This window comes from Oncorhynchus kisutch, linkage group LG2 (assembly GCF_002021735.2).
Source record: "Oncorhynchus kisutch isolate 150728-3 linkage group LG2, Okis_V2, whole genome shotgun sequence".
In the NCBI taxonomy this organism is placed as follows: Eukaryota; Metazoa; Chordata; class Actinopteri; order Salmoniformes; family Salmonidae; genus Oncorhynchus; species Oncorhynchus kisutch.
In genome coordinates this window covers 44,332,720-44,605,956 of record NC_034175.2, presented here as the reverse complement: position 1 = coordinate 44,605,956, position 273,237 = coordinate 44,332,720, and the positions used below count along the sequence as shown (strand labels likewise).

The 273,237-nt window shown below is 43.3% G+C and overlaps 7 protein-coding genes and 1 long non-coding RNA gene across 17 annotated transcripts; 4 read left to right on the top strand and 4 right to left on the bottom strand.

Moving 5' to 3' along the window:
• Positions 1 to 3,885: 3,885 nt before the first annotated feature.
• prkra (protein kinase, interferon-inducible double stranded RNA dependent activator) lies at positions 3,886 to 8,913 on the top strand. The gene is given in 9 exon segments (XM_031795417.1): positions 3,886 to 4,106; positions 4,397 to 4,572; positions 4,730 to 4,811; positions 4,929 to 5,004; positions 6,383 to 6,500; positions 6,661 to 6,741; positions 6,744 to 6,781; positions 6,863 to 7,016; positions 7,127 to 8,913. Coding segments are annotated over 9 exon segments (942 nt in total). The 5' UTR covers positions 3,886 to 4,047; the 3' UTR covers positions 7,285 to 8,913.
• Positions 8,914 to 9,301: 388 nt separating this feature from the next.
• On the bottom strand, positions 9,302 to 69,641 carry osbpl6 (oxysterol binding protein-like 6). Of its 8 annotated transcripts, none has more exons than XM_031795365.1 (23): positions 69,380 to 69,641; positions 37,822 to 38,121; positions 30,210 to 30,332; positions 29,980 to 30,033; positions 29,373 to 29,486; positions 27,589 to 27,837; positions 26,786 to 26,927; positions 25,780 to 25,883; positions 24,347 to 24,439; positions 22,584 to 22,764; positions 20,866 to 21,008; positions 19,753 to 19,860; positions 19,097 to 19,228; positions 18,033 to 18,120; positions 17,365 to 17,618; positions 16,422 to 16,559; positions 14,813 to 14,876; positions 14,636 to 14,714; positions 13,837 to 13,981; positions 13,470 to 13,614; positions 13,108 to 13,234; positions 12,620 to 12,742; positions 9,302 to 12,392 (listed from the first exon to the last, which is right to left on the bottom strand). In XM_031795365.1, exons 2-23 carry the CDS (start codon positions 37,972 to 37,974, stop codon positions 12,284 to 12,286), a joined length of 2,868 nt encoding a protein of 955 aa, XP_031651225.1. In that variant the 5' UTR covers positions 37,975 to 38,121; positions 69,380 to 69,641; the 3' UTR covers positions 9,302 to 12,283. The 8 variants fall into 8 exon arrangements, with proteins under 8 accessions (XP_031651225.1, XP_031651237.1, XP_031651230.1 ...); XM_031795377.1 differs by having other exon boundaries at positions 20,875 to 21,008; XM_031795370.1 differs by having other exon boundaries at positions 26,786 to 26,924.
• Positions 69,642 to 82,088: 12,447 nt separating this feature from the next.
• Positions 82,089 to 84,924, top strand: LOC109866923 (cytochrome c). The gene is made up of 3 exons (XM_020455836.2): positions 82,089 to 82,351; positions 83,962 to 84,135; positions 84,237 to 84,924. The coding sequence occupies exons 2-3, from the start codon at positions 83,967 to 83,969 to the stop codon at positions 84,380 to 84,382; spliced, it is 315 nt and encodes a 104-aa protein (XP_020311425.1). The 5' UTR covers positions 82,089 to 82,351; positions 83,962 to 83,966; the 3' UTR covers positions 84,383 to 84,924.
• Positions 84,925 to 87,279: 2,355 nt separating this feature from the next.
• LOC109866912 (phosphodiesterase 11a) lies at positions 87,280 to 140,221 on the top strand. The gene is made up of 20 exons (XM_020455826.2): positions 87,280 to 88,764; positions 89,560 to 89,718; positions 99,329 to 99,418; positions 100,127 to 100,267; positions 100,474 to 100,538; positions 102,437 to 102,569; positions 107,799 to 107,874; positions 110,143 to 110,210; positions 110,365 to 110,457; positions 117,022 to 117,072; positions 118,847 to 118,993; positions 119,892 to 119,999; positions 120,491 to 120,600; positions 123,376 to 123,466; positions 124,969 to 125,069; positions 125,378 to 125,455; positions 125,551 to 125,614; positions 125,755 to 125,829; positions 133,346 to 133,429; positions 137,685 to 140,221. The coding sequence occupies exons 1-20, from the start codon at positions 87,964 to 87,966 to the stop codon at positions 137,907 to 137,909; spliced, it is 2,760 nt and encodes a 919-aa protein (XP_020311415.1). The 5' UTR covers positions 87,280 to 87,963; the 3' UTR covers positions 137,910 to 140,221.
• A 1,263-nt stretch (positions 140,222 to 141,484) lies between these two features.
• agps (alkylglycerone phosphate synthase) lies at positions 141,485 to 181,531 on the bottom strand. Of its 2 annotated transcripts, none has more exons than XM_031795339.1 (20): positions 181,254 to 181,531; positions 174,475 to 174,564; positions 171,305 to 171,395; positions 171,086 to 171,206; positions 170,768 to 170,845; positions 169,627 to 169,698; positions 169,277 to 169,356; positions 168,074 to 168,154; positions 166,946 to 167,071; positions 166,522 to 166,630; positions 156,532 to 156,659; positions 155,893 to 155,944; positions 152,831 to 152,907; positions 152,609 to 152,721; positions 151,139 to 151,208; positions 150,669 to 150,730; positions 149,628 to 149,717; positions 147,692 to 147,791; positions 147,451 to 147,508; positions 141,485 to 143,672 (listed from the first exon to the last, which is right to left on the bottom strand). In XM_031795339.1, the coding sequence occupies exons 1-20, from the start codon at positions 181,457 to 181,459 to the stop codon at positions 143,551 to 143,553; spliced, it is 1,926 nt and encodes a 641-aa protein (XP_031651199.1). In that variant the 5' UTR covers positions 181,460 to 181,531; the 3' UTR covers positions 141,485 to 143,550. The 2 variants fall into 2 exon arrangements, with proteins under 2 accessions (XP_031651199.1, XP_031651205.1); XM_031795345.1 differs by lacking the exon at positions 181,254 to 181,531 and adding an exon at positions 180,735 to 180,837.
• A 1,752-nt stretch (positions 181,532 to 183,283) lies between these two features.
• LOC109902582 (uncharacterized) lies at positions 183,284 to 185,219 on the bottom strand. Its single transcript, XR_002256908.2, has 2 exons — positions 184,877 to 185,219; positions 183,284 to 183,986 (listed from the first exon to the last, which is right to left on the bottom strand). It is a non-coding gene; the product is annotated as an uncharacterized LOC109902582 (long non-coding RNA).
• A 1,502-nt stretch (positions 185,220 to 186,721) lies between these two features.
• On the top strand, positions 186,722 to 194,743 carry nfe2l2a (nfe2 like bZIP transcription factor 2a). The gene is made up of 5 exons (XM_020455799.2): positions 186,722 to 186,968; positions 190,444 to 190,719; positions 190,986 to 191,078; positions 191,199 to 191,378; positions 191,940 to 194,743. Exons 1-5 carry the CDS (start codon positions 186,927 to 186,929, stop codon positions 193,188 to 193,190), a joined length of 1,842 nt encoding a protein of 613 aa, XP_020311388.1. The 5' UTR covers positions 186,722 to 186,926; the 3' UTR covers positions 193,191 to 194,743.
• Positions 194,014 to 203,528, bottom strand: LOC109866899 (heterogeneous nuclear ribonucleoprotein A3). 2 transcript variants are annotated; one of them, XR_004203904.1, is made up of 11 exons: positions 203,400 to 203,528; positions 201,832 to 201,954; positions 201,601 to 201,747; positions 201,305 to 201,515; positions 201,127 to 201,213; positions 200,957 to 201,025; positions 200,816 to 200,869; positions 200,580 to 200,717; positions 200,330 to 200,458; positions 198,726 to 200,237; positions 194,014 to 196,711 (listed from the first exon to the last, which is right to left on the bottom strand). XR_004203904.1 is itself a non-coding variant. In XM_020455784.2 (11 exons), the coding sequence occupies exons 1-10, from the start codon at positions 203,403 to 203,405 to the stop codon at positions 200,182 to 200,184; spliced, it is 1,020 nt and encodes a 339-aa protein (XP_020311373.1). In that variant the 5' UTR covers positions 203,406 to 203,528; the 3' UTR covers positions 199,380 to 200,062; positions 200,167 to 200,181. The 2 variants fall into 2 exon arrangements, 1 of the variants encoding a protein (XP_020311373.1); XM_020455784.2 differs by lacking the exon at positions 194,014 to 196,711 and having other exon boundaries at positions 199,380 to 200,062; positions 200,167 to 200,237.
• Positions 203,529 to 273,237: the final 69,709 nt, after the last annotated feature.

The following is a 273,237-nucleotide window of genomic DNA, read 5'->3' as shown; positions in this document are numbered from 1 at the left end:
TTTGGGTGAAGTCTCTGAATGTCTTCGAGTAGCCCAGCCAGAGCCCGGAACTGAACCCGATCGAAAATCTCTGGAGAGACCTGAAAATAGCTGTGCAGCGACACTCTCCATCCAACCCGACAGAGCTTGAGAGGATCTGCAGAGAAGAATGGGAGAAACTCCCAGAATACAGGTGTGCCAAGCTCGTTGTGTCATACCCAAGAAGACTTGAGGCTGTAATCGCTTCCAAAGGTGCTTCAACAAATACTGAGTAAAGGGTCTGAATACTTATGTAAATGTGATACATTTAATACATTTGCAAAAATACCTGTTTTTGCTTTGTCATCATGGGTTATTGTGTGTGTGTGTGTAGAACAATTTCATCCATTTTAGAATATGGATCTAACGTAACAAAATGTGGAAAAAGTGAAGTGGTCTGAAAACTTTCCGAATGCACTGTAACTGTGGCTTGGATATTTCCATCTGAGACACTGGCTTAATCACATTTTTTTACTTTTATTTTTGGTAGAGTTGGAGACATTAATCCAACATACCAATTGTTGACTTGTCAACAAGTTTATAGGCTATTTATTGTATTTAAATTGTATTTCCAAAGTTACTGAATTATGTTTGGTTGTCAACACAACCAAATATCAACATTTGAAGGAGATGTTTCTATCGTTTGGATCTGTGCCACTGACTTAGTCTGGCTTTATTCCAGTTTGTCGACAAATTGATAACTGATATGTTGGATTAACCATCTCAAACAAAAATCCAAGTTAAAGGACACGACTAAATCAAATCAAGCTTTAAATGCACTTTAAATAAAGTTTTATTTGACTTAGTCCTATTCTTTAACTTAGATTTTTGAATTGAGATGAAGATGTGAATCCAACATGTCAATCATTCATTTGAAGACAAACTGGAATTAAAGCCAGACTAAGTCGGTGGCACAGATGTAACTCTCCAGGCAGAAGATACATCTCCTTGCGTTGACCACCAAACACAATTCAATATCACTAAATATCAACAACCAGAGCTTGAAACCCTAGGCCTATTGTATTGTCTATTTATTTTGTTGAATTGAAACAATATATGATATATGTCTGATAAAGTATGGTCCCATTTCATTTGCTCTGTTAAACCTACCTTTTTGGAATGACTTTGATAGTGAATCTATTTAGTTTTAAAGTGGAGATCTGTCAACAATCATTGGTAATATTCAGTGACAAATATCATAGCTAGGCTTGGTTAAAACCCTGGATAGAAGACCAAATGGTAGCTGTAGATAGATCAACTCTCCAGTCGGATAGAGCTGCCCAACCTATTGTTTTTTCTTCTGATAGTGGATATAAGGTTGAAGATCTGGCCTTGTTTCAAAGGTACAAATTCAACATAGAGGTTTATGTTGAAATTTGGTTACCATGATGACATCATGCTGTTGACAATTCACCCTTAAAACAAGTTTTGTTCAAACAGTTTTTTCAAATCCAATGTATTTTCCATGTAGATTCCATATCACAACACTTTGACATATTACGTTGGGAAAGCTGAATTCTCTTGCTAGAAAATGTCATTTCTAACGCTCCTCATTAAACCAGTAGATGCCAGTATTCACCTATTTTCTGACGTCTAAACGGGTACCGTGGGACGTCCCAATGCTGAAGTCACCGCAATGACGTTGACATTTCAAACGGTTAAGGTAACACTTACGAGAAAAGGTTGCAGTATACCTGCAGTATGCTACAAATACTGCGTCCAAAATACCACAGTCGACTGCAGCTTCAAACTTCAATGTTTTTTTAAAAGGGAAGGGTACGGGGTTAGGTTTGGAGCAGCATTTCCCAAATTCGGTCCTGGGGACCCTAAGGGTTGCACATTTTGTTTTTTGACCTAGCACTACACAGTTGATTCAAATAATCAAAGGTTGATAATGAGTTCATTATTTAAATCAGCTGTGTAGTGCTAAACCAAAATGTACAACTGCGGAAAATAATATTTATTTGACCTGGTGAACCGGATGTTGTTGATCAGTTGTCAAATGATCAAATCGGATTAGTGTCATGGGAGGACCCAACACTAGCTGGTTCCTATCCACATTAAGACTTCCGGTTTCCGGTTTTTGCCTTCAATATAAAAGTTTGCGGTAAAACGTGTATGATAAGAAAAATAGTATTTTTTCCCAGCTTTGCATAGTGCATAATTTCAAAGTATGTGAAAAATTTTTTTGAAACATTGTATAACGACATGTTGTAAAAATCTAAACTAAAGAGAATTACTACTTTATATACAATAAAGATTATACAGTGGAGCTTAAGTAAATGAATGTCAAGAACATAATAGGTAATAAGTAAAAAAAATTTTTAAATAAATCATTATTTTGATTGTATGATTCTTGTTTATTTACTGGTGCTAATTGTTCAAGGATGCAATTTTGAAATGTAATGTTTAAGAAAAGTATTTTTGTTGTATTGCACAAACAAATTGCACGTACAGGAAAATAAAATTATCATGTGTCCATAAAACCAGGGTTCAGTCTACTCACTATAGTCCCTAGAATACAAATCAGATGAGTTTTAACAAAAAGCTAGGTCATGGGAAGTGTTGGACTTTTACGGAGTGTTGCTGGTCTTTTTCTCCATCCATCACATTGGCCACAATGCAAATCACTGTATATGGAATACATAGACTTTATAGAGCAAAATCTTAAATCAAATCAAAATGTTATTTGTCACATGCGCCGAATACAGCAGAGAGAACAGTCTATGACTTGGGTGGCTGGAGTCTTTGACAATTTTTAGGGCCGTCCTCTGACACGCCTGGTATAGAGGTCCTTGATGGCAGGAAGCTTGGCCCCAGTGATGTACTGGACCGTATGCACTACCCTCTGTAGTGTCTTGCGGTCGGAGGCCGAGCAGTTGCCATACCAGGCAGTGATGCAACCAATGCTCTCAATGGTGCAGCTGTAGAACCCACGCCAAATCTTTTCAGTCTCCTGAGGGGGAATAGGCTTTGTCGTGCCCTCTTCACGTCTGTTTTGGTGTGTTTGGACCATAACCATCTCTGACCTCCTCCCTATAGGCTGTCTCATCGTTGTCGGTGATCAGGCCTACCACTGTTGTATCATTGGCAAGCTTAATGATGGTGTTGGGAGTCGTGCCTGGCCATGCAGTCTTGAGTAAACGTGAAGTACAGGGGGGGGGCTGAGCACGCACCCCTGAGGGGCTCCCGTGTTGAGGATCAGTATGGCGGATGTGCTGTTACCTACCCTTACAGGATTGGAGTAAAAGGCCAGCAACACCCCGTATTATTCATAACCCCATGAAATGACATCATACATACATTCTACTGCCCCTACGGAGTATTCCCGTACAATACTTTTACTGCGGCACCTAGAAGAATTTTTGCTCTATAACGCTTCAAACACCGACAGCGTTGTGGCGCAAAATAGTATGCAGCATCATCTGGAGATGTATGCAACACAAGTTCAACATTCACCTTCTGCTACCATTTCGGTCAGGCCGTCTACGCATACAGTTTGAGGCATAGGTTCGATACATCCAATTTATGCACCACACCAAACGCACTACAACGCAATGCTGCAAGGCAAACACAGTGTTTCATCAGAAACGCATTTAATTCTGGTGTACCAAAATACAATTACACTGTCGGTGTGTTCGAAGCGAAAGCCAATATGTATTTCATATACAATGATTTGCATTGGGCACATTTATTTTTTTATTTTTTTAACCTTGGAACATATTTTAAAACCAATATTTAATATTAACAAATATGAATAATTGTTAATGTGTAGATAATCATTTAGCAGATATCATGAATAAATACAGGTTATTGACATGTTTATACTATTACGTGAGGGACTTTTATTTGGAACATTTCCCGAAATTCCGTAACCCGAAGGTACTTGTTTAGTGTTGCTGACGAGACGCTGATTCAAATCGGCAACCCCCCCCATCCAGCTAATTTCGCCGGTTTCTGCAGGAGATAAATTACATTTGTACAACAATATATTAACGTTACGCACGAAATTGTTTACTAACGTTAGCCATGTCTCAAGACGGATTTCAACCTACACTAATAAGGACCACGCACAATAACAACACGAGGTCTGTCATGCTACTAGCTAGCTCTAGCTAGCCAACGTTACATTCGATTTGTTTCCATCCAAGCATTTGATGCTCGTTAACTAGCCAGCCAATTAGCTAGTTAGCAATATTCTCACTATCAAATATATTTATAACTAACCCCTTTAGCAGGCTAGCAAAATGTTTGCAAAACATCATATGAGGGCTTCATGCAGTACCATCATTTGTCAGTCAATAATACCAACAAAAAAACTTCTCTATTGAATCAAATGCAGTGACACTAATGACTGTTAATCATGCTTTCTACGCAGCATGAGTATTCAACAAACTCAGGCACCGTGCCCTGGTAAAACGCCAATACAAATTCTGCATGAATACGGAACCAAAATTGGTAACCTTCCCGTGTACGTGATGGAAAAGGCTGAAGGGGAGGCACACCAACCCAGTTTCATCTTTAACGTGACAATAGGCGATGTGTCCTGCACAGGTGAGCCATCTTGTGAAGTATGTAAATGAGGCTCTATTTAGCTAGAGGATTATGGGGGATTGATATTAACAACATGGTCTTCAAAGTTATATCCCCATGTTCGCCTCATCCTCAGTACTTTCTATGATACCGTGAGTATCATTCTGTTATGTCCCAGGTCAAGGATCCAGTAAAAAAGCTGCCAAACACCAGGCCGCTGAGTCTGCCCTGAACCTTCTGGAAATAGATGCTGGGACACCGTGAGTGAACATGTACAATTTCTGAAATGAGCATTTATGACAACAAGTTGCGTTTGCAACCATTCTAGTCAGGTAACCTCATTATTAACTTCTTACGTCTGATATGCCCTCCTGCAGCCTTCACATAAAGACGGAGAGTAACGGCATCCCAGCAGAGCCCAACGATCAACCCAACTCAGTGGGGATTCTGCAGGTGTCTTTGTTATTTTCCTTCAATGACCTTAGATTGTGTTTTTGTGAAACAACAGGGCGATGTACTGTTGCAGGGCTGTAATCATAGTAACACATTTATGTTGGCATTGAGCATCTTCAAGGTGACATGAGAAAAGTCCATATGATTATGAATAGATGGGTTGTTTTCATGTCTTTCCTAATATGTACACTATATATACAAAAGTATGTGGACATCCCTTCAAATTTGTGGATTTAGCTGTTTCAGCCATCCGTTGCTGACAGGTGTATAAAATCAAGCACACAGCCATGCAATCTCCATAGAGATACATTTGCAGTAGAATGGCCTTACTGAAAAGCTCAGGGACTTTCAACTTGGCACCTTCATAGGATTTCATAGGATTTCAACAAGTCAGTTCGTCAAATTTCTGCCAAGCGAGAGCTGCAAAGGTCAAATGTAAGTGCTGTTATTGTGAAGTGGACACATCTAGGAGAAACAGCGGTTCAGCTGCGAAGTGATAGGCTACACAAGCTCACAGAATGGGACCGCTAAAGTGGGTAGCGTGTTAAAATTGTCTGTCCTCGGTTGCAAACTGCCTCTGGAAGCAACATCAGCAGAAAAACTGTTCACTGGGAGCTTCATGAAATGAATTTCCATGGCCGAACAGCCGCTCACAAGCCTAAGTTCACCATGCGCAGTGCCAAGCGTCGGCTGGAGTGGTGTATTGCTCACTGCCATTGGACTCTGGAGCAGTGGAAACACGTTCTCTGGAGTGATGAATCACACTTCTCCATCTGGCAGTCTGACTGACAAATCTGGGTTTGGCGGATGCCAGGAGAATGCTACCTGCCCCAATTTACAGTGCCAACTGTAAAGTTTGGTGGAGGAGGAATAATGGTCTGGGGCTGTTACGGATCTTAACACTACAGCATACAATGACATTCTAGATGATTATGTGCTTCCAACATTTTGGCAACTGTTTCAGGAAGGCCCTTTCCTGTTTCATCGTGACAATGCCCCCGCGCACAAAGTGAGGTCCATACACAAATGGTTTGTCGAGATCGGTGTGGAAAAACTTGACTGGCCTGCACAGAGCCCTGACCTCAACCCCATCGAACACCTTTGGGATAAATTGGAACCCCGACTGTTAGCCAGGCCTAATCGCTCAACATCAGTGCTCGACCACTAATGCTCTTGTGGCTGAATGGAAGCAAGTCTCTGCAGCAATGTTCCAACATCTAGTGGAAAGCCTTCCCAGAAGAGTGGAGGCTGTTATAGCAGCAAAGGGAGGACCAACTCCATATTAATGCCCACGATTTTGGAATGAAATGTTCGACGAGCAGTTGTCCACATACTTTTGGTCATGTAGTGTATGTTTCCTATGGATTCCTCCCAAAAGGAGCTGGCACTGCAGCGGGGATGGCGCCTCCCTGAATACACTGTTCTCATGGAGGCGGGCCCACCTCACAAGAGAGAGTTCACTGTTACCTGCAGAATGGAGTCACTGACAGAGACAGGTATGGTGGCTCCACGGTTGTTCTTTCTGAATGCTTTATCATTTTAAAAGTAGAAAGTGTTTAAATACTTTACCAATGCAAAAACACAATGCCTATGTTCTTTCAAATGCAAAGTGTTCAGTTGTCAATTATAAGTATGTCATCCACGTGTATCTGATAGCAATGGGAAATTCCAAGAAGGTGGCCAAAAAGGCAGCTGCAGAGAAGATGGTGGCCAAACTTCAGAATCTGTCTGGCTGTCCTGAAATCACATGGGTATGTTGAATGTTTCCTCTCATTTGGCCTCCTTGGTAAAACATATTTAGGGCTTGTAGAATGAATGTAATGAGTGATCTTTGACCAACTCTTTCCAGACCCCGAAGCCCAGTGTCCGTCTGGAGAACTTGCGTAACTCCTCTGCAGAGAAGATGTCTCTCCTGAGAAGGAACCCACTCAGCATTCCCAACACCGACTATATCCAGATGATGCTGGAGCTGTCCAATGAGCAAGGCTTCGAAGTCACATACTTTGACATTGGTAAGGAGCTATTTCTTCCTTTTGCTGATCATAGATGTTAACTTTGCGTTTTGCTCAACGGGGGCATATTCCAAGTGTATTGTAGAGTGTGTTTGTGATGTGTTTGATAGATGAGCTGACTGTGAACGGGCAGTACCAGTGCCTGGCAGAGCTGTCCACCTCACCCGTCACCGTATGCCACGGCACGGGCATCTCCTGCGGCAACGCACACAATGACGCCGCACACAGCGCACTTCAGTACATCAAGATCATGGCTTCTATCAAATGAACAACCCTAGTAAACGTCACAACTGTTTCACCTGCAGAACATATTTAAGAAATTGAGGAGGAAAAACCCCATTTAATCACAACTGAAACGTGTAGCTATCTTCCATCTACCATTTATGTTTTCCCTCTTTACCCGTGTTTACTCCGTATGAAATTGGTGGATATTGAAGGCAGTATCAATAGGAATCATGCGATTCAGACAAAACATTCCAGTTGTTGTTTTTATAACAGTGACAGTCAACACTGTTCATCACCTATGGTTTCTGTCAGATATTGAAGTTACTTTGAGAAGATCAGCGCAAACATACCTAATCTAATCCCATGGGGGTTATGTACAGTAGAAAAACAAGGACAAGGGAATAGAATGGACACTAGTCTTGGAACGTCTTTGCTGCCAAAATGTCGACATATCGAAAATAGTCTCCAATTTATCCCAATCATTTATCGAATGATACACAATTTAAAACTGCATTGCACTGAACAAAATTAGTGACGGAAACTGGTTGAATTTAACGTAATGTTATAGGTTCCCAAAATAATGAAGCCGATTTGAGGGCCTATTGGATAAACTATGTAGGAACAAACACAATACATTAATTTCACATTTTGTATTTGGTTTGATCTTCTAAATGATCTCTGCTTTATTTATTTGGTTATTTCTCTCTGCCAAGATTCAATTACATGACGGAAATAATTTTCCATAGCAATATTAACCCCTATTTTCCAATCGGCTCATTAAAAAAAAGAGTCCATTATCACTTTGATTTTAGAGTTAAAGGTTTTGAGCTTTGGTTGGTTTAAGACCATATTACTGTTTTTGTTTTTTTGTATTCGGTTTTATTCAGTCATAGGGAGAAGGACTGGTGTTTTTCGACTACCACAACATGTATTTACGAAGAACACTAATATTAAGCAGGTTTTTGTTTACAGTGACTTTATCTCCCAACAATTATCATTAAACATCTGCTCTACTAGAAAGTTACATTTAGCTTGTTTAGGTGAAATTGTGCTGGATATAAAACCACATGTCTTTATTATGAACACATCTTTTTGTAAAATGTATCTTTTTTAAGTTAATGGTAGCAAGATGGCATTCTCGGAAACATCTGGACAACTCCTGACTTAGACTTCAAGACCAAGACTGCCATTATCGTCTCTTCATGCTACAAATGAGCAAGAGCCAATAATTGCAATCTTGGTAGCTTTGATGTTGATGACTAAGCAGGTAGTTGCCCTGTTGTGTATGGTGACGTCATCTTGCTAAGTCTGCCTGTAATGTTGTAGCTAGCCTAGTTATGTCAGCTGTATATGAAAGTCATGCTGCTGTGTGTGTTTTGAAGATTTTGAGTTTGTGTCGGCCTTCACACCGAGTCTTGCGAAATGTTTTCTGCCGATTACGGAGGATTTTTACATCCGAATTCCACCCTGTCCTGAGTTACTGTCACAGAGCCGAGACTGGGCGGTTTAATCACATTTTCGTTTCCTTTTATCAAGGTGTATTGTAAATCGTCTCGATGTTTTGGCGGACTCATCCCAAGCGCGTGCTGTGCTGTGTACCTGACCATATTAATACATATTTATTACATGTGAAGTGTGACAGACATGTTAAATAAATCTACCTGACATTGGCCTCATCCTACATTTATTTGACCTTTGACCCCCCCCCCCCCCATTTTAAACCAGTGCTGTAGAATGACCTAAATAAACATGATTGCAGGGGAGATGGTAATAATTCAGTCCTCTAGTCTCTTGGTCTGGGTCAACATGGTAGCGGCAGAGCTGACAGGAAAAACAACTAAATAGCCAAGGGAGTCCCAAAATATTATCTCAACCCGGTGCAAGAATTCCTTCACTTGTCTTTGATTCACTGGCAAAGGCCCACACAGGCCTTTACTGCCATCTACTGTGCAGGAGTACGATGGTGTTAATACACTTAGATACTTACCATGACACTACTATACCTAATGCATGGCTGGATTTGGTAAACAGTGATAAGCAGTTTGTGTCGCAGACGCCACTGAGTTTTATGTATTTTTATTAGAACAAGCACTATGTAGCAGCAGTGTACAGTGGTCATGGAAAGATATGTACTTTGAAAATTGCACTTTAGAAGGTACCCATTAGAAAATAGATAGAATTCAGCTGACACAGTGCGTAGTGGTACAAGTCAGTCCAAAATTCAAAAGAAAAAGCCCAATTGAGAAAATAAAATATTTCGTAAGGCATTTGCAACATTCATTGGCAGGCTATGTCATTTAAACATGCAGATATAAACATTGTAACTGATGAATTACTCAGGTCTAGCTGTTCTACTCTGATGAAACAAGTCTCTTATTTTTTCCTGGTCTCTCTGAAAACAATGTATTTAGAACTAAAACTTTACAAAGTACATTATCCTCAAATGTCCTTATGAACAAAGTACTGGTGTTAGAGTGGATGGTGGAGCCTTTGCATAAGTCTAATCCAAAAGAGATAGTAATATTCCGCTGTTTACATGTAGTGCACTGCCAATAACAGTGATCACAAATGAGTGGGGGTGACTGCACAGAAAAGAAGGAATTTCTAGATTATTTCTGGGTAATGTCAATTGAGTGTGACCACAGTCTCCCATTCTCCCTCCCTCTTAACAAGATCTCAGATGACTACATTCCCTCCTGGGTGGAATGTAACACATTCAGAACCTTTTCATTCCCTGACCGTCGTTATTTAGTACATAATACTCTGTGGGGAAAGTAGTTTATTGGATTTTAAATGGTTTTCTTATCTGGCTTGTATGGGGTTTCTTATCAGTATTGTGTGAGAGGCGTTAATAAAAATGTATTAAGGCACAGAAAGTGGAATTGACACTGACAAACAATTGATTTCTGAATACATCTATAATTTTTGGGATCTAATCTGCAGTACTGCACAGGATAGTGCACACAAAATAATAGTTTTCTTTACAATTGAACATTTAAATTATACATATTTCTAACATAAAAACACTTTTCCTGTTTCGATTTCAGGCTTCATTCTGGACAAAACAATTCAAAGAACAAATGAATATAATCCCAATGTAAAAATGTTGTTCACTACAGATTCTGTGGTAATGTAACAGATTGTGACCATTGTGTATTTACTTCAACACACAGTGACAGAGGGAGGGGAACATCAAATATACATTAAAGCTGAAATGTTTGGCAGTAAAAGATCTAAACTGTTTCAATTGTATTGGTGTAAAGGATAAACTCTCTAGGAACTGGACACATGTTTAAAGGATATTCAAATATAATAGCATTAGCTGTGTCGTAACTACCTAATTGAAACCACAGAACTTGAACAAGTTTATTTTTATTTATTAAAATGTTGGTCTTTGGCTTTAACATCCACATTCTGCCATTTGCAAAAGCAGAAAGTTCTGAACATTCTAAAACAACGTAATAAAAGTTGTTTGACTTACTCAAGCCCTTGGCCTCTACATAACAGATTTCCACATACATATGAATTCATGTAAAGTGTTTTCAAAGAACTGACAGTAGGTGGCTCTAGTGTTTCATAAAACACTAATTGTATAAGTGGGGGTAGTCAGTCTGGTGTAGTTGTGACGGTCGAATGGTCATGAGTCATGTGGTTCCCAGTAGAGGACAAATTGACCTCTACACTGCCACAGGAGGACTCCACTTTCACTATGACATTTCAGTTAGTGGCTTGGTCGGGAAAGTAACGCGAGACCGGACTTGAGTGAACCAGAAATACATTTGACGAGCCCACTGGCTCCCTCACTATATATGGACAGAATCAAAGATGATTCGTGTAACCATGTATCCAGATAAGTGACCAGGTTTTAAATTGATTCCTCAGAAGGTTATGGCACAAGGCCAACCGTTCTGGGTAGGAATCTCTTCAGATCATCATGAGACGTCCTGAGTGTTAATATTATACATGTCCTTTCAGTTATACTACAGGCTAAACTGCAAACAGCAAAAAACACAGAAATTGTAGTACAGGAAATTAAAGAACATTACAATTATATTTATAATGACTTTTTAAAACTTGTATTTTTTAACTTAAACTATTAAAACTAGTTTGAATGTGAGCTGTATAAGGGAAAGAAGTAAAGTCTATACATGTGGTTTGCAATAACAGTTGTGGTGAGTGACATGAAGGGTCAAAAAGGAAGTTGTTTCTCAGGTCAGTGCTTACGCATCAGCAGGTGGGCTTGTAATGATGCTCCTCTTCCAGGCAAACTGGGACTAAAAGTCTCCACTCAAGGGGTTTGTCTTTTGGAGTTGCTGAGGAAACTTCTCAGGATACAGCAACGTCCATCAATACCAGTGACTAAAACAAATTAACTGCAAAAACAAAAATGTGTCCCAAGAGAGAATACAGCTATGATACAGATTCAACTAATACAAAAAGGCCGATCCAAAAATAAGAGCAATCTTGCCAATATTGTATAATAGTTACATTTTCACTAAATTCTATGAGTTGATGATATTTTTGCAAAAATATCAGACTTTTTTCAATTTTATTTTTGTTATAGTCTATATAGCATATGCCAATGAAAGCTGCACTCTAAACATGCATGATACATACAGTAATAGGTAATCAAAAGCCTAATCCAAACACTAGTCTAAATCAAACTGCTTTCAGAAATCAAGTGGGTTTCACTAAAAGCTTTAAAATGTGTGGTGTGGGAGAGGTGACTTTTTAAGGCAAGGACATCCTCTGAAGTCAAAACAGCTTAGGATAGATCTACGTGGTAAGATTGTTGCCCTGACAACCCAGCCTCTGCAGCAAGCTCAATGGGGGGGGATCCAAGAGGATACTTGGATGGGTGACTGGTTGGCTGCAGTGCCAAACAGGGTGACGGATGGTCCAACTCATCTCTCAGCTCTGAAGTCTTTTGTATTCTTCCACACTGTCATCTTGTCAATGAGAGGTTCATTTGAAAACCGTATTGTGCATAGGAAAAAGCCTCTGTCAGCGGTGATGATATGGTCTGTATAGCGATCCATATGCTACCATAGATTAGGGTTTTCCATGTTGATGAAGCCGGGGGATTTGCGAATCTCCCAGTAGGTGTTGTTAGTGACCCAGCGCTCCCTATGATTGGCATCAACCACTTTCCTGGGAGTAAAGAGACGGGCAATCAATGAAATCATCAGGGAGTTAAATGTCATGAGTGGAATGGATAACGACAACTCGGCCACACAAGTGTAGGAGGAACAGCCAGAATGTATTGCTGTCAATCTTGGGGATCCATTCCCCAATCTACCCCTCGTTCTTCCCCCATTAAGCTAGCCTGGCTTATACTTTACGTCACTGTTAAATGACCCTCTAGCCTCTGTACTTACTTGAAGAAGCGTGGCTCGTGCTTTATGTCATTCTCCTCTTGCCACTTCCTTCTGGTGCGTTGCAGGTCTTCGATACGCTGCTTCTCTGAGGCAGCCATTTCCACATTGCCCTCCTCCAGGTGCCTAATGTAGAGAAACAACATCACTATGACTCAAATACACTGTCAAGTGTCAATCAGCAGAGAAATACACAAAGCTTATCGACATATTTACCCGTACAAATACTATTTGACCGATGTCTTACTTCTGATTTCAAAACTCGTTTTTAAGCCCTTTTTATAGCTTCACAAATCAATTCTGAAAATGTAGATCAGAGTAAAGCTGCAATGGTTCACTCGTCCAGTACAGTCAGATCTGCACGATAATGCTACTGTACCACGTTCTCTCAGCAGGTGGCAGCAGTAGCACACAGTGCATTTCTCATACCGTCTGGGCATTTACAACAACCTTCACAGTAGCTGGAAGTGTGACGGCTGTCTTGACTCTACCTCTGATCGGGTCTGAAGCGGGCATCTGTGGGTGGTAGCAGATCTTGCATCTCAGGGCAAAGCTCATTGAGCTCAATGGCAAACCTGGTGAAGCCATAATACAGCTCGTAATCGGTGGGCATGGAGCCTGAGGGAAGAACACAAGAATCAAGAATCCGTTGAATCCTTTTTTTGTTGTTGAATTGTCTGGACTATTGACACCATTGTCAACACTTTCTTTGTTCCCCATATTATGGCCTCATGTACTAGTAGCATATGTTCTAATCTAATGCTGTTATCTTCTTAATGAAAGGAGATATCCTATTTTTTTTTTAAGCAGTTCAAAGCATTCTGTTTAGCAACAGTATGATTAACGTGGTTACCTGTCCTCCAGATGCATTTGGCAGAGGGCGGGACTCCACAGTAAAGGCCCTCATGCCATTTTCCGAACAGCCGATGCACTACCTTCCCCTCTTGGTCCATCACGATCCCTTGAACCTCATTGACATTAGAACTCCAGTAATTTCCCTGCAAATAAAATGGTAACAGTAACATTGTGACCGCAAGATAAATACCATTCATCCCCCACCTGAAAGGTAACAAGTAGACAAGAATTCCAAATAAAAGAGACAGCCATGGTAATGGGATAAACGCTTTCACAGGGATGGTCGTTTCTCAGCACATAATTGCCTTTGGACTTCATAGTGTTTGTACTGGTCATATCCACAGCTGAGTTCACCGACGTCTTACCTTGACGAAAGTGAGTTTGCAGATACAGGCACTGCTTTTGGTGTTCCTAATGGTGATCTCCCCGTAGTGTTCGATCCACCTTCTGCCACTTAGGATGTTGTGCACGCAGGTGGTGACCTTGTTCCACTCATAGTGGTCCCCAAAGCTGAACGACACAATAGCGATTAGCGTGAAAAGCTTGAAACACTCTCAGGATATCTACAGTAATCACAGACAAGGATAGTTATTAAGTCGGTCTGTGTCTTTGAGATGCTTACTGGGCCACATAATCACACGTCTCATGAACAAAACAGCGGGGACTTGTGGGTACCTGTGCAATCTCATTTTCGGTCGAGGCAGAGACGCTTGCAATCTCCTATAATCTATGTGCTTATTCAGCACCCCACCCCCCTTCCTGCTCCTCTGCCTTTCTGATTCATTTCTCACAGGATGAGAAATAGAGCACAGCCCATCTCACTCCTCCCTAACCCAGTCAGGGGAACTTCAGTAGGGAGTACAGTAGGTCCTTAAAGCTTCCCAGGACCCAGCATAGAGCCCACTCCACAGGGTGAAGTGATGGCTGTGGCAAGGGGAGGCTGGCAGAGGCCTGATGGCTCTAAGTAGGTAAGGCCACTGTTATGGAGTTATTTAGGTGGCTCCTATAGCGAATGACAGTGGCGACCAAACTGGGCCCGCGGAGACATTTAGTTTGGCCCGCCAGAAGGTCCATCCCAAAGGAACATCTAAAGGATGTTAAACAGAGAGGGACTGTGTGTGTGTGTGTGTGTTTAGCTGAAGAATAGGGCCAAAGATGGATTACCTTGGTAGCATAACATTGACTGTGCCAATGGGGAGGATTTCCATGGATTTCCCCCAGAATTTGTTTTTCCATCTGACATCTGAGAAGAAAATTGGCAGAATTAGAAAAAAAGGAAACAATGACCCCATTGAGGAAGTGCACAGCGTGTGTGACACTGTATTTCAACAGATAACCTACCTTGCCAGAAGGTGAACTTGTTGGAATCAGCGTGACAAGCTGAGATTGGTGGATGGTGGCTCACCTTCAAGAGATAATCAAACGTCACACGTCTTATCAGTGGCAATATTGCCAGATTGTTGCCTCGTAGAGGAATTTATTTTAGGTCAAGATACAAGAAGGTGAGTCCTTATATTGTGACTATCATGCAGACTGGGTACCTGGTAACAGCTGACACCAGCACTTAGGCTAAGTGCAGACTAGGTTCAGTCAGACCACGGGGAAACAAATAGAGTTACGGTCATACCTTCAAAGGCACTGTTAGCCGACTGGGGGACACAGTCTTTGTTTAAGCACGCCGAAAGCCACCAATCCTGACAGGTCTGTCAGTCTGCAGCACAGTGCAATACAATACTGCATCTCATGTTACTATTAAATTGATCTTACAGACTCCAGTACATGAGAGAACTGGCACATTTGACCTGGTCTTGGAAAACCCAGACCTAGGGAACATTGTGGGAGGCAACCCGTCTTGTCTTTCTAGTGTGTGTGTGTGTGGGGGGGTTAAAACAAATATTTAAACCAAGTGTAGAAAACATTAAGAACACCTGCTCTTTCCATGACATAGACTGACCATGTGAATCCAGGTGAAAGCTAGGATCCCTTGTTGATGTCACTTGTTAAATCCACTTCAACCAGTGTAGATGAAGGGGAGGAGACAGGTTAAAGAAGGATTTTTAAGCCTTGAGACAATTGATACATGGATTGTGTATGTGTGCCATTCAGAGGTTGAGTGGGCAAGACAAAATATTTAACTGCCTTTGAACTGGGTCTGGTAGTAGGTACCAGGCGCACTGGTTTGTGTCAAGAACTGCAACGCTGCTGGGTTTTTCACACTCAACACTTTCCTTTGTGTATCAAGAATGGTCCACCACCTAAAGGACATGCAGCTAACTTGATACAACTTTGGGAAGCATTGGAGTCAGCATGGGCCAGCATCCCTGTGGAACGCTTTCGACAACTTGTAGAGTCCATGCCCCCATGAATTGAGGCTGATCTGATGGCAAAAGGGGGTACAACCCAATATTATATATATATATATATATATATATATATATTTTATAATATATTTTTTCTCAATAAGTAGGCCGTACAGTAGGGTGTACAGTAGGGTGTACAGTAGGCCGTACAGTAGGGTGTACAGTAGGGTGTACAGTAGGCCGTACAGTAGGGTGTACAGTAGGGTGTACAGTAGGCCGTACAGTAGGGTGTACAGTAGGGTGTACAGTAGGCCGTACAGTAGGGTGTACAGTAGGGTGTACAGTAGGCCGTACAGTAGGGTGTACAGTAGGGTGTACAGTAGGCCGTACAGTAGGGTGTACAGTAGGGTGTACAGTAGGCCGTACAGTAGGGTGTACAGTAGGGTGTACAGTAGGCCGTACAGTAGGGTGTACAGTAGGGTGTACAGTAGGCCGTACAGTAGGGTGTACAGTACGCGATAGATAAAAAATAAAAATAATAAAAAGCTAGACAAGATTACCGACACATTATGTAAAAGGGTAAACTGATCCCATATCTACTACTGAGACGCTTGATACAACTCTGTAATGAATGTGTTCCGAGTACCTACCTGCTCAGCGATAAAACACATGCCCTTGTCCTCACGGATACATTCATACGTCTCTCCCAGTAAAGGGTTGAATGGCTTGCTTCCCGCTCTGTAGTACGTGGAGGAGTATCCTGAGATGACGAACGCTGCCATAATGGCCTGTAGCAGAGAAACGGCAACACAATCAACGCTAACAACGTAAAACATACACAACGCTTTCCATCAATACTGCCAGTGGCGTTACACTGAAACAGAAGTTCTCTTTGTTTGATAAGTTACGAACGAATCATTTGTGCATAAAATAATACATGAATAAATGATCTAAATGCCATTTAAACCCCTGGTACATACTGGTTTACAACCTCCCAGTAAAATATCATTATTGTCATACTTGTCTTGCAAGTGTAACGTTAGTATTCACACACCGTCCTGTTATGGTAACAAAGACAGGAGAATGACAGATGTGAGATTGAACAAGGTCGACAGCTGCAGCGGAGCGTGATGTCTCTGGAAGAGGCCAGGGCTGTTGTTCAGACTGTTTACTTTGGGCATGGCACTGCCAACGCCACGCCAGCGCACATGCCATGGACTGGACTCACCCAGTATGGGCTAGTGATAGTAGAGACCGGGAATGTATATAGTTGCTTGTGCTGATGAACTCCCATCTTAACCCGAAGAGGTTTTCCGTCATCTAATGAGCCTCTCCGGTATGTCTTCTGGGGTCTGTTAGCTGGTTTAGTGGGTCACATCATCACTAAGAGTTCCAGTAATGTAAGATTAGGTCATACCTTGTGGTGGTAGAGAATGCAGAGTTATACTTGTGGCTTTTCTAAGTGCATCCATACAGTTCTAGGACTCAGAGAAGAGAGCATTTGGGCCGTACCATGCACTGGTTCTCAGAGGGGTGAGCATTTCAGTTGTACCACGCGTTGGTACTCAGAGTGGTGGGTGTTTGGGGCCGTACCATGCGTTCGTAGGGGTCCTCCGTATCGGCAGCTCTGTCCAATAGCTCAGTGTACTCCAGCTCCTCACACATGTGCTGCAGGGTGTTGAGGGGCTCGTTGAGTTCCACGGGCATGGACACCTTGGACAGGTCCTTCCCTATGTTGTTCCTCAGGATGTTCCACAGGTTGATGTTGCTGCAGTCCGGCGAGGGGGCGGGGAGGGACGGGCGCCGCCCGTTACGGAAGGCACTTCCAGCCAGGTCTCCGTTCAGCACTGAAAAAAAAAAATAGGAAAGTACAATACTGTCACGAAGCATCCTGGAGGACTCACGACCGTCTGAACCAGGCGTCGTCAAATCCTAGTCCTTGCATTTCATAATAGCCACAGGTAGTTCATGACTGAAACATAGTCAACGGATGAATGGCTAGAATAGAAGATAGAGTGCCTGTGCAGAGGAGAGGGAGGCCCTGCTTCACTTTCCCCTGACAGCTTTCATAAACCCTGAGTGCCGCTCTTGGCACACTGTGAGCCCTGCAAGGTCAATCCCTGCCTCACTGATAAATGACCTGGCCATCGAAGTGGGAGAGAGGGGAGGTGGTGGTGGGGGCAGGGGGTTCACCACCACCTCTATTACATTAGCCCCCCTGCTCTAATGGAAGGAGAGGCCGCCGCAGAGGGGGGACCTACTTTGTCTGGAGACGTTATCGGTCACGCTGGCATTGTCCTCTGAAATGTTATCGCTCACATCGCTGACGTATGACTCATCGTCTGAGGCCTAGAGGGAGTGGGGGACAAAAGAGCCACTGAGTCAGTACAGTACACACACCCAGAGAGCCTAGTCAATAACACACACACACACAGACACACACACACACACACACAGACACACACCACACACACACACACACAGAGAGTGACATGGACACACACACTACAGTTTGCCAGTGGCTAGCAAACTGCAGTCAGCGCTGGCTTTCTCTCTCTCGCTCTGCAGTAATCAAAAGATGAGACACTGCAGCATTTCCATGCACTTTATATATAGTAACATACAATGAACTCATTGACGGTGCCAGAGAACAGCAGACTGTGGCTGGCAGTAATGGCCTCTATTGCAGTACAGTCAGCTGCTGGAAGAGCTTTTTTGGCCAACAGCATTCTGATGGTTTGAATAGGGCCTGGCACCTGAGGCAGAGGATTTGGCCTTAGACTAGTGATGGGATATCCTTGGTGAGTAATCCTTCAGTGGGACTCTAGCTAGCAGCACTGGGTTTGCATACCTGGGGAGCAGCAAGCCAGTCCTGCTGGCTTTTATGAGGCCATATTGACTGGGGCTTGGTATTCATGGCAGTGAGTGAGAAAGGCCATCTTTGTGGCTTAGGAACGGACACAAACCATCAGTCTAGAGGATGAACCATGTCAAATCCATAAAGAAGGGCTTATCATTGAAAACCTGGAGGTGGGAAATCACGGGGGACGGTGGCATGAGAAACGCTGCCGCGCTTTAGGACATGACTGGACCCAGTTGAAGGATTTAAGCAGCTCCAGTGTGGCTTTGTTTGACTCTCCGTTGTGTTATCTCTGTCCCTCACACTCTTCTCGTGAATCGCTGACGAACTCCAGCTCCACTCGGCCATCGGCCTTGCTTTATCTGAGCTCCCAGCTCTTTGACATGTTTTCACCCTCCCCCTTCCTCTTCAATCTGCTCCCCGTGGTCCTGCTGCCATCCCCCCTCCCAACGCCCCCACTCTCACCTCGTTCTCCGACGAGCTGGCAGACAGAAGCACTTCCTGGGCGTCGAAGAACTCGGACACAGACTCGGACATGGACAGCCTGCTCTCATTGGACGTCTGTTGTGTCAGAGGGATTCCCATCTGCTCACCAGCCTGTAAGAAAACACAGTGAAACACAACTAACTTATTTGAAGTTAATTGGGAGAGGGAAATGACAGAACTGCAATGTGTAACGGGGGTCTTTATTCATCCTATATTTCTGAAAGGACTGAGGTCACAATGATTTCTGATTAGTCATTTTCCCATTTACCTTGACGTCAGGGTCAGCATAACTTAATGATCAGCAAGCTCACCTGCCAAGATATACTGGAAGCACCATCCTTCTTTAAGGACAGGAATCAATAGTGTAATTGGCAAATGCAGTAAGCAGAGATTCCACAATGTTTTCCAGTTAACTAAGGCTACATGGCCAGCTCTATAATGCCTGTGTATCACCACAGAGGTGGAAAAACAGCATACAAGATCACGCTATTCTCCCTGACCTCACCTGGCAGCTATCGGATGGCTGCTGTAAGCACATTCAGCACTGCCATGGCAGGTTTTCTGCAAGTCGGGGACATTGGTTTTGGGGAATAGAAAAACTTCAGACAAGTTTATCTGGTTGAAGATGTAGCTACCTCGTCAGAACTGGGAATGATGTTCACACTGACTGTTTGTTCAGACAGGACCGACTCAGAGTGGATGCGGCCCAGTCGGGTTTTAAGCTCGGCGTTTTGGGACAGGGCCTGAAAGAAATAATGATCCATCACTAATCTGTCAGCTCGATGAGAAAATACAGAGTGGAATAGAGAACTAAAAAGATAAGCATTAAAACTGGATCTATGTCGTGCAGCTCTACATTCATTAACACAGAAAAATCGGAGGCTTATACTGTATGTACTGGCACACTATGGACATATTTTGTGACAATGATTATAATGTCATGTTATACAGTTATAATGTCACCTATAGTTCCACAGATTTTTACTGCAGCAGTTGTTTTCTGTATTGGTCTAAACTGTAAAATCTCCAATCAAACCTACCTAACAGGTCCCTAAGGAGAATATAGTACATCAGCTACCCTGACTACCCTTAGCTGCAAAGGGCATGTTAAGTTGACATCCCGAAAACCCTCTCTGTAGCCATACCATGACTCTACACACACGCCATGGCCTGATACCCTTGACCTGCACTATTACGAAAACTCCCAATTAAGAACCAAAACAGTAGATAAACGGTTGACACATTTCGCAAAAAATAAATCATTTGACATGTCAACACAGAGCGCGCTCCAATGAAATCATTGGCAAACCCAAAGGAGTCAACTTAATGGACTTGAGACGCACAGTTAATATTACTTTCCAATGATTTGGAAGAAAAGATAACAGCAGTTGTTTAACTAAGCTGTCCTCTTTTTCCACGTCTCCACGTTTCACCTCTCAGAAAGAGATGAAAGCGATTGCAATGAATCAGAAACGGCTGCTCTGCTTTCCACAATGAGTTATTAGCTCAGTCTCACTATGGGACAATGTAAAAATGGATCCATTCTCATAGAAACAGAAAACAAAAGCAGTGTGTCTAGTAAAACAAATGATGAAAGCCATATCATTCTTTCAAAACACCTCATCTCTCCATCCATTGCATGAACAAAATATGTGCTGCACTGAATATTTGAAGTGACGCAGTGAATTCTGAAAAAAAAAAAAATATTAACAATTTATACTGTAGTACATTTCTTATAGAACACCTACATGTCTCACCTGTGACAGAGACTTCCTGAGGGTGATGAGCTGGACAGACTGCCCTGATGACTGACCCTGGTCTGATAAAACCGTTTTGATCTTTTCCTTCTCTATGGCCACTGTGTTGAACGCAGACTTTAGCAGAGAATGGACTGCAAAGAAAAGAACCAGAAATGCCTTTTAAACACACCCTCTAGTTACAACTCTTCAGTATTGCTTTCTCTTTATTTTAGGGCTAGGGTCTAGTGTAAAGCCACATGAAGTGTAAATAAATCTGTTGGTTGGTGTCAAATGTATTCCAATAGTCTAAAACAGGGTTTCTTAAACTGTTTCAGTCTATGACCCAAATGAGGTTTTCTGTGTTTTTCCTGGGACCCAAGCTTATGAAAACATGCAACTATTTGTAAATATGGGTACATTCCATTGCCCTTATGCCTAAAGCAAATGCAATATAGACAAAAAATATATATACCCATATAAATATGAATGTTTATTGTTCCCCATTAAAAACACACTTCTTCCTGCTGTAGATTTATTATTTATTTTATTTTACCTTTATTTAACTAGGCAAGTCAGTTAAGAACAAATTCTTATTTTCAATGACGGCCTAGGAACAGTGGGTTAACTGTCTGTTCAGGGGCAGAACGACAGATTTGTACCTTGTCAGCTCGGGGGTTTGAACTTGCAACCTTCCGGTTATTAGACCAACGCTCTAACCACTAGGCTACCCTGCCGCCCCAGACCCTTGTGAGTGTTTGCCAAAAAAACATCTTGCTTCAATCAGTTTATTCCAGTTCAGAATAAAAATGATGACTTACATTTTAACTGCAACAGTTCCAATCTAGACTTGTTTTCAACAATTTCTACAGTAATATGTACAGTAGGCCCGATCATTTTTAGGGTTGCACTATCAGTAGCTAGCTGGCTTGCTTTGGCTAACGGCAACTAACTAGCCATTAGCTGTGTAGAAGGTGATTGTTTGAAAGAAACTCACATCGGCTACTGTGAGATATTATTTCTGCTTATCATCAACACCTGTAATAAAATGACAACAATGCCTTGCTAGCTGACGTCCACTGCCCTGTCTTTCCAAGGGGTCCCTGGTTTTACCGTCATGCTGTTTGGTCAGGACGTGTTGTTTTTAAATTTGTTCGTTTTGAGACACTCATTACCAAGCACTTCCCCGCACAAAAAACATGGTGGGCGCTCCTAGTTATTTATCAAAGTTTGTATCAAACCAAGAGAGAGAAACTCATCGCTATATTTGCGTTTCGTGACGACTGAGTTCAGTCAGAACTTGTGGCTAGCGTGAGAGTCCATTGGATGACAGAGGTGCATCGGAATGCGGAGCCAGTGGCTCACAGAGCATCGTCTGCTGCTGAACGACAGCGCCGCAGTGTGTGGGTCGCCGAGGGATCGTCACGAAAACTGCAGAAAAAAAAGAACCACGAAGCACATCTCCCTCCCACTCGCGCAGTGGCCAAACTGTGCAGACACAGCTACTAAGCAGAGAGCGCAGTTGCACTTGGCCAAATCAATGAGTCACTCATGAAATAATGATACATTTACTCTGACACGTCGCGACCCACCATTAACAGGTCCAAAGTGGGTCGCGACCCATACTTATAGACAGTCTGGTCTAACATGACCTTTCTATTCAGTGCAGCAGCCTGTATGTGTGTCTGCGTCTGTCTGTCGGTGTATGTGTGTGTGTGTGTGTGTGTCACCTTTCTGAGCGATGAGGCAGAAGTCCTCCTGCAGTTTGATGTAGTCGCCTCCACACTCTATTGTGTCAGGGGCCAGACGAGAGGCAGGGGTCTGGATGTCCACCAGCTCAGCACTCAGGTTGGGGTTTGAGGAGTGGAGGCGAACTGGAGACATGCTGGCACTCACAGGGAGAGACGGGACCTGAGAGGGAGGAGGGAAGTGGGGCACTGTAAGTACCACCTGGAAGACTTACAGTGCCCTCAGAAAGTATTCAGACCCCTTTACTTTCCCCACATTTTGTTGTGTTACAGTCGGAATAAAAAATGGATTACACTGAGATTGTGTCACTCATCTATACACAATACCACATAATGTCCAAGTGGTTTGTAGATGATTATTTTTTAATTAATAAAAGATTAAAAGATGAAATGTCTCGAGTCAATAAGTATTCAACCCCTTTGTTATTCAAGATCAGAAAACTGATCAACAACATTGTAGTTACTCCACAATATTAACCTAAATGACAAAGTGAAAAGAAGCCTGTACAGAATTACAAATATTCCAAAACATGCATCCTGTTTGGAACAAGTCACTAAAGTAATACTGCAAAAAATGTACCAAATACATTTTTTTTTGTCCTGAAAACAAAGCGTTGTTTGGGGCAAATCCAACACAACACATCACTGAGTACCACTCTTCATATTTTCAACCATGGTGGTGGCTACATCATGTTATGGGTATGCTTGTCATTGGCATGGACTAGGGAGTTTTATAGGATAAAAAGAAATGGAATACAGCTACAAGCATAGGGAAAATCCCAGAGGAAAACCTGGTTGTCTGCTTTCCAACAGACACTGTAAGACAAATACACCTTTCAGCAGGACAACAACCTAAAACACAAGGCCAGATTGGTGAGAATTGTTTTTATTTCATCCATTTTGAATTCAGGCTGTAACACAACAACATGTGGAATAAGTCAATGGGTATGAATACTTTCTGAAGGCACTGTAGGTGGTGGGAATGTGGGCCAAGTTATGTGTCTACAGAAAGGACTGAATGGGTCCAGATTAAGCTCAAGTTCTGGCTCCTTATATAACACCCTTCTGCTGTCTCTTCAGCTAAATATTTGAGCACACAGACTGATAGTAAATAATAGATAGATACGCACACTTGTATGTTTGTTTACATCCCTCTATAAATCACACTAAGTCTGCCAAGTCATTGGAGACACTGAAACACAGTTGAATCAGAGGCTTTGTTCCAACCAATGTTCTTTTCATGTTCCTCAGCTATAAATAAACCATAAAACAAGGAAAAAACCTTTCCCCTTGTTTCTCCTGGACTGATGACTCACTCGTTCATCAACACTACGTATCCCAGAGGGCCGCTGGTGAGGAAACGGTTGGTTCTGGGCTACATAATCTACCAGAACACCCGTAGTGATAAGAACTCAGTATCATGAAGGAAAAGGCTTTTAAACGGCCTGTTGTTGCAAATCGGCCATTGGAACAGTTTTCAAAAACGGAGCGTTATATGAATTCAAAGCATGACTAGCCTTTTCCCAAAGCAGTAGAGAGTGTTAAAAGTAAATAGGGGAATTTAGTCAATATAAGAAAAAAGCAGACGGCTGCACAATGAGGGCATTCGGACACAGAAAGACTGCCTTGAATGTGTCTGGGGCATTTTGTATGGAGGCTACAAAACCAGAAACAATTCCAAAGAGCTATGTGTGTGCGTGAGACAGAAAAAGAGAGAGACTGGATATCTAAGAAATAAGAGGTACCTGAAGCTGCAATTTTGCATCTTTGCCGACACTTTTTGTTCTCCATCTTCTGTTCATGCGCTTGTCTTTCTTTGACATGTCTACACAATTGCTCTACATAACAAACACGGATCAGAATATGTGAGAGGTGGTTAATAAGACAAGCAAAGATTGCATCATCACTAAGAGAGAAGCAATGATGCCAGATAACATAGGAGCAATGATGCCAGATAACATAGGAGCAATGATGCCAGATAACATAGCAGCAATGATGCCGGATAACATAGGAGCAATCATGCCAGATAGCATAGGAGCAATGATGCCAGATAACATAGCAGCAATGATGCCGTATAACATAGGAGCAATGATGCCAGATAACATAGGAGCAATGATGCCAGATAACATAGCAGCAATGATGCCGGATAACATAGGAGCAATCATGCCAGATAGCATAGGAGCAATGATGCCAGATAACATAGCAGCAATGATGCCGTATAACATAGGAGCAATGATGCCGTATAACATAGGAGCAATGATGCCAGAAAACGTAGCAGCAATGACAGTTAACCCACACATACCCCTTTTTCTCCCCAGTTTCGTGGTATCCAATTGTTTTAGTAGCTACTATCTTGTCTCATCGCTACAACTCCCGTACGGTCTCCGGAGAGACGAAGGTTGAAAGTCATGCGTCCTCCGATACACAACCCAACCAAGCCGCACTGCTTCTTAACATCCAACCCGGAAGCCAGCCGCACCATGTCAGAGGAAACACTGTGCACCTGGCAACCTTAGTTAGCGCGCACTGCGCCCGGCCCGCCACAGGAGTCGCTGGTGTGCGATGAGACAAGGATTTCCCTACCGGCCAAACCCTCCCTAACCCGGACGACACTAGGCCAATTGTGCGTCGCCACACGGACCTCCCGGTCGCGGCCGGTTACGACAGAGCCTGGGCGCGAACCGAGAGTCTCTGGTGGCGCAGCTGGCGCTGCAGTACAGCGCCCTTAACCACTGCGCCACCCGGTAGGCAACCCACACATTGTTAGCTATGAAATTGAGGATGGGATCGTCTCCACACAATTGAGTAAATTGTTTTTTTTATCTTAATGAAGAATTCTTTCTCTTAATGAAATGTAACGATTCAAAGCAAATGGCAAACATTCAAACGTTGATGCTCTTAATCAAATGCAATTTGTTATACATCGATTGGAAAGCAACAATGAATTATGTGAGTCTATTAGAGGGTGTCGATGTACAGTGACAGAGATGAAGGCTGTGTTGGAAACGGATTGGGCCTCACACAGCCTGACCATGAGGCCCAGAGATACACACCTCCATCCATTAGAGTAACAGCCCCCCCCCACACTCAGACACTGCTGTGCTAAGATTAAACTCTCCCTACTTCTTGCTATGTGCGTGTGTGTCTGTGTGTGTCTGTCTGTCTGTGTGTGTGTTACCTGCATGTCAGTGAAATTAGGAGCCGACTGGGTCCTCTGTAAGATCTCCAGGCTCTGCAGTAACTTGCTCAGCTCTATCAGGCTGGACTGGCAGCGGGCGAGCTCTGGGAAGAAGCAACACAAGGCAATGTGTCACACACTGGAAGACCACGTCTGACACAACGTGACTCATCGTTTTTTCCACCACTGCTGTGTTTAACAAATGAGAGAACCATTATGGAAAAACAAATATCCTCATTAGTTTAAGTAACAAAGTGGAATAATATGACAGGCAGTTGCTACTAGGGTTGCAAAAGGTAATTTACGAATGTTACCGGAATCTTCAGTCATTTTGGTAATTAACAGCAAGTCTATGGCAATCTATCGTAACTTTTGTCATTTATACTTGAATAACTTAATTTTTTTTCTCCAATGAATATACAGTATTAATATTGTCCATGAGTTTCCAGTCGACCGACCATATGGTTCAAGAGAAAACAGCAAAATAATCTAATCAACAATGGCATTATTTTCAATTACTTCTGCAACTCGTCCAATTATGGACTTTACATATTGACATAGTAAAATAAATAATAGTGTAAAAGAAAAATAAGGATATTTAACGCTGAAACCCTTATATGAAACACTAAATGATGTTCATTAAGTTGATGGTTGATATTTATGTTTTACAGCTTTGATATTCTCTGTGATAATCTGAACTACCCAAAAGGGCCACTAGACGTATTGTGATAGATTACATAAAATCCTTGAAAGATTCAAAAATTCTGGTAGTTTACTGGTAAACTTTGAAAGTTTCCAGTAATATACCCTCCTTTTGCAACCCTAGTTGCTACTATCAGGAGCTATTGTAAATCAGACATGGGCATGAGGAGAATAACCCATCATATGAATAATACAGTAAATCTTTCAATGTTGGCAGGGAAAGGGAAATATATTGCTGATCCTTATCATCCCGATATAATAGATGGATGTTTCACAGCAGTGGTGGTGGGAGGAGAGCACTTACCCTCTGTACACTTGTCCATCTCCTCCGACTCCTGAAGCCATGCGGCCACTTTGCTCTGTCCGTTACTGTAGGAGGCCGGCAGGCTGCTGCTGCTCGGGACTGGGGGGGACTGCCATGATGGAAGGGTGGTGGGTTTGGGCTGCTGGAGGACAGGGATAGAGACACATGGGGGTTGGGTTAGTAAACACACCTCAGACATACAGTATGTATACCTTCTGAATAACACACACCAGATGTGAGAGAAACATGTGCGTTTCCTGCTTTCCGAGTCACATTCTAACAGAATTCATGCTTTCTAAAAGAAATTCTAAGAGAAATCATTCTTTCTAAGAGAAATGAGAATAGAATTCTTGCTTTCTAAGAGAAATGAGTATAGTAACTGTGAAGCAAAGGACAGGAGATATAGCATGTCCAAATCACCAAAGATTTCCTACTCAGAACAGTAAAGATTTTCTGCATCCTCACCACTTCAAAGCCACAGATCTTTATTGACTCACGTCCTGTGAGAGTGCTGATCAGTAAGAGCCCGTAGCGCGCAGGCCGAGACCCAGGCCCAGCTGCTCTGAATACAGGTTTGTTTGATGAGTCCTAATAACCTGAGTCTGCCAGAGACTCTCCCCTCCCTGGGGGATTCAGTGCCATTAGTCTTATAATTAGCTCGGTAACCGAGCAGGGTTGTTAGAACCCCGTCACAAATGAAAATGTTGAGTGGCTGTATATTGAAACGTTAACAGCGTTGTATGAGGGCCACTACCACCATGTAAACCCAACCTGAGTCAGACAGACGTAAAAGTTCAGCTTACCACAGCAGAGAACAACTGTGCCGAGGTAACCGCCAGGGAAGAGAGGCCCACCTTTACGTCATGTTGTCCCGCAATGGGGGTGGGGGCTGGCTGAGGGTGGGGGTGTGGGATGGGGGACTCGGTGGTGGCAGGGGGAGGGAACGTCCTTATGGTGGCGTCTCGGGGGGAGCGGACGATCTCGTTCTGCCGGTAGAGACGGTGGTGGCGCAGCTTGACCACCCAGGAGTCAAAGATGTCTGGAGACTTGACCTGGGAAGAGAGAAGAGGGGAAAGGAATAGAAGAGACGTGAGAAGGAGAGGAAAGGGCATAGTCTTTGAATAATGCAAATGTAGAGTGATGCCACAGTAAATCCAATCTAATGTTATTTGTCACATGCTTCGTAAACAACAGGTGTTGACCAACAGTGAAATGCTTATGTAGGCTACTCTACCTAGACTACATGACCAAAAGTATGTGGACACCCACTCGTTGAAGATTTCATTCCAAAATCATGGCCATTAATATGGAGTTGGTCCCCCCCTTTGCTGCTATAACAGCCTACACTCTTCTGGGAAGGCTTTCCACTAGATGTTGGAACATTGCTGCAGGGAATTGCTTCCATTCAGTCACAACAGCATTAGTGAGGACGGGCACTGATGTTGGGCGATTAGGCCTAATGCGTTTCATTCATCCCCAAGGAGTTCGATGGGGTTGAGGTCAGGGCTCTGTGCAGTCAAGTTCTTCTACACCGATCTCGACAAACCATTTGTGTATGAACCTCGCTTTGTGTACGTACATTGTCATGCTGAAACAAGAAAGGGCCTTTCCCAAACTGCTGGATGCACAGAATCTAGAATGTCACTGTATGCTGTAGCGTTAACATTTCCCTTCACTGGAACTAAGGGGCCTAGCCCGAACCATGAAAAACAGTCCCAGACCATTATTTCTCCTCCACCAAACTTTACCGCTGGCACTCTGCATTTGGACAGGTAGCGTTCTTCTGGCCTCCGCCAAAACCAGATTCGTCTGTCAGACTGCCAGATGGGGAAGAGTGATTCATCACTCCAGAGAAGGCGTTTCCACTGCTCCAGGGTCCAATGGCGGCGAGCTTTACACCACTCCAACCGGCGCTTGGCATTGCGCATGGTGATCTTAGGCTTGTGTGCACTTACATAGTGCAGATATTTGACACACCTTGGAAAGGTGGCATCCGATGACGGTGCCACATTAAAAATCACTGAGTTCTTCAATAAGGCCATTCTACTGTCAATGTTTGTCTATGGAGATTGCATGGCTGTGTGCTCGATTTTATACACTTGTCAGCAACGGGTGTGGCTGAAATAGCCGAATCCACTAATTTGAAGAGTGTCCATATCTTTTACATATATTGATCAAAAATATAAACGCAACATGTAAAGTGTTGGTATCATGTTTCATGAGCTGAAATAAAATATCCCAGAAATGTTCCATATGGACAAAAAGCTTACTTTTCTCAGATGTTGTGCATCCCTGTTAGTGAGCATTTTATCCTTTGTCAAGATAAAGTCCTTTTGTGGGGAAAACTCTCTCTGATTGGCTGGGCCTGGTTCCCCAGTAGGTGGGCCTGGCTCCCAAGTGGGTGGCCCCTGCCCAGTCATGTGAAATCCATAGATTGAATTTATTTCAATCGACTGATTTCCTTATATGAACTGTAACACAGCAAAATCTTTGAAATTGTTACATTTTTGCTCCGTGTAGAAATTGTCCTCTTCCTAACTTAGCCTATATCATCCATCATTTGTATCTCGGTCACAATGAAGCTTACTTTGAGGTGGTAGATATGCTCCTCTGTGTCCAAGTCAATGCGGCGGGCCCTCTTCTTGATGGACATGACTGACAGACCCACATCAATGCAGCCATGCAGTTTGGCTTTCTGAATCTTAGAAAAGAGAGTTTAACAGAAGTCAACGTATGTCATGTAAGCAGGTGTGATCACTCATTGTTGCTGTGTAAATAAATGGAATCTTAAGGTGAAGAAAAAAAAGAAAAGAGCATCACGATGGAAAGCTACAGACCTACTTGTCTCTAAAGTCTTATTCAAAAGTAACCATCATGTGATTCAGCACTATTACGCAACATCATGCATTGAGGCTAGTTTGCCAGTTCGGTTCAAAGAGATCAAGGCTGACAAGAACATGGCTGCTTCCAGGAAGCCCTGTGAAAGGAAGGGCCCTTTGTACACATCTGATTAGTGTGGACGCAGCAGTTTAGCCAGTAATTTGGAGATTTCCTGCAGGCTGACTTGGGCAGCTGAAACACAATGGGCAGAGTGACCCTGGGGGTGTTTCTGCTGAGTCACCATGGTGCCACAGCCATGCCAAGCGAGGCTGCCCTCGGTCTCTGCCCCGTGGCTACTAGTCAGGGTTACTCACATCAATGGGCGACTTGGAGTACTTCAGCATCCCATTGTCCAGGACAAAAAAACGCTTTGGAAAAACAACAACAACAAAACATTGAGTTGGTGACTAGCAGCACTTGTCTCTAGAAATATATGTCCTTTTGAGAATTGTGTTTGGTGACTTTTCTGAAGGGTTTCGCAAACAAGGAAATCGATGAAAACAAGTAAACAGTTTTGTGTCCCACTCGGTCATTAAAGTCCTACCTTGTGCCAGCCTTTCAGCGGCCATTTTCGCTTCTTCAGCATGAAGCCCTCGTGTTTATCTGGCCTCTGGACGTTGCTCTGACCGATTCTCAGTCCCTCAATGATTTCCCAGCTGTCTGCCTCCTAGGGATGGAGAGAGAAACAGAGCCGTGTCGGAACTCATCTGTTCACTTCTCCAGGGTCAGGGAACACAGCAGCAGTCAAGAAACGCCCCCGGCCTTGGCCGCATCGCATTCTACCTGTAAACAGTATGAATAATAGATACTACCAGCTATAACAGAAATACTACTAGTATACTACAGTATATTACATCGAACCGGGCATTTTGTCTAACTATTTACAGAAATACTGCCCGATTGAGTATCTTGTAGCCCTCTCAGCATTTACACTCCATTAGCTTTCCCTTAGTCTGCTCTCCTGTTTCTGTTGGCTCTGCAAATCACAGGGCTCCTCTGGAGTGGAGGGAGGGATGGGGTCAGGTAAGGATACGTATGACAGGGCAGAAGTGTCCCACTATAAGACAGAGACCCGGGAGAATCCCCACTGGGCTGTGTGGATCGGGCGATGGTCAGGTGAGGTTACAGCTGAATACGGAAACATTATTATCTGCCTAATAAGAGTCCCCTGCAGCGCTGACAGCCCAGTGTGTGTGTGTGTGTGTGTGTGTGTGTGTGTGTGTGTCTGCGTGTGTCTGCGTGTGTGCATGACAGGATGAGGCATCACTCACCACCCAGGGATTACTATAGGCCATGAAGGGTCATGTGGCTATAACCACACACACAACACCCAGGGCAAAACAAACTGTTGGCTGCTGCACTGTTGTGGACAAAAATACACCTCTCACCTTGCAACAACCTCCTCTCGCTCTCTGTGTCTGTTTCTATGTGTGGGTCTCTCTCTGTGTGTGTGTGTGTGTGTGTGTGTGTGTGTGTGTGTGTGTGTGTGTGTGTGTGTGTGTGTGTGTGTGTGTGTGTGTGTGTGTGTGTGTGTGTGTGTGTGTGTGTGTGTGTGTGTGTGTGTGTGTGTGAGAGAGAGAGAATAACATTGGACGGCCTAATAAATATGGCAAAGTAGACTTGACTTCAGTGTGTAACAACCAGCTTTTTAACCAGCCCAGTGCAGAAAGCCAGAGACTACAGCTGGTATTCTGTTCTGGTCTGCCCCAGTTCAGTCACCATAGCAGCCTGGGAGGAGAAGTAGGCCATTCCAAGTCCTCTATTTAAAAAGTTCAACTCACCTTCCAAAGAAATTAATTCAAAAAACGAGATGCTTCCGAAGAAGTTAATTCAGAAACGTTTGCATACTTGCCCCCATTACGCTTGAATACGAAGAGGAATGAAAGCATCATAACCACTAAATCTGTATCCTCACAATGTTGGAGGATAGATGGATTGAGGTGGCTCCAATAATATACAACTTTGTTGTCCCAATACACAGTAATCAGGCTTCCAGCTCCCTGTTTGTGCTTGATAGACAAAGAACAAGAGCAAAGCCTCAGTTCACTAAAACAACTTCCCTGTGTAGTTTATTATTATTATTAAAATAATGGTCATGAGTCATTCTCTCACTTCTAAAGAAATAAATCTACACTACATTAAATAAAAGCTTGCTCATACTGCAACAGAGGACAGCAGATTTATTTACTTCAACATCCTCTCAAGATTCAAACAACCCAAAGATCAAAGTATATACAGTACCAGTCAAAGGTTTGGAAACACCTACTCATTCAAGGGGTTTTCTTTATTTTTAATATTTTCTACATTGTAGAATAATAGCGAAGGCATCAAAACTATGAAATAACACATGGAATCATGAAGTAACCAAAAATGTAGCCATCCTTTGCCTTGATGACAGCTTTGCACACTCTTGGCATTCTCCCAACCAGCTTCACCTGGAATGCTTTTCCAACAGTCTTTTCCAACATATGCTGAGCATTTGCTGGCTGCTTTTCCCTCCATCTGCGGTCCAACTCATCCCAAACCATCTCAATTGGGTTGTCGGGCGATTGTGAAAGCCAGGTCATCTGATGCAGCACTACATCACTCTCCTTCCCACTAAGCCCAAACCAGATGGGATGTAGCATCGCTGCAGATTGCTGTGGTAGCCATGCTGGTTAAGTGTGCCTTGAATTCTAAATAAATCACAGACAGTGTCAACAACAAAGCACCCCCACACCATCACACCTCCTCCTCCATGCTTCACGGTGAGAACCACACATGCAGAGATCATCTGTTCACCTACTCTGTGTCTCACAAAGACACGGCAGTTGGAACCAAAAATCTCAAATTTGGACATCAGAACAAAGGACAGATTTCCACTGCTCTAATGTCCATAGTTTGTGTTTCTTGGCCCAAGGATGTCTCTTCTTCTTATTGGTGTCCTTCAGTAGTGGTTTCTTTGAAGCAATTCGACCACGAAGGCCTGATTCACACAGTCTCCTTGATGTGTCTGTTAGTTGAACTCTGTGAAGCATTTATTCTGAGGCTGGTAGCTCTAATGAACTTATCCTCTGCAGCAGAGGTAACTCTGGGTCTTCCTTTCCTGTGGTGGTCCTCATGAGAGACAGTTTCATCATAGTGCTTCATGGTTTTTGCAACTGCACTTTCAAAGTTCTTGAAATTTTCCGGATTGACTGACCTTCATGTCTTAAAGTAATGATGGACTGTCATTTCGCTTTGCTTATTTGAGCTGTTCTTGCCATAAAATGGACTTGGTCTTTTACCAAATAGGGCTATCTTCTGTATTCCATCCCTACCTTGTCACAACACAACTGATTGGTTCAAACGCATTAAGAATGAAAGAAATTCCACAAATTAACTTTAACAAGGCACACCTGTTAATTGAAATGCATTCCAGGTGACTACCTCATGAAGCTGGTTGAGAGAATGCAAACAGTATGCAATACTGTCATCAAGGCAAAGGGTGGCTACTTTGAAGAATATTAAATATTTTTTTGATTTGTTTAACACTTTTTTGGTTACTACATGATTCCATGTGTTATTTTATAGTTTTAATGTCTTCACTATTATTGAACAATGTAGAAAATGAAGAATAACCCTGGAATGAGTAGATGTGTCCAAACTTTTGACTGGAGACTGTGTATATTTATTTGTATGAAGTCGGCTATCTTATGAAGACCTAGGCCTAATAAAGCATTGTAAAAAAGGCCCCAGGCTTCCTAAAAATGTTTCATTTCCGCTTTAACGTAGTCTAAATCGTTTTACTGCCTGGGATTGTGATTTAATAGCCATGATATCCACTGGATCCAACGCGTGACTGATTATTCCACTGCTTTAAAGCTTGCAATGCATTATGCATCCACCAGCATGGAAAGAGTATAAACCTATCAAATGTCCAGGCTATTGATATCTTTCAATGGTAACTAACTACCAGCTCATGGGACCAACCGTCATTGGTACACAGTGGTATAGTAGGCTACATTCATCTCCAATACTGCAATGAAATCAAACCGTTACTACAGGTAAGGTCTTTAGGAGCAGGGAAAAGGACCAACTGTCCTTGGGGACAAATTAGGGTAAATCTGGACTATAACTATCTAGACCTACACGGCACGGCAGAAGCAGAATTCCTATGGCAGCTTCATCGGACACATCTGTTTTCCCAGGGACTCCCAGAGTAACAACAGCGCATTGAGGGCATACTACTGCTGCTTGAGCATTAGGCAACATACCGCCTTGTTTGGTATGTTCGCTGTGTATTGAAGCACACCTAACAAACTCAAATCCGGCAATGCTGACACCACAACACTTGAGACCATGTTGATTTTGTGTCGCGAAGCACGGCAACTCACCTGCAACCTAAACAACAACAAGTAGCAGGCTGAGATTTGCCAGAGGAACATCCACACCGTAGTGACTAATCCCCCATCACGATGGATGTTAATTCAAGTACCACATTAAGTACCCATTGGACCCTAGCGCTGATCAGAAGCAGACAACCTAAGTGCCAGGCATTGGTAATCACTGCCAATGTGATTGTAACGAGACGAGAGTCATTTGCTGCAGTCTTGGGTTTTGCTTTGCCATAAATCTGAGTGTGAGAGGGGCTGGGCTGTTGCTGCGCTACTGATGAGATGTAACACCGTGTGAGGTAATATAAACACTGCCTGCATTCCAAATGGCACCCTATTCCCTAAATAGTGCAATACTTTTGACCAGGGCCCATAGGGAATATAGAGAATTGTACACTGAGTGTACAAAACATTAGGAACACCTTCCGAATAGTAAGTTGCACAGTCTCAATTCGTCGGGGCATGGACTACAAGGTGTTGAAAGTGTTCCACAGGGATGCTGGTCCATGCTGACTCCAATGCTTCGCACAGCTGTGTCAAGTTAGCTGGATGTCCTTTGGGTGGTGGACCATTCTTGACACACAAACCTTGTGTGCCTAGCGCCTACTACCAGACCCCGTTTAAAGGCACTTTTATCTTTCGTCTTGCCTATTCAGCCTCTGAATGGCACAGATACACAATCCATGTCTCAATTGTCTCGAGGCTTAACAATCCCTCTAACCCGTCTCCACCCCGTCATCTACACTGATTGAAGTGGATTTAACAAGTGGCATCAATAAGGTGTTAGATTCCAAATATCAGAGTAAGAACTCCACGGACAATATGAAAGCTTAAACCAAGTTTATTCATCCCAGGGGTCGAACAGCTGAACAGACATAGACATATTCACACAAGCACTGATATTTAACCCTTTCTCCTATGAAGAGTCTCCTCCTACACATCTGAACAGCCAATACATCTCTGTTGCTAGACAAAACCTTAGTGATACCTGTTCTTCATCTGACCTGACCTCTGACCCAAAGTGCTCACTCCTCCCCAACTCACGGCTGTCATGGTGTTTGGTACCAGGCTGTGTCTCTTCTCATCCCAGAGGATCCCTCCCATAGGATCCCTGGTGGCAAACACTAACATATCCTGACATAATGTAAACATTACACATTATCCTCTCTCCCTCAGTGACATGAATAAGTACATTTCATATTATCAAAACCCAACAAAGTGATCATAGCTTTCACCTGGATTCACCTGGTCAGGCTGTCATGGAAAGAGCATGTGTCCCTAATGTTTTGTACAAGTGTGTAGGGAATAGGGTGCCATTTGGGCCTTTTCCACTGCCTCACTGTAGTAAACATGATTGACTCAGAGCTGCAGGAAGGGCGAGGGGAAGAAAGCACGGAGTTAAACCTTTAGGTGCCAGAAGGCAGAAGCCTGGTTAGTTGGAGTGAAAACCTACAGGACAGTAGCTCTCCAGGAACAGGGTTGGAGTGAAAACCTACAGGAGGGTAGCTCTCCAGGAACAGGGTTGGAGTGAAAACCTACAGGACGGTAGCTCTCCGGGAACAGGGTTAGAGAGCCCTGGTAAGGTGTGTGTCATCTCTCTGACAATGTAAAGTCATTATATTGGGCAGGTCCTCTCCTGAAATATTGCGCTTTTGACCTCAATGGGATAACCCAGTTAAACAAAAAATATTTTTAAAGGGACTTAATGTCTGGACACCCAAAACAAGGGCTTCATTGGATATACTTTTGCCACGGTGACAATGGCGGAGATGTATTATATTGTCAGCGCTTCGTCATCCTTTCATCTTCCATCAATGTGTTCTGACCATTACCATAAACACAGCCTCTATCTGCTGCTGCTGCTGTTCATAATCACGTCATTGATTTCTCCACAGCCATAAATCCACTAGTCATCTGCTATCAAAAGACTTTCCCTGCTCCCCCACAGAAGCATAAAGGGAAGCAAACGTTTCAGACTCATCATGTTCCTTATCTCCATGCCTCAGAACCATCTTATCACACCAAGAGACGGCAGACGGTTGTTATAGCATAGACAAAAAGGTTTGGGTGATTATCTAGACACACAGAGGGATGACTGTGTAGGATGTGCGCGGAATCAGTGTGTCGGTACTATACACTGCAGGTGGTGTCTCTAATTGCACTTGTGAGAGTCTCCAGTCCAGAGTGCCTAACGGTAGTCAGCAGCACAAGAGAAAGTGACATGCACTGATCCCCTAGGGACTGGATCTCATTAAGGCTTCCCCCACAAATAGCCACTGCACTCACTTTCCCCTCGCACACTGAAACACACTGCAGCCAGCCAAGCCTACCAAGGTCTTTTCCCTGGGTCTGTGGTCTGCACCACTTCCCCAGGAGTCTCTAGGGAGGATGTGACCCTTATACAGCAGTAAACACGCATACAGACACTGATACACACATACTCTTTCTACACCCCCTAACCACATAAACAACGAGGCAACAGAGTAATAAAAGATTACTCCTGGTGCTCGAGTTAATGCATCGCTACGGTGATGGCGATACTGAGCTGGGTTGAACCTGGTCGCGCCTTTCAACTCGGGAGCCAATGAGGACACAGGAGCAGCCTGTATTAACAAATCCCACCACATGGCCCCACCTCCAGCCTCAACACAACAATAGCTGTGTACTATAGTAGACAATCCTCTGGTACTTCCCTGGATCTACAGCATCTACCCAGGAAATTTCTACAGTAATGAAATACAACAGCAGTCACTATCGGCCAATAACCTTTCTAGGCATCGCAGTCTCACAAAGGACGAGTAAGGTGAATCAATTGGACAAGTGCCTAATTTCTTGCATGCCTCTTACCTCCCTTGCTCGCTACTTTAATTAAACTCATTAAATTTGCGGAGTAGGAATGGGACATCAATATGCTGTTTAGATTAGAGTGAATTCAGGGAACAGGCTAGAAGACCGCAGAGCTCACAAGGTCTCTTTGTACACCATGTACAGCACGACAGGGAACAGAGTAGGAGGCACAGGAAGGGTTAAATCTCTCATTTAGCAGCAAGCCTGACTGCTACTGTACGGGCCGCAATTCCTCCACCAACTCCCCAAAGCACTCCTCTTCAGAGAGCAATCTCCCATGGTTACGGGAATGCAGAAGTAGCTCCCACACAGCACAGAATACCAGAGCGTGCCACATGTTCACTGGTCCAATCGAGCCTTGGCTTTCTAACTCTACCTCATGAATTATTTACGATCCCCCCCCCCCCCCCCCCCATCGGAAAAGCTGTGATGTCAGAGATTCCAGATAAGTGTCCTGTTTCTCCATGGCTACGGTGATATGGCAGTTCAGTTCACAGACCGAGACAGTAGAAAGGCTTCCTCTTCACACACTTACAAAAGGGGCTAACATTTAAGCCCCTGTAAGCTGACCCTTAAAATAAAGAATGTTTCTAATTCATTGTTTACAATACCTCCCACTTAGGACATGGTGAACAGTGGACACAGATAAGCCACAATGCCAGGTATTGGCACCAGTACTCTACAACATACTACAGTGCACAACATAAAATGCCTAGAATGATAATAGTTACATACAGTGCATAGTCATCACCTCCTCATAATAGCACAGCTCACAGTAATCACCCTTACAGACTGCGCTCAGGGAGCTGTTACTTCCAGTCAGTCCCACTCTGTCTGTCTGCTGCTCCAGAGACAGTCTCAGGGGAGCCCGATTGAGTGAATCACACCACTACACTGTTCCCAGAGCAGCGGACTGTGTCTCGCTCTGTCTGTCTGGAGGCGGGCACCGCTTACCTGGCGGGTGTCGCGCTGGTACGAGGAGGACGAGGCGCTTTTGTGTGTGGGCGTGGACGCCTTGTGGTGGTGGACGGGCGTGGAGCACCTCTCCTCGGCGCTCATGGTGCGGTGGCTGCTCTGGCTGGGGTTCCTGTGGTGGTGGTAGGACATGGCTTCCCTCCCTATAGCACCCCTCTCTGTGGCTTTCCGACTGGACTCGGCTGTTCCTCCCTCAGCAGCGGCTCCAGGCCATGTGGGTAAACAGCATTATCTGATGCAGCTCTGCAGCACGCTTTCCCCAGCTCACGCTCCTCTCATCTGCAGCACAGACAGAGACAGACATGACACACAGACGTTAGGCTACGTTATGTTAACCCCTCCTCCTCCTCCCATCACTGTTTCCGGTTGTGCATCCATCCAGCCCAGAGCCTAAACGACACTACACACCCTAGCAATTCGAGTTCTAGCCAATTGAGCTTCAGCACCCCACCATTTAAGTGACAGCTAGCAAGATGCACATACAGCAGAGAGAGAGAGGGCACGTTACAGAGGGTCAAAGATCATGCCCCCAAGACATGCTAACCTCTCACCATTACCAATAACAGGAGAGGTTAGCATGTCTCGGGGGTATGATCTTTGACCCTCTAACTTTCTCACGTCATCATTGACGATTCATTACGGATTATCCTTAATCTTGGTAGCGTCTAGAGCTGGGTGAAATGCTGAGTGATACAGCTAATTTATTATTATAGTTAAGGGATCTACACTGACAAGTTTTACAAGGAGTACATACACTACCGGTCAAAAGCTTTAGAACACCTACTCATTCAAGGATTTTTCTTTATTTTTACTATTTTCTACATTGTAGAATAATAGCGAAGACATCAACATTATGAAATAACACATGGAATTAGGTAGTAACCAAAAAAGTGTTAAATAAAAATATATTTGAGATTCTTCAAGTAGCCACCCTATGCCTTGATGACAGCTTTGCACCCTCTTGGCATTCTCTCAACCAGCTTCATGAGGTAGACACCTGGAATGCATTTCAATTAACAGGTGTGCCTTCTTAAAAGTTAATTTTGTGGAATTTCTTTCCTTCTTAATGTGTTTGAGCCAATCAGTTGTGTTGTGACAAGGTAGTTTATATACTTTAAGACATGAAGGTCAGTCAATACTAGGGTTGCACATTTTGGGGTATATTCAAAGGTGGAAACTTTCTGTTGGAATTAACGGGAATTTATGGGAATTAAACAGGAATATGAGAATTAATGGAAATATATGCAAATTCATATTAATACCCTTTAAATGTAGATGTTTTGCATTGGATATATTTACCATATCATATGGATACAGAAACATAAACCTTATTATAAGTAGACAAAATTTCAAATGATTAAATCCATCCAATAGAAATTTTATTAAATGAGTTGACTCTTCACATGGAATTATTTCATTGAACAACAAAATAAATACGTTTTCCACATACATTGTTGCTGTAAAATTATAGTCTAGAAACTAAAGCTTTGGTTGTCTTCCTTTCAGGCTTCCATGTCTTCTCCCTGGACCTCCTCAATGTCCACCTCTTAAACATCAGACTCTGAGGCCTCATCTTTACTGCCACTTTCCAACCTTGTTGATGATGGCTCGTTGTCAGGCTCAAAAAGCTTCAAATTTGCCCGGACGGCCACCAATTTTTCAACCCTTGTATTGGTCACCCTGTTGTGTGCTTGGTTTGTGTGTTCCCAAACAAGGGCCAGTTGCACACTGAGGCGGATGATGGAGGCAACAGGGGAAAGAGCCTCAGACCCACAAAGTCCCTTCCACCAGGTGGCTGATGAGATATGTTGGCATGACTGCCATATTGCATCTCCATACCAAAGCCCTTGCTTGGAAGTGTACTTCGTCAGACTGCCAAGAACCTTGCCCTCATCCAGGCCAAGGTGGTGAAACACGGTAGTGATGACACCATAGGCCTAGTTGATCTCTACACCAGACAGGATGCTCTTGCCAGCATACTTGGGGTCAAACATGTACGCTGTGGCTTGTATGGGCTTCAGGCAGAAGTCTTTATGCTTTTTTATGTATTTCAGAACTGCAGTTTCCTCTGCTTGGAGCAACAGTGAAGTGGGCAGGACAGTACGCATTTCTTCTCTTACATCTGCAAGCAGAGTCTGAACATCAGATTGGATGGCATTGTCTCCATCAATCCGTGCAATGACTACTGCTATAGGTTTAAGGAGTTTCAGGCTGCTTACCACTCTCTTCCAAAATGCATCATCCAGGAGGATCCTCTTGATGGGGCTGTCCATATCGGCAGACTGTGATATGGCAATTTTCTTGGAGACTCCCCACCAAACGGGTGTTGCTGGGCAGCTTCAATGTGGTGCTCTTACTCTTCTCACTTTGCTTGGTGAGGTAGATTGCTACTATAACTTGATGACCCTTCACATACCTAACCATTTCCTTGGCTCTCTTGTAGAGTGTATCCATTGTTTCAGTGAAATGATGTTCTTGAGGAGCAGATTCAATGCATGAGCAGCACAGCCAATGGGTGTGATGTGAGGGTAGGACTCCTCCACTTCAGACCAAACAGCCTTAATGTTCACAGCATTTTCTGTCACCAGTTCAAATACCTACTGTGGTCCAAGGTCATTGATGACTGCCTTCAGCTCATCTGCAATGTAGAGACCGGTGTGTCTGTTGTCCTTTGAATGTGCTCTTGTAGAATACTGGTTGAGAGGTGGAGATGATGTAGTTAATGAATCCTTGCCCACGAACATTCAACCACCCATCAGAGATGATTGCAATACAGTATGCTTTCTCTATGATTTGCTTGACTTTCACTTGAACTCTTAACTCTGCAGCCAGCAAATGAGTAGATAAAGTATGTCTGGTTGGAGGGGTGTATGCTGGGCGAAGAACATTCAGAAACCTATTCCAATACACATTGCCTGTGAGCATCAGAGGTGAACCAGTAGCATACACAGCTCGAGAAACACATTCCTCAGCATTTCCTTGACTACACTCCTCCATTGAGTAAAAAAAAACGTATAATTCCAGAAGGACCATGAGCTGTTGCTATCGATAAGGTGTATGATTCATAATTTTCAAAAGAGGGACTTTTGTCAGGTTGCTTGTTGTGAGTGCTGGGGGAACTTTATGCACTTGGCCAGATGATTCTGTATCTTTGTTGCATTCTTCACAAATTACACTGCTCAAAAAATAAAGGGAATACTTAAACAACACAATGTAACTCCAAGTCAATCACACTTCTGTGAAATCAAACTGTCCACTTAGGAAGCAACACTGATTGACAATAAATTTCACATGCTGTTGTGCAAATGGAATAGACAACAGGTGGAAATTATAGGCAATTAGCAAGACACCCCCAATAAAGGAGTGGTTCTGCAGGTGGTGACCACAGACCACTTCTCAGTTCCTATGCTGTTGTTTTGGTCAATTTTGAATGCTGGCGGTGTTTTCACTCTAATGGTAGCATGAGAAGGAGTTTACAACCCACACAAGTGGCTCAGGTAGTGCAGCTCATCCAGGATGGCATATCAATGCGAGCTGTGGCAAGAAGGTTTGCTGTGTTTGTCAGCGTAGTGTCCAGAGCATGGAGGCGCTACCAGGAGACAGGCCAGTACATCAGGAGACGTGGAGGAGGCCGTAGGAGGGCAACAACCCAGCAGCAGTACCGCTACCTCCGCCTTTGTGCAAGGAGGAGCAGGAGGAGCACTGCCAGAGCCCTGCAAAATGACCTCCAGCAGGCCACAAATGTGCATGTGTCTGCTCAAATGGTCAGAAACAGACTCCATGAGGGTGGTATGAGGGCCCGACATCCACAGGTGGGTGTTGTGCTTACAGCCCAACACCGTGCAGGACGTTTGGCATTTGCCAGAGAACACCAAGATTGGCAAATTCTCCACTGGTGCCCTGTGCTCTTCACAGATGAAAGCAGTTTCACACTGAGCACAGGTGACAGACGTGACAGTCTGGAGACGCCGTGGAGAATGTTCTGCTGCCTGCAATATCCTCCAGCATGACCGGTTTGGCGGTGGGTCAGTCATGGTGTGGGGTGGCATTTCTTTGGGGGGCCGCACAGCCCTCCATGTGCTCGCCAGAGGTAGCCTGACTGCCATTAGGTACCGAGATGAGATCCTCAGACCCCTTGTGAGACCATATGCTGGTGCGGTTGGCCCTGGGTTCCTCCTAATGCAAGACCTCATGTGGCTGGAGTGTGTCAGCAGTTCCTGCACGAGGAAGGCATTGATGCTATGGACTGGCCCACCCGTTCCCCAGACCTGAATCCAATTGAGCACATCTGGGACATCATGTCTCGCTCCATCCACCAACGCCACGTTGCAACACAGACTGTCCAGGAGTTGGCGGATGCTTTAGTCCAGGTCTGGGAGGAGATCCCTCAGGAGACCATCCGCCACCTCATCAGGAGCATGCCCAGGCGTTGTAGGGAGGTCATACAGGCACGTGGAGGCCACACACACTACTGATTTGTAACACTACTGGAGGACACCAATAAGAAGAAGAGATGTGCCTGGGACAAGAAACACGAGCAATGGACATTAGATCGGTGGAAATTTGGAGTCCCAATTGGAGATTTTTGGTTCCAACCATCGTGTCTTTGTGAGACGTGGTGTGGGTGAACAGATGATCTCTACATGTGTATTTTCCACCGTAAATCATGGAGGAGAAGGTGTTATGGTGTGAGGGTGCTTTGCTGGTGACACTGTCTGTGATTTATTCTGTGATTTATTTTGAATTCAAGGCACACTTATCCAGCATGGCTACCACAGCATTCTGCAGTGATGCGCCATCCCATCTGGTTTGGGCTTAGTGGGACTATCATTTGTTTTTCAACAGTACAATGACAAACATTTCTAAAAAACAGTTTTTACTTTGTCATTATGGGGTATTGTGTGCAGATTTGTATTTATTTAATACATTTTAGAATAAGGCTGTAACGTAACAAAATGTGGAAAAAGTTAAGGGGTCTGAATACTTTCCGAAGGCACTTTGTATATACAGTGCCTTGCGAAAGTATTCGGCCCCCTTGAACTTTGCGACCTTTTGCCACATTTCAGGCTTCAAACATAAAGATATAAAACTGTATTTTTTTGTGAAGAATCAACAACAAGTGGGACACAATAATGAAGTGGAACGACATTTATTGGATATTTCAAACTTTTTTAACAAATCAAAAACTGAAAAATTGGGCGTGCAAAATTATTCAGCCCCCTTAAGTTAATACTTTGTAGCGCCACCTTTTGCTGCGATTACAGCTGTAAGTCGCTTGGGGTATGTCTCTATCAGTTTTGCACATCGAGAGACCGAAACATTTTCCCATTCCTCCTTGCAAAACAGCTCGAGCTCAGTGAGGTTGGATGGAGAGCATTTGTGAACAGCAGTTTTCAGTTCTTTCCACAGATTCTCGATTGGATTCAGGTCTGGACTTTGGACTTGGCCATTCTAACACCTGGATATGTTTATTTTTGAACCATTCCATTGTAGATTTTGCTTTATGTTTTGGATCATTGTCTTGTTGGAAGACAAATCTCAGTCTCAGTCTCAGGTCTTTTGCAGACTCCATCAGGTTTTCTTACAGAATGGTCCTGTATTTGGCTCCATCCATCTTCCCATCAATTTTAACCATCTTCCCTGTCCCTGCTGAAGAAAAGGAGGCCCAAACCATGATGCTGCCACCACCATGTTTGACAGTGGGGATGGTGTGTTCAGGGTGATGAGCTGTGTTGCTTTTACGCCAAACATAACGTTTTGCATTGTTGCCAAAAAGTTACATTTTGGCTTCATCTGACCAGAGCACCTTCTTCCACATGTTTGGTGTGTCTCCCAGGTGGCTTGTGGCAAACTTTAAATGACACTTTTTATGGATATCTTTAAGAAATGGCTTTCTTCTTGCCACTCTTCCATAAAGGCCAGATTTGTGCAATATACGACTGATTGTTGTCCTATGGACAGAGTCTCCCACCTCAGCTGTAAATCTCTGCAGTTCATCCAGAGTGATCATGGGCCTCTTGGCTGCATCTCTGATCAGTCTTCTCCTTGTATGAGCTGAAAGTTTAGAGGGACGGCCATGTCTTGGTAGATTTGCAGTGGTCTGATACTCCTTCCATTTCAATATTATCACTTGCACAGTGCTCCTTGGGATGTTTAAAGTTTGGGAAATCTTTTTGTATCCAAATCCGGCTTTAAACTTCTTCACAACAGTATCTCGGACCTGCCTGGTGTGTTCCTTGTTCTTCATGATGCTCTCTGCGCTTTTAACAGAACTCTGAGACTATCACAGTGCAGGTGCATTTATACGGAGACTTGATTACACACAGGTGGATTGTATTTATCATCATTAGTCATTTAGGTCAACATTGGATCATTCAGAGATCCTCACTGAACTTCTGGAGAGAGTTTGCTGCACTGAAAGTAAAGGGGCTGAATAATTTTGAAATATCCAATAAATGTCGTTCCACTTCATGATTGTGTCCCACTTGTTGTTGATTCTTCACAAAAAAATACAGTTTTATATCTTTATGTTTGAAGCCTGAAATGTGGCAACTGGTCGCAAAGTTCAAGGGGGCCGAATACTTTCGCAAGGCACTGTATTCCGGAGTCTGACATTGCTCGTTCTGATATTTATGAATTTCTTTTTGACTTTTTGGATCATGTGTGTATTGTTTTGTATTGCTAGGTAATACCGCACTGTTGGAGCTAGAAACACAAGCAATTCGCTGCACCTGCGATAACTGCAAATCTGTGTAAGCGACCAATAAACTTTCATTTGATTTGTTGTTCAACGCAATGTTCCATTTTATAATGGCTGCTGTGGCTACTGCTAGCTAGCATGAGGAAGAAAACAGCAGTTTCCTCAAAAACAAGCAGTCGTTTAAGCTTCTGGGATAATTGGACAATTCGGAGTACAACACATTCCTTATCCCTGGATTGAGGTCAAATGTTCAAGACATATCTGGTGCCGGCTCTGCGGTGTCTTAATTTACACAGGAAGTCTGTTCGACCGTAGTTCAGCTGTAAGCAAGCGGGTCAGATCTGGCTACAAATGGAGTGTAAACTATCAAATTGGACATTACAAGTCGGAGTTGTGTATCACATTTAACAAACCAAACATTTAAATACAGCTATAGAAGGTAAAGTAAAAACCCAAACCGGTCTGTGCATCAATACCGGTATATAGTCAAACATGGCATACCGTCCAGCAATATTCCCTCAAAAATGTTGAGACACATTTTCACAATTTGAACATTGTGAAAATTCTGTGCAAATTCCTGCGTGCGTTTACAACACTGAAGCTGTACCCGCTTTAAGTTCCAGTTTTAACAGCGGCCAAGTAGGCTACTCTGGTTATTTGATCATAACGTAGGCCTACCAGAGTGGCCTACCATCAAAAACAATGGAGAAAATGCATCCAATTTTAACATGGAAATAGCTGTTTTATCATTCAGCCTACAGTAGCAGAAAATGTGTGGTGTTCATTGTAGGCCTACATTCCATGAGACTTTTGAAAAAAAACATGCAGGGTTTGACATTAACCTGTTTATCCACTTGTCCTTCAGAGAAGGAGATGACTGTAAATGTTGTGTGTTGATTGATGCAAGAAGCCACTTTACAAAATACAATTAATTATTATTACAGAGAATCAGGAAAATTATGCTAACCTCTGCCTATTGGCTACTTAACTTATTCAAGACCATCTCAAAATACAACACTGCCCCTTTAAGATAAAAAAAAAGCTCTTTACCTGACGAGCTTTTCAAAGATGGCTAGAAACGCACACATTTTGTGCTCTTGTAGGAAGCAACCACTCACACATTGCTGACTAGAAATTAGCTGTAACTGGGCTAATAACTCACTAACTAGCAAAGAATATGAACAAATGTACACAGGTGGCTACAGGTAGCTCTCGCTTTGATCTCAAAACAAGCGCATCTCAAAACAAGCACATCTACTCACGGCCGCTCATGCTGTAAACACAGTCCAGTTCAAATTGAATGGCACAGATACATGGCCATGGCTATTTGCAAATAGGCCTACTGCAGCTCTAATTGGTTATGGCACAACGGTCTGTGTAGAGTACGGGCCTGAGTCGTGCCTGTCAATGCAGTTAAATAAATAAAAAACTGTTAGTTTTGCATAGTTTGTTTTGTTTCGGTATGTTACATTGGAAGTGACTAATATTGAGTTGATTCGAGCACTATTCCCACAGTAGGGCAAAACTTTGATAGTGTTAACTAAAGAGGAAAACTCAGATATTTCATCTGCGCGGTAGTGCAAAAGTATCTGCACAACATTGCCACCCAGCCCTAGTACAACATTAATGTATTAGTGTTTAGAAACATATTATATTCTTATTTATAATAAAAGTTACTCCAAAATGACACAATACATTACTTCCCATTTCTATTGGGCACAAAATGATCTGGAACACAACCAAAACAAACCGCAAATGCAGTCAGAAGCTTGATGTATTCATTGCGTGCTAGGAATATGGCAACAAATACTTATGGCAACAAATACTTTTGACTACTTTATTTATAATAATCTTTAGGGGTGTCAATAATTATGACCCCTACCCTTAAAAAACCAAAACATTACTTGTTAAACAAAATCTATTTTTCAGAGCTATAATTTCCCTCTTTTTTTGCATACAATATAGCTCAGTATTGGAATTATTTATTTCATACAGTCATTAGTGCTCATCTTCATCAAGGGTGTCAATAATTCCGGACCCCACTGTATGTGACATAGTACTCAATAGTCGGGGAACACGTTTTGCTCGTGAGCGCTACTTTTAGAACTACTGAACTGCTACGCTGCTGCTACTCTCTGTTATCTATGCATAGCCACTTATAATAATAACTCTACCTACATGTACATAATTACCTCAATTACCACGACACCGGTGCCTCCGCACATTGACACATTGACTCTGTACCGGTACCCCCTGTATATAGCCTCCACATTGACTCTGTACCGGTACCCCCTGTATATAGCCTCCACATTGACTCTGTACCGGTACCCCCTGTATATAGCCTCCACATTGACTCTGTACCGGTACCCCCTGTATATAGCCTCCACATTGACTCTGTACCGGTACCCCCTGTATATAGCCCTGCTATTGTTATTTACTGCTACTCTTTAATTATTTGTTATTCATATCTCTTACTTATTTTTAGGTATTTTCTTAAAACTGCATTGTTGGTTAAGGGCTTGTAAGTAAGCATTTCACTGTAAGGTCTACACATGTTGTATTCAGCGCATGTGACAAATGACATTTGTTTGATTTAACTGGCTAAAAAGTACACAAACGTACCGGAGAATCTCTTTAATTATTATGTTTGTTATGGTGAGAAAGGTGACATCTCAATTCTGCTCGGCTCTGTATTTCACTCATATCCCACCCAGCAGTGCAGTGGTGTCTGACCTCCTATCCCTACTCTGCATATCTCGGTCTCTCACCCAGCCGAAGAGCAAACTCACCCAGTATAATTGGCTCAGTGATGCATGCCTGAGGTTTTTCCCCATCGCCCTTGTCTCACAGACAGAGATGAGAAGAGACACAGAACACCCAATTAACATTTCTTGTCCACTCCACCTTGTATACGATTCAGTTCTGTTGTGTGGCAGATCGCTGTGTGTTCAGTTCATTCATGACAGTAATCAGCGTCTCGATTGCAGTGGGAAAACTAGCCGTCCCAGATCCCACAGGCAACAGAAATCCCTCTGCTTCCATTCTAATTACCCTTATGATACATTCGTTAATGACGCCAAATCGGGCGGGGTTACCAAATCAATGCGAGACACAGTGTATACGCAGGGTCTGGAACGTCAAACTAGTCTAGGATGTAACCTAGCTCTAACAATTGTTAGGCCTAGATATGTTTTGAATGGATATGGAATGAACAGTCAGTATAATCATCTGACATGCAATGGTTACATCACCTAAGTCACCATACATACTGTAAGAGATTCCATACAAACATGGCTGATCCATCTTCAGCTGACCAGACCAAAAAAAAAAAAAAAAAAGCTCTCATCAGTCTGTCCATAGTTCCAGGCAGGCTGACACCTAAGTATTGTGTAAGTGCAGAGTCATTGTGTGAGATAGCTGTCACCCTGCCTCAGTATTGATCTAGCGTAGGCTGAGGGAGAGGGACACACGGTTCAGGTTAATTGCACCCTGAGGACTAGAGCGGAATTTCTGGGTTTCATTTTCTATCTCACAGCAGGCAGCGTAAGACATAATAGGAGTCTTCTCCTCTGAAGTGGCTGAAACAAAAAGACAGAAACAGATGACTGGTAGGACTACATCTCATATAGAAGTACAGTAGATAATAACTGGTGGGTGCTTACATTTGTCCTATTTCACACATGCACAAGTGTGGATTATACGAATGTGCGAATTGGAAAAAAATGTCTTTGGCATATCCCAGACATATCCTGAGACACCCGACATATTTTTCACCTAGTCAGCACTGATATTCGAACCAGCGACCTTTCAGTTACCAGCCCAACACTCCTAACCGCTAGGCTACCTGCCGAATAACTGGCTGTGTAAAAAGACACACTGGCAGGGTAGAATCAGTGGACTTGTTTCCAAACTGCTCCCTCACACAGGGTATGATTATCAGTACGTCTGGCCTGATTACCACTTTCTCTCTGTGTAACCTTACTCCATAGTTACAGTAGTGAGTGTAGGCCTAGTTCTTACAGGAAAGAGCTGATTCAGGAGGATTCCTTATTTCCACAACAGGATACATCTGTAGCCCCCCCCCCACCCACACACACACACACACACACACGCTCTCTCTCATGAACATACTGTACTACACACACAATCTAATCTATGTTACCAGCCCCTGTCTTTAACCAACTAGGAACTAAGCCCAGACACAGCCTGAGCCTATTCAGAAAAGTATGTCTCTCTAACGGATCCCTTCCTCCTCATCAGTCTAGGAAGAAGACATAGAGTGTATTGGACTACTGTAGATAAATGCATTTCATGGTAAATCACCACCAGTGCAGTGCATGTATAGAATGAGTAGCATACAGGTGATGTGCAGTCTATCCCTGTCTAGATGGCGTGGCAACAGACAGCTACAAAAAGCAGCATTGGATGTCACAACAGTGCTTGTTGGAAGCTCTCCTTCCTAGACTTGATTGGTAATGAGTTTAATCTTGTTACTGTGACTATCGTCTCTGGGCACAGATAGGACATGGAACATCGCCTGTTGTACAACAATATGTAAGAAATATACACTGAACAAAAATATAAATGCCACAACATGCAACAATGCTGTTTAATCAGTTTCTTGATATGCTACAGCTGTCAGGTGGATGGATTATCTTGGCAAATGAGAAATGCTCACTAACAGGGACGTTATCACATTTTTACACAAAATGTCAGCGAAATAAACTTTTTGTGCGTATGGGAAATTTCTGGAATCTTTTACTTCAGCTCATGAAACATGGGACTTTTACATGTTGCGTTTATATTTTTGTTCAGTATATAATATACATTGTCTTCAGAAAGTATTCACACCACTTTACCTTTTCCACATTTTGTTGTGTTACAGCCTGGATTTAACATGGAATAAAATGTGATTTTTGTCGTTACTGGCACACACAATACCCCTTAATGTCAAAGTGGAATTATGTTTATTTTTATTTGTTACATTTTTATTACAAATGGAAAGCTGAAAAGTCTTGAGTCAATAAGTACTGAACCCCTTTGTTGTGTTAAGCCTAAATAAGTCCAGGAGTAAAAAATGTCTTAACAAGTCACAAAAACACTATTATTGCAGTCCATGCAAATGACTAACATGATTTCTGAATGACAACCTCATCGCTGTATCCCACACATACAATTATCTGTAAGGTCCATCAGTCGAGCAGTGCATTTCAAACACAGATTCAACCACGAAGACCAGAGAGGTTTTCCAATGTCTCGCAAAGAATGGCACTTATTGAAAAAAAATAAGACATTGAATATCCCTCTGAGCATGGTGAAGTTATTAATTACACTTTGGATGGTGTGTCAACACACCCAGTCAATACAAAGATACAGGCGTCCTTCCTAACTCAGTTGCCAGAGAGGAAGGAAACCGCTCAGGGATTTCACCATGAGGCCAATGGTGGCTTTGAAATAGTTACAGAGTTTAATGGCTGTGATTGGAGAAAACTGAGGATGGATCAACAACAACAAAGTGTTATATTTGGGGCAAATCCAAGATAACAAATTACAGAGTACCACTCTCCATATTCTCAAGCATAGTGGTAGGTGCATCAAGTTATGGGTATGCTTGTAATCGTTAAGGATTGCGGAATGGAGCTAAGCACAGGCAAAATCCTAGAGGAAAACCTGGTTCAGTCTGCTTTCCACCATACACTGGGAGATTAATTCTCCTTTCAGCAGGAGAATTACCTAAAACACAAGGCCAAATCTACATTGGAGTTTCTTACCAAGAAGACAGTGAATGTTCCTGAGCGGCCAAGTTATTTTTGACTTAAATCTACTTGAAAATCTATGGCAAGACCTGAAAATGGTTGACTAGCAATGATCAAAAGAGCTCGAATAATTTTTTAAAGAATAACGGGCAAATGTTACACAATCCAGGCGTGGAAAGCTCTTAGAGACTTACCCAGAAAGACTCGGTGCTTCTACAAAGTATTGACTCAGGTGTGTGAATACTGATGTAAATGAGATATTTCTGTATTTATCAATAAATGTGCGAAAATGTATTGTAAATTCTAAAAACATGTTTACTACCACTTAGTACCACTCAAAAATATGGCCGCCCTACACTACAAAAGACAACACACACCCAGAAATGTTGTTACAAAATTCACTGCTAAAACACTGTGAAGATGTGACATTTTGAGTTCAGAAATTATAATAATTTGGTAGCTTCTCTTTTTTAAGTTGGTATGCAATGCACTCAGTAGACATATGACCATTTGAGTGATGATATATTTGGCCACTATTTGGAGGCTAGTCTGGAGACAGAAGTTCTGAGCTGATTGAATAGGCTAATGTTTCTGCAACAACAGAAGTCAGCACATCCTCTGCACTGAAAACTGTTGAACATCACATCAGGCGCTTAGCTTGTGCATACAGAAAGCTAGCTATGTTATATTTAGCTTGAAGAGGAAGTTGCCCTGACATTGAGTCAGCCCTATCCTTGTAGCTCAACTTCTCAACAAATTCTAGGTATTCGCCTGATTCAGGGAAAAACATACAATGATTACATTTCAAATAGCTGGTTCCTGTTTGAGGTTGTGTACTTTTGTAGTGTGGCCTGTGTTTGATTTACATTGTCACTTTTGTACAGTGTGTACCACTGGTCAAGAGAATGCCTTCAGCTCTAAGCAGGGATAATGAATGATACTCTAGCATATTGTTAACAGACTCTAGTCAAACATCAGTTTCCCAGCAGGGCTTAGTTCTGGGTTATTTTGACTCGAGGAGAAATGTCACCAAACAATGTCCATTGATAACACAGCATGCTAAAAATCCCAAGAATCTCTTTGCATGCAAGTCTCATTGGCTGCGTTTACACAGGCGGCCCGATTCTGATCTTTTGCCAGTAATTGGTATTTTGACCAATCAGATCAGATCTTTTGCCAAGAATAAAGCAGCCTTACTGCTTTCTTTGGAGGCATTTACACTGACAAAGAAGAAACAGACTGAGAAACACATCAGAGAAGTCATGGCTAGTCCTCTCCACCAATAGTGGGAGTTTGTCCTCACATAGTTCCAGGGTTTTTATCTGGATTAAAATGGGGCTTACGTGGTGGTCTTGGCGGGGCGTGGAGATAATTGTTTGCTGTATTAAAGCAAATGTCCTGCAACTCTACATATTTTATCATGGATCTAAGAAAAACAAATTCAGTTTTAAATCACATTTCCTGCAATTCGACACATTTTTGACATGGGGCTGAGAGAATTGCAAGTTTTAAAGCTAATTTCCTGCAATTCTACACATTTTGCAATGGCTTATGCCGTGCTCTTATGCTATCTGAGTGACTTAAACATTATAACACAATCAATAGGGGCCCAATTCCATGACAAAAATACTCCTGGAATTTTTGATTCTCCCTGACTGTCTAGTTTTTATTTTGGTGATCGTTAGTTCTCAAAGATGATCTTATTTAGAAATACATAGGTCCATTATCTTTTTTTTACATACTTTGTATCTGGTTATAGTCATTTTAAGTTTCATCATCCCAAAATCTTTTTTGAATATTTGTATTAGAATTTTTATTAAAAACACCATGCAGAAAAAAACTCTCAACTCAGGAAAGAAGTGGAGGGCGCTCGACCAACGTGAGTCGAGGTTCAACCAAAAACCAATGTCATAGAATCTATACATTTTCTATGACTATCTTAATTTGTCAGCATTTGAATGCCCAAAACATTGTATTCCCTCGGTTTAAAACCCAATCAAAATGGCCAAAAAGACAACATCAGCTAAAATAACAAAGAGAAATGCTGCAGAAGCGATTGCACTCTACGGAGCTACAATAAATCATACCTTTCAAAAAGATCTTATTCGTCAAACCGTCATCTCTTTCCTGTGTCATGGATTGACAGTAATACAGCTGTGTAAATACTGTCTCTCCTCTCTCCAGCTGTTGAAAAAGTGTTGACTATTTACTGAACGCTGCCTGCTCCCAAGGACGTCAAATCCAATAGGTCCATTATGAAAAGTGATCGTTAAATCCCCTTAATGGGACAGACCTTATTGGCCAAAACAGACAACGAAGGACAAAATAAACAAATAAAAAGTGAACGACGCAGTGCTTTACCATTGATGTTACTCGTGTATTTGCATTTCCTTCACCAGAGCTGCACAAAGAACACGAGTGCATGATTAGACATATGCAAAAATAGGCCTAGTCTTAATGTTGAGACTGTAGGCTATACGGGAGAAGAAAAAAAACATCCCAGTTTTCATTCATGGTAGTAGCAGCCAAAATCCCTGTCATGGGCAGATGATGATGGGGAAGTAAGGTGGACTGCTGCTTGCTGTGATGCTGTTGATTATGGCACTGGAACAAGCACAGACAGCCGTGAGTCTCCCTGGGCCTGTTGATTCATCCAGCCAAAGCCCTGTTTTTCTGTTAGACAAAGTGCATAGTTGAGTGCCAGACTGATCCTTGGTCATGAACGGATCCTTGGACCTACCAGAAGGAGCAAGGGTGGGTATCATAACATGTCCAGCAATGTGAATGCAATGTTTTAGCGATTTCCAAAAATGATTTAATTTACTGTTCACTTGCTATATTCACAGCTTGTCAGGCAAGACCTCAGGATAAAAGTGCTGTGCAACAAGTACCCTTGTGACACCTCCGTTGTTTCCAGTCTCCCTTGACTACTATGAAAAGGACACGCCATCATGAGGCCTCTGATAGTGACCCGAGTTACTGCCCTGATGACACAGATGGGTTCATCAACAACGACAGGTAATGTGTGTTATGTGAAATGTGAAAATCTCCATAGCCTAATTCTGACCTATGGAGTCCCTTGGGAAACCCAACCATCCAACGATGGGATTTATAAATACATTTTCTAGGCTCCCAAAAGGACTCTAATATAAAAACTACTTTTGGAATGCTCATATTCTGAGCTAGCCATTAAAAAAAGTATTAATTGAATCTGAACAACCCTTGAACTGGAACAGAATATGGAAAAAATATGACCTTGGCATCCCGTAATCCGAACAATCATTTTATACATTTTAAGTTTGTTCAGACTGTATTTAACACCAAGGATAAGTTTTACGATGAAATTGGCCCCAACTGTTCACACTGTCGCCTAAATCAGGTAGACACATTCCTTCATATGATGTGGGACTACAGACTACACTGTAGTAAAAAGCTTCTGTGACTAAGCAAAAATATTTTTGAAGTGCATGAACGTAATTATTCAATACTGCTATCTGCTATGTTACTTAACAATGACACCTCCTTCAATCTCTCAATCAGAGATGATTACTACTGGCAGGCAGCACTGCCTCAAAAAAAAGAAACAGTAGCAATCACCCCACTCTCTCCCATTTAACCTGTGGATACAGTTAATATAGGAAGTTATAACATTGGAATTAATGACAGCGAGAATGAATGGTGCTAGTTCAAGGAACAACTGAGGCCTGGATAAATAACCTTGACTGTGTAAAGAATAATCTCAGCTAAAGCACAGAACATACATTATCAGTCAAAGTTTGGGCACCTGCTCATTCCAGGATTTTTCTCTATTTTTACTATTTTCTACATTGTAGAAAAATAGTGAAGACATATAAACTATGACAGCCACATATACAGTTGAAGTCGGAAGTTCACATACACCTTAGCCAAATACATTTAAACTCAGTTTTTCACAATTTCCCTGTCAATTTCCCTGTCAGTTAGGATCACCACTTTATTTTAAGAATGTGAAATGTCAGAATAATAGTAGTGAGAATTATTTATTTCAGCTTTTTGTTCTTTCATCACATTCCCTGTGGGTCAGAAGTTTACATACACTCAATTAGTATTTGGTAGCATTGCCTTTAAATTGTTTAACTTGGGTCAAACGTTCTGGGTAGCCTTCCACAAGCTTCCCACAACAATTTGGGTGAATTTTGGCCCATTCCTCCTGACAGCTGGAGTAACTGAGTCATGTTTGTAGGTCTCCTTGCTCACACACACATTTTCAGTTATGCCCAGAAATAGAATTGAAGTCAGGGCTTTGTGATGGCCACTCCAATACCTTGACTTTGTTGTCCTTAAGCCATTTTGCCACAACTTTGGAAGTATGCTTGGGGTCATTGTCCATTTGGAAGACTCATTTGCGACCAAGCTTTAAACTCTTGACTGATGTCTTGAGATGTTGCTTCAATATATCCACATAATCTTCCTTCTCATGATGCCATCTAATTTGTGAAGTGCTCCAGTCCCTCCTGCAGCAAAGCACCCCCACAACATATGCTGCCACCTCTGTGCTTCACGGTTGGGATGGTGTTCTTCGGCTTGCAAGCCTCCCCCTTTTTCCTCCAAACATAACAATGGTCATTATGGCCAAACAGTTATATTTTTGTTTCATCAGACCAGAGGACATTTCTCCAAAAAGTACAATCTTTGTCCCCATGTGCAGTTGCAAACCGTAGTCGGGCTTTTTTATGGTGGTTTTGGAGCAGTGGCTTCTTCCTTGCTGAGCGGCCTTTCCGGTTATGTCGATATAGGACTCGTTTTACTGTGGATATAGATACATTTCTACCTGTTTCCTTCAGCATCTTCACAAGGTCCTTTGCTGTTGTTCTGGAATTGATTTGCACTTTTCGAACCAAAGTAGATTCATCTCTAGCAGACAGAACGCGTCTCCTTCTTGAGCGGTATGAGAGCTGCGTGGTCACATGGTGTTTATACTTGCATACTATTGTTTGTACAGATGAACGTGGTACCTTCAGGCATTTGGAAATTGCTCCCAAGGATGAACCAGACTTGTGGAGGTCTACAATTTTTTTTCTGTGGTCTTGGCTGATTTCTTTTGATTTTCCCATGAAGCCAGGCAAAGAGGCACTGAGTTTGAAGGTAGGCCTTGAAATGCATCCACAGGTACACAACCAATTGACTCAAATCAGAATCTTCTAAATCAGTAACAGAATTTTCTGGGATTTTCCAAGCTGTTTAAAAGCACAGTCAACTTAGTGTATGTAAACTTCTGACCCACTGTAATTGTGTTACAGTGAATTATAAGTGAAATAATCTGTCTGTAAACAATTGTTGGACAAATTACTTGTGACATGCACACAGTAAATGTCCTAACCGACTTGCCAAAACTATAGTTTGTTGACAAGAAATTTGTGGAGTGGTTGAAAGACGAGGTTAATTGACTCCAACCTAAGTGTATGTAAACGTCCGAAAGAAAGACCCAGAGTTACCTCTGCTGCAGAGGATAAGTTCATTAGTTGCCAGATAAATGTCTCACAGAGCTCAAGTAACAGACACATCTTAACATCAACAGTTCAGAGGAGACTGCGTGAATCAGGTCTTCATGGTTGAATTGCTGAAACGAAACCACTACTAAAGGACACCAATAAGAAGAGATTTGCATGCGCCAAGAAACATGAGCAATGGACATTAGACCGGTGGAAATCTGTCCTTTGGTCTGATAAGTTCAAGTTTGAGATTTTTGGTTCCAACCGCCGTGTCTTTGTGAGACGCAGGGTAGGTGAACGGATGATCTCTGCATGTGTGGTTCCCACTGATTTGTTGAACAATTCTTTGGTTAATACATGATTCCATTAGTGTTATTTCCTCGTTTTTATAATGTAGAAAATAGTAAAAATTAAGAAAACCCCTTGAATGAGTAGGTCTCCAAACGTTTGAGTGGTACTGTACCTTATATACATAAGTATTCAGACTCTTTGCAATGAGACTCGAAATTGAGCTCAGGTGCATCCTGTTTCCATTGATCATCCTTGAGATGTTCCTACTACTTGATTGGAATCCACCTGTGGTAAATTCAATTGATGGGACATGATTTAGAAAGGCACACTCCTGTCTATATCAGGTCGCACAGTTGAAAGTGAATGTCAGAGCAAAAACCAAGCCATGAGGTCGAAGGAATTGTCCGTAGAGCTCCAAGACAGTTCTGGGGAATGCTACCAAAAAATGTCTGCAGCATTGAAGGTCTGCAAGAACCCAGTTGGCTCCATCATTCATAAATGGAAGACGTTTGGAACCACCAGGACTCTTCCTAGAGCTGGCCACCCAGCCAAACTGATTAATCGGGGGAGAAGAGCCTTGGGTAGTGGGTTTGATTCCCAGGAGCACCCATACGTAAAATCTATGCACACATTACAGTAAGTAGCTTTTGATAAAAACGTCTGCTAAATGGCATGTATTATACACTGAGTATACAAATCATTAAGAACACCTGCTCTTTCATTGAGACTGACCAGGTGAATCCAGGTGAAAGCTATGACCCCTTATTGATGTCACTTGTTAAATCCACTTCAACCAGTGTAGATGAAGGGGAAGAGACCGGTTAAAGATGGATTCTTAACCCTAGAGATAATTGAGACATGGATTGTGTATTTGTGCCATTCAGAGGGTGAATGGGAAAGACAAAAGACTGAAGTGCCTTTGAACAGGGGTCTGGTAGTAGGTGCCAGGTGCACTGGTTTGTGTCAAGAACTGCAACTTTGCTGGGTTTTTCACACTCAACAGTTTCCTGTGTGTATCAAGAATGGTCCGCCACTCAAAGGATATCCAGCCAACTTGACACAGCTGTGGGAAGCGATAGAGTCAACATGGGCCAACATCCCTGTGGAACACCTTTGACACCTTGTAGAGTCCATGCCCGGATGAATTGAGGCTGTTCTGAAGGCAAAAGGGGTTGGGGTGCAACTCAAATATTAGGAAGGTGTTCCTAATGGTTAGTATACTCAGTGTATATATGTACAGAACAAAAAATGAATGCAACAGGAAAAGTGTTGGTCCCATGCTTCATGAGCCGAAATAAAATGTATTTATTCATTACAAGCACCATGCTCTACCAACTGAGCTGCAAAGGACGACACATTTCATGTAGAATACACAAGGTGCAATATTCACATTTGTGCATCAGCAGTTTCTCTTGTTATGCCAATCACTCACTTAGTCATGTCAGCTAACTGGTGTCGGTCTGGACTCGAACTCGATTTGCTCCGGTCTTGGTATTTAATACCGCTCTTGGCATGAAATTTTTCTTAATAAACTATGTGTGCTTTTCATGACATTCTTTTTTATTTTTATGAATAAAATAAATGAAATAGTAGGCCAATTCCACAGCCCAGTAGATACAACTAATCATTTTGGTTGTGAAGTGCATTAGCAAAACGCTTTGTCCTTTCTTTAGAACAAAATGCAATTTACCACTTGGCTGTCTATTATATCGCCCTGTCACAGGCCCTCCCAGTCAACACCACCTCATAATATTGCCTGCTACAGTTGTTCGAGAGATGTCCAGATTCCAGCCAAACATGCAGCATAGAGAAGACCAGCAATGGGGCCCTCGTCAACATCATGCAGACATGCCTTCGCAGTGAACCTTCTTTTGAATGGAACAGTCAGCCACTTGTTGGCAAGTATCCGGCCAGACCCCTACAAATGCAGAAGCTAATCCAATTCACTATTTTGATACATTTGATAACCTAATTGTGAAACACAAGACATTATTTGTTGCTCATTTTCTACTTCTAAAATGCATATAATGTCCAGGGCATAACCTAGCTTGGTGGAACCAACCTGATCGCTGTGTTTACCATTCTATTTCACTTTATGATATCTGAAGTGAAATGCAAAGGTGAATGCAGCAATCAGGTTGCTTCCACCAACGCTAATCATAACCACCACTGATAATGTAATCAGTGCTCTGTGTTTGTATGTGACCGACCAATATCTTTGACGAGGGGCCAGGAGCTGATATGCGCTGCTATGCGGGGGCGCTGGCAACGGCCTCACCCCAGCCTGTTCATGCTCACCAACGGTTGTCGATTGGGAGAACAAGAATTAGGTGGGTTTAGTCTGACTTGTTCAAACTTCAACATAGGTGATATCTGACACACAAACATATACTATTACTAACTGCCATTGGTAATAGAACAGTGGCTGTGTATGTGTTCACAGGAAGATGTATGGTGACTTGCAAGATGTTGTGATGAAGTCCAGACTGACAGATGGGCTTGATACTGATGTCTCTAAATGGAGAGAGACCTGGCACAACATTTTTACTAGACAACTTTTACTTGTATTGTCTTTTTCTATTATTGAATTGAATAGTACACTATCAGTCAAAATGGGGAGGTTATTGTAGTTAATGAACTCAACCTGCAGTATGTTTGTTTGTTGTGATTGAGTGGGCAAGATTCTGACAGATGGGTGTGTCTTGGTGGTGGCAAGGACACACCCAAATCAAACCACACCCCCAAGCCAACTCACTTTTGGCTTTTGTCATGGCCGCCAGCATTTCTTGAGGAGCAAGACAAAACACAAGGCTAAATCAGCGGGTTCCCCTTAAGACTTTTTCTGGAAAATATTTTCTAAGACCCCTTTTCCATCCAGAAATCAAAGCCTTTACTTATGCCAAATGTTTAATATGGAAAATGGTAGAAAAAATGTATATATGCCTTAATTTACCAGAAATATAGACTCTTAGCTTTCATTTGACGCCCAATTTGATGTGCTCCGATGTTGGTGCTCATGGGACCTTTTACATGGAAATGCCCACATATACACACAGAATGGGGTCCTGCCGGTTCTGTTCATCTGTCCATTACAATGATTTGTTCATCTACAGTCTTTGTTACGGCACCTAGGGAAATGTGTGAACAATGCCATCTGATCTGGGTTCAAGAACACAGAACAGTCTGTGCTTTTCTCTACTAGTACATTGTAGGCCTATACAAAGTAAACAAGAGTCAGACTGACAGAGGGAGGCAAAACAGAGAGACTACCGTCCCATCCAAACACAGACACCTGCCTTCTTTTGTAGATCAAAGGCTAGTAGGAAATCCTTATTTCCTCTCAACTGCCCACTTCAAAGAGTGTTCATCATATTATCTGTGATGCAGCAAGTTAGGACCTTGACCGGGCTTCAATCTGTCCCCAACACAAGGCCACATCTTCACAGTATCTCACTCCACTATATACCCCTATAGAACAACTATAATTTAGTCCCTAACCTTTTTGGACCCATTGAAAGTACCGCAGTGCTGTTCTGGGAGTGAATAATAATAAGAGGTTAAAAACATTTTGCTAACACTGTCAGCTGTCGCTGGCCATCAGAGTTGGGATTTGCAGAGGAAATTAGTAAGCAACCTATGAGCAACATTTGCACAATCGTAGGACTGCAGAAATGTCTGATGGAATTGAAATCACTCGATACACTTACTGCACTAAATGTTCATTTCTTCACTAAAACAAGGAAAAACATATCACATGATCTTTTATTAGCCATGCGACTGTCTAAGGTATCCTTTTGTATTTGTATGTATTATGGATCCCCATTAGATGCTGCCAAGACAGCAGCTACTCTTCATGAGGACCAGCAAAATGAAGGCAGTTATACAATTTTTAAAAAACATTACAATGCATTCAACAAATACAAGTATTGATGAAGTCAATCTCTCCTCCACTTTGAGACAGGAGAGATTGACATGCATATTACTAATGTTAGCTCTCTGTGTACATCCAAGGGCCAGCCGTGCTCCCCTGTTCTAAGCCAATTGACATTTTCCTAAGTCCCTCTTTGTGGTACCTGACCACACGACTGAACAGTAGTGCAGGTCTGACAAAACTAGGGCCTGTAGGACCTGCCTTGTTGATAGTGTTGTTAGGAATGCAGAGCAGCACTTTATTATGGACAGACTTCTCCCCCATCTTACCTACTGTTGTATCAATATGTTTTGACCATGACCGTTTTACAATCCAGGTTACTCCAAGCAGTTTAGCCACCTCAACTTGCTCAATTTCCACATTATTTATAACAAGGTTTTGTTGAGGTTTAGGGTTTAGTGAATGATTTGTCCCAAATATAATGCTTTAATTTTTGAAATATTTAGGACTAACTTAGTCCTTGCCAATCATTCTGAAACTAAATGTAGCTCTTGGTTAAGTGTTGCAGTCATTTCACTCGCTGTAGTAGCTGACGTGTATAGTGCTGAGTCAACCGCATACATAGACATACTGGCTTTACTCAAGGCCATTGGCATGTCATTAGTAAAGATTTAAAGGGGCATAGATAGCTGCCCTGGGGAATACCAGATTATGTCAGAGAGGCTTCCATTAAAGAAAACCCTCTGTGTTATGTTAGACAGGTAACACTTTATCCACAATATAGCAGGGGGTGTAAAACCATAACACATAAGATTTTCCAGCAGCAGACTATGATCGATAATGTCAAAAGTCGCACTGAAGTCTAACAAAACAGCCCCTACAATCTTTTGGACATCAAGTTCTCTCAGCAAAATCAGTAATTTGTAAGTGCTGCGCTAGTTGATTTTGCCTTATGGATGGAGCTTCATATTAACATACAGGCTTTGTGGAGAACACTAAGCAGATAACAATCATGCTTCCTTATGATTCTTCCCAAATAGGCACCTGTACTATCAAATGTTCCCTGTTGTATAACCCCCCCCCCCACCACCTTCATGACAAGTCAAGAAAACTGGGCTTTCCTCCCACCTACACCTCCTCCGAACCAAAATGCCTTCTCAGCCTAATCACCCACATGAAACCAGAACTGAGTCCCATCCCATCTAACCACGATTTCACCCTCCAGCTAATCTGAAGAATGTCAGGTGGGCTACAGTGCTTTCCTTCCAGAATCTGGTTCTGATCCAAATCATCCACTTGGAGACTTGTCAATAACGGCCTCTGTGATTGGCTATGGCAGGGAATCTAGGAAAATCCAGGATACTGTGAGATTGTTTTCTATTAGAGTGGATGGCTACAACAGTGTGATGTTTCAGACTGCTATACTCCAAAGGATAGAATTCCTTGTACAATTAAAATAATCTAATTAGAGCCATCTGTGCAGACATCCGTTTCTTGACTGATCAAGGTTCATTAAATTGAACTCGGGAGACAGTCCAACCAGCCTGCAAATAGTAAAGCAGGAACTGAGTAAACAACCCTAATTATTAGACACATGGCTGATAAAAAGACTTACGCAATATTGGTCACATCTTGTTATTTGTGTTAAATTCAGTGGAATACTAAATCATAGTCCTTGCCAGGCATTTATCGTTACCAAAGGATGGGAAAATGACTCTGGACAGCTTGTTCGCTTCATTTGCAACTAATCAAAAGTACAAATTGGTTACCAAAGACTGCAAAACATGTCATTATAAGAGTCCATCCATTACGGAGCTGAGATGTGTAGATGAGGGATGTCAATGGCTCATACAAGCCCACAGGGCAGAATGTGGCTAATATTAGCAGAGCAGTGAAGTAAAGTCAATGTTTAGGAAGTAGTTAACGACACATTCATGTGTCGAGTCATTTATTTCACTCTTTCGGGCGTCAGAACTACCACTAAGTGTTTTCCAAAAGGCCTCTATAGCAGGAATGTTAGCCAGCCAGCCAGGCAATTCTCCACAGTACTAAACTGCCATAGAGAGAGAAGGAAAAGGCATTCATACCAGAGACCTCGGGGAGGTTTAGCCAAAAGGCTGTCGGCCATCCAGTCGGCCATGAGTTAAATGTCCTTCCTTGGCAAAGGAAATGTGACAACAGCAGATCCACTGGCCTAGGCCAAGTGCCCTAGCTAAGTATCCACAACACTAAGATAGTAGTAGGACAGTAGTGGCTCCTGCTGTCTCCAGCACAGTTGAAATCCTTGGATTAAACTTTACTTTTCCCGCCTGCCCCCATTAGATTTGGGAGGGGTTGAGGAGGAGGAAGAGGAGGAAGCTCACTTAGAATAGCCAAGTGCCCCTGAGTGCTTCCAGCATGTTAAGCAGCTTACAGCCATAGCCCAATGAAGCAGGGATTTTCTATTGATACGTGAGGACAAGTCTGTTGTCTTTGCTATTTTGGATATGTCGTTGTTGTCGAGTGGTCCAAATAGACGCAAACGCATACACATGTTCTGGAAAAGGAATGACAAGCACAACAACTTCACGCCGCAGGACAAATCACCATGCCATATATTTCACACTACTTAAAATCACACGCCAGTAACAAATCCAATTTACATAGGACTTTACCTATGCAGGGGAAGGGGGTACTAATGTTTTCCTTGTTTCGATGAGAGGTATATCAGGCACATGTACAGTACCACCTAGTTAGTCATCGTTATCACACTGGTATTGACGGGACTGTCTGCTGCCCTGAGGATGCCGCTGATCACCCTTTCTGTTGCACAATTAAGCAGGCCCGACAACCGACTCATGCAGATCATATTACAGGAAGAGAACACAGGGGGCTTTGTTCCCATTGGAGCACAACTATTGTCTGAGATTATTAACAGGTAATAACGAATATTGATTGGATGAGTGGGAGGGGTGAGCAGCAGGGTTTAGATGAACAGAACTACTGACAATAGGAGGTTAAAAGAGTTGCATTTCGTATGGTGTCACCTTCGAATGTGATGATTAAAGTGTTGCAACTGCTTCAACTTGAATTAGCGCATAGTAACACCACATATAGAACAATGAGACAGATATTTCACTGGATGTATACATGTGAAGCATCCGCTTGGCGTTTCCACTCACTACCAAATATGTGACCGACCGCCTCGATTCGGTCTTATGTAGCAAAATTTGAAACGGTGTTTTTTTTTACATCGGATAAAAGCAGATACACAGAGCTACAAAATGGTATATCATACAATGGATTTGATGAACAATGGGAAAGTAATTCAGCTATTGAAAAACTTGTAACCTCACTTTTGAGAAAATGGTCTTTGAATGTTTTGGTACCTACTGGAGAGCTCTTCTTTGTCTACACCCATTCAGCATCGTTCACACCCTCTTAAACATTTGCCCCCATCCAAACTCTGGCCATTTTACTCGCCCTATCAGAGCTAGTTAGGCTGTTTTTATGTTATCCAGAGCATTGGTAACTGTAACTGTGCTGCTGGCAACAATTTAACTATGCTTTCTTGCCGACATTTACTGACACCGGCCATATATTCAACGGGTGTTGAGCGTTCGTAAATTCAGCAGTTATTCTGCGCTCTGGCACACTCAGAAGAGAGTGCTCTGAAATCAGAGTAGATGGCCAGACTAAATTTAGGAACGCACCCGAAATGGTTACTTGCATAGTGGAGTCTTTTGTTAAGACATGTAGCTAGCTAGCCAAACAATGAACTATCATCGCAACTCATGACGTTACTACCCTGCATGAATCTGCAGGTAGCTAATCAACCAGATTCAATGTTAGATAGCCAAGCAAATGGCTCAGATATACAAATAATAATATCATACACGCAGTGGTAACCTGTCATTCAGGGCAGAGCCCAACCTGTTTTGAGCCACACATTTTTTGCAAAAAATAAATCATATTTATTCGCTCAAAACAACTATTAACTCGGAACTACGTAAACTTGACTTCAGTGAGTTCAAGACAACTGGGAAGTCGGGAATAAACAAGCTCCGACTGGGAAAATATGTTTTGAAGGGTCATCCAGCTCGGAATTGTAAATCCGGCCTCTTTCTCAAGCTACGACCTGAAAATCAATGACATCACCATGATTCGACCTTGTTTACTCCAAGTTCCCAGTTGTTTTGAAAGAACCATAAATCCAGAGAATGCCAAACATTGATGACAAAATTTGCCCACGAAGAACCGCCGTGCCACCTTCCTGTTCAAGTGAGCACAGCACAACAAGGTGAGTCCAAAAATGTATTGTATGCTGCTGCATAAATTATGTAATATGCCAGGGAGATATGTATACTGTAGCTAAGAAACTAATACTAAGTGTATTTTGTGTAGTAAGATGTTGGTAGCCCATGTGCCTCACCCTAATCGTTTGGTCTATTTACCCCTCTTAATTTGCCTACTGTTCTGAGCTTTTTTTTGTCTGCTTATATGCCCCCGTTATTTATCCTACGGTTCTGACTTGGTGTACAGGGAGAACACTGTAAGAATGGCCTATGTTCGGAATTCTGTCGCTGTACATTTGAAAATTGCTAGGGAAATAGTTATGACTACGTCCGTCCTAGCTCGCTCATTAATGATTTAATGGAAATTACAGATTGCCCCTTGTCCTTATGCCATAGTTTGTGCATCTCAATTATCATTAAAAACCACATTTGTTTAAGCAAGTCAGCCATATCAGCTATGTTTTTTAAAAAGGCAGTAAATGAGGCTGAATCAACTGTTTCACTGCCAGACAAGGCTCCTCTGATAGCCAGGTATAGCAGTGGTAAGATGTTGGGACTGCTGTTGGGGCTGCTTTACGTAGACTGTTTGTGGGCACCGTTTGTCACCGTTATAGTGCAATGCTGGCATGCATCCCACTTTTATGAATTTTTTGCCCCACCAAGATTTACATGCTAAAATCACCACTGCATACACATAACGTTAGCTAGTGAGGCAGCCAGCTAGCATTAGCTAACTAACAGTACACTTCGGCCTCGCGAGTGGTGCAGTCATCTAAGGAATTGCATCACAGTGCTAGCTGTGCCACTGGAGATCCTGGTTTGAGTCCAGGCTCTGTCGCAGCCGGCCGCGACTGGGAGACCCATGGGGCGGTGCACAATTGGCCCAGCGTCGTCCGGGTTAGGGGAGGGTTTGGCCGGCAGGGATGTTCTTGTCCCATCGCGCACTAGCGACTCCTGTGGCCGGGCGCAATGCACTCTGACACGGTCGCCAGGTGTACAGTGTTTCCTCCGACACATTGGTGCGGCTTGCTTCCGGGTTAAGCGGGCGCTGTGTCAAGAAGCAGTGCGGCTTGGCTGGGTTGTGTTTGAGGACGCATGGCTCTCGATCTTCGACCTCTCCCGAGTCTGTACGGGAGTTGCAGCAATGGGACAAGACTAACAATTGCATACCATGAAATTTTGGAGAACAGGGGTTAAAAAAAGAAAAAAATACAGTACATGTTCCAGCCCACTCATTATCTCAGCCAATCATGGCTAGTGGGAAGGTTGCTTACTTTCTCTGTGGCTAAACCAACTAGGCTTGTAATTTAACATTTTTATTTGTATTTACAGATGGCATACAAGTTTGTTATTAAGGCACATGAAAGTTCACATGTTCAAGAAGGCATTTCCACCAAAAAACGCATTTCGATTTTAAAAAAAGTGTTTACTAGTAGGCTGTCATTGTAAATAAGAATGTGACTTGCAAAGTTGACTTGCAAAGTTAAATAAAAGTTTTAGATGTTTTATTATTATCATTATGATTTTTTAAAACCTTTATTTACCTAGGCAAGTCAGTTAAGAACAAATTCTTATTTACAATGACGGCCTACCAAAAGGCCTCCTGCGGGGGTGGGGGCTGGGAGTAAAAATAAACATAAATTAAATAAAAATATAGGACAAAACACACATCACGACAAGAGAGACAACACAACACTACATAAAGAGAGACCTAAGACGACAACATAGCATGGCAGCAACACATGACAACACAACATAGTAGCAGTACAACATAGTAGCAGCACAAAACAGGGTACTAACATTATTAGGCACAGACAACAGCACAAAGGACAAGAAGGTAGAGACAACAATACATCACGCAAAGCAGCCACAACTGTCATTAAGAGTGTCCAGGATTGATTCTTTGAATGAAGAGATTGAGATAAAACTGTCCAGTGTTTGTTGCAGCTCATTCCAGCCGCTAGCTGCAGCAAACTGAAAAGACGAGCAACCCAGGGATGTGTGTGCTTTGGGGACCTTTAACAGAATGTGACTGGCAGAACGGGTGTTGACTGGCAGAACGGGTGTTGTATGTGGAGGATGAGGGCTGCAGTAGATATCTCAGATAGGGGGGAGTGAGACCTAAAAGGGTTTTATAAATAAGCCTCAACCAGTGGGTCTTGCGACGGGTATACAGAGATGATCAGTTTACAGAGGAGTATAGAGTGCAGTGATGTGTCCTATAAGGAGCATTGGTGGGAAATCTGATTGCCGAATGGTAAAGAACATTTAGCCGCCTGAGAGCACCCTTACCTGCCAATCTATAAATTATGTCTCCGTATTCTAGCATGGGTAGGATGGTCATCTGAATTAGGGTTAGTTTGGCAGCTGGGGTGAAAGAGGAGTGATTCCGATAGAGGAAACCAAGTCTAGATTTAACTTTAGCCTGTAGCTTTGATATGTGCTGAAAGAAGGGCAGTGTACCGTCTAGCCATACTCCCAGGTACTTGTATGAGGTGACTACCTCAAGCTGTAAACACTCAGAGGTAGTAATCACACCTGTGGGGAGAGGGGCATTCTTTTTAACAAAACCACATTACTTTTGTTTTGGAGGTGTTCAGAACAAGGTTAAGGGCAGAGAAAGCTTGTTGGACACTAAGAAAGCTTTATTGTAGAGCGTTTAACACAAAATCCGGGGAGGTGCCAGTTGAGTATAAGACTGTTTCATCTGCATATAAATGGATGAGAGAGCTTCCTACCTGAGCTATGTTGTTGATGTAAATTGAGAACAGCGTGGGGCCTAGGATCGAGCCTTGGGGTACACCCTTGGTGACAGTCAGTAGCTGAGACAGCAGATGTTCTGACTTTATACACGCAATCTTTGAGAGAGGTAGCTAGCAAACCAGGTCAAAGACCCCTCAGAGACACAAATACTCCTTAGCCGGCCCACAAGAATGGAATGGTCTACCGTATCAAAAGCTTTTGCCAAGTCAGTAAAAATAGCAGCACAACACTGCTTAGAATCAAGGGCAATGGTGACATCATTAAGGTTGCAGTGACACATCCATAACCTGAGCAGAAAACCAGATTTCATACCAGAGAGAATACTATAGACATCAAGAAAACCAGTCAGTTGATTATTGACAAGTTTTTCCAACACTTTTGATAAACAGGGCAAAATAGAAATAGGCCTATAACAGTTAGGATCAGCTTGATCTCCCCGTTTAAATAAAGGACTAACTGTGGCTGCCTTCTAAGCAATGAGAACCTCCCCTGAGAGGAGAGACAGGTTAAAAAGGTCAGAGATGGGCTTGGCGATTATACTGTAGGGGCAGCAACCTTAAAGAAAACAGGGTCTAAACCACCCAGATGTTTTTTGGGGGTCTAGTTTAAGGAGCTCCTTTAGCACCTCGGACTCAGTGACCGCATGCAGGGAGAAACCTAAATAAAAAATATACAACATTAAATATGTTCAAACGGCTCTTCTGTGAAGTAGTGACCCGCGACATACACCTAGTTTCCTGAAACGGGTCACATGTGGTAGTGAGAAGATGGGAGGAGATGGATTGTGGCAGATTTTCTGCAAATTTTCGCATCGATTAAACATTTGATCTCAATACAGTTCTGTTCCCAAAACCAAAATATGTTATGAACAGAATGGACTAAGGTTTGTAGACTTTACCCTTCACAAAAGTTTTTTAAAATCACGTTGTTTACAGTAAGTGCAAAGGCAAATTGAGTTATTGCACACGTGCAATTCACAGAGTAGGCGTTGCCTTATGGAAATATGCAAATTATGCTAGAACGTGCCAATAGGATCTCGCTAGCTAGTGTTTGGCTCTGCCCCCCTCTTTGCTTGTTCTGCTCACTATGGCTTATTTGTTTCCAACAGGGCAAAATGTGGCTAATATAAGCAGAGCAGTGCAGTAACGTCAATGTTTAGTAAGTGATTAACAACACATTAATGTGTTAAGTCATTTGTTTCCCTCTTTCGGCCTCAGAACCACCACTAAGCATTTTCCAAAAGGAATCTCATTAAACCTGATGTTAATGACTGGGTCCTTCAGGTCCACAGGCTCTTCAGCTAACTACTGTTATTGACTAATTAAAGCACAGCTCATGGGTTCCAATTGTGAGTCACAATTTTCAATAAAACCAGTCATCGGAAAGACGAAACGGTTTAATGGTGAAACTAGTCTCAATGTGGCTTTAATAAGAGTGCTGGTCTAGGATCAGTTGTGCCTTCTAAATCACACAAATAAGAAGATCAGCACTACTACACCGAGCCACTTTCTGAATATGGGACCTGGTTCTGCCTGGGGATTCGATATGAACTCTATGAAAGAATGATACATTGAGGTCTCCTCTCCTTGGTCCTAAATCAATTACTAGTCCTAAAAAAACAGAAACAGAAACAGGCAGATAATTACAACATTCCTCTTGTAAATCCCTTCCTCAAGGCTTTGTCCTTTTGGATATTTTTAAACCTCACTGCAATGTCACTTCCTGACCTTCATTTCAGCAAATTCCCTGATGGGATGGATGCTCATCCAGAATATAATTGTAGGCTACTGGCAGAGGAGTTGGAAAAGGTCTTGATACAAGGTGCATGATAATCACACGTTAAATATGATTCCAGATTGTCTGTGCCTGACTTGGGCAGGAGCACACATGAGCTGAGTACCACCACCTAAAATGTTCCACTGCTTCAACTCCTGCACCCCTCAAAAGTATTGTGGAGCTCCTGTACCTAAGTACCGGCTGCCAAAAAATGAGTACGGGCTGCTTTTCAGTCCAAGTCATGCACTGCAGATAGTGACAGCGTGATGATGCAACTTGTATGTACGTCACTCGCCAATCAATTTTCGCATCATTAAAGGATAAACTGACACTGTACCACTAAATATGACTTAAAATATGAATTAAGTGTAGGCCCCTTTGCAGACAGTTATGTTTCAAGTCAGAAGTCGGCCATTCAAATGCAGCAAAAGTAGACTGTCATCCATTTCTCAGGTAGTCATTGGTTAGATGGGGTTATAAACATAAGTAGCCTTCCACTGTGTCTGAGGATGCCGAGTTATCACTTGAATGGATAGCATTTTCTAGATGTTTATTTTTTTACTTCAATTTCAAAGCGTATGGAAACAATTCACATAAAATAGTTAGATCAAGTATGGAAAACATTGCTAGCTTACCGATGTTTCGTTGTATTGACCATGTCTGCAATTTTTTGCGCAGGAAATAAATGATACGACTTCCCTATGCAACAGAAAACCCCGCGTTCCTATTGAGACAGATGATGTTAGCCTAGGATGCTCCGCGTTGAAACCCCTTCCTAATACAGTAGATGAGATCGAGGTTTAGAACATAAGCAATGGAAAGTCAAAAAAGTGCTGTGTATGCCCGTTCTCTTCTTGAATGCAGTCACTCAGACGGATGCTCAACGCTCCTCCCTGCAGCAAGAATGAGTTTTGGAGGGAAGAAATGACCGTACTGGATCCGAGCGCAAATGGGCCAATTGTGTTTCGCAAAACCAGGCACTGGATTATTTTATGTCAGCACAGTGAACAAGTTCCCTGATAGACTGACGTCCCGAGACAGACCGCTACAGAGGAATTATAATTATAACACGTTTCGGGGTTAGAAGGATTGTGCTAAGCATAATTTAGAAATTCAAGAATCAGTGGAAACCTTCTTGAACCGCAGGGAATCTTACTGATTGTGCCTATAAAAAGACCAAAAGAACATACTAAAACACAGACACACACTGTTCTATGCAACATACTGTTCTTTTATATTTTAGTGTGATGGCCTACAACACCAGGACAAATGGTGTTCGTTTTTATAGGTCCTTGTGTGTGATGGTACTATAAGGTCTATCTGGCACATGTAGAAGTGTGCTCGCTCCGTAACTGCAAATTGGTGGCAGTGTGGGATAACCAAACTGTGGTCTCTTACCTGTTAGAAGTGTTCCCATGTCACATTGTGGTTTATGCCTGGGGTCTTAGTCCTGGATCTGTATGTGTGCATACTACGGCCTCATCCAGAAGGTCTGGATCTGTATGTGTGCATACTACGGCCTCATCCAGAAGGTCTGGATCTGTATGTGTGCATACTATGGCCTCATCCAGAAGGTCTGGACCTGTATGTGTGCATACTACAGCCTCAGCCAAAAGGTCTGGAGCTGTATGTGTGCATACTACGGCCTCAGCCAAAAGGTCTGGATCTTCATGACACAGGTGGTACTGTTTACAACACTGTGGTTTCTGGTTGGAGCCCAACTCTCTGCATTCCCCCTTAATTACTACTAATAAAGATTGAGATCAGGTTAGAATCTTTGTTATATTTATCTGTGGGGTATAAATCTCCCAGTTGGTAAAAGTTTAAACCAGCCATTCGTCCAGGATGAATTTGAGTCATCTCATGCCCCCTCTCTTGGAGTATAGAGCAATGCAAGTTTCTCCCAAGAATTAGACTGCCATCTAGTGGTTGTAATTTAACCAAAGCCATCAACTCCGAGACAATTTGGTGTAATTTTAGTGGCAAGCAAGATAGGTATTGTTGAGTGATGTAAATGAGTTGTGTATATTTACTACCAGTGCTGTACCAGTAGCAATTATCATATTTCGTATCTGTCATTAGAGGGTTACACTGTCTGCAGTCTCAAAGTTCTTAGCCACTCCCCATGGCTCACATTACATCAGGTGCATTTCATGGAAGGCTGAACACACCCACAGCTGAAAATGTTGGTACTTCGCCAATATTCAGCGCTTTCTCGATTACAGTACGTGACACTATAGTATTGGCTATTAGCACCATGAGTCAGACATAAATAGTTTTTTTAATCAGTTTTGCTAACTCAGCTCTATATATTTGACTCTGGCATGGTACATACAGAGCTTTCACACCTCACCATCACAGTTTACTTGAAGTTCTACAAAGGATATCCACTCTAGTCTCACCCTTGCTTTACTTATCCTATTTTACATCCCACCTAACCCTCGCTGGCCCGTCATTTATTCTTAGCTTCCTTCTTCAACCTGGCACGTGCCTTTGCTCCAACCATAACTCTTTCCAAATGTCGGACTACCCCACCCTCAACCCAGCTATAGACTACACTACGGAGTCCTTCAAAATCTCTCCACGCATTTAAAGGCTGCGTTGAAATAATGACTTATCAATGAACCAAGACCAGTTCAGTTAATCTCTACCATTGTGACAATGAGTCGTCATAATGCTGCAACAAATGTGCATTATCCTAGGGGCGTTGGCAGACACAATGCAAGTAACTTAATTTATTTCCCAGTGTGCCTATGTATGCGGATGACTCAACACTATAACACGTCAGCTACTACAGCAACTGGAATGACTGCAACACTTAACAAAGAGCTGCAGTTAGTTTCAGAATGGGTAGCAAAGAATAAGTTAGTCCTAAATATTTCCAAAACTAAAAGCATTGTATTTGGGACAAATTTTTCGCTAAATCCTAAACCTCAACTACATCTCGTAATGAATAATGTGGAAATTGAGCAAGTTGAGGTGACTAAACTGCTTGGTGTAACCCTGGATTGTAAACTGTCATGGTCAAAACATTGATACAACTGTAGCTAAAATGGGGAGCAGTCTGTCCATAATAAAGCGCTGCTCTGCCTTAACAGCACTGTCAACAAGGCAGGTCCCACAGGCCCTAGTTTTGACACACCTAAAGTACTGTTGAGTAGTGTGGTCAGGTGCCACAAAGAGGGACTTAGGAAAATTACAGTTGGCTCAGAACACGGCAGCACGGCTGGCCCTTACAAAAACAAGTAGTGATGCACTTTTAGCCATGAGAGATTAACATGAATATCATTAATGTTAGCTCTCCGTGTACTTTTAAGACGTGTTGACTAAGCTGAATGTACCGAGCTGTCTGTTTAAAATAGTTGCACACAGCTCGGACACCCATGCATACCCCACAAGACATGCCACCAGAGGTCTCTTCACAGTCCCCAAGTCCAGAACAGACTATGGGAGGCGCACATTACTACATAGAGCCATAACTACATGGAACTCTATTCCACATCAGGTAACTGACGCAAGCAGTTGAATCACATTTTTAAAAAACAGGTAAAAATACACCTTATGGAACAACACACAAGGTACAGACACATACATATGCATACATTGTGATATTGTTGTATGGTGGTATTAAACATTTTGTATTGTAATTATGTAGTGGTGTAATAATGTTATATGATGTACTGTTTTATCATTTGTTTTATATGTAATGTAAGTGCTTTAATATGTGTGGACCCCAGGAAGAGTGCTTGCTGCCTTGGCATTTAAGCGTCTTTGAACTGGGTATAGTAGTAGGCCAGGTTCCCCCCAAAAAATTAGGCACTGAGCAAATTCTCAGTTCAATTCAGGTCTTCTGAGCGCAAACTTGAACATTGTGAAAAATCTGTGCAACTTCCGTGTCTACTGTGAACACTGAGGCTGTAAGTTGCAGTTTTAACAGTGGCCAAGTAGGCTACTGTGGCCATTTGATCATAATGTAGGCCTACCGGAGTGGCCTACCATCAAAAACAATGTTTTAACATTTAAATAGCTGTTCTATCATTCAGCCTACAGTAGCAGCCAATGTGTGGTGTTCAATGTAGGCCTACATTCCATGAGATTTTGAAAAAAACATGCAGGGCTTGACATTAACCTGTTCGACAAGGAGGTGACTGAACATTTTGTTGTGTTGTTTAATGCAAGAAACCGCTTTTATAAATAAAATGCATTATTATTTCCAAACCCTTATTACAGAGAATCAGACTAAATATGCTACCCCCTGCCTATTGGCTCCATTTAAAAATATATATATATTTCACCTTTATTTAACCAGGTAGGCCAGTTGAGAACAAGTTCTCATTTACAACTGCAACCTGGCCAAGATAAAGCAAAGCAGTGCGACACAAACAACAACACAGAGTTACACATGGAATAAACAAGCGTACAGTCAATAACACAATAGAAAACAAATTAAGTCTATATACAATGTGTGCAAATGGTGTGAGGAGGTAAGGCAATAAATAGGCCATAGTAGTGAAGTAATTACATTTTAGAAAATTAACACTGGAATGAATAGATGATGAGCAGATGATGTGCAAGTAGAAATACTGGTGTGCAAAAGAGCAGAAAAGTACATTAAAACAATATGGGGATGAGGTAGGTAGATTGGGTGGGCTATTTACAAATGGGCTATGTAAAGCGATCGGTTTGCTGCTCAGATAGCTGATGTTTAAAGTTAGTGAGGGAGATATAAGTCTCCAGCTTCAGCGATTTTTGTAATTAGTTCCAGTAATTGGCAGCAGAGAACTGGAAGGAAAGGCGGCCAAAGGGGGTGTTGGCTTTGGGGAAGACCTGTGAGATATACCTGCTGGAGCATGTTGTACGGTTGGTGTTGTTATCGTGACCAGTGAGCTGAGATAAGGCGGAGATTTACCTAGCATAGACTTATAGATGACCTGGAGCCAGTGGGTCTGGCGACGAATATGTAGCGAGGGCCAGCCAACTAGAGAATCTTGGTCGCAGTGGTGGGTGATATAAGGGGCTTTGTGATAGACTGCGTCCAGTTTGCTGAGTAGAGTATTGGAAGCTATTTTGTAAATGACATCGCCGAAGTCGAGGATCGGAAGGATAATCAGTTTTACGAGGGTATGTTTGGCGGCATGAGTGAAGGAGGCTTTGTTGTGAAATAGGAAACCAATTCTAGATTTAAATTGGGATTGGAGATGTTTAATATGAGTCTGGAAGGAGAGTTTACAGTCTAGCCAGACACCTAGGTATTTGTAGTTGTCCACGTATTCTAGGTCAGAACCGTCCAGAGTAGTGATGCTAGTCGGGCGGGCGGGTGTGGGCAGCGAACGGTTGAAAAGAATGCATTTGGTTTTCCTAGCGTTTAAGAGCAGTTGGAGGCCACGGAAGGAGTGTTGTATGGCATTGAAGCTTGTCTGGAGGTTTGTTAACACAGTGTCCAAAGAAGGGCCAGATGTATACAGAATGGTGAATCAGGGAATCACCCTCTGCAAGAGCGACATCATTGAGATATACAGAGAAAAGAGTCGGCACGAGAATTGAACCCTGTGGTACCCCCATAGAGACTTCTTAGCTTATTCAAGCCTGTATCAAGATACAACACTGCCCCTAAGACAACAAAAAAAGCTCTTTACCTGACTCGCTTTTCAAATATGTCTAGTAGACATGTACACGTTTTGTGCTTTTGAAGGAAGCAATCGCTCCCCTATTGCTGACTATTAATGATCTACAACTGGGCTAATAACTCACTAACTAGCAAAGGATATGAAGATTTTCTAGACACGTGACTACATGCAGCTCTTGCTTTCATTTCAAAACAAGTGCATCTACTCACGGCCGCTCATGCTGTAAACACAGTCCAGTCCAAAGTAAATGGCACAGATCTATATATGGCAATGGTCTATTTGCACATACTGTAGGCCTACTGCACCTCTGATTGTTTATGCTGCATCGGTCTGTGTAGAGTGCATGCTGAATCGTGCGTGTCAATGCAATAGAATCCTACTCTGATGCAAATAGACTGATGATTGTCACAAATATAAGTATAGGACGAGTCAACAACATTATTTGGATACGAGTTAACAAAATATGAACTTTTAAAGCTGCATTATGAAACTTTTGGGGTGACCCGACCAAATTCACATGGAATGGTGAGTACTAGATCTGTCATTCTCATTGAAAGCAAGTTTAAGTAGTGGCTTCCCGTTCTTAACTTTCATTTTTGCTCTTTTACTTTTGTTTTTTTTACATTAGCTTCAAACATCTCAAAATACAATATTTTTGGTTTTGGAAGAGATATTTCTGTCACGGTTGTCGTAAGAAGGGGACCAAGGGGCAGCAGATGTTGAGTTCAACATATTTATTGAAAAGTGAATCTTAAAGCAAAAACAAATATATCAATAAACGAACAACTAAATGTGACAACGTGGTGCACAAACACAAAACAATATCCCACAAACACAGGTGGGAGAAATATTTACTTAAATATGATCCCCAATTAGAGACAAGCAGCTGATACCAGCTGCTTCTAATTGGGAATCATACAAAACACCAACATAGAAAATATAAACTAGAACACAACATAGAAATTATAAACTAGAATACCCCCTAGTCACACCCTGACCTACTACACCATAGAGAAACAATGGCTCTCTATGGTCAGGGCGTGACAGTTCACAGCAGTTTAGATGGTAGGCAAATTTTAGCAACCAGGAAATGGCATTGCGATTTCTGTATATTGCACATTTAAATGTGAGATTTTCACTTGTCTGTTACTGTAACATAAACATATCAATGTTAAGAGGAAATGAGACACCAAAAATAACTTGTCATCACTTTCAGTGTTAGTAAAATAACAAAAACATCAAAGTAAGGTACAGAGGTCACTGTCCATTGCTTTATCACAGAGTTATTTTCAACACAAACACAAGTTGGCAACTATTCCTCCAGCCCAAAGTTAAAAAGTGAATCACATTACAAAACATTAAGGAAAACTTTAGACTATAAAGTTTTTTTTGTATAAACTGTTGATTATCAGTGGTGTAAAGTACTAAAGTAAAAATACTTTAAAGTACTACTTAACTCAGCATGGTACTAGGAAAAGGGCTTTCAACAGCAGTACTTACATTAAAACAATTGCAGATGTGCTCCGATTAACTGCCACTCAAAATTTAGCGCAGAGGTCATGATGTTGTGAGATCTGATGACTCTCACAACAAGGGTAATTTTTTGACAATCTTAGAAGCAATAGCAAAACATGACCCTCTCATGGAGAAAAGGATGAATGCATGTAGCAATGCTAAGTACACAAGCCACCAAATCCAGAACGAAGTTCTTGAGGGCTTAGCTGAGATGGTACAAAGTGAAATAATAAGAGAAGTAAAAGAAAGTTAAGTTTTTAGTGTAATTCCAGATTAAACCAAAGATTTAGAGAAAAAAGAACAAATGTCTTTAGTTGTGAGGTACTATTACAACGGGGCCATCCACAAAAGCTTTTTACACTTTCAGTCTGCTGAAAGCTTAGATACAGCAGGTGTCACAAAAAAGATAATTGATTGCTTGAAAAACATGGTCTGGACTAGAGAAATAATCTTGTGGGGCATCCGTCATGAGCGGAAAGAATTCTGGTGTGTCTGCATGGATTAAAAAGATTAGCATTTTATGTGCACTGTAATGCACATTGTTTGAATTTGGTTCTTGTCGATGCTGTAAAATCAGTGCCTGAAGCAGTTCATTTTTTTGCTCTCCTGCAGAAGCTTTATAACTTTGTATCTGGCTTGTACGTTCATCTCAAGTGGCTTGCAGTTCAGAAAGAGTTGTATCCAGAGCAGCAGCCCAGGGAACTACAGAGACGTACGGATGTAAGGTGGGCCTGCAGATACATGGCATGCCATAATCTGAGGGACAGGCTTCCAGCAGTTCTGAGAGTGCTACTACAGGATATCACGCTTGAAAGTAGTGGTGATAGATCAGTGGAGGCAAGGGGCCTTCTTTCTCAGATAGATTTACATTTCATAGGGCTTTGGTTACCTTTTGTAAAGTGCTGATGTGATGCCAAATGTCTTTCTGACATGCTCCAATCAAGCTCTCTTGACCTAGCAAGGGCTGTGGATCTAGTAGGTGCCCTTACAGACACATTACAGGAAGGGCTGTGGATCTAGTAGTTGCCCTTACAGACACACCACAGGACTACAGAAGTGAGGGTTACTTTGGAGAACTATTGAAAGAGGTTGAAGAGATTGCAGATCACTGCAAAATAAGTGTGTAAAGGACAGCCTAAAACAAGCTTAAGATTTCATGACTCATTGATGATGAGCACTGTACAACAGGAAGTGACCAAAGTGATGGTGAGAGCTTCCAAAGAGCTATCCGATGCTTGACAGTCTCACAGCTGAGCTGCAAAGGCGTTTTTCAAAGAACAATTGTGAGATAATGCATGGGGTCCAGTCTCTCAACCCAAAGAGTACAACATTCTTGAATGAGGAGCCTCTGTTTGCCTTTTGTCAGACCATTGAGTCAGATTTAAAGGACCTCAAACAGGAGGTTCATCCAACCAAGCAGTTTCTTGATAAGAGAGAGAAAAGTAGATGGGACAGAATGTCTACTCTCCTTGACTTTGTTGTGTTTCTAGAACCTTATAAAGAGGTGTTCCATGAGCTATTTCGACTTCGTAAGATTTCTGTTGTTACACCAGTCAGCAGTGATTCTTGAGAGAGAAGCTTCTCAGCTTTGAAACTGATTAAAACCCACCTTAAGACATCAATGGTTGATGACAGGTTAAGTCACCTCGGAATTCTCAGTGTTGAGTCAAGGCGAGCACGTTCTCACCAGAACCGCAGAATTATGCTGTTTTAAATCTGGCTAGGATAATTTGGCACTTAGGTGGTCCCTCTGGTCATGATTAAAACCTGCACTGTGTACTAGCTAGTACACTGACATTCTAAAATGATAAATCCAAAGGGTATCATGTCACACAGATTTAATGTGGTCTTGATTAGGCCAATTCCAAAACTTTTCTTTGCTATTAGTTAACATAATATATATGAGCATAAATATGATAGTGTAAGTTTGTAATATTGATGGGGACCATTTGTAAGCGCACTCTGGAACTCCAGAGTGAAATTACAAACACACCCATAAATTCAGTGCATTTTTCTTGCGGCGTGTTCAGAGTGTACACTGGACACACTGGCCGAGAAGTAGGGTTGATCTGAGCATTCTGACCTCACAAAGGCAGTCAAGCACCCAAGCTAACTGGCTAAAGTTGGCTAGCTTGCTAGCTCCTTCAAAACACAAATAAGAAAATACCACGCTCTGACTATTTTACTAGCCCTAGCAGAGCTGGTTAGACTGTTTTCATGTTATCTAGAGCGTTAGTGACTGTAACTGTGCTGCTAGCAACAATTTTATTCTGTTTTTTTTGCCGGCATTTACTGACCTGTAAAATTCAATGGGGTGCGTTCGTAAATTCATCTGTTATTCTGCATTCTGGCACACTCAAACAAGAGTGCTCTGAAATCAGAGTAGATAGCACCTTTGGCAGCAATTACAGCCTTGAGTCTTCTTGGGTATGACGCTACAAGCATGGCACGCCTGTATGTGGGGAGTTTCTCCCATTCTTCTCTGCAGATCCTCTCAAACTCTGTCAGGTTGGATGGGGAGTGTTGCTGCACAGCTATTGTCAGGTCTCTCCAGAGATGTTCAATCGAGTTCAAGTCCGGGCGGGCCACTCAAGAACATTCAGAGACTTGCCCAAAGCCACTCCTGCATTGACTTGGCTGTGTACTTAGGATCATTGTCCTGTTGGAAGGTGAACTTTCGCCACAGTCTGAGGTCCTGAGCGCTCTGGAGCAAGTTTTCATCAAGGATCTCACTGTACTTTGCTGCGTTCATCTTTCCCTTGATCCTGACTAGTCTCCCAGTGCCTGCCGCTGAAAAACAAGCAGGCTGTCATGTGTTTTTTACTGAGGATTTGCTTCCATCTGGCCACTCTACCATAAAGGCCTGACGGGTGGAGTGATGCAGAGATGGTTGTCCTTCTGGAAAGTTCTCCCATCTCCACAGAGGAACTCTGGAGCTCTGTCAGAGTGAACATCGGTTCTTGGCCACCTCCATGACCAAGGCCCTTCTCCCCCAATTTCTCAGTTTGGCCAGGCAGCCAGCTCTAGGACGAGTCTTGGTGCTTCCAAACTTCTTCCATTTAAGAATGATGGAGGCCACTGTGTTCTTGGGGACCTACAATGCTGCAGACATTTTTGAGTATCCCTTCCCCAGATCTGTGCCTCACAATCTTGTCTCTGAGCTCTACGGACAATTCCTTCAACCTCATGGCTTGGTTTTTGCTCTGACATGCACTTCTTCTTCTTCTTCTTCTTCTTCTTCTTCTATGATATCATGGCAATCCACAAACAAATGTTTAAAGTGCATGCCGCCACCTACTGTGCTGGAATGTACGATCAGTCATGATCTGCCCAATTCTGTACTACCATGAAAATACAATTCAAAACCAAATACATCCCTACTAACGCCTACCACACGCTCCCTTCTCCCCCCAAAAAACCCTCTCCAACCCCATTACACTTTATATCATGCTGAAACATTCCACCCTTAAGATTGTTCAGCATGTCAAAACTATTTCCACAGTAACCTATGTTACCCCCAATATTTACTTTGCTGTATCCACAATAACCTTCAACCTGGCATTTCTGCCTTCCACAACCTGAGTCGTATTGATAACCTTACCAATAAAAAATATGAAGTCCATGCTAGGACCATCAGAAGCACCAGCCCTGACAGTAGGTCCACTTACTACAGGTACATCCATGTAAGCCCCATCAGTCTGCACTGTAGTTCTACCACTCTGTTTTACAGCCTCTGCATATGATACATCATGACTGATCCTATCTCTCTGAGCTTCTCTAGCCACTCTCTGCACCTGGCATCTACCAAATGCTGTACTGTGTCCTCCCCCACAATTACAACACTTAACCTTCACATTACTTCCACATTCACTGTAATCACATTCCCCTCCACACTTGGCACATCTTTTCTTTCCTTTCCTTTACACTGAACAGCTACATGTCTCATTCTTAGGCATTTAAAACACAGTAGTGCATATGAGACAAATTCTCAAACATTGAAACTAAGGAATCCTATCTGTACTTTCCTGGCAAGACTTTCTCAAACCTCAGCATCACTGACAAGCTTTCACTCATTTGACCCTCTTTCCTACTGATCAACCCTTTGGCCTCAATCACTCTGCCTCCCTTCACATTTTCTTCAATATCATCTGTGGACATAGATATTGGGACCACAGTGAGGACTCCCCTCAACCTAGCATAAGCACCAGGCTTTTAATCTTCTTCCCATTAAGATTTTCCATTTGCAGAATCTTCCCTTGCTGAGCCTGGCTACCACAAAATATTAGCAATCTACCATTTCCAATTAACCCGGGATAGTTTAACTTCACCTATCTCTTTCTTTACGGCATTAGTTACTTGGATAGAGTGTAATTGAGGCCCTATGGTCTCAAACGCTATGACATCTTTCCACTCAGACACATTATTGCTCTTACTTCCTACCTTGAATCTCTATTTGCTTTATACACTAGACGCTCCACTGCTTACAGTATCACAATCTCTCTTCTTCCTATGTCTTTCCACTACAGACCATTCAGATCCTTGAACCTCATCCTCCCGCTCCATATCATCAGAGCGGTCACCCATATTGGTCGCACTCCAGCACAGCTGTTGCTTCTCTCTTTTCGTCCACACTATTCGCCACCATCTCTCTCTGATGTGCACTGTCAACTGTGGGACCTTATATAGACAGGTGTGTGCCTTTCCAAATCATGTCCAATCAATTGAATTTACTATAGGTGGACTCCAATCAAGTTGCAGAAACATCTCAAGGATGATCAATGGAAACAGGATGCACCTGAGCTACATTTCGAGTTTCGTAGCAAAGGGTCTGAATACTTATGTAAATAAGGTATTTCTGTTTTACATTTTTAATACATTTGCAAAAAAAATCTGAAAAGCTTTTTTCGCTTTGTCATTATGGGGTATTGTGTGTAGATTCATAAGGAGAAACATTAATTTGATCAATTTTAGAATAAGGCTGTAACGTAACAAAATGTGGAAAAAGGGAAGGGGTCTGAATACTTTCTGAATGCACTGTATACACTGACTTTGAGAAGGAATTGTGTGATGATTAGCTTAGCAATTGCGTGATGCAGCATGACAACGTGAACGCGATTGGTCGACAGTCTTCTTGGTGGGGCATTATACAGCACGTTCCTTCATTCATTGGATTCCTATCTGCTTTCTATAATATCTCTGGCAATGGTAACATGCAATGCTCCTTGGACTAAAGAGGCAGACAAATAGTAAAAATATGCTAGATTCTCCGTAAAAATTACATATTTGTCGAGGTAGGAATATCACAAAAATATTGTCAACGTCTCATTCGAGAGAAGACATCCTCCCAATATCACGTTTAGGGAAGAACCAGATGCAGAAAGTGTTGAGGTAACAAAAGTTTATTACTTAGAACTGGGATGCAGGCAAAATGACAGGTCAAGGGTAGGCAGAGGTCAGTAATCCAGATCAGAGTCCAAAAGGTACAGAACAGCAGGCAGTCTCAGGGTCAGGGCAGGCAGTGGTCAATAATCCAGTGTGGTGTGGCAAGGTACAGGACGGCAGGCAGACTCAGAGCAGGCAGAATGGTCAAAACCTGGAAAACTAGAAAACAGGAACTAGAAACAGACAGGAGCAAGAGGCAAAATGCTGGTAGGCTTGACGAACAAACAATCTGGCAACAGACAAACTGAGAACACAGGTATAAATACACTGGGGATAATGGGGAATATGAGATAATATCAGTCAGTTAGAGGAGGCTGGTGGGAGGAACTATAGGAGGAATGGCTCATTATAATGTCTGTAATGGAATTAATGGAATGGTATCAAACACATTAAACATACGGAAACCACATGTTTGACTCCATTCCATGGATTTCATTCCAGACTTTACAATGAGTCCGTTCTATCGTTCCTCCCAACAGCATCCTCTGCAGTCAAGTTAGTATGACCCTCATGAATTATGAAGTATTCATGTGTTTCTAAAAATTACATTGTTTAAAAATTCACAAAGAATTACGTTAGCTGATGAAGATGATCTCATAGAACAAAACGTATAATATATCCTAAGCCGGTGTTTACCATAGACCTTATTTTCCGGCGTGTAACCAAAAACCCTATAAAAACGTCATTCATTTCCACATAGGCTTTGTCCAAAAAAACATGGCTGAGTTCGTGCCTACAAAAAGACGCCATTACTATTTATTTCTTTTGGAATCTTGCCATTGTGTGGTACATTATGTCACTTCTTCCTCAACTCCATCTAGGGCTTGAACGCAAAACAGCGGTGTTCGTCATGATGATAGTGATGACGCAGATGTGTGACTGACCAATAAGGGACTAACGTTTTAAGCTACATATTTTTTCAGGGAAGGAAAAAGACTTGCTTGCATTTGTTACATTAGGCTACCGGCGTGGAGACAGCTCAAGGTGAACGAAACTTTTAAGGAATATAGATACATTGAACAGGTAAGAAGGAGTAAATACATTTGACTAGTTACTGTCGTCAGTATTTCTTTTATTGTGAACATTTCTTCCGAAGTAAAAAAAAGAAGCAAAGTTTGTCTGATTTCTGATTGTAACGTTAGTTATGCGCTGATTAAACGTGCGGCGGTTACGTTACAAGCTTGTTCGCCAGTTAACGTGTCTAAAGTCAACACAACTGAATATCTTAGAACAACTGAAACAAGCCATGGCTGTGAAGAAACATATCAGCCAACATGTGTAGTCCGTGTTCGTCTTTTGAGTGAACAAGTTAGTTAAGGTAGCTTGCTAGGTAAGTTACGTTAGCCGTTTTGTAACTTGGCTAGTTAGTTAGCTAACGTTAACTAATAGTAGCAAGAGAAGCTAACGTGTCCACCTCAACGACCTATCGTTAATAATGACGCCCTCTTATTTGGCTAAATAGCTAGTTATAACCTAGCTAAGTTACACAACGTTACACCCAAATGCCGGCACGTTGTCACTCCACTACTCCCAGCTAGTATTACATAGTACTGCATTGGTTGTGCAACTGTCTAACGCCTCTAGTGGCGAGTTAATATTCTGCAGGGCAAATTATGAAACGTTATTACAATGTGGGATCCTTACGATGTACTCAGGCTAAACCCCAACCTTTACATTTTAGTGATTTAGTAGACGCTCTTATCCAGAGCGACTTACAGGAGTGTTTAGTGCCTTGCTCAAGGGCACATCGACATTTTCAACTATTCGGCTCTGAGATTCTAATCAGCAACCTTCCTCTTACTGGCCCAAAGCTCTTTACAGCTTTGCCGAAACATCACTCTTACCATGGTTACACTTTGGTTTTTCAGTCTGAAAGAAGTCTGCCTAAAAAAAGATAAAGGAGTCTCTACAAGCCAGAATGTTGAATAAAATGTGTGCTCTCTACCGATTGTCTGCTTTTGGCGGTAGGTGGGGATTGGGTATCCCCAGTGATTACTGTCATTTTATATGTAATTTTTTTATTTTGGTGTGCCGTCGGAAGAGTCTTATCACTTAAATCCCGAGGCCCGCTGACTGCGTGGGACAATGTTCGGTTAGGTTTGGCCATATTGTGCCAAGTGTTGCGTGCGTAAAACCGATATATATATACCTCATCTTACTGAAGGTTGGGTTGACAACGCTTCCCTGTAGATATTTTGTCTTAGATTACCTCTGACAGGGCCAAACTCAGCGGACAACAGGTAAAGCAACTTGAAATGAAGCCTGTTCGGGAAGCTTACATGTTAGATGAGACTTAAGTATTTCACTCGGATTCTGAAAGTTTCTTAACAGTTAGGCTACTATACCTGCCGCCCCACCTTAATCCCTACCTGTACCTAACCCTTAACCAGGCTAGAATATCAACTTCAATAGGGTGACGTCAGAGTTGGGAAGTCCCAGGCAGACCCTTTAGACTTTTCCAGTTATAAAATTCCAGTCAGCACGTTGAACCACCTGAACAAATAATCTCCCTTGTCAGCAACGTGTCATGGGAAATGGTGGAGACCTCCCTCCATTTCTGTATTTTTGTGTACTACTACAGAGATGGTCGTCTTCTGTTTTTATAGTTACCTCTTTTGTATTTTGTCCAATAGGAAGCATGGGTGATATTGCTAAGGGAAAGAAGGCATTTGTCCAGAAGTGTGCCCAGTGTCATACTGTTGAAAATGGAGGAAAGCACAAGGTCGGTCCAAACCTCTGGGGTCTGTTTGGACGCAAGACTGGACAAGCTGAAGGCTATTCCTACACAGATGCCAACAAATCCAAAGGTCTGAGATTCTCTCACCATCTTACAGGAAATTAAATGGTGAATCTGACAGTAACATATTGCATTCTCATTCTAACTTGTGCTTTTCACATGTGATTTCAGGCATTGTCTGGGAAACCGATACCCTCATGACGTACTTGGAGAACCCCAAGAAATACATTCCTGGAACAAAGATGATATTTGCTGGCATCAAGAAGAAGGGCGAGCGTGCAGATCTTATAGCATATTTGAAGTCGGCAACTTCGTAGACCACTTTCTACGCTTTGTTCAATGTATAGACTTCCCTTTCTGTATCTTATATAAATATCATCAACTGTTCAGCGGAGAAGGGGAGTGGCTCTTTCAAGAAGCTAAGACTAATTCTTAGCATTTTAACAATTTATTTGAATAGCCTGCTTGACATACCTGCTGGGACTCAATGGTGTTTGCATGATCAGTTGCCATATTTCACAGCTGTACCTCCATTTAGATGGTGTAATTTATATCCCTTGGTCTAACAGGCTCTAGTATGTATACATAAATTATTGATCCATAGACTGTAAGTATTCCATAATTTATTGGGTCAAAGCTGTGTAATATTTGTTTCACAAAAAGTTTCAACTAATTGTATCGGTAGTGGTTTTAATACTTGCTAATGCAAATGCTCAATCAGATTTGGAATAGTCTCTAATTTCAAAGCGTTGTCTTGAAAGTAACGTCTACTACAGACCATGGTAATGTCTTATGTAGCCAATACCTCATGATCTGGTTCTATTTGAGTTAATTGAATAAATTACATGCTAAACAATTATCCCAATTTTTGATTTATTTGATCTGTTCTGGTTCAAGTATCAGGATGGCAACACTACCTCACTCTGCAACCAAGGTGCATGAATTGAGCAAAAACCCTGATTTAAGGCCCGAAATGCATCTTGAGTTCAGTGACCTAACGTTGCAGGTGTAAAAGACACTTGAGCGGAGTTACCAAATGAGGTTTTCAGGGAATTGGCCGCACAGCCTGAGATCCGGTACAAGTAGTAGACCGGTTTTAATCAGCAGTTGTGATATTAACGGCAGGAGCAAACAATATAAGGCCCCTTTAAGTTTATTTTTGTATATATCAAAATGGCAGAGTTTGAAGGACACTTCAATAAACTTGTCTCACCATTACGGTATGTGAGACTAAGACCTGAAAATATGGTCTCAGGCTCCTTATGGAGGGTGTGATGCAGTAGTGGTGACTCCGGAGGGACGCAGATATCAAATTGAGCTCCGTACTGCATCGCTGTGCGCCTCCCAAATTTTGTAACAATGCGGAGGGCTCTGTGTAGCTCCGCATTGACATGATTGGTTGACGGGAGGTCCTGTATAAGCACAAGCTCACTTCCTTGACAACAGCTTTACTCAAAGTACGAATGCCCTGACTTCTGAGGAGGCAGTATCACCCTAAATGCTGCACTGACAAATCAGATGTCAGATTGACCATGCAGCACCTTTAAGTGCCCATTAGCGTTTCTCAATCCTCTGTCTGTGGGTTGTTACATGGGAGGTCAACCCTAAATTTAGTGGTGAAACCTACTCCTGGAGTACAGCATTTTGTTCCACTCCTGCACTAACACCTGATTCTACTAATCAGCTGTGTTGTGATTTGACCTTAACATTAACACAGAAGTGTGAATAGGATGAATGAGGGCTAATGGTGCTTTCAAGACAACTGGGAACTCGAGGAAAAAACTAGGTCAAATGTCAGTGAACTCCAAGTTGGAAAGTCAGCTCTAGAAAGTTTCCGACTTGGAATTTTGAGTTGGATGATCACGTTTTCCCAATCGGAGATGTTTTTTTTCAAGATCCCAGTTGTTGTGATGCTCGGAAGTCAGAGATTTCCAAGTTCCCAGTTTTGAACACAGAATAAAGGAGGCCTCTAGTGGCCAAAATACATTTTTAGCATTGGCAGCACCATTGAGGGCTTCCCAAGGGGCCAGGGGTCATTAGAAGCACTTTTTAAATTGCTCCTACAGTTTTTCTTTGGTACTGCAGTTTAACTGTCCCAGAAAGAACATTTCCATACAAGTCAGATTTGAAAATTCCCAGTACGACACTTTAGTCATCACCTTTGCACACAAAACATCCCATTTTTTTTACATCACTCACAGCCAAAGATATTAACATTTTATGTTTATCCAGTGTCTGCCATGTTGTTGGAGGTGATGACGTCGTCGATGCACCCTGTGTAGACTGAGTGCTAGTGTGCATGTGATGTTGGTCGGTATAAACTAGATGCAACCTGGATATATAGACGGTCCATGAATCGACAGTTTAAAACAACTGTCGGACATCTTGGACGAAGTCGCCAGTTCTTTTTTGGAAATTATTTTTTACCCATCAATATTTGTAATAAAATATAAACATTTGTAAAACTAACAGTGAAATACAACTCAGACTCATCCTCTGGCCAAACTCTTCCACCATTGGCTGATCCCTCCTGGTGACCCTGTTGGAGTCATGTCCAACCGGGTCATCAGGAGCGATCAGCCAATTGTGAAGAATAAAACTGACTACTTCAGGATTGGAGATAGCCTCAATGGTGCTGCCCATGCTGTCACAGATGCTATAATGGCACATATACAAAGATGAGTCCTTTATCTATTTCTATGGTGCAAACGTAAAAGACCATTGATCGTATTCCACAGTGTGGAGTACAGCTCCCTCTAGAGGAGAATGCAGTTACACATCACAGAAATGTTGTAACAGGTGAAACAAGAGATATGGTCCTGGATGGAAACATAATGAGATCAAGGAATTGGTGTTGTGGATAGCCATAAACACAAATGTAAAGTGAACATTTGTGCACTGCACAGCTTAATTATAGTAAAAGAACAACAACAAGAAAAGTGCGTGTGTGTATGCATGAGTGCGTGTGTTCTGGAACGTGACAGCGTAAATTTCCACTAGAGGCCACTGTTATCACACTTCCGACATGATGCGATTAAGGCTCTTGTTTAATTTTTTTTTTGCATATTCAGAAATAAATATATGTTTTATTGTCACATAGACACGGGTTATATTAAGGCCTAACTAAATTCAATAATTAATAGTTTATTTTAAACAATCATGTAATTACTCATTATAAACTCTAAAATGAAATAGAATTGGAAAAAGTTGGAAACACTGCTCTAAATATTTCTGTACATAATAGATTTGGTAGAGCTCCGAAGTCGAGCTTCGGTAGCAGCTCCATATTGTCCTTTCAAGACAACTGGGGAAAAAACGAGGTCAAATCGTGACGTTAGCGATCTTCAGGTCGGAAAGTCCGCGCTCTAGAAAGATGCCCGAGTTTCCGAATTGAATGAATGTTCGAAACAATTTTTCTCAATCGGAGCTCGCTGACAGTTATCTTGAATCCACGGAAATCGGAGATTTCCGAGTTCCCAGTTGTTTTGAACGCGGCAATAGCCAACGTCATTTGCGCACTCTCCACTCCGGTGATGCACGGCCAGTGCGCGGCAGCAGTTGCTCTCTGAATAAAGAACAGTCGAAGTCCGTGAGTCTTTTTGCATCCTGTCTTTCATCCATGAGAGGTGGCTTTTATTAATTGCAATTGAGAGTTAATATGTTATTGAAGGTGAGGTGGTATATTCCTCATAATTTCTCCATCATATTTTGTACTGAAAGCAACAAGATATGTAGCCTAGACCTCAAAGATAGTTTCGTTATGAATGGATTAAGGGAAGTCGTGTTACAGAAGTGTCTAGGTTTCTTTATTTTTTGATACTCTGTCAAATATTATAAATGAAAATTTATTGTGCAATTTTATGGATTTGGTTCAGCCAGGACCATCAACACAACCGACATGGCAGTGTCCAATATGGTATTCTCTGACGTGGAAAGTTTTCTGGATACGCATCCTGAGTTGTTTGAGGACTATCTAAACAGAAAAGGGAAACATAGTATGGTGGAGAAATGGCTCAAGAATCACCAGGCAAGCAAAACTTCAGTAAGTACAACCGCAGTCGCCGAGTCGGAGAAAACAAGCGTCAGCGCCTGTAAAGACAGTTGGGCGAGCTGCAAAGGTGATGGGGGCCCGCATAGACGAGCATCGCAGAAGGAACTGCGGAAAACTTTCGCCAGGTCCAAAGCAATGAATTGCAACAGGACATATGATGAGCAAGTCAACTACAGGGCTCAGGAGCCACTGACAAGTATGAGGAGGAGAGCTCTGCTGAGAAAAGCCAGCTCGTTGCCTCCAACCACTGCCCACATCCTGAGCGCGCTCCTGGAGTCGCGAGTGAACATACCTCAGTATCCATCCACAGCTGTCGATTTCAAATATTACCTTAAAGAACACAACGAACGAGAGTTTTTCCTGGAATTGGTAAAAGACATATCTAACGACTTGGATTTAACTAGCCTCAGCTACAAAATCCTTGTGTTTGTGTGTATAATGGTCGATGCAGACCGCTGTTCCTTATTCTTAGTGGAAGGCTCAGCAAATAAGAAGACATTGGTATCCAAATTCTTTGATGTTCATGCAGGTATCACAGTTTTACCCTCCATGAGCAACTCGGATGAAGTTCAGGTTCCTTGGGGAAAGGGAATCATTGGATATGTTGCTGAGCATGGAGAGACAGTCAATATCCCAGATGCCTATCAGGTGTGTGTGGTTGTGTGGTTGTGTGTGTGTATGCCTGTGTGTGTGAGAGAGAGAGAGAGAGAGAGAGAGAGAGAGAGCACTCCCACCTTTGTGTTTGTTTGTCTGTGTGCAACAGATGAGATCATGTGGCACATCAACACACAGCTTTGCATTTGCATCAGAATAATAATTGATTAATTTGCATCCTTCCCTCATCTATCACCATACACACAAGCCTATGATGACCGATGACTCTTGATTAATCAACAGAAAAATTGATCTCACCACATGAAGTAAAGAAAGCCTACTGAAATTAAATGGAATTGAGAAGTGCATGTTTATACTTCAGTGGTGATGTGATGTTTCACCAGCCACCAGGGATGATGTGGACTATTGCCAAGCTGACTCCCCAGTGGCCCCAGGACCTAACGCTGATCTTATTTGAAGTAGTCTTGATCAATTGATTTACAATCCGGTCTGCAGGCATTGAATACACAACTCATGCATATACATTCCTGAAGTTAGTGTGGTAGTGCCAAGCCAAACTATATTGCTTTCCATCGCACTTGAAGATTTGCTAATCAAACACAAAACGATATTAATGGTATAGTCAGGCAGGGTGCTTAGGTTGACATATCCATTCATGGTTGAAGACCATTTTTTCCCACAGTATTTTTGCATGCAACACAATGTCATCACTCCACAATGAGTTAGGGCCTGATCACGGGATCTCACAGGAAGTGATGTGCCTTATAACACTAATTTACTAATACTTGTCATGTGCGCTTATGTCCTTCCATCTTCCATGGATTGTAGGACCGTCGTTTCAGTGATGAGATTGACAAGCTGTCAGGATACAAGACCAAGTCCCTCCTCTGTATGCCCATTCACAACAGTGATGGGGAGATCATTGGAGTAGCCCAGGCCATCAACAAGAGTCCAGGAGGTGCTCTCTTCACTGAAGACGATGAGAAGGTAACTGCAATTTGACTGTTGTTATTTAATTTAATTTTCCAATCAAGAACAACATTCAAAACAGAAATTAGAAGACATTAGACAACAATATAACAAAGTGACAATAGCCTCCTTACAAGACAACTAACAGACAAAAAATAAATAAAATAAAAAATGATTAAGAAACATTATAAACTGGGTGGTTCAAGCCCTGAATGCTGATTGGTTGAAAGCCATTGTATATCAGACCGTATACCAGGGAATGGGCTCCCGAGTGGCGCAGCGGTCTAAGGCACTGCATCTCAGTGCAAGAGGCGTCACTACAGTCCCTGGTTCGAATCCAGGCTGTATCACATCCGGCCGTGATTGGGAGTCCCATAGGGCGGCGCACAACTGGCCCAGTGTCGTCCGGGTTTGGCCAGGGTAGGACTTCATTGTAAATAAGAATTTGTTCTTAACTGACTTGCCTAGTTAAATAAAGGTTAAATAATAAATAAATATGACAAAACGTTTATTTTTACTGTTCTAGTTACATTGGTAACCAGTTTATAACAGCAATTAGGTACCTAAGGGGTTTGTGGTATATGGCCAATATACCACGGCTAAGTTCTGTATCCAGGCACTCCGCGTTGCGTTGTGTTGAAGAACAGCCCTTATCCGTGGTATATTGGCCATATACCACACCTCCTCGGGTCTTAATGCTTAATTAGATCATATGGTCACCTGAAGTAGGCTACATATTGTACATTGAGTGTGCAAAATTACCTGTGGATTAGATGGAAACAATGTGATGCTAGGGGAGATTCTCCATAAAATCAATAAAGGGTTGCCAAATTCTGTAAAATGTCTCTGACTTCCTCAACCAGTAAGTCATTTTCTCCAGTGGGATACAACTACTTCAGATTTCCATTTCAAGGCAATACATTTTTTTGCAGTTTGATTGTTTGATAGGTAATACTTTATAACATGTTATACCTCTGTAGTGACACTGTTATTACACTAGTAACAACACGCAACTATTTCATTACCATCGAAACAACTCAAAATATTCAATTTTGAGCGACGTTAACAGGAGTGTTAGACGAATGCCAATAGCATGTGCTGAATTTCTCAGCGTAGGTCTCTGTTTCTCCCCTTTCATCTGTCGCACGTTCCAGCCTTCAATTGTCCCCTCGTTCTGAGAGAGTCCACACATGTAATGGTCCCGACATGTCAGATATAGACGTCTGTTTTACCTCATGTGTAAAAAGGCATGCCTCCATCGTCTCTGGAACAGCCCACATCCTTTTTTTTTTTTTTATAGGATCCCAGAAACAATGAAGTCACTGAGGCAGAACACAGAGTGATATGTGGACCGTATTATGAAGGCCACTTATAGAGACCATTGACGATTTCTCGTCTGAGAATCACATGAAATGGATAGAAAGAAATACACGAAATTCATCTAAGTCATTCTTAATTAAGCTGCTCTCATTCCGTTGGTAACGACTAAATGAGAGATAAAGCCAGGGGGAAGATATACCATTATTATGAGTTTACAAAATACTGACCTGTGCATTTCAGGCAAAGATAAGAGTGTTATAGTCCAAATCGAGGGTTCACATCGGTTAGGTAACATTATCATTGTCCTGTATTAGAGCACAAGTGGCAAATGTTTTTCAGGGATACGGTCTATAGCTGTGGGGTTTGCAAGGCTTGCAAAGGTGCAGGGGAAGTGGTGTCTCTCTTATGGCTGTCTGTCCACGTTGTAAAGCAGTGGAGACTGATTGGTCGTGTACTTTATAATTACCTAAGCATTCATGTCTGCGAGCAAAACTAATTGGCTTTCCCCATCATTTATCTTTCTAACAATGAACCCCCAGAAATGGGGGCTGAACCTGCCATGCTTCTACTCAAAGGTAGAAACACTGTCTTTCATCATCTTGGACCGCCGTAAGACACATTTATGGAAGTTGTTTATAAATAGAAGACACCCAGTTTGTAGTGTTTATTGACTCTGTCACAGTGAAGTAATCCAAATACCAATTACATTCAGTGTAGAATTGAAACGTTCACAGAGACGCTTGCAACTACCCTGTCTTCTAGTACTAGATGACATTTACAATGGAATTATAAGAAACTTTGACTCCTTGCCACCACATTAATAGGTATGTATTAGCCAAAGTGACTAAACACTGGGGTTGTACAGTAGTAAGCTGTTAGTGGATACACACAAGGGTTAGTGAGTTTTACTGACATTGTCTTCCATTCTGAATTGACTCCCGCTGTACGCAGATGAGCTGAGTTGACATTTGCACCCAAGACAAAGACACAATCGTCTCTGCGCGAAGGGGAAAACATAATAAGGTAGATCCAGCGAGGTAGGAAGGATGCTGGCGTCTCACATTGAGCTTCCTGATGGGATCTGCGGATTTCTAATGAGCTGTTATTTGGCACAGTTATTCATTTAGCTCGCTAGCCAGTCTCAGCTAGAGGCATAACGAGTCTGCACTGGCGCTCGGTACTTACGCACTTCAAACCCTTCCACGGCCAGGCAGAGGCAGGCAGCCCTGTGACGTGGCTCGCAGTTGTGCAGGGTAGATTTCCAAGGCACATGTTGTCTTCCTTCATCAGTGCATCTCTTAGCCTTGCATTCTTCCGAAAAACAACAACTGCATAAAGCTAAACGCAGAGGACTCTTTGAAAATAAAAATGAAACCCTTTTGGATATGTTATGGTAGGTAGAATGCGCTTATTAAAGGTTTAGAGTTGTCCCACTGTGTATAATGGGTAGAGGGACTAACACAGGGACTAACACAGTTTCTTCACTGTGTTTTCAGCACGTTTCACATTGCATTAGCATCACGCCAATGCGCTGGATGGTTACAACTGAATTAGTAATGAAAACCTATGTTGGCATTTGAGGACGGCAGAAGCTGCATGCTACAATGCAGTAATGCTTTAATTGAAAGACCTTGTAGAATTACATTTATGAAGTGCACCCTTTCAAACAGACTGTCCATTTTTGCTGCAAATGTTAAATTTTGTGTAGACCCCCCCCCACCTCCCAATCTGTTGTTGTAAATAAGTGCTTATCACCAACACACTGCACGCTCATTTAATATATTACCGTAGCTAAACATATTTTATGTCTTTGTTCTCAAATGCCACGCTCTGTAAATTGTGTTATGTTGATACCCTACAGGATTAGAGTACTTTGGGAAGCTTGGATAATTTATGCATAATTGTATTTCCTCATTATCTTTATTGGATAAATACACCGATAGACTTTCTCAGACGCAAATAACTTGACCCCATGGTGCAGTGTCTGGTCCTTGAATTATTATTTAGTTTTGCATGATACTATACTATAATATTACTGTTTGAACACTGCTAGATTGCGCTCCCCTGTCTGTCGAAAAGTGTGTTGTCTGTATACCTGTTTATACACCTGTCAAGGTGACTGAGCTGCAACAACTGAAATGGTATTGGCAGCCAAACAACGCCTGTTCCCACATTCTCAAGTTTTTGGCATGGCTCTGCCACATTCCCTGTCCAATTGAGTTACTGTAATACTGTAACATCCACTTTCGCTCAATTTCACCACTGTACATTTGTAGAGAAGGATGAGGGAACACCATGTCTCATTGGAGCCAAGTTCCCGTCTGAAACCTTCCAAAATGAAGATTTGAAAAACTGAAATAAATACAATCCTGGACTGAGGTTACCAGCATTGTCTCTTTCTCTCTTTCTGGAGGGAAAGACCAATATGTATGGCTGATGATTAGACATTTTCAATTTGGTATTCAAGTACAATTAACTATAATCACACCTCACACATTGCTGTAATAGACTCCCGGACGGTATGATAACTGAGATTAAGTGAGGCGATAATAAGACAGTAAATCAGACAATAAAGTCCTATATTGCTGACCAATACAGCTGATAGTTTACCATGGGTTCAATGCTGATCACGTTGGAGTGGCAGCCTTATTATGTCTATGTACCACAGTGGGGAGGGTGTACATTGTTGGGGGCTGAGCTGCATGCCTGTACGGTCACCACACAACTTCTCCTCTCCTGCCCCCTGCCCCCTGCCCTGGCTAAAGGAAATGTAAATTAAAGACCCCAATGAAATGATTGAGGCTGTCTGGTAACCGTGGCATCAGTCTTACCAGGATATTGCTAGTGTTAAGGCGTTGAGACATGGCCTACTAGAATGATGCTGAGACATTTGTTTATTTCTTTACCTGTATCCCCATTAGCTTTTCTAGAAGCAGTAGCTACTCTTCCTGGGGTCCACAAAAAAAACACAAAACACAACAAGTAACGAAACACTGATACACGAGGACAGACACACAAATTGAAAAATTGGAGATGGAAGGGAGTTCCATGAGATCATGGCTCTGTATAAAACTGTGCGTCGCCGTGAATTTGTTTTGAACTTGGGGACTGTGAAGAGACCCCTGGTGGCCTGTCATGTACTGTATGTATGGGTGTCTGAAGAGACCCCTGGTGGCCTGTCATGTACTGTATGTATGGGTGTCTGAGATGAATGTTATTTGATTATGCAGACAATCTGGATTTTTCGTCACAGTATTATTTCTCATAGAAACTTGGAGAAGCAGTTACTCTCTCGTCAACCCTCAACCAGGAAAGACTGGCAGGCATGTTGTTGATGTTAGTTCTGTATATGCAGTTAAGGGCAAGGTGTGCTGCTCTGTTCTGAGCCAAACACTAATCAAGATGGGACAAGACCAGAGCCCGAACAACTAGTACATTTGGTTTTTGTGTCAAAAACACAGAACATCCTTTTCTAACAGACATACCCCTCCCCATCTTCACAACAACTTTGTCAATATGACTTGCCCATGATAATTGACCATCCAATGTCATACGTAGGAGTTTATCTTCCTCAACTTGCACATTCAGCATGATGTGGCAGAGGTCCCTGATGATCTTCTTGGCCTGCCTGCGACACCTGGTGTTGTAGGTGTCCTGGAGGCCTGGCAGTGTGCACATAATGGTACATTGGGAGGAGGTGATGTGGCTTATGACTAGCCTCTGAAAGCATTTCATGATGACGGAAATGAGTACTACAGGTCAAGTAGTCATTCAGTTCAGTTACTTTCCCTTTCTTGGGCACAGGATATCTTGAAGCAAATGGGGATAACAGTATGAGCTAGAGAGAGATTGAACATGGGCTAACATCATGTGAGGCGCGCAGTGCTGACTCGTTCCCCTGGCTGACAGCTGTCAAGAGGGCTGGGCGGTGAAGCTCGACCATAGAGATAGATAGAAGACTCATCTTTCTATCTTCGTTATTATAATGTCAGTGACAGCATGGGCATCGCCAGTGAGGCTACCACCCATAGGAATCCCCCCAGTTGTCTACTTTGACTCATTTAAAATGTCGGAGGCATGGTGGAAACTCTTAATGGCGCTTCCCGTGCTAAAATGGCCCTTTGGCCACGAGAGGCCTCTATCATTCTTTATGAGCTCGACCGAACATGCTTCGTTGGACAGCCCTCAGTGACACAGAGCAGGAAATGGTGCTTGGCTCTTTTGATTGGCTGCACTCATGTTGAACTGATGTTGAAATTATGTAGTGTAGCTCGCTCCCGATAAGGCCAGACCCTTGGAGCAAATCAGAGTAATTAGTGCCAATTTGGGCTTGAAGTGATGATCATTATGGAGGACTGGGCCTGTAACCTTTCATCAAATGCCCTCTTCCTCTGCTGTTGATTCACCCTGTTACCCATGGGGGGATTTTCCCTGATTCAGGGATCACTGCAGTGTGATCTTCAAGGTTAGCTGTTTGGCATGAGGTTTGTAAAAACTCTACAAATGTTGAAGGTCTCATTAACATCTCAAATGTGAATTTGGGAGAAATATTTTTAGTGGTAATACTGTAGTAACACAGTGTGTTGAATATTGATCTAGAGATGGATGACACAGGGCATACATTACAATGACTCGCAGTTATTAATGTGACAAAATATGTCTGTGTATTGGATCATGTCAAGTCACACTACATGTCGTACCATTGAGAAAGCTGTGTTTGGAGTCCACATACCCCTGTCCTCCAATTTTGTTCTAGTCCGCACCATTTCGCAGCTTGCAGATGGAACTGTATTCTGCAGAACACAAGGACACCATAATAGTCACCCCGATTTAAAGGCTCTCAATCCTCTACTGGAATTAAGCTCCAAAAAGAACCAGAGCACTTTATAGCCAAAGCACTTCTGGAGAATATGTCGCAGGGGTAATATATTGTAGTTCAGAGTCTTTTCACACATAACCTAACTTGACATTATTGCGCTGATGCAACACTTACTGTTGTTTCAATGCAATGTGTTTTTTTTTAAATGCCTTTTTCTTTTTTTATGTACTCTACAACATCGGTTAATCTTGAATTGTTTACAATCATGTAAGTAGTAGAATTTCATTATATTTCTAAATGAGTAATTAGTTACTAGTCAATATAAAAGATATTCATACTTTAAACATAATTCAAACATATTTGTCTTGCCAGTACATGTTAACTAAGTTGGGGAAAGCTGAGAGAGGAAGAGGTGAAGCGAGAGCGTCCACTCCCATAAACATTTGAATACAGCGTTAAGCAGATCGGCTGCCTTCCAGCCTTTGCGACAACAACTCCCATTGTTAGGCCTGAGACTAGACCATCTTGTCATTATACACAGTCTCTCTAGCTTTCCCCAACTTAGGTCCTGCTTTGTTCACGCTCCCTCGCCAATGGTCGCAATGCCCAACGGTCCCCCGCCCTTTTCGCTTATCTTCCAATGAAAAGGAATGGCTTCAGTTGTTTCATCGCCCTACATCGTCTTCAGTTAATCAGCACCGTTCGACATCATGTGGTGGCATTCGAAGGCTTGTTTTACCCAATCAGTAGTGGTCTGCATGAAGTTAGAGCCACTCAGTGCTGTTAAAGTGTTCTGTGAAAACGTCGCTCCGCAGTCAATAAAGGCATATAAAGGGTTGTGAACCCGCCCTGATAGCTTCCAGAGCCACGCATAAGACCCACAGGAAACTAGATCATTCATCTTCACCTGATCTGTGAAGTGTCTGGAATTATTCATGGTCAAATTGAATAATAAGAGCCAGCTGCATGGTGAGAATTTGTCTCAGTGTGGATTCCTCTTACATCAATAATTGATGCCACCTCCATAAAGAGCAATCACAGCTAAATGCATTTGGAAAGTGCTACATGCACTGCTGACGCAAGTTAGAGAGAACCCTAGTGACATCAGGGGGAGAATAGACGCAACACGGCAAGACTCTTGGCACAGCAACAATGGGCTGAATGGCATAACATCTCTGAATAGATTGAATACAATCCTTAGCTAGCTCAACTAGCTCCTGTAAACAGCTTGTGTAGCTAAAATAATTAAGAGCCAGGCTTAGGTGTACAGCAGCCTACTGCAACGCCGTCACGTCCTCTTGGCTTCCCCTACATTAGTAGTGGGTCCCCAAGGCCTTAGTCAGTTTCATTATTAAACCACACCTTTACTGGTCAGCCCTCTGGCCTCTATGGGCTGAAGCCTCTTATTTCTAATGCAGCCTTTGTAGTATAATGGACCCGCTGCAACCTATGCTTTACTTGAGCGTGTGTGTCCCTCTCCTCTTCCCGTTACTTATACAGGCAGATCCATAGCGGGGGTCCCCAAAGTCTTGTCTGTAATTAATGTGATCTTGCTGGACGCTGGACAGCCGCTCTGGAAAATCGTTATTAAATCATTCAATAGCTTTAGTGGATGTACAGGTGTATATGCTGTATATAGGGTTGCTGTCTTTCCCCTTATGCTCTGAATGTGAACGTGCTCTATGCGTTATGACGTGTACGTGTGTGTATAGTGAATGCTGTGTGGGCTGCAGAGTCACCCTAGGAAGCATGAGAGTGAATGTATGTGGTAAGGTAGTGACCGGGGGGAGATGCAGAGGCGAGGTGATTGATAGAGATGGTAAGCTGCTTAGTCCTAAAGGGAAATGTGTAGAATAAAACCATTGCCAGCATCATAGATGGACACAGTTGTGCGTCTGGCGCAAATAAAGTCCCAAACTTGGAAATGGGTTGTCTGTCTTAGGCTGGAGTTGTCGGTAGTGAGAAGAGCCACGATTTCTCCCTCTGACATGCCCACGGATCTCACGATGGTCCGTGCTCCTTAGGACATTGAAATTGACATTTACAATGGTAAAGGTTAGGGTTAGGTAAGGATTATGGGTAAGGGTAGGGTTTAAGGTTAGGGTTTAGGGGTAGGGACGTCCCAAGCATCCCGGCCAATTCCGACAGTGAAACATCATCTTTCCTCAGTGTAAGAGAGCTGGTGGACAAGATGATCTGTGTAACAGTATCTGATGTATCACCGGTAACAGCTGAGTAACTCCCCATTGTTCTTAAGGGTCTGAAACCTAAAGTGCATTCGTTGGACGTTGTTGGTTGACGCGGTATAAGCAGCAGCCAAAAACAGAGGTGATTTGACTAAACAATGTGAAGGAAAGGACTCTAAATGCTCTTGATCCTTCGTCACAGGGCAGTGGTGTAAGTGCCTCTCAGGTAAGGCCCTGAGGTCTGTGAGATAGACCTGCCTGTACTCTGTCCCAGATACCGTAGGTCTGATTAGTACGGCGATCTCCACAGCACACTGTAAAGTACCACACACCCCTTCTCAGTCCCTTGGCTATGCGTGCATGCATGTGCCTCAGAGCATTGTCGAGAATATTGGATTGGCAGCAACAGAAGGAATGCCGTTCGATTTCTGCCAGCGAAGCGTTGATTAGATTTTCATAACACGCTAATGAACCCCCAGCCATCAAGAGTCATACATCATCTAGCCTGCCCTGTAAGCAGGTGGACCCATGTTTTCTGATACAATTCATGTTATCACCTTGAGGCAAAGGGTCAAACCATTCAGTCAAATGGGGGAAATGTAAACTGGATTGATTTATTTGTCTTGGCAATTAAATGACACTGATGAAAGGCCATTCTTTATTAGGTCCATTTTAAAGGTGTGTTTTTCCCCCCCGGGCATGGTATGAGAATATAACCGTGCACACAGCTATGTCGTATTTTCATTCCCCTATAGAGTAAAACTGGCCTCAATATTAATAAAGGCAATATTTTTTGGGTCAGAAAATGACAGATTAAGCCAATTGTTTTTCAATGGTCGTCATATGTTGACGGATGAAGGACAACAGAGATGATTGTCTGTCCATAAATACACAATATGTCCGCCTTTTTACATTTGAAGCTCATCCGAAAATCGATGAGTTGGAACTTTTGACGGCCAATACGGACAATAGCTGAATAAATATACAATTCCATTTGTGTTCATGCGTCTCTGTGTGGCCATAGCCTAACAAGGGCAGCTGGCAATCATTATTCTGACTTGGAAGACTTTGAACTCACCAAACCATATGGCTTATTGCTCTCACATTGACTGTCCTATCTTCAACTAACCTTTCCCTCCTGACCTTGGTGTATTGACCAGTAACGATTCCTCTGAATCTATTGGCTGGTCACTGAGTGTCAGGCCGGGCATCCTTTGAACAGTGAACCCTTTTTTTCCTGTGTTGAGCTCAGCGTCTGTATGTCCAACCTATTGACTGTCTGTCTGATGTGATGTCTCCACAGGTGCTGCAGATGTACCTGCCCTTTTGTGGGATCGCCATCTCCAACGCACAGCTCTTCGCTGCCTCCAGAAAAGAGTATGACAGGAGTCGGGTAAGGGAAGCAGGCAGGGACAAGCCAAGGCAGGGTTGGGGGTTGGGGGTTGGAGAGTGCACTAGTATCCAAGAATGGTGTCTCTACATCCCCATAGAGCAGCCCACCTCCTCCCCATTGCTGACACTAGTGAGGCTGGGTATTGATCTTTATGAGCCCACTTGCTGCCACTGCAGTAGGGATCAGGGAGCCATGTACAGCCCTGCCTGGACCTCTCTGTTGGAGGAGGGGGCGGGAGGAGGTGGAAGGGACCAGCAGTGTGCCGAGAGGTTCCAGGGTGTAAATCTCACAGGAGGCGTCTAGAGACGCTCTAATGCTTGTGCCACATTGATCTCTGATGGGGGAGAACATAATGAGAACAGAGACCCGCGAGAAGAGGGGAGAGAGATACAGAGATCCTCCACCGTTACTCACTGGTTTATGCTCTCTGCTGTGTCTTATTGAGTTGGTAGTGCTTTAGATAAAGTGCCTGATCTACTTTATTGTGGAACGGTGGCATATGATATTATCCTGTCCCCTTACTTATTAGAAACCATCATAATTCTAGCTCTGTGAGGTGAAACATCTCCATTGAAATGGCTTTGAGTATTTATTAATTGCGTCTGAAAAGTGATCTTATGTCTTGTGCAGTGTCTAGTTGACCAGACATGCATTGACTAATAGCAGCAGTAATGTCCGTGTGTCTGTACTGTGACCTTTGACCTGCAGTCGCTCCTGGAGGTGGTCAACGACCTGTTTGAGGAGCAGACAGACCTGGAGAAGATTGTGAGGAAGATCATGTACCGCGCCCAGACTCTGCTCAAGTGTGAGCGCTGCTCTGTCCAACTGCTGGAGGACATTGAGTCACCGGTAGGCTCTTATTCTCTCTCCCTCTGTCTCTCTCTATCTTTCCTCACTCACTAGGGTTAGATTTCTATACAGAATTAATATCTATCTGATGTATTGTGCTTTGTACTTGACAAATTGTTTGTTACTTCAGTACCTGAGGAAATGCTGGAGGGACATTTCCATTTGAAACAATTCTACCAGTGGTGTTTTCTCTTTTCATCCCACAGGTGGTGAAATTCACCAAGTCGTTCGAACTGCTGTCCCCCAAATGCAGTGCAGACATAGAAAGCAGGTAAAGTTGGTGCACAGTTGTCCATCCCAACAGTCCACTCGTTCCCATGGAGAAATCCACTGTCCAGTCTGGATTTACTGATTAACATATGAACACTTCACCACCTCATACTGTATACGGAATCTCCTCTGTACAAAAATCTCTTCATATTTATCAGAGTCCCGTGGCCTAAGACCCGTGGCCTAATTGTCCAACTTAAATGCACATTTGACAAATGAGTTTGTGTGACATTTACGGATTTAAAGATTCAAATCTGTCCAGTTGACAGCCCTTTGAAAGCAGGAGTTCTTTCCACATGAGCTGCGTGTGTGCTTCTGCGTAGTGAGTGCAGCTCGTATTCTGTCACACAAATATTCCCATTTCCCTCTGCTCCTGATGTCAAGGCTCTCGCCAAAGAATCGCAGCTCCGCCTTTGCAGACATATACCGCCGGCGGACCTCCGAAGTCTGCGCAAAACCTCATCTGACTAGTTCTAAGCTCAAACAGTGAAAACTGTTTGTTAATTTTCTCTGTGGAACTTCTTCGAAAAAGGGAAGAAAATGTGGAGATTAAATAGGGCGGAAGTAATATTGGGGATTGTAAATGCGGAAGGCCATGTTGTAGGAGTCCTCCTTAATTGGGGTTTGGAGCTTCTCTCCCCCGCGAGGCAGGGGAAGGGCTGGAAGTGGAGGGGCTGGAGACAATGTGGGTTGTTTATGGATGGAAAAACCTCACCAAAAGGATGACAAATTATCCTCCAGTCCGGTGCAGGCTACAACAGACATGCCCACTTCAAGGCTGCAATGATAACTACTGCTGTAATTAAAAAAAGCATCTTAGCATAATGATATAGTAATCAGTGAAATGTCAGGCTGCATTGCTGGCCAGTTCAGCCTTTTCTGACAGGAGACGCATAACCTTTGATTTGTGTTGCTCTTATCATGTGAAGTGCACACTGCTCTCCCATAATGGCAGACAAATGACCATAGCCTGATTCCAAGTTATAAAGTAAACAGAAATGATCACCAAGTTCAAAGGAATATGTGTTTATGATGCTATTCCAAAAGGTTATTTTTGCGTAGGGGATTGTGCAAGATTTATGTGTTTAATTAAGTGAATAAATCTGACGTCAAAGGCGTAGGCTTTTTAAAGCACCTGGGAAATTCTATACCCTTGGGGAGAATAATTTTGAGGTACTGTGTGCTTCCATTGCTGGTTCTCTGGCTGCACCTAACAGGAGGCAGAAGAAGCTAGAGAAGTGATCACACTACTGAGGTTTAGTCCCTGCTGTGTGTGTGTGGGTTTTACATCTACATGGGGGAGATATCAGAGAGATTTCAGAGGACACAGTGTCTCTATGTGTATCTTTAAAGTTCCTTGTCAATAAACAAGTATGTACAGTATGGTGTCGTTAGGGGAAAGGCACAGGAGGCGCTAGCTGAGAAATAAGCTATGGATGCACCCTAACCTGAATGCGAAGCCTGTGTCGAGGAAGGAGTCAATTCTCCCGCAGTGTGGGCGTCTACTGGGGAGGAAGACAATCCCACAATTAACTTTTCATTACTTCAGAAGGTGCTGGAGAGCCTTATTGATATCCATGAGACATTCATTAAATACAAATCATGGCAAAAAAGGGAAACAACAACAGCGGACGTGCATGTGCCTGAGTTTGAGATGTGAAAAAGAATCCCTTTTCTAAGAGGATAATGATGACGGTTATTGATGGTCAAAGACCAAACCAACCAAACAAACGGTTGAACAACATGATCCGACCCACAATGGAAGATTCGTCCTCTCAGTGAACAAGCATGTGACTATGGTCCTTCTCCTCCTCTTCTCCACTGCATGTCAATAATTCCAACGACCCAAATATTGAACTTTCTCTCTTCTCTTCCCTCCACGTCCGGGTGTCCCTGTAGTTTTAAAGACAGCATGGAGAAGTCCTCCTACTCTGATTGGCTCATCAACAACAGTATAGCAGAGTTGGTAGCGTCCACCGGTCTGCCCGTCAACATCAGTGATGCCTACCAGGATCCCCGGTTTGACGCAGAGGTAAAATCATCTCCTCTAGAGCTACATTACAATATACAGTTGAAGTCAGAAGTTTACATACACTTAGGTTGGAGTAATTTTAAACTTGTTTTTCAACCACTCCACAAATTTCTTGTTAACAAACTATAGTTTTGGCAAGTCGGTTAGGACATCTACTTTGTGCATGACACAAGTCATTTTTCCAACAATTGTTTACAGACAGATTATTTCACTTATAATTCACTGTATCACAATTCCAGTGGGTCAGAAGTTTACATACACTAAGTTGACTGTGTCTTTAAACAGCTTGGAAAATTTCAGAAAATTATGTCATGGCATTAGAAGCTTCTCATAGGCGAATTGACTTAATTTGCGTCAATTGGAGGTGTACCTGTGGATGTATTTCAAGGTCTACCTTCAAACTCAGTGCCTCTTTGCTTGACATCAAGGGAAAATAAAAATAAACCAGCCAAGACCTCAGAAAAAAAATTGTAGACCTCCACAAGTCTGGTTCATCCATGGGAACAATTTCCAAACGCCTGAAGGTACCACATTCATCTGTATAAACAATAGTACGCAAGTATAAACACCATGGGACCACGCAGCCGTCATACTGCTCAGGAAGGAGACGTGTTCTGTCTCCTAGAGATTAATGTACCTTGGTGCAAAAAGTGCAAATCAATCCCAGAACAACAGCAAAGGACCTTATGAAGATGCTGGAGGAAAGGTACAAAAGTATCTATATCCACAGTAAAACGAGTCCTATATCGACATAACCTGAAAGGCCGCTCAGCAAGGAAGAAGCCACTGCTCCAGAACTGCCATAAAAAAGCCAGACTACGGTTTGCAACTGCACATGGGGACTAAGTGCTTAGTTAAGATCGTACTTTTTGGAGAAATGTCCTCTGGTCTGATGAAACGAAAATAGAACTGTTTGGCCATAATGACCATTGTTATGTTTGGAGGAAAAAGAGGGAGGCTTGCAAGCCGAAGAACACCATCCCAACCGTGAAGCACGGTGGTGGCAGCATCATGTTGTGGGGGTGCTTTGCTGCAGGAGGGACTGGTGCACTTCACAAAATAGATGGCATCATGAGGCTGGAAACTTATGTGGATATATTGAAGCAACATCTCAAGACATCAGTCAGGAAGTTAAAGCTTGGTCGCAAATGGGTCTTCCAAATGGACAATGAGCACAAGCATACTTCCAAAGTTTGGGGTCATGGCTTAAGGACAACAAAGTCAAGGTATTGGAGTGGCCATCGCAAAGCCCTGACCTCAATCCTATAGAACATTTGTGGGCAGAACTGAAAAAGCGTGTGCGAGCAAGGAGGTCTACAAACCTGACTCAGTTACATCAGCTCTGTCAGGAGGAATGGGCCAAAATTCACCTAACCTATTGTGGGAAGCTTGTGGAAGGCTACCCAGAACGTTTGACCCAAGTTAAACAATTTAAAGGCAATGCTACCAAATGCTAATCGAGTGTATGTAAACCTCTGACACACTGGGAATGTGATGAAAGTAATAAAAGCTGAAATAAATCATTCTCTCTACTATTATTCTGACATTTTACATTATTAAAATAAAGTGGTGATCCTAACTGACCAAAGACAGAGAATTGTTACTAGGATTAAATGTCAGGAATTGTGAAAACTGAGTTTAAATGTATTTGGCAAAGGTGTATGTAAACTTCCGACTTCAACTGTACTGTGTACAGTGCCTTCAGAAAGTATTCAGACCCTTTGACTTTTTCCACATTTTGTTAGGTTACAGCCTTATTCTAAAATGGATTATTGTTTTTTCCCCTCATCAATCTACACACAATACAACATAATGACAAAGCAAAAATAGTTTTGTAGAAATGTTTTGCAAATGTATATATATATAAAAATCTATATATCACATTACATAAGTATTCAGACCCTTTACTCAGTGCTGTATTGAAGGACCTTTGTCAGCAATTACAGCCTTGAGGTATTCTCAGGTATGATGCTACAAGCTTGGCACACCTGTATTTGGGGAGTTTCTCCCATTCTTCTCTGCAGATCCTCTCAAGGCCTGTCAGTTTGGATGGGGAGCGTTGCTGCACAGATATTTTCAGGTCTCTCCAGAGATGTTCGATCGAGTTCAAGTCCAGATTCTGTCTGGGCCACTCAAGGACATTCAGAGACTTGTCCCGAAGCCACTCCTGTGTTGTCTTGGCTGTGTGCTTAGGGTCTATTGGAAAATGAACCTTCGCCCCAGTCTGAGGTCCTGAGCGCTCTGGAGCAGGTTATCATCAAGGATCTCTTTGTACTTTGCTCCTTTCATCTTTGCCTCGATCCTAACTAATCTCCCAGTCCCTGCCGCTGAAAACATCCCCACAGCATTGTGCTTCCACCACCATGCTTCACCGTAGGGATTGTGCCAGGTTTCTTCCAGATGTGACGCTTGGCATTCAGGCCAGAGAATCTTGTTTCTTGTCGTCTGAGAGCCCTTTAGGTGCCTTTTGGCAAACTTCAAGCGGGCTATCATGTGCCTTTTACTGAGGAGTGGCTTCTGTCTGGCCACTCTACCATTAAGGCCTGACTGGTGGAGTGCTGCAGAGATGGTTGTCCTTCTGGAAGGTTCTCCCATCTTCACAGACAAACTCTAGAGTTCTGTCAGAGTTACCACCGGGTTCTTGGTCACCTCCCTTACCAAGGCCCTTCTCCCCTGATTGCTAAGTTTGGCCTGCCAGCCAGCTCTAGGAATGGTTTTGGTGAATCCAAACTTCTTCCATTTAAGAATGATGGAGGCCACTGTGTTCTTGGGGACCTTCAATGCTGCAGAAATGTTTTGGTACTCCCCAGATCTGTGCCTCGACACAATCCTGTCTCGGATTGCTCTACGGACAATTCCTTCTACCTCATGCCATGGTTTTTGCTCTGACATGCACTGTCAACTGTGGGACCTTATATAGACAGGTGTGGCCTTTCCATTTTAATTTACCACAGGTGGACTCCAATCAAGTTATAGAAACATCTCAAGGATGATCAATGGAAACAGTATGCACCTGAGCTCAATTTCTAGTCTCATAGCAAAGGGTCTGAATACCTATGTAAATAAGGTATTTCTGTTTTTTATATTTAATAAATGTGCAAAAAAAATCTAAACCTGTTTTTGCTTTATCATTATTGGGTATTTGTGTGTAGATTGCTGAGGATTTTGTCTCTCCATTTAATCCATTTTAGAATAAGGCTGTAACGTAACAAAATGTGGAATTACGTGAAGGGGTCTGAATACTTTCCGAAGGCACTGTATCTACCATGTTTAGGTGCTTACTATACAGTATATACATTTACTGTATGTATTTGAATGATAACCGAAACCATTCACCAGCTATTTTTATTGGTTAAAATCGGAGAAGCAAGCCTCATAAAAAACCCAAACAATACTACAGCTTTGATCGCTGTCACATGATTATGAATTATATATGATAATATCCGTTTGATATGGCTCCGAGGCTTTTCTGTCTGATGTTTGAGTTCCGATCTCAACGGTTGATCTTCACGTGATAATAATGGTCGATAAAATGCAACCAACGGTGCCCCTGTTTTTGTGATTGTATTGAAAATGATTATGTCCGATCCATAGTGAACCTTGTACCTATGCAGAGTTGAAATACTGCTGAAAGAATGCATGCGTTACATTCTCTACAGTGCCTTCAGAAAGTATTCACACCCCTTGACTTTTTCCACTTGTTGTGTTACAGCATACACACAATACCACGTGGTATTGAATCAACAACATTGTAGTTACTCCACAATTCTAACCTAACTGACACACAATACCACATAATGTGAATGTGCAAGTTAATACAACATTTAAAGCTGAAATATCTTGAGTCAAGTATTCAAGCCCTTTGCTATGGCAAGCCTAAATAGGTTTAGGAGTAAATATGTGCCTAACAAGTCTCATAATAAGTTGCATGGACTCACTCAGTGTACAATAATAGTGTTTAACATGATTTTTGAATGACTACCTCATCTCTTTACCCCACACATACAATTATCGGTAAGGTCTCTCAGTCGAACAGTGAATTTTAAACACAGATGCAACCACAAACACCAGGGATGTTTTCTAATACCTTGCAAAGAAGGGTACCTATTGGTAGAAAAAAAAATAAGATGGTGTATCAATACACCCAGTCAATACAAAGATAAAGACGTCCTCTCATGGATTTCACCATGAGACCGATGGTGACTTTAAAACAGTTACAGAGTTTAATGGCTGTGATAGGAGAAAACTGAGGATGAATCAACAACATTGTAGTTACTCCACAATTCTAACCTAACTGATAGGGTGAAAAGAAGGAAGCTTGTACAGAATACAAATATTCCAAAGCAGGCTTTCTGTTTGCACTATAGTAATACTTCAAAACATGTGGCGAAGCAATTCACTTTTTGTCCTCAATACAAAGTATTATGTTTGTGGCAAATCCATTACAACACAATGCTGAGTACCACTCCCGATATTTTCAAGCATAGTGATGGCTGCATCATGTTATGGCTATGCTTGTCATCTTTAAGGACTGGGAAGTTTTTCAGGGTAAAAAAAAAGAAACGGAATGGCACTAAGCACAGGCAAAGAACCTAGAGGGAAACCTGGTTCAGTCTGTTTTCTACCAAACACTGGAAGATTAATTCACCTTCCAGCAGGAAAATAACCTAAAACACAATGCCAAATCTACACTGGAGTTGCTTACCAAGAAGACAGTGAATGAACATGAGTGGCCGAGTTACAGTTTAGAATTAAATCGGCTTGAATATCTAGGACAAGACCTGAAAATGGTTGCATAGCTATGATCAACAACCAATTTGACAGAGCTTGAAGAATTTTGAGAAGAATAATGGGCAGATGTTGCTCAATCCAGGTGTGGAAAGCTCTCAGAGCTCTTAGAGATGACTCACAGCTGTAATCGCTGCCAAAGGTGCTTCTACAATGTATTGACTCAGGGGTGTGAATACTTATGTAAATTAGATAATTCTGTATTTCATAAATTTTAACATTTCTAAAAACATGTTCTCACTTTGTCATGATGAGGTATTGTGTGTAGATGGGTGAGATTAAAAAATATATATATAATCAATTTTGTAACAAAACCAAATGTAGATGAAGGGGTATGAATACTTTCTGAAGGCACCGTATGTTTCTCAAGGATACAGTTTACATGTCTAATAAATCCTAACAGCCCAGTTTCAGCTCCAGTCTCTTTTCTCTTTCATTTAGGCAGATCAGTTCTCCGGCTTCCACATTCGTTCAGTGCTTTGTGTACCTATTTGGAACAGCAACCATCAAATCATTGGTAAATTCTCAAATTGTCCTTTATTTCATAGACTTCTTTTGATAGTCAGTTGTGCCATTACATGTCCGTTGATAAATCTGTGTTGACAGATGTCAAAACTAAGACATAATCCAGCATTCAAGCTTAAAGTGATTTTAATAATGAGAGAGGAACATCAACAAACCAACGTACATGATGTCCCAAACCTCCGATAACCTCAGATTGTCACTGTGTCTTGTTTGGAGAATCCAGAGAGGATACTCCGCCTGTAGCATTTAGATGCTCAATTAAAGGGGCGATCTGGGATTGATACATCCATTTCTGGACTTTTAAATTAATTATATATAGCCATTGATTCTTGAAGAATATAATGCATTAATGTCTATTACCCTTAGTTCAACTGTTTAAATCCATCGCAACCCTAAGCTTGTTTTACTCCATTGCTTGTGAACACTGTAATTACAAACAAACACTTTATAGCTTCAAAACATGGTTAAAACTGTCATTTTAATTCCACGGATGATCAGTCCTTGCATCCATAGCTCCATCTTATGAATTTGACTGTGGTTACATTTCTCCTGCCCCGTCTTTTAGCTGTTTACCGAAAAAGTGGAAAGGTGACGTTTTGTGATTCCCAGATTGCCCTTTTAAAGCAGTGTAGCCTGATTAAAGCCAAGCCTTCATATCAGTCAGTTCTCACAGAGGAGGAGTTCCCTCCCTAGTCCTGGCTGCTCCACCATGCAGTGTTCTGTGCTCCTCAACCACCCCAAGGTCCTCACCACTCTGATACATCATTGATCTACAGTCTGGTGTTGGTGCTGGATATTGCAAGGAGAGGCAATGCTAGCAGCTAGACTCAGGCCCACAGAGATCTGACTTGGGAAGTCATTAGTTTTCTTTCTGTGCAAAGTGATCAGCAGCATTGCTGCCAGGGAAAGCACTGCTACAGACGGTCAGTCGCGACCACAGATCATTGTGGGTGGGTATGTGTGCGTGTGTGTGTGTGCGTGCAAGCATTGTGTGTGTGTGTGTGTATGCGTGTACATGTGTGTACATGCATGTGTGTGTGCTGGTGGAGGTTGGGAGGGGATGGAAGAATGAGAGACAGAGGGAGCAGGAGAGAGTGGTGGGTGGGCGTGTGCATGTGTGCGTGCAAGCATTGTGTGTGTGTGTGTGTGTGCATGGAGGTTGGGAGGGGAAGAGGGAGCAGGAGAGAGGGGTGGGTGGGTGTGTGTGTGCGTGAAAGCATTGTGTGTGTGTGTGCGTGCATGCGTGCGTATGGAGGTTGGGAGGGGGATAAGAGAGAGTGAGCAGGAGAGAGAATAATGTGTGTGTGGGAGGAAACTATCAGGATCTGGACTGAAAGCCATTATAAAGCCATTATAAAGCACAACAGCAGCAGAGAAATGATCAAGTCAAAGATCTGTTTATTCAGAAGGTAGATATCCTCCTGCCACGTACCGAGGTTATGATATAACAGTATAGAGGAAAAAGGCCTTGGGCTAGATTGTTACATCACTGTTATCTCAATGCTCTTCTAAATAGGTTGTAAAAATATGATTCCATCTTCAGTGATATTGACAGCACCCCAGTAACCTACGGTACAACCCATAGAGACATACTGTAGAACGTACAATGACCTCTCCAGAGACTCAATGCTAACTTAAATATCTGCTTGTTAGCATAATTTCTCTCGGGTGATAGAAGACGATTCTCTATCAACTAACAATTAGCCTTATCAGCAAAGTCCTGGGTTTTTTAATTAGTAGATAAACTGAGGAGAGCAGCCTGTCTTTGCTTGCTGGCGTGCCTCCAAACGAGGGGACTTGTATTTGAAATAAAAGATCAAAGGATACACAGTGTTCTATTGTTGCCATCGACATGACCTCCAACCTTACATTACAACAGGCTTAGACACTTTAATTACTCAGGTCAACAACACTACGGTTTCCTGTTTCTTACTCCTTCTAGGAAATACAGTGACATGAGTCCACGCAAAAACAACAGTGTAGAAGCATTGCATATTGCACTGAAAAGTGATAGCAGAAAATGCCTTGTTTTATCAATGACTTTAATGAATGTGTGGGTGTGATTTCCTCCTGCTAATTGGGGTTGTGGGAGTGGAACTAGTGTGTGTATGACAGCCCAGTCAATGGTAGCCCAGCCCTAATGAACTAGTGTCAGATAAAATGATGGCTCTCAGGAATGGCCGTTGTCTCAGAAAGAGGAGGGCTTTAGCCTGGTCTGTGTCTGTGGTAGTGTCAGTGATCCTGATGTCTGTTGTTGCAGGTGTGGCTCAGGTGCTCAACAGGCTGGATGGTAACCAGTTTGATGATGCAGACCAGAGACTGTTCGAGGTAGGACTTTTGTTTTGCGTGGTGTGCGTAGGTGCTGCATGTGTGTGCGTGTGTGTGTGTGAACAAGTTGTTTGTCTGTTATGACGTCAAACATGTCTCCCTGTTTCGGTGTGTCGTGACCTTGGGAGTGTAACAGCAGGGTGGTGTGTTTCAGGCCTTTGTGATCTTCTGTGGCCTTGGCATCAACAACACCATCATGTACGACCAGGTGAAGAAGTCCTGGGCCAAACAGTCCGTGGCTCTCGACGTAAGCACCAATGTTCATTCCTTTTTATAGCACTTAAAGGGGGTCTGAACGCACCAATTCTGCATGTGTTTTTCTGCTGCTCCTTAAGAAAAATACGATTTGGATCTTGGGGGTGTGGTTTGATGTGCCTGTGTTATATTCGCTTATCGTACCCTGGAAGTTACTGTTGGTTGTCACTCTTGAGACACCATAGCAACCACACAGCCAACCACCACTTCCTCAAAATAGTCAGAACTAATTTAAGATAAATAAAAAAATCTGTTATTAATTTTGAGGTTTTTGCAGAGGAGGTCTTAGTCACCCAATTGTACATCTAGCTAAGGTGTTTGGTGCAGTATTTCTCAAGTTAAAACATTTGCATGAAAAAGTCAGTCAGTGTGCTTTAAATCGAGCCAGCTGCTGCTGGTTGCGCTCAGGACTGATTTCTGAGAACATGTCTACTACTTCATCAGCAGCAATCTGTCAAACTATTTTAAATAAAGCACAAGCTAGACACTGTTTATCAGTCCCGAAAATCACTAGCTAGCTAGCTGATTTCCATCTCTGTGTTTGTCAATGAAACTAGCTAGTAGTAGCTAGCAGGTACATTAGGCAGGCAGGCCAGTTTAGCTAAATCAGAAAAACATTCTCACATGGAATAGCTTTCATTTCTCAGAACAAGAATAGACTGCTGAGTTTCAGAAGAAAGGTCTTTGTTTCTGGCCATTTCGTGCCTGTGATCGAACCCACAAATGCTGATGCTCCAGATACTCATCTAGTCTAAAGAAGGCCAGTTTTATTGCTTCTTTAATTAGGACAACAGTTTTCAGCTGTGCTAACATAATTGCAAAAGGGTTTTCTAATCAATTTGCCTTTTAAAATGATAAACTTGGATTAGCTAACACAATTTGCCATTGGAACACAGGAGTGATGGTTGCTCATAATGGGCCTCTGTACGCCTATGTAGATATTCCATTAAAAACCAGCCATTTCCAGCTACAATAGTCATTTACAACATTAACGATGTCTACACTGTATTTCTGATCAATTTGATGTTATTTTAATGGACAAAAAATGTGCTTCTTTCAAAAACATTTCTAAGTGACCCCAAACTTTGGAACGGTAGTTTGGGGTCACGCCTGCTCCCACTCCCCCTCTCTGGCACTCGAGGGTGTCAGGCTGCCATTCATTACGCACACCTGTCACCATCATTACGCGCATTGGCGTGTTATTGGACTCACCTGGACCCCTTCACTTTCTTGATTGCCCCCTCTATATCTGTCTGTTCCTCAGTTTGATCCATGAGTCAGCATTAATGTCGCTTTGTTTCCCCTATCCAGACGCTGTCTGTGTTTTGTTTCTTGTCCATAATTGATTAAATGTTCACTCCCTGTACTTGCTTCTCGTCTCCCAGTGTCTGTCCTGACAGAATGTTGATATCAATGTTGGGAGTTTTTTTTGTTTTTTTGTTTTGGTTGGTGATGTTGAGTGCAGCTGCCGAAGGAACCGGGGATGCCTCAGCTGGCTCGTCGAGCTTCCATGACTTAGCTGGCTCGAGAGGTTTTCTTGCCTTGGTTGGCTCGGCAGGCTAACATCCCACGTCATGCTTCAGCCGGCTCGTCAGGCTCCCATGCCTCAGCCGGCTCGTCAGGCTCCCATGCCTCAGCCGGCTCGGCAGGCTCCCACGCCTCAGCGGGCTCGGCAGGCTCCCATCCCACGTCATGCCTCAACCGGCTCGTCGGGCTCCAACGCCTTGGCCGACCCATCAGGCTCGCCCAGGTGGGATGCCCGGGTGGCGCCCCTGGGGGGGGGGGGGGGGGGCTGCCCATCATTACGTACACCTGTCACCATCATTATGTGCATCAGCACTTCATTGGACTCACCTGGACTCCTTCACTTTGTTGATTGCTCCTTCTATATCTGTCTGTTCCCTCAGAGTCATCCCGTGTCAGCATTAATGTTGTTATGTTTCCCCTATCCAGACGCTGTCCGTGTTTTGTTTCTTGTCTGTTATTGATTAAATGTTCACTCCCTGTACTTGCTTCTCGTCTCCCAGCGTCTGTCCTTACAACATAGGCTGTTTTCAACCAGAGTTGTTTTTTTGCGTTCAGTTGCTCTTTAAACAAAATATATTGTGGCAGTGGTATCCTGAATGGTTTCTCGTCAAATCATATTTTATTGTGTATAATGACCAAAATTACAGCAGGATTGATATTTGAATGAATGAATTTGGTCTACGTTTAGTCTATCCAATTTGGTTCCAGTAGTAGATGTCCAGTGTGGATATTGGGATACTGTGCTGTTGTTTTAGTGTGGCAACACATTTGGGTGGGCAGTTGGCCTACTAAAATGGACTGTACTGCAGGGCTCTGGTGTGTGGTGCTCTCACTGTGGCTGAGAGTGGGGTCTGACTGTCCACTGACACCATCAGGAAAGCTCTCCCATGCTGGCTACAGTGCCACTCTCATTTTCTCTTTTCTTCCCTTCTTCTCTTTCCTCTCTGTCCTGGTTTCCTCTCTCCCACTCTCCTTTTCTCTACTCTTCCAGTCTTCTCTTTCCTGGTTTCCTCTCTCCCACTCTCCCTTTCCTCTCTGTCCTGGTTTCCTCTCTCCCACTCTCCCTTTCTCTTCTACTCTTTCCTCTCTGTCCTGGTTTCCTCTCCCACTCTCCTTTTCTCTTCTCTTCTACTCTTTCCTCTCTTTCCTGGTTTCCTCTCTCCCACTCTCCCTTTCTCTTCTCTTCCCTTCTTCTCTTTCCTCTCTGTCATGGTTTCCTCTCTCCCACTCTCCCTTTCTCTTCTACTCTTTCCTCTGTCCTGGTTTCCTCTCTCACACTCTCTTTTTCTCTCTTCTGTTATAGTGGACTCAGTGCCTCCTTTTATTTAATTGATTTAAACCTTTATTTAACTAGGCAAGTCAGTTAATAATAACAAATTTTTATTTTACAATGACGGCCTATCCCGGCCAAACCCTCCCCTAACCCGGACGACGCTGGGCCAATTGTGCACCGCCCTATGGGAATCCCGATCACGGCCGGTTGTGATACAGCCCGGGATCGAACCAGGGACTATAGCGACGCCTCTAGCACTGTGATGCAGTGCCTTAGACCGCTGCACCACTCAGGAGCTTTTAGTGTCATAGTTCTACATCATATTTCTACATCAGTGAGCATCAATGGATCCCTGTTTGTAGTCTGCACTCCACAAAGGGCCATATTGATTATGAAAGAGAGATCGTGAAAAGCAATCCCTTATCTGATCAATAATAAGGCATGCAACACTGATCAGCGTCTTCTATGCTTTTTGTGAGAGAGAGGACAGTGCTCTCAAGTGGGCTGTTCAGCTCGCCTCATTGTTGGGGACAGGACGACAGGAAGGAAGCCTGGGATAGAGCATAGTGAAGAGCGGCATAGGAAGGAATGGCTATGGGGAAAATACGAGCGTGGAGATGCATTGCCTCTGGCAGCAATGAATAAACATGAGCTCTCTTGATCAAATAAGGAACTGCAAGGCTGCTGCGCACGGTATTTCTCCTAGGAGATGGGGGGGAGCAAAGGGAATGACATCGGGGCTGACATCTCGGTTCCCCCAGCATTCCTCAGCATGGAGGGTTCAGAGCTTTAGGGGCAGATCACAATTTACTGTGGGGAGGATCTGAATAAATGGGTTGGATGGATGGCTTCGATAGTCCAACAATCGAATTACAAGTCATTCATATGCTAATAATCCAAATATTTTGCTTAAAAAGATCTTGCACTGCTACCCTCAGCATTCACTATTCTTATAGGAGGTCAGAACAAGAAATGGAACCCGAATTTATCCTTTCTGTGTCTGGAAAGAAATATTCTGATGCATGGATACACCTACAGGCGGGAACGACAGACTGCAAAATAAGTCCTCCTGCAAGTGCACTGAATATGATGTTTTCGAATGGTGAGGTCGCATAACCCTCACTGATGGGGTTATCTCCAAATTATCTGAAGAACACAAGAAAGACAAATGTTTCCCATAGGTATGTCTTGTTTGTTGTTTAACAAAGTAATGGCTGTCTTCTTCTTATGATTACAGCATGCCCAAGGCCAATAACATGGTTGCTAATCTTCTTCTATCTTTTTTTCTTTCTTTCAGAATTATGGAAGTGCTATGATGCTGTCCTGCAAGACTTGGTGGAGACCAACAACAGAGTGGAGGGCTGGCATCGTAAAATGTGGGCAACTCTTGGCACATAGAGGCATTGCAACGACAGCAGCAAAGAGGTGAAATGAGAAGGGAGCAGCAACTTGCTGGCGTTCCACCGCCATGGCAACGACCCCGCTACCGCAAGCAACAGAAGGGTATGAAGTCACCGGTTGAGGAGTATACGACTCAATAGCTGGAGTCTTCCCCGAAGACAAAAATGAGCACCTAGCCTACTTGGACACTTGTTCGTGACGCTTATCAATTTCAAACCTTTCAACAGCTCCAAAATCCTTATCAGACCAGAACACAAAGCACATTCTTGGACGATTTGTTCATGAACTTGTTTTTACGGAAGAGCATTGTTATGTAACCTACTCTTATTTTTGGCTTTCTTGAAATAAATATTTTAGGCCCACTTGTTTTTGCCCATTCATTTTTTGTATTTTGCTAAGCCTTTTATAGTGAATGGTTGGTGCTAATGGATGGTGTAAAAACAAGATAAAACTAAATCCATACTTTGAAACCAAAATACATTGTAGAGACTAGATACAGGCCTTCAGCCTTTATGTAACCATATTAACTAATTTATATACAATATTCTGCCCATAATAACTAATGTATATAGGTCTAGCCTACAATATTCTGCCCATATGAACTAATGTATATACAACATTTGTAGCCATATGTGACTTAATGAATAGCAGTAAACATGCAGTGCCTGCCCATATGAACGAATGTACCTTATAGGTTCTACAATATTTATAGCCATTCATAATTTAATGAAAAGCAGTAAACATTGTTTGGCATGATTTAATAACGGTCTCATAAACAGAATCACGCAATAGGCTACAGCTCACTTCACAGCTTCCCCTGTGCTTCACAGCTTTCCCTGTGCTTCACAGCTTCCCCTGTGCTTCACAGCTTCCCCTGTTCTTCACAGCTTCCCCTGTGCTTCACAGCTTCCCCTGTTCTTCACAGCTTCCCCTGTGCTTCACAGCTTTCCCGGGAAACTCTATGTATTGTAGCCTCACCCGGGCGAAAGATCAACTTCTTCTGCAGTGTTTGCGGTAAAATATTGCAACAAGTAAAATATTGCAACAAGTTAGCCATGTGCTTTTTTTTCTCCCTGACCAAAACACGAAGGCTTTTCTTTCTTCCTATCATACAGTACATTTGATTATTTCACATGGAGAAATAAAAAAAGCTAAAAGGGCTGGCTAACAGGCTAAAGCCCACTAGCCAGGCTGCCAGCTAGCTACTATCTAATATTTTAAATAACTAACCCAAGATTGACCACAGCCTGTTGTTTCCAATGGGAGCAAATGAATCACAGTGGGCAGAGCCAAGCACGAGCTAGCGAGATCCTACTGGCGCGTTCTAGCATGTATTTGCACATTTATGTTAGGGACTCCCTACTCTGTGAAGTCTACAAAACATAGTCCACTGTGTTCGCAACTGATTCTAGTTTAGGGAACAGAAAACGATATTGCCAAGACCAAGATAGAGTGAGAGGAGATGCTGTGTACAATTCAAGGCTTAGCTCATCAGACAATAACATTTTCCCTCACATAACCTTTAGAGCAGATTGAGGTGGTCAGTCATTGACATCCTATTTGGTCCACAGGCATAGCTTAGCAGAAGGACCCCATAAATAACCTTTGTTAAAGTCCTTTTAAGACCTATTAAGTATTACTGACTATGACTGTCCTAAGTGTATTGAGCATGACTTGATATCTATAGCCAGTGTTATGAATATGAAATACTGTATGTAAAATATACTGTATGTGCTTCCAGTGGTGTAAAGTACTTAGGTAAAAATACTTTAAAGTACTACTTAAGTAGTTTTTTTTGTGGTATCTGTACTTTACTATGTATTTTTTTTTACAACTTTTACTTTTCTACAATCCTGAAGAAAATGATATACTTTTGACTCAATACATTTTCCCTGACACCCAAAAGTACTTACATTTTGAATGCTTAGCAGGACAGGAAAGTGGTCCAATTCATGCACGCATCAAGAGAACATCTCTGGGCATCCCTATTGCCTCTGATCTGGCGGACTCACTAAACACAAATGCTTCGTTCGTAAATTATGTCTGAGTGTTGGAGTGTCCCCCTGGCTATTAATAAATAAATACAAATAAGAAAATTGTGCCGTCTGGTTTGCTTAATTTAAGTAATTATAAATTATTAATAATTTTACTTTTGATACTTAAGTACAGTATATTTTAGCAATTACATTGACTTTTGATACTAATAATAAATACTTTTAGACTTTTACATAATTCATATTTTACTAGGTGACTTTCACTTTTACTTGAGTCATTTTCTATTGAGGTATCTTTACTTTTACTCAAGTATGACAATCGGGTACTTTTTTCACCACTGTGTTCTCTATTCTTTTGCAGGTTCTGTCATACCATGCAACCTGTTCCAAGACTGAGGTCGACAAATTCAAGGTATTAGGTCTTATTCTTATATGAGAGAGAAAGTGTGTGTGTGTGTGTGTGTGTGTGTGTGTTGTTTGAAATGTCTGATACAACATACTTTGGTGATATCATCATAAACCTACTGCATACCCCTTACAAATATAGTTTTTTTGTGTGCATGGTGTGCTATTAGCGTGCTAACACTCATTGAGACAGACTGGTAGAATAGCTAGCATCACTATAGCTATAGCATTCACTGGTTGAAGTTGAAGTAACTTTTGACTGTAATGGAGTTGACTGGTGACTTTGACATGAATATATATCATTCACAACAATGGTACTGGAGCTATAATACAGTTATAATTTTTTTTAAACTCTGTGTTGTTATTACTTGAATTATTTTGCTATAATTGGGCAACTCAACAGGCTGGTTGAGATGTTTGTGATGCATTATCTATTAAAGCTTAAGTAAAGCAAACAAACATTCTCATTTATGGCTTATACTGATGCTAAATATACATATTTTGCAGAATAATAATAATATTATATATACCGAACAAAAGACTGTGAATTGTGGGGAAAACCCCACTTGTAGTTCATCGCCCAGAGTAATATGTTTTTTTTTCAATTAAGAAATAACTTTCGGAATGAAGCTTTGGCACCCATTACCTTCCAATGTAAAATGAGAAATCATTAATGGTACTACATGATAGGAATAGATTGATGGCTTCTCCTCACGGACCTCATTTTCCAATTGCTTCCCTGGACTGCAGTGTGGTGCAAGGCAGCGTGCTGTATATACAGGTCGGGGCAGTACTCCTTCAAGTCCCACATGAAAACAACTAATTGTGGTATTTGGAATGAATTAGTCAATCAATAGCCAATCACTTTCATTGCATTATTTAGACAGTAATAGAGTGTGCCTCTGGAACCAATCCGAGAAAAAAAAACATTCTCAGAACTGTGTGATGTGTTAAATGTCTTTCTTGCTCTTTGATATGGGGCTTGTCCCGGTGGCCATTAGCACTGAGCATCAGCCGTGCAATGTGACATCTGTCAGATCTCCAGCCCCCTCACCACATGCAGGCACAGCACAGTGCTCAGCAGCACCCACCCTGTCTTTCCCCCGTTTCATAACTGGCCTACATACAGAACCTCAGTAAACACACTCTACCCCAGATTCCAGAGAATTGTAAATGTCACCAGCGGGGAAAAAAACTTGGCTAGAATTCATAACCTAAGGCGCTGAATTAGCCCGACGCACCTGCTGACCTGAAAGACAAACGGTTCCTAGAAAAGGTGGGCTTTCCTGGCTGCTCTGCTGTGTTCTCTTGGTGGAAGTGAGGCTGGATGGTACTTCTGCTGTGTCCTCTACCCGCAGCCCCAGGGATTGGGGAAGGAGAACAGCAACACCTTCATATTCTGAGATGTTACCTTATCCCTCTTAGAAAGAAAGACCAATGTAATCCAATAAGACAACAACTTCAATACTCAGTCTTTCTGAACAATTATGCTTTGGTTTTCATTCATGTGGATTGAAGTCTTGGGATAATTAAATTGGTTTAGTGGTGTTTCTGTGTTAGTATTATAGGTTAAATATAGAATACTACCACAATTTGTTAATGAGCTCACAGGAAGTTAACAACAATGAATTCCACTGGTGATACTTTCTCATTAATTGTCAACCCTTTCTAAACACGAGCTCTCAGAGTCCTCATTAGCAACTCTCCATATGTTGAATTTTCAGTGTCTCAAAATCGCACGACCCCCCCCCCCCCCCCCCTCTCTTCTTTCCATAACCCAGGCTGCTAACATCCCCCTTGTTTGCGAGCTTGGCATCGATAAGCTTTCCTTTGATGATTTCTCTCTGGATGTGGACGCCATGATAACCGCAGCCCTCAGGATGTTTATGGAGCTGGGCATGGTGCAGAAGTTCAAGATCGACTACGAGGTGAGAGCGGCTCTGACCCAATGCTCTGACAGAGCCCGCTATTCAGTCAAACATGCAGTGTGGTATTTACGCAGTAGCTTTTTCCACATGGTAAAATACAATTACTGTAATGGTTTTCAACAGGAAAGACCTACTACTACTACTACTTCTGCTACTGCTGCCACACACAGGTAACTGCCAAAATAAAGGAAACAAATGCACCTTGGCATAGATTCTACAAGTGTCTGGAACTCTATCGGAGGAATGCGACACCATTCTTCCACGAGAAATTCCATAATTTGGTGTTTTGTTGAGGGTGGTGGAAAACGCTGTCTCAGGCAACGCCCCAGAATCTGTTCAATTGGGTTGAGATCTGGTGACTGAGATGGCCATAGCATATGGTTTACATCGTTTTCATGCTCATCTAACCACTCAGTGACCACTAGTGCCCCGTGGATGGGGGCATTGTCATCCTATGGGGGCATAGCCATGGTAGCCAAAATAATTGCGTGCCCAGCATTTTTATACATGACCCTAAGCATGATGGGATGTGTGGAAGCATCTGCTTTTAATACACTTTGTATCCCTCATTTACTCAAGTGTTTCCATTATTGTGGCAGTTACCTGTAGCTTCACAATAGGAAGTGTGTGTTTGTTAACAACAGCAGTGGAAACACTGCTATGGCAGGTTAGATTGAGGCCACGATTCAATACGATTGCGGATTTGTACAATAAGCCATTAAAGACATTTCCGATTGAGCCTACATTTGCAGCGTAAATGATGTCTTTAAAACGTACATTGCCGACAAAGGGCGATCGGATTGAATCCCGGCCTGAATGTGAGAGCTGACGCACCAGCCTACTGTCTGCTGACGGACCCTGTTCTGTCCATCCCTCTTGTGCCCCTGACTCTCTACAGACTCTGTGCAGATGGCTGCTGACGGTCAGGAAGAACTACCGCATGGTGCTGTACCACAACTGGAGGCACGCCTTCAACGTCTGCCAGTGCATGTTCGCCATACTAACGGTGAATATGGAGAACGCACAGGGAGTCTAGCATTAACCTATCATTAGCCTAAACAGAGACCGTACAAATACACCACACGTGCCCCAACACATGTGGACACTGACTAATGCGCACCAACTGCTTCATCTTCTGTTCATTGTTCTCCATCTTCCTCGCGCTCCTTCTCAATCTTTTTGATGTAACCAAGCACAGCCTTATGCATGTCCCATCTGAATTGATTGTGCCAAGAGGGAGATTAAATAGTTGTGTGTAAGCCGTTTAGAGCCCAGGAGTGCTGTGTTTTAATAAGTAACCCAGACTTACAGTACACTACTACTAACTGTTGACCCCATAGCGACCTAACTCCAATTTTAGTTGTTTACTTCATTGCCATACTCATCCTACCTACAGTGTGTGTGTGTGTTTTAGTTTATGTTTGTGTGTGTGTGGTTTTATGTTTACTTGTGTGTGTGGCCCCTGAGTGACCTCCTGTCCCTGCTGTGTCCCTATAGACGGCAGGCTTCCAAGAGACCCTGACGGAGATTGAGATCCTGGCTCTTATAGTGGGCTGTGTCTGTCACGACCTGGACCACAGAGGAACCAACAACGCCTTCCAGGCCAAGTGGGTGACCCTGTCCGTAGACACACGCACGCTTGCAGGCACACATGCACAAGCACTCTAGTGATGCGTGGGTCAGTTATTTATTCACCCACACCCCGCCCGTAATTGCTATCCGCAACCGGCAAGCTATATATGATCAAGTGAAAATCTGAGGCCGCACCCAACCCTAACCCGCAAAAATAGAAAATGCTCTGTGCAGTCAGAGATGCCAGAAATATTTTGTTACGGGGGCTGTAGGATTTATTTTTTAAAGATGAATTTACATCGCCCTATATTTCTGCTTATAATTTCTGACATTTTGGTAGTCAATTTGTCTATAGTTAGATACATCTCATCTGTCATTACTTGTTGCCCTAGAAGAAGACTACATTTCCAAATGACATCAGTTTGACCTGTTTTAAGGGAATTACAAGCTATGAAAACAGCCCAACATGTTTCTGAGACGATTTCAGTTCGGCTTGGATGCATATTTTATGTCGTGGAAATACTATCAGCTTTTATGACGCTGATAAAGATAGCACATTTACAGACGGTCCCTAACCACGTATTCATTATCTCAAGATGCTGAAATAAATCAATCACAAATCATTTCTCCACTCGTTCCCTAGTAAACATTTATATTTGGTGTATAATTTTAATGTAAAAACTGCTTAATTCACCAGTAGTTTATATTATGTTAGGCTATGTGAGAGGTTATAGACCATTGGCAGTCAGTGCTGTTGCACACTCTTGCCTGCATCTAGCTGATCTAGGGTGTAATCATTAGTCCAACAGTTGCAAACAAGAGTTTATATTGGACAAATTCAGGTATGTTTATCCCCGTTTCGTTCCGTTTGCTTCCGTTTAGGAAAAGTTTTTCAACAGAATGAGAGAAGGAATACAACATTTGCTTGTGATCAGGGATGTACCCTGATCACAAGCAAATGTTGTATTCCTTCTCTCATCTATGTGCTCTCCTCCTCTCACCTTTTCCCCTCACTTGTGGACTTCAGTGCATAACGGAGCTGTCTGTGACCAGGCAAAAAAAACGTTACACACAGCCTACATCGTTGTCACCATATTAGCTAAAGTAGCGTCATAGTCAACATAGCTAGTAGAACTAACACGTTAGTAAACCTTCTTCAATCATGCAGTACAGTATACAGCCAGTATGCAGTTACACCAGCGGGCTCCAGTGGCAATAAATGACCTTGACGGAAGAGTTCCAGTGTTGGATAGTCATAGCCAGCTAGCTAACATAGCATCTGTCTGTTTGAGACGTGTATTTGAGTAAGCTAAACTAGCTAGCTGCATTTGATAGCTTAGTTAGTGAAAGTGAAGAAGAAAAAAAAAGAAATCTCTCTCCACATTTTATGCACTGCAGTGCTAGCTAGCTGTAGCTTATGCTTTCAGTACTAGATTCATTCTCTGATCCTTTGATTGGGTGGACAACATCTCAGTTCATGCTGCAAGAGCTCTGATAGGTTGGAGGATGTCCCCTGGAAGTTGTCATAATTACAGTGTAAGCCTATGGAAGGGGGTGAGAACCATGAGCCTCATAGGTTTTGTATTGAAGGGTTAGGGTTAGCCCTAACCCTAACCCAGAGGAGGACAGAAGCTAGCTGTCCTCCAGCACTAGCATGGTGCTACCCTACAGAGTGCTGTTGAGGCTACTGTAGATCTTCATTACAGAACAGTGTGTTTTAATCAATTATTTGGTGACGTGAATATATTTTGTATAGTTATTATCTAACTTTTTAAGCGTTTCACAATTAAAATGTTTATGAAATTCACTGAGGAGGATGGTCCTCCCTTTCCTCCTCTGTGGATCCTCCACTGTTATAGACAGTACAGTTCCCTTGACGTGCCATATTTGAAGTCCCAGTTTTGTGACTGTCAAATTTGAACGGGGCCTCACAATCATCACACATAAGATCTTTCTCAAACATTAGGCTACTGTCCTGGCCCTCCCTTGTCTTTATCTTCAACTCTCCATTTCACAACATTCCTCAAACTGAATTCACCTCCAACCTTTTTGCCTCAGTGGATCGGCGTTAACTTTTCTACCCAAGTTTCCAAAAGCATTTGGTAATTGTTGTGTATTTGGCTCGCGTACAGTTAGACCTTAAAGCTTAGGCTTACGCACTAACGCCAGATAAAAATAATGTAAGAAAAAAACTCAATGTAGTCTATCAGTATTAGTTGCACAATAATGATACATTCATGGATCGTTTATGCATTGTTTTCTCTCTATGAGTCAACCCACCCATCACTAACACACACACACACTCTGTGCTCTGCTAGCCCACCTGCAACAATCTGTTGTAATCCAGCCCAGCTCAACTAGAGTGGAGAAACAAACTGCATAAGATGTACATAGGAGTCTGTTTGAGGGAGAGAGAGCGAGAGAGAGAGAGAGAGGATAGAGAGTTTAAACGCGGCTGGGGTGGAGAGCACAATTAGAGCCGCAGGAAAAACAACTGTTGAATCTAGTGGATCTGCCCACACACCGCAGTCACCATCAGGAGCCCATGTGTCATTTTGACCCATTGGCCCAGAATGATTCCAGATGGTGAACACTGAAGGTTTTCCCTCCACAGACTCTGATATTAGCTTCACTTGCTGCAATATTGAGCTGTGAGAACATGTTGACAGTGGACTGTGGAGTGATTTAGTGAAGAGACTTAGAGAGGTCTCAATGGAGGATCCTCTCTCTTCCAGTGTTTCTGTTGTGCTTTGCCTGTTTAACTCTTTTCTCTCGCTATGTATCCCCCTTTCTCTCTTTGACTTTCTCAGGACAGGTTCAGCCTTGTCTCTGCTGTATGGAACCTCAGCTACTCTCGAGCATCACCACTTCAACCACGCCGTAATGATCCTGCAGAGTGAGGTGAGCTCCATCACTGTGTTGCTACTGACAGACTACAAACATCATTTTGTGCAGGATTACAAAAAGCCACGTTCTCAGCGCGAGAAGCGATCAGAATAGACAAATATCATCCCCCCCCCTCCCCCCCAAAATATCTATGTCATTACAAAAACAATGATTGGTTTAGAGAGACGTTTTAAGCAAGCGACTGATTTTAGTGTGGTCAGACAGACTGATGGTAATTAGCTGTGTTTTCATGGTGTCTGCTGAAACAAGAGCTAGCCAGCAGGGCTCCAATAGACTCGTTATCACGACGCTGACGACACAGTAAGCTGACAAATGTTTGCTGTGACTAGCATAATGGTTTCTGTTGATACAGTGTCTGAATTACTGCCATGGTCATTAGCATATCATTGAGCAGTGCGTCTAATTGAAGGGGAAAAGAACGAGCGCACGGATTCAGTCCACCAACCAGAGCAGGAACCATTCATTAAAACGGAACGTCTCGACGAACGAACGCCACTCTCTCCGTTATCAGTCTTTCCCCCTCTCTCTCTCTCTCTCTCTCTCTCTCTCTCTCGCTCTCTCTCTCTCTCCCTCTCATTAAGATAGAGTGAAGAAAAAACAAACTCTACATCTCTGACGTTACGGTATTCAATATTTCATGGGAACCAATGAACTGAGGATCGAGGCTGGTCTTGCAGTGCTGAAGAAAACCTGTCTCAGCTCGAGCGTGAACAGAGAGAATCAGGGGTCACCCGGTTCAAGAAGCCCCTCTCTCCTTCCCCATATCTCACCATCTCTCTCTTCTTGGGCATTCCCCTGGTGATGGGCACTCTAAGTGGGACTGGGATATATTATATATATATATATATGATGGAGAGAGATCTGTTGGAATGATATGAAAAGGAGAGAGAGTGAGAAGTGGCACTTACTTCTTAAGAGCTTTCCCTCTGATCCCTGATGGTTCGGTCTCCAGCCTCTGGCAGATTTGCCTTTGACTCCAGGCACGCACACACACACACACACACAGTGAGTGTCACGCTCACACCATCCCCTTTATCAGCACTACACATAAACATGTGACACTTGAGGAATCCCTCTCAAGTCACAGACTGAATGTGCTGACAGCCACAAAGTCATGCTGGAGCTGCTAGTCAGATCATGACACCTTTATTTTGCTCATGTACAGATTGGACTAGATTTCGCCACAAAACACTGTTTCGGTTATTTATTCACCTGTACCGGGTAAGGAAATCTATTAAAAATATTGTGTTCCCGTTGATGAAATAAACAAAGCCTGGTACCAGATCTGTTTGTGCTCTTGCCAACGTATATGCTGTCATTGTTGAGCCAACGTATATATGCTGTCATTGTTGAGCCAACGTATATATGCTGTCATTGTTGAGCCAAGAGTGACAGGGAGTGACAGGGAGCATAATAGCACAAACAGACTGGCTCTCAGGCTGAATTAGACAGTGATTGATGAAATGTTTTCTGAGCCTCTTCTTCTGTGTGTGCAGGGACACAACATCTTCTCCAACCTGTCGTCCAGAGAATACGGTGACCTCATGCAGCTTTTGAAACAGTCCATCCTGGCCACAGACCTCACTCTATACTTCGAGTATGTACCTTATTGTATCCGGCTGAATGGGATTTGATATAGACATATTTGACGATATCGTCTCATACAGCATAAAGCGTAGAGCAGTCAGTTATTTGTTTTGTCAATATTATAGCGGGTTTCATCTTCTTTTTTTTAAATCTTTTTTTTTACACACCAACAGGTAAGAATGCATTGTTTATATTCTCATGCTCCCAGCTCTTGGTTAGATAACAGATATTCTAGTCTGTACTGCCTCCTTGTGGATTGTATATCACTCACACTAGAATGAACAAAATGGCCTAGAATTCATCCTTCCTCTCTTTTAGGAACAGGAACACGTTTTTTGAGCTGGTCAACAAAGGCGAATACAATTGGAACGTGAAAGGCCACAGAGACATGTGTAGGTAAGTAAATCATTGTGATGCAGAAAACGTGTTTCTTTTGAGGGCGTTGTGTGTGTTTCAACTGAGATTACGAATGTCTGACTGAACTTTCACAGGTCCATGTTGATGACAGCATGTGACTTGGGGGCCGTCACCAAACCCTGGGAAATATCACGCAAGGTGAAAAGGGCAAGCTATTTCATTCACGCACACAGAAAAAGTGTATATTAGGATATTGTGAATACTCTCAGGCCTGGCCTGTATTGTAGAAGTCCTTGTATTCTCTCATGCTAACAGTTGTTCTGATGTTCTCCTGTTAGGTGGCAGAACTGGTCACCAGCGAGTTTTTTGAGCAGGGGGACAGAGAGAGATCTGAACTGAAGCTCACCCCATCTGTGAGTTCATCATCATATGAGCAAATCTCACTGTTGTTTTTGGGCTATATAAAGCCTATGACATAGGCAGTGGTGAAAGTAAGGCTGTATGGTTCGGTACGGCGTCGCGGCAAAATGAATAGTGGGGTAACACTGTACAGGTAAAATATTTTTTATTTCACCTTTATTTAACCAGGTAGACCAGTTGAGAACAAGTTCTCATTTACAACTGCGACCTGGCCAAGATAAAGCAAAGCAGTGCGACAAAAACAACAACACAGAGTTACACATGGGATAAACAAATGTACAGTCAATAACACAATATAAAAATCTGTATACAGTGTGTGCAAATGAGGTAAGGCAATAAATAGGCCAATAGTGGCAAAGTAATGACAATTTAGCAATTTACACTGGAGTGGTATATGTGCAGATGACGATGTGCAAGTAGAAATACTGGTGTGCAAAAGAGCAGAAAAACAAAAACAAATATGGGGATGAGGTAGGTAGTTGGTTGGATGGGCTATTTACAGATGGGCTGTGTGCTCTGACAGCTGACGCTTAAAGTTAGTGAGGGAGATATAAGTCTCCAACTTCAGTGATTTTTGCAATTCGTTCCAGTCATTGGCAGCAGAGAACTGGAAGGAAAGGCGGCCAAAGTAGGTTTTGGCTTTGGGGATGACCAGTGAAATATACCTACCTGCTGGAGCGTGTGCTACAGGTGGGTGTTGCTATGGTGACCAGTGAGCTGAGATAAGGCGGAGCTTTACCTAGCAAAGACTTATAGATGACCTGGAGCCAGTGGGTTTGACAACGAATATGTAGTGAGGAACAGCCAATGGGAGCATACAGGTCACAGTGGTGGGTAGTATATGGGGCTTTGGTGACGAAATGGATGGCACTGTGATAGACTGCATCCAATTTGCTGAGTAGAGTGTTGGAGGCTATTTTGTAAATGACATTGCCGAAGTCAAGGATTGGTAGGATAGTCAGTTCTATGAGGGTATGTTTGGCAGCATGAGTGAAGGAGGCTTTGTTGCGAAATAGGAAGCCGATTCTAGATTTAATTTAGGATTGGAGATGCTTAATATGAGTCTGGAAGGAGAGTTTACAGTCTAGCCAGACACCTAAATATTTATAGTTGTCCACATATTCTAAGTCAGAACCGTCTGGAGTAGTGATGCTAGTCAGGCGAGCGGGTGCGGGCAGCGATCGATTGAAGAGCATGCATTTAGCTTTACTAGCATTTAAGAGCAATTGGAGGCCACGGAAGGATGGCGTTGAAGCTCGTTTGGAGGTTTGTTAACACAGTGTCCAAAGAAGGGCCAGATGTATACAGAATGGTGTCGTCTGCGTAGTGGTGGATCAAAGAATAACACGCAGCAAGAGTGACATTATTGATATATACAGAGAAAAGAGTCGGCCCGAGAATTGCCAGAGACTGCCAGAGGTCCGGACAACAGGCCCTCTGATTTGACACACTGAACTCTATCTCAGAAGTAGTTAGTGAACCAGGCGAGGCAGTCATTAGAGAAACCAAGGCTGTTGAGTCTTCCTATAAGAATGCTGTGATTGACAGAGTTGAAAGCCTTGGCCAGGTCGATGAAGACGGCTGCACAGTACTGTCTTTTATTGATGGTTGTTATAATATCGTTTAGAACCTTGAGCGTGGCTGAGGTCAACCCGTGACCAGCTCGGAAACCAGATTGCACAGCGGAGAAGGTATGGTGGGATTCGAAATGGTCAGTGATCTGTTTATTAACTTGGCTTTCGAAGACTTTAGAAAGGCAGGGCATGATGGATATTGGTCTGTAACAGTTTGGGTCTAGAGTGTCTCCCCCTTTGAAGAGGGGGTTGACCGTGGCCGCTTTCCAATCTTTAAGAATCTCAGACGATATGAAAGAGAGTCTGAACAGGCTAGTAATAGGGGTTGCAACAATGGCGGCGGATAATTTTAGAAAGAGAGGGTCCAGATTGTCTAGCCCAGCTGATTTGTAGGGATCCAGATTTTGCAGCTCTTTCAGAACACCAGCTGTCTGGATTTGGGTGAAGGAGAAGCGGAGGGGGGCTTGGGCTATCACAATCATTAAAAAATATCAAGAAAACTGTAGGCTTTTACACCATTATTTATCATTACTGCATGTCAGAGGCATGGAAAATGAACGCATGGCCTTGAAAACCGGTGGTATAGCCTTACGCTCCGAAATGCGATGTGGTTCGACAAGAAGCTTGTGCACACATACTCTCACCCCTGGCCATAGGATTTATAGTCCAGACATGGTTCACTTGTTACATAGAGCTTGCATCACACTGTGTGAGAGAGGAGAGTTGTCAACTCGTACATAGTGTCCCTCTACAGTAGGGTTCCCTGACTGGAACCCAAGTTTTCGGAGCAAAATTGTTTAATTGTTGGACTGTCAAAAAAAACACCAGCAAATCAGCTCCAAGTGATTTGAATACTGTTCCAAAATATTCCCACGCATAACAGAGAGATATACTGTATGTGATCGTATATACAAATGTAAGCAAGGTTTGAAATGATTATGTTTTAATCAAAATATTATATCTGTTTGGGCTTCTTATGCTCTAAAATTGATTTGTAATTATATTCTGTCCCTCTGACCATCCGCTCAAGAAAAATAATCTTGTTGATGATCCCTGCTCTACAGTACCTTAAGCAGTATTTGGACTAGGTTTTTAATTAGGCGGCTCTGTATGTCCTAGAATAATGCTCTTGTTACCAAACACGTACAACATCAATTAAACCTCTGCCCCTGTCTATAGTTTACAGAAAGAAGTGACAACGACACCTTCCTCTAATCCCATTGGCTGCCGTGTCCTTCTAACCTGTATACAACAGGGGCCATAAAATGTATCATAACTCTTCCATGAATGATTTTAAAAAATCCTGCAAGATAATCCTAGATAAATGTAGATTCAGTGTCTTACTTTGGTCAGCCTTGACATGAGGCAACCCATCGTTCTACACTGAGTGTACAAAACATTAGGAACACCTTCCCAATATTGAGCTGCATCCCTTTTTGGCCTCAGAACAGCCTCAATGTTGACTCCAATGCTTTGGGTGGTGGACCATTCTTGATACACACAGGAAACTGTTGACAATGAAAAACCCAGCAGCGTTGCAGTTCTTGACACACTCAAACCGGTGTGCCTGGCACCTACTACCATACCCTGTTCAAAGGCACTTAAATATTTTGTCTGGCCCATTCACCCTCTGAATGGCACACATACACAATACATGTCTCAGTTGTCTCAAGGCTTAAAAACCCTTCATCTACACTGATTGAAGTGGATTTAACAGGTGGCACCAATAACAGATCCTAGGTTTCACCTGGTCAGTCTATGTCATGGAAAGAGCAGGTGTTCTTAATGTTTTGTACACTCAGTGTATATTCTACATGTATAAGTCCTGTATTCAAAGCCAATGCACTAAAATAGAAGAGTTGCTGGTGTTTTATTTTGGAGCTTTGAAGTCCAAACGGTGCTGAAGGTTCTTAGGGAGGAGAGCAGAGTAGCGTCCGTCTGTAATTACTGCCAGTTGACTAATCATGCCCGGCCACATTGGTTCCCCTCTGAAGTAGCTAGCTAATGCACTTGCCTCAGGTTGCTTTGCAGCCTGTGTCAAACCCTTTAGCGCTTAGCGTGTGTGTGGGCGTTGTGAATTAAATATTCAACTCAATATTCAAGCGTAGCCCAGTAACTATCTGTGCAGCGCAGCCCCTCTCTCTCTCTCTCTCTCTCTCTCTCTCTGTGTCTCTCTCTCTGTGTCTCTCTCTCTGTGTGTGTCTCTCTCTCTCTCTGTGTCTCTCTCTCTCTGTGTGTCTCTCTCTCTCTGTCTCTCTCTCTCTCTGTGTCTCTCTCTCTCTCTGTGTGTGTCTCTCTCTCTCTCTGTCTCTCTCTCTGTCTCTCTCTCTGTCTCTCTCTCTCTGTCTCTCTCTCTCTGTCTCTCTCTCTCTCTCTGGGGCCTCAGAAGTTCATGCAGCAAGAGAGGAGACTGAGGCAGAATGGAAAATAGGAACTGGAATGAACTTGTTTGGCATAATGGTAAAGGGTGCATTTTATGCATTCAGTTCTACAACAGTTCTATTGCAGTACTGAAGTGTACATTCATGTTGTAGGACTAGGAGCCACACCCCTTTTTTCTCATACTCTTATTTTGCTGTTTTCACAACCACAATTATCGGCGCAGTTGCTGGCGTTGGCGCGAAAGGGCTGGGTTTTGATGAATGAACAAGTTGTGGGTGTATCGAGGCTTGGCCCCTCACTGGCCAATCAGGATGTGCTCCATGGCTAAATAAGTTGTTGCTTCAAGTTGTGTATATTTACAGTCTTTTATGTATTGCCTTGGAATCAAATCCAATTCCAATGTAGACCTATCCCATCTATTCGAAATATGTTAACTTGAACCTGTTTGGAGTCCACATTGTTCTAAGAAATTGCATAGCTTCAATGTAGAAATATACTGATATAGAGGCTAGGACTGCTGTGAATGACATTATGGCTGAGAATGGACATGCCAAAGGTTTTCAATAAGTAAGATTCAATTCATTATTCATAAGGCCTAAAAAAAGAGATTTGAATCCAATTCTCAACAAAACAAAACAACTTGTTTTAAATATGCTATATCTAAGTACACGTCCAGGCTCCATAATTGGTTCCCATGCCCATATAATATTAAAACAACACAGACTGTGGAGGGTTTTACACACATCTAAACTTTTCATAATGGCCGGGACAAAGATCCAATATAAAGAGAAAGGGAGAATGTCCACTCACGGTTGTCCTGCTCCCAAATATAATGTTTTATAGACATATTGGAACCATCTTACAGATCGCGTTCACACTTCTCCAGAAGTTGCGTGCCACGGACGTTCTCACCATAAAACCAGGACAGTGAATATTTGTAATAAATTTGGTTTTAATACAATTCTATGAAAAACAAGCAACCTGTTCTAAAATCGCTAGCATAAAAAAAAAGGCACAACACATTACTGTTGAACCAGCCTTCGTTGTAGTAGGCCTAGGGTAAGGGTAGCCCACGGAGGGCTTGCGTTTAAAAAATAGGAAACGGAAAACAAACAATTGTTACAGGAAAATAACTTCTAAATAGGAGGGTCACTGGTACTCACAGAGGGTTTCATCTCTCGTTTCATGATGGGCATGGACACATGTAGCCTATATCACGGAGGGGGTTTTACACACGTCCAAAGCATAACTAAAATAATGTAGGTCTGCCTACAATACATAGATAAAAAGGGAATGTCAGCTCACTGTTTTACTCCTCACAAACTTCATATTTTAATACAACTTTGGTGAATAAGATTTATTTCCAAGCGGTCTCATGAGCCAAACACTATATCAACAGTCTAGACTAGCCTACTTGATTAAATTGGGCAGGACAAAAAGAAAACAGCCTTCGTTTAAAAAAAATATTTAACCTTAATTTAAACTAATCAAGTCAGTTAAGAACAAATTCTTGTTTACAATGACGGCCTACCCCGGCAAACCTGGACGACGCTGGGCCTATTGTGCACCGCCCAATGAGACTCCCAATCACGGCCGGATGTGATACAGCCTGGATTCGAACCACAGGTGTCCGAGCTGTGTGCTAGTATTTTAGGGCATAAGCCTAAACTTTAGGGCTTAATTGTACACATGTCAAATAGCCTACACAGCCAATCGCCAAATAATGCTTTTGGGAACGGGCAGAAAGCCAAATAATGCTTTTGGGAACGGGCAGAAAGCCAAATAATGCTTTTGGGAACGGGCAGAAAGACAAATCATGCTTTTGGGAATGGGCAGAAAGCCAAATAAGGCTTTTGGGAACGGGCAGAAAGCCAAATAAGGCTTTTGGTAACAGGCAGAATGCCAAATAATGCTTTTGGGAACAGGCAGAATGCCAAATAATGCTTTTGGGAACAGGCAGAAAGCCAAATAATGCTTTTGGGAAAGGACAGAAAGCCAAATAATGCTTTTGGGAACGGGCAGAAAGCCAAATAATGCTTTTGGGAAAGGACAGAAAGCCAAATAATGCTTTTGGGAATGGGCAGAAAGCCAAATAATGCTTTTGGGAACGGGCAGAAAGACAAATAATGCTTTTGGGAACGGGCAGAAAGACAAATAATGCTTTTGGGAACGGGCAGAAAGACAAATGATGCTTTTGGGAACGGGCAGAAAGACAAATAATGCTTTTGGGAACAGGCAGAAAGCCAAATAATGCTTTTGGGAAAGGACAGAAAGCCAAATAATGCTTTTGGGAACGGGCAGAAAGCCAAAAAATGCTTTTGGGAAAGGACAGAAAGCCAAATAATGCTTTTGGGAACGGGCAGAAAGCCAAATAAGGCTTTTGGGAATGGGCAGAAAGCCAAATAATGCTTTTGGGAAAGGACAGAAAGCCAAATAATGCTTTTGGGAAAGGACAGAAAGCCAAATAATGCTTTTGGGAATGGGCAGAAAGCCAAATAATGCTTTTGGGAAAGGACAGAAAATGTTAATACTGCAGTGACACCTCTTGCATTGAGATGCAGTATCTTAGACCACTGCGCCACTCGGGAGCCCCCTAGCATACCGTCCCCCTCTCATTAAGAGGAGGGGAGGGTATGCTTGGTTTTTAATAAAATATACAGTATCCAGGCACTAAAAGCACATCTTGTCCCATGTGCAGATGGGCTGTGTTTGTCACGGCTGGATAAGCTGCATTTCCGCTGTCAAAGTTCATGCCATAACCAACTGTGTTACTGCTAAAACCAGCTTTTGGTTGGTCTTAAACATCCTGACCAGTGCTGCCTGAAATTAGCACTTTAAGGTGTGTGTTTAAGGATACACCTTAAATATATCCACCCCTCCCATCTGAGAGCAAGCATGCTGATGTTAGACAGATAAATTGCCGAACCTGGCGTTAGGGCTGGAAAATGCCAGTGTGACAGTTTTTAAATGACGAAATTGCAAACTAACGTGCGTTTGACACGAGCGCCGCCTTAACGCCAGAAATAGAGCCATATATGTTATTCTCAGAGGTAGACTGGCTCTGGCAGCCTAAACAGACAAAAACTAAGTCTAAATGTGAATCGATTCTCAATTGCAATACGGTTCTAGAAACATAAAGCTCTTTACTTTTATATCACATTAAAATAAATTCACAAATGCAAAATATACATTTACCGGAGCATGCTAGATAGCTAGTTAGCACAGGTGGTCCCTCGATCTTCTATCTCTCTTCCGGAAACACTTGCTGTAACATGAAGATATGACCGTTTGGAAACACTAACCCTATAAAGGTGTATCAATTTAACCTTTTCTTTTTTGGAAATGATTTTTATGATGATATGTAAGATAAAGTCCTTGTGCTTCCAAAAGCGTACCGCAGGCGGTGTGTGTTAATGTTCAGACCGAGTATCTGGGCTCTTATGTGTAATGTAATGGAACTGAGAATCATGATCCAGGGCTAGTGTGTCTGTAGGAAGGAAGTGGAACAAACAGTGAAGGAATCATGAGGCTTAAGCATGTGTTTGTGTTCCAGGCCATTTTTGATCGAAACCGGAAGGACGAGTTGCCGGGGCTGCAGCTGGAGTGGATCGATGGGATCTGTACTCCGCTTTATGAGGTAATCCTCTGCAATGCCACCACAGCCTCCCCAAACCCTAAGGGACTCAATCTACTGCTCTCACTACCACCAAGCACCACTCGCCGAATAGCCCCCTCTACAGAGGAGGCCGTCCTTCGCCTGTCATTGTCCCTAATGACGCCAGCAGTGGAAATGTCACTGCAGTAAACATTCTTTTCCTTTTAGAGACACCTCTTAGAAAAATAAGGTATTTTTTTTAAATCTCTGAAATAACTCCAAGGACGTGTACTATCTATTTGAGAATACTGCACTAGAATGAGACCTCGTTTCCGGATCTTGAGAATGCCAAGGCAAACAAATGAATGAGGGAAGCATTGACGTTAGTGATGATGATACAGTATATTACATGCTTAACTCCCTTTAATGCAGGTATAGTGTGCCTCAACTGCACAGCACTGAAAGAGGGAATGAATAGGGAGAGTCAGCTCTGTGCTCTCATTGTGTGCATGCGTGCGTGGGTGGGTGCGGATGAGCCAGGTCATGACGTCTGCGGCAGTGAGTGTGTGTGGGAGACCGAGGAAGACTGGATGACTGACTTCCAGGGAAGATCAAGGCCACTGATAAAGACAAAGATAGTTAGAGGCCAAGAGCACAAAGCAAACAAGTGAGAAATACAGGGAATGCCATACAGTATGCAGACAGTTACAGACATGATTTTTGCCAGATCAATGCTGCCAACAAAAAAAAAACTGTAAATATGTTTTCACATATATTTTGATTGACAAACGTAGGCCTGCTATATTGTAATATTAGGACAAATATGCTTTCAAACGTTTAATTCAGGAGCAACTTGTGTTCAAAGTGATGGTAGACTGCCATTTTTTCCCCCTACTGCTTTGATAACTCTACATTATTAGAACAAAGGGATTTGCTTTCTGTGTGTCTTTAGATTCAGACTCACACAGTGGCCTGCAAATGCTCATGTTTAGAGAATGCAGATATACAGCTCACGACCATACCGCCACCAATTAGAGGAGAGAGAGAGAGGGGAGCAGGAGGAAGTTCAGAGGGCGCCAGGGGTTTGTGTCTGTGGGAGGAAGAGCATCTCACTGATCTCCTTCTCCTCGTGCTACTGTGTGGCATATTAATCCCGCGTTATGTAACCTCCCATCTTCAAAGCCTACCAGATAACCATGGTGCTCCGTCTTTATCCCCACTCGTTCCGTCTACTGCACTGGAATACTGATGCTGGAACAAGATAGAGGGGTTTTTAGAATGAAGGAGGAAAGAGAAGAGAGACATTGGCAGGATCCTAGTTGGAAATCCTCCTCTATTCTCCAGCTGTACTTGTCAAACTCAGAGAGATTAAGTTGATCACAGAGTGGGTTTGTCCATCCAAGGAACGTGGTGCTATTGCAGCACCACACACAGGGTGCAATGTCAACTCCCTGACAGGAGTCAGTCTTTACTGAACCCTCACCATCTGTGGATGTGGAGACTGAGTGCTCTAACAACAACCTGCCATGGCGACTAGAAGGGAGCTGGTCCTGTGTAGTGTACGGCCGAGTCCCAAATGGCATCCTATTCCATATGACTTTGGTAAAAAAAGAAAAATTGTGCACTATATAGGGAATAAGGTACCATTTGGGACGTACCCTAGTGGTTCTGGTAATGGTAGAACTGTATGAATCAATGTGTCTGGAGCTCTCCAAAATTCGCAGTGGAAACACACCTTTTGGAATATTTCATGTTCACTATGGAATGTTGTGGACATACGGTCACTAGGTTCTAGTTAGAAGTGCAAACTAAAAGCCGTCTCTGGAAATGATTATGCATAGCATATGAATGAGAGGCCATGTGGCATCTTTTGATCATGTAAATGTAGTCTTGACTGCTGAACTGCACCCAATTAGAAAACATAACTTCCGTGTACCACCGCAATTGTTGTGTGAGTTTGTGAGTACACCCTCTGAACACACATGCTTTTCAAATCCCCCTAGCGGTTGTAACAGGTTTGACAGTTTCAGGCAACAGGCAGTTCCATAGATCATTTTCTGGCATGAGATTGTACTGATTTGACTCATAAAACATGTATGGAGATGCGCCACAGGCCAGCCATAACTGCACACTGGCGGGGATGATGAGATACTGAGCACATACTCATAGACAATTCTTGTAGCGTTTTATAACATTGTGAGTTATTCCACTCATATATATTAATACTGTGTATTGCGTCCTATGTCGCTATGTGTCTTGCTTGCCCCAGCCCATCACCACATATAAAGTTCCCTATCCGGATATAAAAGTAATGTGAATTGAATTGATAGCATAAATTAAATTATCCCCTGTTGTCATGGCGATGTGTACAGTTTCTCTTCCTAAATGGCGGCTTTGTGTTTTGTGTCTGTTGTGGAAAGTGTTTGAAACATGGGTTAATTAGTGTGCAATGGGAAGCCAAGTGATTTAGATAATATTTAAAGGAGCCTAAATGCAGTGTAAAGAGAAGAGAACCCCCCACGTCTCTGAGGTAATTCATTAAAGGCTGTATGAAAGGCAATGTGTCACAGTGACTGAATTGTCGTTTACAATTCCACAGCAAGAATGACACTAGTAACTAATTACAGTCCAGTAAGTCATTTTTTCTTCATATTAACCCAGTGAGTACCGTCCAACGCTGACATCTATGGGCATTGAAAAGATGTTGAAATTTGGTCTGTCCACAGATGTCCGGTCTAGACCGGACTTGATTCAGCCTAAACATAGACGTCTATGATTGGTTGAGATTTGTTCCAGACCGTTCTTGATTTGGCCCAAAAAAAGACGTCTATGATTGGTTCAGATCAAATCAAATTAAATGTTATTAGTCACATGCGCCAAAAACAACCTTACAGTGAAATGCTAACTTACGAGCCCCTAACCAACAATGCGGTTCAAAAAAAAAATAAAAAAATAAGAATAAGAAATAAAAGTAACAAGTAATGAAAGAGATATGGTCCAAGTTTTGACAGCACAGTACAGTAGAGCATGTATTCCCAAACTGGGGTACGCGTAATACCGTCGGGGGTACGCCAAATATAAATTCTTCACATTTTCAAACTACATTTATATTTTCCAACGGTGCTATACATTTGGGTGAGGTTTTTCTCTCTCCTGAGTAGCCACGTTTCACTGCCAAAAATAAAATTCACCCATCTAGTGTTCAGCGAAATAACAACACAATGTCAAATACAGGTATCCTAGTCAAATAATTAACATCCCAATCACATTAACCGTTACTCTCTCACGGGAAACCTTCACTCTTGCGCAGACATTTAGAAACAAAACATGACAATTTGAAAAATAAGCCACAACATTTTTTGGAGCGAGAATAAAGATGACTTTCGAGTAGTAAGACATGTATAAAAGCAACAGATACCATACCTGACCGCGGAATGCCTGACAGCTTGAAAGACGTTTTGGACACTACAGTGAGAATGGTTAACTTTGTTAAAGCAAGAACCCTGAACTCTCATGTATTTTCTGCATTATGCAATGATATTGGCAGCGACCATGTAACGCTGTTACAACACACAGAAGTGAGCTGGTTATCAAGAGGGAAAGTATTGACACTTTTTTTAAATTGCGAGACGAGCTTAAAGTTTTCCTTACTGACCATAATTTTCCCTTGTCTGACCGCTTGCCTGATGAAGAGTTTCTCACACAACTGGCCTATCTGGGTAATGATTTTTCTCGACTGAATGATCTGATTCTAGGATTACAGTGACTCTCCGCAACTATATTCAATGTGCGGGACAAAATTGAGGCTATGATTAAGAAGTTGGAGCTCTTTTCTGTGTGCATTAACAAGGACAACACACAGGTCTTTCCATCATTGTGTGATATTTTATGTGCAAATGAACTCAAGCTTACGGACAATGTCAAGAGGGGGTACGCAGCTGTAGGTTGAATGTTTGAAGGGGTACGGGACTATAAAAAGTTTGGGAACAACTGCAGTAGAGGACAGTACAGTTACGTTTAGTAACAAGTAGAGTACAGTAGAGTACAGTGTAATGTTCTGTATGTTACTGTACTGTACCCTACTGTACTCTACTGCACTAAACGGTACTGCATGGCAATGTGCTCTACTGTAGCCTATTGTACATATCAGGGTGGCAGGTAGCTTAGCAGTCAGATGCATATTTTTTGTATGATGAATAATGTACTACGTGAAAGATGGTCTTCATTTATCTCACTTTATAACACCCTGCCTCTTCTCTCTCTCTTCTCCCCCTCGCTCTCTTCTCCCTCTCTCCAGACATTGGTGAAAATAAACCCCAAGCTCCAGCCAATGGTTGACTTGATCCAGGCTAACAGGGCCAAGTGGGGGGAGCTAAACAAAGAGAGACAACGCAGCCAGAGTGAGTCCAAACCCACAAGCCATTGCAGCAGTGACACCACAGAAACAAGAACTTGTTCTTTGGGCGACACACCTTGCAACACACCTTGCTGTGCAGGTGACCCTCCCAAACCGGCAAGCTAGCTCCTGCTGACCTCTCCAGGCAATATTTCCTCCGCCTCTTAGCTTCTTTACTCTTTAATGCAGCCTGCAGAATAGGCAGTGCAGTGCAGAGATTTCTTGGGCTCTGCTTGCTTTTGCCACTAGAGATGGGCTTTAGACTGTCGCCACGGTCAAGGTGTTTCCTGCTCCTTCCACAGCTACTTCCTGTGTGGGAAACAGAGAGAGCTGTGTCTGACATGTTAGTCAGAGCAGCGCAGCTAGTTATTCCTCTGACCATTGCAAGTGTGAGGAAATTTCAGACCTCTGTGTCAGAATGGCAAACAGTGATAAGGCAGGTGTAGGAGAAAGCTGCAACCTCACTACAAGGTGCATGGAGTGTATGTAGAGAGGACCTAACTGTTGTTTTTCTGTACCGTCATTATGCCATCCCTTACGTTGCTTTCGATATCTGTTGCTAGAATATTGTTCTTGGGGAGGGTGGTTACTCTTTTATTTTTATTTTGTACATATGACATTTGAAGAGATGGTACTTGCAAGTGCAGTTGTTGATTTGGATGCTTGGCTGATTTGGAGTCCTGAAGTTAGCTAGTGTTGAGGGTCAAGGTGTTGGGAACCAGCAGGGCCTGTGGCTACGCTTGCAATGCAAATCGTTCGCTCCACTCCACTCCTTGTGCCTTGTTTGAAAGTCCTTATGAAAAATGCATGGCGTCTTCACACACTGAGATTCTTCTATAGTTTGAGAGATTCTATTTGACCATTCTGAGTTTGGTCTTGATCCCCTGTCTCAGTTAGAGAGTATTTAACATATGTACGTTACGTTAGAAGTATTACTGACCCAGAAGAGTCGTTTTATAAGTCACATGATTGGGAAAGAGATCAATCACACACATAGACAATGTGCCTTTGCAAAATTGTTCTGATCATGTCACGTTTTATGAATAATTTGCCAATTTACAATTAGGCTCCCATCCCATTGGTTTACTAATTTCAACGATGTGCTTGTTTTTAGTCTATGGCCTTTAGATGGCCGCTGCAGGTTGATTCAACAGAGAATGGCTATATATTCTGCTGAAGCTATTTCAGCTGAGGGAAAGGTGCATCGGGAATGTCACACAAATAGTGTAATGGCAGCTCATTCCTTACTAGTGTACCTCAGAATACCATGTCAGTACATAACACAACTAGGTATTCACACAAAATAAATCTAAACGTACAATTGTTCTAAACTATTAACACGTTTGGATCCCTTTAGAACAGAACGTGTCCGTGCTGTAGCCGCATTAGGTTCCATGTTGACGTTTTATTTGGGGTATGAATTGTTGTAGCTTTGTTCATTGGAGTTTAAACATGTAGCTGTGCGCATCGTGTGGCATGGATCATTGTGCTACTGTATTTGAGTTGAAACAAATTGACGATGGGAAATTGAATTGCATGAGGTGTGACTACAGTATTGAAATCAAACTGCTATGGATGTAGCAAACAAACACGTGAGCCAACAAATACCTCGTATTTTGAACATTATTATTAATATGCATATGACTATTTAATTTAATTGCATGGATTATACAATTGCATCATGTTTGGTGAAGTATTAACATTGCTGTAATATTTTTATTACATTTGGTTTCAAATGTGGCCAATTTTTACTTGGTACTGTCTTCTTTAGCATTTGGAAACAGCTTATTGTATTTCTTCATATTTTCCCTCTGTTACTACCAATGGTTTATATATACACTAGAAGACTGACAGGGGGCGCTGTTTTGAAGCCACCTCACCTCCATCTTGGCACTCCCCCACCGGTGTAAAAAATATTTTGGATTGTATGGAAATGCATTTATTAATGTTTACCTTTGATTTAGCCAAGTTTATTCTATTACAGACACCTTAATGCATACTTTTAAAGTATATTATGTCAGCTACACATACACATTTTAAATAAATAACACAAATAAAAACATGTTCCTTAAAGTATCATTTTTAAGTACAAAACAAATATTCAAATAAATGTAATTTTGTCTTTGAAACATTTGAATTGAAATACCCTTCCTTGAAACATTTCATTGAAATACTGTCGAAATCCATTCATTCCTATGGAGGACTGCTCCCACTGGGGAGTGCCAATATGGCAGACCAGCGGCTTCAAGCCTCTCATTGGCCAATACATAGCATAGCAATTCAGGGTTTATATACATCATTGGTTACTACTCTTTTCTCATTAAGCTAGGTGAACTTGATGGACCTATACAGGCATGTTACTGGAAAATGTGCAATGTTTTTGTTAAGTTGAAATAAAAATGTGCTGCTAGCTGTCTGTGCCTTCATTATTTTGTAAGGCTGTGTAAGGGATTCCATTCTCTAATGAAGAGTACACATGCACAATTTGTTCCTGTTACCATACTGACCCCATGTGGACAAATGGGTATATAGGAATAAAGAGGATGGATGCAATCTGAACAGTCGCATTGGAGAATTCCAGCACTGTCTCCTTATCGAGTGTCTGATTACCTGCTGAGCAGTGATTCAAATCAGGACTAAGTTGGAAATGTGTCTGCACAAGACCTACTGTAGAAATAACGGTGAAATATTCATACCTGGTGGCATACATTCCAAAGTGTGTATTAGTAACACCTTCCTAATGAGTTGCACCCCGTTTGCCCTCAGGACAGCCTCAATTCAGCTGGACATGGACTCCACAAGGTGTTTTTCCATGTTGACTCCAATGCTTCCCACAGTTGGTGTGGTGGACCAGTATTGATACACAGGGGAAACTGTTCAGTGTGAAAAACCCAGCAGTGTTGCAGTTGACACACTCAAACCGGTGCACCAGGCACTTACTACCACACCCTGTTCAAAGGCACTGAAATCTGTCTTGTTCATTCACCCTCTGAATGGCACACATACACAATCCATGTCTCAAGGCTTAAAAATCATTCTTCAACTAGTCTCCTCCCCTTGATGGGCAAGTACAATGATTGAAGAGGATTTAACAAGTTACATCAATGAGGGATCATAGCTTCGACCTGGTTTCACCTGGTCAGCCTGTCTTGGAAAGGTGTTCCTACTGTTTTGTACACTCAAGTGTAAAATCAGGGCGATGTTGGTGGCATATAAATCAACATGGATGATCCTTTTGTGATGAATCTCTCTCTAGAAGATTGGGATTGCTACATATCTGAACATAGCTGTTCCCCAGATAAGCGCTGTGTTCATGTTGACGTCAGCAACAGCAGCAGTGTGTGGGTGGGTGGGTGAGTGGGAGGATGAATCTCAGGGGAGCTGCTCGAGATACCTTTGACTGGAAGCACAGAAAGGATGTGTGTTACAGCAACTCCTCCGTTCTGGATCACCTTGAGCTTGAAGAAGGTAGAGTCAATTGCGTGTCTTAAGAGGACGAGTGGGCGGCCAAACAATGCCTGTATCTTTATGAGGACCGGACCCTTTGCTCTGCTGACCGTCAAGCCCTCTCTCTCTCTGTGTGTGTGTGAGAGAATGTGTGTTCTGACATCACCTGCATGCGAGAGACAAGCAGTGACATTTCCTGTCAATTGGATACAGTATTTCCATTCAACTGATGTGTCAATCTACAAGACAACTGCTCGTTTTATTTCAATTTATTGCACAAACAGCATTAACAAAATGTACTTGAATGTTAATACTATCAAGTGGAAAATAACAAACATTCCAATTTCAAGCTCTCGTTAAGTTCTCTTTCGATACCATCACAAGAAGTAAAAGCATGAAACTTATCAGAAAATACTGGCTGGGCCCCCACCATTTCCTTCATTGACGTTTCTTTGAGGCAAAATGTTTATTGGAGCTGGAGATGAGAAACTTGGGCAGGAAGGTGGCATGGGGTGACACAATGCACTGTGGGAAAGCTGTGAGGCTAGCTTGGGAACAGGAGGAACAAAGTCATACAATAGTAGTGACAGGAAAATGGTCGCAACAACATTTCATGTATCTTTCTCTAGCACCACACAGTAGATTCCATGTCTGCGAGTTCAGGATTGGCCACAACAACATCAACATCAACACATGCCTCCAAAAGAGAGAGGCCAAACTTAGCTACACAATCATCGTTAAGTGACAAAGGTACAACTTTGTTTGACTCAAATGTATCCTTTCAAAACAAAACCATAATACTGGGACACTCACCAGACTAGCGATGAATTCTGATGTATTTGTGTGTAAATACATCGAAATACAAGCAACTTATTTTGAAGTAGTGACAATTGTAATTACATTTTAATGAAGTTTTGTCTGATATGAACAGGAATAAGTACTGTACATGTAATACTTACAGTAACAGTAATTTTTGGATATTTCTAGAGATGGTTTATGGGTATTTGCATATATGAATAATAAAAAAAGTATCAGGATATATAAATGTTAATGTAATACTAAATGTATTTAACTATACAACATGTACAAACATATACATCCAGTATGTTTGCATGGTGAAAGGGTTGTGTGAAAAGTCTTTGGTACAAACATGGGCATTGGGATTCAGTTGTCTGTAACCTGTTAGCACTAAAGTACACACTAAAGCATGTACGATCCAAGTATATTGGCTTTGTCCACAAACTGAACTCTATATGACAAGCAAAGAACATGCAAGGTTAAAATCTAGTTCAGAAAATACAAAAACAATTATAATATGTGTTGATAGATGCATCATCTAACCTTGTCATAGTTTCTTCAATGACAGTTTAACGTAATAGCTAAGGTTTTAGGGTCGGGACATTTGAACCCTGAGGTCAATTTTCAGTAGGCACCACTCAAGCATAATGTAAGTACTCCTAGGTAGGTACATGTTTAGATCCAAACAAAATACACAGCTCCTGTGGCAATAATTCATCATTCTAAGTCATAACTAAAAAGGCATGAGGGCTTGAAAGACCAATTGGAAACAGATCAATCTCTAATGAAGGGCCATGGTCATTATAAGGGAAGAAACAGGATGCCATAAAAAAGACAAACCAGTCAAGCTTCCAGTCGGTAACCTTTGCACCTGGAGTATATGAGGAGGAAAGGGAGACGTCTTCAGAAAGGCACAGGGATTTAGAGAGTGCGTTCATCTCAGACTTACTGCTAAAGTAGTGCCAAACACAGGTGAATAAACAACGTGTACAAATACAAATTAAGTTAGTGAAGATGGCATAAATCGTAGGAAACAATTCATGAATTAATAAATGGCAAACGCGGGATCATAAAAGTTAGCTCGCATCATGTACAGCATTGAAAGGCCATTCCTATAGCGTGCTGTACACGTGACTGAAACGAGCAACAGTACACAATCACAGTACTGTAGTTAGTATGATACACTCTGGAAAGGGCCGAGGCCTTTGAAACAATGATGGTCAAAAATGAATCATAGACGATTATTGTTACCCGCCTGCAACAGAATGTAGCGCGAGGAAAGTGAAAGGTGACCGGCTTATTGCTTTCCTCAAGAACCAGACAGACACGCACTCTAGGAATGGAACCACGTCTGACGATGACAGCGCAACTCAAGTCATACAGAAGGAGACGGGGGGGTGGGGAACGTTTATATTTCTTTTCGTGTCAATTTCACATTTTAGTAACTGTTAAAGCCAGTTGCACGAGAGGCTGTGAGAAAAGGTGTGAAGATAAAAAGGTGGAAAACAAAGCAAGGAGTAAATTAGAGGAGGTTTCGGTTGCCGAAAATGTTATCTGGGTCCACATAATCCTTGACGGACTGGAGCATCCCGACACCCAAGCTGGAGATGCTCTCCTTCATCCACTCCTTCCGAAGTTTCCCAACTGTGTGTAGAGAGAGAGAGACAGAGAGAGAGAGAGAGAGACAGAGAGACAGAGAGACAGAGGAGACAGAGAGACAGAGAGACAGAGAGACAGAGAGACAGAGAGACAGAGAGAGAGACAGAGAGAGAGACAGAGAGAGAGACAGAGAGAGAGACAGAGAGAGACAGAGACAGAGAGAGACAGAGAGAGAGACAGAGAGAGAGACAGAGAGAGAGACAGAGAGAGAGAGAGAGAAGAAAAAAATTAACACAAAAGAAAGGAGAAATCAGCACGCCTGATTGCGCAGCAGGCTGCTTGGGAGCCAATCAATCTTGTGAGAGTGAGTGAATAAACAGAAGGTGATAAATGCTTTTATTCAGAGAGGAGAAATGTTTTGCATGGCATGATTTATGGAGCCCAGCAGCCTATCAAACTCATTAGGCCCTGTGTGTTCCCCGAGGAGGTGCCGGCTGGCCGCCGCATGCACGCCCCGCTCTGCCTCTCCCTCCCGCATTCCCTGAGCAGGCTTCCACTACCTTATCACCCCCCCACACAGACGCCACCATGGTGGGTGGGGTGCGTGTTCTCCTCAGGCTGACCAGCACAGCCCTAAAGTCCCAGCGTGCCACGCTCACCCGCTCCACACACACACATAGCCATCCTTCTGACCCTGGCCACTGACTGTGCCGGTGGCGTGGGGACACAATGGTCCTCTGTCATGGCTCTGGCCGCAGGCCCACTGTGAGGAGGCTCCTGTTGAGGAGCTGGAGAGCCCAGACCAGCGCTCTGCCAGCTGGCCAGACAGACAGACACACTCCAGAGTCCCCCAGTCCTGCCAGGACCGCAGCAGGGAGCCTGGAGCCTCTGGGAGAGGGACAGGTTCTCACTGGTCCCTGGCACACAGTCAACACCAGAGCATGGCTGGAAACCAGGAGCATTCATGGGACTGGCACCACATTGAAACTGCTACAGAAGCGTTTACTCCACTATCAGTTTTAGAATGACAAACCCCCCCACATGTTCCACAACAGGTCAGAGCAACCTCACTCCTTTTGTCTGATAACACACAATTCATTTAGAAAGTAAATAACAAACAGAGAAAGTTGAGGAACCTGTGCTGAGATCAGAGTCAATCTGAAAGCGACATTTTGTCTTTGAAGAGGGGAAACCAGGCAGTCTGTTTGTTCTGGGTAAACATCAAGCGTAAGGTCGCACTTTCTTGGAAAAGCACACACAGCTATCTTCTTTCCACTAGTCTAAAAACAGCCCTGAGAATGGAATGATCTTCAACAGGTGCCATTGAAATGAGTACATGCGTTGGGAGCTCAAGCTCCTGCAGGTAATGTGCAGATATAACCATCAGAGATTAGATAAGAGTACGGCAACAAATTTAACAGAGCAAGATAGAAAAGGGGCGCTCACATACCATCCCTTCCCCCGTAACTGAACTGCCCCACCCTGTCTCTACGTTGCTGGCATTGAAGAAAGCCAGCCCCCCATGTTAAATGGGGGGAGTTGAGAGAAAAGGGGGGGGGGGGGGGGGTGACTGAGACCTGGAGCATGGGGGAGGCTTGGGAGATGGGAGGGCGCCATGCTATCAGCGACGCCGAGGCGGAGCAGCCAGGGGATACAGATGGAAATCAGCCATGGGGCCACAGAGGGCCGTCTCCTGACAAGACAGGACAAACAGGGGGGCCACGCCACGCACACCCAGATGGTGACAGTGGGACCAGTCAGTCACCCAATCCGCTGCTACCCAATAACTAACAAAGTGGCCTGCTCTCCTCCTCCTCCCTCCTTCTCCCCTCCCTCGTCCCACCTCCATCCCTCCCTCCACTCAGGAAGGAGAGAAAACAGAAGGTGCCGGGACTGCATCATTGCCTCCATCACAGTGATAATTTACACATCTATCTTGTCATTTTCCCTCCTTTTCGCCTGCTATTGCAATCAATCTACCCTGGGTTTGGCCATACAGCTGAGACATGCAAAGAGGAGCAGGCAGGCAGGCAGGCACTTATTTTGGAAATGAATGAGAAAGAGAAACACCGAGGTCTAGAAACAGCGGATATTTCTGTGTACCTCTGGGAGACGGCCCAACAACGAGAGCTATGGCTAATGAACGGAAAATAAGCTAATTCAACTCATTTTTCTTGGTTTCCAGCTGCGCTTCTCATTGACCTGTGTAGTAGTAGTGCAGTTGACCGGCGGCATTTAGCCCGACATTCTATAGAGTCACACGGTCAGGAGGAGCTGCCCTCCCTGCTCTTCTGGAGCACCCCTCGTGTGGAGTATAGGACTGAGCTGAGAGCCTTGCCACTCAGTCTCTGTGTGCACTGGCCTGTTTTAACAACTGGAGACCAGGACATGAAAGAGAGGGTAGTGTAGTGGGCCTGTGTCTCTCTGATATGAACAGGGACAAGTCCAGTGGGGTGAGTGTCTGAAGAACCAGGACTGTTTCTAAGTTTACACTGACGGATGACTCTCAACCTGACTGGTGTGCCAACATCTCTGCTCCTGTTAAAACATGACGTTTCCTTTGACATTCTACTCCGACACAACAGTGACCACCTTAGAGCTAAACATTGGGGGTAGAACATCAAAACAATAGAAGATATTGTCATGAATAGATGGTATGTGACGACTTCTAAAATGTACTTAAACCGGCCTGTCAAATCCAGCCCACATATATTTGTGTAAAAATGTAGTTGTGTTGTAGCAAGAGTGTATTAAGCTGCAGGGATGGATAGTGGAGAACTGGAGATAGAGGGTTACACACACACACACACACACACAAACAAAACACTTCACTCACCCAGAGCCACTACACACACGCACGCACCCTGGGCAGCCTGACCTGGTGTAAACACAGGTTAGAAAAATGTATATTTCCTGCGGTGGCCTCCCACCTCATCCTCCCAGACTACATCTGTTTTGTTTGATACACAAAACCCAGTGAAACTAGCTCCATTTGTCAAGCGGTGATTGTGGGCAGACAAACCGGCCTGTCCTCGCTCAGATAGCAGACCCAGCTGTTATTAATCACAATTACAGAGTGGGCCTCGCACCGAGAAGCTGCATCAATATCCCCTCTCCCCCCTGGCCCCACACCCCCCTGCTCAGCCCCCCTGCTCAGCCCCGGGTGGCCGGCTGGCCCACCGATTGGAGGTCAGTAAATACCGGGCGATAACACCGGCATCATTTACCCTGGCCTATTGCCTTCCAGTATTAGCAATCTTCTAATTTTTAACCTTCCCCGCCTTCAGGAGAAATTGTGATTTAATATCACAGCTGATTCACTGCATGCTGTTTCTGACAGGCGTGATGAATAGCCTAAAGTGATGTATGAAAACGGCCAGGCGGATGGCAATATAGATAAGGTAAGGTAGCCATTTGGGTTAGCCCTGATAGGGTACCAACAGAGCCGTTTTCCCCCCCTCGCTCCCCTGCTCACGTTTCATTTGGCCCGTGTTGAACAAAAGAGCCACGGCAGACTGTCTGCACTGTGGGGAAGTTTGGACGCCCCAAGGAAGCAATGAAAGGTCTCCTCCTAGCCAAAACAGAGGGTTTCAAAAGACTGTTCTGTGCCTGCTTTCTTACATAGAGCAGCATACCGAAAGAGCCTGTCAGACTACCCTAATGGGACTTCAAACCACTGCCCTGCCACCCATCTCTAAGTGAGGAGGCAGGGCAGTAGTATGAATGTTGTCAGGTTTTGAGCCAAAAGGAACAGTGCCAAAGTGTGCTGACATGGTTAGATGTAGGGGTACTTGTAGATGTAGGGATGTTCACTTGACTGTACCTCCGTGGTGGTGCGAGAGGCTTCCTCCATTGGCTAGGATCTCCTCTCTAGCGGCGTGCTAGGAATGGACAACAGACGACACACATCAATGAACCCCTCATTTCCACAATGACTATCGTCACCCTTAACTATGGTGGTCATGCATCCTCCTGAGTGGTGACGGTTAAGAGTTTCAGGTCAGAAATGATGCATGTCTGTGAGTGGGTAGCTAGTCCATATTTGGAGTGCTCCGTAGATTTACCTCCACTCGTTCATATGTATGTACTGGGTCCGCCAGTCCTCTGTAGTTGAAGGCAAAGTAGAAGTAAACACAGGCGCCAGCGTCATAGGTCTGAGTCACTCTGCAAGGCAAGAGGAAAGGGTTTCAACATGACAGTGTTCACAACAGAGAATAAAAGGCTGGGTTGTGTTCTTAAATGCTTTTGTCCACACGTGTCCTACTGCAATCTCTCTCCACATGAATCCAAAGAGAGCATCGTTTAGTAGAACCAAAATCCTTTCTCTCTCACACACACACACACACACACACAGAGAGATGGAGCCGAGAGGCTGGTGTTTTCTCGTGAACCTCTGACCCCAATTCTCCCTCATGTTTTCTAAGACGCGGAGGAGATGCGCTGGATCAGTCACCTTGAATAACATCCCATTATCAGGACATTGAATGACCATCAGCACACTTTGATTGGATTATCTGAGCTACATTTACAATGGTTCAGGACACAATATGCTTCAACACTGGCTGTCCGCAACTGGCTAAAAGATTGTGCTTTCACATGAATACGCAAAACAAGATATTATAATAATAACTGACATTTTGCACAGTTCAAAAGATGAATACTATTTGAAAATGTTACGTGCTTCCTTTTAAGAAGCGCAGGGCTAATATGATAAAATGCTCGATTCCCTTATCATTAAACATTTATTGGATATTAACCATCTTAGTAGGCATGGGCATATTTACTATAACTCTAACCAGGGCAAAAAGATCTGCATTGAAATTTCAACTAAACCCTTATCAATGAAACACTGTGCTTCAGGGAAAGGAAACACCAGTACAAGAGTCTGTGTTGTTTTGCTCTAGCCCCAGTCTCCTCTCTGTGTTGTTTTTCTCAAGCCCCCCGTCTCCTCTGTGTTGTTTTTCTCAAGCCCCCCGTCTACTCTCTGTGTTGTTTTTCTCAAGCCCCCCGTCTCCTCTGTGTTGTTTTTCTCAAGCCCCCCGTCTCCTCTGTGTTGTTTTTCTCAAGCCCCCCGTCTCCTCTGTGTTGTTTTTCTCAAGCCCCCCGTCTACTCTCTGTGTTGTTTTTCTCAAGCCCCCCGTCTCCTCTGTGTTGTTTTTCTCAAGCCCCCCGTCTCCTCTGTGTTGTTTTTCTCAAGCCCCCCGTCTCCTCTGTGTTGTTTTTCTCTAGCCCCCCGTCTCCTCTGTGTTTTTCTCTAGCCCCCCCCGTCTCCTCTGTGTTTTTCTCTAGCCCCCCGTCTCCTCTGTGTTTTTCTCTAGCCCCCCGTCTCCTCTGTGTTTTTCTCTAGCCCCCCGTCTCCTCTGTGTTTTTCACTAGCCCCCCGTCTCCTCTGTGTTTTTCACTAGCCCCCCGTCTCCTCTGTGTTTTTCTCTAGCCCCCCCGTCTCCTCTGTGTTTTTCTCTAGCCCCCCCGTCTCCTCTGTGTTTTTCTCTAGCCCCCCCGTCTCCTCTGTGTTTTTCTCTAGCCCCCCGTCTCTTTTGAGGAGTTGTGGGAAGAGCTGTTGTTCCTGTGACGTGGCCCATCGCTCGGAGGGTGTACTGGCTTCTAGAGGTTAAATGGGCAAATCAATCATGTGACAGACTGCAGGCGGGAAATAAATGGCTGAAGCCTAATCAGGTTGGGGCCTAATCTGTCCACAGTGAGCAAGGAGCAGGCAGTCTGTGCGTGTGTGGCCAGGTCACACAGGGAAGGTCACACAGGACTCCTCTCTTGCCTGCGCGCACACACTACTGGCCCACTCATAGCAGGGTACACGTTTTAGAAGATCTAATCATAGGATATGATCAACCACACCGGTCAAATATGTACACAAGTTGAATCATGGAGTTAGAGATGCAGAGGTACATGTCAATGATTTTTTTTAACATGATCTCCACGATGTCAGCAAGTGTGTTGTCGCTCGGAAACCAAGACGGCTGAAAGGTCTCCTCCTAAACGTACCTGCATGAGGTCAAGGGTTGAAACTGGACCCCTCGCTCTTTACACTCTCGGTTAATACGCTCTTTGACATTCCGGCAAAGGTCCAACACTCTGAAGAAAGACAACAGGAGAGAGAAACATAAAGACTAGCATGTTCTCCTGAAGAGTAGCAGACTGTTAGGACATGTTGAAAGCCCTGTCTGAGACCCAGTAATGTACGATATAGGGAATAGGGTGCACAGCCCCATGATTTAACCCAGTACGACAGGTGGAGCTGAGCTGTCGAGAGTTATGTGAAGAGAAGGCCTCTGGCCCTGCACTGTGGGGTACACAGACAGAGAGACAGACAAGGTGGAGAACCTCACACCATTATGGAGACTGTAGTGCCAGGTATTTGTAGCTGGGAGAGACTGGCTCACTCTGTTCTCTAATGGCAGTCACTCCCAGGCATGTGCAGCCTAGTGTGGAGAGATGGAGGAGGAAGAGGGGTAATGAGCCCTGAACATATGCTCGCCCGCTAACCCCCATCAGGCAGTCTACACAGTGGGGTGCTGAGCACGCGTGTGTGTTGGTGTCCGTGTGTGTCTGCCCGTGTGTCTGTGAAAAAAAAGGGGGGTCGGGGGGTGTACTCTCCTGAGATATCGCTTTAAGGTGCAAGGGAGTCAGTCATTTTTTTGTTCATGTGTGGGAAGAACTGTGTGGTTTCATAATGGGAAGGTTTTTTTACACTGAATTTCCAACACTGTATGTTGGATATTCATGTTCAATCTCACACATGAATGCATCACACTGGCCATGTCTCCCTCTTTCCCTGTCGCGCCCCCCCTGCATAGAGTCAGGCTGGGGCTGGAGAGGCAGTCTTCCCTCCCACGCACAGCCAGTTAATGGAGGGAGGAGGCAGGCATGAAGGTGAATGTCAGAGAGGGAGTGGGGGTTGAGATACTTGTCTTTGGGGCTCTTCAAACTGACTGTGTGGGAAGAGAGTGATGTCGAATTGTCACACCAGTTCAGAGACACTCGTTCATTCACAAAGGTTAAACAAGCTGCCATCTTTGTCTTTACCTGTCCCAAGGCACCGATGTCTCAAATGATTCTGCGACCACGTAGTAGTCCATCCCCAAGTCCTGTTAAATAAACCGCAAGACAAATGCTGAAGTAGAACATAATAGCACGGGGCTTGGATTTGAGAAGGGGACAATATATGATCAAATAAAATAACTATTATTGGAAGTCAAATAAAAAAAGAGGCACACAATATAGCTTAGTGTTTCACACTTCGCGTGAGGAAAATAGCTTTTCACTGTCAATTGCTCATGTCCAGATTCCTCGAATGACAACATGACATCCCTGCTGAACAGAGGCGCCAGATATCTCAGAGGTCACATTCTGCAGCCTTTGTGTGCATGTTCCTTCTATCCGATCAGCTGACAGAGGTCTCTATCTGCCCCTGTGAGCAGTGCCCCCCCCCCCTCCCCGAGCTGTCTCTGGACACTAGGAGAGTATGGCAGAATAGAGGGGGAGAAGTGACCCACCCGGAGGTAAGCGATGACGAAGGTCAGAATGTAGCCTCTCTGTCCATTGTCCTCTCCAGCTGCCAGGCCCCTGGAAAAAGATAAGTTAATATTTAACAGGTTCCTTTCTGGCCCTGTCATCTCTCCCTGACCACAGCTGCCTGTGATGCCCATCAGTACCATTCACTGCCACAATGTTCAAATCAATGATTGCCGTCTGTGCCTCCCTGCAGGTCAACCACACATCCATCACCCACCACGGGTAATAACATTTTCAACCAACAACCCAAATTAAATCAGGACGCACTCATTAAGAAATCACTGAATTGATTTACCTGTAATTTTCTCCCCAAATGTCTTAAAACCAGAAGACAATATCCCTTACAGACCCAACCAATCGATCACAGGCTCTCGACAAGTGATGATGAAATGATGGAAAAACTAAAACACAACACACTGCCTGGTAGGTGAGGCCTTTTCAATGATTAAACTTGTGAATCGGTCAGGATAATACCTATGGGCACAAAGCCAGTGACCTGAGGAATGGACTGGAAGCTGTGCACTGGGCCAAGGAGCAACACTAATACACAATCCATAGGGTCACCAAGACAATAACGGTATTTCTCATGGGTCCAGTGTTTTCATGAAAGGTTTGTTTATGATGACTAGGTACAGAGCGGATGAGGTGTGTTCAGGGGGATGAAGTAGTGAGTTATTTGCTACAGTATGTTCCGATTCCTCTTTAATGGTGTGGAACAGTGTGGTTCCGGTCAGGGTGGGACCCCCAGCCCAGCGTAGGCCCCCAGGCACCTCAGACATGAGCCTTACAGCACGGCTTCATCGCCAAGTCCCTACTCGCTGACCTCTGTGGCACTACACACGACAACACACTTTTGTATATGTAATCGATTACTTTGGGCCTTTCAGTTGTATACGGGGTTGTTAGAAGAGAATCCAGAATTCCACGAGTGCAGGTGAATTGAACATGTTGGGGAACTATGAGGAACCCAGGTTTGTTGCTATTGTAGTTAAGGTGCACACATACAGAATGGAGAGAGATAGCATCCCTTTCAGGCTGATAGATCACTTATTTCCACCAGGGCCTATATTGATCTGCCTCACAATCAATCAGAATAGCCCCCCCCCCCACACACACACCACCAAAGTAGGTCTGACAGGAGGACGGCCACAGGTGATCCATCACACTGCTCTTTATACTTGGTCTTAGATTGGTTCAAACACACCACCTTCAGCCTGAGGGGCCAAGCTCTTCCACTATGGAAATGGAATGCCTCTAAGCAAGGCCTAAGGCAGATTTCTCACAATGAGGAGTGTACCAGGTACCAACTGTGGTTTTGTCTTGTGTTGTATGTAACCTGTGCACTGAAGACAGTCTCCCAGAATAAAAGGGGGGAATTTAACCCTCACAAATTTAGGATGCATGTTGGGTAACATCTGCTGACCTGAGAGAAGGAAATGGGGGCTACTTACCCAAATGTTGCAGCAATGTCGTAAACTTGTTTTTCGTGCTGCAAGACCCTCTCGCGGTCCCCTTCGAACAGCAGGGTGGCAACAACCAACTGGTGGGGGTCGAAACCTTTGAACTGGGAAAAAAACAGGGAAGTAAAATTGGTTTAACCCTTTCCAGGAAGTACAAATGACATACAAAAGAGAAATGAGGAGTAGTATTTCTGCCAAATCATTAAGAATTACCTTGGTGATGTAGAATTTCTTTAACCCTTCCACAAAATTTGTGAAAATGGACGACACTTGAGGTTTCAGGGCATGACCTGTAGAAACAGAAGGGCCAAGTCCCTTAACTCAAAAACCAAGTGGACCTCTGTCTTTTCTCTTTTGGACAATACAGTTTAGAGGAACTACCGATATCGTTTATTCACACATTTGGTCACACTCAGCCCACCCATCTCCTGCCTGTTTCCTCCAGGACTAACATGGCAACTGAGTCACATTTTTTTAGGTGTGGAAACAAAAGGAGGAAAATAAATGGTAACATTTGAATAACTTTACAAGTGCCTGCGACAGGGACAATAAATCAGTGGGTTTCCGAGGGGAAGTGGGCTTGACACGGCCATATCCGTCTTCCTCAGCCACCGCACGTTTTGATTTATTCGTGATCGGACACACAAAGCGCCTGTGGACAAGCTAAAGTGAGGGTCTGGAGCCGATGGGATGGTTATCAATCACAGTGGGGTAGAGTCCTGGGTGACTCTGTGGAGACTGAACACTTCATTTCTTCCCCTCCGTCTCACAGTCTCTTCATCACTTAGTGTTCCAATTGTTTCCATTCCAAATTTGATTGTGGGTCTTTAGGTCTCCCGCAGCCATCACGCTCATTAATTAAACACTCAACGACCAGAGAGGAGAGGGATTATACATACAGTGTGTCATTCCCCCCCCCCAGTCTGCCTTTTGCATTTAATGCATGTCAACGGCTAACATACCACTTGCCATATTCATCATACTAGCGTATTGAGATAAGTGGCCCCTATATTTTATATATTTTACTTTGTACAATTCGGAAATGAGCAGGCCCATTGAATACCTCAGATCCCTTCACTCAGCAGTCAGGGGAATTAAAAGGGAAGGCAACCCAGTAAACAAAAACTGGTTCTGTGAACATTCCCAGAACATTCATTAGATTGCCCCCAAAACGTTCTAATAACACCAAAACGGTACAGGTGTGCTGATGATTATACAGTGTTTGTATAAAACATTTGCCTGACGTTGCAAGAACATTCACAGAACACATTGTTACATTACCTGGAAACCTCATAAAAAAACGTTCTGTGGTGGTTGTTACAGACGTTGTGCACAACATTTTAGTGGATGCTAGAACATTCCAAGAATATCTCATTTAAAACATTAAAATACATTTGTATTTTTTTTAAATATATTTTTTTAAACCAAAAACATTTGAATGTTATTATGCTAATGTTAGATAAAATCCTAACTAGAACTTAATGAGAATGTTCGCTAATATCCTGGGAATGTTCCTGGTTCGCTGGGAAGGCACTAATAAGTCCAAGAAGGTATCCTATCAGTCCAGACTGAGGTTCAGTTATTAGTGAGAAACCTGGTCGCTTCATCTTGCCTGCTTAATGCTAAGAAGTGCTCACTCGGTGAAAAGTGGGAATATAAGGGAGACTAATGAGATCCCAGGAGACTGAAGAGCTTTACAAAGATGTCGGGCACCAACGCCTGATACATTCCCCCAGACCTCGAGAAAAATATTGTAAAACTTCAATATAACAACTGCTTAATTGTTGCCAAGGTCATTTTTCATTGGGCTTCAGTCCACGAGTCGTGTGTGTGTGTGTGCAGCTAGATACTCTGCTGAAATAACGCTACATTTAACTTAATGCAATGCAGCAGACAGGCAAAAAGCATACATGAAGAAACGTTGCCAATGCTGCATTCTTTCCTCAAATGGATTACATTTGGGGGGGAAGCCTCACACAAAACCAGGCCAAATGGCAATTAAAAAGAACGTCAGATTCAAGGAATTAGACCATTTTCAAAATACAATGATTGAGCAGAAAGACATGGCATAGACTCAAGCTGGGAATTGCCGGGCACCTCGCGATATGATATTATCACGATACTTAGGTGCTGATACGATATATACTGTGATTCTACATGCATTGCGATTCGATACTGTGATTTTATTGAGATTCCATGTTCCAAACATATTCCTCACCATATGTCTGCTGCAGTGGGACAGAGAGAGACATGAGAAAACGAGTTTTGATCAGTCATAGAAATAAAAGTGCTGAAAACAAACCGTCTCCCTATTTAAAAAGAAGACGGAGAAAAGGCTATGAAGGAGTTTTGGTGCAGGTACAGCCAACTAGCGCAAAAATAATATTGCGATATTGTCAAAACGATGCAATATATCATGAAAAATAATATCCCGATAATATCTCCCCCCCCCCCCCCCCCCCCCAATCACTAGAAGGTACTAGCATGTTCCTCAGATTCCAGCCTTGTCTGAGAAAGGCTACAGAGGGGGGTGAACTGTGGAGGGAACTAGAGGGAATTACTTAGAAATGGAAACCAGGTCAGCCACACAGCACAGGCCGCATGTGGAGCCAGAGAGCATGTCGGGCACCAACGCCTGATACATTCCCCCAGACCTCAAGAAAAATATACTTCACTTTGAGCTCCCGTGTTAAACAAAGACACACTGAGTGTACAAAACATTATGAGGTCTTTCCATGACAGACTGACCAGGCGAACGACATGATCGCTTATTGATGCCACTTGTTAAATCCACTTCAATCAGTGTAGATGAATTGGAGGACACAGGTTAAAAGAAGGAATTGTTAAGCCTCGAGACATGGATTGTGTATGTGTGCCATTCAGAGGGTGAATAGGCAAGACAAAAGATTGAAGTGCCTTTGAACGGGGTATGGTAGTAGGTGCCAGGCGCACCGATTTGTGTCAAGAACTGCAACGCTGCTGGGGTTTTTCACGCTCAACCGTTTCCTGTGGTTATCGAGAATGGTCCACGACCCAAAGGACGCCCGTCCAACTTAACACAACTTTGGGAAGCATTGGGGTCAACATGGGCCAGCATCCCTGTGGAACACTTTCGACACCTTGTAGAGTCCATGCCCTGACAAATTGAGGCTTTTCTGAGGGTAAAAGTGGGGTGGGGGTGCAACTCAATATTAGAAAGGGGTTCTAATGTTTTATACACACAATGTAGATTCCTTTGCAGAGATGAAATGGCAGGGTTTTGAATGATGACTTACCAAACTGAAACTGTTCGTTATCCATGAGCCGGATGGATGCAGGTGCACACCTCTTGGGGGGGGGGGGGGGGGAAGTATAATTTAGGAGCATGTTTCATTTTATTTTGTGAACATTTCCCCATCCCACACTTTATTCTAGTAATTTCCCGAGTGAAAGTTGAACCTGCATTACTTTTCGTAATTTAGAGGAAAAACCTTTCAAATGACTTTGAAATGACATTTGTCACACAATAATACACAACCTGTAGACATGAGCAGACATTCCTGGTAGTGTGTGGATCCCCGTCCATGAAAAGCCATGGCTCAATGGTCGATACCTTAAATTGTGTGCTATACTAGTGTACCGACTCAACTCAGTTCTGTTACGAACGGAGCTGCACAAATCATATACTGCCCAGTAAGAGTGAAAAGAGGTAGCTTATTTGTTATTATGGTCTTCATTATCATTCAAATTAATTCCTTCCCAGAATTGGAGATCTGCCCATCATTAACTGACCCCTTTGTTTGTACACTACAGTATTGCATTGATCTGCACTGTTCAATAACTGCATAGTTTAGCTACTGTTCTCATTGTTATTATAATGTAGCCTATAGGTTACATTGTACAAACACTCAACACAAGATGGTAATGGTCTTTACCTGCTTGGCTACCTCTCGTAAGCAGGCCACTCCCGCCTCAAAGTTTGGGAAGACCACCGAGCCGTACTTCTGGTACTCGGGGATTGGCCGGATCTTCATCGTTACCTCGGTAACCACACCAAGAGTTCCTAGGGGAAAACACAAGGGAACACACAATAGAAACAGAGCTTCTCACGCAATACCGATTTCGAACATTGGTTTGGGAGTTAGGTTTGATTGATAATTTAAAATTGAATCGGTAATGCCGGATTTAACCAACTGGGTTGGTGACGACCAGTGGTGTAGTGGAGGGTAACCACATGTAAAACGCAGTTTCTGCATCTTTGAATTCCACCTGGTTTCTTTACCACCACATCACTGGTGGTGACCTGTGTGTCACCTTTCACCTCTTGTGATCTGGTTTCATGCTGCTCACAGGAGACCAAATGAGATTTATCGAGGAAATAAAAACAGGTCCATATCAAAGGAAGGCCAACACCAGGAGCCCATTACATGTCGCCCAGGGTTCCCAGCTAACCTCTGACCCCACAAAGTATCCACTGTGTCTGTAGCTTCTACGTGTCATGTTCCACGTAGAATTTTCTCTGCCGCAAGAATGTCTATGTCCAAAATGGACCCCTATTCCCTTTATAGAGCACTATTTCTTATCAGTGCCCATAGGGCTTTGGTAAAAGGTAGTGCACTATTGAAGGAAGAGGGTGGGACGCACTCGTCCCTTAAGGTTCTCTATCAAAACAGACAACGCCATTTCCCGTGTTTCAGAAAAACTAACAAAGACGTTGTAGAAAAGGATGACAATTTGAATGCAGATGCACGTTGTTGACATGGATGGACTCCCAAATGGCAAACTATGGACAACTAATGAAACTAACTACGCAGTAAACACACCAATAAAGGAATCCTGTTTTGCTTTGCTCTGTTTACAAATCCCATGGAGAGTATAGATGCAGTAACTGGCTCTATAAAACCTGAACGGTGGAAAGGATTGTAAACAAAGACTTGATCTTAATCACCGTAAATAGTGAAAACCAAAACGTGATTTTCCATTTAATATATTGTTGTTAATTACTATTTCCATATAAAAAAACCTGATGTCTTGATAATGGCTAAATGAGTGTTTATGAAAGTTGGCTAATTTGAGAAAATATCCACAATAATTACATACTGTCAGGTCAAGTTGAATCATACATTGTCTTGGTCTATTATTGGCTCTGAATTCACACGTTTCCTCAAAACAAAATCAATAACATTTTTTGAAATCTCAAAAATACAGAACCTTTTCCTTCAGATGAATCTGTAATTCTGTAAATGTGTACTTGACTGATGTAATGCGCATTAGTGTTGTCCCATTGAGATGACATGTAGTCTGTACAGCCAGATCCATTAGGGTCTGTCCTGTGCATGCCAGGGCCGTTAATGAGCCCTTTAATGTGACACTACATGCCACATGCTGCTCTCTAGTGGCCCAACCGAGAACGTGACTCCATCACCCCTCGGCACATGCCTTGGGCCTCCTCTCAGGGGCATCGTCACACCCACACTCTGGTGGCGGTAGAACCCACAGCACAGAGACGGAGCGAGAGAAAGCGAGCGAGAGACAGAGGGAGGGAGGGATCGATACGGAGGGATCGAGGGAGGGATCGAGGTATCGAGACGGAGGGAGGGAGGGAGGGATCGAGGGATCGAGACTGAGGGAGGGAGACGGAGGGAGGGATCGAGACGGAGGGAGGGAGGGATCGGGAGGGAGACGGAGGGAGGGATCGAGACGGAGGGAGGGAGGGATCGAGACGGAGGGAGGGAGGGATCGAGACGGAGGGAGGGAGGGATCGAGACGGAGGGAGGGAGGGATCGAGACGGAGGGAGGGAGGGATCGAGACGGAGGGAGGGAGGGATCGAGACGGAGGGAGGGAGGGATCGAGACGGAGGGAGGGAGGGATCGAGACGGAGGGAGGGAGGGATCGAGACGGAGGGAGGGAGGGATCGAGACGGAGGGAGGGAGGGATCGAGACGGAGGGAGGGAGGGAGGGATCGAGACGGAGGGAGGGAGGGAGGGATCGAGACGGAGGGAGGGAGGGAGGGATCGAGACGGAGGGAGGGAGGGAGGGATCGAGACGGAGGGAGGGAGGGAGGGATCGAGACGGAGGGGGAGGGAGGGAGGGATCGAGACGGAGGGAGGGAGGGAGGATCGAGACGGAGGGAGGGAGGGAGGGATCGATGACGGAGGGGAGGGAGGGAGGGAGCGATCGAGACGGAGGGAGGGAGGGAGGGAGCGATCGAGACGGAGGGAGGGAGGGGAGGGGCGATCGAGACGGAGGGAGGAGGGAGGGAGCGGATCGAGACGGAGGGGAGGGAGGAGGGAGCGATCGAGACGGAGGGAGGGAGGGAGCGATCGAGACGGAGGGAGGGGAGGGAGGGGAGTCGATCGAGACGGAGGGAGGGCAGGGAGCGATCGAGACGGAGAGGGAGGGAGGGACTGATCGAGACGGAGGGAGGAGGGAGCGATCGAGACGGAGGGAGGGATGGAGGGAGGGAGCGATTCGAGACGGGAGGGGGGAGGGAGGGAGGGAGCGATCGAGACGGAGGGAGGGAGGGAGCGGGACAGGAGGGAGGGAGGGAGCGAGAGGCGGGAGGGAGGAGACGGGAGGGAGGGCGAGACGGAGGGAGGAGGAGACAGGAGGAGATGGAGCGAGACGGAGGGAGGGAGCGAGACGGAGGGAGGGAGCGAGACGGAGGGAGGGAGCGAGACGGAGGAGGGAGGGGCGAGACGGAGGGAGGGAGCGAGACGGAGGGAGGGGAGCGAGACGGAGGGAGGGGAGCGAGACGGAGGGAGGGAGCGAGACGGAGGGAGGGAGGCGAGACGGAGGGAGGGGGAGCGAGAGGACGGGAGGGAGCGAGACGGAGGGAGGGAGCGAGACGGAGCGATCTAGCGAGAGAGACGGAGCTATCTCGCGAGAGAGACGGAGCTATCTCGCGAGAGACACGGAGCGATCTCGCGAGAGACACGGAGCGATCTCGCGAGAGACACGGAGCGATCTCGCGAGAGACACGGAGCGATCTCGCGAGAGAGACGGAGGCGATCTCGCGAGAGAGACGGAGCGATCTCGCGAGAGAGACGGAGCGATCTCGCGAGAGGACGGAGCGATCTCGCGAGAGAGACGGAGCGATCTCGCGAGAGAGACGGAGCGATCTCGCGAGAGAGACGGAGCGATCTCGCGAGAGAGACGGAGCGATCTCCGCGAGAGAGACGGAGCGATCTCGCGAGAGAGACGGAGCGATCTCGCGAGAGAGACGGAGCGATCTCGCGAGAGAGACGGAGCGATCTCGCGAGAGAGACGGAGCGATCTCGCGAGAGAGACGGAGCGATCTCGCGAGAGAGACGGAGCGATCTCGCGAGAGAGACGGAGCGATCTCGCGAGAGAGACGGAGCGATCTCGCGAGAGAGACGGAGCGATCTCGCGAGAGAGACGGAGCGATCTCGCGAAGACGGAGCGATCTCGCGAGAGACGGAGCGATCTCGCGAGAGACGGAGCGATCTCGCGAGAGACGGAGCGATCTCGCGAGAGACGGAGGCGCGAGAGACGGAGGGAGGGAGCGAGCGAGAGACGGAGGAGCGAGAGACGAGGCACGAGAGACGGAGGCGCGAGAGACGGAGGCGCGAGAGACGGAGGGAGGGAGCGAGCGAGAGACGGAGGCGCGAGAGACGGAGGGAGGGAGCGAGCGAGAGACGGAGGCGCGAGAGACAGAGGCGCGAGAGACAGAGGCGCGAGAGACAGAGGCGCGAGAGACAGAGGGCCGCGAGAGACAGAGGCGCGAGAGACAGAGGCACGAGAGACGGAGGGAGGGGAGCGAGCGAGAGGCGCGAGAGACAGAGGCGCGAGAGACGGAGGGAGGGAGCGAGCGAGAGACGGAGGGAGGGAGCGAGCGAGAGACGGAGGGAGGGAGCGAGCGAGAGACGGAGGCGCGAGAGACGGAGGGAGGGAGCGAGCGAGAGACGGAGGCGCGAGAGACGGAGGGAGGGAGCGAGCGAGAGACGGAGGCGCGAGAGACGGAGGGAGGGAGCGAGCGAGAGACGGAGGCGCGAGAGACGGAGGGAGGGAGCGAGCGAGAGACGGAGGCGCGAGAGACGGAGGGAGGGAGCGAGCGAGAGACGGAGGCGCGAGAGACGGAGGGAGCGAGCGAGAGACGGAGGGGAGGGAGGGAGCGATCGAGACGGAGGGAGGGAGGGAGCGATCGAGACGGAGGGAGGGAGGGAGCGATCGAGACGGAGGGAGGGAGGGAGCGATCGAGACGGAGGGAGGGAGGGAGCGATCGAGACGGAGGGAGGGAGGGAGGGATCGAGACGGAGGGAGGGAGGGAGGGAGGGAGCGATCGAGACGGAGGGAGGGAGGAGGGAGGGAGCGATCGAGACGGAGGGAGGGAGCGGGAGGGAGCGAGACGGAGGGAGGGAGCGGGAGGGAGCGAGACGGAGGGAGGGAGCGAGACGGAGGGAGGGAGCGAGACGGAGGGAGGGAGCGAGACGGAGGGAGGGAGCGAGACGGAGGGAGGGAGCGAGACGGAGGGAGGGAGCGAGACGGAGGGAGGGAGCGAGACGGAGGGAGGGAGCGAGACGGAGGGAGGGAGCGAGACGGAGGGAGGGAGCGAGACGGAGGGAGGGAGCGAGACGGAGGGAGGGAGCGAGAAGGAGGGAGGGAGCGAGACGGAGGGAGGGAGCGAGACGGAGGGAGGGAGCGAGACGGAGCGATCTCGCGAGAGAGACGGAGCTATCTCGCGAGAGAGACGGAGCGATCTCGCGAGAGACACGGAGCGATCTCGCGAGAGAGACGGAGCGATCTCGCGAGAGAGACGGAGCGATCTCGCGAGAGAGACGGAGCGATCTCGCGAGAGAGACGGAGCGATCTCGCGAGAGAGACGGAGCGATCTCGCGAGAGAGACGGAGCGATCTCGCGAGAGAGACGGAGCGATCTCGCGAGAGAGACGGAGCGATCTCGCGAGAGAGACGGAGCGATCTCGCGAGAGAGACGGAGCGATCTCGCGAGAGAGACGGAGCGATCTCGCGAGAGAGACGGAGCGATCTCGCGAGAGAGACGGAGCGATCTCGCGAGAGAGACGGAGCGATCTCGCGAGAGAGACGGAGCGATCGCGAGAGAGACGGAGCGATCTCGCGAGAGACGGAGCGATCTCGCGAGAGACGGAGCGATCTCGCGAGAGACGGAGGCGCGAGAGACGGAGGGAGGGAGCGAGCGAGAGACGGAGGCGCGAGAGACGGAGGCGCGAGAGACGGAGGCACGAGAGACGGAGGCGCGAGAGACGGAGGCGCGAGAGACGGAGGCGCGAGAGACGGAGGGAGGGAGCGAGCGAGAGACGGAGGCGCGAGAGACGGAGGGAGGGAGCGAGCGAGAGACGGAGGCGCGAGAGACAGAGGCGCGAGAGACAGAGGCGCGAGAGACAGAGGCGCGAGAGACAGAGGCGCGAGAGACAGAGGCACGAGAGACGGATGGAGGGAGCGAGCGAGAGGCGCGAGAGACAGAGGCGCGAGAGACGGAGGGAGGGAGCGAGCGAGAGACGGAGGGAGGGAGCGAGCGAGAGACGGAGGGAGGGAGCGAGCGAGAGACGGAGGCGCGAGAGACGGAGGGAGGGAGCGAGCGAGAGACGGAGGCGCGAGAGACGGAGGGAGGGAGCGAGCGAGAGACGGAGGCGCGAGAGACGGAGGGAGGGAGCGAGCGAGAGACGGAGGCGCGAGAGACGGAGGGAGGGAGCGAGTGAGAGACGGAGGCGCGAGAGACGGAGGGAGCGAGCGAGAGACGGAGGCGCGAGAGACGGAGGGAGCGAGCGAGAGACGGAGGCGCGAGAGACGGAGGGAGGGAGGGAGCGAGCTCGCGAGAGACGGAGGGAGGGAGCGAGCGATCGACGGAGGCGCGAGAGACGGAGGGAGGGAGGGAGCGAGCGAGCGACGGAGGGAGAGAGCGCGAGCGAGAGACGGAGCGATCTCGATCTCGCGAGAGACGGAGCGATCTCGCGAGAGACGGAGAGGGAGGGATCTCGCGAGAGACTGACGGAGGGAGGGAGAGAGGGAGCGAGACGGAGAGAGCCCGTGCGAGACGAAGCAGAGCGAGAGGGCGGGCGAGAGCGCGCGAGAGAGCGAGCGAGAGACGGGCGAGCGAGAGGGCGGGCGAGAGCGCGCGAGAGAGCGAGCGAGAGGGCGGGCGAGAGCGCGCGAGAGAGCGGGCGAGAGGGCGCGAGAGAGCGAGCGAGAGACGGGCGAGCGAGAGAGCGGGGCGAGAGACGGAGGCGCGAGAGACGGAGGCGCGAGAGAGCGGGAGCTCGCGAGAGACGGAGGGAGAGAGCGGGAGCTCGCGAGAGACGGAGGGAGAGAGCGGGAGCTCGCGAGAGACGGAGGGAGAGAGCGGGAGCTCGCGAGAGACGGAGGGAGAGAGCGGGAGCTCGCGAGAGACGGAGGGAGAGAGCGGGAGCTCGCGAGAGACGGAGGGAGAGAGCGGGAGCTCGCGAGAGACGGAGGGAGAGAGCGGGAGCTCGCGAGAGACGGAGGGAGAGAGCGGGAGCTCGCGAGAGACGGAGGGAGAGAGCGGGAGCTCGCGAGAGACGGAGGGAGAGAGCGGGAGCTCGCGAGAGACGGAGGGAGAGAGCGGGAGCTCGCGAGAGACGGAGGGAGAGAGCGGGAGCTCGCGAGAGACGGAGGGAGAGAGCGGGAGCTCGCGAGAGACGGAGGGAGAGAGCGGGAGCTCGCGAGAGACGGAGGAGAGAGCGGGAGCTCGCGAGAGACGGAGGGAGAGAGCGGGAGCTCGCGAGAGACGGAGGGAGAGAGCGGGAGCTCGCGAGAGACGGAGGGAGAGAGCGGGAGCTCGCGAGAGACGGAGGGAGAGAGCGGGAGCTCGCGAGAGACGGAGGGAGAGAGCGGGAGCTCGCGAGAGACGGAGAGAGAGAGAGCGCGAGCGAGCGCGAGCCAGAGAGAGAGAGAGCCAGAGAGAGAGAGCGAGCGCGAGCCAGAGAGAGAGAGAGAGCGAGCGAGAGCCAGAGAGAGAGAGAGAGCGAGCGCGAGCCAGAGAGAGAGAGAGAGCGAGCGCGAGCCAGAGAGAGAGAGAGCGGCGCTAGCCAGAGAGAAAGAGAGAGCGAGCGCTGAGCCAGAGAGAGAGAGAGAGCGAGCGCCCAGAGAGAGAGAGAGAGAGCGAGCGCCCCGAGAGAGAGAGAGAGAGCGAGCGCCCAGAGAGAGAGAGAGAGATCGATCGCGAGCCAGAGAGAGGAGAGAATCGACGCGAGGCCAGAGAGAGAGAGAGAGAGAGCGAGCGGCGATCCAGAGAGAGAGAGAGAGAGCGAGCGCGAGCCAGAGAGAGAGAGAGAGAGCGAGCGCGAGCCAGAGAGAGAGAGAGAGAGCGAGCGCGAGCCAGAGAGAGAGAGAGAGAGCGAGCGCGAGCCAGAGAGAGAGAGAGAGCGAGCGCGAGCCAGAGAGAGAGAGAGAGAGCGAGCGCGAGCCAGAGAGAGAGAGAGAGAGCGAGCGCGAGCCAGAGAGAGAGAGAGAGAGAGAGCGAGCGCGAGCCAGAGAGAGAGAGAGAGAGAGAGCGAGCGCGAGCCAGAGAGAGAGAGAGAGAGCGAGCGCGAGCCAGAGAGAGAGAGCGAGCGCGAGCCAGAGAGAGAGAGCGAGCGCGAGCCAGAGAGAGAGAGCGAGCGCGAGCCAGAGAGAGAGAGCGAGCGCGAGCCAGAGAGAGAGAGCGAGCGCGAGCCAGAGAGAGAGAGCGAGCGCGAGCCAGAGAGAGAGAGCGAGCGCGAGCCAGAGAGAGAGAGCGAGCGCGAGCCAGAGAGAGAGAGCGAGCGCGAGCCAGAGAGAGAGAGCGAGCGCGAGCCAGAGAGAGAGAGCGAGCGCGAGCCAGAGAGAGAGAGCGAGCGCGAGCCAGAGAGAGAGAGCGAGCGCGAGCCAGAGAGAGAGAGCGAGCGCGAGCCAGAGAGAGAGAGCGAGCGCGAGCCAGAGAGAGAGAGCGAGCGCGAGCCAGAGAGAGAGAGCGAGCGCGAGCCAGAGAGAGAGAGCGAGCGCGAGCCAGAGAGAGAGAGCGAGCGCGAGCCAGAGAGAGAGAGCGAGCGCGAGCCAGAGAGAGAGAGCGAGCGCGAGCCAGAGAGAGAGAGCGAGCGCGAGCCAGAGAGAGAGAGCGAGCGCGAGCCAGAGAGAGAGCGAGCGCGAGCCAGAGAGAGAGCGAGCGCGAGCCAGAGAGAGAGCGAGCGCGAGCCAGAGAGAGAGCGAGCGCGAGCCAGAGAGAGAGCGAGCGCGAGCCAGAGAGAGAGCGAGCGCGAGCCAGAGAGAGAGCGAGCGCGAGCCAAGAGAGAGCGAGCGCGAGCCAGAGAGAGAGCGAGCGCGAGCCAGAGAGAGAGCGAGCGCGAGCCAGAGAGAGAGCGAGCGCGAGCCAGAGAGAGAGCGAGCGCGAGAGAGAGGAGGCTGGGTAGGACCAGCAGAAAGCTCTCAGCAAGGTCAACTAACACGCCGACTCCAGAGGAGGAGACTGTATCGCATGCGAGTGGGACAGCAGGAGCAATTTTACTGCAATCCTCTTTGTAAACATGCCCTCTCTAACCTTCCTATAACCAGGGTTGTTTAGAGGAGATGTCCCTTCCAACAGAGGAGTCAGCACCATGCAGTATTTCCTACGTTCTGTTATCCCACAGTGAGGGAAAAAAAGTACTTCCTGTCAAAAGCAGCAGTGAACAAGCCTGATGTGGGAGATGCCATGCAGCTGAAACCTGAGGCCACTCGTTAGGAGTCAAAGGAGGCAGTTTCACATCACATTAATTCCACACAACATGAGATTAGTGCTGGTCTGCTTCACACACCTGCATAACGTTGGCAATGGCTTAGAAGCAAAAACCTGATTATTATTGATTATTCCAATCAATCCCTTTTTACGCTGCTTAGAGAAGGACAGAGGGAAATAGTTTGGCATTCAGGCCGCTTCAAGGTCAGGGAGATTAGCGAGAGGCGAGATACTGTGTGCGGAATGAGAAGAGGAAGAGGGTTCTTAGTCATTTTTAATGAAATGGACGCCTGGCCACTTAACACGCAGAGCAGTGTTTGGGTTCCAGTGCTAGGGGCTCTGTTGTGTGGCCAGGTGTCAGCGTGTGGGATGCGTGTGCAAGGGGAGATATTGTAATGAGACCAAGCAGAGGTATGACCTCTCTCTCAGCTCCAGCAGCAGAGCAGGCCGCCCAGCCAGGAGCCCACACAGTGTCTGAGACTGGGGACAAGGTGGTCCCGTCTCCTCTCCTACCTAACAGGGGCTGGCTTCACAGTAGGCAGCAGAATAAATTTTAAAAATGGCCCAAAACTTGAGCCTAATACCATTTAGACGAGGAACAACTAGTTTGGCACATCTGAGCCAACCCATCCTCCCCTTTCAACAATTCCGATAGTCTTTATTTCAAACTCTGTGTCCCTGAATTGAAGGTAATTTAAAAAGAGATGATTGGACTAAATTAAATCCATGTTGTTAGGCTTTCATTCGCAGATGTGCGTTAAGTATCCCAAAAAAGCATTCTAATGAGTACAAATGGAGATGTCTGCCCAGCCCCAGTGTGTAGTCAGTGAGCAGCTTGCAGTGCTTTGTTGGGCGTGTGTACCCACAGCTGTTGAACACTGCAGTGCCAGGAGTCCCTGCACCTCCTCTTTATGTATGTGGGGGGGGGGGGGGGGGGGGTCTGGCATATGGCACTATTCTCACTGGGCTCTCTCACAAGGACAGGGGAGCAGAAGGGGTGGGGGTGTGGGCAGGCATGAAGCACAGAGGCCCCGGAACCAATAGCCCTCTCTCATGGCTAGATCTCTTCTCCCACTCTGGTTCAAGTTAACCTGAGCCGCTACGTGAGAAGTACCGCGTTACTACAACACCCCCATCACATAACACACACACACACACACACGTGTGAACTCATGCAGATAGGGCAAACTTTTATCATGTTGCAGTCATGCACCACGAGAGGAGAGGTGAGTCTTACCTTCTGAGCCCAGGATGAAGTGGTGGATGTCTGGCCCAGTGGACATGCGTGGCCCCTGGCAGCTCTTCTCTATCACCCCTCGAGGGGTCACCACCTTTATGTGGATCACCTGCACACAGGACGAACAAGATGGCAGCTCAAGTCACTACATTTGACTTTAATAGCCGCAAAGAGGAGCTACCTGGGCTGCTGAGGTCATATTCAAGGCTACATTCTGTCAACCATTGACAGATCTTAACCAAAGCAAGCAGGCTTCTTCCCAGGAAAAACAAATAGAATGGTTCCCATAGCGATGGTTTTGATGGCCCGCGCCAGCAACTTCACGTGTAAGTCGCCAATTAGTGCCTTTCACTTTAAAACCTGTTGCCTGTTCAGTCTCCTAGTAGGATCAGAGCTCGTCAGAGAGAAGAGGACGGGCACGTACCAGGTCCTCGATGTTGCCGTATACGTTCTTCTTCATGCCCGATGCCCTCGTGGCCACCCAGCCTCCTAGGGAACTGAACTCCATGGAGTCGGGCTCATGCCCCGTGCAGTAGCCGCTCTCGTTGAGCTGCAGAGGACACGCACAACAGAGAAGTACACTCATTCGTATTCATAGGAGCACATACTGTAGGTGGTTAAAAGAACTCAACCACTAAAACCACAAGAATTTGGTATGAAACCAAAACGGCATGAGACAAAACAAAACTCCTCTTCCATTGTTGGATTCAAATCGTGGGATCGTTATGGGGCTTTTGTGATCAAAATTCTTGGCTTGATGACATCACACATTAATTTTTTTACAACGGTCTAAAATAAACCGACCAAAATAAAGGTGGAGGAGATAGTTTGGGATGGTGGGCTGGCCCCTGGTCTGACAAGGCTCTACGCTGACCTTTTAGGGAAAAAAGGAGAATGTGTGATCGCACAAAGCCATTTAGGAGCACAATGAAAGATATTTGAGGTAATAAAGCTGTAGAGCCCTGTCTGAGTGCTGGGCCCCTGCGGCAGGCAGGCATGGCCCTGGTCTGCTCTAATGGCTCCTCTCTTCCGGGTGACGTGAGGAGAGTCAGGCCGTGTTTTATGGCACTGCTCTCCCCGACAGGCAGCTTTCAATACTGAGCCATCTGCTCAGTCAAAATGGCCTCTCTCTATATGCAAAAGTGGCGCCTGTTTGAGATGCAGCACACGCATTCCTCCACATCAAACACTGGCTCCTTCTCAATTTTTTTCCTGAATTAGCTTCATGGTGCCATCTGCTCATCGCCCGAGCCTCTACACTTCACTGCTCTGCTGTGGAACATAGTTACCCCTTCTACTCGCATTCAGACCTGCCGAGCATGGTCTCCCTGTACTCCCAGTAAACAACTAACCCAGGTTGAAGAGGCATGGTCTCCCTGTACTCCCAGTAAACAACTAACCCAGGGTGAAGAGGCATGGTCTCCTATAGGTGAAAGGATGAGAGTTGATTTCGTGGCCATCTTACCATCTTAATAACATGAGCCTTTCATGGGAAATGATTGGGTATGAAATGGTTTAGAAACGTGAGCTCTGACGAAGGCAAACCACTTACTAATCTCTCCAGATCCTGACCGATGATGCCAGCTTCAACGTGGGCGACTAAATTCTTCTCGTCGATCCACAAAATGCGGTTCTGCAGATGCAAAGACAAAAACTCAGGAGGTCAGAAAATGTCACTGCTTTGTTCGCTTCTACCACTAGAACAAACAAAACAAGCTCTTGGTTCGATGCCTTATGAGTTGAGCCCAAATGAAAAGCAGGCTCTGTATCCGATACATCTGCTACAGGTTAGAGAGAGGATTTTTTTATTCTAATGCAGTTGCATTGACAGCAAATACTCATGGCTGTCCTCCAAACTCTGCCTTCACAACATCTACCAATGAGAAAGGCAATAGGGGGGGGGTATTTCAGTAGCGATTCCCAACAGCGAGGTGAAGCACACATGTGGAAGGCATGACTAGAGGACTAGGCCATGGGGAGGACACAGCATCAGTCAGATAGATTCCAAAAGGTTAACCTCCTTTTAAAAACATTCAGTCCAGCATATCCCCCTCTCGTTTCAGCCTCTCCAGGAACCTCCTGACCCAGCTTGAGCTCCCCTCCCAGAGCCATCAATCATTCTCCAGAGGTAGTAAAAGTGTCTGCTGCTGTCATACACAGCCTTTCATGTGCCTCCCACAGACCCGCTACCCCCAGTGACCCTTGAACCAGCGCACTGGTCACGAGCATTTACGTCACCCCCTCAGTAGCTGCTGGACTAGCGCTGTCCAGACTGCCAATATATCACCTGGGCAGAGAGTTGTCCAACAGCGCCGTGGTACAGTACTGCTATTAAATGCTGTTTCCTATTGGGTATCCTTCACTAACAGTCATTTCTCTGAGGATAGCTTGGCAAATTATTGCCACAGGATTCTCCCAAAGTTCAATAATGAGAGTGAGTCTCGGCTGGAAGTCTGAATGAGCTTTGGTGTGGATATAGGAGCATCCTCTGCTGACCGCTACCTTTTCCTGTCTGCACATCTACAGTTAGTTCTAGACTCCAACATTCACAGCAGCAGGAGCTTCTAACATCCAAAAGAAAGAAACCCCGGCTTACTGTCCCTACTAAAATATATATTGTCAGCTGATCGTACTATGCAAGACTTTATACTGTCATATAAAAAGAGGAAAAGCGTAAGTGGTGTTGAGACAAAATGCTGAGCAGAGCAGATTGCTGTATGGGACGCATGTCTGTGTGCAGCTCTGATTCCCCCACCATCTGTGAAGTATCCAGAGAGACGATGCAGCGAGTCTCCTCCGGGGGGCACTCTAGAGCACTGGTCACACTGGTCCCTCCTGGAGGAAGACAGGAGAGGGGTTAGGGCCTGCAGTTCTCCCGGACCAGGTCGCATGACCAGGAGAGTACTGCTAGGACCCGGAGCAGACTTATATGGTGAAGGCATGGCATAACAGTTATAACAGTTATCATGGCATAACAGTTATCATTATCAATCTGCTCGTATCAATCAGCTATTACATTTGGGAGATTTATTTATTTTTTAAAGCAGATTTTATTAGAATGAATTGTACTATAGAGTTTACAAAAAAAAAAATTGAAAGACTCACCACCGTACGGTATCAAACAAACATTGTGCTTGCATGCCAGCTCCACAATTTTCACTACGTCGTTGTGGCAGTCTGCGGAGGCAAAGAACACCGCAACAATTTTGGGATGGACATTTTATCCCATGTCATTATATAACACACAGCCATAAATTAGTGTTGGGGACGAGAACAAGAGTACTCATGTGGCAAAGGGACTAAGAAATGCCACATAAACCATCAGCCTCCGGAAAACAAACATTCACATAAGCCCTGGGCTATTAGAGCAGAGATACAGGGAGAGACAGGGATAGGCAGGGATAGGCAGGGGGGGGCTTCCGGGGAAAGATGTCTCTGATTTGGCTGGGGGCATTCCTGAGATGGAGCCAGAGAGCATGAAGCCCGGGTCTCTGGGGTGGGGTGTGGGGGATCAATGCGGACAAGGTGCTCTGGCCAATCCCACGTCCATTCACACTGGTCCCCTGGCTGAGCGACTGAGGGTGAGGAGACAGAGCAGAAAAATCCACCTACATGGATCAGCTTCACTGGGCTCAAGCCCTTCTCGCTAGGCCAATGAGAAATGTCTCTGTTCCGACACACTCTGCCGTCCAATTAAACAAAAGGGCTTCGGTGTGAGAATAAGAGTTCACAAGACTAACAACGGTCCACTTAAATATACAACCATACTAAAGTAACTACACTGGCATTCATGTTTTACATCGCTGCGACTAGAGGGAGTGCAATTTTGTGTGGATTTGGAGAGTTTAAAATTCAGGGGATGTTCCAATTTGAATGCTGCTTCAGGAGCTTTGTGATTTGCTGGCCATTTGGGAGCCGGCTAATCAAGTTCCAGCCATAAGTCAACACTCATTTACATTATAAAATAGTGCCGGCCATACCTGCAGTGAACCAATCTCAGTGGCGTAATTCATGGGGGTACTTGCTGGGCCCGGCCGTGGTGTATTGGATATCAAACGCCCTCCCCCTGACGCTTCTTATTAAGCCTCCGCTCATACATATTAATATCCCTACGCCTCTGCAGAGATTAACCCTTTAAATCACCTAAGCCAGGATGGAAAGAAGCAATGTGGGAGGGATTTTTTTTAATTTATTTTTTTTAATCAAAACAAGGACCATTTACAATAGTAGTGTCGCAAAAACTCACTTGGCCACACCACCATGTCTGGAACCCGCTCAAATTTCTTCCCTTCTCTGAGAGCAAAGATTTCATGTAAGCAATGACCTGTTAACATAAGAGAGAGAAAAATGTAATATACTTAGTATACTACAAAAAAGAGCAATTATGGTTGTATGATCAGTATAATTAGTGTGATATTGACAGCTTCCTCTGATTCAGGCTGCTTATGTCCTACGTAAAAACAAAAAAGGTGACGTCATGATCACAACATTCAGTGTCTGTGAGAGACCCCTCCAGACTACACCCATCGCCCTGGAGGACCACAGCCTTCCCAGCATGCCTCACCGTGGGCACGGAACACCCTGTCCTCAGCCTCATGGGAGAAGGGGATGCCCGTGGCCTTCAGGTCCTCAACGAACGCCTCGTTCAGACTGGCCGGTGGAACAGCGCTGGCATTCAGGGCGGGCTGGGACAAAGACATGGGAGGAGGAGCCATTAACGGACTGCTGCGGTCATTGGAATTCAATTCAACAGATGACGAGGGTTGAAAAACACGTCACTCACTGTCGCGGGGCTTTTATGGTTCACACTGGCGCCAAAGGTGTTTTCAAACCAGTCCTGCAAACTGGGCAGGACCATCCCGCTTAGCCTATACCTGCAATGAACAGAAACACACAGGTTTAGAAGAAAGGAAAGTTACCTCACAATTGACCTCTGACCCAATCTGTAAACATAATCCCTCAGACCTAGGTGTTATGCTGGGAACCGGTGAAATATACACAGAAAACCCTGTCCGACTGTCATTGATGTGACGTCAGTGTGTAGTGGTCGGAGCTGAATGAAGTTATTAGGCGAGACCAATGACAGCGCTGTCCGTGCCGTCCCAGTCACGCCAGCCGCTGTGTACTTGAACCGCTGGCACAGCAGAGGCCAGCACATCAGGGGACTGTAGTCTGCCTTTGTCCAGCAGACCTTGAAAACACACTCCTTAATGAAAAAGCCTCTGTCACAGAGGAGAATTCTCTCAGGAGGAGAGGAGAAATCTCTGACTTTCATTCCTTCCACCCAGCGACGCATATGTAGCACCCAGAAATAATTCAAAAGAGAAGGCACAGAATGGAAAGAGGTGGTTGATACAATTTAGAACCTAGAATAACAGAGGAACCATTTCCTGCACAGCATCCTGTATAATTCCCCCCCCCCCCTTACGCAAACACAGCTTAACATACAGCACAGCAGAGTACAGCATGCAGTCTACAAGACCCCTTTGATTTGAGTCTGACAGGCAAGGCTTTGTTCTTCAAACCATACATCACAAGTACAAAACACTAAGGCCCATCTCTGCCTTTATAATGCGATAAAGGCGATAGATAAAAAGGTCTAAAACAACGGTCCATTCTGCTGCTGGTGGGCACTGAACACATCCTCAGTCACTAGAGGCAGAGTGGAGATAAAAGGCTTCTCTACATCCACTGAGATTCAAAGTAATCATTTCCGACAGCACTGCATATTTCTTCAAATGTTATATTGCACACCTTCAACCATGAGAACTGTTGGCAGACACAGAACTAAAAAACCCAGTTAGTCAATCTATGGTCAATGGGAAGAAGTACAAACATTCCATTCAAGGCTATGATCCGTGTTTCCGACGGGGAATTTCAAATCACAGATAATCACACTAATTGACCTCTTAAGTCTGGGACTGAATTGAGGCAAGATATGCAGGATACAAATACCAGCCACTAGATGGCACTAGCACCCCACTCTAAATTAGGATCTCGAGGAGGTTTCCACTAGATAGCACAGTAACAATATCGAACTTGTCTATATCGTAAAAATTCATGACCACACAAATGTGCTTTTGGGTCTTAATTTAAGGTTAGGCATAAGGTTAGCAGTGTGGTTATTGTTAGGGTTAAAAATCACATTTTCAAAAGAGAAATTGTAGAAATAGGCTGGGTGTATGACTTTGTGGCTGTGGTAACTAGTGACGACCCAAGGAGGGGAAGGTTTTACAGTTGAAGTCGGGAAGTTTACATACACCTTAGTCAAATGCATTTAAACTCAGTTTTTCACAATTTCTGATATTTAATCCTAGTACAAATTCCCTGTCTTAGGCCAGTTAGGATCACCACTTTATTTTAAGAATGTGAAATGTCAGAATAACAGTAGAGAGATTGATTTATTTCAGCTTTTATTTCTTTCATCACATTCCCAGTGGGTCAGAAGTTTACATACTAATTGAGTGTATTTGGTAGCATTGCCTTTAAATTGTTTAACTTGGGTCAAACATTTTGGGTAGCCTTCCACAAGCTTCCCACAATAAGTTGGGTGAACCCTGCCCTCCTGGCAGAACTGGTGTAACGGAGTCAGGTTTGTAGGCCTCCTTGCTCGCACACGCTTTTTCAGTTCTGCCCACAAATTTTCTATGGGATTGAGGTCAGGGCTTTGTGTTGGCCACTCCAATACCTTGACTTTGTCGTCCTTAAGCCATTTTGCCACAACTGGAAGTATGCTTGGGGTCATTGTCCATTTGGATTACCCATTGCGCCAAGCTTTAACTTCCTGACTGATGTCTTGAGATGTTGCTTCAATATATCCACATCATTTTCCACCCTCATGATGCCATCCATTTTGTGAAGTGCACCAGTCCCTCCTGCAGCAAAGCACCCCCACAACATGATGCTGCCACCCCCGTGCTTCACGGTTGCGATGGTGTTCTTCAGCTTGCAAGCCTCCCCCTTTAGGCTCCAAACATAACGATGGTCATTATGGCAAAACAGTTCTATTTTTGTTTCATCAGACCAGAGGATATTTCTCTAAAAAGTATGAGCTTTGTCCCCATGTGCAGTTGCAAACCGTAGTCTTTGCTGGAGCAGTGGCTTCTTCCTTGCTGAGCGGCCTCTCAGGTTATATCGATATAGGATTTGTTTTTCACAAGGTCCTTTGCTGTTGTTCTGGGATTGACTTGCACTTTTCGCACCAAAGTACGTTAATCTCTAAGAGACAGAATACGTCTCCTTCCTGAGCAGTATGACGGCTGCGTGGTCCCATGGTGTTTATACTTGCATACTATTGTTTGTACAGATGAACGTGGTACCTTCAAGCATTTGGAAATTGTTCCCAAGGATGAACCAGACTTGCAGAGGTCTACAATTGTTTTTCTGAGGTCTTGGCTGATTTCTTTTGATTTTCCCATGATGTCAAGCAGAGGCACGGAGTTTGAAGGTAGCCCTTGAAATACATCCACAGGTACACCTCCAATTGACTCAAATCATGTCAATTAGCCTATCTGAAGCTTCTAAAGCCATGACATCATTTTCTGGAATTTTCCAAGCTGTTTAAAAGGCACAGTCAACTTAGTGTATGTAAACTTCTGACCCACTGGAATTGTGATACAGTGAAATAATCTGTCTGTAAACAATTGTTGGGAAAATTACTTTTGTCATGCAAAGTAGATGTCCTAACCGACTTGCCAAAACTATAGTTTGTTAACAATACATTTGTGGAGTGGTTGAAAAAAAAAAAATCCATCCTAAATGTATGTAAACTTCCGACTTCAACTTTATGTAGTGGAGTGGAGAGTGCAATCCAGATTGAGAATGTGTTCAATCCAGATTGAGAATTCCATCACTGAATAATGGATACATTCATATTTACAGATCATAATACATATGTTCTTCAAGAGAATAAAAAAAAATTTGGTTGCAAATGTTGGGGACAGTATACTGTACCTTTTGCCTGTGAATTCTGCTTGACCCTTCTTATTGAAGAGGAATTTGGAGTCACTGTACCCCCAGCCATTCCACTTCATAATCTCCTGCCTTGGGAAACAAACAGTTGAAGTCAGTGTCATTGTTATTGTAGCAGCAGCTAATACTGTACTAATGCTGTCTGAGGTCAAAGGAGGACACAGGACAAAAATCTCAAGGCAGGAAGACAATACACGGAAGCACTTTTAGAAGGCCTTGGACCTCATGAAAACGTCAGACTGTCCATACGTGACATCCTGTTGCAAACAGTAGTAGTTGAAAAAGTGGTTTATTTGCCACTTATCAAACTGTTGCAATGGGGAAATGTCCTAGTTCCCTCATTTTGCTATCAGTTATTCAGTAACCATATTTGCAGTATGGGAGGCTGCAGTCGCACCTAGGCGTAACCCCTGACAGATGACCTTCCCATGTGTACGGCACACAGCCAACCACAGGCAGTGTTTCCCCCTAGGATTTGTTTTATCAGCAGCAGTGGCAGAGTCAGCGGTGGGTGGGCGACGGCCACAATTTAGCAGCAGTGGTGCGCCACTACTAAATGTATATAGGTGTAACAGTGAAAAGCCGGTGGCAAAGTAACTTTGGGGGAGAAAAGCTATTCATCTCAAACACTATCATCAACAGCAATCAGACAGGGTGTGGCTTAGATCTCAGGTCGTTAAGTACATTCCCTTCATCAAGAACACTTCACGGAGAAGCATCATGATGCATATCATAGAAGGGCATTATCAAAAGGTATGTCCAACAACCGGATATTCTCCCAAAAAAATTTTTCCAATGAAGGAACATTGTCGTCATAGGACTAATGATAATCATGGAAGAGGACACAAGAAACAGGGTTGAGCACCGAGGAATTGTATCTCAATATCTACTACATAATTGAGCTCTGACAGTTCAGTAATGTGCTTCTTCGTCGGTGTTAAATCACTATGCTCATCCTAAGGGATTCCTTTTCAGAAATCACTGAGTTATAATACGACATGATTCAAGATTTCCCCAGCAGACAGATGAAATAGGCCCACAACTCCTAGAAGGGACCCATGAATCACGTTGGTACACGTGATGGGATGCTAACGTAGTGGAGTAAAACCATGATGAATGCCTGCCAAAACAGCCAGGCAGTGTAAATTATGAGGAGCCTGAGAAATGAGACAGACATACTCTCCATGCCAGTCTGTGTGATCTCCTGTCATCACACTGGACGATGACACAACTCCACGCATCAACAAGCAGCCGAATACGGCTGTCCAGAGGTTAATGAATTTATTGTGCAATTAAATGGAAGCAACAGTGGTCTGGTCTCTGTCCCTTAGCTAACATTAATCCTAAGAGAGCTGGGGGAATCTTTTGAAAGTACTGTAATAAATATTACACACAGCATAAGAAAATGCTGATCACCAGAAACATTAGGCTAGTTCAACACCTTATTAAATTGGTAGCCTCATTTTGTGTCTGCACTCCAGTTATTCCAACAGAAAGAGACAAAAGGTCTGACTGTTATTAAAAGGACTGGCCTTAAAACACCTTTTGAAACAACGTGCCCAAAAGGTATAGGTTGAAAGTCAACTCCATAATGACATTTCAGCAGTAGAAAAACCAGTAGCCCAGCTTTGAAGTGTACAACATTCCTACACTCCAGTGAAAAGTGGGTCGTTCCACCTCAAAAAGCACAGGAAAGAGGAATGACACCCACCATCTCAGATTGCATTCCTGCAACATTGTTTTGTTGAAAAACTTTTTGAACTCAAAGAAATTACGCTAATTGATTGCTCCCAAATTGGCCATTTCAATTTATAGCATTCATATAAAATTCTATACATTTAGTAACCAATATCCAGTTTGGACCAAACCTCTTAACAATGATTAAGACTTGAAGTCAAAAGACACCCACGGACCACACAAACCAAGCCCACCCCAACGGCCAGTATACAGTATCAGTTCTCTATGTCTGACAAGTGCTATGAAGCTACAGCTAGGAGCAATGTTTCTTTACACCATGTAATGGATTCTCAGTGAATTTGGTGATGGTTATTTAGCCCTGCTCTGAATTTTTTCTTTATTTAAGTTGTTTGGTTGATATTACCAGGTTGTGACCACAAGGTGGTGCTGTTTCTGCTATTTGTTAAATTCTCAGTTTAGTTAATTTAATAAAATATTTTCATACGTAAAAAAATAAAATACAAAAATAAAAGTAAAATAAAATAACAATAATGAGGCAATATACAGGGGGTAGAAGCAGATAATGAGCTTTTTGGACCTAGACTTGGCACTCTGGTACCGCTTGCCGTGCAGTAGCAGAGAGAACAGTGACTTGGGTGACTGGAGTCTAACACTTTTTTGGGCCCTCCTCTGACACCGCCTAGTATATAAGTCCTGAATGGCAGGAAGCTTGGCCCAAGTGATGTACTGGGCTGTACGCACTACCCTCTGTAGCGCCTTAAGGTCAGATGCCGAGCAGTTGCCATACCAGACGGTGATGCAACCGGGCAGGATGCTCTCGACGGTGCAGCTGTAGAACTTTTTAAAGATCTGGGGACCCATGCCAAATCTTCTCAGTCTCCTGAGGGGGAAAAGGCATTGTCGTGCCCTCTTCACGACTTTCTTGGTGTGTTTGGACCATGAGTTTGTTGGTGATGTGGACACCAATGAACTTGAAACTCTCGACCAGCTCCACTACAGCCCCGTTGATGTGAATGGGAGCGTGTTCAGCCCTCCTTTTCCTGTCATCCATGATCACCTTTGTCTTGCTCACGTTGAGGGAGAAGTTGGTATCCTGGCACCACACTGCCAGGTCTCTGACCTCCTCCCTATAGGCGGTCTCATCGCTGTCGGTGATTATACCTACCACTGTTGTGTCATCAGCAAACTTGATAATGGTGTTGGAGCCATGCTTGGCCACGCAGTAGTGGGTGAACAGGAAGTACAGGAGGGGACTAAGCACACACCCCTGAGGGGCCCCCGTGTTGAGGATCAGTGTGGCAGATGTATTGTTGCCTACGCTTACCACCTGGGGGAGGCCCATGATCCAGTAGCAGAGGGAGGTGTTTAGTCACAGGGTCTTTAATTTAGTGATGAGCTTTGTGGGCACTATGGTGTTGAACGCTGAGCTGTAGTGAATGAACAGCATTCTCACATAGGTGTTCCTTTTGTCCAGGTGGGAAAGGACAATGTGGAGTGCGATTGCACCATCTGTGGATCTGTTGGGGCGGTATGTGAATTGGAGTGGGTCTACGGTTTCCGGGATGATAGTGTTGTGAGCCATGACCAGACTTTCAAAGCACTTCATGACTACTGACGTGGGTGCTATGGGGCGGTAGTCATTTAGGCAGGTTACCTTTGTTTTCTTGTCACAGGGACTATGGTGGTATGCTTGAAACATGTAGGTATTACAAACCCGATTCGGGAGAGGTTGAAAATGATACTTGCCAGTTGGTCCGCGCGTGCTCCGAGTATACGTCCCGGTAATCCATCTGGCCCCGCGGCTTTGTGAATGATGACCTGTTTAAAAGTCTTGCTCACGTCGGCTATGGAGAGCGTGATCACTGAGCAGCTCACAGCTGGGTTTCTCTTTGTAGTATGTAATAGTTTGCAAGCCCTGCCACATCAGACGAGCGCCAGAGTCGGTGTAGTAGGATTCAATCTTAGTCCTGTATTGACACTTTGCCTGTTTGATGGTTCGTCTGAGGGCATAGCGTTATTTCTTATAACTGTCCGGGTTAGTGTCCCGCTCCTTGAAAGTGGCAGCTCTAGCCTTTAGCTTGGTGTGGATGTCACTAGTAATCCATGGCTTCTAGTTGGGATATGTATGTGCAGTCACTGTGGGGACGATGTCATCAATGCACTTAATGAAGCAGGTGACTGAGGTGGTATACTCCTCAATGCCATTTATATGAATCCCGGATCCTATTCCAGTCTGTGCTAGCAAAACAGTCCTGTAGCGTAGCATCTACGTCATTTGACCACTTCTATATTGAGCGAGTCAGTTGTACTTCCTGCTTGTAATCAGGAGGTGAGAGTTATCATTAAGATTTTCCAAATGGAGGGCGAGGGAGAGCTTTGTACACATCTGTGTGTGGAGCAAAGGTAGTCTAGAGTTTTTTCCCTCTGATTGTGCGTCACGCCGGAAAAACAGATTTAAATTTGCCTGAATTAAATTCCCTGGCAACTAGGAGCGTCACTTCTAGATGAGTATTTTCTTATTTACTTACGGCCTTATACAGCTTGTTGAGTGCGGTCTTAGTGCCAGCGTCGGTTTGTAGTGGTAAATAGACGGCTACAAAAAAATATAGATGAGATCTCTCTTGGTAGATAGTGTGGTCTGCAGCTTATCATGAGCTACTCTACCTCAGGCAAGCAATAGCTCGAGACTACCTTAATAGTAGACATCACGCACCAGCTATTATTGACAAATAAACACACCCCCACCCCTCGTCTTACCGGATGTAGCTGTTCTGTCGATGCACAGAAAACCCAGCCAACTGTATATAATCCGTGTCATTGGCAGGATTGTCTCGAAACGAGCTCATCCAGTTTATTCTCCAGTGATTGCACGTTGGCTAATAGAATGGATGGTAGAGGTGGGTTACCCACTTGCCAACGAATTCAAACAAGGCACCTTGATCTCCTTTTCTTTATGTGAATGACGGGGATTTGGGCCTTGTCTGGGAGCAACATTATATCCTTTGAGTCAGACTCATAAAAAAAAAGTATTTGTCCAGTTCAAGGTAAGTAACCGCTGTTCTGATAGAAGCTCTTTTCGGTCATAAGAGACAGTAGTATCAACATTATGTACAAAATAAGTTGTAAACAAAGCGGGAAAAAACACAAAATAGAACAATTGGTTAGGAGCCTGTAAAACGGCATACATCCCCTCCCACGCCATTCCTACGATATGGCCGTATACGGCTATATTTATTGCATATTGTCTGAATACTATAAATTAAAAAAGGGCCATCTAGCTTAAATTTACCAGAGGTCAAATTATATTTCAACATAATAATGTTACAGGAATGCTTATTTTTATATGTTTCTAACTGCAGAAACCATTCAAAACAATCTGAGATGGTGGGTGTCATTTCTTGCTGAAATGACATGGAACAACCCAAGTGCAATTTCAGAAAATGTAGGCAAATTCATCGAGGTTACATTTATGTGTACTGATAATAATGCAAGTGGTCCACAAAATTATTTCTAATTTGGATAATGGTGGAAGGGGGGCACTCAAACGAGGGAAATAGGCATAGCTTATGTCTTATTTATTGTCATAGCTCAAACAATAGTGTCCATGAACCCGCACTAAAATGACCATCCATTGGGTAATAGAGAGAGAGATTCCACCAAACCGGAAAATCTGAAAATCAAAAAATGTAAAATGCAACATGCAACAATTTCAAAGATTTGACTGAGTTACAGTTCATATAAGGAAATCAGTCAATTGAAATAAATTCATTAAGTCCTAATCTATGGATTTCACATGACTGGGGTGCCGCCACAGGACCACCCACTGTGGAGTCAGGTCCAGCCAATCAGAATTCGTTTTTTTCCGTCAAAAGGGCTTTATTACAAACATAAATACTCCTCAGCACCATTGGCAAATGAGAAATGCTCACTAACAAATTTGTTCAAAGAATTTGAGAGAAATAAGGTTTTTGTTGCATATGGAACATTTCTGAGATGTTTTATTTCAGCTCATGAAAAATGGGACCAACACTTTACATGTTAAGTTTATATTTTTGTTCTGTATAAATATGAAAGTGTCCTCTAGTCATCCTTGTCGCTTAAACATATCTGACACTAGATGTCACTACAGCACGATTGTGAAAGCTGAACAGCCCACTCGCCTCAAAAGGAATTGAGAGTCAGACCACCACAGGTCTTGGCCAATCAGATCCAAGTTTTAGGCAGAAAGTTTTACTGGTGAACTTTATCCCATTCTGACTTCTGTCAATTGTGTTGACTGGGAGAGGGTGTCCCACACCTAAATCCCAACTAAATCTGTAAAAACAACCTCTAGATAAAAATAGATTATAAGACTACATATATAACTTTCACCATCGTAATGACCACTTGTTTTCTGCTCAAGAATGTAGCGTCTAATTCTGGTCATGTCAGTCAAACAGAGCTGAGATTTCCCTAGTTGTTCAGAATAGTGTCAGTATCAAAACAATGCCAATTAGCCTATTAAGCTATAGTTAACAATATAGATGTGAAATGGAATAGTCTACCTTGAAATAGTTTGAAATGTTGGCAAGCTGATCTTGTAGTTTTACATAAACTCCAGCTGCCCACTGTCACTGCGAGTGGCTAGCGGTGCTCACATAACGTTGGCAAGTTATGACAAAATGGTACAGGAAATGATGTAGGATTGACCTCAAATCAATATCAAACATTCCTATAACACATTCTAAGCAGCCTACAACAACAACAATTAAAAAGAGTTGGATAGAATACAGTCCCGCCGCACCCACTTCTTCGATGAATGAACACTTTGTTTGAGGACCATTAACGTTGGCGCACATATAACTGGCTAATTTCCTTAGTTAAAATAAATCGGAAATGTATGTGTAATCATATGCCGAGGTGGTCCTCTCCGTTTGTAAAATACACCAATACTGTGTTTTAATAACAAGGAAATGCATGACAGCTGTTTCATACTGTATGACAATCACTTTTAGCTACCAGCTAGCATTTCAGCGTAGCCATCCTCCATCCACTGCTATCGCATCACCACCGCCAAGTCCTACCTCTTTCTCGGCACCGTCCCTTTATTCGCTTCAGCTTTGCATTCAGTTGCGATAGTTCCCGAGTCGTCGTCCTTATGTTTCTGTAAATGCCCGGCAATTATCCTCAATCTTTGCTGTGCAATTCGTTGGCTCTCGGAGCTGTTGCTGTCTGACGCCATGCTGCTTCCGTGTTTGTGCAGGGAGAGGCAGCTGTCAGAGGTCAGCATAGGGATAGAATGTGTGTGTTCGAGCGGTAAGCCTAACGAAGACGACTGTAGAGTGACGTCGGGGGAGGGGCATCTGTAACAGCCACAAGTCTGACACTTTAATGGTTTTGCAACAGCAAGGCTCAGGTCGACATGGCAGCGTCAACATAGCTGCTATTGTTTATAATAGTTTGTCTGTTGTCTAAACGTTTCTATATATCCCCATATCACACACTCACAACTGGAAAAATGTGTGTACAATTCATTGGTTAGAGTGGGGTCTCAAATATAACTTTTCATTTGTATCCCCTGTAGCTTTAGAATTGCACAAAGTTGGTTGCTGTTTCAGTCAGGTATTTGGCCACGTTTACTTGGGTCAAACAAAACACCCAAATGATTGGTAGACAAATAGTGCCTCCCACAATGCAGGTGATAGCTGCATAGTGCAGCTGTAGAGAAGCAACTGCAGCGACCATAAGGCGATTTCCTCGAAACTGCATGACCTTTGATCACATGATTTTTGTAAAGTTCATGCTGTTACTGTAACCAATGGAATTGCTACTTATAAAGCTACAGTCACTGTTGTGCAGAATAATCTGTTTGTATTGGAATAATAAATTGCAACCCCTCCCAGGTTGTAATTTATTACTCCATGGTAAGTATTGTAGCATATACCTACAATCAAAATATGTTAAAAATAATCATGTTGATCTGGACTGTCAGTTGAATTCATAGTCTGGTATGAATTTGACTGTAGTTACATTTCCCCCAGCCCCATCAGCCTTACAAACAAAGTTGCAGGGTCAGATTGTTGCTGGATACAGAAATTACAGAGTGAGCCTTTAATTAATGGAAAATGTATGCCTTTCTCTTTAACAGATTTGACTTTATAGTTTACCACAGACTCCAGGGGTGTATTCATTACCCCGATTCTGTTGCAAAATGTTTTGTCTGTCGCAAAAGGGTACCAACAGGAACCATTTAGCCCAAACTGAAAACGTTTTGCAACAAAAATGTGTTTTTATTGGACAAATTCAAGTAGGTCACTCCCTGTTTTGTTCTATTGCTCTGTTTGCTTCCGTTTGGTTCTTAAACGGTAAACTGTTTCAATTGCAAGACGTATTGAATACACCCCAGCTCTCCAAATATTAGACCATGAATAAACTTTAAAAACACAGAAAAAATAGGTTTCATTTTAAGACAGTGATCATATTGAATGGGAACCAAAATATGCCATGTTGGTGTAGTGTTTAAATCTATGCATGTGTCTTTAAGACTAACACATATGTGCCCTTTGAAGGAGCCATTGATTTTATTGCACTTTAAGGTATTTTTTATATTTTCTTCTATTTGTTGATGTTATTGAAAGCTTTGATTTGAAAGAACCATAATACATATACCCCCCCTGTCGAAAGCTTTCCACAGGGATGCTGGCCCATGTTGACTCCAATAATTCCCACAGTTTTGTCAAGTTTGCTGGATGTTCTTTGGGTGGTGGACCATTCTTGATAAACAGAAACTGTTGAGTGAAAAACACAGCAGCGTTGCGGTTGTTGACACTCAAAACGGTGCACCTGGCACCTACAGTACCATACCCCGTTCAAAGGCAGTTACATATTTTGCCTTGCCCATTCATCCTCTGAATGCCACACATAAACAACCCATGTCTCAATTGTCTCAAGGCTTCAAACTCCATATTTAACCTGTCTCCTCCCCTTCGTCTACACTGATTGAGGTGGATTTAGCAAGTGACATCAATAAGGGATCATAGCATTCACCTGGATTAACCTGGTCTGTCTATATCATGGAAAGTGCAGGTGTTCATAATATTTTGTCCACTCAATGTACATCTCTGAAATAGTTTTATACTTCCATTCCAACAATGAATGATACAACAGACTATTATCTAGCATTCGCATGACACAATGTCAATACTCAACAGAAAATGATGAAGAAAAAAGTATCTGAATTGGGACATTCATGTTTATGGGTTTGATATGGTTATGAGATGTTTGACCACTACATTGTATGACCGAGGACAGTGAAAATGAGGTTTGAACATTTCAACTGCTGTTGTTTATCTTTCCATTGAGTCACATGACCAAGTGATAGTGAGGTATGACTGGAGTCTCCATATGGCCCACTATCGTCCTATAGGAAATTATTTAACACTCTACCATGGCTTTCTGGGAGTCCATTTTTCATCAATAGTTCAGACATTTCACTCTGATACCAATAGACCAAGTGCGTGTTCACTTATAAGCAGATACATACTACAAAAGTTGGTGAAAACTCATGAGTCATTGTCAAGATAAAAACTTTATTCTCCCTTTTGCAGTCTGCAAGTGGCATGTGAAATAATGGTTCCACTCTCCAGATGGTAGGTTTGTTTCCCGCAGGCCGGAGCATTAACTCCCAAAACAAAGTTCTGTAATGCACTGACTGCAAACAATTAGAGTCGAAGTGTATCACAGAACTTTACTTGGAAAGCCAGAGTGCCACATCGTAGGCTATTCCTTTGTGCCAACCCATTTCACCACTCCTTCACCTGCAACATATAACAAGAGAGTGAAATGTAGTAGCTACATTTCCCATTGGTGTGCTTGCTTGGTGAACACTTTGATTTAACATAATAGTGTGGAAAATATGTAATTGTGAGGTTAAGCCGACTCTCTCAACACAGTATTGAGACCTAACCGAAGTTAAATCCAACATGATTTGAGATTTTTTTTTTTTAATGGAATCAGTCACAGCTGAGTGATTAAAAAAAGTGCATTAAATGAAACTTAGAAGAGTAAGCCAGTAACTCTCTGGGCCTATTAAGACAACATAGAATAGAGTGAATGAGAAGCCTGCTGTTGGGAACTTAGATTGATTCTCACACTCTGCCACCAACCCACCACCACAGAAATGATTAAATCATACAATATTATACAGTTTGCGGGAATCAAGCTTTTCTTTGTGTTTACTTTGCAGTTCAACCTTGACTATCTTCAAGGTTGTAAAGTGAACAATTCGGGCACTTCATATGTAGAACAGATGACGTGTCTAAAGGTTCCAAATTTGGAATCCTGTATTTCTTTATGCTGAATATTTCCCTCCTGGAGTAATACACCCACATTCATTATGCAAATGTATAGCCGATTTGTTGAGTTTTTCCACAAGCCACAGACTGAAGTTTACAATTAAAATGATAAATACACGGTCTACCTGTAAAACAAGGCAAACATTACATTTTCCACTTCAGTTTAGCATACAAGTTTATATAAAATAAAGTTTGGAGAGTTGCTAACTGCAATGAAGTTACAAAGTGCAACATCAAACAGTGAATTAAAAGATGTTGGAATTCGATTAGCAGATGTGAAATGCCATAGCTTCCTATTCGAAATGTGAGAAAACTACAATAAGAAGCAAGAAAAGCAACTGATCATACTGTACCTGGCAGAAGTGAGAGCTGTTAAAGGGGGCCAGCTGCAATCCAGCACGAGGGCAAAAAGATCATAAAATGCAACAAAAAAAAACAGTGGGCTATATACAATTGTTGCAGGACTAACTGTAAAAAAAACAGGAGATTTTCCTCTTCTCCATTTCGCGGTTGACGTCCCTCGTTGGAGCCTACATACAGTGTTCGTATAGCTGGCTTCACGCCGCTTTTACCTCTTCTTCTTTCAGCCCTGTGCACAGCTGGAAGAATGTCGACGTGGAGCTGCCAAACGTGAACGCGTATTCGTGGGCGCGCTTGAGAGGAGAAAAATCCATATAGTGTCATTTGAATTCAGATAGTGGGACAGTGGGCTGCACTGTATAGGTAAGGCATAGCTAGAGGTATAGTGAGGCTCTTTACATATACGTGTCAGAGAGCGTGGTTTAAAGACCACCACATTTACAAGACGTTTCAAACGCTGCTTATAATTGCAATGTGGTCCCAACCTCCTATTGCACTCGTGTCAGAATGTTATACTACATCGGCGCTGTCAAGGATCACATTGTAACTAGTGTAATATTCCAGCAACATGTTTCAGCAAAGGCATACCTTATTTACTTTAAATAATGAAGACCTATAGCCAAATATCAAGTTATGGATGATGGGGAGGATAATATAATGATACTCTTGTTTTTTTCAACGTGTGTGCACACAACTAGGCTATATTGGAGAATGTGAAATGTTCCGATTGTTTTTAAAATATAAATTATTGTGTATAGACTACTTTTATGTAAAATAATATTTCATAGGCTTTTTAAAAATAGATTGGGTATCTAACCCTGGTCGTCAATTTCAAAGGCAACCGTGTGTAGAACTACCATTTGCCTGGCTACCCAAACTCCTTGCTCCGGCCAAACGCTACGTCACGCCCACAGACGTGAACATGGAGCAGCGTCAGGAGAGGCTACCATCTGGTCTTGAGTCAACAGTCTGCCTTTGCAGGGTCTCAAAAGCAAAGGGAAACAAGTGAGGCTATGACTGTGCACCATCTCCGTTTTACATTTGAATAACGTATACTAAGCCAACTGTGTCAATGGTGTGGCTGAGTCTACAGAGTGTGCAAGGGGAGGGCCTGGGGCCTGCTGTAGTATAGGTTAGGCTACTGTACAAATGAATTAAATACTTAGGCGTCATCTAAACCAGAAGAGGTCGCTATTTAACAGATCGATTTTCAGGAGTTGCCATCCCATCTCTCTCCTAGTTGGATTAGCTGTGAGCAGGGCCTACTGCAGACAACTACAGATATCAATGTTGACTAACAATTGTTCCTTATTATAGTTTCAGTTTCTAATCCTCATTTTCTTCATTACATACTTGATTCCCATTGTAACCTATAGTCCTACCCTGTAGACAAATGCAGTTTCCAAGTCTATTCACTGCAGCTTTATAGCATTCTGCATGAAATCAATGCAGGTATTTAGTCTGTCAAGGTGATACAATTGGTAAATGTGCCTTACATTTTGGAACAATGCTGACAATAGTTGTAAAAACTGTTGTAATAACATGTAATAACTGTAATTCTTATATTAGTTCATAAGTCAACCAAGATGCTGTTATCAAAAATACCTCTTCTAGTGTCATGAATCTATCGTGGCAGATATTATGTAAATGTATCTGGACACTTCTTGAATACACTTTTAATTTTTTAGGTTAAATAACAAATGACTTGTTTATAAACGTGAAGCAAATGTAACATTGGCTGTCCGGAGCACAGCCACAAACTGGCCTTATCGAACCAATAGGACGTTGAGTGGGACGATCCCAGCGCAGCTCTCTCCGAGCCCTTGACTGGCTGACGCAACTTGTGGGCAAGGCTATCAGACTGCTTGGGGTTTTCCGTAAACTTTCACAAGATTAGAAGCACTATTTCCTTCATAGTCAAAACATTGCTGGGCCGGACTCCTCGCCTTCGGATAGTCCACCATTTTATATTTCTGTAAAGGATATATTTTTATATAGGCCTATTGGGTTTTTCTTTACGAAGGGACAAGCCAACTATCCACTATGATGGAAACTGAGATGCATAAAATGAATCCTAGTCAACAGGTAAATATTATGCTGTTATTGGCTACTATATTCAACTCAGTAGGCTTTGTAAAACATCTCAAGGTTGATATATTGATAAAATGTTCCTTGGCCTACAGTCGAAAAACTATTTAATGGATAGTTCAAACTATTGAAATGAAATAAGGCCTACACTCATGTTACCTGATATGAACAAACTGTCAAATTCAACCCAATGTGCATTTTCCATAATAATCCGTATATTATTTAATTAATTAAATGAAACGAATCGTAAATATGCTTTCTTAGCCTATAGCCTATCATAATCATATGTGAGCTTGTTGTGCTGTAGTTTTGACATTTGCAATCGCGTTTCTAGCACTAGGCTACAATTTCCGTCTCTGCGCTGTAGTCGACAGGTCTGTTCATAGAGATTTCTGCAAAGTCATGGATGGTTGTCTGCCCGGTGCATACAACTAAATTGGGCAAAAAATAACAATTGAATATCGGCTTAATATCGTAATCCATATGTGTAATGATGCAATTATTGTCAAGTAAAAAATATGCCAAGATGACGAAAGTTTTCCCCAGACAGACCTTTTTTTTTATGTCGGTGTGCTTGTTTTTTGGCCGTCGGAATCTCCCAATGCGCCACTAGAGCCCCATCCTGTGTTCCTGTAGATGGCATCCATAGGCCTACCTTTGCTCCATATATACAGTTGATTGTACGATTGCACTTCAATGTAGTAAGGTATGGGAACTGGGTTTGTAAAAAATAAATGCTCCATTTCCTGGTGGATTCTGCAAGTTAGTGTAAATAAATGCTCTTCCTTTTCCTTTCTCAAACAACATCTCTTTGTCCCAGCTAATCTTGGAATTTATTTAATTTTCTATGTACATAGGTTCTCTGGACATATGGCCAACTGTGTCAAATTAACAAATGCGTAGGCTATTCTTTATTATAATAACACAGAAGTGGTTGTAGTTCTGCAGCTGGCCTTGGTTTACAAACAGATAATAACACGTTAATCTAGTAATCAATTGACAACAGGTTCCCCTAGATTAAAGAGTAAACCTGCGTTGAGGAATGTTCAGTAGGATTGTAACCGGATGTGTTTCTTTTTTTGGAGAAAAAAAGATGGTGTTGGAGTAAAGGCCTTATCCCAAAACCAAACTCATCTGATTGTGTTTTGAACAATTTGCCTTGACAAAGGAAAAGTATGTTAATTAATATACAACTTTTATCATTTGTGATGAGTTTTTTTTTTAGGTATCAAGGAATTATGTATATAGGTCCACGAATCAGTTGTTTTACTGTCACTTAATTCTTGTACTATTGGAATCGGTGGTCGGCTTGTTTTTAAAAGTGGTGTCTATACCCCTAATATGTTTTTATTCTGTTGTTTGAGTTGCTGCACATTCTGAGATGAAAAATCAGCTACTCAAAGTATGTCTGGGATTCAAACAAAGAGATGTTGTTTGAGAATGGAAAAGGAAGAGCTTTTATTTACACTAACTTGCAGAATCAACCAGGAAAATTAGCATTTCTTTTTACAAACCCAGTTCCCATAGCTTATTACATTCAAGTACTATTGCAAAATGTCAGTGAACTAACCAGAATGTTTCACAAGTATTTTGTGGATAAATACTTCACTCCACCAAGATAGTTCATAACAAAATAGTTACTGAGTTTAAAAAGTGAAGTCGCTCATCCAAACAATTTACCAAAATGGTCCCAATGGAAGTCAACATCTTCCATTAACAATAGTTACATCATCCTTTTTTGAGAGGGAGGATCAGTAATTTGTGAATGTACACAAATCACTCATCTCTGCATGAATGAGTGGAGTTGAAGTGTCATTGACAACATGAAAAGCTTAAAGTGGCTCCAGTCATTTTATTTTATTCAAAAGGGATTATGAAATGTGTTGATGAAACTAGATAAAGTTCATTTGCCTTTTATGACAGAATTCATCGATCCTGTATGATGAAAGTGTCTATAAAAGAACAAGGCATTGTCCTTTTCAAGATTTCTTCACTCTTCTAGACTGCAACTGATAGTTGTGTGGGCTAAAGGCATGACACATGGACTCAATCTGCTGTTTTTGAAAGGAGAAAACATGGCTGACCACAAAAGCTGCTTTCATCCAGCAGCTGTTAGGTCAGTTTAGGCCATTCTTCCTCATCTCCACAGTCATAATTTATGGTTGCGTGTACTCACTCCTCTGACCAAGATTAATAGTGGGACTTATTGCCCTGACCAGACCTTCTGACGTTACGGGCTTTAACGGTCATGGACTATTGCTGGCTTTGACGTAACGACCAAGGCAAATAGGGTTCAAAAGCAGTCAGCAGCACTGCACATCTGATGCACACAAACAGAAAGCCAATGCTTGTTGTTTCTAATACCCATTTCTGAATAAGAGGTCATGGGTTGAACTTGTAATGGTCATGTTTAACACTTGATTTGGTCTACACAGTAACAAAGCAATTACTTGTGCTCATTCCTTTTACGATACAGAGTTAGCTAAGTTGAAATCGATCAGTGTTAACAAATGACATCAAGTTCCAAATCCACATCCTCTTTGCACTTACTTCTGCTTTGTTAGTCATCTGATCTGTCTCTCTTTATATCATCTGTCCTCTCTCTGTTTCTGTTCATGTGACCAAGTCTTTCTGAATGTATAGTTTGCCTTTATTACCCAGAAACAAACAGTCACATGCTCAGAGCTTTCAGTGTGACCTAATGTTCGGTTTATGCAATCTCCTAAGGCCCTTGTGAAACACTTCCTTCTGTAAATAAGGTTTGTGTAATGGATGTTAAAAGGCCCAAGGGAGACCAGCACAGTTTATCTCTGCACATTCCTGAATTTACACGCAGAAAGCTAATAAACATCGGCCACAGTGAGGTAGAAGTGGAGGAACAAATGATCTTGTTATAAAACGTGCTATACACCAGTGTGGAATACAGTAAGCACTTCCTCTGAACATATCCGTACTAAACTCTATTGCCAGGTCTCAACGCAACATGGTTCTCCAAATACAGTAGTGAATGTAGTGACCTTGTGGCGCATTGTGGTATATCAAATAAAAAGTAAACCACATTACATTTCAAGCTGTATGAATGAACTTTTCTCCTCAGAGTGATCATTGATTTAATTCGTTTTTGGTCTAAGCTACTGATACAACAGACAGAGATGCAACAATATTACATTTGACCTGTTGTCTTTTCAATTATTTGCTCCTCTGCCTGGAAAGCAGCTAAGAGGCACTCTGTGGGTGGGGACTGAACTCTGGGGAAATGGAGAAGTTCCTCTATTATTCAGGCGGCTTCTTCCTCATTACATTCTAGCCAGTCGTCGTAGGACAGACACCCGAAGGGACGGGGTGTGGCACTGTAGCGAGAGCCAGTAGCCATGCTACTTCACAGCAGGCACACACTTCCTTGTTCCTAGTGCACAATCTCCTCGTGTATGGTGTTTTGTGAGTTCCAGTCTAACCTGTTGTCTCTTGGCAGGACGTGGACCTAATCGACATCCTGTGGAGGCAGGACATTGACCTGGGCGCAGGGCGAGAGGTGTTTGACTACTGCCACCGTCAGAAGGAGCATGAGTTGCAGCGGCAGCGGATGCAGGAGGAGGAGAAGAGGCAGCAGCTGCTGAGAGAGCAGGAGAAGGCCTTGCTGGCTCAGCTACAGCTGGATGAGGAGACGGGGGAGTTTGTGCCCCGCCTTGCACCCAGCAGCCAGTCACCGCAGTCTGCCACCACCGCCGCATCCCCTCAAGTCACACAGGTACAGTACACACACAGCTGTCAGTCATGTCAGAGGCTGGCCACTGCCCTCCCTGCACTGGGTTGGGTGCAGCTCCGCTGTAGCTAGGTAACCACCTCATCCAGTGTAATTAGGGAAAAACAGGTGGCTCTGTAGTTTTGCATTGGTGGATTTGTCTCTTTAGAAACTAATCTGTGAAGACCTTCGTCTAGGTAGCGCACTCTGTTCAAATTCCTACCTATTCTTTTGCAAGAGGGGTTACATATACTTTGAATCTTTCCCTTCAGAATGTCAGGTTCACAGAAGACGGAGATGCCATGTCATTTGATGAATGTATGCAGCTGCTGGCAGAGACCTTCCCACTGGTAGAGGCTACGGCAGTAAGAATACATTCACTTTTAGATTAAAAAATATATATCCTCAAACAAATTAAAAAACAATATCTCATGTCTGTTCCGGTCTTTTACAGTGTTCCACTCCCCCCTTTTTTTGTATTGTAGACCGCTTCAGTCTGTCTGGACGTCACCGTAGCACCAGCCCCAAACAGCAACCATGTCATGGCATGTGAGCTACCAGCTTTGACCCAGCCACCCCTCCTCCCAGCCTCCCAGCCCCCACAGAGGACCTCCCCAGATTTGGAGCAGGCCTGGATGGAGCTTTTGTCCCTTCCTGAGCTGCAGGTACAATAGGCAGATCCTACCACCTCAATGGTACGATGCTCAGTGGTGTAAAAAAAACACCCAAAGAATGCATGGATTGCAGCAGCCATGCATGAGAGAACCTACTCACCTTTGTCCTGTGTGTTTGAATGGGACACATAGCAGAAGATAATACAGCTAAATCCACTGTGATCAGGTTTCCACAGAGCACTGTTGCCTCAGAGCTGCTTGTGTCCTTGGTAACACTTAAATAGCGCTCTAATGTTTAGCAGTGGATGAAGGTAGTAGCATGGAAACAAACCAGAAAATACTTTACGTACAGTACAAGTACAGTGCAAAATTTCATGCTAAGATGTTAATCAAATAAGGATTCGCAATTTGGAATACTGAACCTGTGCAAAGTTTCAACTACTATTGAGAATAAAATACAAAGGTTTGAAACTAAGTTTTAGTAAACGCTGAACAACAGCTAGTCCATGTGATGGTACTATACTGCATTTTACTATAATGTTACATCTTGACGTCTGATAAACTGCATGGGTTACTGGATTTGTTGTGACTCTTCTGAATCTTGTTTTCCAGCAATGCCTGAATATGCAAATGAAGGACACACTGGATCAGACAGGAGGATATCTGCCCACTAACACCACCCTTGAAGTGCAGGATCCAAACTACAGCTTCTACCCATTGCCCAACCTGGCAGAGGTGGCGTCAAATGCAGCAGAGGTCTGCCCACCTGAATTCATCAACGCCTTTGAGGAGAGCTTTCCCAACATGGCTCCTCTTGACCACCTCAATCAGATGACCCTAAAGGCTCCAGACCTAAATACTAACTTCAGTGCAGCAACTTTCTGTGATGTATTTTATCAAGACATTGTCAACACAAAAGTGACCAGTGTCACCCTGCCTTGTGGCCAAGGAAATGGAGGTAACTCCTTGGCAGAGATATCACACAAGCCTACTTTTACACCAATGGAATTACATGACCTTTCTCCGAGAGAAGCATTTGACAGAGGAAACAAAACTGAGATAATGCCAGAATTTCCAGATTCGGACTCAGGTGTGTCTGTGGAGGCAAGTCCACATGCTAGCTCCCCTGAGAAATCAATGTATGGGGACAGATCCTTTGGTGGCTACAGCGATTCAGACATGGAGGAGATGGACAGTAACCCTGAGAGTGCAGAGTCTGACTACTCCGAGATGTTCTCACTGTCTTTCCAACCGGATGGTTTCCAGACTTCTCCCTCTGTGTCAGCTCAGCAGCAGGACAAAAAGCCCAAACATGGCAAGACAGAGCCAGATGAGGAGAATGGCCACAACGATCCCCCCTTCACCAAAGACAAGAAGAGGAGACGCTCCGAGAAGCGTCTCTCCAGAGACGAGCAGCGTGCCAAGGCCCTCCAGATCCCCTTCACTGTGGACATGATCATCAACCTGCCTGTGGACGACTTCAACGAGATGATGTCCAAGCACGAGCTCAACGAGGCCCAGCTGGCCCTGGTCAGAGACATCCGCCGGCGGGGCAAGAATAAGGTGGCTGCCCAGAACTGCCGCAAACGCAAGATGGAGAACATCACGGAGCTGGAGTATGACCTGGACTCACTGAAGGAGGAAAAGGAGCGACTGCAGAGAGAGAAGACCAAGAATTACAGCAGCTTGCGGCAGATGAAGCAGGAGCTTAACACCCTGTACCTGGAAGTGTTCAGTCTAGTGAGGGATGAGGAAGGGAAGCCCTACTCCCCATCCGAGTACTCCCTCCAGCAGACCACCGATGGCACAGTCTTCCTCGTCCCCCGCATTAAAAAAATGCTTTTCAAGAAAAATGACAACTAGCACTTCTCTGCTTTACTACTTGGTACTGCATTAGTAATAATACTATGCAAAGAATAACGTTGTAGATGCTTGGCTTTAAGCGTTAGTAAAATAGCAGAACTATTATATAGTCCTTGCCTACTCTCCTTGAATGCCTTTATAATATTTTGGACATTTTAGTTTTTTTGTACTGGTCTCCACTTTCATCTAAGGTTGTTTTACTGATATTGCTTGTAAATAGATTTATACATTATTTGCTATTGAGATATGAAAATGTGAATTGTATATATCATGTTTTAGTATGCAAATTATATTGTTGCAATCACTGTTACTTAAAAGTCTGTTTTATAAACTTTACTCTTTGATTTGCAGCTCCGTTTATTTTGTATCTTCTGACCCTTTTCTGCTTAAGGCCAGAGGGGGTGTGATATATTGCATGATGCAACGCAGAGTGCCTGGACACAGCCGTGGTATATTGGCCATATATCACAAACCCCCAAGGTGCCTTATTGCTATTATAAACTGGTTACCAATGTAATTAGAGCAGTAAAAACAAATGTTTTGTCATACCTGTGGTTTACCGTCTGATATAATCTTCAGCGGCAGGTAGCCTAGTGGTTAGAGCGTTGGGCCAGTAACTGGTAGGTTGCTAGATTGAATCCCCGAGCTGACAAGGTAAAACTCTGCCGTTCTGCCCCTAAACTGTTCCTAGTCCATCATTGTAAATAAGAATTTGTTCTTAATTGACTTGCCTAGTTAAATAAAGGTTAAACAAACATACCTCGGCTGTCAGCCAATTCAGGGCTCGAATGACCCAGTTTATAAAAGGAAATAAACAATTACATTTTGTCAGTTTTATATCAGCCTAAACACAATCTATATTGATTTATAAAGCACTACATGGCCTTGCACCCGAATACATGTCTGATATGCTTTTAATGTCTGATATATCTTCTGGCACTGGTCTTTTAGTCATTCCAAATGTCAGAACCAAAACTTTTGGTGAGGCTGCCTTCAGACACTACGGTCCTGGTCTTTGGAATGGCCTGCCGGATCTTAGGTCCTCAAACTGTTGATTCTTAAGATTTGTCTTAAGACATACCATTTTATCCGTGCTATTAACTAAAGTGCTTTTATTTGTCTTACCAATATTAGGAACTTTTATCCACTTTTTCTGCATTCAATTTCCTATCCACTGCTATTTTACTCTTAATGTCTATCTTGATTTTATATTTGCATAGAAACGTTTGATCTTTCCACCTTTAATTTTATTTAAGCACTTTGAAAAGCATTTGTAAGAATGTTGCTATATAAATAAAGTTGGATTTGATAGTATGCAACAATGTATGCCAGATGAACATAATGACTTTGCTGACTGGGATTTGCATAACTATGTGTTTTTCAAAACAGAACAAATCAAAACGGTTTACACGGATTCAAATGCCATTCACATTGTAATCAAAACAGCTATTGGGTTAATCTATGTTAGACCTTCGTTTTTTTTTCAATAGTCTTGTTTATTGTCCACAAAACAGAAAGCCCATGATGTACATTAAACTTAGTTTTGAATATTATGAACTGAATCTTTTAAAATCTATAAAAATATTTTGTGAAAGCTAAAACACTTAAATAAAACATAGTTCCCAACCAGACATGACACTTCAACATTCTATTACAGCCATGCTAGCGCCCCATTAACATTGGGGAGAATTTAAACAATGCTATGTAACTGAATGTCTAGAATTTGAATAATATTATACAAGTAGTCCTAACTAAATATACAGTGCATTCGGAAAGTATTCAGACCCCTTCCCCTTTTCCACATTGTTACGTTACAGCGTTATTCTATCACCCCCATCAATCTACACCCAAACCCCACAATGACAATGTGAAAACAGGTTTTTAGAAATGTTTGCAAATGTATAAAAAACAGAAATACCGGATTTACGAAAATATTCAGACCATTTGCTATGAGACTCGAAAATGAGCTCAGGTGCATCCTGTTTCCATTGATCATCCTTGAACTGTTTCTACAACATGATTGGAGTCCACCTGTGGTAAATTTAATTGATTGGACATGATTTGCAAAGACACACACCTATCTATATAAGGTCTCACAGTTGACAGTGCACGTCAGAGCAAAAACCAAGCCATGGGGTCGAAGGAATTGCCTCAGAGACAGGATAATGTCGGGCACACATCTGGAGAAGGGTATCAAAACGTTTCTGCAATGTTGAAGATCCCCAAGAACACAGTGGCCTCCATTCTTAAATGGAAGAATTTTGGAACCACCAAGACTCTTCCTAGAGCTGGCACGCCCAGTCAAACTGAGCAATCGGGGGAGAAGGGCCTTGCTCAGGGAGGTGACCAAGAATCCAATTGTCACTGTCAGAGCACCACAGTTCCTCTGTGGAAATGGGAGAACCTTCCAGAAGGACAACTATCTCTGCAGCACTCCACCTTTATAGAGTGGCCAGACAGAAGCCACTCCTCAGTAAAAAGGCACGACAGCCCGCTTGGAGTTTGCCAAAAGACGCCTAAAGGCTCTCAGACGATGGAAACAAGATTCTTTGGTCTGATGAAACCAAGATTGAACTTATGGCCTGAATGTCAAGCGTTACATCTGGAGGAAACCAGGCACCGCTCATCACCTGGCCAATACCATCCCTACGGTGAAGCATGGTTGAGGCAGCATCATGCTGTGGGGATGTTTTTCAGAGGCAGGGACTGGGAGACTAGTCCGGATCGGGGGAAAGATGAACGGAGCAAAGTAAAAAGAGATACTTGTTGAAAACCTGCTCCAGAGTGCTCAGGACTTCAGACTAGGGCAGAGGTTCACCTTCCAATAGGACAAAGACCCTAAGAACACAGTCAAGACAACACAGGAGTGGCTTTGGCAAGTCTCTGAATGTCCTTGAGTGGCCCAGCCAGAGCCCGGATTTGAACCTGATCGAACATCTCTGGAGAGACCTGAAAATATCTGTGCCGCGTCACTCCTCATCCAACCTGACAGAGCTTAAGGATCTGCAAAGAATGGGAGAAACTCGAGGGTGTAATCGTTGCCAAAGGTGCTTCAACAAAGTACAGAGTAAAGGGTCTGAATACTTATGTAAATGTGATACGTTTTTTTTAAAATACATTTGCAAAAATGTCTTAACCTGTTTTAGCTTTGTCATTATGGGGTATTGCGTGTAAATTAGGGGGGGGGGGCAATTTAATGAATTTTAGAGTAAGGCTGTCACGTATCAAAATGTGGATAAAGTGAAGGGGTCTGAATACTTTATGAATGCATTGTACGGCTCTGGTTCCAACTGCATTTATTCAGGTCTATAACAGTTACCTCCATTATTCAGCTACACTTCATGTGAACCATGCATGACGACTTCAAAAAGGTCCAGTGAACAAACACGTTGGAAAAAAGCACAGCACTGCACATTGTAGTATTTGCAGTTCCAGGCCCTTTCACCCACATACATTACCTTTGAACGCCAAGCCTTCTTTCTCCGCCCTCTCTCAAACCAATCTTTTCGGAGGCTTTGAGGCTAACAAAACAAAGAGATCATGTTTGCTTCTCATAGAGTATTCACAGCGTTCTCAACAAATGGATAATCTCAAACCACTTTTCATACAGTACCAGTCAAAAGTTGGGACACACCTCATTCAAGGGTTTTTATTTATTTTTAATACTTCCTACATTGTAGAATAATAGTGAAGACATCAAAACTATGAAATAACACCTATGGAATCATGTAGTAACCAAAACAGTGTTATCAAATCAAAATATATTTTATATTTGAGATTCTTCCAAGTATCCACCCTTTGCCTTGATGACAGCTTCACACACCCGTGGCATTCTCTCAACCAGCTTCATGAGGTAGTCATCTGGAATTAATTTCAATTAACAGGTGTGCCTTGCTAAAGTTCATTTGTGGAATTTCTTTCCTTAATGCGTTTGAGCCAAATCAGTTGCATTGTGACAAGGTAGGGGGGTATACAGAAGATAGCCCTATTAGGTAAAAGACCAAGTCCATATTATAGCAAGAACAGCTCAAATAAGCAAAGAGAAACATCAGTCCATCATTACCTTAAGACATGAAGGTCAGTCAATCCGGAACATTTCAAGAATTTGAAAGTTTCTTCAAGTGCTGTCGCAAAAACCATTAAGCGCTATGATGAAACTAGCTCTCATGAGGATCGCCACAGGAAAGGAAGACCCCAAGTTACCTCAACTGCAGAGGATATGTTCCTTAGAGTTACCAGCCTTAGAAATTGCAGCCCAAATTTATGCTTCCGAGTTTAAGTAAGACACATCAACATCAACTGTTCAGAATCAGACCTTCATGGTCAAATTGCTGCAAAGAAACCACTATGAAAGGACATCAATAACAAGAAGACTTGCTTGGGCCAAGAAACACGAGCAATGGACAGTCTGATGAATCCAAATTAGTGATTTTTGGTTCCAACCGCTGTGTCTTGGTGAGACGCAGAGTAGGTGAACGGATGATCTCCACTTGTGTGGTTCCCACCGTGAAGAATGGAGGTGTGATGGTGCTTTATTTAGAATTCAAGGCACATTTAACCAGCATGGCAACTACAGCATTGTGCAGCGATACACCATCCCATCTTGTTTGCGCTTAGAGGGACTATCATTTGTTTTTCAACAGGACAATGACCCAACAAACCTCCAGGATGTGTAAGGGCTATTTGACCATGGAGGAGAGTGATGGAGTGCTACATCAGATGACCTGGCCTCCACAATCACCCGACCTCAACCCAATTGAGATGGACCGCAGAGTAAAGGAAATGCAGCCAGCAAGTGCTCAGCATGTGGCAACTCCTTCAAGACTGTTGGAAAAGCATCCCAGGTGAAGCTGTTTGATAGAATGCCAAGAGTGTGCAAAGCTATCAAGGCAAAGGGTGGCTACTTTGATGAATCTAAAATATATTTTGATTTGTCCAACACTTTTTTGGTTACTATATTATTTCATGTTATTTCATAGTTTTGACGACATCACCATTATTCTACAACGTAGAAAATAGTAAAGATAACTATTCATTCAAGGGTTTTTATTTATGTCCAAACCTTTGACTGGGACTGTACATAAAATATCACTAATTCCTTTTAGGAGAGATGTCTTTATTCAAGAAACACATCTAATAGACATGCATACTTGGATTAATTTATTCAAACTAGAATATATACCTACCTTGTCTGACCAGGGGGCGAAAAAAATCATCATCCTTAATTAAGTTACACTTTTTAAATGTTACCTTTCAAAGCGATGTATAGAAAATCTTTAAAATGATGCAGAGCAAAATATCAAGATACCTGTAGTGTAAGCCTGCGTGAATGTAAAGTCTGTTCTGCACTCCCAGAGATCAGTGAGCTGTGCAAAAAATGCATGAGATCCTTAAAAATGACCAAAAATGTAGTGAATGGTACCATTTTACTTAGAAGGGATTCCATATTCAACAGCAATTGTTCACCCCTATTTGAATGTTGGTGTGTGCAGTCTTACAACTTGCAGTATACTTTGAGATTTACTTAAGTCTTACCCATCCAGAAATGTCCATGTAATCGTGTCATTAGATTTTCAGCCTTTAAGAGTAGTCGTAATGCTTCTTTCACGATCTGTAAACCAAGCAAAGTGGTTACTCTTACCTGCATCTTCTTTATGTTACCACTGCTTGTGAAATACTCACTTCCCTTTCCCCTGTAAGGTCTGAAAGCTAGTAAGAACTTCCTGGTAAACTGCCATATCTAACTCAACAGGATCTCTAAGTGTCCAGGAACTCTAGTTACTTTTTTTGCTAGAATATGCTTTCCTCCAAGGGTGTGGCTCTCGGTGCTGCCTTCTCTTTTTTCTCACAACATGCTGACATGTCCACTGTGCTGGGACCGAAGAGGTCCTGTCTGAAAAAACACTCTGCAATCTTCCATACTGACCCGCTGAGGCCCAACTGAAGTGGCTTGTAGCTGTAACAATCCTACTAGTGCAATCCTGGCTAGGCGATGCGTGTCCCTCGCCCTAGGACTAGCCAAGACTCCCTTTCCATCCAGGCAGGGGAAAAAATGAATCTTTCAAAGTTCAGAGAAAACAAAACATACTTCTGAGGATATTGATTTGCTACACTTGATTAGTGATGACGGACATGACAAGAATCAAATCCTTCAATCTCTCTGAGCCAATGATGCACTATACTTCAAAAGACTTTACTACACAACTTTATTAAACTTTTTTCCACTTGTCAAAATATTTTTTACAATCTAGAATTCTGTTTACTGCATACAAGTAGTGTAAAACACATTTCCTTAAAATTGTTGTCTGCACTACTTATAACCACTTGTCACTAATAAAATACATGGGGTTCTTGAAATACAGATCATAATACACTTGATACAAAGACTTGCAATCATATTAACTTCAAAAGAAAAAAAGACAGCTCTAGCTTATTTGAGGGCCTGATGCGTATAGGCCCTTCTGACAGGACCAAGTTCTTCAAAAACGACAAAGATGAGAAGACCATAGAAAATCTATCAATCTACAACAAAATAAATGTAGGACTATTCAAAACTGACTGGAGTTCGAAATACTTTTTTATTTATTTTTTAACTCCTGATTCCACAGGCACAACAATACATACACTTCAGATGCACAAAAGGAACAATTATAAAGTGGGGGAACATCTACCACAAATAAGGTACTAGCTACACCCTTGCACTTTATAGTTTGTGTGTACAGTCTTTCTTAGGATTAGTTTCCCATTAAAGCTGCAATAACTTTCTGACTTCTGTTCCTCTACATGCTTTCAGACGACTGCCTAAAAGTACAGTAACCTGCAGCTTTCCTGACAAATCCTTGCTCATCTCCTCTCCTGCTAAGAACTGAAGCCTGTTGAATGGATACAGGATAAAACAAATAGTTATTCTAGTGTTGCGTGGGCTCACACTGTACTATACAGTCAGGTATGCTCAGTGTTTTCAAACGGAACTTACCCGAGCGTCATAGTATCAATATCGCTGTGAGCCGTAGCCATGCCCACTTCCACCGCCTGAGCCGTAGCCACCTGGAATAAACAAATGATTGACAGATGAGGGTTGTGTCATCACAACATCAGACAGCACGTCACCTCGTCCAGCTCAGCGAGAGAATACTCACCTCCATAGGGGCCACCACCAGAGTTTCTGCCACCAAAGTTGTTCCCCTTCATAGGACCATAGCTAGATTGCGGTCCTCCGTAGTTGCCAAAGTCATTGTAATTTCCACCCCTTCCACCACCAAAGTTCCCTACGAGTCACAGGGATTTATTTTTTGAATAATGTCGTCACATCCAATTACTGTGGGTTCAGCTCATTAAAACAGATTATGTGGCATGACAATATATACAGGCTAAAACAGGTGTTCGTACCTCTAAAGTTGCCTCTGTCATTGTAGTTATCATATCCTCCTCCAAAGCCTCCTCCCTGGTTACCATACCCAGGACTTCCTCCCCCATACCCGCCACCACGTCCACCTCTGTAGCCAGGTCCCCCACTGTAGTTTCCACCTGGACAGAAAAGCGCTCAGATTTGAGCAAGCTCTCTTTTAGAAATGCATCATCAAGTTCCCGCTCCTTATCTGATGATCCGTTACGTAAATACTGACCCTCTCCACCGTATCCATTGTATCCATCCCCTCCTCTTCCGCCACCGTAGCCTCCTGTAACACACAAGATAATGCCATTTACATTGCTGGTGGGATTACGGTTCCAAATGTATCCACATAACAAATGGAAAAGGGACTTACCTTGCCCAAAGTTGCCACCACCAGAGTTACCACCTCTGCCCATGAAGTTTCCAGAGCCACCACCCCTATCTAAAAAGAAAATGCCAATATTGACACTGAAGTATGTTCTATATGTGCCACTCTAAACCATTCAAACATTTGGACAAATAAAGACGGGTTATTATATTTACTCCTCTGATTGGACGCCTCCATTTCCTGTTTTGGGAGGGCTTTTCTGACTTCGCAATTGTGGCTGTTTATTGTGTGGTATTTCTGAGCTGAAAAGAAAACAAGGCAAATCCTCAGCAAAGGAATGTTTACTGATGTTTAAAAATGAGCAATTCAAAGCGACAACAACCCCATACGTACCAACAATTTTATCCACAGTGTCATTGTCATCAAATGAGACAAAGCAGAATCCCCTCTTTTTCCCAGTTGCGCGTTCCTCCATAATGTCAATGGTCTCGATCCTCCCGTAGGTCTCAAAGTACTCCCTGATATGGTCCTCCCGTGTGTCCTCCTTGATCCCCCCAACAAATATCTTCTTCACCGTCAGGTGGGCACCCGGTCTGTTAGAGTCCTGTGACAGAAGAAAAGCTGAGCAGTGAGCGCACACGTGTCACATTTTGACATTCGCAAATCAATGTGAAGCAGAGTTTGCTTACCTCTCTCGATACAGCCCTTTTAGGTTCAACAACACGTCCGTCCACCTTATGAGGGCGAGCTGCCATGCAGGCATCCACCTCCTCCACACAGGAGTATGTTACAAAGCCAAACCCTCTCGAGCGCTTGTTGTTTGGGTCCCGCATTACCTACATGAAACCAACGTATTAGCTCACATTACTCTTCATATAAATGCATTGTAAATAACAGACACTTGTGAAATGCATACATACCACACTGTCTGTGAGGTTTCCCCATTGTTCAAAATGGATCCTTAAACTTTCCTCAGTGGTTTCAAAACTTAGGCCCCCAATGAACAGCTTCCTGAGCTGTTCAGGCTCCCTATGTTCATGACCCTGTTAAAATGATTTAAAACAGGTATGCATGTCACACAACAATGCAATTGTATGAATATTATTTCAAACATTTTACAGTGTAATAACCTAGATTGCAATATCTTAGTGTAAATGTATCAAGTTAGAATTTTCTCATTAGCCAAGACTCTAAGACATTCTAGGGAAATCAGTTTTGCCACTTTATAAGTGTTATAAAATATATTTTATAGTGCAAATATTATGTAGCTAAGAGTTATTTGAAAATGATGCAGTGACAAAATGATAGCTAGCTAACTTTAGCACAGCTGCGTTTCTAACTTTTGGCTAGAAAATTTCATTGTGCTAGTCAGAGTTCTACAGTTACAATGTTGCAGTAATTTTGATTTGTAGAATGATGGAATGTCTCCACAGTCCGACAAGTGTTTCAATGTATCATTCATTGGGATACATAGCCTGTCCTACAGTTTAGGTCTATGCTTTAGCTACAGACTGTAAAACCAGATAATGTGATTTAACCAAACATTGTTTAGTATGCATTATACTGGGAGTTACAGGTTTGGTACCGTTTGGTGTAGCACATAATTTGACCAAATTTAGCAATATGGTCTTAGAATCTTGGAAACTGGAGTCAAATAAAATGTCCTTGACCATTTGAATTTAGAACATTCTCCATTATTAAAATAAAATGACTCCATTAAGTAATCAAACCACATGTACTCCGCCATCTTGTCCATTTCAAGTATTCTCTTGTTAATCGAGACAGGTGTCTGTCATGACATGCGGCACTTTGGGGTGGATCCACCTGCCTCAATCAATGAATGAAGACTTGAAAAAGACAAGATGGCGGCGTACACACGCCTCACATTGTTGGATTCCTTTATGGCGCAAAACATTTTTTTTTTTTTTTTATTATGACAGAGCATTTTCTAAATTCAAACAGACCTCCTGCAACTGGACAATTACATTTTATGAGACCCCGGTTTCGACGAATCGTTAAGGTTGGTCGAAAATTCTGTTACACCAAACAGTAACGTTATGCCTACCCAACGTTAACCTGTAACACCCAGTATACCGGATACCAATTTTGGGGTTTACATCACATTGTCTGGTGTTACAATCTGTAGCTAAGGCTTGACCTACAATTTTGGCCTATGTATTCCACTGAATGATACATCCAAGTACTTGTTTGATGTGGATACGTTCTATAAACAAAAAAAACTGCAACACTGTAACCGTAGAACTCTTGACTGGCATGATCATTTTGCTAGCCAAATGTTGAGAAACGCAGTGGCGCTAACGTTAGCTAGCTAACGTTAATGTTGCCTTCCTAAAAATGCTGTTAGAATCATGTGCATATTATGTCGCTGCATCATTTTCAAAGACCTGTTTGCTCATAATACACTTTACATTGTTACGTGCAACGCAAATATATGCAGACACCGATAAACAATCAACATATTTATCACCTCCATTTTGCGAAGTATTCTCTTTCCTTGGTTCTGAGAAGAAAGGAAGCTACTGCACCACGTGATAGGAAGTCTGAACTGGTCGTGCAGTCGTTAACTGATCCAGGATCGGTTTTACCATAATGAACCGGATAGGCAAGTTGATTTGATCTAAGATCAATCATTCAGAGTAAATGTATTCAGCTGCATAGTATACCTTTTTATTTAAATGTCCAATGATACAAGTGAAATATTTTTATTATAATGTATAATCTTTAACATTTGTGATGACTTTGTAGGCTAATCATACCGTGTACGTGCCATGTGAAACAAAGAAGTTGTCTGCTATCTAGTGGACACTGAAGGCAATGTACCAGAATAGCCACAGCTGATTGTTTTTCCCTTAGACATTAACCAGGTTTTTCCGTATTTTTCCATAACTACAAAGCAAAATAAATATTTTGTGCATTTTAACTTGTTTGTTGCAGATCTATGGTTCATGAATACAGATATTTTTTTATTAAAATAAAATGAAGGGAAATGCAACTGTTTTTCAGTATTTGTAACACTTTTTTAAAATAGCAGACAATTTGCACTTGCATTAAAATGTGTATCTGAATACTCGTAAGTTAATGTTTTGGATTTGACCACTGTCAGCGTTTGACATTGGACAGTACAACTTGAATATGCTATTGCCATCAGCTGCTTCACCATAAATATAGAATCTTGTTGAAAATCAGACCTGGACAAGTATCCATGTACTGTTTTATTGGATGGAATAATGTCTGGCATTACCATTACAGGGTGCCAGGAAAAAATACAGCCCCAATAAAAATGACAATATTTCACTGTCATTAACCTTCATTTCTATTTATTGCCTATTTAGAGTTGTAGTGTGGTATGTCTTTGTTTTTGGTTATTACAGTGTTGTTATATTATAGATGGTATTATTGTACCGTTTTTAAGTAAAAAATCATTCCAACTACAGAGACTAATTATATTGTTATAGCGTAGCATTTTATTAAGACAGTTGTTACAATGGATGAAAACAAGGATTCTATAGCCATGAATGAAATAAGTCCCGTGTTCCACCCTTCACTCTGACACTGTCGATTGCATATCACCTGTGTTTGTTCCAGCACATTTATTTCTTAATTAAACTGGTAATGAGATTGAGGCCTGGTAACATTATTTCTGCTTCAGAGCTTTCCCTAAATTAAGGAACAGTAATAGTTGACCAGTTGCATCACCGCCTGGTATGGCAACTGCTCGGCATCTGACTATAAGGCGCTACAGAGGGTAGTGCGTACAGCCCAGTACATCACTGGGGCCAAGCTTCCTGCCATCCAGGAACTATATACTAGGCGGTGTCAGAGGAAGGCCCAAAACACTGTCAGACTCCAGTCACCCAAGTCATAGACTGTTTCTCTGCTACCGCATGGCAAGGGGTACTGGAGTGCAAAGTCTAGGTCCAAAAGGCTCCTTAATAGCTTCTACCCCCAAGCAATAAGACTGATGAACAATTAATCAAATGGCCACCCATAAGCATTTCACAGTAAGGTCTACACTTGTTGTATTTGACACGTGACAAATACAATTTTATTTGTTTGGTACCAGGAGTTCTCGCCTTTGGGTGTAGGAGTTGGCAAATACTCTGCATGCTACCACAACAATGGTTACTTTATTGAGGCTATAGATCTCAATGATTATTTTGTTTTATTCTGAATGTCATCGAAATGGGAAAAAGCCTCTGTCTTGTGTTGATTTTGAACAATCTGTAACATTGGCATTGATTTTTTTTTTTTGGGGGGGGGGGGGTTCTCATTTGCCCATAGCACCAGCTAAGAAGTAAAACATTAACGCCTGATCAAATGTTGTGCAGGGGGAACAGCCAAGGATAGCCCAGCAGTCATAAACAATGTCTTGCTGCCCAGTCCAAGCCCATTCCAACCGCTGCTGTTTGAGGGGAGCAGCAGATGTGAGGAGATTTGTCGAATTCATGCTGTCAAAAACCAGGCAGTCAGTCATACCCTGGTGCGATTGAAGGAGGAAACGCTCCCAACAAGCATTTTAGAGGCCTGGAACAGGAGTTGGCTTTACACTGGGCTCAACATTACTTCAACGGAGTGACGTGACCATTGTCAGAATTTGTTTTCTCCTGATGCTACATATGCATTTTCCAACTTTGTCTATTTGACGTTGGTGTATTCTTGGCACCTCTGCGCTTGACAGTAAGCTTTGGACAAAGCATAGGAATGTATGAACCAGCAACCTCTTAATTTTTATTTATTTTCTATCACAAATGTTGAACTGAAATAGCACAAAACAGAAGCGGGCTGGGTGTTGAGGGAGGTTAGCTGAGCAGAGCTGAGCGTAGAGGCATGTGTGCTGCGGTATCAGCTCCTCACAGATGGAGTTTGATTGATGCTCTGTGTACTTCTCCTTGCCCCAACCCCTGGACAGCATGTTTGTTTGGTTGTTGATCACACCCCATATTCTCTGAACATGGGGTGACAGCCCCCTGACACTGAGATATATCACAGTCTACTGACCCAACCCACACATTATTACCAGCTACAGGTGGGAGTATTTTCTCTCCCAATCTGGGGTTCTATAAAACATTCTAGGAGTGACGTGTTTTTGTCATCTTTCATCTTGTTGCAGGACATCAAGGGTAATCCGCATTGTATGTGACTAATAGTTTATCACAGCCCAAACTCGCAGAGTAAATACCACATTAAGACGATGCTCTTCTTTGCACAAAGTTGGGTACATATGACATGCAGTGCCTGAGCATCAAAATACTTAAAGCAGGTTTGGAGTCAGTTCTAGTCAATGAAAAACATTGGAGAGAATTGGCATTTCAGTTTACTTCCTGAATTGACTGGAATTCAATTATAATTGACCCAATCACTGTTCAAAAGGACACATTTGAATTTCATTAATACCATTTTTTAAGGATTTTAACCAAATGCATAAAAGCCTGCAGATAAATATATAGTCTGTCATAAAAACAGGTTACACAGTTGCCTTTTTTTATTTAACTAGGCAAGTCAGTTAAGAACAAATTCTTATTTACAATGACAGCCTACCAGGGAACAGTGGGTTAACCTTGCCTTGCTCAGGGGCAGAATGACAGAATTTTACCTTGTCATCTCTGGGATTCGATCCAGCAACCTTCCTGTTACTGGCCCAATGCACTAACCACTAGGCTACCTACCTTCCTACCTACCTTGGCAGACAAATGAATGATGTAACCAGCTCCTGGAATAGAAGGGAATTACATCCTCTTTGGTTTTAAAGCTAGCACTTAACACAATAATTTAATACAAGTTTTATAACCATTTTAGAACTCAAATGTTTTACTATATATCTGTGGTAATAGTAGCCCCCGTCAGCAAAAGCTTCCTATCCAGTAAATGTTCATGGAGGAGGAGCTTGCTGCCGACTGTATCTTGAGGTGATGTAGAGCATTCATGCAACTGGTCAATTCCTTTCTAACTAAACCGTTGAGATGCAGAATCTTCAGCCACCACATCTATTCCGTCATGTTGAATTTTTCTCCCCAAAAGAGATAAAGACATTGGCCTTGAAGACTTGGGCTCTTATTCATACTTCTGGTATGAATCAAAGAAAAAAAATCATTTTGTTATGTTAAGCGTTCATTTGAGCTATGTGGGGGAATAAATTAATGTATTATTGTAACCTATTATTTTTGTCAGTAAATTATACTGTGTAAATTATCCTGATTGCTTATTGGACCAGTAGATGGCACTATGTGCCGATCTGCAATTCCTGTGATTATTCCAACAGCTTTTTCAGTAATACAACATTAATACGTGATTGAACCATCACTAAAACTAATGAACAAATTGGCTTCAAAATCACTGTGTACACTTTTGATGGTCCACAATAACGGGTAGTAGTGTCTGTCATTTTCAGCAGGGTTCTGCATAGATATAGGGCAGGCGATGTCAAAACATTCCCTTAAATGTCAAAACTCCTCTAGATGGCGCTCTTGCCCATGAAAATGAATGATTTGTGGCTGGAGTATTATCATTGGGTTGATGCCACACTCTAAATGCGTACTGTGCACACCATCAAAGAGCGGGCCACCAACAAAAATACAACAATTGATTAAAGCGTCCCATAAGATTTTCATATGCATATAGCAATTCTATGAAATATCTGCTGTAGCCTAATCACATTCCAAGAGAGCCAGTTGACCTATTGTATACACGGTTGGAAGCTATAGCCTACAATACATCGTTTGTTTTCAAAATCTTCTTCGACATCATAAACAGTAGTAATAGGTCCTTAATGTTTCCTTAGGTAAGTATTTTTTTTCCTGGCTCAAGGAACATTTCGTAATTAAACTAACTAGAATTGTTACAAACTGTGGTTTTATTCACCCACAACAATATTCCAGGGTGTTTTAATTATTTCTCTTTTTAATAATGATTTACCCTCAAACTGGGTCTTAACAGAGTATGTCGACCACTTTCTTCTATGTATCTGTGTTCAGTTCATATTCTGTATGGGAACAGCCGTCACACTCATCACCTGTCTGTCGCAGCAGAAGCAGAGGGCGAGTCTTGACCTTGTCCTGGGAAAACGCAGCGGTTGTTCCGCGAGGGAAGCCTGCCATAAAGCATGGCCAACCTGGCTTTGGGCAAACGGACATACGCATGTGGAAACTGTGAGGAAATGGAGCATCAGAGCAGGGAAACCAGGGAGTCAATTTAGTCACTGTCTACCACCCCTTCTCATGCGAGTACAAAGCCAAGCCCGCACATCAGTGTTGACCAGAATCTCCCAGGAATTTAGGAAAATAACAATTCCTAGCATCTGTTTCCTGTACTATTGCATGGAGGAAATGGGTGTAAATCACACCAAATAAAAATAGAATTAATGGTGTAAGAACTTATTGGGAGCTAAAGGTAGCATTTGTGGCATTGTTTTTGGGGTGTGTGTGTGTCATGTGAATATATGAGTGATCTGCAAACGAAACTGTAGTCCTTGGCTGAGAGCTACTGATGACAGACAAGCTTCAGATAATCAGATTAGCTTTAGGCAAAGAGTTAATAGTTTCTAATAAGGGAAAATTGTGTGGCTTTTCACACCTCACAATTTTATGACTTTAGTCCAGGTCTAGAGCCTCTGTAGCCCAGGGCTATTCGACATTTCCCACAATTTGCATGCAGATTTGTTGACAATCACATTAATCATTGATAAAATGCCTTCTAAAGTTTATGGAATGTCAGATCACTGTACATTCTTTGTTCAAGAGGCTCATAAACAGCTCAGCATGGTCTCCCCTCCAAGGCCAAACACCAAAGACATGGTCTCATATCAATGGTTTTACCAGAGCCATTGGGCTCCACATGTACACTCCATGTTTATTAGGTCTGCATAAAATATTCAACAAAAGGGAATTGCTCTTTTGGCTGATGAGTTCGGTGTCCTGCTATGCCAAAAACTGATTCCACACTGATGTCTGTATTTTGAAAATACCATTTATTGAATGTGGAATATGTCCTCTCTACTGTTCCAAGTTGTCTGGGAAAAGCAGAAGTTTTACTCTCCGCCAATGATACCGGTTCCCTTAACCTTTTGCTCCAAACAGGCTGTATATCATTTACGGAATGTTATTTTTTCCTTCGGCGGTTCAGATTTTCTGCATTGAAATGAATTGCCTGCGATGTGCAAATCCAATGTTCATATTAGTTTTCCACAAAGTGACTGTGTTTGTGGAACTAAGAAAGCAAGATGTTTTTTTTTGTTGCTTAATCTACTTCGACCTGCTTTCCGTCTTCCTAGGACATTAAAGCCTCCAGAGGATTTGGAAGACAAGGCAATTTACTTAAACATCCTCATAAAGCAATGGCCTTCTTGTATGGACTGATAAAGGAATAGCAATGTTTGGGAGTTCCGAGGATATGAAATCGATTTTCTCAATTTGATTTGCTGTATTGAATGATCCGTGTAGACTGATACATGGTCTCCGCCATATTGTGTATTGATACAGTCAAGATGGCGCTGGTGAAGCCTTCTTAATGAGCTTCAGGCCAAGGCTGGACTCAGGAACATTTTTCTCTCCTTTCTAAATATTGACAGATAACAGCAGCTGTCTTCACAGAGCTCTCTGGGAGTAATAAAGCAGTTTGGGTCGTTCTTTCTCTTTTAGTTTGTCAGCGACAACACACATAATAACTCTTGGGGTGTAAAGCAGAGGAATCCAGCTACATAAAAATAAAAGAAATAGGAAAAAAAGGCAGCCATTATTTCTTTAAAATGGTCACCTTCTTGGCCAGATTAAAGTGGCAACCATGACCTTTTATTGTTAGTCTCAATGAGAAATAGAAGGTGAAGAAGTGATTACATTGGAATGGATTGGTCTATTGATGTAGGAGAAGAGAAGCAGATAGTGTGCTGTAATAAAACTTTATTTACAGCACCTCAGTGGAGGAGCAACCGAGGTGAGGACTGCGCTGCTGCACAGTCTCCCTCTGCCTCTAATTGACTACCTGCTGCAGGAGAAACACTCTCGCCCCTCACTGGCCTGTTACTAGCCTCAAATGTAATTATAACCACTGCTCATTCTCTTACCACACTATCAACGTAATGATGTGTTTAAAAGCTGTATTGAAAGAGCATTCACTTTGAAAAATTGGGGGTGACGTCATAAAGATGAAATGCATTGGTAATTACAGGGTGGTGTCATTGAGGTTTATTCTACAAATGTATGTGGTCTGCCTTGTACAGATTCAGGCAATTCTGACGCAGTTGTGTGTGCGGTCCATTCAGTGCATTTCCTTTCTCCCTGGGCGAGAGAGGTAGGGGTGGGGGAGCAGGTGTGGGAGGTGAGGGAGAGCCACACTACCTTCCCTAATTCTTGTGTACAGACAACAAACGAGCACAAAAGTGCTGCTTTCACAGTTTCTGCTTGGCGACGTTGAGCTCCCAGCAGCCTGAGACGGAGGGATGATGAAGTCCCGAGGAGAGCAGGCCAGGTGTTTCCTGTGTCTCCGGGGAGAGGGGGACTACACCTGCCCACCGCTAGCCTGGGGTGATGGATCGATGAAGCAGGACCTGACTCAGCATCTCAAAAGCTCTACCTGGGATTAGGGTGCGGAGGACCTGATTGAAACCCACTGTCATCACACAAACAATAACACACATCCATCTTGGAGGGCCTGGCCTCTTCTTTCCTCCCCAGTGCTCTAGCATCACTGAGAATGATTGCACTGTTGATGACGAGAGGAGAGGGACAATTTATTGGATGAAAAGAAACAGCCAAATATCAGCAGACACAATGTCTAATGGCACCACTTGGATAGAATAAACACCATCTACATCGGGATGGGCCAGCTGAATAAGGACCTGCTCACCTGGCCGTCACAAAATTGACGTTTCACACACACACTCCACACGCACTGTTAGTTCACTGCTATTTCTGTAAACCATCTTTTAATGCGTATTGTTTCTGTGACCAGGAAAAAAAGAACATTGGCTGGCTGTCATTCACAGTCTCTACGGTTCCTCTGCAAGAATATCACACTTCTTATGTAGCCTTATCGACAATGTTACTGTTGCATATGTCCCAAAGTCAACATGCCAGTCCTGCATGCTCTTTCTCCAGACACTAACATGATTAAGCAATACAGAATGTGAACTATTGCATCGTGTTTTGCATCTGTTATTAGTACACCGGTTTTATTTAGCTAATGTCCACTAGCAGTCATAAACATGTCTGTTGCATAATTATCAAGTGCATAATCTATTAATATCCTATTCAAGGAAGGAATGCTGCATGGACATCAAAGTCCCTCAAAAGGGTAGTAAATATGTCATAATCCAGCTGCTATTCATCTCCAAAATATCTTCCTAATGTTTCAAGTGAAGTTTTCTAAGTCATATGTACAGGACACACATGGTATACATTGTCCAGTGAAATGTTACATGTAGGTTCCTTCTCCTCAATGCAACAATAACAAATGATAAAAGATAAGAATGCGAACAAGTCAATGTCTCAGTAGGGAAGGGACTATTATAATATTTATACATGTATCGGGGGGGGGGGGGGGGGGGTGTTTGTTTGATGACTTGTGCAGAGAAGTGGCCGCGGAAAGAAAAATCCCATTCTCTCGTTTTGATCTCCCTCTCCCCCAGGAAGACATTTTCAATGAACAGATATAAAAAATGCAGCTAGTGTTGGACAGCACAATCTTTTTTTGCTTTCATTTATGCAAATAGTGCATTGATAGTGCAAATAGTGCAAATAAGCATCCAAGTCTAATATATATTTTCACCAAGAACAAAAATATAAACGTAACATGTAAAGTGTGGTCCCATGTTTCATGAGCAGAAATAAGATCCCAGAAATTTCCCATACACAGAAAAAGCTTATTTCTCTCAAACTTTGTGCACATATTTGTTGACATCCCTGTTTGTGAGCATTTCTCATTTGCCAAGATAATCCATCCACCTGACAGGTGTGACATCAAGTGGCTGAATTTAAACAGCATGATCATTACACAGGTGCACCTTGTGCTGGGGACAAAAGTTAACTTTAAAATGTGCAGTTTTGTCACACAACACAATGCCACAGATTTCTCAAGTTTTGTAGGGAGTGTGCAATTGGCATGCTGACTGCAGGAATGTCCACCAGCGCAGTTGCCAGATAATTTAATGTTAATTTCTCTACCATAAGCTGCCTCCAATGTTGTTTTAGAGAATTTGGCAGTAGGTCCAACCGGCCTCACAACCGCAGACCACGTGTAACCACGCCAGGACATCCTACATCCGGCTTCTAAACCTGCGGGATCGTCTGAGACCAGCCACCCGGATAGCTGCTGAAACTGTGGGTTTGCACAACCAAATCATTTCTGCACAAACTGTATCCCCAATATCCAGAAACTTCGCACAGCCATTGAAGAGGAGTGGGACAACATTCCACAGGCCACAATCAACAGCCTGATCAACTCTATGCGAAGGAGATGTGTTATCCTGCATGAGGCAAATGGTGGTCACACCAGACACTGACTGGTTTTCTGATCCACGCCCCTACTTTTTTTTTTTGTGTAGGTATGTGACCAACAGATCAGAAGCGGTCGTGCCGTTTTAAGATGAGGGAAGGCGATATTATAGTTTTTTTGAGCATGGCCTTATTGCTATTATAGCATATTGGAAGACACTCATTCTCTCAGCTCAGTGTAACACCGATAGGTTCAGGCTACTACATGATACTCAAATGTTCCCTATACCCATCATGAGGTTGCTACAACCTAGCCTATGATTGGAAGGTTTCCAACGTAGGTGCACAGGTCGAGAAATTTTAGTAATCAAGGTGACCGACATTGACACATTCAATACCGCCTTGCACACTCTTGCCTGCATCTAGCTGATCTAGGGTGTAATCCTTAGTTCAACCGTTTCTATTGGACAAATTCAGGTATGTTTATCCCCTTTTCGTTCTGTTTGCTTCCATTTTAAGATACCTTTTTCAACAGAATAGGTGGAATGAGTACACCCCTGATCACATGCAAACACAGTTTAGTTTCATAGATGCCACATATATACAGTATGATCCCTGTGATCGTTGTAGAATTCCTTCTCACATCTACGCGCTCTCCTCTCACCTTTTCCCTTCAAATGTGGACTTCAGTGCACAACACATCTACTCTCTGTGACCAGGCCAAAAAATCTTTCCTAGCCATACCTAAATATCATAACTGCTAGCTGCTACACACATCCTACATCGTTGTCACCATATTATAATGTCATAGTTAACATAGCTACTAGAACTAAAGTGTTAGTAAACCTGCTACAATCATGCAGTACAGTGTACAGTCAGCAAGGAGTTTAGCAGTTATACTGGTGGGCCCCGGTGGCAATAAATTTATAAAAACAAAAGTTTACCTTCACTTGGAAGAGTTTCAGTGTTGTATAGCCAGCTAGCTAACATAGTGTCCTTCTCGGTTTGTGCTGGGTGTTTGAGGAGGCTAAACTAGCTAGCTGCATTTGCTAGCTAATTAAGTGAAAGTAAAAAATAAAAAAATTAAATATAGCTAACGCTTGCTTTAGCTAACCCTCCATTTTTTTTATTTGTTCAAAACCGTTCAACTATTGTCTTTCTCTCTCTGACTCAATTGCTTTCAGTACTATATTCATTCTCTGATTCTTTGATTGGGTAGACAACATGTCAGTTCATTCTGCAAGAGCTCTCATAGGTTGGAGGACGTCCTCTGAAAGTTGTCATAATTACTTTTGTAAGTCCATGGAATGGGGTGAGAACCATGAGCCTCCTAGGTTTTGTATTGAAGTCAATGTACGCAGAGGAGGACGTACACCCTGGTGCTACCCTACAGAGTGCTGTTGAGGCTACTGAAGACCATCAATGCAAAATAGTGTGTTTTAATCAATTATTTGTTGATGTGCATGTATTGTTTTATCTAAAAAGGATAACTTTAAAAAAATATTTTACTATTTACATTTGAATGAAATTCACTGAGTAGGATGAGCCTCCACTGTAACAGATTCGTATTCATAGCTGAAGGAAGTAGGGGTGCTGTAGCACCCGCTGAAAAATCTCAATACAAATATTTTTTTCATAAAAGTAAGTGCACTGGGCCTTTTAATAGTCCTGTATTAGCACACTGACTATAGCCATCTGCTGCTCGGGCAACAAAAATCAAATGGCCCCAAACTACTTTCCGCTACTTCCCAATGTCTGTACTCCAGTCATGTGAAATTCATAGATCAGGGCCTAATGAATTTATTTCAATTGACTAATTTCCTTTATATGAACTGTAACTCATGCGTGTTGCATTTTTATATTTTTGTTCAGTGAACTTTTTTCCCTTTTCTTCTGGATGGTTTATTAACAGTCTTTGGCATCAAATGTTCTCTCATTCTTATTCATCTGTTTCGTAGGCTATAAACATGACAATTATTGAGCTAAATTAGATTGCTGTAGTAATATTGCCCCTCTATGCCTTTTGGTAATTCACTATGGAAAAACTTTATCGTAAAACAGTTCATATCTGTCACTGAGAATTAATTAATTTTGAGGAATTTTGAGGATAAACTACTCTTCAAATAGTGCAATACTTCAAAACGTCCTATGAGGGAGCCGTACGCATGATGTCGAAGCAGATCAAACATCTCCCTCTCTCTCTCTCTCTCTCTCTCTCTCGTGCTCTCTCTCTCTCAATGCAGGCAAAACATTGACATTACAGGCAAAACACAGAGATCTAAGAAAATGTAATCAGTGCATGGAAAGGAAAAAAGTAAGGATCTGTTGATTACACATAACACATTTTCTTTTATGTGCTATATACGGTATCTATAGTCATACATGTACACACACAGTAAGTACCCCATATAACAAAATAAGCATGTGTAAATGCAATAAAAGGAAAGTGACATTGTGTTGGCAGCACACAACACACTAATGCATCTATAGCAATAATTGTTTATAGTTCAAATTAACGTAACATCCAATCCTCAGCACCTAATAAATGACTCTCTCTCCTTTTGTATGTCAACTGATCTCCCCTAATTCCACCACACAGCAAACGTTCACTAATTTAGATTTTTCAATGTAGACAAACAGTGAGTGTACAAAACATTAAGAACACCTTCCTAATATTGAGTTCCACCAACCCCACAGGGATACTGGCTCATGCTGACTCCAATACCTCCCACAGCTGCCAAGTTGGCTGGATGTCCTTCGGATGGTGGACCATTTCTAGCGTGAAAAAACCCAGCAGCGTTGCAGTTCTTGACAAAAACCGGTGCGCCTGGCACCTACTACCACACCCTGTTCAAAGGCACTTCAATATCTTGCCCATTTACACTCTGAGTGGCACACATACACAATCTATGTCTCAACTGTATCAAGGCTTAAACGTCCTCCTTTAACCTGTTTCCACCCCTTCATCGACACTTATTTTACAGTGGATTTAACAAGTCACATCAATAAGGGATCATAGCTTTCACCTGGTCAGTCTGTCATGGAAAGAGCAGGTGTTTCAATGTTTTGTACACAGTGTATATGTACGCTTATGAACACCTAACACACAAGGACAATATTATTCCTTATTTACATTTAAAAAATGAAGACCTTTTTGAAAGGGATTTCATTTTGTGCTACAGTATGACAGTCTCTTGGGCTGGCTGCAGTTATGTGTAGGCAGCAGTGTTCTCTCATCTTGTCCTGCTCTGCTTATCTGGTCAGTGTACAGCAACGGGTCTGTAATGAGCACCAAGCCCACACCTCGGACCATGTGCACCGGCCGCCGTGTCCCAAGCGCTGTCTCCCACAGTCCTACACATAGGGGTGCCTAAATGCTTACACATGTCCACCTACAAAAACACCCCCCCCCACATGTCCTCTCCCTAAAGCAGGGTGGCATGGCCAATTTTGGGTTGCAGGTCTGGGCTGCGATGACAGATTTAGAGGATGTTGTGGACTGTGCTGGACAGAAGCTACCCTATGGCGGATACGTGTGACTAGTACCGTCCAGCGGTGGCGCAGAGTGATGACATCCTCTGTTTTTTAATGAGTGGAGTTAACATCCCCCACGTTACCTCAAGCCGCCTGGCTTGCCTGCCACACAGAGTGCTGTAAATCTGTCTGCCTACCCCACTAATACGGGAAGTATTATCTAATGACTTAAACGCCCAGGACTAATTTTCTATTGAGATGGTACCCCCCACACACCAACCTAACTCTTAGGGGTTTGTTGACCGATAACCTGAAAGAATTGGTAGTTCCTCCATTTTTTTGGGCTATGGCGCATCATTTGAGAGCATTCTATAAGTCTAAAGTGAATAATGTAGATTTTAATAGAGGAGACCGAAGAGACATCGGGTAGGGCCCCAGACGAAACCCAGACATCGCCTTGTTCTGCTCTGCCCTCCCTGGCCTTCCTCTACCACATTCCTGGGGCACACTAGGGCTTTTAAGGAGCTCTGTGTCAGTGCCCCCTCTCCAGCCTGCCCATCAGCTCTGATTTGTTGAGTGCCAGAGTCAAAGGGGACTACTTTGTAGATGGTGTGCTCTGCTTACCTGTTTCCCTGCAACATGTGCAGTAAATGTCACTCCGACACTCTCTGGACTACCTCAGATTGACGAACAGAGTTCTGTTGTTGCACACAGAGAAACAAGTAAACAACGGACAATAAATCCCATTCCTCTGATCTCCTTTGCCAAAGGAGCTGTTACCAGGCAGGATAGTAAAAGGCAGCTGGTGCAGTGAGAGGTAAGCGATGGCCACTTCCTTTGTAGATGCAGTGCCTGGCATTTGTCTGCAGCTGTAATGCGATTGTGTTTTACAGCTTACCTCAAATGAACAGAGGGTAATTGCTGACTAGTCTTTTAACCTTTTAAATCCTCCTGAAGCAGGGGGGCTGGTGTGGCGATAGTGCACCTCTCATCGTTTTAGGGGAATGAAAGATGCTGACCATCTTAATCCCTGCAAATTTGAGATCCCCCCCCCCCATTACAATGAAGGTGAACACCTATGCCAATTATCATGAGGAAAAAATATATATATATATTACTCAGTGATTTAAATCCAATATCCCTATGCACATTGTATTTGCAATATCGTTATATTTCCATAGGCCTTAAAACATAAGCACACAGATGCTTAGACAGTTTTTATTACCATTCAAATAGGATATCCAATGACTGTCATTATTGCTCACTGTGATGTGCATCCATAAAACACTCTTACACACAGGTCTGTTTAATATCTCACAGCCATTTCTCACATCATGACATCCTCAATATGGCGGAGAAAACTCCAAAGGGATTTAGGTCTGCGCATAATTAGATCATGTGGAGCTAAATCAAATTCAATCTAAATGAGAGGAGAAAGCCAAACCCATGACTGTTCTGTTGTCTATACTCTCTTTCTCTCTGTGGCTCCTGATTGATCTGCACTGTGTTTTGTTTGAAGGTTGGAGCAGGGCAGCCTCCCTTTTTCTCCCCTCCCCCCACCGTCTTCCTCAGCAGGCAAAGGAAAGAGTGAAAGGATGGAGCGTTTTCACCTCCCACTCCTCCCCTGGTTCTCACTGCTTAACCTTGACAAGTCAATATGATACAGGCGCAATGTGCTTATCTCCTCCTGACATTACCACTGTTCTCGGTACAGCCAGGGCACGGGGCCTGTTTCATTAGCATAGCTTAAAAACACATCACTCTCCTTTTTTTGAGGAGCCAGCCTGCCCCGTCACTCTATGCTCACACACGTTACACAGCTCACTATCAATGCAACACACAGCTAAGACCACATGCTGTATGAACAGCTACACAAGCACAATGGCAAACCTCAAGACATTCGGCTGCTTTCCAGAGCTACTGTAACATACCTCGTCTTTTGCATTTGACCCACACAGATGAACATTGCTGTATGATTGAAAGACTTGACAGAGCCAGATCATCCACTCTTTTGGAGTAATAAACCATATACTGTAGCTCTGTATGTCAGGCCAGTGAACTGACAAGTTGGATTGTGCACCAATCAGCCCCCAGCATCTGGCAGTAGGTCCTGCCTACCCGGAGTGGCAGCTAGCTCCCTGATCTCCAGCTGCAGGCAGGGTATCTGCAGGCAGGGTGGCTCCAACCCAGGGCCATTAGTCACAGGGCCCAGGGTACCACTCTCTCATCCCACCACATAAGGTGGTGTAATTGATACCCGTCAGCTCCGGCTGTAATCTCCTTAGTGGGCGGCAGGCGGGTGGGTGGGTGGGCATGGGATGCGTGCCTCTTGTTTGGTTAAGAAGGTGGCAAGCGGGGGCCAGGGCTTTGGCTTTCTCTGTGCCATCACTCCACTTGAAGGTGAGATGATTTAGGAGCTGGGGAGAAAGTTAATTTCTCTTGATCATTGTGTGCAACCTGGAGCCTTAATGGCGGGCGTAATTAATTCTGCTGATGTTAATCACCAGGGCTGGTCCCCACAATTATCAGCCCTGTGCAGATGGGGCGCGGCGCAGACATGAAAAATTAGGAAAATGAATCTGTAATGGGGTGGCAGATCTAATCTGCGTCAGAGAAAACAAAGTTAGGAAGAGCAAGGAGCCTGAGGATTCCAGGTGAAAGCCGGTGCCGCCGACAAGCCTGTGTGACAGAGCTGAAAAATGTTGCAGTGTCCGAAGTGTTTGGTAATTACTGGGCCATTGAATGGTTCTATTGTTAATTAATCACTGCAGCAGAGGTGAGCTGAAACATCTCCTGGCTGGGGATATCGGATGGAGAGGAAGGGAAGCTGCTATGCACACGTGCTGCTGCTGGAGTCAACCAAAGGTTAATCAGGTTCCACTCTTGGTTGTGTGGGCTTTGCAATCAACTCCCATTCACTTCTGCATGGGGAAAAAACAAGGAGTAATTGATAACTGAGAATGCAATACTAATTTCGATACACACACACACACACACACACGATTTGGTTCAATCATGCTCTTACTGATGGGAGAATTACTAAAGCATTAGTGGTCAAAGGACAGATACTCCCAGAGGACGTTTCCTCTGCCAACGTCAAACAAAATTAAGCAAAATCACCTGATTAATTGAAACTGCAGAGGAGCCATTTTTCAAGCTCTTGCTTAGCTCTGGCAGTTGAGCGTGCTGTCATTTCTATTGGTCAGCTTAATTAGTCTTCTACCTATTTTGTCTTTAATAAGGCATGCCATAGGTTCTTGAGAAATTTAGGAGGTTAAAACAAATCATTATTCATAATCATTGTTCTAAGTAGTGGGGAAAACTTAACAATAGACTGAGCTGTTTGCCAACCAGGATTTAGTTTAAGTGTGTTATTAATGAGATTGGTAATCACTTCTGTTACATTTTCTCTTATACACTCAAACGGTGTACAGAACTCCACTGGGAAAACAGGTATATAACGTCAACTGAAATGGTAAAGAAAATGATTCAATTGCACCTATCCTACAACAACTCAGACTTTAGGGCTAAATCGAGGCTAACACAAGTTATCAACTGTAGACATGGGGGGGGGGGGGGGGGAGAAAATGTATATGAGATTATAAATCTACTTGATGAGACATTCTTTTGTGTGCCAGACCTCCAAAGACGAATTTCCATTTTGCACGAACCAAATGGACAATTAAGTTTTCTTATCTTAAAAGAACACATTGCAACTAGGAAACGTATCTGTTTTAGTGAATGCCTGCGTCTCTTCAGATGCAGATCTGTGAGATAATCCTGACAAACCCCACCCACCTCTTGGGTGTCGGGCATTTTTTGGCTGTTGTAATACCTATAGTTATCAATATAAAACTATTGATCATAGTACAACTAAACTCATGTTTTTCCAATAATAATCTAAGGTCAAAAGCTAATTTTCCTATAATTACTCGCAAGCGGCACAAACAATTCTTAAGGTAAATGGCAACAAATGACAATAAATGAGGTGGCTGGCAGTGTTCATTGTTCTCCAGACCCCGGTAAGTAGTGTCACAGCAGCTGTGACCAGGTGTTTACATAGGGCACTACGGCACAGAGACATAGAACCACAGCACAGGGAAGAACAACCAATTGGGAGAGCCCTCGTGCTTTTATAATGAGCTAAAGGCCCAAGCCAAGGGTAATACACATACAATACAAGGGATATGTTATGATGATCCACAACTGAATCAATACAAGTTCATCATCGGTGGATGACAACTGCATCGCTGATGCCTATCTGGCTAATAGAGAAGTGTTCCTGTAGTTGAGGTAAATGTTTCCCGCCACATCTCATTTTCAGCCAATGCCTGTTTCTAGCAGCTCGTTCACAAGGAAAGGTGATAGAGATTTGCACATTCATAATTCCAAAAGATTATATGCTAATGCAAACTCGCCTGTTTGTTGGAGGAAATTGCATTGTGGTTATTAGTGTGACACCAAACGCTCCTCAGCCAAACGTCCTTACCGGCTCCCTGTTGCCCTCACTATTTGCATTTTTATTACAACCAGGAACGGAAAGAGAAGTGAAATAAAAGCAGGGAATATCTAACGCCTCCAACTTGTGAGATTTAATTGAATATATTCAAATATGATTCATAGAACAATTACACTCTCATTCTACAAGCACATATTGCAATTGTCTTGTCTGTATTTGTTTTTTCTGGCCTCCCCTCACCTTCTGTGCACTCCCTCTAAATAAAAAATCTGACTGGCCTTTGTAGGAGACTCTGTGGAGGAATCAATAGGTGCATTAATTACTGCAATTCATTACCCAAATAAACATGGGACTCAACCTTTTGCTGGATACAAATTTGGGAGGCGTAAGCGTTTGGCCAGAGACGAAGGCCTGGCCTGGGGATCCTTATTGCATTAATCTACAGATCAAACTGTTGAGTGCCAGGGATCCTCCAGGGAACGTCCGACCTGGAATCAATCCCCACGCTCAGGCAGTGAGTTATGGCCACTGAATACAAAGGTAGTCATGTGACATTGCTGTCACTGAGAGCAGCAGTTCTCTCTTTCTTTCTCTTTGACTCTCCTTCTCTGGTCAATAATGGGGTTCTATTGGCCTAGCCCACAGTGTACTGGGCTGTCATGGCTGGTTCCTGCTACCCCCCCCCCCCCCCCCCCCCCCATGCTCCCCTGCATATCCCTGGGCTGCTCTTTGGGTCTCTGGGATCAGGACCATGGAGGCTCCTCTGAAAGCGCTTGGCAGAGGACAACGGTAAAGGACATCCCTCTCCCCGGCTGTCATCTCAACCGAGTGTGCCTATTTGTGAATTGTATCTCAAACGCGGGCTATAATAAAACATGATAATGATGGATCACACCAATAAATGACTGTTGAGTGGAATGCTGGGTCGGATCTGTGTGTGTGCCATGCTGTGTGAGGCCTCTACACACCCAGGATACATACAATTCGCATGTAGCCTGTGTACAGTAAACACAGACAAACACACATGCATGCACACAGTTTTTTTTTGTTGAAACGCTGTCCAGTTCCACCAGACAAAGAATTGCAAAGGTAAAGCCTAATTTGTATAAAATCAATTTTAATGAATGGTCAAAAAAAATCTTGCTGCTGTGCACTTCAGTCTTTCTGTAATTTCAATGACCAAATACCTGTGTGTTAAGATGGAGGACCCGGCAGTCTTTTTAGTTGGTGTGGAGTTGCAACAGTTGATACCTGAGTCGGGGTTTCTGGTACAAAATATACAAAATATGCAAATGTAGAAAAATTATGGGAAATTTGTTGAGCAAAATAACAAACTGGCCATCATCCTCGAGTGGAGGTAACTTTGCTAAAGGCAAAGCACCCCAAACGCAGGGCCCAAAGCCCATAAACTCACACATCTGAGTATATGTCTGGATTATAATACCCGCATGTCAATTAGACAAGCAGCTGAATGAGAAGATCAGGGCCATTTCTAGCTTTTTGGGGGCGCAAGATTTGGTTGGGGGGGCCCCCACCTTCTTGGCGGAGCCACGCCAATTTGCGATATTACAAAGGTTATTGCAGTCAACAAACACTTTTTTTTCTCCTCAAACATCATCGCACGCGCAATTAGAAGAACACAATATGTACTGCAATGTCTTTTACCATGCTGCACTACAGCGCAAGCTCGGCAAACAAAAACAATAACGTTGGTGGGGGGGTTTCCACCTACTGTGGACTGCTACAATTCTACACATTTTTGCAGTGTGGCGTAGATAAAATGTTGCAGTTTTAAAGCACATTTTCTGCAGTGACTATCATGATTATCATGATATCTGATCATTTGCAGAAATGTTCGAGTTTCTTATAAACAATGTGCCAGGATAAACTAAATAACGAGAGGCCCGTAAAACTGTGGCTAAGCATCACATGATTGGCGCGCGCTCACCTCAGAAGTTCAACAGCAGCGATGAGTAAAGCACATTGATGGAACCAAACAAAGCTAAACATGTCTAGATCAATGTTAATGGTAACCACAATCTGGTGTTTGTGTTCTCTCAATATATTAAGCACAACATTTGATGGGGCTAGAGATAGCATAGTAAATTTTTATACCAATGTTTATACCAAACAATCAGTCCATTTTGTTTGGGGCGAAATGGAGGGAAATGTCCATCTTGTCGCACTGTCATAGTCTCCAGTGTGCAGTGGGCCTGGTCCTGTGTACGTCTGGAGTGGGTCTCTAACCCATTGAAGTTAACATTTTAAAATGGTTAAGGTTAGGGTTTAGGGTGGGCCGTCCCAAGGAGTCCGGATAGTTCTGACCGTCTGTAGTGTGCAGTGGGGCTGGCCCTGTCGTGTGGGTCAGAATGTGCAGTGAGCTGGCAGTGTGGGTCTAGAAGACCTCTGATTTAATAAGACAAAGTCTAGGGCGCTCAGACATTGCGGAGCAAAGGGGGTCCTATTTATTTTCAATTTAGCTTTGGCAGGGGCGAAATTCTATCCAGGCAGGGTGGTTGGCAGTGCTCATACCCATGGAAGCCTCTCAGCCGAGGCAGAGAAAATGAGAAGGGTGAAATTGCAGCCTGACATTCCTGTATGTGGGTGGGCATTCCTGCATCTGCAGGAACCCCTCTTTATACATTCATTGGCCAATCATCTTTAAGCTAGGACAGGTGGGGGCACTCCAGTACAGTAGGTACCTTAACATTGGATGCCAACCGGCGATAAGCCCAACAGAAGAAGAGGCGATGGTGACAACGGTAGACTGCGGTAGACAGTAGACTGACCGCCTGTCAGGGACCGTTTTCTTGCAGGTTGGTTAACGACGAAGGCAGGTTTTTGGCAGGCGGGAGCGAGGGACACTGTGTGGTAGCTAGCTCGTCCTACGGAGGACTCCGGTGCGCTGGAGGCGGGGGCAACACTGTGTGCTAACTAGTTATCTTGCTAGCTAGCAGACTGTGTCGCTAAGTAGCAAGCTCGTTAGTTAGCACACAGTGTTGCCTTCCGCCTGCTGTGTACTAGAGTAACTAGCGGAGGCGACATCGGTAGACAGTGTCCTTCTTTCCCGCCTGTCAGGCACTGTTTTTCTGCAGTTCTGTTAATAGTGTGTACTGGAGTGTGTACTGGGGCTGGCCCTGTGTGGGGCTGGAGTGTGTACTGGGGCTGGCCCTGTGTGGGGCTGGAGTGTATACTGGGGCTGGCCCTGTGTGGGGCTGGAGTGTGCACTGGGGCTGGCCCTGTGTGGGGCTGGAGTGTGCAGTGGAACAGGTGATTATGCTCCACATGACATCCCCCATCCTGACAGGGCACTGGATAAAGCGATCTCTTAGAGCAAGCGTCAGATTGAAAGGACACTATTTCAGGTTGACTTACACACGCGTCGGCTGGACACCGAGCATGCCTTCAAGTCAGATTATCGTTTAGGACTGGCTGTCCTTGCCACCTCACTCACTGCATTCTGACACCCTTCTCATGATGCTCCAGAATGCTATTGGTCACATACAGTAGGTGAGATCAAAGAGACCTTTTGGAAACTGCGTCTCAACAACACCGTTTCATAAGGGCGTACATTTAACACTCGGGTCTTAAAATGTTAGCACCCTTTTAGTAACATTTTGACATTCAACATGTATAATTTTAATTCCAAACTACAACATTTTCAGACAAGATAGAACTGCCAAAGGGGGCGGTGTTGCAATCTACTGCAAAGATAGCCTGCAGAGTTCTGTCCTACTATCCAGGTCTGTACCCAAACAATTTGAACTTCTACTTTTAAAAATCCACCTCTCTAAAAACAAGTCTCTCACCGTTGCCGCCTGCTATAGACCACCCTCTGCCCCCAGCTGTGCTCTGGACACCATATGTGAACTGATTGCCCCCCATCTATCTTCAGAGTTCGTGCTGCTAGGCGACCTAAACTGGAACATGCTTAACACCCCAGCCATCCTACAATCTAAACTTGATGCCCTCAATCTCACACAAATAATCAATGAACCTACCAGGTACCTCCCCAAAACCTTAAACACGGGCACCCTCATAGATATCATCCTAACCAACTTCCCCTCTAAATACACCTCTGCTGTCTTCAACCAAGATCTCAGCGATCACTGCCTCATTGCCTGCATCCGTAATGGGTCAGCGGTCAAACGACCTCCACTCATCACTGTAAAACGCTCCCTGAAACACTTCTGCGAGCAGGCCTTTCTAATCGACCTGGCCGGGGTATCCTGGAAGGATATTGATCTCATCCCGTCAGTAGAGGATGCCTGGATATTTTTTTTAAATGCCTTCCTAACCATCTTAAATAAACATGCCCCATTTAAGAAATGTAGAACCAGGAACAGATATAGCCCTTGGTTCTCCCCAGACCTGACTGCCCTTAACCAACACAAAAACATCCTATGGCGTTCTGCATTAGCATCGAACAGCCCCCGTGATATGCAGCTGTTCAGGGAAGCTAGAAATCATTATACACAGGCAGTTAGAAAAGCCAAGGCTAGCTTTTTCAAGCAGAAATTTGCTTCCTGCAACACTAACTCAAAAAAGTTCTGGGACACTGTAAAGTCCATGGAGAATAAGAACACCTCCTCCCAGCTGCCCACTGCACTGAAGATAGGAAACACTGTCACCACTGATAAATCCACCATAATTGAGAATTTCAATAAGCATTTTTCTACGGCTGGCCATGCTTTCCACCTGGCTACTCCTACCCCGGACAACAGCACTGCACCCCCAACAGCAACTCGCCCAAGCCTTCCCCATTTCTCCTTCTCCCAAATCCATTCAGCTGATGTTCTGAAAGAGCTGCAAAATCTGGACCCCTACAAATCAGCCGGGCTAGACAATCTGGACCCTTTCTTTCTAAAATTATCTGCCGAAATTGTTGCCACCCCTATTACTAGCCTGTTCAACCTCTCTTTCGTGTCGTCTGAGATTCCCAAAGATTGGAAAGCAGCTGCGGTCATCCCCCTCTTCAAAGGGGGGGACACTCTTGACCCAAACTGCTACAGACCTATATCTATCCTACCGTGCCTTTCTAAGGTCTTCGAAAGCCAAGTCAACAAACAGATTACCGACCATTTCGAATCTCACCATACCTTCTCTGCTATGCAATCCGGTTTCAGAGCTGGTCATGGGTGCACCTCAGCCACGCTCAAGGTCCTAAACGATATCTTAACCGCCATCGATAAGAAACATTACTGTGCAGCCGTATTCATTGATCTGGCCAAGGCTTTCGACTCTGTCAATCACCATATCCTCATCGGCAGACTCGACAGCCTTGGTTTCTCAAATGATTGCCTCGCCTGGTTCACCAACTACTTCTCTGATAGAGTTCAGTGTGTCAAATCGGAGGGTCTGCTGTCCGGACCTCTGGCAGTCTCTATGGGGGTGCCACAGGGTTCAATTCTTGGACCGACTCTCTTCTCTGTATACATCAATGAGGTCGCTCTTGCTGCTGGTGAGTCCCTGATCCACCTCTACGCAGACGACACCATTCTGTATACTTCCGGCCCTTCTTTGGACACTGTGTTAACAACCCTCCAGGCAAGCTTCAATGCCATACAACTCTCCTTCCGTGGCCTCCAATTGCTCTTAAATACAAGTAAAACTAAATGCATGCTCTTCAACCGATCGCTACCTGCACCTACCCGCCTGTCCAACATCACTACTCTGGACGGCTCTGACTTAGAATGCGTGGACAACTACAAATACTTAGGTGTCTGGTTAGACTGTAAACTCTCCTTCCAGACCCATATCAAACATCTCCAATCCAAAGTTAAATCTAGAATTGGCTTCCTATTTCGCAACAAAGCATCCTTCACTCATGCTGCCAAACATACCCTTGTAAAACTGACCATCCTACCAATCCTCGACTTTGGCGATGTCATTTACAAAATAGCCTCCAATACCCTACTCAACAAATTGGATGCAGTCTATCACAGTGCAATCCGTTTTATCACCAAAGCCCCATATACTACCCACCATTGCGACCTGTACGCTCTCGTTGGCTGGCCCTCGCTTCATACTCGTCGCCAAACCCACTGGCTCCATGTCATCTACAAGACCCTGCTAGGTAAAGTCCCCCCTTATCTCAGCTCGCTGGTCACCATAGCATCTCCCACCTGTAGCACACGCTCCAGCAGGTATATCTCTCTAGTCACCCCCAAAACCAATTCTTTCTTTGGCCGCCTCTCCTTCCAGTTCTCTGCTGCCAATGACTGGAACGAACTACAAAAATCTCTGAAACTGGAAACACTTATCTCCCTCACTAGCTTTAAGCACCAACTGTCAGAGCAGCTCACAGATTACTGCACCTGTACATAGCCCACCTATAATTTAGCCCAAACAACTACCTCTTTCCCAACTGTATTTAATTTTTATTTATTTATTTATTTTGCTCCTTCGCACCCCATTATTTTTTATTTCTACTTTGCACATTCTTCCATTGCAAAACTACCATTCCAGTATTTTACTTGCTATATTGTATTTACTTTGCCATCATGGCCTTTTTTGCCTTTACCTCCCTTCTCACCTCATTTGCTCACATTGTATATAGACTTGTTTATACTGCATTATTGACTGTATGTTTGTTTTTACTCCATGTGTAACTCTGTGTCGTTTTATCTGTCGAACTGCTTTGCTTTATCTTGGCCAGGTCGCAATTGTAAATGAGAACTTGTTCTCAACTTGCCTACCTGGTTAAATAAAGGTAAAATAAATAAAAATTAAAAATAACTGAACACCCTATAGGTGTATTCATATACAGTACATATAGCTTGATGTTGTGTCTAAATGATAATTCCATTTTGAATGGTACAGTTGGTGCAGTGAATCTGCCGGTATGGTTTGCGACCAGGCTGAATCGTCAGTAGTGCATCTTCTCTGCACCATAGTTCTCTGTTCTAGTTTAGCAGTCTCAGTTGGACAGGATATGGTTTCTTCCCTGGTGGACTCACTTGGGTGACGGTTACCACTGAGGAGATCTCATCTGACCTGTCTGTTTGACAGTTCATGTCCTGTTCTAAAATACACACCAACCCAACACTCATCTGACCTGACCCACTTTAGTTTCCACCTCATCTTTCTATACTCACCCACGTGTGGAAGTCTCCAAACACTCAGATTGTTCTTACGGCCACGTGTGGTGCACAATTATTGCATACCATAGGTCTATAACAATATTTTTTGTTGTTGTACAATAATATTTCAACCAACACAACAAGTCACTGAGTATTGTCAAATATTTTTGGCTGGATCCTAAATATGATCATTCTGAACATGTTACAGGTCGAAGGAGCCATGGACTTTAGTGAGGATCCAATCAACGTTCAGCCTTAAGACCATCCACTTAGAGAGAACCTATACTGCACACCTAAAACCAAAATGGTGGTTAGTTATTCATATAGGATCCATTTGAATTGGCCCCCATCCAAAAGTGTTACTAATTAAAAATCAATCTGTGGGCCATTAGTGCAGAGGCATGTGCCAAGGTTGTGTTTTTCAGAAGAGCCTTTGTAATGAGCATTGCTTTAGATCGAGGGGAGGGGAGGGGGGGGGGGGGTACAGATCCCAGATAATCTGGAGCTCAACTTAAACAATTGATACTATGTGTAAAGATGCTGAACTTGTAGTCTTCCCTAATTGATCCACTTACCCTGGGCCGGTGTAAGCGGTGAAATAAATGTGGGTGTTCATTGCGTAGGCAAGGCTCCATAGATAACTATTAAAGGCGGATCTGTTGGCCTGATTCTGATGACTACGGAAGGGATTCCAGAGCAGGAAGGCATTTGTCTGCTTTAGCAGGAGTGGTGTTAGATATTTCGGTGATAAATGTTCACTAACTCTGAGCAGCACCTGGGGAAAGCAACCCTCAGCCCTGGACTCCGCTAGAACTTATTAAAGTTGCAGAGCCGTATTTCAAGGCCCCATTACAGAGGTGTAACTGGTGCTGACGCCTACCAATTTGGCCTTGTGGGTCTAAGCTGTAACTCAGCAGTTGGTAACCCCGGTTGGAAAGGACAGCACCACTGTTTACGGCATTATAACATCTACAACATGTTTGAATAGAGCCAGTGAAACCAGAGGTTAGTAGGATAGGATATCTGCTACCATGGCATAGCCCACTGGGCAGATACTGGTTGAATCAACGTTGTTTCCACGTCATTTCAAAATGATGTTGAACCAACGTGGTGGTGACTTGACATCTGTGCCCAGTGGGATATGTCATTTAAAATGGGACCATGATGCCACATAAAGTGGTAGGTATGTTAGTGGCCGTTTCTCCACTCATTTGATCATTCTTTATGGTAGAACAGTGGCTAGTGTGGCATAAACGCTGCCCTCTAGATCACCATTGACAGTAAAATAAGAACTTAATTTAAGATTATAGGGGTAATTGTTGAAATGACTTGGCTTGGTTGATCTTTTCTCTCCTTGTATGTGTTCCAAATCTTCAATGTGCCTAAAACATCCCCTCCATTCTGTATCAAGGTGTCTTTAAGTATGAATAAAAGACACTGTAAATCACATCCAATGTGTGCATCAGTTTGTGTTGGCACAGTATAAGCAAGTGTGTGTGAGGGAAAGACGAAAGAAAGATGGAAGATACTGTAGATGGATAAAGAGATATATTGCAGAGAGAGAGAGAGAGGGAGGAGGGGGAGAGATGGTGTGAAAGACGAAAGACAGCGAGAGAGAAAGATGGAAGATGGATACTGTAGATAGATACAGAGATATATGAGGGAGGGAGGGAGGGAGGGAGGGAGGGAGGGAGGGAGGGAGGGAGGGAGGGAGGGAGGGAGGGAGGGAGGGAGGGAGGGAGGGAGATGGTGTGTTTTTGATAATACATGAGTCTTGAGAGAGATCTGTGGCTGCTGTGACAAGAATCTCAAGGAGAGCTCAATAACAGAGCTGTCAATGTATTCCCTATTTGAGTGTATTTTTAGTGCAGGCATCATGGGTCTCATGCATATTTCAATAGATCTTTTGTATATTAGGTGCGAGCGCGCACACAAACTGGAGTGAGGAATTGCACAACACGACTCCAAGAAATATGGGCTTGATTCTTAGATTTGACAGAACAGTTCAGAGCGGTCCCAGATAGGTTGGCTTTGACTTTCAATAGATGGTGGGAAAAGACCTTCATTGATTGCATTATAAGAAAAAAAGCTTAGATATGACAATGACCCTGATAGAATCAGAGCAACACACAGCCGAACAAACAAAAGAATACACACATTAATTACCACTGGCGCAAGGCAAACTAACACATAGACGTCACATACAGTACCAGTCAAAAGTTTGGAGATACCTACTCATTCAAGGGTTTTTCTTTATTTTCACTATTTTCTACATTGTAGAATAATAGTGATGTCATCAAAACTTTGAAATAACACATGTAATATTGTAGTAACCAAAAAAGTGTTTGAGATTTTAGATTCTTCAAAGTAGCCACCCTTTGCCTTGATGACAGCTTTGCACACGTTCTTTCAACCAGCTTCACCTGGAATGCTTTTCCAACAGTCTTGAAGGAGTTCCCACATATGCTGAGCACTTGTTGGCTGCTTTTCCTTCACTCTGCGATCAAACTCATCCCAAACCATCTCAATTGGGGTTAGGGTTAGGGTTATTTCTCAGAACAAGAATAGACTGATGAGTGTCAGAAGAAAGTTCTTTGTTTCTGGCCATTTTGAGCCTGTAATCGAACCCACAAATGCTGATGCTCCAGATATTCAACTAGTCTAAAGAAGGCCAGTTTTTTATTGCTTCTTTAATCAGAACAACAGTTTTCAGCTGTGCTAACATAATTGCAAAATGGTTTTCTAATGATCAATTAGCCTTTTAAAATTATAAACTTTGATTAGCTAACACAACGTGCCATTGGAACACAGGAGTGATGGTTGCTGATGATGGGCCTCTGTATGCCTATGTAGATATTCCATTTTAAAAAATCTGCCGTTTCCAGCTACAATAGTCATTTACAACATTAACAATGTCTACACTGTATTTCTGATCAATTTGATGTTATTTTTTCAAAAACAAGGACATTTCTAAGTGACCCCAAACCTTTTAAATGCAGTGTATGTGTATGAACACTGGCAAGAAAAAGTATGTGAACCATTTAGAATTACCTGGATTTCTGCATAAATTTTTCATAAAATTTGATCTGATCTTCATCTTAGTCACAACAATAGACGGACACAGTGTGCTTACAATAATTTGTGTGTCATTATTTTTCTTGTCTATATTGAATACATATTTTAAACATTCACAGTGTAGGTTCTAAAAAGTATATGAACACCGAAGCTAATAACTTTTCCAAAAGCTAATTGGAGTCAGGAGTTAGCAAACCTGGAGTCCAATCAATGAGACAAGATTGGAGATGTTGGTTCAAGCTGCCTTGCCCTATAAAAAACGCTCCAAATTTGAGTTTTCTATTCACAAGAAGTATTGCCTGATGTGAACCATGAACCACAAAAGAAATCTCAGAAGACCTAAGATCAATAACTGTTGACTTGCATAAAGCTGGAAAGGGTTACAAAAGTATCTCTAAAAGCCTTGATGTTCATCAGTCCACAGTAAGACAAATTGTCTATAAATGGAGGAAGTTCAGCGCTGTTGCTATTCTCCCTAGGGGTGGACAACCTGCAAGATGACTGCAAAAGCACAGTGCAGAATGCTCAATGAGGTTAAGAAGAATCCTAGTGTCAGCTAAAGACGTACAGAAATCTCTGGAACATGCTAACATCTCTGTTGATGAGTCTACGATACGTAAAACACTAAACAAGAATGGTGTTCGTGGGAGGACACCACGGAAAAAGCCACTGCTGTCAAAAAAACATTGTTCACAAAAGAGCACCTAGATGTTCCACAGCGCTCCTGTAAAAATATTCTGTGGACAGATAAACTAAAGTTGAGGTGTTTGGAAGGAACAAAAAAAAAAAGCATAAAACAGCATACCAACATCAAAACCTAATCCCAACTGTAAAGTATGGTGGAGGGAGCATCATGGTTTGCATCGACTTCTGGAGTGGACCAGTCAACCTGATTTTAAAATGCTGTGAAATGACCTCGAGAGCAGTTCACACCAGACATCCTAAGAATATTGTTGAACTGAAACAGTTTTGTATCTTTACAAAACTGTTTGTCCAAAATTGTCCAAAATTCCTCCTGACCGTTGTGAAGGTCTGATCCGCAACTACAGAAAACATTTGGTTGTCTTTATTGCTGCCAAAAGAGAGTCAACCAGTTATTAAATGCAAGGGTTCACATACTTTTTCCACCCTACACTGTGAATGTTTACATGGTGCATTCAATAAAGACATGAAAACGTGTGATATTAGTTTAAGCCGATTAAAATGAAGATCAGATTACATTTTAGGACCAATTTATGCAGAAACTCAGGTAATTCCAAAGGGTTCACATACTTTTTCTTGCCACTGAGTGTATATATATATATATTTTGACCCCTTTCTCCTCAATTTCATTGTATCCAATTGGTAGTTAGTTTGTCTCATCGCTGCAACTCCCGTATGGACTCTGGAAAGGCAAAAGTCATGAGCCCTGCATCCCCCGAAACACAACCCAACCAAGCCGCACTGCTTCTTGACACAACACCCGCTTAACCCAGAAGCCAGGCGCACCAATGTATCGGAGGAAACACCGTTCACCTGGCGACCGTGTCAGCATGCATTGCGCCCAACCCGCCACAGGAGTCGCTAGAGCACGATGGGACAAGAACATCCTGCCAGCCAAACCCTCCGCTAATCTGGACGACGCTGGGCCAATTGTGCACCACCCCTTGGGTCTCCCGGCTGTGACAGAGCCTGGACTTGAACCAGGATCTCTAGTGGCACAGCTAGCACTGCGACGCAGTGCCTTAGATCACTGCACCACTTGGGAGGCATCGTGGTGGTTAAGTGTGCCTTGATTTCTAAATAAATAACCAACAGTATCACCAGCAAAGCACCCCCATAACATCATACCTCCTCCATGCTTCACAGTCGGATCCACACATTGTCCGTTCACATACTCTGTGTCTCACGAAAACACAGCGGTTGGAACCAAAAATCTCAAATTTGGACTCATCAGACCAAACGACAGATTTCCACCGGTCCATTGCTCGTGTTTCTTGGCCCGAGCAAGTCTCTTCTTCTTATTGGTGTCCTTTAGCAGTGGTTTCTATGCAGCAATTTGACCATGAAGGCCTCATTCACGTCTCCTCTGAACAGTTGATGTTGTGATTTGTCTGTTACTTGAACTCTGAAGCATTTATTTGGGCCTGGTAACTCTAATGAACTTATCCTCTGCAGCAGAGGTACCTCTGGGTCTTCCTTTCCTGTGGTGGTCCTCATGAGAGTCAGTTTCATCATAGTGCTTGATGGTTTTTGCGGCTGCTTTGAAGAGACTTTCAAAGTTCTTAATGTTCCGGATTGACTGACCTTCATGTCTTAAAGTAATGGACTGTCATTTCTCTTTGCTTATTTGAGCTGTTCTTGCCATTCTATGGACTTGGCCTTTTACCAAATAGGGCTATCTTCTGTATACCACCCCTACCTTGTCACAACACAACTGATTGGCTCAAACGCATTAAGAAGGAAAGAAATTCCGCACAAAAAAAAACTTTAAACAAGGCACACCTGTTAATTGAAATGCATTCCAGGTGATTACCTCATGAATCTGGTTGAGAGAATGCCAAGAGTGTGCAAAGCTGTCATCGAGGCAAAGGGTGGCTACTTTTGAAGAATCTCAAATACAACATATTCAGATTTTGTCTAACATTTTTTGGGGTTACTACATGATTCCATGCGTTATAGAAAATAGTAAAAATAAAGGAAAACTCTTGAATGAGTAGGTGCCCAAACCTTTGTACGCACAGACACTCCACACACCGCATGTTATAACGGTGAAGGCCACAATATGCTGTCGTCCATGGTGTGAGACTGACTTAAGATCTGAACCCTGACTCCACGACGCCAGCGACGGGGATGAATTCTCATCAGAGCCATCAGTGCATTGCGCCTGAGATATATCATCTCGTAGTTGTAGATTAGCTCATATAATGGTTCAATTTCCCCCGTCTGATTAAATCAAAGTTTATGAAGCTGTCATTGCTGTGCTGATGATGGGGCCATCATTTTGCTATAAGGCCAGTGTTTGGTGACATCAGCTTGCCCCCCCCCCCCCCCCCCCAGTTCCAGTCAGAGACAAAGAGCAGTAATGTTATGCAGTATGTCTGAGGGATTTACAAATGAAATCTTGGGAAGACTGGACAGGGTTTTTCCATGACATCGAGGTCTTGGAATTTGCTCTTGTTGGTAGCTGGCTCTTATTAAAGAGGCAGCAGCGGCTGTAGCCTTTTGAGCCAGTACTTTTATACACATAGATCACATTTATAGCCAATGTCTTCCATAATGCAGTCCTGTGATGAGACAAGGGGCTGACATCCTCCACGTCTGTGTAATGTAAAGTAGACAGTTCTATGTGGAAAGCAGATTTGGCTACAATGGACCCTTTCGGGTTGAACATGGTCAGATGTGAAGGGGTGTGAACTCACCCTACACACTGCATTTCTGAGAGCTGCCAGGAGAGGGAGTTGTCAAGGTGTCTGGCAGGGGCAAGTGATTGATTCCATCATGACTGGAGCCAGAGAGGAAGAGGCGAAGCGAGAGGGATAACTGGGCCCAAAATCTGTCTCCTGCAGTGTTTTTGGGGTTTTCCACTCACAAAGCACAGAGTTTTTGTATGGAGGTCAATGAGAGTGTTGAATTTGGTCAATAAAAAAATGTAATGGCTTATTTGCAATATGCGGCTTATTTGAGCAAATGGAAGTTTCGCAATGATTAGGTTCTTCCGAGTGTACTGATATAAGTAGGACACGTGACATCGACTTTGAGAAAAAACACTATATCGGAGTTGTGCCTGTTGTTCACAAACATATCTGCCCTCTCATTGGCTAGAATGGTCCCACCTGATCTTGCCTCCTCCTGACTGCCTTCCATTTTTGAAGACATTCATTTTCATTGTTAGAGCGGCCACTGGAGTATCCGGTCAATATAATGGATAATCTGTGCCAGAGGGCATTACCTTTTTTATAGAGGGTTCACAACCAGCTGAATGGCAGAGACGTACACACCGGAAGCCTGTGCTATAGTGTGCTACAAACCAACCAAGAGGGTTCTAAAAGAGAGGTCTGCTAACAAAGAACAGATGTTGAAGCATGCTTCTTTTTTAAATTTTTATTTTACTGTTTAGAAATAGGTCTTCACTATGTCAAATCTATGATTCTTTCCCTGATATTTATCCTCACTGAAACCCTCTCAAGGCTGGGTCTTTATCCTTAATCACAGCCTTCCTTACTCAGAGGTTTAATTACCCGGAGTAGACTCCCAAAGTCAAAAATAGCTGTGTTCCATTGGAAATCTATTGTGCTTCATGGATTAGCCTAGAACTTTCAAGTTCTAACGAGAGGGAGGAACGGTCACATTGGTTGAAGAAGGGGCATCAGATTTCTCTTATTGACTGCTGCAGATATTGCACTGTAGCCGTGTGTAGTGTAAATTGGTTCCTGAGGGGTTTTCAGCTCTCTGAGCTGGACGCTGTGTGGAGCCCCCGCTGTCCCCAGAACTCCCAACCCCCTCTGTAAATTGTAGTGGTGGAAGGCTTCCAGTCCCAAGCTGGCGCTGGCCCCCCTCCTCTGATCAATACCTAATTCCAGCCCGTGCAATCAGCCAGCGTTGCCCCGGCAACACTGATGTCACGCAGGTTGAGTGCTGGCTGTTACAACAAATCATTTCCTTTCAAGCAAGCATAATTTAGTATTTGTACAGTAGGCTGTCACCTGAGACTATTTACATCAAGCCTGAACCTGCAGGACATTAGTTATGCCTGCTCTCTGAGGGTAGAGCTCGGCGGCTGGTGACCTTACAAAACTAGCCGGGAGGGTGTTACTATGGCAACTGAGTTTACTTTGGAACAGTGGAGCTCTGAAGGGGATTGGGGGGTGGTGGTGGCGGCTGAGTGTAGCTTTCGTTTGTGGGGGGAAGGTGGTGAGAGAGAGAGGGAGAGAGAGACGCACACTGGGATGCTCTCTGGTCATTTGCCCTTGTTCACTGTTAGAAGACACAGAGTACCTCGACAAGACTGATATACAGTCACCAGGAGGTTTAATATCTGAAATTAGAAGAAATACTTTTAAATCAATGTGCTTTATTGTTCTTGCAGAGGCCAAGACAGTTTAATTTAATACATTAGCATATTAGGAAACGGTTTTAATGACTTATCATACTTTCAGATATATGCATTACCGCTCGTAGGTTGTAATGCCCAATTGGCCAATAAAATAAAACAGAAAATCTACAACTAATTTAATTGGATTGCAACATTACTCAAAAATTAAAACAAATAGAGCTTCTGGGTGATTTATTGTGCCACATTTAAATGACTTAAAACATAAATATGCCAGCTCCCTGAGCTGAAGTCCATGTATCACAATATTCTAAAATTACCTCTTAAAGTAGAGACAAGGTTAGAGTCATTGTATTGATAGGGACATCTTTTGTACAACAGGCCACTACAACGCAGAGCTTCATTCAGTCATATGGCCTACTGCAGGTTTATCCAACAGGTCGATGGCCAGTTACCAGTAGCTCGCAGCCCAGCCTTGAGTAGCTCGCCAAACAATTCTGTAAGTACATGCATTTGTCACGTGCCCCAACTCAAACTGTCATAAACACATCTCTGCAAGCTCCTGTCTAATCAATGCAACATGAATGTTATCCCAATTTGTTGGTTTTCTTACAGACCTAAAAAAAAAAGTATTCTGATGTGATTTAAGCATCGGCATGGACTCAGAACATGCAATTTAGTTGTTTCTCTATGAACAATTGAGATTGGGGAGAAAAAAAATCACAGCTTTTATAGGGCTCGCCTTAGAGCTGTTTATGAACCACTTTTTTACCAGGTATGTTGACAGAAACAGTGCACTACTTTTTGTTGTACACTAAAGACCCAGGAACGAGTTGAAGGGAAGAGGAGAAGAATGTGCCTTTTTGAAAGCTAGAAAAAAAATGACTAGCTTGCGACATGTTCCATTTTTTTTGCTAGAAAAGCATGTAGACCCCTGGCCTACTACAGTATACCCATCTCATATACTGTTGACATCCTTGTGTAGGCCCTATAGGCTCATGTGAAAGTACACACTCTGCTTATAGTACACAGGTCCAGGTATACGTGGACACATTTTGAATTGCTGTGTACTTAATGAGCAGCACTTCATATCAAAAGTGGTATGCATCACAGTTGGCACCTTTTTCATTTCTTTAAGCAGCTGTCTGAATAATTCTCCATATCCTATGGATGTATAACTCATTCATCCCGTCTGCCACTGAACAATAATTCATCAAACATGGAGATGAAAGCGTTAGTCCAATAGGAGCATGTAGTAATGCTGAGCTAGGTCATTTTTACCCATGATAGGTAGTACACATGTATACACAGGACAACACTAAGAAGACACCCACCCCCAACTGATTGAAACCATGTTAAATCTGTAGACAAACAATATCTCTAGAAAAAATATATTCACTAAATTGCTTATACTGTCACTGATACCCCTGCACTTCACAACTATTTGTCCTGGGGATTTTTTCTTTGCCAGCTGACAAGGCGGGTCAAAGTCATGTAGGACACAGCCTGTCACCATTTAGACTGGTGACAGATATAAAACCACCTCGTGGGGACAATTGCAAAAGGAATTAAACGTCTCCCCTCTTTACCACACAAACAATATGCAAACAACGTTCATCCCTGAAAAAAAGTCATTTTGAATGACCTTTGCAAATATGGCGTTTTTTTAACCTGTCGTCATATTTCCGATTCATCCTCGGAAATAGAAAAGTTAACATGCAAATCATTTGAATACATTGGTATGCATTGTGTTGACTGAGCAAAGCAACGACCCACAAGCATGAAAAATGAAATGGTTGATTATTCTATTATTATTGTACTATTGCTTTAAATGATAAAGCAAAGCGTGTCAGCTTCATTACTTTCACAACAGCTCCATTGTAATATCTTCAGCTTTAGAATGATAAACTATTATCGGATATCATTGTAATTTTCATTATTAAAAATGGCAAACCCAGTAGCGTAATCTGACAAATCTGATTTGCACTATCTTCAAGGCTATTAAACAGTAATGAATCAAAGGTATTGGTCATTTATCCTGGTGGTGGAATCATCAGGATTTATATGATGCATTTCGCAGCCATCAAAGACTTCGGTAAACGATAAAGACGTTGAAGAACAAAGAATGATGGTCATAACTAATGAATTTACGGTATTGGTTATGCCCACAAAATATAGCTGCTTCTCTTATAAGAATAAACAACACAAACTCTTTATTTGTATGTTAGATGCTATCTAGCCACACAGAGCCGGGGGAATGAGCAGTTGGCATTTGGCTTAAAAGACTTGGTCTGTGCATTGCCAAGGCCGTGAGTGTCAACAGCTCCACTAAGCATTTCTACATAATGTGTTATGCACAGGAATAGTTTCTGATACACCTACTTCAACTTAAGTGGTCCATTTGACGTTTTCCTCTAAATTCCCTCTTAGTCCTGTGTGGCTCAGTTGGGAGAGCATGCCATTTTCAACGCCAGGGTTGTGGGTTCGATTCCCACGGGGGACCAATGAAAATGTCTGCACTCACTACTCTAAGTTGCTCTGGATAAGAGCGTCTGCTAAATGACTCAAATGTCAATGTAAGATGGATATGATTCAGTTTGTGGGTCCGGTCTGGTGGGGTTTTGAGCTCCTGGTCTTGTGCTTCGGGAGACTATAGCTTTAGTGAGGGGGAGAGGGGAGCCTTCTGCTGGCCCGATATGGATGAACTCTCCCCAGAGTCTCCCTGGCCCCTGATTCAATCAGCACGTCTCCAGGTCCACTGTTTCCTGGCACTGATGTATTGCAGGGTGGAGCGCGGTGCTGTGCGACGTCACTGTGCGGATCAGGTTATGTCAGAGCCATTTCACCGCCACTGTGATGTTATTCAGCGGCCATTCGGCAGACACTGAGGGGTGAAGACATCACTTTGATCTGCCAGCTGTGATCCCTTTATCGCACTGTGGATTGGGGAAGGCAAGATGAAGGTCAACTGGACTGTTTCGTTCACAAACAGAGACAGAAGGGTGAGGATGGGTAACTATGGAAGAGGAGAGGGTGAATGAACATGAAGACATCTTAAAACCTCTTAAGGATCGTACCCTTTTTTTTTATCTCCAATTTCTGCATAAAATGACAAACCCAAATCTAACTGCCTGTAGCTCAGGACCTGAAGCAAGGATATGCATTTTCTTGATACCATTTGAAAGGGAACACTTTGACGTTTGTGGAAATGTGAAATTAATGTGGGAGAATATAACTCATTAGATCTGGTGAAATGGAAGAGAAAGGCCATACTTTCAGATGGGAGTCCAGGTGTAATTTAGAGTTTGACCTTCAGATGACCACAGTGTGTGTGCCAAGTTTCAGACTGATCCAGTGAAGAATTACATTACTGAACAATATATTGTATCAAGTCTGCCAGGAGTTTGCCCAAAAGTGCCAAATTGGTCAATTGATACATTTTCAAGTACATAACTATAGAGACCATACAAAAATGCTATGGTAACAAAACATTGAAGTTTACACACTCCCAGGAATGTCATACATGATGGATCATTAGCTTATACACTACCTTTCACACATCTAGATGGCCGGGCAGGGTGGGTGTGGAGGCAGAGACAGCAGTGGGGTCAAACTGTAGACCCCAGGTCCTACATTTGAACAAAAAAAATGGATTTTATCAAACAAAACTATGATACATTTTATCTCTGGGACCCTCAAGATGACAAATCAGAGCAAGATTACTGAATGTAAGTACGTTATTTACCTTCAGAGGTGAATGTATCAAACCAGTTGCCGTGATAAAAGTGTTTTGTTGTTGTGCACTATGCTCAATCAATAGCATGGTATTTTTCACTGTAATAACTACTATAAATTGGACAGTACAGTTAGATTAACAATAATTTAAGCTTTCTGCCCATGTAAGACATGTCTATGTCCCGGAAGGTTGACTGTTGTATACAACGTCATTCTAGTCACATTAGCGCACGTTAGTAACCATAAGTACATTGTAATAATGAATCGTTACTATACTTATTACAATGTATTTACAAGAATAATTACACAGAAATAAAGGCACATGTAAAGTGTAACTCCACCCATTGCATTTGAAGTGAATGCTAAGAGTCCCAAGCTTGATACCTTACACTTTCAGTTTTTGAACAGTGACCTTTCATGATGTCACACCTGTCTCGGCATCAATGTCTCAACTTAATTGCCATTCCTTTCCCTAGAGGAAGCAATAAAAGACCAGCTACATTTTTCATGTCAGCATGTCCAACATCTCCTAGCTTCTCTGATTGGAGACGTGAGGGTAATTATCTCAATCCCAACAAAACAGAAAGCAAATCATCTCACACAGCTTGGACATCAAAGCGAAGGCATCACCATGTGAGTGTGTTGTTTGACCCTGAATAGCCCCATGGTGAAAACAACTGCTATGAAGAAGTGAGCTTCTATGACTGAACCATCACATGATGCTCACAAAGGGAGGTACCTCGGAGTGACCATAAACAAGTCTGTGCCGATTGGTGCTATAACACAAAGACCAGATGTGAACAGAGGCCTTTTCAAGTCTAGCCTACTGACAAATACAGCAGGGCCTAGGGCCTAACAACCTTCACTGCTATTCACTAACACCTGCAGGCTCTGACTTGCAGTAAACACCATTATCCCTTTATAAAAGAGAGGTTTATGTGTGGCTCTCATTGGAGACTCTGTCTCTCTTTGATCAGTGGACTCTGAAACACACAAGAAGGTGCAAACATGGCTAATGTTGGCGAAGTGAGCCTACATCACAACAATTGTTTAAAGTAAAACGTTGCAAGGTTTTGATGTTATAGCGTAGACATTGCCAATTCAGAGTGTAGTGAATACTCAGTAAATGTACAGTGTAGACGCTCAGTAAATAAATATCTCCGTATAGACGATGATCATCTTTTGAAACTTGTGAGCGGTAACGGAAACACTTCCTGTGAGATTGACTCCTCTCCACGGTCACGTCATGGGTTGCTCGAGATGCCTCCACAGTATGTACTACAGCCACATTTACCAGAACACCTCTGAAGGGTTCATTTTACCCAGGCACCTGGAGGTGGTTACAGACTGGCCCCGGCCTGCATTTCCTCTCTTCTCCCTCAGTACGATCAGGTGTTAGTTAGATAAAGTGATCATCCTTCCTTCGTTCACTGCAATTAAGATTCTGCCTGGGCTTCCTCCTGGCACACAATTACCTCTCCTCTGCTGTTTGTTCTAATTGCTCTTTCTGCTGGGACTGTGGTGAGCCAGTGATTTTGATGGGTTGGGGATTCTCTTCTTTCTTTAACTCTGGAACCTTTTAAAAAAAAAAAATCATTTGTAAACTCCCCCGTGTAATTACGGATCCTTATGATTAATTGTCCTTTGAAATTAGCCCGGGTCTCGCTTTCATTTTTACTGCTACGAATATTAATTAATGTTAACTCTCCCCTTTTTTTTTCACCCCGCCTTTCTAAAGCACATCTTTTGAATATTCATTGTCTGCTTGAAAAATGGGCACAGCCTTGCGCCTTGCATTAGAGCGCTGACACTCGGATATCGCTAAAAAGACCTATCTGGAATTAAAAGATGTTTTGGGTCGTAAATAATATTTAGAGGAGGTCATCAGGTGAAGTCCGCAAGCTCGTATTTAAATAACGTCTCATCTTTTAGTCTGGAGGTGTCAGGAATATTCAAAGGAGAGCCTGGGCTTTTGTTTTCTTTCAGAAGGGAAGAGGATTCACATTTAATTCAGTTTGTATTTATTTAACCCTTGTGATAAATGGCAAGTTGAATAAGTAGCATATAATCACATTCAGCATATTGTCCTAATCTAATGTGTGGCTCTCAATGGCACCTTGAATAAGCATACATAATATGGTAATCTATACTAACGTCTGGATCATGTTAACATTATAACATTCCTGTGTATGCCGGGCAGCAGCAGACATTTTCATTGATCAAAGGCACAAGGGCTTATCTTCCAGTATCTTCTCTACACAGTAGTAATGTTACAAGCAATAGCAGTAGTAGTTTTGTTTTGTATGGATAAAAACGATATATTGTTTTTAGGTCTGTCAACATCTCTTGTACGTCTAACTCACAAAATGGGAAAATGTACTGTACTTGAAGTTTAGTAAGCAGTGAGGCCCCCTTTTGAGGTTCCACAGTTCTATAATAGCGCTGTGCGAGTGTGGACCGCACTGGGTGTTAATGGCACCTACATCAGGAAATACTGTAGCATTGTCAGCCTCAGTCGTCAGTGTCGGATGCCTCCCTGCATGTCATTGCGTTACATCCTCAGTCTCAACCTCCATGGCACAGGAGCTAGTGGACCTCACCTGTTAGGCTACTGCAGAGTTGCTGGTTCATTCCCCACTCTAGCTGCCCCCCCCCCCCAGATTGTGATAGAGGAGCCGTCGGAAAAGAATGGACCAATAAAGAGAAAAACCCACACGATGAATTTAATTACCCGACCATTAAATGGTTATGCGTTGTACAGTACATACCCTTCATCATATAGTTTCTCAAACTACGAGTGACAAATAATAGTATCGCAAAATCTAAATCTCTCCATCTTAGTAGCAATTACACTTAAAAAAAGAACAAAAAATATTCACTGCATTCATCAGTTTATTTATCACCATGATTTGCCATGTGCTGACACAAACTCATTATTATAAGACCGCATGCCCATCTAATTAGTTTAATTACTGCAATCCATAAATGTACTGGGCTACACTGCTAGAGCTCCAACAGGGGCCCAATAGCCTTGGTATATCGCTCTCTCACTCACACACAACAAGGATTCTAACAGAATTCAGAAATATATTTGAGTTGAAAGTGTAAACTTTGCTTTGTTATTATCAGGTTGACCCTGTCATTAAGAATGACTTACACATATCGGCACTTGGTCAAACAGCTGGATTTTTACTATGGCCAACATACCATGCTCTAGGGTGAGGCGTTAAGGCAAAGGCTCACCTGTAATCTCCTCTAAAGCCCAGAGTGGTAATCCTTGCGTAACACACATTTCCACATAACGTAAGTAATGATTTCACTGTACAACCATCGGTCAATTCTCATACAATACAGTATGTCTTGGACACGATAAATCACTTAGAAATATAAGAGTCTTCTGATGGAATTAGACAAGTAAATCCAACAGAGAAGCAAGTGATAATCGTTAAATGAATTACATCTATAGTAAATGATAAGCGCTACCTCTGATTTCAGCCAACAATGTAATAAGATATAAGGTCAGGCAGCAGTCGGGCCTCCTGAGCTGATGCAGGCTTCCCGTGGAACAGTATAGTGTTTCTGTTTAACTTTATAATCAGGCCTTTTATTAATCCAATGCTTCCCTTCCTCCTAATAATGCAACACAAATAAAATAAATTGTGATCAATGGACGCGAGCAGAGACAGATGAGGAGTCTGTCACACTGGGGATGATACCAATTCATCTCTTTAAATGCATCTCCATGGGGTTCTCTCGCTAAAGGATACAGATTACTGAAGCCCTTGTCTCGTAAAGAAATGCATGAGAAGAATCTATATAATAGAACAAGATGGAGAATCCCTCCCTTGCCCAATATTATTTATGCTGTTAATACTATGTCCCCCCTAAATGCAAAGCCTTATGAATGTTGAATACAGAGCATTCGGAAAGTATTCAGACCCATCGACTTTTTTCCACATTTCGTTACGGTACAGCCTTATTCTAAAATGTATTACATTTAAAAAATACAAAATACCCCATAATGACAAAGCGAAAACAGGGTTTTAGATAAACAGAAATGCTTTATTTACATAAGGATTCAGACCATTTGCTATGAGACTCCAAACTGAGCTCAGGTGCATCCTGTTTCCATTGATCATCCTTGAGATGTTTCTACAACTTGATTGGAGTCCACGTGTAATAAACCCAATTGATTGGACATGATTTGGAAAGGCACACACCGGTCCCACAGTTGACAGTGCATGTCAGAGCAAAATCCAAGCCATGAGGTCGAAAGCATTGTCCGCAGAGCTCCGAGACATGATTGTGTCGAGGCACAGATCTGGGTAAGGATACCAAAACATTTCTGTAGCATTGAAGGTCCCAAAGAACACAGTGGCCTCCATCATTCTTAAATGGAAGAAGTTTGGAACCACCAAGACTCTTCATAGAGCTGGCCGCCCGGCCAATCCTGAGCAATTGGGGGAGAAAGGCATTGGTCGGGGAGGCTACCAAGAACCCGATGGTCACTGTGACAGAGCTCCAGAGTTCCTCTATGGAGATGGGAGAACCTTCCAGAAGAACAGCCATCTGTGCAGCACTCCACCAATCAGGCCTTTATGGTAGATTGGCCAGACAGAAGCCACTCTTTAAAAGGCACAGGACAGACGGTTTAGAGTTTGCCAAAAGGCACCTAAAGTACACCAACAAGATTCTCTGATTTTATGAAACCAAGATTGAACTCTTTAGCCTGAATGCCAAGCGTCACGTCTGGAGGAAACCTGGCACCATCTCTACGGTGGAGCATGTTGGCAGTATCATGCTGTGGGGATGCTTTTCAGTGGCAGGGAAACTAGTCAGGATCGAGGGAAAGATGAACAGCGCAAACAGCGAGATCCTAGTTGAAAACCTGCTCCAGAGCGCTCCAGACCTTGGACTGGGATAGAGGTTCACCTTCCAACAGGACAACGACCCTAAGCACACAGCCAAGACTGGCTTCGGGACAAGTCTCTGAATGTCCTTGAGTGGCCACTCAGCCAGAGGCCGGACTTGAACCGGATCGAACATCTCTGGAGAGATCTGAAAATAGCTGTGCAGCGATGCTCCCCATCCAACCTGATAGAGCTTGAGAGGATCTGCAGAGACGAATGGGAGAAACTCTGCAAATACAGGTGTGCCAAGCTTGTAGTGTCAAACCCAAGAAGACGCGAGGCTGTAATCGCTTCAACAGAGTACTGAGTAAAGGGCTGCAGTCTAAGGCACTGCATCTCAGATTTTTACATTTTTAATACATTTGTAAAAATGCCTAAACCTGTTTTTTAATTGTCATTATGGGGTATTGTGTGTAGATTGATGAGAAAAAAAACAGTTGAATACATATTTGAATAAGGCTGTAACGTAACAAAATGTGAAAAAAGTCAAGAGGTCTAAATACTTTCGGAATGCACTGTACTTTCTCCACTACCGTTCAAAAGTTTGGGGTCACCTAGAAATGTCCTTGTTTTTGTCAACAGTGAAGAGGCGACTCCTGGATGCTGGCCTTCTAGGCAGAGTTGGAAAAAAAAGCCATATCTCAGACTGGCCAATAAAAATAAAATATTTAGATGGGCAAAAGAACACAGACAATCTTAATCTTTTCTTTCTATTGGCCTGTCTGATATATGGCTTTTTCTTTGCAACTCTGCCTAGAAGGCCAGCATCCAGGAGTCACCTCTTCGCTGTTGACATTGAGACTGGTGTTTTGTGGGTACTATTTATTGAAGCTACCAGTTGAGGAATTGTGAGGCGTCACACTCTAATGTACTTGTCCTTTTGCTCAGTTGTGCACCGGGGCCTCCCACTCCTCTTTCTATTCTAGTTAGAGCCAGTTTGTGCTGTTCTGTGAAGGGAGTAGTATACAGCATTGTACGAGATCTTCAGTTTCTCGGCAATTTCTCATGGAATAGTCTTCATTTCTCAGAACAAGAATAGACTGACGAGTTTCAGAAGAAAGTCCTTTGTTTCTGGACATTTTGAGCCTATAGCAGTAGATAGCCTACCAAAAGCATATAGACCTATAACAATATATACTGAACAAAAATGAACGCAACATGCAACAATTTCAATCAAATGTATTTATAAAGCCCTTTTTACTTTAGCCAATGTAACAAAGTGCTATACAGAAACTCTAAAAAACTCTAAGCCTAAAATGCAGATGTAGAAGCCCAAAATAAATTCAGCCCTACACTATGGATTTCACCTGACTGGGAATACAGATAGGCTTTTATTGGTCACAGATACCTTAAAAAAAAGGTAGGGCCGTGGATCAGAAAACCAGTCAGCATCTGGTGTGACCACCATTTGCCTCATGCAGCGTGACACATCTCCTTCACATAGAGTTGATCAGGCTGTTCAATGGCTGCACGAAGTTGCTGGATGTTAGCGGGAACTGGAACACTCGTCGTACAAGTCAATCCAGAGCATTCCACACATGCTCAACGAGTGGGTGAAGAACTGGGACCTTTTCAGCTTCCAGGAATTGTGTAAAAAACCTCGCAACATGGGGCCGTGCATTATCATGCTGAAATATGAGGTGATGCCGGCGGATGATTGGCACAACAAGGATTTCGTCACGGTATAGCTGTGCGTTCAAATTGCCATTGATAAAATGCAATTGTGTTTGTTGTCCGTAGCTTATGCCTGCCTATATCATAACCCCACCGCTACCATGGGGCACTCTGTTCATAACGTTGACCTCAGCAAACAGCTCGCCCACACAACACAATACACGTGGGCTGCAGTTGTGATATCGGACGTACTGCCAAATTTTCTAAAACGAAGTTGGATGCAGCTTATGGTAGGGAAATGCACATTCAATTCTCTGGCAACAGCTCTGGTGGGCATTCCTATTCCTGCAGTCAGCATGCCAATTGCACGCTCCTTCAACTTGAGACATCTGTGGCATTGTGTTGTGTGAACAAAATCTCACATTTTAGAGTGACCTTTCTTGTCCCCAGTACATGGTGCACCTGTGTAATGATCATGCTGTTTAATCAGCTTCTTGATATGCCACACATCTCAGGGGGATGGATTATCTTGGCAAAGGAGAAATGCTCACTAACAGGGATGTAAACAAATCTGTGCACAACATTTTAGAGAAATAAGCATTTTGTGTGTATGGAAAATGCCTGGGATCTTATTTCCGCTCATGAAACATGGGACCAACACTTTACATGTTACGTTTATATTTTTGTTCAGTGTATATTGGTCGATGTTTCCTAATTATCGGGGCTCCCGAGCAGTCTAAGGCACTGCATCTCAGTGCTAGAGGCGTCACTACAGACCCTGGTTCGATCCTGGGCTGTATCACAACCCGGCTGTGATTGGGAGTCCCATAGGCCGGTGCACAATTGGTCCAGCGTCATCCGGGTTAGGGTTTGGTTGGGGTAGGCCGTCCTTGCAAATAATATTGTTTTCTTGACTGACTTGTCTAGTTAAAAAAGGTTAAAAAATATGTTTTTTAGTATTGAAACTCAATGGGTTATTTATCCAGTTGATGGTAGTTTCTGTATTCTATCAAGTCCACTTCTTGTTCATAAGGTCTGTTTTCATATCTCAATGTTAAGCCACACCCTACACATGGGCAGGAGATTTAGGGTGGAACTAAGACGAGGCATTCTGCTAAATACTGGGGAAATTAGAGAATTCAGGAATTGTGACGCAAGTGTGGCTTTGGTTTTTCATCTCTGAGAGAGGACCGGTAATGAAAAAGAAACCAGTGTGGCGTTAGGGTTAGGAGGAACTAATCATAACAGTGCAGAGTGAAAGCCCTGTGATGGCCAGTCAACCAGGCAAGCACACCCCTGCAGTAAATACGGAATTCCCTGTAGCTCTGTCTCAGAACCAGAAGCCAGGAGTCACCCAGGTCACTGCCTTCCTTCACTAGAGCTCTAATAAAATACCAAACAGCCAATTAAATTGTCACATTTAAAGTGAGGCAGTGGAATTACTCAGCACACGATCATCATGAGGCATATTTTGAGACGCTCAATCTGAATTTCTTCTTCCTCCTCTAGTTTGGGAAGTTGTACCACCTAGTCCAGTCTAAAAATGTCTATAGATGGCTGACATCATAGATGGGTGTTTACAACAAAGCCAAGAGAAAAACATGTCTTAGCCTGTGTATTTGACACACAAAGCTTCTCAGTCTTAAGGCTTCTCCATTTTAAAGGGAGCAATTGTCTGGTATTTCAGGAGGCCCAAGGTCAAATTTAGCCAGGGTCGTAAATTGCTTTGTTTGATGGCCTACATTTGCCTCAATAGCAGGGGGAAGGCCATCCTCATAAAAACTTAAAAGAAGAGCCAGCGACTCTGGGCTTGGCTGTCAGCATTGTTGTCCCGGGGAGACAACGTTCCCACTAGAAGGAGGGATGTTTCAGGGTGAATAAAGCTTGTTATGGCCCCAATTGGCAGCCAGAGGCTCAGAGAGATCATTACTTCCAGGGAAGGCTGCCTCTGTCTGGGTAGTCACAATGGCAACCTCAAAGCTGAGGAGCCATCCTATTGTCCACTCAGCAGCCGTGGTGTCCTGTCCAGGACATGGCATTGTGCTCCTTCACACTCAGTACCTCTGGAGACACAATTCATTCTCCGTAGCTAAGTTGATAGGGCATGGCATTTTCATTGCCAGGTGAGTGGGTTCAATTCCCGGGACCAGTTGTACATAAAATGTATGTACACATGACTATGTCGCTTTGGATAAAAGCTGCGGTAACACTTTACATAAAATGGCCCCTTTTACTATGTAACTACACAGTAATAACTGTAGCAACATTTACCAGTAGAAATTAGGAAGTATGAATTTGCTTTAAAAAACAAACATTTTAAAATGTCATTTCTACCGGTAAACATAATTTCTCATCTTTTGGTTTCTAGAGAAACGACCCCCCTTGTTCTATTAGTCCTATATTTAAGGACGTGACCCAGTTGTTCATTCTATATATTCTTATCCCTTGCTTGCTAGCTAGACAACGAGTTACCGCTGACACAGTCCCGACCTCTGCAGTCAGAATAACAGCAAAGTAGCTGTGTTTGCATTTGTTTTAAGCTGCTTTCTATGGACATTCATTTGGATACATCCCATAACAATGAGCTGCTGAGGCCCAATTTTTGCCTGGCATAATGCCTTCTCGCCAGGACACTCGTCGGCCCTGTTACTTACGAGGAGAGCACATTGCATATCAAACACTATGCTAGGAAGCTAGATAACTAGTTTGTTACTAGCAAACCTGACAATATGACAACCAAATTCCAAAATATCAGTTGCTGAAAACACCTGGTCAAACTAGAAATATCAGCAATGACTATTCAACAATGCAGTGGTATATTTAAGCAATAAGGCCCGAGGGGGTGTGGTATATGGCCAATATACCATGGCTAAGGGCTGTTCTTAGGCACAATGCATCGTGGAGTGCCTGGACACAGCCCTTATACCACAAACACCCAGGGTGCCTTATTGCTATTATAAACTGGTTACCAAAGTAATTAGAGCATTAAAAATAAATGTTTTGTCATACCCGCGGTATACGGTCTGGTATTATAAACTGGGTGGTTCGAGCCCTGAATGCTGTGGTATATCAGACAGTATACCGGTTACTGGCCCAATGTTCTTAACCGCTAGGCTTCCTGCCGCCGCCCCACATCCACTTTCTGAAGGTTATTCCATATGTGTAACTGCTGATGTTATTACACTATCGTGTTCCACTATGTAACTAAGGTTTTGTAATTATACGTTTGAAACCTGTGAATTACCATGTTAATAACTCAAACTAAAATCGGACCTTGTTACATGTAACTACAAGGTGCCACTACCACTGAATCCACATGTAATACCAGGGTTGATAAGTAGACTAGGACCTGGTAACAACAATTTTACACCCTGCCATGAATTACCAGTCATTTTCAATGAGTTTATTTCTATGTTATGACCTGTCTTAAAGGCTGAATCAAGCTTAATGTACGAACAATGTAGTTACATAGTATATACTTGTCATGTTCATGTATCTACCCAGGAGCAAGCAATGTTATGTAAAGTGAAACGCAGTAGGATATAACCTTTAAAATTACTATGTAATTACAATGCAACCATCTTTGCAGACAATGGTCCAACCAGGAGCAATTATGGCGATTCTGTAACCTTTTTATTGACCTGGTTGGAAAACTTATTGACATTGTGCCAGTGCTTAGCTAGCTGTGAATAATAACGCTAGCTAGCGTTATACAACCATATTAGTACGTTTGACTAACTAAAATGAGTTACTCCTTTGAGTCTCAAATGGGGAATTGAATTTGAATGGTTTGAATATGAATCTTTGTTGAATCCATGAAGGGAAATGATCCTTATTGCTCCTGGTTAGCCTGTTGTCTGCGCTCTGCAAATGTTGTTACATTGTACCTACAAAGTGATAAAAAGTCACTTCACTTTACATTTAAGTTGCTTGCTCCTCGGCAACTACATTGTAAAGACATGTATATCCCTTGTAACAACATTGTAATTACAGAATTGGTTGTAAGTGCAAAGTAACGTAAAGGGTTATACCTAATGTTCTCCTGTCTCCTAATTTTGGCTGTTGTCTGCAAAGTTTGTTACATTGTAACTACCTTGTAATTGTAACTACATTGTTCGTACATTACGCTTGATTCAGTATAGCCTTTAAGACAGGTCATAACATAGAAATAAACTCATTGAAAATGACTGGTAATTCATGGCAGGGTGTAAAATTGTTGTTACCAGGTCCTAGTCTACTTATCAACCCTGGTATTACATGTGGATTCAGTGGTAGTGGCACCTTGTAGTTACATGTAACAAGGTCCGATTTTAGTTTGAGTTATTAACATGGTAATTCACAGGTGACTTTCAAACATGTAACTACAAAACATTAGCTACATAGTGGAACAAGAGTGGAACAACGTCAGTAATTACACGTGGAATAACCTTCAGCAAGTGGATGTGTAATTACAAACTCCTTGTTCCAATTGTGTAATAACCTTTACCATGTAATGACATAGTAACTACAATTACTAAAGTTATTACTGTGTAGTTACATAGTAATAGGGGCAACTTAATGTAAAGTGTTACCTACAGGCCTATCATATAATTTATTGCAGGGAAATGAATTCAACCCAAAGCATCCTCTTCAGAACCAATAACACTAGTATCCTACTTTTAAAAAATAAATAAAAATAAGCTAGTATCTCTAAACTTGACTTGATGTGGACAGGGTCAAAAGCGTGCCTGATGAAGAAGATTAAACTACAGGGAACATAAAATACACTTGGCAGATATTTAATTTAATGACATTTTAAACTTCAAAAAGAGAAGATTGATGTTCTCAGGACTTATTGATAGTCATTAACCACACACGATTAAATCCAAGCCATTTGCCAAAAATCTGGTGACTCTTTCTAAAGGACTATGTACATCTACCTAATTTCACATAACCATAACATACCTCTCTCTTCATCCTCATTTCACTTAGATAATTTATTTGAAATGTATATCTGCCCTTAAAAGTAAAAGCACATGAAGAGTATAGACCTCCTTACGTTCCTATGAGTTAAGATGTAAGCAGCCACAGAGGCAGTGATTGGGCTCCAGCCTCCCTCCCCGTAGGCCACACCCAGCTTCCCAGCCTCCCCCACACTCAACCACCCCCTACATCCACACCCGGCCACCACCCACATCCCGGCCGCCTCAACACACATCCTCCATGTACGCAGCTGCATCTGCTCCTCATTAACACCATCGTAATGAGGCGTTGCACCGGAGATAAATTCAAGCCCTGGGTCCTGGGGTCTGCCGTTCTGCTCTCTACCCCTTCAGACAGACGCATCACACTGCTCCAACACTGATCCACTGTGAGGGGTGGATGGGTGCTAGTGTTTCCAGAGGTGCCCGGATGTATGAACACGGGACTCTGTCCCTCTCTCTCCTGGCTGTGAGAGCGAGAACATTAAACGTGGTCAGCAGAGTAGCTGCTGGCTACCCATAAAAATCCCACAGGTTCCCCATTCAGAGGCACGGCCGCAAAGCGGATAATGAGTTCCATAAAACCGTCAGGAGGAAAGAATAAATGTGTGTCGGATGCGCTGCCCATAATTCAGATGTGCCCCTAAGTAGCTGGAAGAATTATAAGAAATGGTTTTCAATGGCATTGATCAGACTAGCCTGCAGAAATACGAATGTGTTAAAAATGTGGTAAGAGCCTGCAGTAACTCTCTATCCTGGGAGTCACCGTGGCCTGCAGTTTGGAGCCAGGCCAAGCCCAGCTTTCTTTATGTGCAGAAGTTAAACTCTCTTTAAGGATTCAGGTAACATAGTTTTCCCAGAATTAATCTTTCCTTTACCTTCACAGTAAATGGGGCCAACATTGTTATTTTCTTGGCAAGTGTTATGGCATATAGGACTGCAACCACGGCTATGTCTACAGTAGCTGTGTTAGCAATATCATATCTTATATGGAATACGGCTTATTTACCCAAATGTTGACTGAAAACTGTCTATAGTATGTACCTGAGTGAAACTGCAGTTTTTAAAATAAAGTAAGGCATAAGGGCTAATATTTGCTTAATACATATTAAGACAGATCAATTTCATTTACAATCACACAATTTTATTAGTCTAACATTACCATAAATATGAAGTCCAAATAAATATGGATGCAAATCTGATTTACTTGAATCTGAAAGAGTAGGCGTCTCTGAGCAGGCCTATTTTGACAAATGAATGTGACACGCAGAGGGAAAATAATTTGACAGGTGACAAATGTTGAGACGTGATACAATCTGAAAAGCAGGGAATCTGAAATATGACTTACTCCATTAAAATCATTCACCAAGGATGCTGAATACTAGCTTAAAGATATAAAATATCTGACATGATTTCCTTTCATTTGATTAAGTCTTTTGATGAGTAAATTAAAAACTAATCTTGGCAAGAGGAGACAAATGTTCCAATTACGGTTTTGCTTGGCTGTTTTGTCTTAATATCAGTGTTTTGTTGTAGCGTTGTAAATATAGTAACCTACATGGCTTGCTGTGGAAAGCAAGGATCAGCTTGCTGCTAGATTCTATTCATAATATTTGCAGGGGAAATGATATAGCACACATACTGTTTGCAGGCTCAGCACTGAACCTTGAACCTTCAGATAATAACACTAACACAGTTGCTGAGAACATGAGTTTCTCTGAACATGGGCATATAATTGGATGAGGGGCCAAAGCCTCTAAGAAAACAATATAATGTAATTGAAATAATAACACCATCTACCCAACATGTTTGAATTGGCCTGGCGGAGGCAGTGGTATTTCTGTTATGAATACAGTATTGTATGAGATGAGGTTCTTTGGTTGAATGCATAGGCATGTTGTGTTTACATTTTGTTAATCAGGGGAGCATGTTTACTGTGCCCAAAAGCGATTCCAGCTGCTGCCCCTCCGTCTGTCCATATATAGTCAATCTGAACCAGGTTTAAAGGATTCCATGTTCCACTCTGTGCAGACCTAATGACAGGATGCTGATGGTACACCAACCAAGGAGGGTCCAAAGCGTTAAAGTTCATCGTGATCAGCTGTGGTGTGGTGTTCACATGACGATTTAGGAGGAACAGTATTAGAGCATGGTGGCACTATTTTAAACCTGACTAAAACCTTCAATTTCCCCATGAGTCATTTATATAGGTGCTTTCTCTAATCAAGGACAATTACCACTGGCAGAACTTTCAAAGGAAGGACTACCTGTCAGTGTCTCAGTCAGAGGATGACCCTCAGGTTCAGACTGGGATCCTGCTTGGCAGACGCCTGCCTTTCAGCATTGGGTTCTGAGGAGCGTTGCGCCCACTGTCATAGGAGGAGTTCCTACATGCTGAAAGAGAAAATGTAAAGATAGTGTCCAGCCACACACTAACGTGCTTCCTCACCCCGGTTTCTCATATTTCTGGGAACAGGAACATTAAACACATTTTTTGCGCAACGACAGTACACCTCTACTATTGACCTGAGCTGTATTACGGGTTTACTTTTCAACTTTCCAACTAGTTTTTCTGCAGCCCAGCCACAAATCAATTCTGGTGAGTTTCTTGGTGAATCTGAAAGGCCAAAGTGGGTCATTCACTACATTACAGAAGGAAAAACACCAGACCAAGATATCATTTTTTTTCAAACTATGGTTAAAGGATTTGATGTTTTGCTGTATTTGGTGTAGTTAAATGTGTAGTTTAAATGTTTTCATAACAGCATACCTATTTTGCTGGGTTGTTTTGAAATAGAAATACATGATGCATGTCTGACCGTGTGGCGCTGTATGTGAGCATTGGCTTGCTTTGATTGGACTGTGCTACAGATTCCATCACACTCAGGGTTTGTTGACACACAGTAGTCTTGACCACTCAGATCAGCACGGGTGGAACTTCAAGATTTCCAATTTCCTGTTGAGCTGCATCTGACGCGATTGCCAAAACGAAACGGTGAATTACTTCAATAAACAGCTGGCGTATGGTTTTATCCTTTGTCAAGCGTAGGACTTTTTGAGGTAATTTTCGCAGCACACATCCGCAACCTCCAACATAAATGTGGGTACAAATAAATGCAAAGGGAAATGTAAACAAAAATGTTGATTAGTTACATATGTTCAAACATTCAAATGATCTTTTATGCATTGGTTTGTTTTCTCAGTGTTGTTTTTCAGATTCCCATGATTTACTGGTCATGAATTTATGCAACAGGGGAAACAGCAGGCATGCTTGGGGGCTATAACTCACAGGCTACAATTTGGCATTATTTACATTCGATACGATATAAACCTGATTTCTCATTCTGTTTTATGAATGCTGTGTAAACCCTTTAGAGGGAACACAGTGAACCGCTGTGTATAACATACTGTATGCACAATTCAATATGTGCCATCCATCTTTCAGTCAGCTGATAGGTGCCTCGAACATTTTGAACAGTGGTTGAAAAGCTTAGGTGTGACATCAAAATATTATCAGGCACACCTTCACAATGTGATGAGGGCTTCTGTAAAGACACTTGGCTGTACTTAATGGATGAGCAAACGGTCCCTCTGGTCCAAATGTTATTTTTATGGCTGATTTTGGCAGGCAGCCTTTACTTTCATTAGGCCACTTCTTCATTATTAATAATGCATTGATGGAAAGGCAGGGTTTTTGGGGAGGAGATGCTCATTCTGTAAATGGTGTCTCAGTCAGTCAGCCACGGGGGCAATGCAGAGCTAATGGATTCTGATGATCAAGTCTTCTAAATGGCTTTAGAAAGGATACCAACAAGAAATCCAAGTCTGTGCAAATATTGCCAGAAGAAATGTACAAGGCATTATATATTCAATGATAATCATAACAACCATATATTTGATGTATTTCAATCATTCTCAAGAATAGTATTGATGGAGTTGTAAAACTATTTAATTTGTTTGTGTTTTCATTTGCAAAGCTTGGATTCCTCAGGCTATGCGGAGGCGCAGTGGGTTTGTTATGTTTCTCTTATTGATTGGATGGTAGGGTATTGCTTAATTAAATTGCCACATATCCTTACTTGGTGGCGCAGAACAAGCTTTTTGAGAATCATGGACAGGAAACAAGAAAGACAGAAATAATTGACAGTTTCAAACTCCCGCAGGCATCTAAGAATAACAAACTGGAACAGCTTCTGGGATTATTGAAATGCTGTATTCTAGATGTTAGGGCTACTCAAAGACACAACAAACAAACACTGCAGTAACTGAATTAGCTCTGCTCCCGAGTGGTGCAGCGGTCTAAGGCACTGCATCTCAGTGCTAGAGGCGTCATTACAGACCCTGGTTCGATTCCGGGCTGTATCACAACCGGCCGTGATCGGGAGTCCCATAGGGCTACTCAAAGACACATCAAACCAACACTGCAATAACTGAATCAATACATATCAATTCAAATACACTATATATACAAATGTACAGTGCATTCAGAAAGTATTCAGACCCATTGAACTTTTGTTACATCACAGCCTTATTCTAAAATGGATTAAATAGTTTTTTCTTCCCTCATCAATCTACACACAATACCCCATAATAACCATTTTTTTGCAAATGTATAAAAAATGTCAATCTGAAATATTTACATAAGTATTCAGAACCTTTATGCAGTATTTTGTTGAAGCACCTTTGGCAGCGATTACAGCCTCAAGTCTTCTTGGGTATGACGCTACAATCTTGGCGCACCTGTATTTGGGGAGTTTCTCCCATTTTTCTCTGCAGTTCAAACTCGGTCAGTTTGGATGGGGAGCGTTGCGGGACACAGTTATTTTCAGGTCTCTCCAGAGATGTTCGATCGGGTTCAATCCGGGGTCTGGCTGGCCCACTCAAGGACATTCAGAGACTTGTCTCGATGTCACTCCTGCGCTATCTTGGATGTTATGGGCCTTTTACTGAGGAGTGGCTTCTGTCTGGCAACTCTACCATAAAGGCCTGATTGGTGGAGTGCTGCAGAGATGGTTGTCCTTCTGGAAGGTTCTCCCATCTCCACAGGGGAACTTTGGAGCTCTGTCACAGTGACCATCGGGTTCTTGGTCATCTCAGTGACCAAGGCCCTTCTCCCCTGATTGCTCAGTTTGGCCGGACGGCCAGCTCTAGGGAGAGTCTTGGTGGTTCCAAACTTCTTCCATTTAAGAATGATGGAGGCCACTGTGTTCTTGGGGTTGTTCAATGCTCCAGAAATGTATTGGTACCCTTCCCCAGATCTGTGTCTCGACACAATCCTGTCTTGGAGCTCTAATTCCTTCGACCTCATGGCTTTGTTTTTGCTCTGACATGCACTGTCAACTGTGGGACCTTATATAGACAGGTGTGTAACTTTCCAAATCATGTCCAATCAATTGAATTTACCACAGGTGGATTCCTATCAAGTTGTAGAAACATTTCAAGGATGATCAATGGAAACAGGATGCACCTGAGCTCAGTTTCGAGTCTCGTAGCAAAGGGTCTGAATACTTATGTAAATAGGGTATTTCTGTTAAATGTTTAATAAATGTGCAAAAATGTCAACCTGTTTTTGCTTTGTCTTTATGGGGTATTGTGTGTAGATTGATGAGGGAAAATATTGATTTAATCCATTTTAGAATAAGGCTGTAACGTATCAAAATGTGGGAAAAAATGGAAGGGGTCTGAATACTTTCTGAATGCACTGTATGTGGACCCCTTAAAATCCGTGGATTTGGCTATTTCAGCCACACCCGTTACTGACAGGTGTATAAAATCGAGCACACACCTATGCAATCTCCATAGACAAACATTGGCAGTATAATGGCCTTACTGAAGAGCTCAGTGACTTTCAACATGGCACTCTCATAGGATGCCACCTTCCCAACAAGTCAGTTTGTCACATTTATGCCCTGCTAGAGCTTCCCCAGTCAACTGTAAGTGGTGTTTTTGTGAAGTGGAAACATCTAGGAGGAACAACGGTTCAGCCAAAAAGTGGTAAGCCTCAAAAGCTCACAGAATGTGAGTGATGAAGCGTGTAGCGTTAAAAAAAATTGTCTGTCCTTGGTTGCATCACTCACTACCGAGGCTGTTATAGCAACAAATGGGGGACCAACTCCATGTTAATGCCCATGATTTTTGAATGATATGTTTGGGCGAGCAGGTGTCCACATACACTACATGACCAAAAGTATGTCAGTAACCTCTTCGTGGTGTTTATCCCTGGCAGACTGGTGGTGTGGTTCCACCCAGCCAGTGCAGGACTCTGTAGGCCAGATGTCTGTGTGTGTGTGTGTGTGTGTGTGTGTGTGTGTGTGTGTGTGTGTGTGTGTGTGTGTGTGTGTGTGTGTGTGTGTGTGTGTGTGTGTGTGTGTGTGAACCCCCTTCTCTCCCCCATGGAGCTGGCTCACTGGGGGCCTGCAGGTCTACTTCCATCTATTTGGTGTAATTGGCATCAGAGTGTACACCTTGGAGTCCTTTAATTCCCTCCTATTTCAGCCACCATGAGGGAGACCATCTGTCCTGCTGCCTCCTTCTCCCCCAACCCTCTGAGGCAGGTCCCTCCCAGTCCGCACGGACATGCACGCACGCACACACACACATACACTAAAACACGCACTATGCACGCATAGCCGCAGCACCCCCTGATAAATCACAATAAAAAATACATAAAAATAACTGGCACAAAAGTTTTCCACCAAATTAGTCCACTCTGCCTTTATTACAACTGTATGAGCGGAGCCGAGTAAAATACTCATCAGCAGAGCAGGGAGAAATGCAAAAAAATGTCAGTACCCCCACCCTAAAACATCTTCCCACAGCCATGTACGCACACACAGACACATACACAAACACACACACATACACAAACACACACACACACACACACACACACACACACACACACACACACACACACACACACACTTGAAAGGGCTGGAGAGAGCCAGCAGGATCCCTCGTCTCTGTCCGGGACACTAGGCATACAGTAGATACATCACACCTCACTCCAGCCAATGCTAACTCGCTGCAATCAAAGGAAATTAGGTCCTTTTTATTGGGAGCCAATGATGATGGCCATGATGCAGTCAGTTGAAAGGTAAAAAGCCGATGAGAAAATGAAAGTACGTCTGACACTGTGCTCCATCTGCTGCGTTCACTCTATACTTGATTACATTTTCACACACCTAAGAGAATTACGTAGACCAATTGCATTGAATAGGGAACAATGTGATGTTCTCAATGTGTAGTAATCTCTGAGTGGCCAACTGCAGGTTGGTATCCTCCCCCTTTTAAGAGCAAGGCTTTACTGTTGCTATTTTCTGCTGTTTCTACCAGCCCTGCCCCTGGGGAGGCCAGAGCCAAGCTGTTCGCAGGCAACGCTGCCTCGTGTTCTCTCCTGAGGTGGCCGACCGTGTTCTGTTGTGGAGACTGCAGCTTCGTTCCAGAGGACTACTGTCAGCTAGGGCTTGACCCCGGGCGCGTCGGCAGGACAGGTGCTGTGCAGGTGCACATGTTTTCAGACAGCTTTACACTTGGCTCCGTTCCACCGCTCTTCCTGGAACCTCAGTGTCTCACAGTGGCGTCCTGCTTACTGGACATGCAGGGTGTAAATGCCAAGACCTCCCAGACAAATGACATCAACACCCATTTCAAACGATGGCACGTCAACATGCTGTGCAACAAACTTAACATACCAAATAAATAATGGAATTAAGCTGCGGTATTAGTAGAGGAAATTCATTTCCTGTCTTTAGTTATTTGGTTGTGCGGGTGCGTCCACACATATATTCTTTGTTGTGGTTTTCTAGACCGCAGCGCTAGTGTCTGGGGCACGCCTGATTTGAAAATACCAGCCCATCTCATTAACATGCACAGATAGAGCTGCGAGGGCCAATTACATTCATCAGCGGTGTCTCCAAGTCGTTAATATTTTATGGCAACACGCTCCCCCAGCCGCCGCAGCAGCAACACACCGGTGCTCTTACATTATTCTACAGCGTAAGACATGGGATCAAAACATCCCCCCTGCAAACACACATTTCTGGGTCATCACGGCACAAGCATGAAAAATGAGGGGAGAGGGAACTTGACGGAAATTCTCCTCGTGGTAGTGCTACTTTGTATGGTAACCGATCATGAACGTACTGTCAACAATATCAATGGAATAACCTGTATTATTGACCGTCAACTAATCATTTATTTATTTCAACAGTCAGAACAGTCTAAACACAGGAAGTAATCCATTAAAACAAGGAAATGAGAAGGAACTCACATCTGTTATAGGAGGACGATGAAAAGCGGGTCTTCAAGGCATTGCACTAATGCTGAGTGGGCTGAAACAAAACCTGTGATAAAAATATTAATTAAAGCTCCAGTGAATTGAGATAGCATAATAATTAACGCAAAGCAGTCGGCAGAGGAATTATGGGTCCTCAAGAAATTATGAGTGCATCCACTGCATCAGCAGTTCTAACGGCGAATAGGAGTCAACAACGGATGCAGAGATGTAGAAACAGCCTCATTAGCTAGCAGTCTAAGAGGAGAGGAGAGGGGCTGAGGCCTGCAGAGACTGAGATTTCAGCTCATTTTCACCACACACATCAAATGAGGACATCACTCCCATCAAGAGCTCAAATTCCCATGTGCATATCTATCACTGTCTGTGGTGCACCTCTTCACACACAACATGCATGGGAAACAGATGAGTGGACACTTGATTGGTGCGAGGTGATTTGTTTTCTCTTCAATTCAAATGTCATATAACTCAGTGTTGTCAAACAAGAGAGGAAATTAGGAGGTGGAAAACAGGATGTAAAGGGGGTCATTCTAACAATCCAGTGACTTTTGGACCTCTTAACTTTTTTGGGGGGGGGGGGGTATATATATCTATTTTTTGTTTAGTATTCTATTAGAAAAAGGAAATTCTTGACTTTCAGAAAAACATATTGATGAAGCTCAGGCACATAATCCCATAAAGGCATTGCATAATCCTAACAGGGTGGATGTTTTTTTTGCCTAAATTAGCCCTAACTCTGTATGTTGTTTGAGATTAACGAGCATAATGTTAAACACTTGAAAATGATTGAAACTTCTATATGCATGTATTTTAACATTTAGACATTTGAAAAACATTCTAGATATAGGGAACAAAAATATAAATGCAACATTTAGTGTTGATCCCATTTTTTATGAGCTGAACTAAGATCCCGGAAAAGCACAAAAAGCTGAGGAGTATTTCTCTCTGTAATAAAGCCCTTTTGAAAGGAAAGACTCATTCTGATTGGTTTGGCCTGGCTACCCAGTGGGCGGTCCTGGCTCCCAAGTGGGTGGGTTTATGCCCTCCCAGGCCCAACCATGGCTGCGCCCCTGCCCATGTGAAATCCATAGATTAGGGCCTAATGAATTTATTTCAATTGACTGATGTCCTTCTATGCACTAACTCAGACAAATCTTTTAAATTGTTGCATGTTGCTTTTATATTTTTGGTCAGTATACGTTTTCCTAATGGTGGAAATGTATGAGTGAGACAGAGTATCATCATGAAAAAATATATATTTTGTTTTGCGCCATTGTTTCCCCAAATGACAACACTTCCTGAACATGTCGTTGTAGGAAGGGGTTGTTTTCTAAAAGCAGAATTACTACAAACCTAACGAGTGGAAAATGATATCAGGTACACACAATGTTAAATACAATAATAATAAATAATTACAATAACTTTTTGAGAAAGATTTGAACTAGGTCTGTAAAATAATAAATATTTTAAATAGTTTATTTTATGGCTTATATTTTTCTTAGAAGTTGATGAATAACACCTGGAAACATGGCAAAAACACCTACTGTACTTCCACTGTTTTAAAATGAATAAAATTACTTTCAAGATCTATATTTGTGTGTTTTTAAGGTAAAGGACACCTAGCCTTATAGTTAAAGCATATTCTACACTAAATACGAAGTTATATTTCTTGGGGACAGAAAATGCCCCACATTATAGGAATGACCCAAAGGATCGACTGAATAACACGGGAAAAAGTCATCCGTGTTACCTCCTTGATTAGGTCGGCAACACTATCTGAATGAACAATAGGTTTCCTCACAACTGTTGTTTGCGTACAGATACTGCCAGCATCCCCTGAGCTTGAGCAACATGAACCTTCTCATCCTTAAACCCTTTGACAGTCCTGCGTAGTGCCTTCCAGTAATTGTTTTCCAAATGAAAAATAATTCCTCCTGCTGTGGGAAGCTCTCACTCCTTCACCCATAACATGGAATTGTATTTCGTCACACTTTATTCATTAGAGTAGTGCTCTGGCTCCAGATTTCCTCCTCTGTCATGTTGAGGGCCATCGTGAGAAAATGAAAAGCAGAACATAACAGAGAGATGCCTGGGGAGTTATCAAAGGGAAAGAGTCTAACCCCCCCCCCCACACACACACACACACACACAAACGGGATTGTATTGCCTTGATGTATTGAACTGAATCCAAGAACAACGATCTGTAACAAATCTATTGCCAGGCTTCTGTAATTCCTATATTGACATCTCTAATGAGAGTGGCCAGTCTTTAGAACGCTAGCTACAGTGCTGAGGAGAATGCCTGAGGAGACAAGCTCCACTGGTAACAGCAACCTGCAGACATGCCCCCTGGTTCTGCTAAGGCTCACGCTGAGATTGATCTGTGCTCCTCTCTGACAAATGTTGAGAACGGCCATTTAAATGTAAAGCTGCTGCTTGGCAAAGTGAGGGTAAGGGTCACTTCTTTACAGTACAATTTCCTCCCACAGCATTGTCCTTTCACTTCCTCTCAGCACCAGCAATCACATCCAGAGGGAGTGTGCATTGGATTAAAAATGTACAGTAGCAGGTCTGCTGCTGACACCAACTATGGTACTGAGAATAGTTGGCATAATATTGATTAGCTACAAAAATCATAATAGTTGTGTATAAAATGAATATTTCAATCATTACACGTCGAAAAACCAAAAGTTATATGACACCATGAATATATTAACATTTGGGTGATAATTGTGCAGGATGTCAAGCAGTAAATGGTATGAATGGTGCAGATTTGTGATAAATAATTGTTCATTAATATTGTGACTGCATGCTGCAAATGAATTCATACTCCAGTGAGCATCGCAATAAACCTTTGCCATTGCCATATAGCCAGGTTCAGTTCTCATTCCATTGTAATTTCCACATTATTACTTTTCTATTTCCCAAATAAATTCATGATTTGATATACTATAGGTGATAAACAAAGTTTTGCTTGATAAAAAAAGAGAATACTTACAAGTTCTCAGCATCGCAATTAATTCACAACTTGTAAATTGCACACATGCAGCCAGGGTTGAATCTAAATGACATTTAAAAACGTCAATCTGATGATCTATTCTTTATTCAACAAGGACATTTCTTATCAACGTCTGAGCATCAATTTGATCATGTTAAATGAAATTCCTCGTCATCACAATTTTAAAATATTGTTTTTGGGTTCCAAAGACGTCGAGCGTCTTCGAACACAGTCGGTAACAAATGGAAAACAATAAAGCGAGATAATGGTAAAACCTTTTGCACATTACTCACTGCTGTTATCTAGCCTATCAAACCAGTACAAGCCTCCGATCTCATTTCACAAACAGCTAGGATTGCCTCAGCGTAATGTGTGAACGCCACATTCTGCATATCAACCATCTTCCTCCTGACAAATGGGGAATTTAATCAAACCGCAAGGGAGGGAAACCAGGGCTGTATCAGAGCAAAGCCGAACAGGACAGGAGCTGAGACGACTGAGATGACTCACCAGGAAATGAAAAAGTAGACTGGTCTGTGTGATGGGAAACATCATAATCATCATAATCATTCTTCAAACCATGATCTCTATCTTTACCAGTGGAGGCTCCTCAGAAGAGGAAGGGGAGGACCATTCTCCTCAGTAAATGTCATAAAAATAGTGAAACATACTGTTTTGCAATGGTGTACAGTAGCCTCAACAGCACTCTGTAGGGTAGCACCATGGTGTAGCCGGAGGACAGCTAGTTTCCGTCCTCCTCTGGGTACATTGGCTTCAATACAAAACCTAGGAGGCTGATGGTTCTCACCCCCTTCCATAGACTTACACTGTAATTATGACAACTTCCGGAGGACTTCTTCCAACCTATGAGAGCTCTTGCAACATGAACTGACATGTTGTCTACCCAATCAAACGATCACAGAATTAATTTAATACTGAAAGCATAAGCTACAGCTAGCTAGCACTGCAGTGCATAAAATGTGGTAAGTAGTTGACTCAGAGAGAGACAATAGTTGAACATTTATTTTTTAACAAATTAATTTCACATTCAGTTACCTAGCTAGCAAATGCAGCTAGCTAGTTTACCCTAAAGGTTTGGCTTGGAAAGTATTTTTTGCCTGGTCACAGACAGCTGATGTACTGAAATCCACAAGTGAAGGGAAAAGGTGAGAGGAGGAGAGCACGTAGACTGGTGAAGGAATATACAATGAGCTGTTTGTATGTGGCTGCTATGAAAGCGAACTGTGTTTAGCGTGTGATCAGGCGTGTTTTCATTCCGCCGTTTCTTAAATGGAAGCAAACAGAACAAAACGGGGGAAAACATACCTAACTTTGTCCAATAGAAATACTTGTTTGCAACTGTTGGACTAATGATTACACCCTAGATCAGCTAGATGCAGGCAAGAGTGTGCAAAGCGGTATTGTGTCACTGTCTGTCACCTTTTGACCTGTGCACCTACATTGTAAACTTTAATTCATGGGCAAAGATGTAGCAACCTTATGATGTGTATAGGGAAAACACGAGTATCATGTAGTAGCCTGAACCTATAAATGTTACATTGAGCTGAGTGAATAGAATATGAATAAGTCATCCAATATGCTGTAATTGAAATAAGGCCATGCTCATAAAAACAATAATCGTCCTCCCTCATCTTAAACGGCACCGACCCCCACTGATCTTTACAGGAGATTGTATCGGCCCCTGCTCTAACTGGGACCAAAAACAGATGTGTTTGGCCTTTAGAACATGACGTTTGGCCTCCCGAGTGGCGCAGTGGTCTAAGTCACTGCATCGCAGTGCCACCAGAGATCCTGGTTCGAGTCCAGGCTCTGTCTCAGCTGTCTGTGCCCGGGAAACCCACGGGGTGGCGCACAACTGGCCCAGCGTCGTCCGGGTTAGGGGAGAGCTTGGCCGGCCGGGATGTCCTTGTCTCATCGTGCTCTAGCGACTAGTGTGGCGGGTCGGGCGCATGCACGCAGACAAGGTCGGCAAGTGTACGGTGTTTCCTCCAACACATTGGTGTGGCTGGCTTCCGGGTTAAGTGGGCATTGTGTCAAGAAGCAGTGTGGCTTGGTTGGGTTGTGTTTCGGAGGATTCTTGACGATTGCCTCTCCCGAGTCTGTACGGGAGTTGTAGCGATGAGACAAGGATACCACGATATTGGGGAGAAAAAGGGTAAAATAATAATAATGAAAAAATATTTGTTTTTGGTGTGTTTATCAAGATACTTTAAAAAATGTTTAATGTAACCTTTATTGAGCTAGGCAAGTTAGTTAAGAACAAATTCTTATTTACAATGACGGCCTACACCGGCCAGACCCAGACGACACTGGGCCGCTGAGATGCAGTGCCACTCGGGAGCCCAAGGAGAAATGGTCCAGGGAGAGCCATTATTGGGACTTAGAGACATTAATTGATCCACTTGTTTATTACCCGGCTCCTGCATGCCTTCACACTAAATCATTGTGTCTGTGTCGGTCATGTCACTCCCAGGGTAAGTGTGACAGTCACATGAGACCATGTGAGAGTCCTTGTCTTGTGATTGTGTGGCTTAGAACCTGTAACCATTAGAGACACAAGTATGTCACAAAGGAAAAAAGCACAAAAAACAGAGTTTAAGACATCTACAGCTGCTTTGAATTGGAAGCACAAAGTACCAGGCACATCAGGCACACAAAGCTCGTAAAATTGGCATCTCCTGTCGAGGTACTTCCTGCTCCTCACCAAAGATGATTTTGAATAGTTAAGCAAACATCCTTGGCTCTGTAGTGAGAGTAACTGTGTGACTATACAGCACAGCACATATCCTGGGGCCGACTGACAGACTATTCGAACAAGGCATGTGGAACACAGTCAACTTTACCGTTGTTTTTTTTAATGAGGAAAGTCCAGCACCGCCATGGGGAAGACTCACAGTATGAGGTGAATAAATTAGGTGGAAAACACTGTCCAAACCACTTCAATATGTGGGACATTTCCACCTGCACAGAGTTAAGCCGGTGATAACAGGAACACTCAGTCACAACGTGGGTCAGAACATATGGCTCTCCACCCTCTCCCAGTGAATGTCTGAGATCCTGATGAGGGCATGTTAACCAAACAGCCTTAAGCCTTCAAACAAGCAGGTTGCTTTCCATGTCTGCCCACCAGGCCCTCTGTTAATTGCCATAATGGAGTAAGGGAGAGCTGGGTGCATTATGTGATAAGTATTGTGTGATAAGCGAGCCATCTGGTTGTGCAGGGCTGCAGCCAGGCACCAGGCAGGTGACTGGACGATGAGAGGCATGACTGTGTCTGCAGCACACAACACAACCAGGACAGACTCTACAGCAGGTGCAGAGACTGGTTATTTAACAGACAAGCACAGTGGCATGCAGGCTTCTTCTCCAACAAAATGTGAATCTCAGTTTTAATGTTGACTTTGAGGTGTAGCAAGGTGTTGGAAGGGCACAAGGGCAATAGCTTGTAAGAAGTAGTTTATTTCACTGAATATTTGACTAATATAAGTATAAGTCATGGAGAGACCTTAGTTGTCAAAATAATCTCTTAGACAATTTCTCTAGTTTCTCTACTGTTTTACCTCAGCTTCCAAATATCTGACAAACTGACTTGGTCTAGCACAGCAGAAGATCATTCCCCCACAATCCTCTGCTATAAATATCCCACATAGCGAACAAAGCACCATATGACGTTCATCACCACCACAATAATCGCATCACAGTGAATGCGAAGCTGGCGAAATTGGATTCTTGTATTAATTATGTCCTAACAGCATAAACTCGCAGATCAACTTCCAGACAGTTCCACAGCACAGGTTGACAGGGGGAGACCCCTTGGTGGGAAAGAAAATACAATTTCCCTTCGACTCCCACCTGCTGCTGTCTCTCTCCTACTGCGCTGAGGGGTTGGGGCAGGTTATTAGACAGGCACACACACCGGGTTGGGCCATGCTGCCTTTCAAAATGGCCTCTGTCAGCTACATCACAGCACAGGCCCAAGGACATCTCTTTCTCCAACCTGTGGTTTTAACACCTGGCAAAACTTTGGTCATATGTGTAAATAAAACAACAACTATAATGGCTTTGCGGAGTTGATTGTGGCTCATCAGGGAATGAGGAACTCTTATGGTGGTGCGGAACGACAACCCTGCACCAATGTGGGTTGATATTCTAAATGACGATATATCACTGGCATACAATAGGGAATATGAGGAAAACAAATGAATGGATGGAAGCAGTGGGCAGAGACCAACATCTCTCTGTGCTGTGTTTCAACGAACAAACTGGATGTGAGACATTATAAAAGTACATATTTGCTAAGTGCTTTTCCCCTGTTGATTGACTGTTATTCGTTAAGGGGGTTTACTTTAAGGAAATCCAGAGCATTCTAGAGTTGCTCCTTTTATTTTCGTTACCAGGCACATACTTCCCTTGTCTCTAGTGGCTAGTTATTTTGTTTTCGGGGAGGTTGGAGTAAAACATTCTAAACTGGATGCATTGTTCCTGTTCATTCTCCAATATGTCTAGCTCACAGTGGAGCATTGTTTGAGATCGGCTTTAATTGCTACATCTGTACTGTATTCCAATGGGACAGCACCGTCCCCCATGCTTTCTCACATAGAGCCCGTGTACTCATAACTTTCATTGAGAACAGAATTGCATCTGCTCTTACACAACACAATAAAAAAAAAATGACAACATGTATATATTCCTTCTTTGGGTTTCTATCTAGTTAATAGCCTTGCCTCGCTGTGTGACTCCATGCTGTGGTACTGTGCAGACCGGACTGGGTTGGGCGGGGATGCTCCAGAACTGCGCAGCGCAGTGGTCCACCTAGGGGGGGGTGACGACGTCATAATCCGATTTGTCATGAGGATGGCAGCATAATTCAAAGGTATTCTTATATATGCATTTTATTTGAATTTGAATATTGCATGACCTTGACTTTGCCATCTATCAAAGTAGTTTAGCTAGCTATATACAGTAGATATAAACAGAACTCTATAAACCCCACTTTAAATTTGGCGAGTCTCAGTAACAAAGCCAGGGAAGCAAGTTAATCTCTCCTTGAAGTACCACACTCCGGTAAACGAAGTAGGAACTGTTTATCCCTAAAGGCATCTTTAAACTCTAGCTTTAGCAGTGAATGAGGAATTTATTTGATGTAGCTCAGACATTGATGACTATTGTCTACGTGGCTGGCTGCTGTGGAGAGGCCTTGATTATCCCCTTATCCTGACAGGATGAATGCATTATCAACTGTAATTAAAGTGTCAGTGGTGTTTGCCCAGAGAGATGGATGGTGCTTTGATGATCATGATGAGAAGCAATATATTGACCTGGGCTGTACTGTCATTCTTGTTATCAGCCAATATCTTACAGAGCAGTCGGCTCTTTTTAAAAAAATGGATGCGGTTTCATCATTCGAAATAAGTTTTCCTATTTCTCAACGTGAATTTTGGAAAATATGTTTTACAATGCTTTTGGTGCAATGCGTTCTGTGTGGCGAATCCTCAAAAAGATTCTGCAAGGACCAGAGTAAAGGACAGATCAGGCTTCCTTTCTTAAGATCAAATTCAACTTCAAACTGTAATTATGGCAGCTTATCACTAAATCAGAGGTCATGAGGCCGCAAAGAAGGAAAAACAACAAAAAAGAATGGTTACTAAACGGGTATCCTGATTGGCTAGAAACACCAATGCCCATATTGCCTACTATGGAGAAGCCCACCCCTTATGAATACGCCAAATGTATGTAACTACTGTACTGTAGAATCCTCCAAGGACTTAACTTACTGTTTATGTGCCTTAGTGGAAGAAATAGTGAGATTTATCACTCAAGCCTGTTTCATTTGAGAGCTGCAGTAACTCTTCCACAGCAGTCTGTGTGTTGGGACTACAGGGAACACATAATAACGTAGTCATCGAAAGAAATGTCATGGAATCTACACGAAACTGGCTGTGTGCTGGTGTCGAAAAGGCAAAGCTGTCTGGGTAAATGGAATGTGCAGACTAATGGCATTAGTAATTGAGAAAATGGGTCACCTGGGATATGAGGTGTTTGCAGGTGGAGTTAATGGGGGGATTAGTTGGGTTAAGGGCTAATATGAATCACCAATAACATGTTCCACATACTGTCTGCCAGCATACCTTAACATCGCTTCATCCAGGCGGGATTGATAGGTTTACACAACTGACATATTGAGGTCATGCTTCCAAACCGCTAGGATCAGTGAACGGAGGCACTTCGAAATGGAAAACATGGCCTCACGTCAAACGCTAATATGAAATTAGAGGAATCCAGGTACCTGAGTCCTTGTTAACTGCTCACTGAGAGGGCCCAACATTTGTCCCTGGCTTTATTAACATGTTGTGGTTAATTATTATTTCCACAACAGGGGGCACAGGAAATCCTTAAATCCCACATGACCCTTAGAGTGCGCACACACACACACACACGCTCAATATTAAATGCAGCTGCATCTCCCAAGAGGGGAAAAGGTCATTTGTCCAGTTCAGAAATAAGGGTCTCTTCGTTTCTTTCAGCAGGATGATGGAAAACATTCAACCGTGCTGCTAATGAAAAGAACACTCAGGATGTGTGTGTTGTTATTCCGTCAGTTTCACCTACCGAGTCCTGCTACAAGTCCACACCAAAGGAAAGAGCCATGGCTTTTCAGACCCTCTCCTTTCAGAGGATCCTGTGGTAGGCCAGGGCTTCCACTCGCACGTTTCCTCTTCATTCCACAGGAATTTGGCTCCCATTTCCTGAAAATAAAAAAAAAGGAGGAGAAAAAAAAGAAGAGGCTCTGACTGGCTGGCTGCGCACAGGGCAAAGCTCATATTTACGTAACCACACACTGGGCTTCATTCATGTGCAACAAGCACACCCTGTAAACATTCTCATTACTGAACTCCAACACTTCATTACTCAACAGGCGACGTCCCAACTCCAGAGTGGGATGGTATGATGGTGTGAAGCATGTTTTGTAAGCACTGTGACTAATGTAGATGTAGGCACATAGAGTTATTTTAGAAAAAAATGTATGTCTTTTGACGTAATATACATCCGTAAACTGTATCTGTCAATTGAGGGATATCAAAATGTAGTACGTTGTACAAAATTCCATTGGCATGAAGAGACCTAGGCTATATAATAGGATATGACGCTCAATGACCATGCCATTAGGAATTCAATGGAATGATCCATTGGTCTTCAGCATCATCGGGGCAGGACCTAGGTGGACCACTGTCCGTAGACCAGAGCTAGGTGGGGTCTAGAGGAGGAAGGCCAGTCAAACCCTAAGGTCTTCCTTCCATAATAACGTCCAAACACATAGTTTAGCATCCTCCAAGCAAAACACTCCCACAACCTCTGCTTCATAGCCTCAGCCCTTTCAAAACGCTGCAACCATCATGACAATTTGTAATACTCCAATTCAACCTAATGTAATTTCATGTTTAAGTTTACGTAATTGTGACAGAAATAAACATATTCGTTACCAACTAACCACATTATGCCTATTATCATGTTGAGTATCACACATTATTACCTAATATCCTCTGTCATTTCATCTCGTGCATTTTCACTACAGGCATCTTGGAGGGAATCATTGATACTTTAAATCCATTTGTCAAATCTCTCCATCTCGGAGCTCTCTCCGCTGTGCCTCAACTGTAATTTGTAATGTTAAATAATGGACAATTAATTTCCTGCAGGGCTGAAATTCAATTCAAAATACGAAAAGCTTCATTATCTATCCAAAAAATGTCTTTGGCATGAGGCTCACATGCAACACATAAAAACACATCCTCTTTAATTGTATTTTTTAAATCATCACTGTGTGTCTTGTAAATCACTGTGTGTGTTTATTTAATGAAAATAACTCGTAGATTTGTTATCATTTACTTCACTGAGCCTCATTTTGGCCCTTGAAATGCTTAGTCTGATCATCTGGGTGTTAGGAAACAAATGTGAAGATATTTACATACACAGCCCTGATTGGTCTGGTCTAGAGCACACCCCCTTACCCAAATGAATGGTCATTGGTCTATTATAATCAGATCACATTTTGATGTCATGATGTGGGCCAAAAGTTCCATCCCACCTGGACAGGCTGAAATCCCAGGCATTTTTTTACACAAAAATGACATTTTCATGTTTTTTTTGTTTTGTTTGTTACAATTTCAGTTTTATTTCGACCTCCATAGTAGAAATATCCTAAAAAAGGAAAATCACATCTTTAACTGTACTGCCCCTTTTAAGGACAGCAACATCCTTATTACTGGTTATAATTTGGGTAGAAACGGGATTTAAAATTAAACTACACTGAGGGAATATTTTCCAATAGGCTTTGGCCCATGCTGCAGAGAGGGGACTGTGCTGCTGTTCGGCTATATTCACCTGAGCCAAATAAATGGTTGTGTCAACCTATCTCCGTTCATATACCCCTCTCGTCCAGAGTGCTCCATTTTTCAGCCAGACACTGCTGGCAAACTACTACAGAGGGAAGTACATGACCCTGATGACTTCAGTGGCATCACAACCATCTGTAGGAGAGAAATTGATTTGAAAAAAAAAACTGTACAGACCATGTTCAAGGGAAACAGTGGAGCTTTTCTCATGGGAACAGAGAGTTTTAATCTAGTATCAAAGAGAAAGCAGCTAACCAATGTGTGTGAGGGAAACAACACACCTTCTGCGATCTGAACGAGCAAGGGAAGCAGTATGTGTACCCTAGCCCTACACCAGGGCTATCCAACCTTGTTCCTGGAGAGCTACCCTCCAATAGATTTTCACTCCAACTCCAGTCGTAACTAACTTGATTCATCTTATCAATCAGCTAATTATTATAATCAGGTGCACTAGATTAGGGTTGGAATGAAAAACAACAGGAAATAGGTTGGAGAGTCCTGGCCTACACCGTACTGTACATTAGATGCAGCTAGTGGAGTGGTTTATTCTTCTGTACCCAATAAACCAACATGGCAGTTTTGTTTAGTGTAGTTTACACCCATTCTCCCATTGAGCAATATCTCTTTCAATATTCATTTAGCGATTACAACTTGTTACGGTTACGACTGCAATCAATCAGATGCCTCTCCTCTTGCTTGAACAGAAACTAGAAAGAGTAGATGGTCAAACCCTGTGATTCTGACCACGAACAGACTTCATACAGTATAAACGAAGCAACATTTTTGGAACACTGCAACCATGGTACACTGTCGATTTGGTCCTTGTCTTTTGCTCCAGGGGCAACATACTACTATGGCTGACCTTGTAAAGCAACACATTTCACTACATATATCTGGTGTATGTGACATAAAACATCTTATTATTTGTATTTTTTTATTTTTAAACTAGCTTTCTTCCAGATGAGAGGGAGTCTGCCATCATCATCTCAACGCTACATTAAGAGAAGCAACACTGCGGCTTGGACCAGCCTAGCTTCACTACACCATCCCCAAGCTTTCACAGACTCGGCCTGATTCCAGCCTTGAGCCGTATCTCTCCAATCACAGAGAAGAGTCAGTGTCCTCCCTGCTCTCAGGGGTACTGTACAAAATCTGAGGTATGTTATGTTCTCTCTCTTTCTCTGGCGGTTTAGCTACACTACATGACCAAAAGTATGTGGACTTTTCTGCTCGTTGAACATCTCATTCCAAAATCATGGGCATTGATATGGAGTTGGTCCCCCCTGTTGCTGCTATAACAGCCTCCACTCTTCTGGGAAGGCTTTCCACTAGATGTTGGAACATTGCTGCGGGGACTTGCTTCCGTTCAGCCACAACAACATTCGTGAGGTCGGGCACTGATGTTGGGCGATTCGGCCTGGCTCGCAGTCGGCGTTCCAATTCATCCAAAGGTGTTCGATGGGTTTGAGGTCAGGGCTCTGTGCAGGCCAGTCAAGTTCTTCCACACCGATATCGACAAACCATTTCTGTATGGACCTCGCTTTGTGCACGGGGGCATTATCATGCTGAAACAGGAAAGGGCCTTCCCCAAACTGTTGCCACAAAGTTGGAAGCACAGAATCGTCTAGAATGTCATTGTATGCTGTAGCATTAAGATTTCCTTTCACTGGAACTAAGGGGCCTAGCCCGAACCATGAAAGACAGTCCCAGACCATTATTACTCCTTCACCAAAATGTACAGTTGGCACTATGCATTCGAGCAGGTAGCATTCTCCTGACATCCTCCAAACTCAGATTCGTCCATTGGCTGCCAGATGGTGAAGCGTGATTCATCACTCCAGAGAATGTGTTTCCACTGTTCCAGAGTCTAATGGCGGCAAGCTTTACACCACTCCAGCCGACACTTGGCATTGCTCATGGTGATCTTAGGCTTGTGTGCTGCTCAGCCATGGAAACCCATTTCCATGGCTGAGCAGCACAACAAACAGTTAACAAACAGACCCAACAAACAGTTATTGTGCTGATGTTGCTTCCAGAGGCAGTTTGGAACTCGGTAGTGAGTGTTGCAACCGAGGAGAGACGATTTTTACGCTCTTTGCGCTTCAGCACGGGGCGGTCTCATTCTATGAGCTTGTGTAGCTGAGCTGAGCTGTTGTTTCTTCTAGATGTGTCCACTTCACAATAACAGCACTTACAGTTGACCGGGGCAGCTCTAGCAGGGCAGATATTTGACGAACTGACTTGTTGGAAAGTTGGCATCCTATAACGGTGCCACGTTGAAAGTCACTGAGCACTTCAGTAAGGCCATTATACTGCCAATGTTTGTCTATGGAGATTGCATGGCCGTGTGCTCGATTTTATACACCAATCAGCAATGGTTGTGTGGCTGAAACAGCCGAATCCTCTAATATGAAGGGGTGTCCATATACTTTTGTGTATATACAGTTGAAGTCGGAAGTTTATATACACTTAGGTTGGAGTCATTAAAACTCGTTTTTCGACCACGCCACAAATTCCTTGTTATCAAACTATAGTTTTGGCTAGTCGGTTAGGACATCTACTTTGTGCATGACACAAGTAATTTTTCCAACAATTGTTTACAGACAGATTATTTCACTTATAATTCACTGTATCACAATTCCAGTGGTTCAGAAGTTTACATACACTAAGTTGACTGTGCCTTTAAACAGCTTGGAAAATTGCAGAAAATTATGTTATGGCTTTAGAAGAGTCTGATAGGCTAATTGACATCATTTGAGTGAATTGGAGGTATACCTGTGAGTGTATTTCAAGGCCTACCTTCACACTCAGTTTGACATCATGGGAAAATCA

Bases quoted from the DNA above. Each gene is read 5' to 3' on its own strand.
- osbpl6 (XM_031795365.1), bottom strand. From the start codon at position 37,974: ATGTCCTACCACCACCACAGGAACCCCAGCCAGAGCAGCCACCGCACC. The intron at 30,034-30,209 runs GTAGGACTTTAA...GTTTTTCCAAAG, and splicing joins CGCTGAAAGGCTGGCACAAG to CGTTTTTTTGTCCTGGACAA. The intron at 12,393-12,619 runs GTAAGTACAGAG...CTTTACTCCCAG, and splicing joins CACGAGCCACGCTTCTTCAA to GAAAGTGGTTGATGCCAATC.
- LOC109866923 (XM_020455836.2), top strand. From the start codon at position 83,967: ATGGGTGATATTGCTAAGGGAAAGAAGGCATTTGTCCAGAAGTGTGCC. The intron at 84,136-84,236 runs GTCTGAGATTCT...ATGTGATTTCAG, and splicing joins AGATGCCAACAAATCCAAAG to GCATTGTCTGGGAAACCGAT.
- LOC109866912 (XM_020455826.2), top strand. From the start codon at position 87,964: ATGGCAGTGTCCAATATGGTATTCTCTGACGTGGAAAGTTTTCTGGAT. The intron at 100,268-100,473 runs GTAGGCTCTTAT...TTCATCCCACAG, and splicing joins TGGAGGACATTGAGTCACCG to GTGGTGAAATTCACCAAGTC. The intron at 123,467-124,968 runs GTGAGCTCCATC...CTGTGTGTGCAG, and splicing joins TAATGATCCTGCAGAGTGAG to GGACACAACATCTTCTCCAA.
- agps (XM_031795339.1), bottom strand. From the start codon at position 181,459: ATGCTGACCTCTGACAGCTGCCTCTCCCTGCACAAACACGGAAGCAGC. The intron at 174,565-181,253 runs GTAGGACTTGGC...TTGTTTCCCAAG, and splicing joins GGGACGGTGCCGAGAAAGAG to GCAGGAGATTATGAAGTGGA. The intron at 156,660-166,521 runs GTAAGACTCACC...GTTTTCCCCTAG, and splicing joins CTTCATCCTGGGCTCAGAAG to GAACTCTTGGTGTGGTTACC.
- nfe2l2a (XM_020455799.2), top strand. From the start codon at position 186,927: ATGATGGAAACTGAGATGCATAAAATGAATCCTAGTCAACAG. The intron at 186,969-190,443 runs GTAAATATTATG...GTCTCTTGGCAG, and splicing joins AAATGAATCCTAGTCAACAG to GACGTGGACCTAATCGACAT. The intron at 191,379-191,939 runs GTACAATAGGCA...CTTGTTTTCCAG, and splicing joins TGTCCCTTCCTGAGCTGCAG to CAATGCCTGAATATGCAAAT.
- LOC109866899 (XM_020455784.2), bottom strand. The intron at 201,748-201,831 runs GTATGTATGCAT...GGTTTCATGTAG, and splicing joins GAAACCTCACAGACAGTGTG to GTAATGCGGGACCCAAACAA. The intron at 200,459-200,579 runs GTACGAACACCT...TGTGACTCGTAG, and splicing joins TGACAGAGGCAACTTTAGAG to GGAACTTTGGTGGTGGAAGG.